The 284,955-nt window shown below is 47.4% G+C and overlaps 6 protein-coding genes and 2 long non-coding RNA genes across 23 annotated transcripts; 3 read left to right on the plus strand and 5 right to left on the minus strand.

Moving 5' to 3' along the window:
• Positions 1–1,854: 1,854 nt before the first annotated feature.
• SH3GLB2 (SH3 domain containing GRB2 like, endophilin B2) lies at positions 1,855–41,182 on the minus strand. Of its 8 annotated transcripts, XM_037879346.2 has the most exons (12): positions 40,770–40,937; positions 27,751–27,892; positions 27,209–27,337; positions 24,231–24,364; positions 23,617–23,709; positions 18,155–18,217; positions 12,364–12,387; positions 8,842–8,931; positions 8,119–8,219; positions 7,614–7,628; positions 4,500–4,749; positions 1,855–3,640 (listed from the first exon to the last, which is right to left on the minus strand). In XM_037879346.2, exons 1-12 carry the CDS (start codon positions 40,830–40,832, stop codon positions 3,533–3,535), a joined length of 1,212 nt encoding a protein of 403 aa, XP_037735274.2. In that variant the 5' UTR covers positions 40,833–40,937; the 3' UTR covers positions 1,855–3,532. The 8 variants fall into 8 exon arrangements, with proteins under 8 accessions (XP_037735274.2, XP_037735275.1, XP_037735276.2 ...); XM_037879347.2 differs by lacking the exon at positions 7,614–7,628 and having other exon boundaries at positions 40,770–40,946; XM_037879348.2 differs by lacking the exon at positions 12,364–12,387.
• Positions 41,183–41,284: 102 nt separating this feature from the next.
• On the plus strand, positions 41,285–76,337 carry MIGA2 (mitoguardin 2). 8 transcript variants are annotated; one of them, XM_037879649.2, is made up of 17 exons: positions 41,285–41,468; positions 43,965–44,208; positions 46,154–46,219; positions 46,343–46,553; positions 47,972–48,084; positions 55,648–55,765; positions 56,199–56,332; positions 58,182–58,299; positions 59,105–59,205; positions 59,633–59,748; positions 60,274–60,346; positions 61,348–61,434; positions 62,189–62,287; positions 62,954–63,088; positions 64,068–64,121; positions 65,376–65,492; positions 66,263–71,856. In XM_037879649.2, the coding sequence occupies exons 3-17, from the start codon at positions 46,199–46,201 to the stop codon at positions 66,461–66,463; spliced, it is 1,698 nt and encodes a 565-aa protein (XP_037735577.1). In that variant the 5' UTR covers positions 41,285–41,468; positions 43,965–44,208; positions 46,154–46,198; the 3' UTR covers positions 66,464–71,856. The 8 variants fall into 8 exon arrangements, with proteins under 8 accessions (XP_037735577.1, XP_037735578.1, XP_037735573.1 ...); XM_037879650.2 differs by lacking the exons at positions 46,154–46,219; positions 66,263–71,856 and adding an exon at positions 76,209–76,337; XM_037879645.2 differs by lacking the exon at positions 46,154–46,219.
• On the minus strand, positions 50,954–57,529 carry LOC122463129. Its single transcript, XR_006286169.1, has 2 exons — positions 57,151–57,529; positions 50,954–51,566 (listed from the first exon to the last, which is right to left on the minus strand). It is a non-coding gene; the product is annotated as an uncharacterized LOC122463129 (long non-coding RNA).
• A 2,093-nt stretch (positions 76,338–78,430) lies between the features above and the next one.
• DOLPP1 (dolichyldiphosphatase 1) lies at positions 78,431–99,054 on the plus strand. The gene is made up of 8 exons (XM_007061073.4): positions 78,431–78,620; positions 86,466–86,566; positions 90,709–90,793; positions 91,071–91,170; positions 92,171–92,269; positions 95,249–95,377; positions 96,358–96,447; positions 97,159–99,054. The coding sequence occupies exons 1-8, from the start codon at positions 78,545–78,547 to the stop codon at positions 97,193–97,195; spliced, it is 717 nt and encodes a 238-aa protein (XP_007061135.1). The 5' UTR covers positions 78,431–78,544; the 3' UTR covers positions 97,196–99,054.
• Positions 99,055–100,799: 1,745 nt separating this feature from the next.
• On the minus strand, positions 100,800–124,896 carry CRAT (carnitine O-acetyltransferase). 2 transcript variants are annotated; one of them, XM_027823511.3, is made up of 15 exons: positions 124,533–124,803; positions 120,390–120,548; positions 118,683–118,946; positions 117,947–118,065; positions 115,654–115,707; positions 112,442–112,607; positions 110,833–111,007; positions 110,087–110,265; positions 108,939–109,039; positions 108,201–108,320; positions 107,510–107,632; positions 106,735–106,870; positions 105,585–105,647; positions 104,927–105,064; positions 100,800–104,284 (listed from the first exon to the last, which is right to left on the minus strand). In XM_027823511.3, the coding sequence occupies exons 2-15, from the start codon at positions 120,417–120,419 to the stop codon at positions 104,069–104,071; spliced, it is 1,884 nt and encodes a 627-aa protein (XP_027679312.1). In that variant the 5' UTR covers positions 120,420–120,548; positions 124,533–124,803; the 3' UTR covers positions 100,800–104,068. The 2 variants fall into 2 exon arrangements, with proteins under 2 accessions (XP_027679312.1, XP_007061134.1); XM_007061072.4 differs by lacking the exon at positions 120,390–120,548 and having other exon boundaries at positions 124,533–124,896.
• Positions 124,897–127,687: 2,791 nt separating this feature from the next.
• PTPA (protein phosphatase 2 phosphatase activator) lies at positions 127,688–168,947 on the plus strand. The gene is made up of 10 exons (XM_007061068.4): positions 127,688–127,839; positions 131,517–131,617; positions 134,669–134,755; positions 141,155–141,280; positions 142,394–142,511; positions 144,748–144,847; positions 146,847–146,971; positions 149,259–149,359; positions 156,640–156,747; positions 165,821–168,947. The coding sequence occupies exons 1-10, from the start codon at positions 127,815–127,817 to the stop codon at positions 165,893–165,895; spliced, it is 966 nt and encodes a 321-aa protein (XP_007061130.2). The 5' UTR covers positions 127,688–127,814; the 3' UTR covers positions 165,896–168,947.
• Positions 168,948–169,602: 655 nt separating this feature from the next.
• Positions 169,603–174,148, minus strand: LOC122463115. Its single transcript, XR_006286145.1, has 2 exons — positions 174,012–174,148; positions 169,603–169,705 (listed from the first exon to the last, which is right to left on the minus strand). It is a non-coding gene; the product is annotated as an uncharacterized LOC122463115 (long non-coding RNA).
• Positions 174,149–189,448: 15,300 nt separating this feature from the next.
• IER5L (immediate early response 5 like) lies at positions 189,449–192,294 on the minus strand. The gene has a single exon (XM_037879956.2). It carries the CDS (start codon positions 192,085–192,087, stop codon positions 190,966–190,968), a length of 1,122 nt encoding a protein of 373 aa, XP_037735884.1. The 5' UTR covers positions 192,088–192,294; the 3' UTR covers positions 189,449–190,965.
• Positions 192,295–284,955: the final 92,661 nt, after the last annotated feature.

Here is a 284,955-nt window from a genome sequence, read left to right on the forward strand (position 1 = left end):
GTGCATAGAGAATCAACTCAAAAGGGGCAGCTTGGTGATTAGGGAAATACTGACAGCTGTCTAACTAGTCAGCAAGATCAGCCTCTGCTTGCTTCTCTCTCCATTTTCCACAGTAGATGACAGCTGGCTCATGCCTTTAGTCCACCTGACAGTCAGTTTACAGTAGAGAGTACACTTTGTGGTTAGTGACTTTCACCTGTAGAGTTAAGCATTAACTTTCTACAAGGAGTGGTGCCTGAGGAATTTATAGCATTGTTAGAAAGGAACAAGAGGAGCTGTTTTAAACAGTTAATAGACAAATGAAGTTGAACATTCATTTTAGGCTGTGTCAGTGAAATAGCTGTAATGAGGGCTGGTACTAGACAGTAGTTTGCTATTGTGAGTGGTATTTAGAGGTAGGTTCTTGTGAAGTTACTTTAAATAGGATGGTTTCATGGCCCCTAAGCTGCAGCATGCTCAGTCTGAATTATTCAGAAGAGCAATGAAGGGTGACAAAGTTTGAGGGTGTCAAGTTAAGAAAATAGGGGAATGAGATGAAGTCTTAGGAAGCCATATAGCAGGTTAAATTGCAACAGTCCACTAGAAAAAGTTAATCCTTCAACTAATATTGAAAACTGAACAGTGAATGTATAAAGTAGACAGGGGGAAACAAACCTGTATCACTTATTAACCTTGGTAGTTTTGCCAGGTTGGCAGTAGTGTGCACCTGCTCTAAAGCTGAGAGCTGAAACATTAAAGCAGGGGCACTAGAGCCCTCTCTTGTGTGTGGGCCCCCCCCAAAAAAAACCTTGATTCTGAATTACAACCATAAAGCCCCCAGGAGTGGTCCTGGGCATTACTCCCTAAACAGCCAGCATGTATCACATGAAGCTTTGAGTAATAACTGGTTCAGCTTCTCTGAAAGCAGCTTTTAACTTTAAGGCACACAAACTTATGCCCTGTGTATGCCTGTTAGAGGTAGTACTTTTCCACACAGCAGCACAGCTGTTAACTGGATTGAGGTTTGCTTAGTCACTTTCACATCTAATCAAAGAACTAGGGCTCCATTGGCAAGGAGGAAGAGTCCTTGAAGCTGTTCAGAGGAAAAAGATCAAATATTTGTTCTTAGCATTCAGCTAGTGCTTTCAATGAAGCTGCAACTTTTGACTTACCTGTTGGGGGAGGCTCTTACCACCATTAGGAGATATTCTAAAGGCAATACAGACTACAAGCCACATCATGGCTTTAAGTCTGGCTTACTGCTGAGAAACAGCCCAGGATGGGAAGTTAGCATGGTGGTCACAGGGATCATTAAAGGCTATGAAGAGCTTGGGTTGGATTGTCCACTTGATTTTTGTATTTGTTAAATGCAAGACAGACATCAAACACTTGTTCACTTGGCTTCCTTACTCAAGTAACAGGGTATTCTTGGAACTTCCCCCAATGTGGGGAAGGGACAATTTAGGATAAGTCAGCAATAAATAGAGCTTATAGTGGCAATAAAGGAATAGTCAAGTCCAGAACAGCAAGACTGGAAATGTTACCAGACCAGAGTGTGGCTGTATTCTTTATAAACCACACCTGTGGTCTGGGCTAGGGAAACATGGCTTAGAGATTGCCACTGTTACTTGTTAATTCAAGTTAGCCTGCCTAGTTCACTTCTATACCAGAATCTACTCCAATGCTACAAGGGGAGGGGTAGACTGTGCCTTCCCCGAGCCCCATACAGAGCAGAGTACAGAACTGAATGCTATTAAGGACATAGCCTACTCCCACAAGCAGACACATTAAACAGCACTAGCACATCTGGAAAGCTTCACACTGAACTTTAGTTTAAGCTAATAGGGTGGGAGATAAAAAAGGAGAAGTGCCATAGAGGATTCAGAGTCTTCTTTAATCTCAAACTTCTTGTGACATCCGAGTAACAATATTGCACAACTCTTAAGTTACATTACCCCACTCAGTACTGTTCACTGCTAGCTGGAAAGTGAAGCAGTATGGAACCCACACAAGATTCTGAGACAGGAGGGCAGACTGGTTGTTTATTGGCAAATAAATGCTGAAAACCAAGAACCCTATATACACAGGTGCTCTGTGCCCTATTACATTAGGATGGTCACAAAGCAGTCAAGGAAGAGTGCAAAAGATCAATGGATAAACAAGCAAGTCAGTGTCTGTCTAGACACACCAGGGGAGGGGTAGTGAACAAAGATCTTGGTGCAGTTGAATGCTTCTACACAGGGTTTGAGGTGCTAAAGCAATTTTATTTTGCCATCTAAATCCCTTAGCTGTTGAGCTCATCACCTCATAGGGAGAGCTTTCAGACCAAGGTGTCTTTATTACTTCATCCATTTTCCTCCTCGCTATTTGTGATTGTTCAAGTTACAAGGGCACCCTGGACAACAAAATGGGAAGGAGGGATGAGAAAGCAGAACCAATTACTACCTCTTGGCATATGAAGTAGTAAGAGGCTCATTGTGAATATACAAAGTGTAAGAGGACCCATCCCACATGCTGTGCTAGGATGCACCAGGTCTGTTCACTACCAGCTGGATGGGACAAGAGCATTTAAATTAATTTCATTGTTAAGAGACTAGCAGGCTAAACCCCACCCCACCCAAAGAGGAAAAACCCCCCAAGAAGAGTAGTGAGCATGAACACAGGGAGCAAAAGCTTTTTTTAAAAGGCTTGTAAATTCAGTCCATGCCCAATTGCTTGAGGAAATGCAAGCAAGATGCACATTCCCTTGCACTGTAAGGTGGTTTAGTTCTTGCAGTACTGGCCTTGGGTCATTAGATTAGTGAAACCGGAAGAAAGTTTAACTAGTCATTCTGTGCCAGGCAGCAGCCATCAAACACCATTATAGTAGCCCTGCTTGGCATTATAGCCCTGCTTTATTGTTCCTCCATGGGTAATGGAGTGCTTTGGATGGGGAATTGTGTTCTCTTACAGAGACATGCAATCCAAATACAGCAATATTCCATACAGCGCCTCATGGCCTTGGCCTCTGTTCTTGTTAGAGCATGCCAGGGTTAGCATTTTGAAGGAGACCCAGTGCCTCTGCCCCCCCTGGAATGCATACAATGATGTGGCCTAAGCAAGGAGTACCCTGGTAAAGAACCTGAGAAGACAAAGGGAGGGAGAGAAGACAGGCACGAAGATGCTGAATGCAAAAAAGAAAACAGTTTTAGTCTCAAACACCACGAGCAGCTTTTGAGGAAGAAGAGACAGGGCTGGTTCCTGGAAAGCCACCACAGTTAACACAAGCAGGGCAGGGGAAAGGGATCAGTAGAGGGAATCCCAACACACCACATGACCCTTACAACTAACCCTCAAAGCAGGCTGTGTGGACAAAATGAATTTAGCTCCAGGGGCCTTGAAAGGTGAAGTGACCCTTCCTCCCCCACTGACCAGCTAGTCATCTCTTCCTAATTCCCATGTTAGTTGTGAGTTGACCCTGAAGAGAGCAATGGTCTCATGAAGGAATTGGCATTAAAAATGCCAGGACATGGAGGGTTGCATTTTGCTTGTAGATTCTCCCTCCTGGCAGCATTTAACTGAGCAGTTCTAAGTAGGTGACAGGAACTTTGCCCTTCTGGTTGCCCCTCTCCCCTATGAGCCAATCTGGATCCATCCCTGGCAGGCTGTACACTGTGATCATCTGGGAGAGAAAAGAGAATTAGATGAAATCTCACGCCTCAGATGGAGCCAAGAATAGAATTAGTGTTGAGATTTATTTTGTTGCCTGCAGTACCCCATCTAGTTCCCCCTAGTGTTTCCCAGCATCTCTAGTCCTTTCCCCAAAGCCCACTTTGAGTTAGTCCCACTAGTAGACAGACTCTTGCCTGGGAATTCCCCAAGGACCTTCCAGTGGCTTCCAAGTTTGTAGGTTTAGTCATGGCAGGACTTTAAGCACACTTGTGTCAGGCCGCAGCACTGCGCTCAGATGTTCCCCCTCACTGATGGCAGAAGGGAGTTCAGAGGCATTGCCATGAAATTGCTTAAAACTTCAGCCTGCTCTGAACTATTAATGTCTTCCCAGGACTTTTCTACCCATCCAGTGGTTGAGGACTGGACCATTCAGTCCTCAGCACCAGAGAGTTAAAGAACAAGTGACTGGCCTTTTTATCTAACCCCCTGGGCTTGGTTAGGTGAGACAAGGCAGCTGAAGGAATTCTTTGGGTAACATATCCAGGCCTTAGTGCATTAATAGCAAGAGAGACTTCAGTGGGATCAAAAGGAAGCAGTCGGGGTGTACCCATCTGGTTGACCTGTGGCATTGCAGAATTTGGACCCATTCTCCTCTCCACTGCTGTCATTCTACTAATTGCAGTAGGAATTAGTCCCAATTTACACTGGTGTAAATGAGAAGCCAAGCTCACTTACTAGCCCCACTAGTGAAATGGCAGGGGAGTCGCTAGTCCCAGCACCAAGGGCCTTGCCAAGCCCTTATCCAGCACTGCTGTGCAGCAGTGCCAGACGGAGCGCGAGTAGCTGAGAGTTCAAGGGCAGATACCAACCTCATCTGCTAATAGCGCCAGCTCACTGCTGTCAGCTGCTTCATAATCATAGAGAACTCTGGCCTTCCGGGTCCCGCTGGCTGGAGGCTTGACATCATTCAGGTTCAGTGCCCCCTCAACAGCTGTGGCAGGGTTAGGTGCCCTGCCTACAGTGGGCACAACAGGAATGGTGGCAGCAACAGTAGGGGGAGAGGTGGTAGCTGGGGGAGGCGATGTGGACTCTGCATTGCCCACAAATGTACCTGGAAACCTTAGTAAGAAGAAAAGGCAAGTTAGTGAGGCTCCAGCATTGCACAAGAGAGGTAGCCTGTTGGTTCATGATTCTGACTAGGTAACTGCTCCCTAAGGGGGCTCTAAGCCATCAGCCAGGGTAACTAGAGATTCAGAAAGGACATGCAGAACGTTCTGTTGAGCGTCCAATCAGGCAGCTCTGTTTCTCTCCTAATGTCACATTACACAAAATGTGCTTGATTGTAGCTTATGGGGACAGTCTTGTCCCTGAGTCACACTTTGGAGAGCAGTGTTAAGGTTTACAAGAGTATAACAGATGGTTCTCCAGTCCCCACTGCAGTGCTGCTCTACTGCACTGCCAATGCACCTGAATCCTCAGCAGCAGCACTGCCCATCCTCCCCCTTAGGAGGCTCAGCAGAAGCCACCCCCAGAGGGACTGACGGAGAACATCACAATAGTTTTAACTTAAGACAGATTTGAGTAGATTTCTTGGGGTGAAAGGGTAAAGCGAGGGAGTGTGACCAAGCAGCTAGAGCACTGGACCAGCACTCGGGAGACCTGGGCTCCACCAGTGGCTTACTGTGCAACCCTGGCCAAGTTACTTGGTCTCGGCTCATTTGTCTTCCACTTTTTGTCCACCTAGATTGTAGTCTTGTGTGCAGGCAGCACCAGCACAATGCCCCCTGACCCCCAAATCTTAGCTGGGGCCTCGAGGCTCTACTGTACTAGATCATCAATAGTGGGGTAGTTTAATAAGGTTGTAGATCCCACACACCCATTAAAGTTAAACTGCACCTATGGCTGGTCATGTGTAACGTGCCATTAAACTGTGCTGTTAAAGTGTTAGAGAGCAGAGAATTCATTTAGCTTCTCTGCCAAAAATAGCAGCTCTGATGTAACAAATCAGAAGTACTGTCCTAAACTGATGTGTCAATAGAAGAGGCTTTAGAACTGATTAATTAAAAACAGTAATAAATCAGGACCAGATGGCATTCACCAAAGAGTTCAAGGAACTCAAATATGAAACTGCAGAACTACTAACTGTAGTAAGCAACCTATCACTGAAATCAGCCTCTGTACCAAATGATTGGAAGCTAACTAATGCAACACCAATTTTTTTAAAATAAGGGCTCCAGAGGAGATCCTGGCAATTGCAGGCCAGTGAGCCTAACTTCAGTACCAAGCAAATTGGCAGAATTAGACAAACATGACTTGTCAGGGAAGAGTCACAGCTTTGGGGAGGCATGACTTCCCTTTACAAATCTATTAGAATTCTCTGAGGGAGTCCACAAGCACATGGATGCAGGTGATCCAATCACTACAGTGTACTTTGACCTCCAGAAAGTCTTTGACAAGGTCCCTCAAAGGCTCTAAGGAAACTAAGGCTATGGCTATACTACATCTTAAATTGACAAATTAAGACTCAGGGATGTGCATTAGCCACCCCCCAGGGATAATTTATGCTGATGTAAGCACCAGTGCGGACAGCCCTATGTTAGCAGGAGATATATTCTCCCACCAATATAGCTACTGCCACTTGTGTGGGCTGGAGTAATTAAGCTGTCGGGAGAGCTCTCCCATCAGTGTAGAGTGGCTACACTAAAGAGTTTACAGTGGTGCAGCTCCTCAATGCAGCTATGCCACTGTAAGCTCCCTAGCATAGCCAGAGCCTAAGTAGCCATGGGATAAGAGGGAAGGTCCTCTCATGGATCAGTAACTGGTTGAATAATAGGAAGCAGAGGGTATGAATAAATGGTCAGTTTTCACAATGGAGGAAGATGAACACTGGGGTTCCCCCCAACCCCCAGGATCTGTACTGGGACCTGTGCTGTTCAACATATAAGTGATCTGGAAAATGGGGGTGAACAGTGAAATGGCAGTGTGCGCTGACAATAAGTTATTCAAGATAGTGAAGTCCAAAGCAGATGGCAAGGGTCTCAAAACTGGGTGGATGGGCAACAAAATGGCAAATTAAATTAAAAAAGGCACACTGGAAAGAATTACATCTATACATACAGAATAATGGATCAAAAAGCTAAAAAGTAGGTTAGGAACTACTAGGAAAGGAACAGGAAACAAGACAGAAAATATCATGCCACTATATAAATTCATGGTGCACTCACACCTGACTATTATGTCTAGTCCTGGTTTCCCCATCCAAAAAAGGGGATCGTGGCACCGGAAAGGTTCAGAGAAGGGCAACAAATGTGATTCAAGGGTATGGAATGGCTTCTGAATGAGGAGACTAAAAGTATTAGAGCTGTTCATCTTAGAGTGCCAACTCTCTGGGGGAGGGGGAAGATTATTGAAATTATAAAATGATTCACACAGTACAAAAACCAGGGATCACCTAATTTAATAGGCAGCACGTTTAATGCAAACAAGAGGAAGTACTTTCCTGCACAATGCACAACTTATCTGTTGAATGCATTGCCATGGGATGTTGTGATGGTCAAAAGTATAACTGGGCTCAAAAAAATAAGATGGATAAGTTCATGGAGGATAGGTCCATCAATGGCTATTAGCCAAGATGGTCAGTGATGCAGCCGCATGCTTGGGGCAGCCCTAAACCTCTGACTACCAGAAATCAGGAATGGGTCATTTCATAATCATCCTGTTCTGTACGCTCCTTCTGAAGCTCTGGGATTGGCCACTGTCAGAGACAGGAGACTGGGCAAGATGGACCATGGTATGACCCAGTACAGCAGCTCTTACATTCATGCTCAGTGCAAGACCAAGTTATGTTCAGCACCATTTCAGTTAGTACACACAGGCACCAAGAGCATCTAACAGCTATTCCAGAATCCACAGTTAATACATGATTAACATGAACAGAAGATGAAGAGCTTTCCTGATTGTATCATCTAGGGCATCTTACTTACATTTCTCCTCTGGAGCTGCAGGCATGGAAAGGAAAGCAAATAGCAGTCATTCTGCAGCAACAGACCACCTGGTCAAGTCAGACTGCACTGGCAATTAGCCAAGGAATACCCCTCACCCCCACCCCACAGCCAGCTCTCCAGCACAGTGCATGCAGCATATGGAAGCTCACTCTGAAGTCTAACTTCTGTACCCACAGTGGAAAACAGTTCCACTTGCGATCCAAAGAGCTATTAATTCAACGTGGCTCCAAGTCGCTTATAGATCCATTTAGAAAGGTGAATCCTGAAATTAAACACATAATAAAACCACCTCAATCCCTTTGGGCCTAGGCAGCATGATCATGATTCCCCATTACAAAGGTTGCTCAGAGGAGCTCTCCCAGAAATAAAGCTTTAAGGGCCTGATTTTTAAACCTAACCTCAGGTTTGTGTGTGAGTGCAGAGATGGAGAACACTGAGAGACCAGGAAATGATGCCTCAAAGGCAAGGTGGCCTCATCCCATACCTGCCCAGCTGCTTCTGCAGGTCCAGCATGTACTGGTAGCCCTGAGCATAGTAGGTAGTCTGAGATTCTACAAACTCATGGAGACAGCGAAGGTGATTCACCTGAAGGGAGAAGACAGATTGTCAGCTGGTCTGTTTGTGATCTGGAGCTAAGGTGCAGCGGCACAGAGGAACCCCTCCCTACAGACAGACATTTCCAGTATAGGGAAGTGGCAGCAGAGATGCATGGGCAGCAAGGTGCAGGACAGTGTTTAAGATTTGATCAAGAGGTGTTTCTGAACCAAGGCTTCCATCTAGGAGTTTGGGACTCTGTAGGAACAAGTGGATGGGGTCTCTTCAACTGGAGCCTGTGCCTTGTGCTCTAGCCAACTGAGCACAGGGTTAGGAGCCCAGCTAGTTAGTCCCCACAGCTCAAGTTACTCCCTCTAGATAATAGGAAGAGCCAGGCTTCTCCACCTTGGCGAAGTGCATTGACAGCTGCAGAGCTGTATGTGCCAGGTAGAATTTGGTTATTTTTATAGCACAATGTACAGGGCTCATTATACCCTTGCCTTGAGCACTCCAGGTTTGCACTAAGGCCTCAGTTTACCCCATGAACTTGGGGATCACATTTGGTTTCTCTTCCTCCCAACCCTCTACAGAAAGGCTCAGCATCATCACAGTGTCCTGCTAGAAGGATACTATAGGTCATTAGTCTCAGACCACTTGCCCCTTGGGAACTCACATGTGTGCTGCTGATCCCCTCCAGCAGGAGGCGTGTCACTTCTGCCTGCCGATCAAAGTCAGTCTGGGCCACCCGGAGCTCATGTTCTGCCTGCAAGACAATAAGAGCATGAGGTGTGTCCTGGGCTGCAGAGAGGAAGGCTGAGTCCAGCTTCCTCTCTCTCCTGGAACTACCTGGACACCAGCTATAGACTCTTCCTGTCACCCAAAGGACAGAAGTAGGGACACATTTACAGGTGGCTACTGATCGAATGCCTCCTTTTGTGGAGCCTGACATCAGATGCCTTGATCCTGGCATGCAGCGGTGCAGAGCGCCCGTGGACTCCCTGGGAGCCATGCTTGCTCAGAACTCTAAGCACCTGGCTTATGGCAGTGGTGGGACTGGGCTTCCAAGAATCAATGGCCACTCTTGAAAGCTAGGTCCCAAGCCTCCAGCAGAGCCTGCAATGCATGTTTATAGCCCATCACCTCCAAGATCAGGCCTTCCCCAGGACAGTGGCAACCTGGAGGCCATGGAGACTAATCCATGATGGGAAGGAGAGCAGGTGGTGTAACCCTCCCACCCCAATGAAGTCAGAGCATGGGCAGGCCTTATGGATCTTGAAGCATCCAGAGGGCCAGTCCTCCACTAACTCCCCCACCCCACTGTCTATGGTAGAAGGGCTCCACTTGGAATTGGACAGCCAGTGCCTCTCCATGGAGAGGATCACTATGTGGAAGGGCACCTGGCAGTTCAGCATTCCCATGGGAGTTGACAGGGGATATGACCGCTGAGAGAATCTCTCAGAGGTCTGCTCCTTCTGCCCTCAACCTAGAGAACCACAGGGATGGAGGGGTTTCCACAGCCCAGCTGGGAGGAGTGTCTTTCCCCCAGCAGTTCTTGGGCAATTTTAGGGTAACTAAGAATTTAACACTACTCAGACTCCAGAGGCTTCCAGGGAGCTGCTCTGAGCTCATGTTAGCACAAGATCAGGCCCAAGAATGTCAGCTACAAGACAACCCTGCAGCAGAGGCACTGGGAGGAAACACCCCACTCACCAGCACTGCTGCCCATGTGGGAGAGACTGTACAATTAGAAGAGGGCTTTAAATGTAAAGGCCAAAGCCCTGCCAGGCAGAGTGATTAATATGCAAAATCAGAGCCATAATTGGCCTTGCAGACAGCGCACTTACAAATTAATGGGTGGTTTGCAATGCAGGAACCATGCCCAAACAGATATTGCGAAAATAGCATTCAGTGCAATTAGAGCAGGCAGAGGGTTTGTTTTGGGGCTGGGGTGAGGGGAGGACATACCCTGATAGGAGAGAAGTGGAGCATGCTAGCAAAGAACATGTGTATTCTCACCCAGGAAGAGTCTTGTGTGAACCTCAACAGTGCTACCTGGGCCATGGCCAGTTTCTTCCTAGGGCTTGAGGACATAGGGAAGTTGACCAGAATAGCTCTATGCTTACACTATTTTGGAACAGACCCACTCCCCAACCCCACCCCGGAGTAAGTGTCCACACAGGATATTGCAGGATAGTTATGCTGGTCAGTTTCTCTTAGTCAAGCCCTTAGTAGGTTTTTTTAATAGCTGGAGCTCAGTAGTATTTCTTAGGATGGGTCACCACTTCCAAAAGAAGTCCAGTGTTTATACATGCAAATCAAGCTTGGTTTTAAAGCAGAAGGATTGCTGTGGCCCACTGCCGTGGATCCAATGTTACTCTCTAGCACAGGGGTTCCCAAACTGGGGGGTCAAGGTTATTACTGGGGGGTTTGTGAGCTGTCAGCCTCAACCCCAAACAATGGTGTTAATATGTAAAAAAGTGTTTAATTTATAAGGGGGGTCCACACACACGGGCTTGCTGTGTGAAAGGGGGCACCTGTACAAAAGTTTGAGAACCACTAGCACAATGTGGGTTAGAGTACTCCAACAAATGCTCTTTAAAGAAGACTGGTCTCTATTTTAAGCCAACCCAATTGAACAGTTTCTTGCATCCTCTGTGAAAGGAGATTTAGGGGAAAATAAATTAGATTTCAGGGAGCACCAGCAGTGGTGTATTGTGCACCTGCAGTGAGACCTTTGGAAAACAGTTGGCTATAGACAGCTGAGCATTCTGCCAGGCAACCCTGGCTCCATTCCCATTGGGCAGAGCCAGGGATTTCATTGGCAGGCAGAGGTGAAGCATCATGCCACACAAGCCACAGGGTTTGCTCTCACACCCAGTGATTGCTGCCAGCAAGGGGGGGGGGGGGTGTCTTTTCCCCATCCAAGATCTGGGGACGTCTTGGGGACATCCTGAACTGGCTCCCACACCAGCATGTTTGCCTAGAGATCTGAGGAACATTAAGAGTTCTATCATATAGGGAAAGTTAGGGGGCTAGTAGCTAGTTCATATTTTGGTGCTAAACATGACCAGTTACATGTGTCTAATGGAAGAGGCCAGTGGCCCTGATTTGCACCACACCTGGTACCAAGGAATTATTAACACTCCTCCTGCACAATTCTACCAATGCATTTCAGCCCTAACCAGCTTGTTCAGTCTGCTCTCTAGAGAATGCGATCATAGCAGGCCAGGCTTCCTGGCCATTTGGGGATCTGGACACCTTCACTAGGTATCAGGTTAAAGATGCAGAGATACACGAGAGCACTCGATGTCAAGAGATGACGTATCACCACTTTAGATACCTGCCTAGAACATCAGAAGGTCTGTGACCATGCTCATCTCTCTAATCAGCACCCTACCATTCTGAGGCCCTATACAAGAAGGTCAATACCCACGTATGTGCGGTCACCTACCTGCTGCATCTCTGCCTTTTTAGAGTGTGTATTTCTGCTGCTGAATATGCAAAAGGAGCAGCTCTGGTTTATTGTCCTGGCTTTGGGGGGGTGCATATGTGTCTCCTACACAGGACCATCTTTACTCTGAGCCAGAGAATTTCCCCTCACTTTTCTATGCCAGACCAAAAACTTTTCATAAGGACTGTCTAGGGTGTTTGTGGGAATTCCTTCCTCTTGGTTACTTCAGTCTAGACTCAAAGCTCCTCATCAGACTTAATTCCTCCAGAACAAATAGAAGAGATGGCTCTTAATGGTGCATGTATATTGAGGTGGGAGGAGTTTGTGCTGCAGGAAAAGAGCTGAAATTATAGTGCAGTGGCTCAGCTGCTAGCATGGCAGCCCAGGGAGCACCTAAGACCGCCTTGTATTATACACAGGGAGCCTAACTTTTCCAGATGCTGAGGCCTTATTTGGCAAGGCAAATGGGCAGGTCCTGGAGATGTGGTCAAATTGCTTCCTCTCCAGTCCTACTAGCAGTAGAGTTAGCTGTTATAGTTTTCTTCATCACCTCACCACTTAACCCCAGTGGGAGGTGCCCAGGGGACAGAGCTAACATCTCTGCTTTCAGCCTGCAGAGAGCAGTGAGACACCCTTGATCAAGCACCCCCCTCCACATTTGGGGGAAGACATCTGCAGTATGTGTATTCTGCCTCCCTTCCCACTCATTAACATTTCCAGCACTTTTTTTGCCTGTGTACTTACTTTTTCCACCTCGTCGCTCCAGAGCTGGTGGGGCCACAGAGCAACAGGAAAGGAGATCAGTGTTGGAGACTTCAAGAAGCACTCGGCAACAACAGCAATTGGTGGGGATACTTCACAGATGCAGCAGGCTACCTCCAGGAACAAGCCAGCCCTTCACCCAGCAGCAGCAGGCAGCCTTCTGCCCCAGACAGGACACCTTCCTCAAGGAGCCCATTTTGCACTCCTTCCTCCCTCCCCTGACCCATATCCTCAAACTCAGGAGATGTCTACACATGGAAGATAGTCAGGACTCAATGTGTTGCATTGATACCCCACTTTATTCTGGATTAATGTCATCTGTGAGATTCTCTGCAATAAGAGCATCCACACAGGAAATTAAACCAGAACAATTTAACAAGACTAGCTATTCCAGAATGACTCCTCATGTAGCCAAGCTTCAATCTGACCCTCTGTGAGAGGAATCCTTGTAGTCGTCATGTACAGCACCTAGCACAATGGGGCTCCTAGACAGGGAGTGGGCTTCACAAGTATGAAATAAGCCCTGGACAGAACAGAATGCAAGAGCTGGGATGGGCAGAGGTGGAGGGATGGAGAGTGAAAATCTCTGAACAGCAAGGTCAGAATAGCTCAACAATGCAATGATCTGCACCCCTGAAGCTAAGGTGGGGCAGGAGTTGAAGGAGAGCTTCTTCCAGAATGCTGGTGGGAGTGGGGGGCATGGTGTAAAACTGAGCAAGGTCTGCAGTGAGACAGGGCTAGTGCAAACAATTCACCATGGCCTGAAGGGGGCATGTGCAGCCAAGTGAGTGGTTGTGAGAGTTTAAAGGAGTCCCTCACCTCATTGATCTATAGCTTGGGAGAACAGGAAAAGCTACATGGAATCCAGGCTGGTCCAAGGTTCTGGCTAGTTCAAAGCATTCCACAGGGTGGGGGGCAGATATGATTGTTTGTAGCCAAGCTTGTCCTTCATAGGAGGAAGGCAACATTGAACCCCAGCTCCCCTTCCCAGGCCTGCTGGAGCTTGCAGCTTTGCTTCTGTCAGAGGAAGAGGCTCACCCACTCCTGGCAGGAGTCATCTCCCATCCTCCCCACTAACTCCTGGGGTAGGGTAGCACAGTCAGCTGCTCTCTGGGATCTGGCTTGGAGGCATGAAACATAACAGTCAACAAAAAAAAACAAAAACACACAGCAACAGGAGAGGGAAGAGACCAGGCAGAAAAACATTGATCCACCCCAGAGGGTCCTTAGCCTTGTCTTTCCCCATGGCGAGGAGTTTCCCGCTCCAGCACAGCCACACACATAGTTACTATTGACTAATAGGGGGGGTGATACCAAGGAAGCTGAGACAAGAACTGCAGCAAGTTGGGAGAAGGGTCTAGTGGCCTGGAAGCCAGAAGGCTGAGCTCCAGCCTGGTAAAGCTGGAAATACTGAACTGGGACCTAGCTCTGAGTACTCCCTACCTAGGAGGGTGACTGAACTGGGGCTGGGGCATGGAAGACCAGTGTGTAAGGACTCCAAAAAATGGGACCCCAGGAGGGGAATTTTGAGGTTACTCCTGGACTGAGTTCAGGGGCCCTAATGAGAGGAGAAATTGGCAGCAGCTGGCCCTATTAGGATGTAGCACACTCCTCCAGGCACTTGCTTAAGCTTGGCCACCCATAGCATTATCTTGATGTAGAGGAATTTGTAAGTTACTTTTGTAGCTACGCTGTATGCTGTCACCACTTAGAATTTCCTGGTCAGAAAGTCCCAAATCCTCCTGATGCAGAAGTGAAGACCCTTTTTACAGAAAGGCTTGGGCTAGATTGGTATTTCCAGCCGTAGAGGGCCTATGATACAAAGATAGCAGTTTTGAATCTATCCAGTAGAAGGTAGTGGTACACACATACTAGCCATCTCACAATAATACCCTGCATTGAAAGCCAGAGCTGTTTGTGGACAGTGATAGAGAGACTCCAGAAATTTGACAGCTCCATGGGGCTCCAGTGCCCTGTTCTAGCATTCCAGTCTCAGCACACAGGTTTGTCCATTGCTTTAAGTATGTGCTCTCCCTCTCTCCTAACCCTATGTATTTAGTGCACTAGTCACCAGTGTTCATCTTTAATCCAGTTTTGTGCTGCCTAAACCAGCCCTGGAGAGCTTCCCCCACCCCACGCTTGGGGAAAAAAGAAAAAACCAAGCCCAATTCTCTCATCCCAACCCCAGCAGCCATAGAAGACAGTGGGTGGGCAAGGCAAGAGTCCATGTGTGGACCTCATGCAGGCTGTTAAAGCAACACAGGGAAAACTAGCAAATACTCTTTAAAAGGCTTCTATCAAAAGGCAGTAAATGGAAATACCACTCTAGCACACATACATTTGTTTAGCCTTGTGGAGCACACATCTTCTGCCTCATGAGGTTTCCACAAGCACCAGCCCTCCCTTCCACAGGGTTTAGGTGGAGATCCCCTACCTAATGGGAAGGTTATTCTAAGCAGGAATTCACAGGTTAATATTCTCATTCTCCTCTGAGATCTGTCCAGCTAGAAACAGCTACTTGCTCAGCAGAGGCAGTGATAGATCTCTCAGATTCACGCTGCTCTTAGTAGGGAAGGTCTGACCTCTCCACCCCACCCATATACCATCAAAGTGTACCACTGCCCTTCACCAGATAGAATCTGTGCCATTTGCTCAAGGTTTTGAGGAGCCCAACCGGCTGAGCTTGTGAAGTTATCCAATTAGGACCCTGCACTTCTCTGGAGCATAAGAGAGTTCCAAGCAGGTGTGTGGCTGGCTATGTAGCTGTAGGCAGTCATGCATTTCAAAATGCCTCAGCAAGGCACCAGATCCCTCCAGTGCCATCATGGGCAATGAGTGGCACAGGGCTGATAAGAGACCAGGAGAGGCAGAATGCAGTGCTACCTTACCTTTCTACCCCCTCCCACATGAAGGCAGACAGCTCAGCTGTTTCAGCAGAAAATGCCAACTGACATTCTCAGAAGCCTAGCTGGAGCCCAAGGAATGCTCCCTAGGGCTATGCAATAGGTTTTCCTTAGAGCCTGTCCCAGGAGTACAGAGCATGGTAGGAGTGGCCAAACCAGCATCCTCCAAGAAGGGAGACCTGATCCATCGGAGTGCAGATTATTCTGCAGTCTGACAGAGCAAGGGAGAAGGGCTGCTCCTTAGCTCCTACACTTCAGCTCAGGACACAGCTGAGAGACTAGGGTAGGGTAGCCTAAGAGTTAAGAATTTTCCCTAGGTACATCCCTCTGGAGGATCAGATGGGATGAGGTCATCCAGGACCATTGTATGCCTCTTCTCTCCCACAAATAAAGCCATAGACTTCTGAAGTCTGAGTCCAGCTCTGTCCAAGTTGCATCTGGCTTGCCCAGAATGTCTGCAGTTTAGAGTCATGAGAAGCTGGGAACATGCTGACTCATTTGCTCATGCACAAAAACAAGCCTGTTACCTTCTGGAGACAACAATCCCTCCCTCCAGAGAGGAGGAGGGAGAAACAAAAGCAAGATTAGCTGCTACAACTGCAGGAGTGAAAGGGTTAACATCAGGTCACAAACAGCAGAGGTACATGGGAATTCAGCCTAGAAAAGAAGCAGAGTGACAGCACGAAGAGTTCCTTCCCCACTGGGATGCCAGGCCCTTTGGGATGGATGCTGGTATTCCAAGCTGGCTAGAGAAACCTCCACAGCTACTAAGGTGGCCTTGTCTGCACTGGGCAGGGAAGCTCAATTAGCATCTCTCCAGCTAGCCAGGGTGGACTAAGCCTTCCTAGAGGTACCACCAGTATCCCTGCTCAGTGCAGGCAGGGGCCAAGGTGGCACTTCCTCTCCATCTACCCTCTAGTTGCAGAATAAAATGTCACAAGCACTTGTGAATGCACAGAACAAGCAGCCAGAGCCCTATCACTGCTACAAGCACTTCATGGAATAGAGACACTTGCCAACCAACTCACTGGGCTAGGAGTGGTTATGGGCAAGGCCCATGTACAATTCCACTATTAATAGGCAAATCCTAAAGAAAAATCCTGTAGGAGGAGTTTGGATTTGACATAGTACAGAGTTTACAACCAAGCCTTCTATTACTTCAATTCCCAGGGCACACTAGTCTCAGAATTGGTCTTTTAAAGGGATTGAGCTGCTCATTGCAGAGCTAGTTCTGTGCACTGCTGAGCATGTTGTGGATAAGTCAATGGAGTTACACCAGAGGAGTGTGACCTGAGCTTTGAGGTGGGGAAGAATTCTATGGGCCAATGCCATGATTAGGCATTGCAAGCCAAATCTGAAGTTAGAGTCTAATCTCTGGCTGCAAGTCATGGAAATCTATAAGACATGGATAGGTTGCATCTTCCAAGAGCCTTGGCTTCTCAAGTCTGGTCTGCAGAAGCACAGGGCATGCTCCAGTATTTTGGTCTGATCAGAGATGCCCAAATGCTAGTAAGGAGCTAGTCCTGTTTTGCCCTCTGCTCTCCAGTACCCAAATTGGTTATCACAATACCTCCATTGTGATTAAAAGTCTCACCCTTCACCAAGGGAGCCAGAGCTGTGAATTGATTAGAAGTGCCACTCTAGAGGAGAAAGGAGAAATCTGCAGCAATTGCTCACTCAGTCTCCTCCATAACAGATTCTTAACAGGATAGTTCCTGAATTGGCCTATTGGAAACAATGTTGCACCAGCATCATGATCTAAAAAGGTCAGGGCAGATTCCCTGTGATACCAACACTGATGTTTCAGCCCAGGCACTTCTCCCCAGTTTGGGTATTGCATATTAGATATGCTGAATTAACAGCAGCTAAATCACTCCCAGGGGGCTGTGGTTTGCTTATGCATTGGGCTTCCCCGTTTGGTGCCTACGCAACCTGTCTTCCAGCCTCCCAGTCCTAGGTCACTCTAAGGCTGATGGGGCATCAGTGTTGTTTCACAAGTGGTTCAGAAAGCAAGACAGTCACCAAGTTTTCAACATTTTAACAAAAGATCGGATATCGTGCAATGGGGAGCCTGAGCAAAGCGCTGGACACTGATGGTTCAGCCACACTTGATGCAACATGCTAGAGAGGCAGTGGGCAACTCATCCACTCTCAGCACAACTCTATGTTGTCATCTAGCCACCAAGATCTCCCACCAGCCAGGGACTCCTGATGTGGGGGAACCAAACCAGTGGGAAAGTTTTGAGGCCATTTCTCTTCCACTTCTAACAAAGTTAAAGGCCTTGTACTGTTGGCCTGCCCTCTCTCGTACCACAGGTAGTAAACAAGCATTAAGAGTGGGATTATAGGATTACCCCTTGCTTGATCAATTTAACTAGAAGCCTCCTGAACTTCAGTATGCTGGTGGCAGTCCTGATCTGGTCAGGGAGCCACATACACTATACTCCACCAGGGCAGCAACCCTGCATTAGCCCCCAATAGACTATTCCATCCATGTGGGGGAGGGAGGAAGCCAGCTCACAAAGGACTATATACCTCCCTCTCCACTTCCTGCAAGTGCAACCAAAACACTGGTAAAGGATTCCCAGTTTGGGCTGGGAAAGAACAAAGAGGGCCAGTAAATACTCGGCTGCCAGTCACTGACAGTATCTCCACCCACAACTTTCTGCCTTTGCCATCAAGGTTTATCTGCAGCACATCTCTGCTCCTACCACTAAGGGCAACAGTCAGTTATGAAAGAAGGAAGGAATCCTGGGCAGCCCATTTCACATTAAAATGTTGAAAACAGCATAATGCTGGGTCAGAGTTGAAATTGGGTTGGGAGAAACCAAGGTTAGAGCGTAGATGTCTAGAAGAGGAGGTGATCTTACCGCTGATGCGCTGGCGGAGAGAATGTAATTACGAGGTCTAGTCTCCTGAAAGTCAGGTACAGCCTAGGGAGGGGGGAACAGAGTTTCATGTACAAGTCACACAGAAGAGTCCATGGAAATCAGTCCTCCCAATGAATGGGGAAAAGGGCTGGCAGTGCCCTGGACATTAGCTCCTAAAATAGTGGCAGACACATTTGAGGTCTCCTAGAAGGCAGTGGGGTGTGAGGTAGCCTGACAACTGTGTTTGCGCTGCAAGGAAGAGATCATGAAAAACTTCCAGCTGAATTGAGGGCCTTGCATACACCAGAATCATCTGTCAACTAAGTGAGCAGTTACAGATCCATTTACACCAACAAGTCAAACCAACAAGTCAAACCAGAGTCTGAGTGCTTTGAGCCTAGCCCTAGACATGAAGGCCATTTGTTCCTGGTCTGGCTGACTAATGTGGGAGGATTTTAAACAGTCTTAGCTGGACCCAGAGTGAAGACTCAAAACACAATTCCAAGCCCAGTGCATACAGGGCCTTACCATCTCTTGTACTGACTCCAAGGTTCCTTCTCACCTACAACCTATGGATCTCACATGTTACAAAGGATGAATATGCAGCTAGTTCAGTCACAGAATGGGGTATGAGGAAACTTATAACTGGGCAGAGTCTGCTCTAGTGTCCTGCATTATGTTCATGAGGAAGTGCATTTACTCTACCCATGATACTGTAAGCATGCACCATGTGGAGACACTGCCTCATCTACCAGCTCCATTCCCTCCAGGGTCTATTTCTGCCAGAGGCACCAAACCTCTTCATTGTGCTCACATCTCTGGTATTAGTGCCTTGAGACCCATGCTTTTAGTGGAAAGGAAGGAGATACAAATCACCCCTCCACCACCACATCAAAACCACTTAAGAATCCCACCTTCCTTGTGCACAGGAGCATATCTGGTCCATCGCCTTGTTGGCAGAGGACTCTATTCAGTAGCATATGCAGACTCTCTACCTGTACTTTATGGAAGTGGGTGGGGAGACTAACCAAGCCATCTTTGGCCATAGCTGGACCCCTGCTACTGTGGCAGTAGGACAGGAAGGTTAAACTGCAGATTCTTCCCTTGTGGGAATGTGGAACATGGCCAAGAGATGACCATTTCATGCCCTAGTTACCATGTTCTCATTAGCCATTTCAGCATCATAGAGCAGCTGTAGTTTAGATTGGGGTGGAAGGCACAACATATTTAAGACTATATTAAACTGACGGCCATAACAAGAGCAGCTGGCTCTAATGGATTGAGTGATGTCAGTTACTCTAATGTGAGCTCCTCAATTTCTGATTTGCACAAGCATAACAGATCAGAATATGGCCCAGCAAGTTTTGATCATGCAGCAAACTGATGTGTGACAGTCATATGATCCAGCATTTCTAACCCCAGCTAGATCTCAATAATTCTCTGGGAAGAGTACATCCCACCCATACTAATCTTTTTACTGCACACCCAGCTCGACTCACATGAATTGGCCCAATTTGCTCCAATTAGCAGCACCACTGAGCAGATGCACAACTCCATGAGATGTGAGGGCCCAATTCCATACACAAGAGGATGCAACCAGCCTCTCATCAATAAGGGATTTTACCTCATGGGTTTTATGGGGGTGAGGAGAATAAACTAAGCTGAAAGGGGGGGGGACAATTAAAAAACCAAAAAGAAATGCATTTGCTGATGAGGTGTTCCTGAGTAGGGCACAGCTGACCAAATCCACACTCCCACTGGCCAGATGTGGAAGTTAGGAGGTGCTCTCTCCAGAAGACCAAGATTCTTATGCCTCAGTTTTCTGGGTAAAGAAGCTAAGTTGAAAAGATGTTCCCCCACCCTCCATGGCCATCCCTTTGTCTCCAGGTTAGCTTCCTTGGACTCCCAGAATTGGTCTTGTAGCACATGGTATGGAGAAGTCAAGCAGCTATCATACCCCTGCACACTGGCAGGGTTCATTTGCAAGCAGTGATCAAAAGGGAACATGAAGATTAGATGAATACACCTCTCTTCCCCCCCATCCCAATGTTGTGGTGGGGAAAAAAAAAAAAGAGGGTAGAGCCCTGAAGCTTAAGAAGGGACAGTACAGCACTGCAGACCAAGTTCAACCACCCATCATTGTCTAACTTTCACATCCTTCTTTCCCCAAGGAGGAAGACTTCTTCTCCAACCCCACACCCAACGTGGAGCCAGAGGTAAGAGCCACAGTCATGTTTGTATATGGGACCCAGCCTCCTTTGAACACTGCTTGCAAGAGGCTTTAATGGAAACTGACTGCACACTCCTGGAGGGGCTGTAGAGAACCAGGAGGTTTCCACTGTTTTTTGGGCACCCTTTTGTCAGGCAGCCACAAGCCCAGACTGCTGCCAGACGCAGGAGTGGAGTGGTTTTTAAATGGGAGAGGGACAATGAGAGGCACTAAGGAAAGAAGTCACAGCACTATTAACACAGTTAATACTCACATCTCCCTCACACTGAGCAAAATTACAGAAAAACAAAACAAAGGTTAGTGAACAAAAACACCATCAACATCAAAGACAAAGCAAGAACCCCACAAAGGTTAGAGGGGACACAAGCCAACCCACGAGACAGAACAGCAACTCACTGATTTGGGGATACCAGCTTCAGCACCAAGAGAAAACAAAAGCCATGGGGAACAAAGTGGACATGCACAAGATCTGCACTATCTGGAGGGGGACATTAGCACGAAGTTGGGAGGGAGAGGAGTTACCCAGGAAAGGTAGGACACTAATGGAGGGGGTTGTTTCTGACAGTGGACTTCAGGTCAGGTTTTAAACATGTTAACCAACATGATTGCACTAGAACCAATTGCTAGTTCATGTACATTTAAACCAGACTAGAATCCAGAGCCAACATATCCCATGTTGGCACTTTCTGTCCACCTGCTACAAGGGCCTTGCACACAGTGACAGCCACAATAAGAAACCACAGAACCCTCCCCATAGCTCTACTGAGTCCAGGTAATCAGTCTCCATAAACTGGGCTGGATAAGAGGATTCTTAACTATGCTGGTATCCAAGGTGGCCACCTGGGTCAGGATTGCTCGTCTACATTAGATGACTAGTTACGTTTCCAGGAAGCAGGGTTATGCATGAGCATCTGCATTTCTAGAGTTGTTGAGGTTACTTGGGACTCAAGCTCAATATCCCAGCGACAAGGTTTGTGATCTCCTGTAACGTGGTTTGTTGTAGCTGCAGCACTTAAGGGCCAGATGCCTGACCAAAAGTCACCCTACCAGAGCCTGGATTACTGCTACACACCAGCAGAGCCCTGGACAAAGCCCAAGCCAAAGCCTTTTAGGGCACTGAGCTACTGAGTCATTGTCCAGAACTTGTGCTGCCTGTACAACTGAAGAGAAGAGGAAGGAAGGTCTAATTCTGCTCCAAGAGAACAAGGCAGGAAAAGAGAAAGGGTTAGCATTTGCTGACTGTAGTAATCAAGTACCATTTCCAGAATAGCCTGGGGCATGATGAGCTGGATGGGGTGTGAGAGTAGAAGGATGGGGAAGTGGTACAGACTTTCCACCACACTATCTGAATTTGGACCCATACCAGTATTCATCATTTACCTCTTTGAAACCAAGATCATGTCCCTCACCCCACCCCCTGCATGTCTACACATGGGGAAATTGGTGTTTCTGAAAATTGTATATCTGGGAGAACAAGAGTCACCTTAAGTGGAAGTGGGAGATGGAGGGCAAGTTTTCATGCAATCTCAGTTATTCCATGTTGGGTGGAACCACAGGCTCTGTGACTAAACAATCTGCAGAGCAAGGGGAGCTGGCTTCTCTTGGGTATTGATAGCCTTAGGACTAAAGGTTGTGTTCAAAACCACCTTACCCAGAGGGCTACAGAGCACATGCATTCTCAGGTGTTAGAACTGGGACAGACCTGTTGACTGAAGGCCTTTGATATTACCATAGCTACCCATGCTCCTCAGTTAGAGGCGGCCACACAACAGGAACCAATGCTGAAAAGAGGGAAGGAAAAGTCCCTGGGACACAAGTCATCTGGGACATGTGGAGAAACCAAATCAAACCTAGCTGCATTGATGGCTGGCATGATGGGTCAGGCCAGGACACCCATTCTGATATTTTGTAGCAGGAAAGAGCCAGACTGGGTGACAAGGATTCCAGCTTGTTCTGACTGTGGCCATTAGTTCACTGGGTAGAGCTTGAAGCTTCACTGGAAGACTGAAGGCTTGAAGTTGTGTGTGGGGCATATCCATGTGTCCACTTTTAACTTTGGCTCTACTGCAGATCTGTTGACCAGAATATTCTGAGGGGCCACCTACAGCTGCATCTGCACTAGCTTTTCCTTCCTATTTCCCCAACATGGCACTACTGCTTGGCCTGTTCTAGCAAAGAGCACTGGTGTAGCCAGCACCCTGGTGTTTTAGCCATTGTGACCCAGGTGCAGGCACAGGCATCTGGTCAGAAGAACATTTGTTGGAGATTCTCTCCAATTGCTTCCATAGTTCTGTCTGAGTTCAGGAGTCAGAACAAGGCTCCCTGCACTCCAGTGACTCGACCTGGAGTTTGAGTGGTATTTGTCAAGCCCTGCCTTTCTGTTTCTGTAACTAGAGATTCTTGAACTAATAAAATTTACCAGCTAATTCCCAAGCCAGAGTGGAGCAGCCAGCCTGCGGTTTTTTTTTTTGCAGCTAGACTAGCAGTGCCAAGAGAGACTGCCAGCAGTCTCATCAGCAAGCGATGCAGACATGACTTCGGAAGCCAAGGGAGCAGCTATCAAGAGGCGCAAGTACAGTCACTTTCCTGACTGTGCTTCACATGCTCTTTATTGGTGGAGCCCAGTGCAGGCTAGAACTTGCAGGTGGAACACTGCTTAGTTTTGAGCTCTCATTTGAGATTCCAGGACTCCTGCAGGCTCCCAGTGAAATTTACAGTTAACCCCCACCTCCCCAGTGCTTTCAGTTGATTTTCTAGGGAAGAAGCCCCAGATTCAGCTTGGAGTCCCTATTTTCTGACTGGAATTTTACAAGCCTTCTGACAGGACAGTGTCTCTGGTTACCGGCACAAGCTTCACCAAGATCAGACTGGGGTGCTTAGCGACAATCCCTCAGAACAGCTGGGAACCTGTGTCAGCTAATCAGACAGCAGGGCTTCTCAAGGACCAGATTAGACACTCACCATTTCCAAAGCTCCCCAGCAAGGCTGTGCCCACGAACCACTATGTCTCCCCTGCAGACAACAGATGCTGTACAGCCAGTGCCTCTCACCATGCTGAGTTGTTCCCTTCCCCCACTTGTGGGGAAGTCACCCAGACCCCGACCAGATGCAGTACTGATGGCAAAGCAGGCAGTATAGACCAACTCAGGGCCATGAGAGCACTTGGCACTCCTTCTCACATGAGAGCCAAGCCCTGTGCAGAAAGGAGGAAAGGAATTATGGGAGAAATTACCGATGCTTTTGCCTCAGCAGCCTTGGCTTTCTTCAATCTGGCCTTGCAGGCATCCAGATCCAGACGGCGGTTCTCCAGGATCCTCCTCTCTTTCTAGAGAAAGAGCAGAGGGACAAATAAGGAACAAGGTGCTTAGAAATTATCTTTCCTGCCTATGAGAGTGAGAAGCAACCTAGAAATCAAGCTGATTTGTTTGGCAGCAAGAGGGGGTAACAGCAGATGCACTGGCACCATTGGTAGGAGCTCTGGATAAGGATAAAGGACCAACCTTCAAGAGCAAGAAGCAGCTTCTGGTCTGGCCAGCCTGGCTATAAAGGGTTAATTTATTGTCTTATCATCCCAAGGGAGACAAGTAGCCCCATTCCTCCCTCCCCACACACAAATGAGGGAAGCTAGTGGGAGAACTGGGATTAGAACTCCAGAGTTTGTAGCTCTTATTCCCCTGTCAGGGCAGGGTTGGAGGGAGTCCTCTGGCCTTGTTTTCACCCCTCCCCCAGTTTCCTGAAAGGGAAGAATGAATGTAGAGTCACAGGTGGGTGGACACTGGTAGTTCCCCCCCACCTCCAGCCCCACCCCCACCCCATTAGTCAGCTCCCCCTTCCTCTCCTACTCACAGAGATAGTTCGCCAGTCCCCTTCCAGGAAGTTGCGCAGAGGATTCAGGAAGTTGATGGAGGCAGAGTGCATAAAATCACGTTCGGCTCCCCCCAGGCGCTTTTGGGTCTCTCCAACTTTGAGTAGGGTCTTCCCTGCAAGTTGCCAGAGCCCAGATGGGAGAGGCATTAGCTTCAGCAGGTATGGGGTTAACACTATGCCTTAGCCTTATCCTAGTTGCCCAGCATGTTTAGGTTAGGATGCTCTCACAGTACATTGTTCAGGTGTGTACATTGTGGTTCAGCTGCGCTAGCTGGCACCTAGACCAGGTGGTTATGGCTCACTGCTTGCTGACAGCGAAGCCAATCCTAGCCTAGCCAAGGAGAGGGCAGAATGTTCAGTCAGTGCTATGCTAACACAGTCCACCCTTTGTTTGAAGCCTCTCTCTACCCACTGGCTCTTGCTGCAGCTTTGATATCTGCCTGCTGATACTAAAGACTGCAGTGGAGTAAGTGCATCAGGCCTGCCCAGGAGCATGTGATGCAGCCCACAATCTTTAGTAAGGGTATTATGGGACTGATTATTATAGCCCTGGGTGTATTTCATGGATGCACAAAAACAGAGCGTCATCTAATTAAGAGGCACCAGAGCAGATAAACAAGCTGATGGGGGTCTGATCAGGGCAATGCTGGCTGGCTGTGGGTACAATTACAATGGCTCTGGCCACAACAGGATGTGCTATGGAGCAAGCTATTGATTTAGAAGGCAATAAAACCCAGAGCTCACTGTGAGCTGTGACAGCTGAAAGTTAGAAGGGAAAGTCAATGTTTGATTTCAGAGTCCATCCACCTAAGAAGCAGTTGGGTCCCTCTAGTAGGCTTAGGGTTCTCTGTTGGCTTTGAGAGGCAGAAAGGTGTTATTGTGTGTTTTGACATTAACCCGTCAGGACTTCTGGCTAAGGCTACAGGATAACAAATGCCAAAATGCAGAGTTTGAGTCAGTACCTCCACCCCCCACAAAAGAAAAAAAACCCAGCTTTTTAAAAGAACTGTGCATGGTTCCCTTCAGGGTTTGAGCCTTTAAGGTTTAGTTTCAAGCTTTCTAGCCCTCATGGTTGTGAAGAGGTTTTCAATTATAAAAGTGAAAATGAATATTCTGTAAAGCCTCTGCTCCTGGAGTCATATGAGGTGGCCACTCAGACTGTGCCAAGTTGATTGAGACTGCCCCAAAGCCAGAAGTAAAGTACTAATATCTGCAGCCATTTTGTCATATCCTTAGACATTTCACCTTCCAACTACTCACTGCTCAAGCACAGTAGTGCTGTCTGCAGCTATTGCCCTGCATTTACTGCATCCTGCCAGGACACGCCAACTCCAGTAGCTACCCTGGTAAGTTCCACACTCCCTCTTCACCCTATCAGGTAACCATTCAGCTGAGAAGAAACTAATATGGGGAAACTCACAGGTTCCCAGCCATTCTCCTCTCTGAAAGAAGTTTGAGGCAGAGCTAGAAATTAGATCTTCCTACTGCAAAAGGAGAGGCCATTAACACTTAGGCTAAAGGAGATTCCATTAGCAATATAAGGTCCATGATACTCAGTTCAGCTATTCCAGTTATGTGGAAGGTAGTGCCCCACAGTGGCCTGCTTGCCTCCTTTTAACTAAAAGTATGTGCGGGGTAGGGGGAGTGTCTAAACCCAGCACTAAGGAGGAGACACACATTACTCAAAGCACAAGTTAGAAAGTGAAGGGGTGGGGGTGTAGGTTGGAGGGAGAGAGCCAATAATAAAATTTGAGCCATCAGAATAGATTGCAAGTAGGACTCACTGCAACTTGCAATGCCATCGTAAAGATGGTCTTTAGACACTGCCTGTAATATGCTGCTGCTCCAGGGAGCTGCAGCTCATTTCCAGCATATGGAAATCTGGCTCCAGAGAGGAGAGTAGATTTACTTAGAGACTTTGCTCCCAGCATTAAACCTTATGGAGGGGAACTTGTGCCAATTTGTCTGTGTTTGCCCCATCTGTTAATTGGCTCCCTAGCCCCTGAGCAACAAGAAAGCAAATGTTGACCAGATAACTATATGGAGGAGGTGGAGAAGAGCAAAGGCTGAAGGAAAAAAAATAGTTTGTTCAGTGGAGCCAAGGAGAATTGAGACATGGCTTGAACCAGTTACTGGTCCTCTTCAATTCAGAAGTCTGGTAATGGCCCAATAGAGTCAGATTGGAGATCAAGTTTTTAATACCATGGATAGGGGAAGCAACCCTTTGGGTCACATGACCACTATTAGGAAAGTGAATGGAGCAAACAGATTCACTTGCATATCACAGCCCTTCAGATACCTTTGGCCCTGTGTAATACGCATGGCAAAGCTGCTGGAACATGCATTTAGTTACAAGGTATTCACTCTGGAAAGCTAATTTCTAGAACCATTGGCTTTTCCTGTGGATTCTGCCACTCCTTTCTTATTGCCTATAAAGGCACTAGAACATTAGCAGCTGATCTTGCCCAATACCACTGGTGTGGCACCTAGGATGTAGCAACTTGAACCCAGTTGTGTTTAGGTGGTGGACAAACTGAAGCCAAAGCAAGAGCTTCTGTGGATAAGAGCTTCATCCCAATATAGAAATAAAAGCAGTTGTGCACAATCACCATCTGAAGTGCTACAGCAAACCCAGCTTATCCACAGTGCATCATGTTTTCCATCTTAGTAGTATCCAAAATTCTTCCATTTGAGTTTATCACCAAGAACCTATCAGCATGTCAACATTCCAGTTTGGTTCTTGCTTACACAAGTGTATTAGATGGTACACAGTGAACACCATAAGCTTTCCCCAGAAGCCTGCCAGCGTTAACTGGCACTGGAAAACAGGAGGCATCAGGTCTCATATCTTTGGGCTGGGTGGGGAGGAGAGAATAATTTTAGGAACTCCAGTAGATTTGTAAGGACTGAACCAAGCACATAAGACGTTGCCCACTTGCCAATACCACGTAACTCACCATATGGAGTCCCTGGCCCAAAGTCGTTGGCTGCCTCCACCATGTACTGGGCCAGCAGCTCCCCATTGGTAACACGAGATGGCACCTTCCGGTCTAGTTTCTCATAAAGGAATTCTTCCACTCTGACACCTGGAATGAGAGTGCCCCAGGCTGTCACAAAAGCAACTAGGGAGAACGGAGAGGGAGATGCTCCCACCCACCGAGCCCTCACATGACAATAGCCAGTATAGGAGGCCACCATGCTTGAGACAGAAGCATGAGTACAGGGAGAAAGAGGGAGGTCAGTTCTCATTTCTTGCCCTCTTCAGAATCCACTGGGCAGGTTAAGGCTACTGAATGCCAACCAGATATTGACATACTCCATCTTTCTGCCCATCCCTGGGGATGATGGTTGTGTCTTTGCAAGCACCACCCTCAGATTTCCCCCCGTAGATCTGATTCAGCAGAGATCACTAGCTGTTGGGAATTTCTATTAACTCCATTGCTGCTGTGCCAGTTAGAGCACCAGCACTGTGCAAACTTGCCACAGAATCAGTGCTTACTAGGGTTTGGCTGCAGCAACACCTCAGTCTGATGCAAGATCTTCTCAGTCCAGTTCTTGGTGCAGTCTGCCTTGGCCAGAAGGTTTTCAAAGTGGGCATCTAATTCAGTCTTCTCAGCCTGGCCCAGCTTCTCCTCTGTGAACTGCAGAAGCAGGGGAGAGAGGGAGAAGACATTACGTCTGCTCCACTGAAGCCAGGGAGCTAAGCCATTTGAAGAGGTTTTGTGAGACCTGCCACATCTAGCAGGTTAGACATTCCCCTAAAGGAATGTTCAGGGAATGAGCCCATTAAAATCCTCATTACAATTCTAATGCTTTTGTCCGTAGATCTCCAAGAACCTTACAGGTGAGGGCAAGTATTGTGTACAGTCAGCATGGTAGAGAGCATTGCATTGCTGAGTGACTGGTGGAAGAGCTAAAAATAGAACCTGGTCTGACCTGCATTCAGGACTAGCCTACCTCCCTTTAGGAATAAGTTATTAAAATCCAAATTAATTGGAGGCTAGAGTCTAATCAGACTGTTTCACAGTTCACATGTCAAGCACTAGATAGTTTGTGGCACAGATATCCCATTCCTTTATGCAGAATTATTAATGTGCTCCAAATTTAGGGCCCACTTCTGCAACATGCAGGCTTCCCCCAACTCCCACTAATACTGAGTGCCTTGCAGAATTAAGCACTAAGTTTTCAGCATGGGGGAGAAGGTTGAGAGAGTCATCTCCAGAGTTTACCAGCCAACGTTCCCAGATGGAAACTTTCTTACTGAGGTTCTACTACACAGAATAGTTGTTTATTGTCTAATTTTATGACCAGGGAACTCACTTGCCATATTCCACATGCTGCTTCAGTGCAGCATCCCACCCCAGCTCCTTTGCCCAGACATTATTCTGGGCAGCTAATAAACCCTTCAGGGCAGGGTCCCGGGGAGAACTCTCAGCCTACAGCAGGGGTTCTCAGACTTTTGTATTGGTGATGCCTTTCACACAGCAAGTGTGTACACTTGAGCTATTCTCTCCCCATCCCCACCTGGAGGACACATGAGCCCCAGTTTTTAAATATAAAAGTCTAGAGGTAAGCAACTTCTTACTCTATTCCATTCCCAGCTCTGCCTCCATTTTTTTTTACCCACTTCTTGCTACCTATATAAATGGTAATATTAGCTATCATGAAGTGCTTTAAGAGCCTATAGAAGTGTTATAGGCTAAAGAGGAAGCCAGGTAATAACTCACTGTCAGATTTGGCACAAACATTTTGCCTAGTGTTCTATTAGTTTAATGCCCTGCTCAAATAATCCCATCTATTTCCTCCTGCATTTATTCAGATAGAAAGCTGCATATCAACTTGATCAAACAAGCCCCCAAAAGGCCTGTCTACAGGATTTTAACATGCACTGATGGAAACTGGTTTTTATTAGCTCTAGAAAGGCCTATAAAAACAGCTGGATGATAGAGAATGGCTCAAGAGACTATCCTCTGTTTATAGAAGGTATAGAGGTTGCATTCCCTTGAGACCTTTAATCCTTTCATAAACTTGAAATGCTTTACATATATATCTACTTCAGAGTATTGAGAACTATGAACCCCTGTTGCTGGCCCTCTAATTCACTTTCTAGGCTATCAGAACCCGCTAATGTTCTTGAAACATTGCAAATACCTGGTACAATCACAGGACAAGATTAAGGACATGGAACCTTTTGAGTACAAAAGTCCTGCCTGATCCTCCCTATTCTACCACCCCTTCCTGGATAGTACTACATGGGGCTGTATAGCCCCTCTAGAGGGGAATGCTGGTATATACAGGGGATGCTAGGGTTTGTTCTGAAAGTCTTTGGAGCAAGTCCCACTCTGCTGAGGTAGGGAGAAATACTGAATGTGGACACAGCTAGAGCCATTTCAGTACACCACCTAGAATAAGTGATAAATAGCAAAGTGGAACTGGCACGTGATGTGGAAATGCAGGCAGAAAAGCCTTTTAGCATCCAGTTACCAGCCATGTGCAAATATTAGAGGCCACAGATACCTAAAACGCACAGCAGGGCTGTTTACACAATGACCTGTTATGTCTGGATCATGCTAGATTTAAAGAACTATCTGCTGAAGTTGTCATGTGTTGCAAGATCTTTTGGATCAGTGGAACAATTAAGCTACCCCCTCCAAATCAGCATGGGCAGAAAAGCAACAGGAACAGAGTTTGGGGGGCTGGGGTGGGGGTGGGGAATCTGAGGGATGGGGACAGTTTCAGCACATCTCTATCACTTGCATTGCCTCCTACCAAGGTAGGCTAGTACTGTTTAGACAAGGTTGAAGTCTTTCAGGTCTAGAAATCTTGGAGGTCATTTGTAGCAATCAGTTACAAAGCTTTAAGACCGAATTGTGATCCAAGGTGGCTGGCCTTTTAAGCACTCACAACAGCGGTTCTTGGGGATTTTTGTATTACCTGAGTTTGAGAGTTAAGTACCTAGCACTTCCACAGCTCTTTCATCCACAGATCTCAAAGTACTTTATGAACGTGGGTAAGCACTACTACAGAGGGGGAGAACTATATACAGAAAGATTAAGTGACTTGCCCAGAGCCACATAGGGATCAGTGGCAGAGCTGGGTGGACTGTGTTCTAGTCCCAACTCCCAGTTTGGTGCCATAACCATGGAACCATGCTGTCTCCCCTTTGAGAGGCAAACAGGAAAGTGGGAAGTAGTACTTGAGCTGGAGGATTTTTGCATTAAATCGTGTCTGATTTTCATGAATGAAAGCAGTCATAAAAGAAGCAAAAACTTTGCATTATTTCTCTGGCAAAACTTTGTGATGGGGCATATAAACCCCATACCAGTTAGCCATAGGTTAACAGGAGCCTGAACCCAATTACAGTGATCACTGGGTGACACCTGGAAGGGTGTTAGACATAACTGGTGATCAAGCTGAGCTGGGTCTTCATAATAGAAGCACAGGACCATGAGAAGGAAGGCCAGGGAGGAGACCCAGGTGAGGTAGCTGGCTGCTTCTCAGGCTTCTGTCTCTTTAGCCTAAGAGAGGAGCCCGAAGCTGGGAGTCAGACTGCAGGGGCCTGAGCCAGAAGGCAGTGCTCTGAAGTAAAAGCAAGCCAGAATTTTGCAGGCAGTAGCTTGAGCCTCAGCAAGAAACACAAGGAAGGAGTGTATGGAACCTGGAAAGGAAGCCTGGAAAGCAGAGGTGCCCAGGACCTGATAGAGGCAGGGAATGCTGGGTGTGGGCAGCTAAGAGATAAAGGCTACAGGAGATGGTGATTCTCACTGCAATAGGCCTGAAAGACAGTTGAATAGGGAGATGAGACAGAAGGTACCAAGACAGTAGGAGGCATGGGGTTCTGCCACAGTGAGCCCAAGACAAAGTTTAATCAAATGCTGGGAGTTGAATGGGACTAGAAGTACTGGAGGTGGGATTTCTTTGAGTGGTCTCTGTTGAAGATTCTGGGTGAAGACTTGGGAATCTTGGTAAACCCCAGGAAGTGAGGCTGAAGGGACTGGAACTTTGGGTATTGTTGTGGACTTTGAACTGGAGAAGCCTGGAAGGGGTGGGAACAAAAAATTTGACTGGCACAAGGGCCAAGTCATACAAGGCAGACTGCCCCAGGGGTTGGCAGGGGGTGCTAGACAGGAAAGCTGCTACACCATGCCCAGTCTCAAGCACAAAGGAATTCACACTTCCACATGTTGACTAAGAATTTTTCCTGCTGATGGCAGAATCCATATCATCTGCATTTAAATAATCTTAGCTACATCTTAGCCAGAGTCACCATAACAGCAAACTAGGGCTCCCCCAATATTTGGCTCTAGGCTATCAGCACTCCTTATTTATTAGAGCTTTTAGAGATCAGAACACTGGGGAATCTTTGGCACTCCCCTGCTGAGGCACTCTTCCTTTCCAACAGGAGAATTTCTTCTCAAATTTAAGAACCTGAATGAAGAGTCTCAATCCCCCTCATTCCCAGAAGGGCTACAGATATCTGTGAACAGCATTATGTGGGGAGGGCCCTACTTCTATTTCCAAAACAGTCTTTGCTTATTCCCCAGTCTAGAAACTCCTGCCAAGCATCTGTACCAAGAGGGCTGGTGTGTTTGATTGAAGTCTCTCAGAAGCCATTTATGGTTTTTAGGTTGATTACACACCTGCTGAAGTCAGACCTCTTCCAGAGACAGCTGGCTTCAGACAGCCAGCAGATGAATGGCTGTTGCACTCCCTTTAGCACTGCCTCCTCTAGGCCTTCCAGTGTTTGGGACTTCACCCATTACTTCCACAGGGAAGGCATCATCTCCAAGTGTCATTTTACATTTACAGCTCAGTTGCTACTTCCTTAAGTAAACATCTCTCTCCCTCCCCAGTCTGCTCCATTTGACAGATTGGTAGATGGCCCCATACCACACAATAGCTATTGAGTCTTAACAAGAAGTCCTTCAATTCATGCATGCAGAAAAAGTTGAACAGCCTATTGCTTTGTCTTGCAGTCTTCCTTCTCACATGTGCTGGATGACTGTTGCAAACCCAGGCTACAGAAGGAGGAAGAAGGGCAGCTGACAGAGCCTGTGACTCAAGTGTATGTAAAAAAGTGAACTTTCAGATTTCCCTGAGTGTTGCAACACACAGTAGCAAGTTCAGAGGCAATGCATGATTTGTCATTAAGTGGATGAAAAGGCATCCAAGAGGCTGTAGTTCACATACAGCAGTAGCGGCTACTTTAATTTGCCTATTCTTGGCTCTGCTAGTTGTGTCCCATTTTCCCCCTCCAAACCTCATATGTTTCTCTTCAGGCCCCTCAGAATGTAAGTTACATCAGCTGAGACTCCATTACAGACAGGGCCAGATTCAGAGCTGGCACATACACTAGTATAGTGTATCTCCTAGGAGGATAGAGGAAGGTGTAAGTTCACTTACTTGATTCTGAACACCTTAGAATTGCACTTTCCCCAGAAATCTAAACCTTGCTTTGGGGCCTGTATCTACCCAAAGCGTCTCCCATGTGAGACTACTTCTAGAAGACCCAGAATAAACTGCATCTAGAAGCAGCTGTGCCAGTATCCTATGACTGCTACACAAAAGCAGTGGGGAAGAAAACAGCACAGACATTATCTACAATGCAGTAGAAGGCCTTTTCTCCCCTGCCCTGGCACTGCTCCCTAAGGATGTGAGGTCTAGGGATAACCCACAACTCCTGAAGTCCAGCTGCTAGGTCCTTCTATATCCATTTACTGGAACCTGATTGTAAGAGGAATTGGTCCCAGGCCTGAAATAATTGAACAACCTCCTGGGAGTCTGTATGCACTGCACATTGCCAATTGGTACCTAAGGATCAGCTGATCCCAGATTTTTCCTTTTCCTGTCCCCCAGGATGATGTTCATGCACCTCTGACCCACTTAAGTATCTGGGCTTGTTTTTGTGCAGGGAAGCCAACATGGTAAATGATTAATGCAGTGCAGTCTTCCACTTAGTGCTACTCTCACTCAACCAGGGAAGAGAGTCATGCTGCATTCCAGGGCCTCAATAATTCATTGAGGGGTTGGGTTTCCTCTTGGAGGCTTGGGCGATCAGCAGGAATAATCTGTGCACTGTTAGTGCTTATGGAGACAGAAGCACAGTGAGACAGTTGATAGGACCCCTCAATTGGGGAAAGCCTGAATGAACAATGGGGGTTAGGAAGAGGGGCTAGCAGGCTCTGCACAGCAGCTAGAACAGCAATCAAACCCCTGGGGACATGAACTGCAGCTTGCTAGAATCCCCATCAATTCTTGTGGAAGACAGAGGAGATGCTATACTTCCAGCACGGGAGGAAGTCCTTTTGGTGCTCAGGAGTAAGGTATTAGACCATGTCCTAGAGACAGAGGTTCTGTCCACAGCCCTCATGGCTCAGGTAGCAAGACTATCACCTGTGGTCAAACATGGGATGTACCATTTTCTTTGGTCAAGTAATTTAGTGTCTAAAAGCTTCCCAAGGTGGGTCAGTGGCACCTACTCCCTGAGCTATACCTGCACCACATTAGTTATACACTGACATATGCAAGGCCTTGACATTTACAGCTTTAGCTGAGGAAGTTACAATCCCTTGGAAAGCCACACTGCCAAGCATCTGTAGAAGATTTCTGCTCTTTCCTCCTTAACATGGTGCTCTGAGAACATCTTGCTGTACAACACAAGAGGGCAGGCCCATGTGAGACAGAGGAAGATGAACTGAGATGTAAGGCAGAGTTAAGGTCAATGTAGGAATCTTAAATTTAGATTTCTTTACTTTTAGTGTTGAATTTTTACTGAGATAAGGTTTAAGGTGATATTCCCCACCTTAAACCTTAAAACAAGCAGCTTAGAAGCCTTTGAAATTGAAAATGTGGTCTTCTACAAGCTACTGGCAAGTAGAACATGTGACAAGGCTACATCTTGGAAGTCCTACCAGTGGATTTTACACAGTGCCTGTGGCATTGTGGAAGCCAATTGCCCTTGGCTGCTGTGACCTCTGCTATTTCAGAGACCACCCACAGAAAATTAATAAAGTTTGACATAAAGAAACTAATCTAGGCAAGCTTCATCCAATCTAGGCAGTTCTAGTACAGAAGCTTCACACTGCACTCCCTCTGTGGAGCACCACTTTGAAAAATGCTACTGCAGCTCACAATATGCCCTCAAACTGAGGCCTAAACCCAGTTTGCATCAAGCTCCATACATAGCCTTCTTAGCCAACGATGAGTCAGAGCAGAAGAATGGGATCCAAACGAAGTGCTTGTGTTGAAGTGATACGAAAGCCATTCACACTAGGATAGTCTTGCAGATGCTGGTATAGTGTTAAATCCATTTTAAAATGCCCCTTCAATTTAAGTCTAATTGAGTATACATTGCCTATATTTGTTACTGTCAGAAGGACCATTTGTGTCCTAACAAAACAGATAAGAGGCTGACCAAATTGCAAAAAACAGTAGCCACACAAGATCTACTTGATCCTGCTTAAAAGACCGTCCATTGAAAGTACTTCTTACACTTTCTTTCTCCATGTCATTGATGTTGGGAATGGGGATGTCCTTTTCAAAAGGAAAATGAAAAGAACTGAGCCTCACATCTGGCTGCTAGTATTAGTTGTACTACTGAGGGTTAGTGTCTCAGAGTTTATGGGTTAATGATGCACATTATGCATTATTTGAACTTTAACAGATAACCAGTTTCCATGAATATAAAAAAGTAAAACCACGCACATCTGCCCAAGTAATTTTTGGAAACCTCTGAAGACCCTAAAGTGTATTCTATTTGTGCATAAGAATAGAGAAACATCCACATTTGCTACGCTGGCAGAGAGACTAACACCAGCCACTTGTCTGCTTTGATGTTCAGAACAGTCCCTTTTTAATAATATTTGAGATTCCCATTTCTATGGCAACAGAGCCCACTTACAGATCAGTCCAGGGCCTCACCATCTCTGAGAACCAGCATGTCTATTATTCTGATCAAAGGAAAATTAACAGAATGAACTGTTTGAAGACTCATCAACAAGCTGTGCCAGAAAGCATCTCCCACATCCAAAGTGTCCTCCAGAATCCCAGTGCTCTGCATCCAGTCTCTGGAGCAGGAAAAGCTCAGGATAGTCCATGAAGCCCAGGGGGTGGCAATTGTGGTGCAGGAGCACAGCATGGACTGTGGTACAACTCCATGCCAGGACCAGGCCTCATGCAGTGAGGCCAGTGCAGTACTGGGAGGTGTTGCACTATTAGGGCCTTCCAACATCCACAGCAGGACTGTGTCAGCACTAGAGTTTAGCCATAAGTACTGCTAGCAAGGTTATGGGACTGGCGTGCTCAGAAATTTTATTTTAAGGGGGGATAGGACGACAGATATGTTATAGGCAAAACCCTTTGGATCACATAGTGCATTGGATCCATTACATGAGGAGTCCTTTCCCAGTCAGTCTATCCCCCGCCCCCAATTTATGGAGCAGAGCAACACTTGATTATGCTGCAGTGTTAGGTGGTTTACTGTTTCTCAGACTGAAGGCTTAGTCAAAGTGTAGTGCAGTCTTTTACCTATTACATAACCAACACAGCTTACTGGTTTGCACGCCAACAGAGTAAGATCACACCTGTGGGGCTCGGCTCTGCAGGAAGGGAGCCTTTCTGGACTGTGCAGTCAAGCTAATGACATGGGGAGAGGCAGGCAGTACATAAGGACTCCCTCACAGCAAGGGAAGGCAGCTGCCAGAGAGCTCCTGAGTCATTCAAGAAAGGAACTCCATTTGCTAGCAACTGCCTTCACCTGCAAGCCTTCCACTAGTCTTCTTCAGCCTCCTATTCCAGGGCAAGGCCAGGGCACTCTCCCTAGCTGCTGTGCTGAAACTCAGATCTAGTCGCTGCCTCCTGCTCTGTCTTTCTAAAGGGCAATAGCATAACAGTCAAATGAGGCCCACTCAATGTTGCCTTATAGGGAAGATGAGGAAGGAAGAGACTCACCCAAGATGCGATAGAAAACAAGATGCCAAGAAGGGGACTAATTGTCATGTAAAATTTACCTTTTCTGCCAAGATGCTGCACAACTTCAGTACTGCTGAAGCCACCTCTGCTTGAACCTGCAGTATCTGGGGCCCATGGCTTCATCTGCACTGGGAAATTTACAAGCCCTGCCTTCTGCTCTGAAGCAAGGAAACAACTTTGCCTATGTGCAGGGGTCAATGGAGTCCAGGGACCTGTTGTAGCACTATGAGAGTTCAGCAGAAGTCGGTCACAGCTCTGGTTGAGCTCAGCTGATTTTGTCTATGTTATGAGGCCAGACTTTTTACACAAGACTCCACACACAATTTGATGGGGGCATGGTGTGGTTGTATTTGACGCAGGATCGGATAAGAATGGTTTTTACATTATGGACACAACCAAGTGGTATCCACCCTTAAGGGGGAATGTTCCTTTCCCACATTCTAGTTGGGGATGGAGATTCTGTGGGAACAGGAGTTAAAGCTCCACTGTCTGGCTAGATGTTCACTCTCAGACAGCCTGTAACACGAGTGATAACTGAGAACATAATGGCTAGTCCATTTGCCTCCCAGCCACTGCATTTCCAGAAACATTTTGTTAAATGCCTTGAGCAGCAGGAAGCAACACCAGGTGCTTTACAAAACTGAGTTCTAGTCTAGCCAACTCAGAGTCCCTTCCCCAGAAAGTTTGCTGTGCTGAAGAAAGGCAGCTACAGACCTCAACTCCCTCAACCGTAACAAAACAGCAAAGATACCCGGGGGGGGGGGGGGGGGGGAAAGAGGGGAATAAAAACTCACATGCTACCTCTGCTCACAACCATTTACCCCTTTGTGGGTGTATATATCTGCCTGTCTGGCACCATGATGCAGGAGTCTATGCTGTGACTAGCTTTTTCATCCAAATACCAAGGCTCTACTTGGACACAACTCAAATGGAACTAATCTAACTGGTACATTTTAGGGGGAGGGTTTTTCATGAGCACTATTCAACTCACCCTATCCTCTCCTACCTACCAAAAACTCAGAGTCACTCCCCTGGTACCAATTGCCCTATGCTGCTTTGTTTCTTTTAATTATGCCTGTAATTAATGTGAATATTCATATGCAAGATATTAAGTGGGCATAGTAGCCAAAAGAAACGATTTATAAACTCCTCTTTGCGCACTAAAAATCACTGATGTGAAGAGCTGCTGATTCCTAGGCTGGCTCCTTCCTACACCCTGTACAAGTCTTTGATAAATGATCTTTAGAAGGCCTTCCAAATCTAAACATGCCATATCTTTACAACATTTCTCCTTCCTTTTGTTACCAAGATATTTGCATGAGAACAGGATCGTTAAGCTTTCCATCTGTTCCTTATTCTGTACCTGAACTATTTGTCTTCTCACTGCATCTGACTCATTGCCATAATAGACATGTTTACAATCAACTAGCTTCTTGAGGAGCCTGCATTCTTCTGTTGACCTGATGAGATTTTGAGCTTACAAAGAGCTCTTCATCTCTCACCAACAAAAGATATTACACTTCACCAACCTTGTCTTATATCCTGGGTCTAACATAACTACACCACTGCATGCATTCGCCTGTTGAAACAGGCAAGTATAACATACCTACCCAACCCCCTCCAAGTTAAGCGATAGAGCGCGCCCAGGTCCTACCTCAGAACTGTCTTAATTATGTTTCAGTTCCTGTTAAGCCAGTTTAAAAACTGAACAGAAAGTTCCACAGACCCCTTCTTGAAGGCTATAGCTGGCACATGGGAAGGAACAAGCTTCAAATTGAGCTGAAGCTAGTCAAGAAGAATGGAGTCTTACCACCTACTACACTGACTGGGGTTGTGCAACTGGCTACCCTTATAGAACTAGATTTTGTTCAACTAAGGACCACTCTGAAAACATGCCAGGAGGCAAATAGTAAACCTAGTTTGCCAAAGCTGGGCCATGTTTCAGTCAGTTACCCCAGCATTCAGTGCTCACTCAGATCAAGCAGGATTACTGCATGCCACAGCCCTTCTACAGCTGTAGGAAGGGAAGTCAGACATTGTTCCAAGTTCCTTGCAGGTGTCTGCTATTTGACCTCTTGTACAAGAGATGATCTAACATCATGACCGATCTAGTGTGACTCCAAGAGCAGGGATCACGTCTCTCCTTCAGACAGCCTTGCTTTGCTTTAGAACTGCTCTCCAAGAACGTGGGGCAAAACCCAGCCATTTTACCACATGTATGGGTACAGTTAAGACCATCATTGCAGAGCTAAAGCTTCTCCTTAAGAGAGATGATCTAATATTGCACTACAGCACCTCCAAAGCAACTCAAGCTACTGTCAGTCATCCTCCTCCCTCTTGCTCTGCCACCCCTTTTCAAGCCATCTCTGTTTAAAATGTGATGTCTCTGGGATAAAAAGTCTTTATGAAGTGCCTTGCACATTTCCAGGTACTGCATGGACTATAAGAAAAGGAGGACTTGTGGCACCTTAGAGACTAAAATTTATTTAATGCTCAAAGAGACTAACAAATTTATTTGAGCATTAAATAAATGCTCGTCTAAGGTGCCACAATTCCTCCTTTTCATTTTGCAAATACAGACTAACAGCTGCTACTCTGAAACCTGCATGGACAATAGGACTCTGCCTTACTACACTTGTCAAACAAGGCAGCAGCCTGCTGCCCCCTGCTACCAAAGCGGATGTAGTTTACTTAAGCCCTTCCCTCTCAACGCTCCCAGTTTGTTCACCACCATTCAAGACATTGCCCAAAGCTTGGTATTCTTTGTGTGTATACACACACACACCTTATTCAGAGAGCAGAGTCACAATTCAGATACAGAACACAAACAAATCACTGATAAAGCTGGTGTTAACAGTTTCTCTCTGATCATAACCTGCACTTTACAGTCTCTTCATTGCACGATTTGTCACTTACTTTGCCTTTCTATAGGGCCCTCCATGCAAGAATCTCAAGATTTACAAGCAATATAGGGCTTTGCTGCAACTGCACCTGCAATGATGCCGAGTTCTGAGTACCCCATTTCCAGAATGGAACACAGAGTAGAGGTGGGATAATAGTTTGAAAAACAGCAACAAAGTGATGAGCGGACTAACTTAGCAGGAAGTACCAAGCAGGCAATTTGGTGGTAGAAAAAAAGAATAAGAACTCAAATCTCACCCATATGCTCTAGCATTAATCAGTTTCCTCTCCAATGACCTGAGGCCCACCACCATACAAAGGAGGGTGCCAGCCTTTAGGAGTTTTGTTCAAGCAGCTCTTACTCTGGGGCTGGGGAAATTCTTCTTGCCTGCTTGAAGCAGACATCACAGTCCTACCACCACTCACATGCAGAGAGTCAAAGCTGCTTTGCAATAGAACAGTCACTGGAAATGCTAAACGGAGGTTACCCTCCCTATTTCTCATTTACAATCCTAGCCCTCTTTTTCTGGCATTCAAGGGAAACCAGAGAGGCACCTTCTTCAGGGGTAGAAGAAGATTTGTCTAGTTCACACTTGACCTAGAAAGGTGTAGACTGGAATGCTAGTGCCTACCACATAGGTAGCTTCCCCCACAAGTGTTCTCAGTCATGCCAATACTCCCACTGACACAAGGGAAGAGTCACTTCCCTTTGATACACCCCCAAAATGTCTTAGAGTGAACGTTATATATGCTAGTCTGTGGTGGAGGCTAACAGGAAGAGTCTCCCCTACAAAAACCCTAACCATAATTCACGATGCCTACTAAGATGGAAAAGCCACAGGAATAGAGAACAATGTTCATAGTTAGGATGCTTATACAGGAGGCTCTTGGTTTTTACGTCCCCTACTTCCCCCCACTCCTGCCCCAGCATTTCTAGTTATGGGTCTTGCTAAGAGCCGGGTCATTCTACATGCCAGGCATGGGGAGTGAGAAGTCCACTGTCATCTTTCCACATACTCCCAGGCTAGGCTTCAGGGGCAGGACAGAGTAGCGTAATGGGCTCACGTCTCCTTCAGGAGCAGGATGCCCTGGGGCATAAGGGTAAGGAGAGAACCTACTTGACACACACACACCCCCCCGAGTGCGCTGCAGCCGTGCCCCAGAGGGCCCCCCCCAAAGGTTCAGCCTCACGCTCGCTCTTTGGGAGCCAGCCCCCCACACACCACGGGTTCGAGCCAGAGGTCTGCTTGCTGTAGCCCGAGGCAAGGCAGCTAGTTGCAGGGGGCTACACCGCACCAGGCTGCCAAGCAGGGGAGGGGGGGGACCCCTCTCCACCCGCTCCTAGAGGCGGGGAGGCCTGAGGCGACACAAAGCAGCGGGGGCTCTCTCCGCCTTCAGCCCCTCACGGGCCAGCCGGACGCCCCAGGAGTGAAGACGCCGCTTTCCAGCGAGGAGGGGACCCGCCGCCCGACTGCAGAGCCGGCGGTGGCGGACCGCGAAGGGGGGCGGGAAACCCCAGGCGCCGCCAGAGTGTTTTCGGGGCTTTCAGCTCCCCCACCGCGCCCCCCGAAACAGCCTCTTCCAAGATCCCGCCCCCACCCCGCAGGAATGCGCAGCCAGAGGGACCCCCGCTGCCCCTCCGCGCACCTGCACGGCCCGGCTGAAGAAGACCCCCGCGTCCGAGGCCAGCTTCTTCATGTTGAAGTCCATCTCCCCGCGCCCCGCCGCGGGCGCTCCGCTCCAACGCCTCAGCCGGTAGGGGAAACTAGAACGAAGCCGACTCAGCCCTCGGCGCACCCGCCCCTTTATAGGGCCCATCGACGCCCTCTGGCATCCTCGCGGCTGCCTCTTAAAGGGGAAAGTACCCGGCACGCCACCCCCTGAGGGGCGGCCTCGCTGTGGTCCTGTGTGCCATGGCAGCTTCGTGCAAGCCCAGGCCGAGACCCATGGACGCAACGCCGGAGTCCTATTGGGCGGCTGTGTGGGCCCTGAGCTCTGGGGTAAATAAGGAACCTCAGGTCCCAGAGGATGCCGCTAGCTGACGCTGCCCTTTTAAGAGAAGCTCCTCCCCTTTCCTTCTCAGCCTGCCAATCACAGTCAATCAACTCTGACATGTACGCCGTCCCACAGGGAAGACTGCTCTTTGCTGCTCAACCGCACGCTCCGCTGTCACCGCTGCCTGGTCAGGGCAGCCAGCTGATTGGTCCGCTCCGGAGCAGCACGCTGTTCTGATTGGCTGGCGGCGGGCGGCCTCCTACGCGTTCCTCCGCCTTGTGGCTGTCAGGCTAGGCTGCGGCGCGCAGGGGAAGGAGACGCTGCCCTTCCGAAGCCATGGGATGTGCCTGGGTGAGAACGGCTCAGCCAGGGCTGCGGGCTCCCCCTGTTGGGGGTGGTAGCGCCCGGGGTGCCGGGGGATGCGGACTCTTCCATTCGCGCGGAGGGGAGGGTTATTGTCTCTCTGCTGTAGGGAGGACTCGATGGGGCCAGGGGCAATAGGGACCAGCGGGGCGAGCAGCCCCGGGCTGGGTTCGCGCAGCCCCCCAGCACCTCTCGGCCCCCCGGGACAGCTGCCCGGGGGCTGCCCAGCGCGGGGCCGGGGCTTCGTGCCGTGCTCGCCGCGCTGGGGATCGGTGGCTGGCCGGGGGGCCTGGGGTGCGCCCTGGGGACGGGGCTGTGCCGCGCTGAGGTTTGGCATGGAGCCGCCGCGGAGGTCTCGCCGGCCTCGGTGGGGTTTGTGCCGCTGCAGCCGCGGTGGGGAGGCCAGGGTTAGACGCTAGGGGAGTTGGGTGCCTTCATAGGGCAGGGAGGTGGACATGCTGCACCGTGGAATTGATTCTGGGGCTAGAAGGAGGCAGCCAGAAAGGAGCAGCTTTGGAGCAGCGTCTGTGCAACGCTGAAAGTTAGGAGGGGGCAGCAGCAGGGTTAGGTTCCCACAGTGGGGTTCATAACAGAGCACTGCGGGAGATGCCCCCCACTTCTAGAGTTTATGGGAGTTTGTGCTGGGGAAGTATCTACCTAATGGCTTATAAGAGAGTACCCAAGGAGGTTGGTGACCCATGCTCAGCTTTGTATTAGGGCACCTCAGGCAATATCAGAAAGGGTTTCTTGGGTACGGTATCTGACTTACTATGTCCCTGAAAATAGTTTGCATCAGTTTTAAATTTATGCTTTATAAGTAATTGAACTCAGCATCCTGCAATAATGGACACGAGAAATTAAATCACCTTAAATTATTACAATAGTAATAAATCAAACCATAAAACAAAGTAATTCCAAAAGACCTGACCCTTTAAAATCCTTAATTTTCTCAAAAGGCATATTAATTGCCTTAAGCTTATAGCCCAGGAGGGTATACTGCATTCTTTGTTAACTTATGACATTCCAGTAGAGTCCTAGACAAAAGAAAATAACTGTCCTATACATTGTTGCTTATGCTTTCTCTGCTGATATAATTGAAGCAATATGTGTTGCTGTTGTCTGTGTTACCAGCCTCCAGAGTTGGGTATCAGATACTTTTTTTAAGTTTGAAAATAGTAAGACAGTTTTTGGCCTTTGGTCTCATTACATGCTGTTGCCCTTTAGGCAGTTGTTACAGTTGTGATCCAGTTATTATTTTTCATTGCTGCTATCAGTATTTTTGGTGTTCTTTTCTATCTAATTCTGCCATTTGAAGGTCACGTTGTGCTGTTCCAAACAGATTATCCTTTTACAGTCCGAGTAACACCACTGCGCTTTGGCTTGTGCTGTCTGAGGCAATGCAGAGAAGGCAATCCACGCTTTGATAACTTGCAGGCTGGATTGCTGTAACCCATCACTCTATGGATTAGCAGATGCATGTACTCAAGTCCTGCATGTATTCAAATTCTTAAGTTTTCTCGATGTATATATTGACTAAATTTTGTATTTAATACAAAATTGTTCTGTTGCCATGGAAAACATTTCTATCCGTTTGGACCTGTGTATTCTAGACCCTTCCTACTTCACTTTCATCTCCATTTAAAAGCTATGCTTATGCATAACTCAGCTTCCAAATCTGATTGGCTGCATCCTGGAGACTCAAAGATCTTATGTCTAGGTCACTGGACTTGGTTACTGTGGGCTAGGAATTGTTTTACTGAACTAGTTTAAAACATGACAAGTTTGGCTTGTTAGTGAGACGGGGCCAAACAATGGAATAACCAGATTTAAAGAACATGCTTTAGTCAAGGTACAGACCAAGGCTATAATATTTAACACGTTTTGGTGATACATGCTGGCTGAACAGTGCTTGTTCACAGCTAGTTTGTCCACAACTGTACTTAAGCATAGCTTAAATGTGGCTGTGGTTGAACTGGCGGGTGGTTGGGCACTCTGGTTGTGGCCAAAAAGTGTTATAATTATATTCTATTAAAAATAAACAAACCTCTTGTAGCTTAGTTCTGTGCCTGAGCTAAAGCAGTTTTGTTTCAATCTGGTTGTAATGTGACTTGGCTGCTGTCCACATTGGCCAGCAAAATTGTATTTAAACCAATTGACCCTGATCTACTATAAAAGCCATTCAGCTAACATACTTCCTCATCCCTCGTAGATTGGGCCATTGATCTAGTCTAAAAATCTTTGGGGTCGCAAGCTCCAGAGCTACTTGGATTGGGAATTCTCATCCTTGTTTTGTTTGAGAGGCAGACATCCCTGTTTATAAGAATAAGCTGAATATCTCTTTTCTGTGGTTTATCCCATTATAGTTTTCTTGCTATTTTAAATGGATTGTAATGTGCTTTCAGATGCATTGTATGGAAATTTTTTATCACAGGAGATTGTACTGTTCTTGCTACTATTTACCATATTTTTTCCTCTTCCTTGCAGAGAGAAAATTCCCAGTTGGAGATTGATTCTGGAATCCCGAGGCACATTTTGAAACAAAGTTGGATTTCTTTGTGAACTCTCTGAGCAGTTCCCATAAGTGTCCTTCCCCCACACTGACTCCTGTGGGTACTCTGAGCCTCATTCAGACATGGCCTTTCAGAGAACGGAGGGAATGTCCATCATCCAAGCCTTGGCAATGACAGTGGCAGAAATCCCTGTGTTTCTTTACACGACATTTGGGCAGGTAAAAAAAAAACACAACTGGATTTTCTGCAGAGTTATTTGTGGTTTTCTTTTACAGGGCTGTCTGCAGCAGTTGTTTTGGAGGGTGAAGAGAAATAACAGGGTGGTGCTGGGGCAAGAGAAAGGGAGGATTTAACAGTTGCTATGGGGTGATTGCACTTATTTGAGGGACTGCAGAAGGAATTGGGAATAGCGGCTTTTTCAAGAGGTCAGGTGTCATTTGGGGAGGTTTGGGGAGCATCCTGCAGATGAGAGGGAAGGAGGGACACTTGTTGGGGAAGCTTTGAAGGTGGGTTTGGCAGTGGGGAGGGCGTGTGTTGAGAGGAAGGCTGGTCCAGTGGCTAAGGTGATAATCTAGGCCTTGGGAGACCTGGGTTCAATTCCCTGCTCTACCTGCATAACCCTGGACAAGTCATTTAGCCTCTGTGTGTCTCAGTTTGTCATCTGTAAAATGGGGATAATAGAACTTCCCTATCTCACAAGGGTGTTGTGAGGATAAGTACCTTAAAGATTGTGAGGTACTCAGCTACTGCAGTGATGGGGGGCCATATAAGTATTAAACAAAGAGGGGAATTTAGCTGTGAAGTAGGGAAGGGTAGCAGGAAAGTTGAGGGTTTGCAGGTAAGTATAGTTATATGCTGGGGAAAGGAATGGGCACTGTACAGAAACTGCTCTGTAGAGGTTTCAGAGTAGCAGCCGTGTTAGTCTGTATTCGCAAAAAGAAAAGGAGTACTTGTGGCACCTTAGAGATTAACACATTTATTTGACCATAAGCTTTCGTGGGCTACAGCTCACTTCATTGGATGCATCAAATAAATTTGTTAGTCTCTAAGGTGCCACAAGTCCTCCTTTTCTTTTTGCTCTGTAGAGGACATTCGGTGTATATTGCTCTGTGTTCCAAGAGCCAGAGTTTTTGTGGAAACACCAAAGTTTGATAGCTCATTGGGCTGATCACAATTGTACTGACTTTTTTTTTTAAAAAGGTCACCTTTGGCCAAGTAGAAATTGAAATTTTAGTCCCAAGTGTAACAGCTAGTTTTATAAACATCTGAAAAAGTGGGGGTTATAATTATGGAGGCGTGACACTGTCATAACTCCAAAATTGCTAATGTCACATGCTATTCACCCCACTTTTTTCTGTACCAAGCAGAACCTTTGGGTCATCTTTAGAGACACTCAGATATAGTTTTTGTTATCATAAATGGAAAAATATACTAATGCAACAGTAGGGATAAGACTAACTGCCCCAAAATTAGGAAATCCAGAGTTGAGGTTAATAACAGTAACTGTCTCACATATCAGTATTACAGTAAGTGCTTTCCTAATAATAAATGTACTGCTATTTTGCATTTATTTAAGATTTTATTGTGAAGACTTAACTTGACTACATTGAGCTTTAAATCAGGCCCTGAATGGCCCAGATCTAACCCACCTCCCAGCTGTCTAGGCCTTCCTGGACATGCCATCTACCACCTCTTAGTTCTCAGAATGGTGTCTCGGGTACCTCTGCCTGGAAAATGATGGAACTCATTCAGAACACTGTAGTGGGACATGTATATCGTCCCCTCCACTCCCCATCCCTCTTTAGCTGGACGTAAAATAATTTGTAGCATTTGTAGTATATCTGATATGTGCGTGGGTGAAATCCAGTCCCCAGTGAAGTCATTGGGAGTTTTTGCTATAGACTTCAGGGGGCTAGAATTTCACTTCTGGTTGTTAGTCTGGACCTAGAATCTTCTGAGCAGGATTGCTGAGGCAAACTCCTTCTCTTGTGAAAAATGCCATGGGATCTTTAATATCCACATAGAGAAGGCAGCCCCGGAGGTTTCAAGATCTCATCTGAAATGATTATACAGAGAGCACTGCATGTAAATCCTACAGGACTCTAATTCTATCTGCAGTCTATCCAATAAGATATTCTCTCCTTCACATCTTGTCCTGAACAGTTTAGCGTTGCTGGGCACTATTGAACAGTTGCTGCGTTCTATCCCATGGATGTCTACATTTCACTGGTGGGTAAATCGGTGCCTGTAAAGCACCTTTTGGTCCTAGCTGTCCTGGATTAAAACTGCTGTACAAATGGGTGGTGCAGGTGGTGTTACATTGTTGCTTTCTTATATCTCTTGTGTTTAAAGTCTGTCTTCTCTCAGCTGAGGCTCTCCCCAGGCCTGAGGAAGGTGCTGTTTGCTACGGCTCTTGGGACAGTTGCCATAGCTCTTGCCGCACACCAGCTGAAGCGGCGTCGACGTCGAAAGAGACAGATAACCCCAGAAAAGTGTGGCATTAAACCTGGAGGAGTCCCTGCCCTCTCTTTACCAACCAAGAAGGTCCCTTCAGTGAAAAAAGGTTGGTATTGCAAAAGCAGTTGCTGGGGGAAGAGGCAATGCAATGTTAAAGGAACCTTTGTGTAAGCATTATTGGCTGGGAGGAAAAAACTATAGGACAGAAGCCCAGGTAGTTCCAAGCAGATGGGTAGATCAGGTTGCTAAAGTGGTTCAAAACACTATACAGAGGAAGAATGAGACTGGGAGGCAAAATTAATCAGACAGTAGCCTAATAGGAGCCACAATGCAGAATAGATAGCAGAATGGGCAAAATCGTTACCCTAGAGCACAAGTGATTGAAAAGTGGCTGCAGGGCTTTACAGTGGGGTTTGCTATTGCCATCAACTTTAATACAAAAGGAGGCTATCGACCCCACTGTGCAATACTTTCACTCGATGTGTGTGGCTATATGCATGCAGTGATCCACAACCCACATCTGTGTATTGATCTTGGTGACCATGATTTGCTCCATTTGATGCCTATTAGGTGTGGCAGTGGGTTTCTGACAAATTGCTAATGTCATCTGCCCAAAGCATGGGCATTGGCAGCCCTGCCCTGAAATCACCTTCAGCAGTCCTTGGAAGCAGTCAGTGTAGTCTGGAGGAATGAGGACAGGACTGGAGTCAGGAGGTTGTGTTTTAAACCCAGCTTTCCCACTAACTCGCTGTGTGACTTGGGCAAGTCACTTCACTGCTCTCTTGGTTCCCCATCTGTAAAATGGGACTAACAATTACCCAGCTACCGCAGGGGGTGTTGTGAGGATTAATTATTGTCTGTACAGCACTGTAAAATTATGAAGCTCTATAAAAACATTAATTATGAAGTCAAGCAAGTTTGCTGGCTGTATACTGGCAAGTTTGCTGCTGTGTTTGCACTAACGACGCTTATTTTAGCACTGTACATGGCAGGAGAGAAGTGAGGCATTGATGCATATTATTTCTCCAATAACACTTTCCACTTGCGTACGTCCTTTCATCCAAAGAGGTGAATGAGTATTCATAGTTCCATATTTGATGGGGAAACTGAGTCAGGGGTTAAGTGACTTGCCCAAGGTGACAAAGCTGACTCCCAGCTGTAGCTATTAGAAATACGCTTCCTCCTCCTTCTGCACATTCCTTAACTCAGCAGATCTGTGCTCTGTCACTAACTAATCACAGTTCCCCTCATCATCCAGGACTGCAATGAAGCCATTTTGCTTTGAACCAGATTTTTCTGTGACTGCTACCTTTCTCACCTCACTGAGAACTGATTCTTCTGGAGATGGCACTGCCCTCTCAGCAGCCTTCTGGAGACCCTGCTTCCAGTGGTACTAACCTGGGGCAGCACAGGACAGACTAGAGTGAGCTACACCACATCTGATTGCATAGGTTCCCTTTTCTGATTGCTGTAAACAGAGTGGGAAGACCTAAAGGCTTATTTTTACCACCCTTCCAATTACAGGATACTCCAGCAGGAGAGTACAAAGTCCTAGCAGCAAGAGCAATGACACACTCAGCGGGATTTCCTCTATTGAGCCAAGCAAACATTCCAGCTCCTCCCACAGCCTAGCCTCGGTAAGAGACCCTAACACCATTGCTGTCTGCTCTAGCCAGCAGAGGAAGGAGTCACACCTACCTGCCTACACTTAACAAGATCGTTATTAGTCATCCAGGACCAGTAGAGTGGGTGGAATTTACTTGTCCTGAAAACAATTTGTTTTATGTCAGAGGTTTTGTAGCCCTGCAGGTTGAGGTATTGGCCCTTAAAATTCCATCATTCTGATTACCAGTGCGCTTTATTCCTCACCCCTCCAAATGTCAATTCCAATAGGATTTTAGTGGCTACTGATTGGAGATCAGCCAGAGCTAAAAATCAATTGTGATACTGTACCTGGCCATTCTGGGATGTCCCCCATGACCAAGGTAAGAAAGGGAGAGCTTTATAGCAGAGAGAGTAGATGTTGGTTCAACATAAGCACTGCAGCCTGCACCAGTGCAGCTTATGTACAAAGTGTAGATGTTTAGGACCCTTCTTCTGCTAGGAAACTTTCTAACCAACACTAAAACTGCTTTGTGCTGTAGCACAGATCCTATTTTAGTCCTTTTAAAGTAGCCTGGACCAGAAAAAAAATGATTCAGGTCAAACTACCTTAAGCCTCATAAAACTGGGTCTATACAATGTCTTCAAGCGATTTTAAAACATCTCCCCAGTGCAAACAGGCTCAAAAAAGACAGCTAATAATGTAGACATTGCTTATACCATATACTAGGTCTACACTGGCCATTGTCAGATCTCCCAGCAGCATAGCTCCATTGCGAGTGCAGTCTGGATGCCAGTATTTCTATCGCCGTGTTATCTAACTCTACTCAGAACAGGTCTAAATGATGCTGTGTCCTGTCTACATTAGTGCTCCCATGAGTGGGGCTTTGAAACAGTGGGAGACTTCCTGAAAGCTGCCATGGTAGACAAGGCATTCAAGTGGAAGTTATTCGTTAGATCTACTACCAATCCAACTGAAGCATAGGAAGATTTAGGCAGTGAGTTTGTAAAACCTTAGTTTGTAAAATCTAATTTTCTAGCTCCACACTAATTCCTTCAATTCTCCTGTCAGCCTCTCCCTTCATCCACAGGAGAAGAACTGGTTATATAGCTCAAGACTTTTCCATCTTTTTGCCCATTCCCAGCCAACAGCAGAAGTTACCAAATAGATGTACATGTCTTTTTTCTTTGTCTCAGAGAAAGCGTGGCTGGGAATAACCCCCTGCCAGATTTTATTGTTATGTTGCACAGATCACAGCTACCACAGCTAACTGGAGAGTGAGTAAAAAAGGCTTTTCCACAGCCAGGGCTTAGCTCAAATAGGCAAGGCCGGGGGGGGGAGGGGGGGGCACACAACAGCCAGTGAGCTGGCTCCATCACCTTTTACCAAGCCAATGGCTAAGCAGCAAACTGACGGAGTGGGGGTGGCGGGTAGCCCCCCCTCTTTCCCATGGATGTGTTTCTTCTCTCATTCCCTGGTATTCTTGGTTTCAGAGAAAGGATGGGTGGGAACAAACCCCCCCTCCAATGTTGCCAGACTGCACTGTTCCCAAACAATTGGGCTAGTTAATTTGATGTGGTGGGGGAGAATAGCAGAAAAATGATCTTCCACTGAAAGCTAGTTTTGGAACCTTGACCTATTTTATTGGGGAAACTTAGGGTGAAACACTTCTGTAATGGGTGAATACAGAGCCACTTCAAGATCCACTTCTGATGTTTGTGAGAGACACGAATAGGGGTTTCTACATGGTATATATTTGCCTCTAACCTAGGGATATCAAACTGACTTGGGGGAGACCTGAATTCCATTTTTAAATCTGGTTCATAGGTACAGATATACATTTAGAATCAGATACTTGGCTCTATTCACAGCTCATCTCCCACTGACGTCAAGGGGAGGTTGCATAGAGATCAAAGGTAGAATCTGAATTTATGTAGTAACTAAATTTTTACTTGTGATCATTATGTATTAGTTCAGTACCTATTGTCACATTTAGCATTGCTCAGGGGGAAGATATCCATTTTTAAGATAACTGCTGTTTCTGCCCTTTATTTCTTTTCCATCTCCTGTGTGTCTCTCTTTCCTTCCACACTCTTGTGTCTTTCTTTCCTTTTATTCCCTTTGCATTTCTTTCTCTGCAGTAACTCCCAGTTCCCACACTCTGGGCTTCCCTTCCACCTCCTTCCCCATTGCATCTGACAAAAGGATCTGCAATGATAAAGCTAACTCTGGCCTTTAAAGTACTGTCAAGATTACAGTAAACAAGATTAATGGGTGGCGTGGAGGGAGTTCACACCTCTTGGAGTGGCTGTTTCAGGCTGCCTGTGGATTCAGGCTTGCACTTAAATACTAGGGACACATTTTGAAAGTCTTTGTTATTTCTTTAAGTCCTGAGGGTTAGAAACCACTTTTTAAATGGAAGTGGAGATTCTTCAGAATCTGCATATGCAACGTGGCTAGATCCTGTCTGTGGACCAAGGATCTTTGACACCATTGCTTTAACCAAAGGTCCTGAAGATGGGGAGGGGATAGTGGGTGAAGCAGTTTCTATTCTTACCTTCAGAAGTTCCCACCTTGTTAAGGTGAACAGGGGTGGGGAAACTAATCATTGGTGCTATTGTTTGGTGGTAGGTTCCTGTAAGGCTGCTAAAGTGCAGGGGCAGGCTCTGCCCTCTCACATTCACCACCAGTCATTTCATAGTAGGTAGACTGGAAGGGAGACACCAGATAGATTCCATTCCTGCTTCTGAAACATGGTGAGTGCAGTACCTATTCGGAGACAGCCTGCAGAGCAGATATATTCTCTAGCATACTTGGACTCAAAACCTTGGGCCTCAGCTTTGTGCAAAGCAGGGTAAGTGGACTCCATCTACAATAGAAAAGCGATTCAAATGCAGTTTGACTTCTTTAAAACGTACAATTTATAGTTAGAGTGACTTCTGAATCTATATATTTTTTCATGTACAGTCAAATACTCTCCAGACAAATGAGCCGTTCTGCTCTCCAGCCTGTTTTTGGCAGGGGGAGTGCAGGGCTGCTGAGATTTCCCTCTTACGCTTTGTACTAGTTACTTCTCCAGTGCTACTCTGCTGTTCTGTAAATCAGGATTTACCAGCGGGATGAGTTAGAAAGCACAGTAAGAAGCGGATTTAAGAGATGTGTAGGTTCAGAGAGAGAAGAGAATTCACTTTAGACAAAAACATACCCTAACTTCTGGTAAGCTTGACGACTCCTCCACTCCCCATTTCCCTTTGACAAAAAAGTCTTCCAAGGCTCTTGCTAAAGCCGTTCTATACTTGGTGAGTTCCTGGGAGTGTTGAACCTGTGTCTTTTTCCTTGCAACCTCCAGAAGTTCAGGATTAAATTTATTTCCATGGAACTGTAGTGTTAGCCAGGCTCTGGGCAATACTGATCATTCTTTCTGGTTTTCTTGACCCTGGGATTAAGGAGACCTTATCATTAAACTGCTGAGGTGAGTTCCAACTCATTTGGCTCTTGAAACTCCATCCTTGAGCTCTGAAGACAGGACAGCAGAATTAGCTTCTCTAAAACATCATACCGTATCCCCAAGATCATATCCTCCTCCTCCTCACATAGCGTCCCCTAGAGCAGCAGTGCAACATAACCACCTGGAATCCCTACTTTCCAGTAATGCAAAACATAAATTGTAACATAATGGTTCATGAGAGATGAGCAACTAAAATCGCATCTGAATTGCATGTGGGGAAGCAAAGTGGTAATCAGAATTAAGTGATTTTTAAATCTCATATTTTATGACTTGCTGTGGCTAGAAACAACTGCTGTACAATCACATGCAATGTCAGTATCCTACAGCCTTTGAACCCAGCCCTGAGGGCTTGCAATATCAGATCTAAACATGCTTTTATGTATGGCACTAGCCAGGCACACTGAACTAAGACCTAAAACGTGCATCTCTTGCTTCTGCTCAACCCCCAACTACAGAGGCAGTTTAAGATTTATTCAGGCCCTGGGCACAAAGAACATTGGGGGTGCCCCCACACCTCCATCCTGGGGCCCCGTCCCCTGCTCCTCCCCTTCCCCCCATGGCCCTGCCTCCTGGCCTGGCCAAAAGTCAGGCCATGATAAGAGCTGCACAGGGAGTCTGGGCTGCTGTGAGGAGCCCTGGACCCTCCACCTGTCCTGGGGGGCAGGGACACGGGCCAGGGGCTGCTCTCTCCTCACAGCTGCCCAGGGGGGCTCTTTACTATAGTCGAGGGTGACCAATACATCCTGTTTTGGCCAGGATACTGCCCTTTTTAAGCCCTGCCCAGGGCGTCCTGACTTTTTTGGCAAAACTGGGCATTTGTCCATCATCAGTTGGCAAGAGCAAAGGGGACAAATGCCCAGTTTTGCCAAAAAGGGACGGAGTGGGGGCAGCTCCGCATTGGGGGGGGAGGGGCGCAGGGGGCCCCTAGAAGGGAAGATTACAAATATAGGGACCAAAGGAGCAGTGTGTATATATATTTAAAAGAGAGGGGGAATTTTGGCTCTCTAAAAGGCCCATTCAAATAGGGAAGGAATGAGTCTGAGTGAGGGTAAGAGGGGAGCAGAGAAAAGCCTAGACAGCTTATATATAATATATGGGACTGGCTGAAAAAGTCTTTTTTAAAAAAAGGCTATGGGGGAAAACCAGGTATTTATTGAAGACAACAAAGGAACCGTGTACAGTTGCTGAACTTCATTTTACTGCCTTTATTTTTTTGAATGAGTTAGAACTGCCTATCTTATTGCAACTGGTTTAATAAAGAAAAACATGTAATGATTTAAATACTTCAATTATTCCTGTTTAACTTAGATACAAGATGTAAACTTTCCGTTTTAAGTGGTTTGAGAAGCTGTTGTAGTCAGAGCGACTGAACACAAGCTGTTGAGCCAAAAAAATGAGTTCTCTTCCTTGCTAGGTGATCATTTGCTTGTTGCATAACTGCATTATCTGAGTTTCCACATCATAAAATGATTTTTACTTACTTATCTCCCAGCAAGGAGTGAGGATTAATTAGTTAGCTTTTATAAAGCAGCTTGAAGTTTAAAAACACTAACTATAAGCTACATATTGATTGGAAAAATACTAGATTGTAAGCTGCTCAGGGTGGGAGCCTTGTCTCGTTACATGTCAAAGAATCAAACACTATAAAACCATATAAACTAGGCAGCATAGAAACAAATATGAATGAAAATAAATGATTCAGTGCACTAAAAATGTGGCTATCTTAAAGTTGTCATCTTGTCAGTTGAATTAATAACCTAGCTGATACTTGCGTCAGTAGCTTTGGAGCCTGTAGTTTCAGGTGAGTGATCGGACAGTTGCAGCTGTCTATACACATAATACAGCATTATGCCAGAGAACTCTGCCTAAGTGCCAAATATTGTAATAGCTGAGACATAAGGTTTTTTATTGAAATAATATCTATTGGTAAGTGTTGGAAACTGGCAGTTAGGGCTCTTGAGTTCTCTAACTAGCAGTTACACTTGATTCACTTTGTGCTCGACTGTAGGCAATTTACTTAATCTCTGTGTGTTTCACTATACCCATGTGTAAAATGTGGGGAAGGAGAGGTCTTGGGGATCCAGCTCCACGCGGGAGGGAGAGGGGCTGGGATGGGGTGGCCCAGCTCCATGTGGGAAGGAGAGGAGTGGGGGCGGGGGAAGGAGAGGGGCTTGGGGGGCAGCTCCACACAGGGGGAATATGCCCAGTGCTCACCCTATCACAGCTCCTGTGTCGGGCCTGGCTGGGGGCAGGGTCTCAAGGGGGAAGAGGAGGAGCAGGGTGGCAGGGCCCTGGGGGGAAGGAGAGGAGGCGGGGGAACAGAGTTCCAGCTTGCAGGGGGCCCCCGGGCATGAGCCCATTCAGTAATCCACCACTGCCCACACGTGATTGGAAAGAACAGAATGGAGTTAATCTCAGGCACAAGTTCTCTCTCTAGTATTTTTCACTGATAACCTGCTCCCTCTTTTGTTTACAGTTGCTTCCCCGTCTATTGCCTTCCTCTTTAAGTGCAGCTTGGGACCACCATTTATTTCCGTGCAGTCCCTCCTCCCTTCCCCTTCTTGGAGCAACTGTCTTGGTGTTTCTCTCCTCCCCGTTTTTCATCGCCCTCCCCAGCATTCCAGGCAAGCATGCCAAGGATATGCCTATACTTTGAGCTCAGAGCGTGATTCCCAGCTCAAAGACGTATACCTGTACAGCCAAATTTAAGCTATACTTAAGTGCTGTTGTAGAAATTAGCTTGGAACAACCATTGGTCAGACAGCATCTGTGAACAAAATGTGTTAAATCTTCTAGCCTAGGTCAGTACTCGCAGTAAATCGTGTTCTTTAAGCCTTGTTGTTCCATAGTTTGGCCCGTCACACTGACAAGCCAAACTATTGCCATGTTTTAAACCAGTTCAGTAGAACAATTCCTAGCCCATAGTAACCAGGTCCAATGACCCAGACTGTAGATCTTGGAGCCTCCAAAGATGGAGCCAATCATATGTGCCTATGGTCTCTGATGGGCGCCTACTTGGGGTGGCTAGCCCCTCCTTCTGCAGCTACACTCTATTGTTAAAAGAACAAGGAGTAGTTGTGGCACCTTAGAGGCTAACAAATTTATTTGGGCATAAGCTTTTGTGGGCTAAAACCCACTTCATCCAGATGCATGGAGTGGGAAATACAGTAGGAATATATATATATATACACACACACACACACACACACAGAGAGAGAGAACATGAAAAGATGGGGGTTGCAATACTCTATTGTTAGCGCTCTAGCTTGATCACAGCTAGTGCAGATGTATCTCCTTAAGCTGAGGAATCACCCACCCCCAGCTCAAAGTGTAGACATACCCCAAAGCGAGCATGGCTTGGTCATTGCTTTGTAGTGGGGTCAGGTAGAGGGTATTGTAAAAACACTGCTTTCTTATGTTTAAAGAGGTTTTCAGGCTCCTGGCTGGAGGAGGGTGATACTCTTTGCCTAGTTTCAGAGTAGCAGCCGTGTTAGTCTGTATTCGCAAAAAGAAAAGGAGTACTTGTGGCACCTTAGAGACTAACCAATTTATTTGAGCATAAGCTTTCCTGAGCTACAGCTCACTTCATCCGATGAAGTGCCACAAGTACTCCTACTCTTTGCCTAGTGAATGGATTTTGTCTGTAGCGTTAGGACCTGGTGAAGCATTGGGGCCCTCTGCAGCTCCCTGTGAAGTAGCTGTTGAGCACCAATGTCTTGCACTAAACTTTATGGACACACAGAACTAGGATGGATTTGGATTGCATAGCACCAATATCCCTGCCATCTACATCTTCAGTATTTTCACCTTGGAAAAGCAAGAGAATACTGAAAACAACCCTGAAAATTGCAGGAGAGACTGAGGCCATGTCTACACTATGGGCATGACAGCAGGACAGCTACGGCCCCATAGCTATGCTGCCATAGTGTAGATGTGTCCTACAGAGATAGAAGGTGTTTTCCATTGCTGTAGGTAATCCACCTTCCTGAGCAGCAGTAGCTAGGATGATGTCTACACCTTATGTCTACGGCATACTTGAAGGAAGTTCTAAAAGGAGCTGCTGTTCTTTCTTCTCTCTTCACGGGATAGATAGTGGCTGTGAACTCTTCCAGCCCAACACCAGCATCTACAGGGCCCTGGGAGACGAGAGCAATGGAAGATCCTGGAGCAGCTGGTGACTCTAGTGCTGAAAACCTCTATATTCAAGGTAAACAAAAATTAACCTTACCCTGAAAGACTATTCTAACAACATAAAGGGATTTGGAGTACTGTCTCCATGTTCATTTGGTCCTTGCTCCACCAATAGATATGAACACTGTCTCCTCCTGTGCTTAACATCAAAATTGTTCCACCAACAAACTGTTGTTCACCTGGAGAAATCAGTTTCCTCTCCTTGGATGAGGAATGGTGATGATTTCATTGAATCCTAACCCAAATGAGACAACCTCCAGAAGGGAAAGAAATATCTGATACTGCCCTGTATTCTATTGGTTCAGGCTGCAAATGGGTTTGGGACGAGACTTCCCTTTTCTCTTGAATACTCTGCCTCACAAATGAGCAAGGCATCTTACTGGTTTCTACGTCCTTTTGCTGTATAAGTGGCTCTGATTTCACTGCTTATGTTTTGTTGCATTGCTCAGGGATGGAGCTATTTGAAGAGGCGCTGCAGAAGTGGGAGCAGGCATTGACCGTAAGGCAGAGAAACAGTACTAGCACGCCAGTCTCTTGGGACAACAAAAAACATGAAGAAGCTATGTCTGAGGAGTTGCCTGAGGTATGTACCAACCTCTCCTCTACAGTATCCAGCGAGTGAACGTTGTGAAGGGCCAGATTGGACGGGAGAAGGGGAGGTCATCAGTAGGAGACTAAACATTGAAAAGCAAGTTTGGAGGAGAGTGAACTAGGCAAGGGAGTATCTGGTATAGCTAGGACCCATCCTTAACCACTTGTAATTTCATGATATAGCTTTGCTGGAATTCGAGAGGATGTGTTTCCAACATTTTTGGCTAAATCTTTTTCCTAGTGAGTTTTCCACCAGTTGTAAAAACTCACAGTGACTTAAGACAGAAGATTCTTTGTCAAACTTCAGAGTTAGTTATTGCTTGGAAAAGAACATTACAGGGAAGCCTGTGTGGCCTAGTGGCTATGACACTGCATTGGGACTCAAGAGACCTGGGTTCACTTCCTGGCTCCACCACAGCTTTGCATCTTTATGCAAATCACTTACCTCTTTGTGCCTCCATTTCCCCATCTGGAAAATGGGGATAATACTAACCTCCTTTATAAAGCACTTTGAGATCCATAGATGAAAAGTGTTAACAAAGAGCTATGTATTATTAATTATTGTTAAATACAGCAACAAACTAGGTTAAGAATAGTTTGTCTTGCCCAATGTTATTTCTCTTTTTAATGCCTTTAAAATGGAGGGTCTAGCTAGATTGGTGGCCAAGATTGTACTGAACTGTACTGAAATGGAAAAGCTAACTAGTTGCACATTTGTCTTACTAGAGGAAAACAAATGTGAGGATAGACAATTATCTCAGCTATTAGAGAAAGGGAAAGTTAAGAGAAAATACATGCCAAAATACTCACTTAGAAGAAAAGAGTTGCAGGCTTATCCAGTCACCTACAAAATGGACAGTCTAAGGCTGCAATTGGCTGTCTTCCCCAGATTTAAAGGGTCAACTACCATAGGAGGGAGCATGCTGGGAAAGGCTCTTATAAAAGGGTGCACCCAAAGTAGAACATTTTAGTGGTGACTAAATAGCTAAAGAGATAGCACCTGCAGGTAATGAAAGAGGCTAAATTCTGAACTCTGTAGAAGTTAGGGATACTGATGTAACATACTCTGAGATTCTTATAAAACAGAACCCGGTATCTTCATTATGTGGGATGTTTATCTTTTGTGTTCTATTATGTTTATGCAAGTCAAATCTGGATTCTTTTTTATATTTGCTGTGTGTGCTTGAAGTGTCCCCTTGTGTTTCTACAGCTAAATTAAAAGAGTTGCTTCATAATCAAAACACACCTGGTCATTTTATTTAACTCTTCTAGCTGAGGGCTTAGATCTCTATGAAAGTGAAGATCTAAACAAAGTATAATGAAGGTAGACATTGTGTAAGCTTTTATTTCACCCACTCACTGATCTTACACAACTGTGCTAACAGCAGACTTCACTCCTGTCTAATAACATAGTGAAGTTGATCTGCATTATTCTGGTGTCTGGCCTGTGAACAGAGCAAACTAATGCAGACTTCATGGAATAAACAAACCTCTACTTGAGACTAGACTGAGATCATTGAATTTTTCCTTGTGACTGATAGCCCATTATAACTGTTTCTACAGGTGATAGGTTAATGTACTATTTCCTCTTAAATGGATAAACAGCAGAAAGAAAAAGTTGTAATTTGGAGTAGATTGCATACAAGCTGCCCTGGTTTTATTGCAAGTTTAACCTGAAGTGAATCTTTAATTAGTTCAGTTCATGAACTTAACTAGAATTGGTATATCATAACTGTTGATGCAAAATTTCACGTCAGTACTTTGCTTTAAGCATCTCTAACAATTGTGCTATGTCAGCAGTACAACTGGCTATTGAGGGATAGTGTCTGCTTATGTTTAAGCAGGAGTCCCAGAAAAAGGAGTTTGCAGAGAAGCTTGAATCTCTCTTGCACCGGGCATATCACCTTCAGGAAGAATTTGGGTCAACGCTCCCTTCGGACAGCATGCTGCTAGACCTGGGTAAGGTGGGTCTGGGAGTCAACTATAGGTGCAGCCCTGAGAATATGCTAAAGCCACACCAGGGGGTAGAACTGAGCTCCATAGAATCTTAATAGAAGATGAGTATCAAGCCTTTCCATGAAATTCTAATGTTTTATTTGCCAAGGCCTCAACAAATTCCTCCTGGCAGGGTAGGGATAGCTGTTACAACAGCATTTGAATTTAATGGTTTAATAGGATGGACAGATAAGAAGATAAAACACCTTGACTTGTGTGCAACCTGTGAACAACAGCAGTGGAAAATGCAATGCTTTGTAGTCTACTAGCTGCTGGTCCTAGGTTTCAAATTATGTCTTTGCCTGCTAGACTGAGGAAACTAATGAATCTAGCTCTGAGACCCTTTTTCTTTTCCTAGTCGTAGATAAGAGTTGATGGGAGAAAGACTTAAAGGAGAATACAGGTTTCCGGTGGAAAACAGTATTTGAATTAGGAAGCCACTGGCTTAGCTCCATATTATTTCTTAATAGACCTCATGTACCATACGTCTCTCCTGAAGGCCCGCCAGATCTCTTTAGTTGAGAATGTCAAGGAAGTGTCCAAAAAAAAAGGAGGACTTGTGGCACCTTAGACTAACAAATTTATTTGAGCATAAGCTTTTGTGAGCTACAGCTCACTTCATCGGATGCATGAACAGGAATTTCAAGATGGCCACAAAGGGGCACTGCTGCCACATAAGGACTTGCATATAGGGAAAAGTGTGCTGGGTGGGAAGAATGGAGTTTTAGAGATACAGTGCTAAACATATACTTTTCTCTGCCCCCTCCAGAGAGAACTCTCATGCTTCCCCTGACAGATGGGTCACTGAGACTTCGGACAGATGACGAAGACAGTTTGACTTCTGAGGACTCCTTCTTCTCTGCTGCAGAGGTGACTCAAACTCTATCCTTTGTAAATAAACCAATCGAACATTACTTAATTTGCTGCATTGGGAACTTGCCCATGCTGGTGTTTCTGCCATGTTCCTAATGCTGGGTAGAGTATGAAGATGGCCATGTGTTTACTTTATCTAGCGGCATGTAGTAGTAGCTAGAAAAGTACTGTAAAAGCAGCTGCAGCACCCACTAATATGGCTTGTACTACAGATGTAGTAGAAGAAGGAATTGGGCCATGCTGGGCTAAGGAAGTTGTGATCCAATCAGAATGGGAGTTTCAGTGGTGTCTGAATGTCTTGGTGTGAAAGGGTGCATACCAATGCCTTCTCAAACTGATAGACTGTAATCTCTTATTTCTGAAGTCCAGGGTTTGCACAGATATAACAAAAATTTTCTTCTGACCTCTTCTGCTTTCTCTGCAGCTCATTGACTCCCTCCAGATTGGGAAAATACCTTTTCAGCTTTCCAAGCCAGCAGCTGCATACGAAGAAGCTCTACAGTTGGTGAAAGAAGGGAGCATTTCATGCAGAACACTAAGGTGAGGTGCTAAAAGGAGTCTTCAATCCGTATGACAAGACTCCTTTAGCTAGATGTATGAACTCCTCAGGTTACTTAGTAAGGGCTTGGCATGGGGGTTAGAATACCACTTTGAGAGAGAGAAGTTTTTTAGCACCTTCTCTGCTGGCTTGGAAATTCCAAGGGGGTTTTAACTAGCCCTATACTTCAGATGGTGCTTGGGTTTGTTTAACTTGATTCAGGCTGGATACACCTCATATTGTGAGAAACACTCTAAGATTACTAATTTCCTGGGGCAGTGAGCTACTGCACCTTTCTCCTCTGGGTTGTTGGCTCAAATCTAGCTATGGAATGTAATGATCAAAATGACTACCTGAAAGTGGCTCAGTGGCTTACATGAAAGGAGCTAGTGGTTTCAGTTAGTGCCTACTGAGATTTTCAAAGGGGTCTAAGGGAATTAGGAGCCCAAATTAGGAACATCGTCTCTGCCTCTTCAGGAGACTTGTTTTGTTACTGGAGTTTGTAAGATCCTGCTTTCCTCTCTTAGAACAGAGCTTCTAGGCTGCTACCATGATCAGGATTTCCTGGCAAAGCTGCACTGTGTCAGGCAGGCATTCCAGGTAGGAATTTTCTAGCTATCAGAACTCTGTTGCATCTGCACTTGAGAGGCTTCCTGACTGTTAGAATATGTGTCACTTCCAGTATCTGTCCTTGTGAATTAAAAGGGGCTGTCAAGCCTGTCCTAGACACTGAAATCCTCCACTTCTACAGAACAAGTAAAGCATAGAAAGCAGCAGTGCAAACTTCCCTTATCCTACATCTTCCCCAAAATGTGTTTCAACCCTTTCTCTAGGAGTGACAGGATAGTTCAGGCTCTGTGCCCATTCAAGATGTGGCTTTGTAGCCAAGGCAGACACCAGGTTTGCATATAGCAGTTCTTATAATAAAGTTCTTGGCTATTTGGGAACTGTCTGGAGACTACCAAACTTGCTTCACCCAGGCTGCTTGATGGTAACTGGCCTGGAGTTGTACCTGTGACTGAGGCGTAAAAGGCTTTCTATCCTCAGCCCCTTGAGTAATATCTTTAGGCTGCAGGTGACTATGTACCTCCTAGATCCTTGCATCATCATAGTGCAAGAGCTCACATACTTTTTTTTTTTTTTCTTGCCACTCCCAGACTTTTCCAGCATTCTAGGCCTATATCCTACAGGAAGGAAGTCTTTTACTTCATCTTCACCTTTACCATGTGGCCTTCCGTTTTGCTTTTATGCACCTCACCTTTTTAAGCCTTAGCACTGTGATGATCCTCTTTCCAGGGGGGACTGGATACCTTTTCTTTACGACATCTCTGAATAATCAGTAGTTGACATGAGGAGTTGCTGAGTGACTTGAAGGTACTAGATCAACTAGGAGCACAGGCTTCACAGAGCTCATTGCCTTGGGCTGAATAGATTCCACTATTTAAATTCATGTCTGCTCTCAGGCCAAGGAAAAAGTGAAATCCACATTTGGCTCTTTCACTAGTGTAGGAACCCTCCTATTGTCTCCTGTCTCCACCGTCGTGGAATAAGGACTTATGTTTACCTAATCAGTGAAAGATTCTTCTTTGGTCTCTTTATAGGCCCTTCTGCAGGATGAGAGCAACCAGTTGTTTTTTGGGGAAGTTGGAAAGCAGATGGTGACAGGATTAATGACAAAGGCTGAGAAGGTAGGAGGGCATATGAGTGGGAGACCACTCAGTTGCACCTTGTATGAGCACCTTATAGACACAGTTACTCAGTCCCAATTTCAGGTTAATCCCTGTGATTTCCCCCTCCCCCTGTCATTACTGTGATCACCCACTTGAAAGGGAAAAAACAGTTCCCATGTTTGCCCTCTCTTCACTGGTTCTTCCTGGGAGATACTCTGTATGCAACCTCCTCTCCAAAGCCACCATCACTGATGTTGAGGTTCATCAGTGGGAAGGGGTTCCAGGGGGCTCCCAGCTGATGCCCACTGGGAGGGAGGGAGAAGGGGAATCAAGCACTCTGTACAGTGCATCTGTTCTGTAGAGGTCAATGAGTCGGAATCTTTAACGTGGCGTTTATTCATTAAACCAATCTCTAGAAGAGTAAGACTATGCTGCCTTGCTAATGCATGAAATGGTAGCTTGTTACTGAAATCAATTAGTCACCTATAAGGATGTCTGCGTAGATACTTATATAGCTTTCATCATAGTATCCAAGTGCATACAACATACAAGCTTCAAGTGGTGGTGGTCTTGTGGCCACCACACCTTCCAGAAATAAAATCCTTCTCTTTCTGCAAATGATTGTTGGCCAAAAAATTAGGCGAGTACTTAATTATGTGTAAATCGTTTTGACATATTCAGATCAACAGGCTAGAGAAATGCTTTATAGTAACCTGAGACTGTGTATCGCTTCTAATTTTTCCCATTGTCTCATTTCCCTGTTCTCATGAAGAACCCCAAAGGTTTTCTGGAATGCTATGAGGAGATGCTACATTACGCACTGAAGCAAGACACCTGGCCAACTACTCAGCGGGAACTGGAAGGACGAGGGGTTTGTAGAGGAACTCTCTCTCTAGAAAGATAGAGCTGAAATGAAAGCCTGAAACAATGTACTAGAAGGACCCAACGGTGAACAGAAGTTCTAAATTAAATACCTTGGTACTCACCACTTGGTGTCACTGGACCCCAAAGCTACAGTGGTTAACTTACAACTATTTTGCAATAGTTTATGGGAGGGGAAACTCCAGCTCTTAACACCAGGAAGTTAAATTGTGGCAACTAAAAGTACCCAATATTCCAACTCTTTATCTGCAAATGGCTCTGTAGTTAGGCCTGTAACACAATGAGTAGGGAAAATACCTATCCAGGGCTGTAGCTGTCTTCAGTATAACTTAATACAACAACAAAAATCTGACATAAATTCTTTCTGAACCTGTTTCTCCTGAGTGGCACTACTACAATTGTAAAGCTTGCAGCTGTATTTGGTTTCAGTTGGTTTTGAATCTGCTTATCCTTAACACAAGACTAGTAGGGCAAACTCTTGCTGGTTTAAACTTCAAACCATTGAACTGAAATCAGTGGAGTTGTGCCCTCTTACACCACTGGTCAGTTTGGCCCTTTTTTAACTAAAGAATTCATAATCCATTTTTCAGATGGTCCCTTTGGTCTGAGTTCCTTTCTATAAGCTCTTGTCTGTGACTCATCTGTTCTCTGGCAGGTGGTGTGCATGAATTTCTTTGATATTGTGCTGGACTTCATTCTCATGGATGCTTTTGAGGACCTAGAGAACCCTCCTTCCTCTGTCATAGCCGTCCTGCGCAACCGCTGGCTCTCAGACAGCTTCAAGGAGACGGTGTGTTAAATGGTGGTTCTTGTTCCAAATGACTATTTCACTATTAGAAGGACAAAAAAAAAAAGAGAATCAGGCTTTCTGATTACACAGAAGTCTCTTAAAGGAACAATCCTATTTTTCTGTCCCTCTACCAACACATGAATTGGCCAGTCTCTTGATAGATCTGAGTAATTTATAGGGAATCTGTGTTCGCTATAGCAGGTTCATTCCTTTAGCAGTTATTCTCTGTAATAACATTATGTTAAAGAATAATGTGTGTAGACAGCAGACACTTAGCCATCACCTTCCTAGCTGTTAAGGAAATAATACTTTCCTGTACTTTGCAACTGGGAGGGTAGTGGCTCAGTGTCTACTGCTTTGCAGGTCTTTCTCCATTGGAGACCCTACCAAAGTGAACCCTGAGTATTAATGTATTTTCTTAGATCTAGCTGTCCTGCATACCTTAGCCTGTCTAATCTGCAGGGAGCCCCAAAAAGCGTATCGGTTTAGAAACCATGGCACTCTTACTGAAGTTCCTATGATTCTGGTTTCCAGTCTTGCTTATTGAAAGCAAATCTCAATATTCCAAATTAACTGCCTACAATACTATACAGTAACAATGGCCACAGACTTCACACGTTAATAGTGTTTTCCCTTTTACATGGGCTGTTTCATTGCTGGTGAAGTGGTGGACTAAAATTCTGTTTATGATCTGCATTCTGGAGTAACTGGGGGCCTCCTTCACTGGATGTTATTAGGGGTATTCATAAGCACTGTGGCTGATCTGGAATGGATTTGAAGTGACCAAACGTGCTTTCAGTTTACATAAGTTTAACTTTGGAATTTAGCAGGGACCCTATCTGTCACTTGGTAAAGGGCTGCAGAATGGTGGGAACAAGTAATGCTCCATGCCATAGTGATGGCAATATATTGGTAAGTTGCATCCTGTTCTCTGGAAAGGCTCACACCATTAAATGATGTTGGGTTTTTTTAATTGCAGGCCCTAGCAACTGCCTGCTGGTCAGTTCTGAAAGCAAAGAGGAGGCTTCTAATGGCAAGTAAAACATAAAAATAAGGTGTTGTGGGTGAATGTGAGAGATGGCGGGGGGAGATACTGCGGGGGGGAGGAGGAAGGAACACAAGGCACCTGGTTGTCACCAAGATATGATCTGGACCCTGGTGAAGCATGAATCTAGATGTAATTTTTACAAGAACAGACTAAATTGTCCTATTACCCATATCTGAAACAGCAGGAGTCCACTGACACCTTTGCTGAAGGGACCTCCGAGATACCAAGGCACTCTTACTGAAGTTCCTATGATTATAGTTTCCAATCTTGCTTATTTAAAAGCAAATCTCAATATTCCATATGCATTGCCTACAATACTATAGTAATGGCCACAGACTCCAAGTTAATAGTGGTTCCCTTTTATGTGGGCTGTTTCTTTTTTGGTGAAGGATGGACTAAGGCTACTTACCTGCACCCCTGCTGGCAGCATTGCTCGCTGGTTGGCTGATTAGATTTTGCTCACTGTATTTCCCCTTTTCACTAACTCTCTGCTGCTTTCCAGATGTGCCCTGTCATCACAGATGAGCCTAGGAGACTGAGAGTCACAATCTCATGAGTTCTAATCCAGTTCTGCCACTCACTCCCTGGTCTCTGGGAAGTTATTTAAATACAGTGCCATAATCAGTCAGTAAATGAGGATAATGCCTGCCTCACAGGGGTGATGCAAGGCTTAACTAACATTTGTAAAATGCCTCGAAGGTGTACTGCTCTAGGTAACTATTAAGTACTGGTGCTGTCATGTGGCAGCATCTCCAGGTCTTGCTGTCGTACTAAAAATCATTCAGACCACTGGGGACTTAAATTACTTCATCCAATTTCTTGTGTTAAGTGGAAAATTAGAGATCTTGAGCCGTTTCAGGACCATGAAGGTTGCCTGATAGCTGAAGGACTCTTGCAGGCTTCCGTTGTCTTGTACTACTTTCTCCATTGAAGGGCAGTTTAAAAACAGCAAGATATAGAAGTTCTGTAAGATCTCAAAGTATCTGAATGATGGGTGTCTAACTTTGCAAGAGGGATGGCTGAATAAGTCTCTTTTGTAGCTTCTCTTCCCAACTTCAACGTCTTAAATGGGTGGACTGTAACAGCTGTTTTAACAGTACGTGGTAACACAGCGCTGCCTTGTCATGCACAGGACATGTGCATTTAAATGATCAGATGAGGATGCCTAATGTAAAGTGGATTAGCTTGTAAATTCTCTCTCAGAGCAAAGATGAGATCTGGATTTGTTTCCCATGACAGGTACCAGATGGCTTTATCTCTCATTTCTACTCCGTATCGGAGCACGTCAGTCCTGTTCTAGCCTTTGGTTTTCTGGGGCCCAAACAGCAGCTGTCTGAGGTCTGTGGTTTCTTCAAGGTAAGCTGGCCCTCTGTACCTTACTTCTTTATATATTGGTTCCATCTTCTGGCTTGGATCTATGACCATGTATTCACTGAAGGGCCTCTATTGGAGTAACACTAAGGAACTTGGCTTAGTGTAATCTGGTTTGTCTTTGCTTTTTTTAAATCAGCAGCCTGCATGATAAGATTTATAAGAATTCTTATTAGAACTTGCTGCTAACTATGCTACTCCTCTAAGAACATACAAAATGGGACACTGGACAAAATCTATAACTTCAGAATAGATTAAGGGCACACATGTATATATTCCATTTTAATGTATTTCTTATCAACTCAGAGGTCAGCCAGAAGCTTAAGATCATGTGGGGCCCATATTTGATCTTAAATTCTAAATGTCTCTGTTCTTTCTAGATTCTTATTTGACTCTGCCTAACGTGAACTTTTTTCTTAAATGTTAATCTTACAACACAGTTGCCATGAAATATTACCACAGAGTGCGATCACATTCCTGACTCCAGGGACCCTGCTCTGTGCTCCCTCCCTCCCCTGTTTTCTTCAAGGGATATCAATCTTTGTCTCCTAAACAAAATTTCCGACCTCACAGGAAACTGACAGGGTAGAGTTGGTATAGTCTGAAATAGACCCTTTGTGTGTCTGGTGGGGAAACTTGCAGAATCCCATATGGAATATACTCTCTTAGGGCTAGGCAACTGACATGTATCTGCTTGACTTTGGGTATGGTGGGGGCACATCTCCTTACTTTAAACATTCCCCCTCTTTTTGCAGCACCAGATAGTGCAATATTTGAAGGACATGTTTGACCTGGACAATGTGAGATACACAACAGTGCAGTTGCTGGCAGAAGACATTCTGCAGCTGTCACGGCGGCGCAGTGAGATCCTCCTGGGATATTTGGGTAGTGAGACGACCCCAGAAATGAATGGGACACTGTCCAGTGAAAATGGACCCTTGGATGAGCTCAACTAATATTGAATTAGGGGAGAAAAATCCATTTTCTTAAGAGACCTTTTTCTAAGAGGTAGCTACACCACCTGTTGTGGTAATCAGTGGCAACAAAACTATTTCATCCCCTGACATCACTGGACCTACCCAGAACTACTACTTTTTGTGGCCAGTAGTGTTGGCTGGAATAGCTCCAGGACCCTCACAGGCTTATGATTTGAACCTCCTGTTGTCTATACCACATCTTCTATTTTTTAAAAAATTTCTTTAATTGTGACAATCTGCCTGGGCCCAAGATCCTACCCTCCCACATTACACGGGGCAGCAGACAAGCACCTTCCCTCCACTATGTGTTCTCTGGGAGCAAATCCCTGATACTTGCAGGGAGTAGGTGGGTAGGTAAAATGGTGACAGGTTCTCGCCTTGGCTCTTACCTCCTCTTTGATTGAGAAGGTATTCTTAAAAGTGACTTCTCTGCCATGTCTCTCTGGACATTACTGCTGATTTTAACGTATAAATTTTATGGTATACAATACTACTTTCAGATATGATGGAGAGGAAGAGAAATAATTGTTTCCTGTGGGGAGGAAAAATGCTTCTGTAAAGCACTGAAGACTAAAGAATGGAAGTAAAATGCAGATTTTGTAATGACAGACACTGGAAGGGAGTTTGTCCTTCATCCCTATGTGTTGTTGCTTTTGTAAACTAGACCCTTTCACTGGGGGTCTCATTGAGATACCATTGCAGCCTATAATAGGCATCCTGAGAATGGTGGTTGTAGAAAGGGGTTGGACTTGTATCCTGATTATGCATGCATAAATATTTCCTCCAATATACATCAGAGTGCCTTGCTGTATTTCAGAATTAGCCAATAATAATCAGTCTCTGTCACTGGATGGGTATCACAGGGTATGAAATACACAGGTGGAGGAAGGATGTGTAAGATGGCACCTGCTGCCATTACTTGTAAAATGAGCAGAGTAGGAGTTTAGATACGAAATGCAGAAGGTATTACATGGTGCAGTTATTTAAAGAGCTGGGATTCTGGTTGAAGCTGCTGGAGAGACTCTCTTAAATCTCTAGTTTCACCACATTAAACAATGTAGTGGTTTTTACAGTTCTCTATGGAATGGATATATACATGTTCTAAAGACAGACCTTCAGAAGTGCTCTCCTGCTGGAGTGAAATTGTTGACCATTAACTGTCAGAAGCCTTATGATTGAGGTTAAAATGTGGCTCCTGCTGGTCATGCAGGGGTTGGACGTTAGTTTAGCAGCATTCAAGTAACTTGGGTTTGGGACTCCCACAGTTCTTGCTGAGAAGGGTTGCGGATGATGCTCTGAATATGCTGCCACCTCCTACTGTAAAGCCACAAGAGAAGTCTCAGGAGACTACCACACATCTCTTGGTTTGCCTAGGTTTAGTTCAAGTCAAAGGTAGTGGCCTCAAAGAGAGGACATATCCAAGAGTGGAAAAGCAGACACCATAACAAGAGTATTGATGCAAATAGGGTTCAGCTTTTAGTGTGATCGGCTTTTCCAATTCTGCCCCAGGGAAAGATTGGCTCCTTTTAGTTCAGGAGCTTTATGAGTCTTGTCTGGCTGTGTTTTGCAAATGATGAGAATACAAAGATCTTATAGAAGTTGGAGTGAGTGAACTAAGAAAGTTGTGAATTATTCCAGTCCTCTCTATTTCCTGGGCTATAGTCAGAGAGGTTCTTCTGCAAAGACATCTGTGACACAGTTTCTGATAGTAAAAGCAGACAGAAAATAAGCAAAAGAGAGTATGAGAGAGGATATGAAATGAGGAGATACGGAGTTCCCAGACTCTTGCAAAAAGCCAAGTGTAATACGCATGTAGCATTATGATCATGATACTCCACAAGTGCAAGAAAAAAAAAAAAACGGTGTGCCCCAAAGACCTAACAAACATAATATATAAAGACAAATGTTTAGGCATGAGAAAGTGAAAAGCAACAAACCTTAGTGAGGCCTGGTCTGCACCGAAAAATTAGACTGACCTAGCTACATCTCTCAGGCTGTGAAAAATGTTGTGCCCAGTGCAACGTAGTGAGGTCAAGCTAACCCACACTATAGATGCAGCTAGAATTCTTCGGTTGACCTAGCTCCCATCTCTTAGAGAGATACACTAACTGCATCAACACAAAAACCTCTTCTTTCAGTGTGGGAAGCCATCTACAATACAGCAGCACAGCTGTAGACATTAGTAAAGGCATACCTTAGGCTTAATGAAACAAGGGCTGTTGATTTGAGAGATGGCAATTGACACCAGGAAAGCTCTTCCAAGCACGCTGGCAGGAGCCAAACAACAGTTAGAAAAACAGAGGATGCTGGCAACCTTTCATACCCATATTGATCAGAATTAAAATGTGGGTTGAATTCTGAAAGCAAGTTACTTTGACCAAAAAAAAATTTTTATACCATTTTGTGCCCTTGCATGGCTATTTTGGATGAAAGATGAACTCCAGCAGCTTTGTAGTAGCTGAAAAGATGCTAATGAATGTGAAGACAAATAGAATAAGGAAGGATAATTGTAATTCTAAATAATTGATGCTATTCGCTTTAGGTTTTTAGAGTTTTTGTTGTCTGTGTATTTGCTGCTTTGAATGTCTTTACCTGAATGAAGATGAGTAGATCAGAAGCAACCCATCTGGCACGTGGGTAAGAATATTAGCTCTGACTTTCAGATCCTCACTGGAGAGGAGACTAAAACTGGTGGGGGTGGGGGGTGTTGTTTTTTATAAAGCACAACACTATACTTGTACGGTCCTTCTTAAGCTAGGAAAAGTTAATTCCTAATCAGTCAAGAGAAGGTGGGGGATAGGAAATGACCCCTTTACTCCCCTACTCATAATCTGATGTGCTGTCCTTTTGATGAAGGCAAAGAATTCCTCTTCAGGGGTGATTGTGGCTGGTAATGCAACTTGATGTAATAGTATTTATTTTTGTTTGTTTCTCTTCTCTTCTCCCCCCACCCCCCTTCCCCAAAACTGACCTGTTCCATGCACACAACAAAGTCTAGGCCTACTGATACAAGCTGCCTCTTGCTCTAATAGGGGAGGTAGATCTTTAAAGAAACAAAACAAAACCCCATTCCATCCCCCCACCAAAAAGCCTCCCAGAACAAAACAAACCTGATGCAACCTATGAGGGGATAGTAGCCTCAAGAACATTGTTCAAAATAGTTAAATCCAAAGGAGATATTCTTCCAGGAGTAACCAGCGCTGATCTACAGTCTGTAGATAGAAATGGTATGCTGCTTTGGATATAAACCTCTGAAGGGATTCAGGGCTGCTCTTATTGACCTCAGTGCAGTGCAGATTTGGGTCCAAAAGAAAGATAATGTGATTTGTATCACTTCTCAAGTTGCAAGACCTTAAGGACCTGTCTGTTTTTATATTTAAAATATTTTGTGGAGTGTCACAGCGCTCTATATGTAAATGCACAACTGAGCTAGTTGCCATAGAATCTACTTTTGCACTAGTACATTCTTTTGTGTTTGTGAAATTTCACCATATGCTGTGTGTGTGAAAGTCCAACAGATGAAGCATCCGCCTTACTATATGCCTATATGGAGCGTTCCTAAGGGATTCAGTTTTGTGATGGGGAGGCGGGCATCAGGGTTATGAATAAACAACCTTCTACCCTCCAGCTTAGTGAGATATCCCTCTAACAGAAAATATTTCCCAGCACTTTGTATTTAGAGCAAAAGATACCTTAGTGTTAATAGCAAGTGAGACATATTTGGTTAGACTCTAGAGCAGGGGTGGGCAAACTACAGCTTGGGGACCGCATCCGGCCCTTCAGACATTTTAATCTGGCCCTCGAGCTCCTGCCAGGAAACAGGGTCAGGGGCTTGCTCTACGCAGCTCCGCTCCGCACGCTGCCTCCGCCCCAAGCGCCACCCCCGCAGCTCCTGTTGGCCAGCAAACGGGGCCAATGGGAGCTGCAGGGGCAGTGCCTGCAGACGGGGCAGTATGCAGAGCTGCCTGGCTGAGCCTCTGTTTAGGAGCCAGAGGGGGGACATGCTGCTAGTTCCAGGAGCTGCTTGAGGTAAGCGCCACCTGGAGCCTGCACCCCTGACCTCCTCTCATGCCCCAGTCACGATCCCCCTCCCGCCCTCCGAACCCCTTGGTCCCACCCTCCTGCACCCCAAAGCCCACACCTCCAGCCAGAGCCCTCACCCACTCCCACACCCCAACCCCCAATTTCGTGAGCATTCATGGCCCACCATACAATTTCCATACCCAGATGTGGCACTCGGGCCAAAAAGTTTGCCCACCCCTGCTCTAGAGATAAGTGGTGTTAGCATTTTTTATAACAAACCCTTATTTTCAAGGGGTTATAACATCTCTTAAATACATCAATATGGGCTAAAATGAACAAGGTTTTAGCCTTGAGGGAAGTTTTTAAAAAACATGACTTGAGCATTATAAAAATAAAAACCTGATGCTTAAACGCAGCACTCCAAACATGCATGATTATATTTCCTTCTTAAACTGAAATTTGACCTCAGTTAATCTGGAGTGGGAGTTGTTGTGATGAGCTTCACTAAGTGGTTAATGTGCCCGTGCACTATTTTAATACATTTAGAGAATAGACTAGAGCAGTGATTCTCAAACTGTGGGGGGGTCCCGACCCCATTTTAATGGGGTTGCTAGGGCTGGTGTTAGATTTTCTGGGGCCAAAGCCCAAGCCCCAGTGCCGTGGGTTGCAGGGCTCAGGCTTCGGTCCCCCCTCCTGGGGTCATGTAGTAATTTTTGTTGTCAGAAGGGGGTCGCGGTGCAATTAAGTTTGAGAGCCACTGGACTAGAGTATGTCTACGCGGCAATTAAACACCCACATGGCCCATGTCAGCTGACTCAGGCTCAGGCTATGGCGCTGTAAGAATCCCAGAGCCTGGGCTGGAGGCTAAGCCCGAATGTCTACAACCCAATTAAATAGCCCCAAAACCTGAGTGCTGCAAGCCCGAGTCAGCAGACAATGGCCAGCCATTGGTGTTTAAATGCAGTACAGATATATTCTAAACAGGTCTGTGAGGCAAATATTTTTTTCAATCACAAATGTATGAAATTAAAGAAGAGAAAAACCTGCTTCAAAATATTAGAGTTCAGAATGGCTTTGAAGATGAGCATGACCCACACATTCATGGCAAAGGAGAGAGGATGTGAAATTCTGCTTTCCCTTAACCCTTTTCAGTGGGACATTCCTCTGCCAGACCTGAAACTAAAGAATGTAACCTTGTGCCTGTGGCTTTTTTCTTTTACCTTTATTTCCTGATGTGTAAAGATTCATCTGTTCTTGCTCTCCCACCCCTCATTCCCCCAGCTAAAACTTTTATATCTGTTTTGGATGTGGTATTCAATGCAAGTCAAATAAATCTTTCCTTCATTATATATGGTTTTGGTTTCTAATTCCACCTAGTGGATCCTGAATTATGATAAAGGCTCTTGTAACTTCTGATTTAGATGCCAACCTGTATGTTATTCTGAACAGTTCTTTTGAGAGAGAATCCACTTATAATATGCAGGCAAACAGTGGCTTATTTCTAGAATCAGTGTGTTAAGAACTGATAGCAAGTAAATTCTTAGGGCTTGTCAACATGGGAAAATGTTCCAGTATTATTATTCACTCTAGTTATACTGGTATAGACATGCCAAACTTCCATATATAGACAAGCACTTAGATTTGATTTCTTGACCATCCTATGATCCACTTTATGTACTTTCTGCAATGGCTGATAATCCATATGCTTCATCTGCCAGGATTTTCCCATTCAAAGGTGACCTCATCTAAAGGAGAATTCTGTGTTAAAGAAAGAAACTCAGCAATTAACCTCATGGTCTGTGTGGATTCGTATATTGCACACATTAAAAGGTGTCTGAGAACTAGGTCTGAAAGACAAAAGTAAAGATTTGCAGAATACTTTTGAAAGACTTAAAAATGTCTGTCCGCTGAGACCTGTAGAAAAGTGTAGGTTCCTTTCAGTAGGCAACTACAGCACATTAAAACTTTCATTTTCAAGCCATGAAGCAACTACGTTGAACCAGAACAGCCATGTGCTTCCACAGCTTTTGGTAGAATATCGCATTTGTAGAAAGAAATAGTTTCTTTAAACAGAACGTATTTGATGTGTGGAACACATTGTCACGCTAACAGTGAGGTGAAAAGCTTAGATATATTCAAAGAATTAAACATTCATATGGAGAAGAACATTGACAGTTAAATAAGACAGATCACCACCGTGCTTCAGTCTGTCATCCAAACACTAGCAGAGGTTAAGAAGAAACTTTATCTATGGATAGGTTAATTGTCTGGGGGCAACCTCTGAAATAGTTGGTTCTGCAAGACACCAGACAGAATAAGCCACCGAACTGCTTCAGTGTAGCAATTTCTTATCTTCCTTATATAAAAAAAAAAGGGCCTTGCATGTGCTGCACGCTAAAGCTTTGGAAGAGGGAAAGAGTAGTGGATTTAAGAATATAGGGGGAGAGGCCTGAATGCTGTTATTTTCACAAGAAATGGTGGAGAGGCTCCTGTTCTGTGCTCTTGGTTTGAGCTATGGGTAGGGTGACCAGATGTCCTGTTTTTAAAGGGACAGTCCCATATTTAAGCGCTCCTGCAGGTGTCCTGACTTTTTCTCAAAAATGGGCAAATTGTCCCATATTTTCTGTCTCTTTCTCCCCCCCCCCCCCCATTAGTACTGACATGTCCTGCTGCTGCAAGATCCCTGCTTGCCAGTCGCCCACACCCCAGCAGTGAGTGGGGGAGTCCAGTGGCTGACAACGGGGGTGGGTGTGCAAGGCTGGTGGTGGGGTGAAGATGCTGCTCCCCCTGCTGGTTCATCAGTGCAGCCCCTGCTGTGTGCCGGCTCTCGGCTAGCAGGGCCCCACCTCCCCGTCCCATGTCCAGCCGGCACTTGCTATGAGCTGCAGTGGCTGGTGAGTGCGATCAGGCAGTGGCCCGTTACGTGTCACCTCTGCTGCCCACCCATCGGCCCTTTACATATTCTCCCTCTGGCAGTTCTCTCCCTGCTTTGCCCCTTCACCTCATCCAGCTTCTTCATATCCCCCCCGGCAGGGCGCGTCCCACTCCCAGTGCTGTGCGGAGAACCAGCCCTTGGTCAGAGCGCTCAGTTCACCAACAGCCTGGCTGGCAGGCTTCCTCCCGCCACTGCCTCTGGCTGGGCCGGTGCCCCGGAAAAGCCCAACACCCTTCAGCCCGGGGCACTGGCCAGGAGGAGCCAAGCCCAGCATGTGCCAAAACCCCACACAGCTCTGGCATGGGGAAAGCCCCTCCGCCCCTCAGCTGAGCTCTGGAGTGGGAGTGGGAGGGGGAAGAGATTTCCAGCCTGTTCGCCCCCCCAAACCTGCAGGCTCCACAGCAGCCCCCCAGGCAGGGGCTTACACCCTCTTCACATACACTTCTCCCCCCCAGAGAGAACAGGGCTGCTCCATCCCCAAGGCACCCTCCCCTGCTGAGCCATATCTCTGGCCCGGTTTGCTGAAGCCGCTGCAGTCAGGTTCCCTGGGCTCTGGTGCACAGTGCATCCTTAGGACTTAACCCCTTCCTGCCCGTGCAGTAGCTGGGGGTCGGGGGGGCGGACAGGAGGTGGCTGGGTTATGTCGGTGGCCAGCAGTAACCTGGAGATGTTAGCTGCCTTTCGAGGCTATGCAGGCAGGAAGGGACAAGCTGCTTCCAGCCTGCGGGGGTCAGGGGGAGAGAGGAGGGGAAGAGATGAGCTTTGCAGAAGGGGAAGAAATGAGATGACTGCCCTCCACCCTGCCCCTCAGCTGGAAGCAGCTCCTGTCCTTTCCCTCCCGCACAGTGACAAAAGGCTGCTGCTGGCCACATTCTGGTGTGAACCCTGACAGAAATAAGGGGAGCGGGGGGCACATGACCCAGTGTGCCCCTCCACCTGTTGCCATGGGAAGATGCGGCACCAGGAGAGGTGGGTCCATCCCGGGGGCCAAGCCGGGCATGGAGGGCTGAGAGAGCAAGGCAGGAAGGGCTGGGTCGGTTGGTCACACCCCCCTGTCCGAGAGAGGTGTATGGAAGTGTGTGTGTCACCTCTCCCTGTGTGATCCCTAAAGCCTTAAAGATAAGAAGGTAAATGAAAAGAATCCAACTACGCAGTATTTCTTTTTAACAGGGGCTCAGTCAACTTGTTGTTAATTTGAACATTTGTACTGCATAATTCTGATTATTTGCCATTGAACTTGCTTGAATACAAGTAGTTTTACCACATGTCCCATATTCAGCATAGGGAAATATGGTCACCCTAGCTGTGGGTCAGTTCACACTTATGTGCTAGAATTTATTGCCAAGATACTTATTCAGTCTGCACTTTAGGTGAATCTGCCAAATGAAACATAGCTGAGCCTGAAAAAGTGATTGAAAACCTTTCACCGATAGGCTGCCTCCATGAGCACTACACAGATCCCTTCAAACCAAACTTTAAACAGAGGTAGATTAATATAATAATGACCAGAGCTTTCAAATTAAAGGACAATGCATATTTTAGAGGTTAGAGCAGAGAACTATAGGTTGACCCATCTTGGGTTCTAGTCCTAGCTTCTTAGAGATAGGGACAAGTCCCTAAAGTGCTGTGGTACAGTCTTCCCATCTGTACACTGTGAATAATGCTTGGCTGAATTATGATGAAGGCCCTCTTACAGGGATACTGAGGATTACCTGATACTTCTAAAACATTAATATTTTCCTGTTGAATATTGGATTACTGTGAGAACCCTATTGTGTCCAAGCCTGCTCAGAGGTGCTTGATAAGGAATAGGAGCACTTATTGTATCATTTACTGATTTAAAATTGCTACAGTTTCCTTTCCACTAAACATTCTCATTGAAGTACCTCTAGTACTAAACGATGTCCAAGAGAGGTTTCACTGCTTGTCACATTATAAATATAAACTGACAAATCTTTGACTGGAAAACATTTTAATTATTTCTGGAAGAACAGGATCTGTTTGGCTTTCAGTGGCAAAAGGTTTCAGAGTAGCAGGCGTGTTAGTCTGTATTCGCAAAAAGAAAAGGAGTACCTGTGGCACCTTAGAGACTAACCAATTTATTTGAGCATAAGCTTTCGTGAGTTACAGCTCACTTCATCGGATGCATTATGCTCAAATAAATTGGTTAGTCCCTAAGGTGCCACAAGTACTCCTTTTCTAGTGGCGAAAGGAAAATCCTTCACACTTTTTTAATTCAGTCTTTTGAAGAAGACCTAACTTGTGCAGTAAACATCTACTCTCAATAGAGAGTGCCTGTTATCTACAATTGCTACCTTTTCTCTTGGAAAGCCAAGCGGGGGATCTACTGTTTAAATTAATTGGGAAGGATCATAATCTCCACTTGAAACTAGTTACATTACAGCTGTAAAGAGAAAGGAGTAGTTCTCCTGTCCCTAAATAAAATATTTAAAAGATTTAGTTGAACATGATCAAGGGGTAGATGTGAACGAATCCATACATTATTTGGTTGCCATCAAACAACAACAAAAATAAACGAAAAACCTGCTCTGCTCTTACCTGGGCTGGCTTAGCTAGGTTTGCGACTTCCTCCATGGTCTAGTAAGAAACGTTACATGCACAGGCCCATTTTCTTTGGAGCTTTTAACCTGAGTGACCTTACCATTCCTGAAATTTTCTCTTCACAAGTTTCCTTGTGCAAATGCTTCCAGTACATACGCCTCTTTTGATGTAGCACATACCCTTTGTATTCTTCTCCCTACCCAGGACTTCCAAGTGAGTGGTGTTTAACGTGCACAAATACAGAAGAAAAAAATGAGGAGTCCTTGTGGCACCTTAGAGACGAACGAATTTATCTGGGCATAAGTTTTCATGGGCTATAACCCACTTCACCGGATGCATGGAGTGAAAAATACAGCCGGCAGGTATAAATATACAGCACATAAAAGATGGGAGTTGCCTTACCAAGTGGGGAGGTCAGTGCTAACGAGGCCAATTCAATCAGGGTGGATGTGGCCCATTCCCAACAGTTGACAAGAAGGGGTGAATATCAACAGAGGGAAAATTACTTTTTGTAGTGACCCAGCCACTCCCAGTCTTTATTCAGGCCTAATTTGATGGTGTCCAGTTTGCAAATTAATTCCAGCTCCAGACTTTCTCATTGAAGTCTGTTTTTGAAGTTTTTTTTGTTGAAGAATAGCCACTTTTAAATCTGTTATTGAGTGTCCAGAGAGATTGAAATGCTCTCCGACTGGCTTTTGCGTAGAGACTGTCCTTTTTGGCCAATGTACATAGCAGAGGGGCATTGCTGGCACATGATGGCAGCAGCACCCTGTTCTCTGTTAAAGTGACAGTACTAAATCCCTTACTGCTCACATTTCCTTTTTTAGTGCCACTCAGGAAACTATCATTACTTGCAAAGCTATAAAGTAGATGTGGATGTAATTATAGTCCACTGTGTCTGATCATAAAGAGGAATTCCGTATTCTCCATGTTGCCAAATACTGATAAAATGGGTAGTTTCAGTACATGTAGGAATTTGTCAATCAACCATCTTTCTGCAGAAAAATAAATAATAGATAAATTAAAATCACCCCGCTGTCTGAGTGGCATATTTCAGCTCTAACTACTTGTTCCCACTGACACATACCTCCCACGCTTCTAGTCTGCCCTGCTTGCTGCTAGCAGACTCTTGTTTCAAAGGGTGGTTCCTTGGCATGATATTAATTCACGAGTTCCCACAGCAGTTTAGTGTGTGTGACTGTACTCTCAGATCAAAATGAAGGTGTGCAGCACACCACCATGGCTGCTCTAACATTCACTCCCCAGGTTTCCCAGCTGCGCTACATTCACCAGTCTTCCTCATAAATAAGGGCTGGTTGTGACCCTGCACTTATGGGGAGTCTCCACCACTTGCAAGCCGTGAGTTGTAGAAGCTACCACAGCTTCCCCCCAAAACAACTCATACTCTTGTCTCCGACACATTTTGGGCAGTGGAGGAAGGGGCAACGCATGTCCCAATTCTCCAACCTCTTTTCTGACAGTGGAAACAGATGCTCATTCCCCAATTAACCCAGCTTCCTTTTCTGGGCCTGGAGAGGGAAGGTAACTTTTGCCATAGTTTCCCGAGCCCTTGATTTTGACAGTAGGGCAAGAGGCCTCCATTCCCCTTCTCTTTTTTTCAGGTCCAGGGAGAGAAAACTCACAGCCCCATTTCCTTCTGTTGTCTCCCAATTTTTTGGCAACAGGACCACCCAGGGAAGCAAGCCAGAGCCCCTGGCCACTAGATCCATTATCTGTCAACAGGACCCATGAAGGAGGCAACTCCTGGGTTCATTCCCGCAGGTCCCATTTTCTACCAATGGGACTGGGGGTGAATTAACTCTGGTCCTGATCCCCAAACCCCTGTTTCTGTCTGTGGGATGGGGGTGAGGTAACTCAATCCCACATTCCCCTGTTTTCTGTCAGTGAGCCTGGGGTGAGTTAAATCTGGTCCTAGTCCCCACATTCCCTATCAATGGGGCGGGGGCTGAGCTAAATGCCCCTATTCCCCCATTTTCTGTCAATAGGACTACCGGGTGAGGTAATTCTGTGCCTCCCTTGTACTCATGGCCTCATATCTCATACGGCTGCTCTTTGAGAACTACCCCCATTGAATGAAAGGCTTTTGCCCTGCTTGGCTTGGGGGAGGGGCGAGGAAGCCATTTTAACTCAAAATTGCCAGCTTGCCCCCTCACCCCTTAGACCCCTTATCCACCACCATCCAAACATCTGATTGGCTAAGAATGAGACCAAGGCCACCTGCTGATTGGTTAATCTGCATAATTTTGTTCACCAATGATAAAACATTATAACCCCCGCCTTTATCCTGATTGGGACTATAGCTACCTGTGTCTCGCTTGGATTGGACAGTAGTGCGGACATCTCATTGGCTATCGCGCTCCCTGGATTGGATATTTAATTAGGTTTTTATTGATTGGTTGGCGCCTCACCTGCCGCGCCTAGCCATTGGTAATCCAGATTTATCTCCCCGCCCATTGGCCGCTCCGCCTCTTGCGTGCGCTCCGATTGGCTGCGGCGGCCCGGCCCGGTATCCGGGTAAAATGGCCGCAGTCGGAGAGTGCTCGCTCCCCGCTCCCTGGCGCCCGGTCTCCCTCACCCATGTCGAGTATCTTGCAGGTAAAGCTCGCTTGAATTACCTCTACAGCCTCCGTGGTGCCGGTTCCGCGCGAGTGGGCAGTTCTCAGCTCAGGGTGAATGGGGTCCCAGCGCCCGGTGGCAGTTGCCAAATAGTGAGCCACTGAACAACAGCTCAGGGCTGGAGGGTCGCGCATGCGCACTGGTGCTGCGGGATTTACTACCAGATAGTGAGCCCCGTGTGCTCCATATTGCGCATGTGCATACCCCAGGCTCTGGACTTCTAGCCTCAGGGCAGGGGTTGCTGAGTGCATGGAGGTGACGGGGTCCCAGGGGACCTGCTTCAGCCCCACTGCAGCAGGCTCCTAGGGATCATGGCGTGTCAATGCCTTGAGGTGTGTCACCATGGCACCCCTCCACATTGCTGCCTTGTCTTGCCATCTCTCATTACAGTGTGTTCTCGTTATTCTTTGTTATGATGTCACTGCCATGTGCTAACACCAAGGGTGCACCTCTCCTCTTACAACAGGAGGTTGCAGCATCACTTCACAGTACTCCTGTATTGCTGTGTCACGACATCACTGTGTCTCCCTTCTCCCTTGTTGTGTTCTGAGTTGCCCTGGTGTAGAGTTGCCTTAGTGGCAGAGAGATGCTGGGATGCAATGACCCCATATTATGATGCTGTCATGACTGAGAGAAGTGTTGTTTTGTGGTGCTGCAGTGATGTTATCCTGGTCCTGAAATAGTTTTCAGGATTATTTTTAGTGTGTTCTGGGTAGGCAGAACTGTGTAAGTAGACAGTATTTTTGGAGGTGCTGAACTTTGTCAGATCATGATAGCATGTTTCAGAGTAGCAGCCATGTTAGTCTGTATTCGCAAAAAGAAAAGGAGTACTTGTGGCACCTTAGAGACTAACAAATTTATTTGAGCATAAGCTCCGATGAAGTGAGCTGTAGCTCACGAAAGCTTATGCTCAAATAAATTTGTTAGTCTCTAAGGGTGCCACAAGTACTCCTTTTCTTTTCATGATAGCATGCATTCCCTGATGGGAGATGTGCAGATTACAGCCTCTGGGCTCCCTGCTTGGAAACTTTTACAGGGCTTGATCTGGGGACTTGAGTAGTACTTAGAAGGACAGCTGTCAAAGTCCCTTCAACAGCTGTTAACCTCCCAGGACAGATCCTTTCCCAGCTGTTGCATCATTGTGATTCAGTGAGATCCCATATTGTCTTTTGACATTGCATGCTCGCAGTCCAGCCTATTTTGTGTTATGATGATACTAGTTCTCTGCAGCTTGCAACGGCAGGTTGGGTCGGTACTTTGAATTTCTCTAAACAGCACCTCTGGTGGTGGTGTGTTTTTTTTTTTTTAATTGTTTGTTTGTTTGTTTATTTTTGGTGACAGAGTGTTAGCTTGCATGACCTGGTGAAATTCCAATTTAGTAATTATATGCTCTCCTAAAATTCCTCCTGAAGACGCAGTAGTCTGATGCACTGTGGCAATGGTCCTTTAAAATTTCTCGTCTCAAGAGAGCTTTAATGTGGCTGGAGACCTGCTGCCATCCTGTCTTTCAGTTGCCAAAAAATGATGCTCCCTGGTTTTGTATTCTAGCCCAGAGTTTCCAGAGGGAACTTTTTGACCAAAAAGCTTTTCTCTACCCCTGGTGTAGGTGCTCCGTGTCTTTGTTGAGTGTTCCTCTGGTGTAATTCAAGAGTGATCATTTACCACATTGCATCTAATTTGGAGAAGTAGCAAACACACTGTGACAGAAGAAAGCTGCAAAGAGGCCTGGAGAGATAGGAGCGGTGGTGGCTGCAAGCACCAGTCAAAGAGTTTTTACTAATAAATGTAAAATCCTGCATGCCGGAAGGAGAAATAAACAGCACAGAAACATAATGGTGGGACATAACTCAGCAGCTATTCCCATTGTATTAAAGCAGATCTTTTTTTTTTTTTTTTCAGCTTGTCTTAATGCTGTCCCAATATCACTTTCATGTATAGTCCTGGAACCTTAAAATTCTGTCTGTCCTGTTAAGGGGTTTCCTGTCTGCAGGGTGAATTCCGTTAGAGAAACATTCAGTTCCTGGTATGTGTGCATGTAAGTGTAGCCCACACACCTTCTGGGTGTGGTGTTCTGTCCCATCTAGTGGCACTGAGACCACTTAGAGAGAGCGAGAGAGAGAGATTGAGTCTGCTCTACAGCCTTAGCTAACAGCCAGTTGGCTTTTAACTTATGCAGCAGAGGCTCATGCACTAAGCTCCAGAGGTCCTAGGTTCTATCCTGCCTGCTGACGACCAGGGTCTGTCGGTGTTAAATAAGCATGTGTGCATGTTTTTCTTCAGGACAACTGGGATTTTTAAGGATCCGTGACTTCTCGTTTCTTCAAGAAAAATGAAGGGAGGTGTCTGTAAGAGGCTCTGTTTTGAGAAGTTGTCCTTGATGTAGAAAGATGTGGCATAGCAACTCCTGTACCTAAAGACATATGGAGAATTTTCTAGTTTCTTTGCGTAAAGCACCCTTTTAAAAATTCATAGTCTTTGCGAAGCTAAACATGTTTAGGTGATGCTGGGCACTAGCAAAATTAGTATGTATAATTAAATAAGGCATATAAGCAAAAGGTTGTGCATGTGTGCACACATTTAAAAATATTTGTTTAGCGCTTAGTTGTTGCTACTTAACTAACTGACTGTATGTTCTATAAGAATTTTTATTCTTCCACTGTTCTTTATTGTGACTTCTGCTGGGACGATAGCTCTTCAGAGCCAATGCTTCTTTCATATCTTAGTGCTTTAAGCTTGGTCTTCCAGCAGAAATGTGTCACGTTGTGATGTGAACCTTCTCATGCCACAGCATCACATCATCCTCAAAGAGAGCTTGAGACTTTTCTTAATGTCCTGCAAGTTGTGCTGGCAGGATATGGACAGTCCCATGAAAAATAAGACAAGGGACAACACTTCATGCATTTTTCATCAGTGTAGAAAGTATTGATGGAGTGGAAAGTATTCATATCATGTAACCGACATGTCTGTGGGTGGCTTCTTTTTCCGCAAGTTTGTGCGATAAACAGCGCTGCCACAAATAGACATTTCTATAGGAAACAGTGGTGGCGGCGGTAAAACAAGACTCTGTGATAGGATGTGGTAACAGTGCCATTAATTCATATTTTCACGTTGCATTCAGGTTATGCTAACGTGGTAAACCTCAGGTCTTTCCACTCAGTGCCAAAAGGATGCTGGGTAAAAATCATACTTTAAAATAAATATATAAATGTGGCCAGAGGCTAATGTAGAAAATCTAATGTGTTTTTCACCATAACTGCTGCTTCATCCATTTGCATTTTGGATAACTTAAAATAAAGTAATCAATTTAATCTTTTGGTTCTTGAGCCCAAAATGCTCTCGGGAATGTTTGAGTTAAAATAAAACTCAACATTGAGTTCTTGTTTTTTATTTTTCATGGATTCATTCTTCTTATCAACCTTACTCCATCCCTTTTAAGCTATTAGAGGTTTGGGGAGTGGGGAAAGTCAAAAATAGTCGCATAGTCTTGTTTTTAAACCAGGTCCACAGAAGCACTTCATTTTTTAGCCGCTTATTCATTTTTTCCTTGGAATAAACTTCTGTAAGACTAGATAATATATTATCTACTTGTGCCACTTCTAAAACTTGAAAACATTATGATATAAACATAGCTGGCCTTGTTTTCTCAGATTCCCCTTCCGCCCCCAATGCATTATCCATCGAAGATTTAAAGCCCTTTCCTCCGTTGGATCAGAACTGCACTAGCTACAGCCATCTACTAAACTAGTGAGTACATTATTGCTAGCAGGTTTCTAGCATGGTTTACTTGACCAGTGTGGACAGGCAGGGTCTCTCTTTCCTGAGAGCAAGGCCAGAAACAATCACTCACAGTCAACACATCACTACTTAGTCTGCTCTGTAGTAGGGCTTTAGAATATGGCTGTGCTAGAACCCTGCTGGTATTAATAGTGTTTAGCACTGCTCTGTTCCAAGTAGGGCTGTCGAGTAATCACAGTTAACTCACGCGATTAATTCAAAACAATTAATCGTGATCAAAAAATTTAATCGTGATTAATCACAGTTTTAATTGCACTGATAAACAATAGAATACCAATTGAAATTTATTAAATATTTTTGGATGTTTTTCTACATTTTCAAATATATTGATTTCAATTACAACACAGAATGCAAAGTATACAATGCTCACTTTATATTACTTTTGATTATAAATATTTGCACTATAAAAATGACAAAAGAAATAGTATTTTTCAATTCACCTCATACTAGTACTGTAGTGCAATCTCTTTATTGTGAAAGTGCAACTTACAAATGTAGATTGATTGATTGATTTTGGTTACGTAACTGCACTCCATAACAAAACAATGTAAAACTTTTTAGAGCCTACAGGTCCACTCAGTCCTATTTCTTGTTCAGCCAATCGCTAAAAGAAACAAGTTTGTTTACATTTGCGGGAGATACTGGTGCCTGTTTCTTATTTACAATGTCACCTGAAAGTGAGAAGAAGCGTTCACATGGCACTTTTGTAGCCAGCATTGCAAGGTATTTATGTGCCAGATATGCTAAACATTTATATGCCCCTTCATGCTTCGACCACCATTCCAGAGGACATGCTTCCATGCTGATGATGCTTATTAAAAAAAAAAAAATGTGTTCATTAAATTTGTGACTGAACTCCTTGGAGGAGAATTGTATGTCTCTTGATCCATGGTTTTACCTGTATTCTTCCATATATTTTGTGTTATGGTAGTCTCGGATGACGACCCAGCATATGTTATTTGATTTAAGAACACTTTCACTGCAAATTTGACAAAACACAAAGAATGTTCCAATATCAGATTTCTAAAGATAGCTATAGCACTGGATCCAAGGTTTAAGAGAAGTGCCTTCCAAAATCTGAGAGGGACGAGGTGTGGAGCATGCTTTCAGAAGTCTTAAAAGAGCAACACTCCGTTGCAGAAACTACAAGAACCTGGACCACCAAAAAAGAAAATCAACCTTCTGCTGGTGGCATCTCACTCAGATAATGAAAATGAACATGCATCTGTCCACACTGCTTTGGATTGTTATCGAGCAGACTCCGTCAACAGCATGGACGCAGGTCCTCTGGAATTGTGGTTGAAGCATGAAGGGACATATGAATCTTTAGCGCATCTGGCACGTAAATATCTTGCAACGCTGGCTACAACAATGCCATGCAATTGCCTGTTCTCACTTTTAGGTGACCATTATAAACAAGAAGTGGGCAGTATTATCTCCTGCAAATATAAAAAAAAAAAAATTTGTCTGAGTGACTGGCTGAACAAGAAGTAGGACTGAGTGGACTTGTAGGCTCTATAAAGTTTTACATTGTTTTATTTTTTGAATGCAGTTTTTTTTTGTACATAATTCTACATTTGTAAGTTCAACTTTCATGATACAAGTACTGTAGTGCAATCTCTTTATTAGGTGAATTGAAAAACACTATTTGTTTTTTTTTTTACAGTGCAACTATCTGTAATCAAAAATAAATATAACGCGAGCACTGTACACTTTGTATTCTGTGTTGTAATTGAAATCAATATATTTGAAAATGTAGAAAACATCCAAAAATATTTAAATAAATGGTATTCTATTGTTTAATAGCAAGATTAAGCTCAATTAATTTTTTTAATTGCTTGACAGCCCTAGTTCCAAGTGCTGAACAGATTTTTCAGACAGGATTCAGATTACCTGAGTAGATGATTCCTGTTATACTTCTCTACAGCATTCTGTGTCTGAGGTTCTGGTTCATGGATTTTGGCCTCAGGTTCTTCCGCAGGTCACCAGCCATTACTGACTAGATGACTTGTATTGGTTCTACTATGTGATATTGGTGGAATCTTTGTTATGCTCTCTGTAGTTCTACTTTGTGTCCACTGTGACTTTATCTAAGACCAACTGCCTGTAAAGATATTCTTACACCATCTGTGGGAGAAATATAATCCCTTCTGAGAAAACGAAGTAAAAATTGTCTGCAGTTTCTTTATTTTTTTAAATTAATTTTACAGTATTTTAGTCTAACCAAATTTTAAAATTTATATATAGTACAGATTAGCAAAGTAAATGCTGTGATAAACAATGATCCCTGAACTAGAGACCATCTCTAATATATAATCCTTGAATCGAGACTACTTGAAAGCTTACCCGAGACTTCAGTACAATTTTGGTTGTCCAGTAGTCTAAAATTCTCAAGGCATCTGACGTTAACAGTCACTTAAGGTGGATTTCCTCTTGCATTTATGTAGTTCTTGATCAGTGTTTAGACGTAAGGAGCCTGATTCTCTGTTTTCTGGCACTCTGTGCTGTCACTTACACCAGTGCAAAGTGGGCATAGAACATTACCATTCTGATCTGATAGCATTTGAAACCCACTTTGCATTGGTGTTAATGACTGCACAAGGTCATTGAGCCAAAGATCTATTAAGGGACCTCAGGTTAAATTCAAAACAAAAAAATTTTTTAGGGCTCTTCTGCAAATAACTCCAAATTCCCATTGGTTTTGCAGAATGAAACTCTTCAGCCCATTCTCTTGGTGTTGATGCTCTTGGTGCTTCCTAGTTGTAAGTGACACAGAACCTGCCATGGGAAGCGAGTATGCACCATGTGTACAACCATCTGGCAATACACCCAGCAATGTGAACTTTGTAACAGTGAGAATACTTTTGTTCAGGCATTGAAGTTAAAGTTCATCACGTCAAATGCTGTTCAGCTCAAAATGAGGCAACTAGTGTGCGTTGGGGAAGAAGTCCTGTATTATACAGTGGAAGGAAGTGGAATTGATTTAGGAAGGAATCAGGTATTTAGTCATGCAGAAATATCCTCTTTTCTTAGCTGGTAGGCAGGAGGGATCAGGTGCTTAGTGATGGGGATTGATCCTTCTGTGGCTATGTGGTGAGATAGGAAGGATTTTGCTGTCTTTTGGAGACTAGCATTAAATGGTTTTGACCTTCTCTTGATTCAGTTGATACCAGGGTAGCGTTTTTAGTGTCCTCCTTTAAAAATATCTCCACTGTAGCAAAGCCTTTTGGGACGTCTTTTCCCCTGTGAGTTTCATATTGACTCTCTGTAATGATGATTGGCATTTTCAAATGATGCTGCTGGTTTATGTATCTTTTACAATATCTTCTATTAAAAATAAAATTGAAAATTGAAAAACTCCTCTTCTGGTGAGAAGCAGATCTTGGAGCAAAATAGTTTTGGTGATTTCCTGTTTGCTTTGAGCCTATGCTTACCTTTTCCAAAAGAGTTCGTGTGGAACACATGTTCTTTTAAGTAAACAAATAGATATGGTGCTTTAGCCAGTAGGCAAGGGTGATTTGGACTGAGTCATATAGTGTGTACCATGTATTGCCATTCTTCACCTCTGACATCTGTCTACCCCGATCTATTCTATCCAAAGCCATCCCAGATGGCTCTTGAGACACTTTATTTTCTTCTGTGAGATTCTGTAATGCAGCTTCCCAACTCTAGCTATTGGAGGCTCTCTAGGTGGGAAACTACTCAGCCTCTCAATACCTGTTGTAAACTGGCAGACAGAAATTGCAGTTGAATTATGCTAGGCTCATTTCATTTCCCTTTGGTCCCAATCCTGAAGCTAATAACTGCCATTCTTGCTCTTCAGCACCTTCAGTCCCTGCGAGCACTTGGGATGAAATGCTGAGTCCAAGGAATGGAGCCTGGGTCTGCCATATAATGCTAGGCCATTGATCTAGTGAACTCACACCTTTGCTGTCAGTGAGCTCTGAAGTGCTAGCAAACGGCAGTCTCTATGGCAAGCAAGCACACACAAAATGCAGGCTGATTTGTTTCTCTCGTTTGCTTCCTCAGGTGATTTCTCTGGTCAGCTCTTAGCCTACTTGAGTCTCTGTCCAATTTTCATCATAGTCGGCTTTGTTACACTCATCATATTCAAGAGAGAGCTTCATACGGTGAGTCTTCCTCTTCCACCCCAGGTACTTCACATGGCAGGAGACACGACAAGGGAGGCGAGGGCAGGAGAGATTTGCCATTGCAGAGCTAGCATAACAAATGTGACCTCTTTGCCGAGAGGAAAGCACAATTAATTGTGATACTTTTGAATTACTGTCGAGCCTTAGTTCACTGCCCTGTCTTGCCCTATAGTGTCCCTTCCCTGAATTCCTGGACCAGGACATGCCATACATTTCAGTGACTGTTGCAAATTTTCTGCCTCTCTTTATGAGAAACTAAAAGGGGTCTTTAATATCATTATTATTGCTGTGATCCCATGAGCTCTTGGGTCATGCAGGATGAACAGGAGATAAATGGAATAGGAAGAATACCCCATGTGCTGCAGGAGATGGTATTTGTAATTCTATGGGATGCACTTTCCCCTCTGTGACAGTAGTGAACAAGTGCCTTTAGCATGACTTTGGGAAGGGTTGTGCTGATGGAGGTGCTGTCTCTTGGATGAGATGTAAACATGGGTCCTGATCACTTGTGGTCATTGATACTTTTTGTAAAATGAGGAGGTGTTAACAGTAGTATACTGGCTGAACTTCAGTCTGGATAATTATGTTTGGCCTCTCTAAATTGTCCCTGTGGTGTCAGTTGGATACAATATTCACTTTTTCTCAGCTGTTTGTCATGTTCCCTTGTTCTGTTAGACGTCTGTCTAAGATTGGCTGCATTTTGATGGAGGATGAAGTGATTCTTGTATCTCTTATTTTTCTCCCGGAGAGGTTGTGAAGCTTTATTACCAATGTTTAAGAGATTTTATTTTTCAGATTCTTTTCTAAATGGGTTTCCCATGTCATTGTCTTGGTGCTGTATGTTTGCATTAATCTATGAAGAGCACTGACTCTGATGCCAGTTTCAATAAGTGGCAGCCTTGCCTGTCATCTTAGTCGTTAAGGGTCAGATTTTTGGGAGTGTGAGCACTCACAAGTCCATCTGGTGTTGTGAGTATTCAGGACCTCTGGAAATGAGGCTGAGTGAAAGAGCGCTTCCCCACAATTTCCCAGGGGAAGCAGTGTGCCTGCAAGGCCCATTTCATCTGTGTGTGTGTGTGTGTGAAACAGCAGGAGCAGAAGTGACTCCTGCTTCTCTCCTGACCAGAAGCTAGTCTTTTCACGACACAGCATGCCACAAGGTCTCTGCTATTTGTCCTGACAAGTAGCTAGGATGGGATGGCTGAGTACATTCCATACAAGGGATTACAAGCCATTCATAATATTTGCCTTTTGTAAACAGACAGGTGAAATGGAGTTAGTAATAGGATTATGACATCAGGTTTCTGATAATGCTGTGTTTATATAAAGCAACACTGTCATGGGAACTGAATGGCTCAGGGGATTAGTAATGAAACCTCTAGGTTACTAGTGTGATTGCAGCCCAAGGAAGTAGCTTCTGAAAGTCATAACAATCTAAAGGCTTCTTGGAAGCCTATGTGACCTGAATTGATCATTCCAGTCCAATTTCTAATGGGCAGTTTTCTTTGTCATTAAAAAAAAAAAAAGTCAAATTAGGCACAAATTGGCCTCCCCATTTTAGCAATCAGCAGAAATACTGAAGATCGAATAGGTCATAAAGACTGAAAGCATCTTTCATTTCTAGAGGTGATACCTGCTGAAGATTGGGGCACTTTGGCAGGGGGCATGCATGTGGGGGGGAGCTTGCATTGCCACTGTCTGTGTTGTATCTGCTCTGTAAATAGAAGACAGTTTTAGGACAGTGAATCTAGCTTCCGTAAGTGAATTTAGGGCTGATCTTTATATGGGGCCTTTCATCCCAGAAGATCCCAAAACACACACGCGCGCGCACACACACATTCTCTCTCACTCACACTCACACTCACTCTCTCTTCCCACCCCCCCACACATAGAGAGAGATTGTAAGGTAAGTATTTTGGGACCTTCTGGGAGAGATACAGATATAGGTAGCGTGGGATATATTGTATAATGTGTACATATATATATAGTGTGTATTTAATACAGTAAAGATCATAGAGATGGAAAAGGCTTGTTGCATCCATCCCCTTGCTAGGGGAGGTTATGGTGCCTTGATGATGAAGCACCAGGTATTAAACTGCCACTGCACTTGACCTGTACATACATGTTACAGTTTAACATTCTTTTAAGATTTTTTACAGTTGCAAGGTAAAGCATTCAAAAATAAGATTTCTCCATGAAATCTTTGCATGCACAAGGGGGTTGTATTTATTATGATAGGAAGTCCAGAGCGAAGTCAGGAATAGACCAAGCTGTACTGGGACCTAGTGGAGGCCTGAAACACAAAATAACATGCTCTTTCTCTTCTTGCAACCCTCTGCCTCATCCACTGTCTCTCCTGTGCAGTGCCTCATCCACTGTCTCTCCTGTGCAGTGAATGAGGCAGGGAGCCTCTAAAACAAACAGTATGTGATGACGTAATTAAAGACCGTATCATGAAGGGTATGAACGAGGAGGCTGAATTAAGGTTGCATAAACAACCTTAATTTTAGCATTTCCTAATGTTGTTGTTTTTTGCAGCCTGTGGAGTGCAAAAAATCATAAGCACACCAGTTAGTAGATCTGAGACTAAAACTAATGCTGTCCTGGGGGTGCCCAGAACACCTTCCTCCAATGGCTGAATTGAATTGAATTGTAATGGGGAGCTCTGGCTGCACCAGCCAAGGAGGAATGGGTGCTGTGAAGGAATGGGGAAGACACCTCCTCCTCTCTCTCAGTCCAGAGGGGCAGTGGGCAGATGCCGCATTGTCCTCTGTCCAGAGCTCTAGCTCTGCCTGGTAGCATGCTCAGTTCAGTTACCATGTTAAAAAAGCTCTGTAGGGCTGTAGTATTCTCAGTGCAGATGGGATGTTCGAGAGATAGTAGCAGCAAATTGCTACCGCTCTCTACTGACTTTGTGCAAATGGCAAAGCCTGGAGGCTTATAACTCATCCATGTATCTGTAGATTTTCATAGAGAAAGCAAAAGGTACTCTCTGAGTCTAGGACCGTTCCCTGGCAGATCTCGCCTTCCTGCTCCAAATGTGGAGGTGCTAGAGCTCTTCGGAGAAACTGTTAATTGAGCCAAAGTTAACATGTTTTTTTCCTACCTTTCTCCCCCAGTCTCATTTTCTGAAATGGCTGATCTGTGTTTGTTTAAATTTAAAAACAAAACCTGCAACCTGAGCAGAGAACAAGCCTGAATGGCCAGCGTTCAACAAAGTTATAAGCAACTGAAAACTGGCTAGTAATAAAAGTGTAAGCAACTAAGCAAGTGTTAGTGTTAATGCTGATTACTAATTCTACCTATAGAAAGGAGCCCCATTGGGTTGGAATGTGACCGCTCTTCAGCAGCACACAGTATACTGACCCACAGTTTAGCTCAGGAAGTGAAAAATCCCATAACTATTTGAAACTAGAGGAGGAATTTAGGGAGGCAGAATACGATTACGCAGATTGGAATTTGGCCAGGATGCTAGGGCTAAAAGAGGGAAGAAGTATTCTGGACTACAGAGGAAATTGATACTATGTTTCTATAATCTGGCCAGGCCCAGAAAATGCCTTGCCTTTAAAGATGTTAGAAATTTGTGGGGAACAGCTTCAGGATGATGATTATTTTCTGTATGTTGTTCACTAAAGAGAAAAATAAAATAAAATAGACTAAGCCGCCCTTTTAAGCAGAGCATACCAACGGCATCATATGTGCTCCCACTGTTGGCCTGCAGCAAACAGTTGAAGACGTATTGTCAATTTAAAATCTAGGCAAATAAAAAAAAAAAAATTCCAGCTATGACACTACTCTTGGAGTCCCTCTGCCAATATTTTCTGTTTTATTCTTTTCTCTTCTGTTGCTCTGTGAAAGACTCCCGCAAACAGGGGAAACTGAATATATACTCTTTTGGTTAGAGTAATCTTGAGTGTTACTTATAACGGTAGTAGTTTTAAAAAAAAAAAAAAAAAAAAAAAAATCAGAGAGAAAGCGTGGTTTTGTTTTAAGTTGACCGTGTCCCTTTAAGGAAAATTTGTCGCAAAGGCTTGATGAGATGCATCACAGTTGAGATGACACAGTGGGAAGCTGAGGGATGGATGCAGCGTCATAGGCTGACACAATTATCTCTTTCACAGATATCTTTCTTAGGGGGGCTGGCATTCAACGAAGGAGTGAACTGGCTAATAAAGAATATTATCCGTGAGCCACGGCCCTGTGAAGGTAAGTATGGCCTGGTGGCTTGGGGGAAAGAGCGGGTACATGAATTATCTTTGAACTGTGGTGACAATAATTGGGTTGAAGGTGGTTTTGTCTCAGGTCTGGTATGTTGTGTTTGCACATTCACATGGGGGTTGGGAAAGGGCGCTTACAGTCCAGATGATCAGATAAATGTATTGTAAATTCACACACTCAGCCCAACACTGTGACCTGGCTGGATCTTTGAAGTGTTCGGGCTATTGCTGTGTATTGAGCATACTGTTTTTTCTTCTCTTCCCAGAAGCCCATTCAACAGTGACTACAAAATACGGGATGCCATCCAGTCACTCTCAGTTTATGTGGTTTTTCTCTGTTTACTCGTTCCTGTTTCTTTATTTAAGGTGAAGCTTCTTCATTAGGTTTTGGCTGTTTTACACTTTGACCTCTGGGGCATTTGGAATGGGTGGCTACCTGCTGGTGGCATGCCTTTCCTTCTATTCAGTTGATTCCTGTAGGTAGAGCTGAATTCCAGGACCTGTGCAATCTGTTCTGTGGTGGGGTGGGATTCCCTCTGGAGTGAGTTCATCCCAAATTGAATATAGGTCTATGGGCTCTGCTGCTGCCTGAGAATGTTGATTAAGGAGGGGAAAGCAAGAGTGAAGGGAAGGAGGCCCCTGATGCCATCGCTCCCATAGCATGAGTCCATCGGAGTATGACTGCTGACACAATCTCTTTTGAATCATGCTAAATTGCAAGACTGCCAAAATCCATGCTGGAATGCAATTGAGGAACTAGGAAGGAGGCGAGAGAGAGAGAGAGAAGAGCTGTCTTCTCATGGGGCTCTTCTCCCTTGTATTAGTGAGTTTGTCCCTGCAATCTCTCCAGTGATTCCTGCTGCTCTCTCGCATGACCCATTCATGGTTTGTCTCTGCTGCCTGGTGCTAGGCTTGCATTCTCTGATGTGGGGCTCCCCTTCCGAAGTCCTCTTTGCTCAGCTGTGGCTACCTCCTGCAGCTCTATAATATGGAGAGGCAGACGAGAGACCAGACAACTCTCCTATCCTGTACAAGTGGGCAGCTATAAGGAGATCTGAGGCAAGATAGTTGCATATGCACTCTATGCGCCTCCCATAATGGTACCATGGGCACATTGGCTCCCTTTGTAGTGATCTCCATTAACACCTGGACACTGGGGTCAGGTTTTCTCACTTGCATCCTCTTGGCAGCAGTTGGATACATCAGCACTGCGGTGTTAACAGGTTATCCATGACATCAATGAGGGCTATGTCTTCCTTAGGTCACTGTAATTTGGAGGGGTGGGATATAGGGACTGTTCCGCTCCCTAACACCCTCTCTTTTCCGCTGCACTAATGGCTTTTTCCCCATCTCTTTTTTTTTCCAGAATGCACCAAACAAACAATGCCAGGTTTCTGGATTTATTGTGGCGACATGTGCTGTCCATCTGCCTTGTCACGGTGGCCTTTCTAGTCTCATATAGTAGGTATGGAACAGCCATTTGTCTTACTCTTTTGTACTAACCCTTGGCCTTGTGGTTTTTTGGCAGCACTTTATCCTCCTCCATTTGTGGTTCAGTTCTTGATAACTGTGCCAGAAATATCAAGGGCTGAGAGAGTCCTATGTTACCAGGGACTCTTCAGAATGGGAGCTCTTTCATTTTCTCTGGATTTTTTTTCCTGGTCTAGTTATGTCCCTCAATAGTCACTTCAAAAATTGCAGTCCAATGGGTGGTTTTAAGCTTATATGACTGCACTGGGGCCCCATGGCTGCAAACCCAGCTATGTGGAGGCTGGATCATTGTGAAGAGAGTTGGTCATAGATGGGAAGGGACTTGCATTGAGCCCTGCATCTCTGTCTTCACACATGGATCTGCAAACCTGAAGACCAGTGTTCCCTCCCCATTCTCTCTGGCCTCCATGTCCAGGATATGGACAGAGTCATTTTGTCTACCTCATCCCTTTTCTGCACTAATCCATAAAAGCACTGAGCTAGGTCACGGGCCAGTACCTTTTGCAGCGTGTGAAGTATTTAATATGGACTGAAATGACTTCTTGTAGAGTCAGTCTAAATGTAGTCACAATTGTTTGGCTTCAATCATCTTGCAGTATGAACAGACTTAGTCTGTGTGAGTAGTGTCTATGTGCCAGGATAATCTAATAGATCATTACTACTGTGACCACTACCAGTAAAAAACTGTACTCTGTCTACAGCAATGAAGCCTTCAGACTGCTAAATTTGAGGTCAGCAAAAACCATGACAAAACAAGTTCCCATCACGCTATATATTCTGAAAGCCTTTAAACCCAGGCTTCAGAGAGTTACTGAAGGAGCAAGTTGACCTGCCGCTGGCTCTGGAAAAATTCTCTCCTGGGATCAACAGCAACAGGCACCCAGCCAATCTGAACTTCTACTGTGAGAAACATGTAGACACCTTCTTAGGTATTGGGCTTCTCAGATTTAGGAGTATTCCTAAACAGAAATTTATGTACACAGAAGGGTCTAAGTTGTTTCCTGATTATCCATTAGTGGATGGGGGGAAGCAAAAGATGTAATAGATCTCGATTTTAAAAAGGCTTTTGACACAGTCCCACATGACATTCTCCTAAGCAAACTATGGAAATACGGTCTAGATGAAACCATTAGGTGGTGCACAACTGGTTGAAAAACCATACTCAGAATAGTTATCAATGGCTTGCTGTCAAACTGAGAGGGCGTATCTCATGGGCTCCCACAGAGTACAGTCCTGGGTCTTGGTGCTATTCAGTATTTTTAGTGACTTGGATGAGCGGAGAGTATGCTTATAAAATTTGCAGATGACACCAAGTTGGAAGGGGCTGCAAGCAGTTTGGAGGACAGAATTGGAACTAAAAATGACCTTGACAAATTGGAGAATTGGTCTGAATTCAATAAAATGAAATTCAATAAAGACAAGAGCAAAGTATACACTTAGGAAGGAAAAATTCAGTGCACAACTAAAAAATTGGAATTAACTGTCTAGGCCAGAGGTGGGCAAACTACGGCCCGCGGGACTGTCCTGCCCGGCCTCTGAGCTCCTGGCCGGGGAGGCTAGCTCCCGGCCCCTCCCCTGCTTTCACCCCTCCCCCGCAGTCACGCTGGCTGGCTCCAGCATGGTAAGGGGGAGGGAAGAGGGGGGGTTGGATAAGGGGCAGGGGGTCCTGAGGGGCAGTCAGGAGACCGGGAGGAGGGGGTGGTTTTATGGGGTGGAGATTCGGGGTGGGGGGGGGACAGTCAGGGAAAGGGGAGCAGGGGGTGTCGGATAGGGGGTGGGGTTCCAGGGGGCAGTTAGGGGTGGGGTTGTGGATAAGGGTCATGGCAGTCAGGGAGCAGGGAGGGGTTGGAAAGGGATTGAGGTCCCGGGGGGCAGTTAGGGGCGGGGTGTCCTGGGACTGGGCAGTCAGAGGTCAAGGAGCAGGAGTGGTTGGATGGGTCAGAGATTCTGAGAGGGGCGGGAAGTGGGAGGGGATGGATAGGGGGCGCGGGCCAGGCTGTTTAGGGAGGCACAGCCTTCCCTACCTGGCCCTCCATACAGTTGCGCAACCCCAAAGTGGCTCTTGGGCCAAAAAGTTTGCCCACCCCTGGTCTAGGCAGTATTACTGCAGAAAAGGATCTGAGGGGTTACAGTGGATCACAAATTAAATAAGAGATAACAATGTGGTGCAGTTGCGAAGAAGGCTAATACACCCCCAAATTATATTAACAGGAGTGACGTATGCAAGACCTAGAAGGTAATTTTTCTACTTTAGTCAGCACGGTGAGGCCTCAGCTGGAGTACTGGATCAATTATTAAGCACAGCACTTTAAGAAAGATGTGGACAAACTGGAAAGAGATCAGAAGGGAGTAACAAAAATGATAGAAGGTTTAGAAAACCTGATCTATGAGGAAATGTTTAAAAAAGGCATATTTAGTCTTGAAAAAAGAAGACTAGGACGGAGCACCAGACAATATGTTCAGGGATCTTTAGATATGTTAATAGCTATTACAAAGAGGACGGTGATCAGTTCTTCATGTTCGCTGAAGGTCGGACAAGAAGTAATCAGCTTAATCCGTAGCAGGGGAGATTTAGATTAGATATTAGGAAAAGCCTTCTAACTATAGGGATAGTTAAAGCAAGAAATAGGTTATCAAGGGAGGTTGTGGAATCCCCATCCTGTGCAGTTTCTCAGAACAGTTTAGATAAACACCTTGCAGGGATAGTCGATGTATACTCGTTTGCCTCAGCATGGGAGGATGGGCTGCATGATCTCTCAAGGGCCCTTCCAGGCCTACATTTTTATGATTTCAATATCTTTTAAATAGGTGCCACTTGGCTGTTTCACATCTGGAAGATAACCTTGCTCTGGCCTTTATAGGGGCCTGTAAAACGCTGTATCCAGCTGTGTGATGCCCTCATTTTGTTTGAAATCCTGTCTCTGGTAATTTTCCTTTCTTGTTTCCTCCGAAGGGTCTATCTGCTCTACCACACCTGGAGCCAGGTCTTATATGGAGGTGTTGCAGGAAGCATCATGGCCATAGCCTGGTTTGCATTCACACAGGAGATCTTAACTCCTTTGTTCCCAAGGATAGCTGCATGGTAAAAACCTTTTATGCTATTTTGTGTTTGTTTTAATCCTCCAAGGCCTCACCCTCCTGCAGAATCAGATACTTGTCCAGCACTGTATGCCTCAAGTTTACTCTGTGTGCCACGAAAGGGGCCACAACAGTGTTTACCTCTTGAAATGTGCTGAACCTACTGGTATCTGGAGCAGCATGACACCCTTGCAAGGGAGTAAAGTCCTATTCAACCTGCACAGGGATAGAGAATTTATACCATATGGTGTAAGAAAACCAATCATGGGATACTTCAGTCCATAAAACCAAATGATTGTTATGATGTTCTGTAGGAATGCAACCCCCATGTAAAGGGGTTTAAACTGTGCACAGTTTCCCAATGGTCTAGAGGTTAGAGCAGGGGACTGGGAATAGGGACTCCTAGATTCTGTTTCTTGCTCTGTTTACTGACTCCCTATGTGACCATGAGCAAATCATTTAACTAACTTGTGCCACCACTTATCCGTCTGTAAAATGGGGATAATACTTCCCTACCTTTTTGGGGAGGAGGAATTGTGAGGCTTAATTGTTCATAAAGTACTTTGAGATCCTTGGAAGAAAGGTGCTAGAGGATTGCCCAGTGTTATGAGATAGTACCTCTAGGAACTGCTACTTCCTGACCTCCCCATCCATTTCTCCAAACGCACTGTAATGGAAAGGCTGATTCCAATGGGTCAGACCTCTTCTTACCTACACCAAACAAAAAAATGCAAATAAAGTGAAATGGCAATTTAGTTAAATTTAACTAGACTAGAAACCTTCCTAATAAGGGAGGGAAAATGGCACTTTTCCTGGTAGACTTATATATTGCTGTTTTCTAAATACACAAAACCTGTCCAGGTTTGCCTTGCAGGTAGCAGTGTTAAATTTCACACGATTTCCTCCATGGCTTATCAGAATTAGGAAAGAAAATGTTTTAATTCTCTGCCCCTCTTTTTCTCCCCCAAACCTTGTTAATTTTAGGCCAGCTTCAGAGTTCTTTTTAATCAGAGATACCAGCCTCATTCCCAACATCCTGTGGTTTGAATACACAGTCACCAGAGCAGAGGCAAGGTAAGCAGGATGGTAGGAGGTTCTGCACACAGGGAGGTGTATCTAAGCTGTTACATGCACTAATAGGGTAATGGTTTATTTACCTGTATCTTGTGATTTACCTTGTGATTATTTTCTTTATATATGAAAATTAGAGTAGCTGATGTGGATAGCTTTTTTGGACCGGGTAGTATAGAGTGTGAAAAGAGACCAAATTGTGGGTTGACTTTAATAGAGTGTATCGTTAAAATATAATCAGTATGAAATGGGAAAAAGTGATAAACAAGTACAAATGATTCCAAACACAAAGACATAGGGGACTGCAGCAGTAGGGGAGAAACCAAATGTTGTAACCGTGTTGTAAAGGGTCCCTCTGGATGCAGTAAAGTGTATAACTTGAGCAGAATCATCTGGAGTGGTAAGTCTCCATTTTGTGCTGTGTGAGGTGAATTTGGTATTCCATAAAAAGGGAGTCACAATAGGGTAGCCACTGTGTAACTACGTCTAGTCTCTCACATACACCTTGCTAATGCACTTCAGTTGTGACCTACAGACCCTCTGGTTATTCCAGACCTGAGCCTGTAAAAATGGGGAATGACCACTCTTGACATCGGATGTGGTGGTCTGGTCTATCCAGCTCATTTTATTCCTCCCACCTCTTTAGCCAAGGAATGTGCTATGTCTGGTGATGGGGATCTACCTCACTCTGCCACCTCTACGTTCTCATTGCAGAAACAGACAGCGCAAGCTAGGTACGAAGCTCCAGTGACTCAAGGCATGGGAACAGAATGCAGGACTTAATGGAGAAGGACAAAAGTAGAGACCTGTACAGACCTGGGAGCAGCAAGGAGTCTTCACAGATGGACCAAAGGAACAGGCAGGGACCATACTCAAAGCCTGGAGGCCTTTGCTCTGGCTTTTGCAGCTAGCTGGATGCTCCCTGATGCATGTGGGACCATGCAGGAGCAGAACCTCATTTACCACACAAATGCACATTGCCAGTTGGAATGTACCATCGTGTCTGAGTCGCGGGAGGGGGGAGAAAATACTTGATGGCTTGTTTGGGGGAGGGAGAACCAAAAAAAACATCCTATTTCTGTGACTTTTTTTGCAGCATGAAATATACACACTTATTTATTTTTTTTAATTGAACTATTATTTTTGGGGGGTGATGCATGGATTGTGTGTTTGGAAGAAGACAAAACCAAAATTAGGTCTTGCCTAATTCAGGGGTTTTAATTTGTGGGGGGAGGCAGGGTGGCTTAAGCAAGAGAGGAAGAGGTATTTCTTTCCTTTCTGCAACAGTTGGGAGATCGAAATAAATTCCCACTGCACTTTGTAAGGATATAAAGAAGCTACTTAAAGATTTGCTTTTAAACACTAGTGACATTCCTGTGCGCAAGCCTGCACGGATACCACCTGGGGGGTGGGGGTTAAAACACCGAGGAAAACCTAAAATACACTAATTTTTTTTTTTTTTCACTGCTGCTCCTGTTGTGTAATTAGCCAGGTTGTTTTACCCAGGCCCTCTTCCTTTTAGGTGTCAATAACTTGGTATACGCATTAAATATCCCTTCACTCCCTCTTCCTTTTGTACTTTTATGACCCTAGAGCTGCTGGGACCTCTACAGTTCTGTTGCTGATCTTAAGCCAGACTCTGTTATTGATTAAGGACACCACGATTAAGTTTAAATAACTGCTAGTTAAGGCACAACTCCATGCTTTTAAGGATTACCCCAAAGTCATTAAAAAAAGCTTTTACTGATATTAAAAGTTTGTATGATCAGTCTCTGCCCTAAACCCTCTTTCTGATAATGAATCTTCCCATTGAGCTTTTCAGCCATCAGTAAACTTTTTATAAAAATAAAAATTTGGTGAGTGCTGATGTCTGGCTTTAGCACTGCATGAATTACTTTTGGAGAGTCCAGTTAGATTCAAACACAGGTTACTGCTGAAATGAGGCAGTAAGTTTTAACCCTGGCAAACATTTCCATGGGTCATGCTGATTTGTTTTGGGTTCTGCAGTAGTCAAGACTATTGCAAAAGTCTGCACCAGCTACCTAGAATGCATAACTCGTAAGGGATCTTGCCCTTACTTTGTAAGGACTTTCATTTCTCCTTCCTTTTTCATTTTGACTGTTTTTCAAGTGATGAACTTCACTGTCCGGAGCTCCGGACTAAGGAGTTCTGCTGCTAGATGTTTGGGTACCATTCTCCTGTGACAGGATATCTGACAGCCTCTTCGACCCTGCCAGTACTTAAATCCTCTGCAATAGGCTGGTAAATGGTTTGAGAAGACTGTATACTAACAGTGAGTCAGCAGTGCATCCTGAATGTACTTCATGGCCGTGCAAAGACTGTTCTATTGCACGTTTTAGCCTATAATCAAGACATTACAGTGAAGTTCAGCAACAAGGTGGAGAGACTAACGGTACAATTGCCTTGAAGTTTCATAACAGGGGAAGGCCAGGGCAAGTACAGCTACCAAGCTGGGTCAAAAGAGGAGTATGTTAGCATCTGTCTGATATTGTCACCTGTACAGAGGGATGGTGACTATGCATACCCATCTCTGTCTTGCTGCATGTTTTACTAGCTTCCATTAAAAAGCTATTGAGGCTTCATAGAAAACTCATTGGTATGTGCTGATGCAAGATGTGATTTTTGGCTCATATCTGATCATCTCTGTATTTTTCTGCCACCTTAATTTAAAAACAGCATTTTAAAAATTTCATCTGCTCCTCTTGCCATGATCCGTGTGTGTGTGTGCGCGCGCTATAGAACCTATTTTATCCTAATCCTAGAATTTGGCCCAGGAGGAGATAGGCCTTTTATTTTAATGTAGTGATTTAAGAATGAAAACCTTTTAAAACATACTTGTTCTAAACTGAATATATCTTTCTCTGTAGCAGCAGTTCTTTAGATTTTTTTTTTTTTTTTTTTTTAAACTAAGGATATGTGGAATTTTTGTCTATTACAATAAATTTCTCTAATTTAGCACTCATTGGAGTGATCTAATATGAACTCTCCACACTGAGATTTCTAGTGCATTTGCACATAAAATAGCACTTTTATTCCTCATAAAAGCACTTTGGCTGGGCTGATCTCTCTCTCTTTTTGAGCTATGGGCTGTGACTTTAATGGGCATTAGCTCAGGCCCATAACTATTTCATTAAAAAAGGCCATGGGTAGGTGAGAGAGAGGGGGGGGAAAGGAAGTGCGAGTAGCTAAGTTAGCTAGGTAATAGGGTAGTGTAGTAATGAGTTAGGCACCAGAGTAGAATGCAGTACTAATTGGTTCTTTTTCTTCTAACCACCAACTGAAAAGCAGAGCCAAATAAATAAAATGTACCACCATTCTTCTCCCTCACTTTTAAAAAAAAAAAAAAAAAAAAAGAGGGGGGGGGCAGTTGAGTCATTTCCCAAAGCTGAGGCAAAAAATGTAAATTGCTTCAAAGGTAATTAACACATCCCTCGCCTCTTCCAGAGAGACTGTCATCCTAGAGAAGTGGAAAAGTCACCTTAAAAACTACATTTACTTTATTTTCTAATGATTAACATACTCTGTGGCTCTGGCAATGTTTGTCTACAGTGACACAGTGCATTAAACCCTACAACTTGATAGCACCATCAAGCCAGTGCTCTGCAGCCTGTGGCTGGGGAGACAGCCCTATGCTTCTCCAGCACAGTTCCTGCCATCTGCTTTCTCTGGCCATTTATACTATGGCTGCTTCAACAGTATAGCTGTGGCACCATAGCTATGCTGCTGTAACTCTAGCATAGATTCAGACTACAGCAAGGGAATGGTTTTTTCCCCATTGCTGTAGGAACTCCACCTAAATGACCAATAGGAGCATTCTTCCATCTTTCTAGCTGTGTCTACAGAAGGAGTTAGGTCACCATAGCTACGGTGCTCAGCAGTGTGGATTTTTCAGATGCCTGCATGCTGTAGCTATGTTGATGTAAGTTTTAAGTGTAGACTGGGCTTCGGTCTGCTTCTGCTTTCTTTTTCCATCCCCCAGGAAGCTACACGTTGTTTGACATAGCGATAAAGGCCCCTTGTACATTCTTGGCCAAGTTGAGCAGCCTAGGAGGTGAGAAGAGAAACTTCAGGTAGCCTCCTGCCTTTAGGTAGGTGGATTGAAAAGGAGCAAGGAAGGTAGATGACTGCCCTCAGAGAACTACTCCTTGCTTTCCAAGTAGCGGATCTCTTGCTCTGCTCCCTTACCATGGCCTGGGATGGAGATACTAAAACAATAGGAGGAAGATGATAAATTCCTGTGTGATCTATTGTTCTGTGACCCACGATGAACATCCTTCTGTAAAGACAATCATCAAACTTATACCTAGAGCATTTTCTGCATAGAATCAACCCTGTTGGCAACATTTATACTTTTATTTATGTTGGAAGAACATCACCAATCCTTGCAGGACACTGATTACATTATCAAAAAAACATGTAATGCATTTAACTAGCCGAGCATGCAAAGACACTGGCTGTGCCATCAACTACACCTCCAATCCCAGAGTTTAGTTGCACATTATAAATCTACATATTTCCCTAATTATTGAGTAAATCAGTAGTTTCTTCATAACTTTTACATAGCCTTTAAGACCATGGACGCTTCTTGGGCAAGTGACCAGCTAATAAAGGATAAACAAACAAATTGGCACTCAAAATAACTGATCACTGGAAAAATAAGTCAAGAAGTGATGAGTCAGAAAGACATCACCACAGCTTGAAATTGGCAACAATAAGAGGAAACAACACTTTTAAAAGAAAACCATGTAAACAGTTGTAATGTAATAAAGCAGCTCCCCTGTTAATCCTGCTTTCTGCCCCCTACATCCTAAAGAGAGAATGCACAAGCTGGATAAGAATCTTTTGTGTGTTTCCCTATGCATGGCACATAAAGACCTCCGCTCCACAGCTGGAGAAATGTCACTGAAGCCAATGGGATCTCCAGCTTTATATCTGACTTAAGATTAAAACCAGACCCATCCCCTGTATTTTCCATTAATAGCAGAGTGCACTTCCACCTCATCCTTTTCAGTGGGCACTTGCCTTTGGGTGATTACTTCTGTCTTATTGAAGGGGGGAGGAGAGAATTCTTAGTTTCTGAAATTAGCCTTGTAATAATAAGACATGCCAATATGTAGCGATGCTGTGGTTGAAAGCACTTGGTCTTTGGCCTCATGGCCAGAGACCAAAGTAGAGTAACATCAGTTATCAGCAGGCACTATATTGACTCATTACATACAGGGAGGGAAAAAAACGTTTACTTTGTCTCTGGCTAAAGGAATCTCTTCCAGAATAAAAGCCTCCCTAAAAAGTAGTGTTTTTTTTAAATCCCAGCAAGACCTTACCCATTCCAATTCATCCCAGAAGGGTGCAGTCTCTTAAATGGTTATATAAGTACTCATTACATATAATAAATATTAATACAGATTAAGATTTTGGGTGGCCTCTTATAACTTTCAGTCTCGTTCATTGTGGAAGAATCAGATAGTTAGAGCAGGTGTGTTTGTACCCAGAGCTTTGCATTACATGCTCCCATTGCTTTCTAACCATCTCATTCCATGTATAAATTTTTTTTTTAAACTTAAATTTTTTTAATGGAGGTTTGTACAATCGTTAGCTGTGCAGGTGAGTTTCAGTAAAACTTTCCCCTCAATATTTAGTTGGGGGGGTGGAATTTGAATTTAAAACAACTGAGAGCAGGTTTGCATCAATTAAAAAGTGAGATGGGGTGACTAAGTGTTCATAAAAGAGAGGTTTTCAATACTAGTAGGATGAACGTACTTCAAATTGCCCTCTACCAAGGCACCAAGATTGTGAATGCTCTCGAGGCCCATCACCAGAAGAGCAGCAATGACCCTACTGATTGGGTGACTTTGTGTTATGGATAAGTGTTTGTGTGATAAAACAGACTACAAACTCAAGCTATTCCTTGGTTCAGCACCGTATGTTTGGGCTTGCAGAACTACTGTTATCCAACTGCAGGAATAGCATCGGCAGGGGCAAACAATGCACTCTCTTCTATAGGGGCAGTAGGTCTATGGTTTCACATGTTGCCCTAGGAAAGATATTGGCGGTTTTATATTCTTTTCTTACTGTGTCACAATATTTTTTAACTTGCAAATTTATAAATATATAATTCCTTCATTTCTAAAGGTTCGATCAAATTCACACAGATATGACTATATTCCACAAAAGAGGGAAATTATAAATCACCATGAGTATAAATAACATTAAGGCAAGAAGAAACCAGGTTCTGATGAAGAAGCGCTGTTGGATTCCTATGGAAAAGGCAGCTGTTTTGGGCAATGAACAGACAGAGTCTGTACATCCTAGAATAGACTCCTGTGCTTTCTTCACTACCTCCCTTATTTTAGAGGAACCACAACCTTGGTACGAGTTGATAATATATGGCAGGGGAGAAGTGTCATTCTGCACCTTTTTTTCCCTTCAGCTCCAACATACATCACCTATGCAATCTGGAACCTATAGGCATTTTGGGAAACTTGATTAGAAGGGCTAATTAAGTTTCTTATGCAGCATCTCCTTAGACTAAAATAAATGCAGCATGGAAAACAGTGCATGATCTCTCAGTCTGCAAGTAACAAAGGGCAACATGGTTCCCATTTCTTTTCCTATTTGAAAGAAAAGGGGCAGAATGAAGAGGACAGGTTCTACAAACAACATCAAGGTCTATATAATCTCTCCCCACTACAAAATATTTAAGTGCATAAAGTCAAGGCCAGCAGAGCCTGCATAATTAAAAAAATCAATTAAAATGTTTAGTAGAAGCAATACAAGAAAGCCAAAGAGGCTCAAGTTGCAGAGCCTGAAGCTCTGAGATGGAGACCTGCCAGCAATCCATCACTTTATGCTTCAGACAAACAAACAAAAGGCCAGAGTAGGGGAAATGAGTTCAGTTGTAGCGATGGTGTTTCACAGTTAGTGGAGAAAGTGCAGACCCAAGTGTTAGAAGGATGGGGAAGGGAACATTCCTAGCTGTGAAAAGCACACAAAGACCAGTCCCCTACCAAGGTTTTGTTAGGAAAACAATTTTCTAGAAAAGCAGCACAATGCATCCTAACAGGACTGGATTTCCTCCGATTTACAGCATTCATCCCCCCACCCCAAAGTTCAATGGCACTGATGACACCACTTTGGGAGGCATAACATGGCCCAAAAGAGATATTCCCAACCCCTCAAAAGCCTGAGCCAGCAGAAAGATTCAAGTGGTCTCAGACCTACTCAGCCAGGGGAATACTCCCCCTAGGGGATGAAGAGTGAAGGATGGGATGAAGAATGTGCTTTCTCTGTTCTTTCCGCTGTAAATTCAATAAAAAGACGTTGTGCCAGTATACCTTCGAGGGAAGAAAGGCACACTTCGCGCATTGTGGGACAGGATCTCTGTCAGATCTAGCTCGGAATAAGGCAGTGCTTCCTTTCACCTTGTAGTCTGATAGCTGGAGATTACCACTCCTTAACTTCTTTGCAGAGAGATGCGTGCCCTATGCTCTTCTAGAGTCCTAATGGAGCCCATCTCCTGTTGCCCAGTTTTTGGAGAGCTGGGAGCTTCTTGTGCACATGGGGCAGCTCCTAAAGCTTAGGGGCTGTGAAGGAGGTTCATTTCTTACAATTTTGATTTGGGTGTGGATTGGAGCAGGAGCCGCATGTCCAGTAGCGCCTTCTCCAGGTAATGTGCCAGGCGGGCTGCATTGGTTTCGGCACAGCTGTTGTACGCCGACATTGCAAAGTTGATGTGGTCATCCATGGGGTTGTAGCAGACTCCATAGCCATCTGGAACCACTGGACCAAAGCACATCACACAATCTGTCTTTGCTGGGACCTACAGTGGGAAACAACCTGGTTAAACAGCTCCTCACCCAACTAAAAACAAATAAACAAAAAGAGGGAGAAGATCACAAGAGCTGTTGGGGAGGGTAAATCAAATGGACTACTCCCAACTAACACCCCAGGTAAGTTCTGCAGGGCAGGGGCATGATATTCAGACCCATCTGTTCAGCTCCTCGTACACACTGTGGATGCTTTAGAAATAAACCAATTGTTTCTGCTATTCCCCAGCACTGTGCTAGTTCTTCATATCACCCTCTGAAGAGACTTGTGGAGGAGCAGTTATCCACTGAAGTAGACTCATAAGGACAATGAGCCTCATGCAGTACTGCTGCTGTTACAGTGTGCAGGCAGGGTCTCCGCATTACCACAGGCTCTTGGTATCTACCTGGCAATGCACTGTCCAGCCTGGGGTGGAGAAGATAATCTGTTAGAATGGCTCTAGCAATGATAAGGTCATAGTCTTCAGCTTCACCTCACAACCTCTTTAAAGGTCCAGCTCAGCTTGTTGTGGGGCTAGATTCCTATGGCACTATATGCAGAGCAGTTCCTCAAGGAAGGGGGTGGTGGAGGAATGTGGAGAAGAAAGGGAGAAAGAATGATTGCAGCACTCTCACGTTGTTCAGCCACTTCTTACCTGGCTGGTTGAGAGGTTGAAGTGCATGGCAACAGCGTAGGCTGTATCCATGAACAGTTCTGGCATGCTCACTAGATCCTCAATGGCTTGAATCTTCAGGCCTAGCAGATGACGGTCTATTGCATTCCCCTTTATTGCCTGAAAGGAAGAAAGAGTCTGGATAAGAGATCAGAGAGGCAGGGAAACAAAAATCAGCACCATCTTCAGTCTGAACCAGATTTTAAAAATCCTCTTAAATTTAAAGTAGAAAGGGGAAAAAAAAACCTGACTGTCCATTAAGAGCAACATTTGACAGACAGATGGAACTAAGCAAACCCTATAACTTCTCAGGATAGGATCCCTGTGATTTTAAAAAAACCCTTGTGCAGCCCTGACATCTACAGACCCTAGTGATGGGGAGAATAGGAATTCTTCAGAGTGTAGCTGCAGACTTGATTTTCTCTCTCCTCTGCCCCCAGTCACCAGGGATACTGAAGGAACGGTGCAAAGAGGAAGAGTAAAGTCAGTCCTTCAAAGCATTAACTGGTCAGAATCAATCCTAGGGGCAGTATTAACAGGCTGTCTTATATGTCTAGCACCATAAATTGGGATTTTTCTTCCAGCAGCACCTGGCTTACCTCTGCACAGTCCCAGCCTTGGAGCTGTATGGGACACTCACCATATCTGTGTAAGCTCTGTGTGCCTGCGTAGCTCTCCTCAGCAGTTCCGCCTTCTCTAGGTTCTAAGGAGAATGCATGGAATGGACATTAAAAATTTGCTGCCCAGTGATTTCAGTAGCTCACCTGCAGGATGGCATTTCTGGCTTCAAACTATTGTTAACTTAGATCATATTGTTTGGCTGAATTATTTTTCTCCCCTTCCAGCTCACGAGACTCTATTCTTAAGTGATTCCATAGGAACTACCAGTTGTGGCCCTTTATCCTAGAACTGTTGGAAGCGGAGATGTCAGTGGGACAATTTAGATGACAGAAGGACAATTCAGCAACCAAAGGAGGCAAGTCTTTGCAAGGGAATCACTACAGAGATTCTACAGCCTACAGCAAATGGCTGAACTCTGACTCAGAACTCCATCCCCAGTGAACTGACTTTCATCACTTGCTAGGTTCTAGTCTCGATGCATTGTCTTCTAAGAGAGAACCAGAGTCCCTATCTTTTTCATGGAAGGACTGAAATGAGTCCTGAACACTTAGAATCACAAGTCCTCTTTGTGAATCTGGAGATGCTTGGAACCAATAGTGTCTCTGTAGTTTGGGACACCCCAAACACTATACTGTTTGGTCGGGAGCTTGTTTCCTTATTTGTACAACTCCCCATCCAGAAAAACTGCATTAACTTCTAAAATTTTCAATTAAATATAGCATTGTACTAACTGTGTTCATCCCTATTAATTTAAACATATTCTAGCAAATCTACTCCCCAAAATAGTACATTTGTTTGCCTGTATATTATCCAAAGTTCATAGGTCAAAACCAAAATGAGGAAATGACCCTTTGAATGATACATTGAGAACCTTCAAGTCCAATAATCTAGTACTTAGGACCTGACTGGCTAGACATTCAGACTGGTCACATGTGATATAGGGTTAGAAACACTCACCTTGGATTTACAGAGATGTAAAAGGAAAGCTGAATGAGACCCAAGATTTGTAATCATATATTCCAGATTGTACCTTAAAACAACCTCAGATCAGATGCAGTTTTTGGCTGAGACCAGAAGATACAGATGCTACACTTCTAGGGTAAGTTGAAAAGCAGTTCTCCCTTTATTTTGGGGTGAAGTTAATTCACTCCATCTGTTGGAACTCTCACCTGCTTGCTAGGGTTGTCCATTGCCTCTACAAACTTCAGCGAGTCCACGGAGGCAGAGCGGATGGTGTCTGTCCGACCCAGGCGGAACATCCTCAGTGAGGCACTCTCATATGTAGCACAGACCTGGCCATACATCCTGAAAGACGGGGAGGAGAAGCAGTCACAGGGGAAGAATTGTCCTTGACAAGAAGGGGCTAATGCAAATCTTATCCTTCGCAGGGAAATCGTGCAGGTGAATTTCTGGTCCGAAGTATGCAGATACATTTGTTGTATTTCTCCCTTGAATCCTCCCCACCTCCCAGGGAAGAGTAAATTCCATGCAGGAAGGATGAGAAAGATCAGAAGAAATGGTAATTACATGGACCAAGCTGCATCCCTAGCTGACTGACCCTCCTCTACTGGTATTTCATGCATTGCTCTTGGAGGGGCTAATCTTGCCCACTCCTTTGTGACCACGAAGGGCCCTACACAGAGCAGAACCAGTGCCATTCCAGTGCATGGGGAAAGGGCAGGATTTGGGATGTCTGCACATGGCTCTAGATCCATCAGCCATCTAACCCTCCCACATGGAGGCATAGCAAAAGAGTGGGCTATTGCAATAGGTCACCACCTTGTAACCCTGTGGTGTTTGGGGCTCTTTCCCCAAGCCCAGCTAGTTGGGTTTGGTGTTGACCTCTAGTCAGCAGTTTCGTGGAGCAGGGTAAAAATCCCCTGAAGCTCTTTAGAAGGGAGATATAGGGGCTGGAAAGCTAACTGCCTGCAGTGTGCTCCTTACCTATAATAAGCCAGCTGCAGGGCCATCTGAATAAAGGCATCTGGACTTATCCTCTCCAACTTGGGGAAGTTTTTCCCAAAGTGGTGAAAGACAATCACCTTGATATCCAGATCTTGCACCATTCTGCAGAGAGAGAGGGAGAAGAGAAATTCTTCAGGATGCTCCTTGCTATTACATGGCAAAGACCCAGGCCTCAGAGCTTTCGTAAGCCCCAGAGACATCAATCTGCTCAGACCAAATCTGCACAAGGACAAAGGGATCTGCCCCACCCAATCTTTTCACAATGAGCTCAACCTCCGTAACTTGACGCACTACGTGAAGTACCGTGCAACTGGTTAGATGCAAGGGATTTGCCGACTGCTGGAGACAGGATCCAACACTAGTTGGCCCAGTTGTTTGATCTAGTACAGCAGGTCAGGTTCCTGATCAGAGACATCCCTCTTCATAAGTAGATTGGGATGAATAAGCAGCAAGTCCCCTTTCAGCACAGCAGTCATCTGTCAGGAGGAGGCTCAGCAATGCACTTTTCAGCCACATATAGTTTATGCCCAACAAAACACTGGGCAGGCTTCCTGAATAGTGCACTGAGCACCATAGAGCACTGACATTTTCCTTAGCACCCAGCTCTCCAAGTGGGCACATGGATTATTCTCTCGCTCACTCACTGAGCTCTCCTACCCGCTTTACTCACATGTTGAGGTTCTGCTTTGCCTTCTCTATGTCATGTTTGATTTCTGGGGTGATGTTAAACCGCAGCTTCTTGGGCATTGGCAGAGGAATCATTGGTGATCTCACCAGCTCTGGTTTCTTCCTGCACAGAGAAACAGCATTGAAACCATTTAGCCAGACCTTTATCTCCAGCCCCTTGGCCTATAGGATTCTGGTGCCCAGTAGACAGACTCAGATCCCACTGTAGTGAACATAGTGTAAATCCCTGACTATGACATTTTGGGTCTGTCTCACACACTGCAAAGCCCTCTGTCACAAATCTCAGCCTTCCTGACTTGACAGCTGCTCCCTCCACATCTGCTTCTGGTGAAAAACTAGGAGAACAAATGCAGAAGTTTGGCTCATAGTGATTCCTTCACCAAGAAATTACAGGTCTAATGCCCTTCGAACCCTTTAAAAAATGTTCTATAGATTCCATCAGGAGCAAACACCAAACAGGAGCCACCCGACTGCCATATTAAACGTAAGCAGTGGCTTCTCTGGAGAGTTCAAGCAGCAGCAAAGTTTACCATTCTCAGCAGGTGGCTAATCCCTGGTCGTTGCTACAAGAGCTGCAGTACCTAACTTGAGATACCGTTAAAGCGCCTCCAAAGCAGATGCCTGGGGGTGAGGGGGGAAATGAGCTGGTGAAGGGGAGCTTTACTGTGGATGGACAGTTTGAGATCCGTGTCTGACTCAGAGACAAGTGAGCAAGCCTCACGTGTACTCCACGATGTGATCCAGAAGGGCAACGATGGGCGGGCCCTCCGCAGGCGCGTGCTCATACACCAGGCCACAGGAGCCATCCTCAGCAACGATAAACTGCCAAGGAAACGAAAAAGGCAGTGAAGAGAGGCCTCCTCTACAGTGCAAGCACCAGCCCAAGAGGGGCTTCAATGTCTCATTGCTATGTGCTGGAGAAGACCTCAACCCCATCAGCGCATGGTAAACTGCAAAGCCATCAGCCACCTCCCAGAAGAAAGAAACTCCATAACCAAGGCTAGGAGGATTGGTATCATCATTATATTCAATGAGGCAGATGGTCCCACTGACAGTAGATGCATCAGAGAGGCCAGTGTACCCTGCAGTATGGTACAGCTTCAAAGGGTTTGATTTCCTTGGAGGCTCACGTAACACAGCAGTAACATCTCCCACCAGTTCTGTGAAGACTTTGGTTAATTGCAAAGCTAGAAGAACTTGGCGTTGCCCTGTAAATAAGCAGTGCCAAGCAGAAGCTGAATAACCCAAAATGTTGTTAGGATTATAAGAGTCCTGTCAGAGCATGGGCTCCATCCCCCTGAAAGGCCCGGAGATAGCCTCCTAATGGAGGATGTGGCCCTTGAATGGTACCATTATACAGATAAAGGGAGATGGGGATCAAAGAAATGTTGTTGTGGGATGGCAGCAGATGCCTGAAAGAAGCAGGTTAGTTTCTGGCAGAGACAAACAGGGAGAGCAACAATCCCATGGGAAATACAAGAAACAGACCTTGTTAGGCTTGGTCAGCCTCCAGACAGACAAGTCATTGTACACCGCAGGCAGACAGTTAATTTATGAGTAATACAAGGAATAGCTTGGCTGCATTAAGTGAGTGCTGCCAGGAACCTAAGAAACAATGAGAGCTCGGTGGACCTAGCAGGAGAGTGAGAACTTGTTTGATTGCGGGAGAGAATCCCAAACATTCTCCACCAAGCCCACAGGCACTTACGTTGTTGGCATCAGCCTCTTGCTCTTCTCACTTCCCATGCCCCTTTTGAGCTGGGAAAGTCTCCTACTGAATGATTTGGGGGCCTACTGGCCCTTCCAGTTTCAGGAAGTTTGTCTCCCCCAGAGCTGTGCCTCTAGTTTCTCAAAAACCCCAGCACTCACCTGAAGGGTTTTGTCAAACCATCGGTTCCCACTGTTCCAGCGACTGCCTCCACCGTGCAGCATCTGAGCTGCCACCCGGCTCTTGTAGATGTCGTCAGACACCCGAGGAATGGGTGAATCCAGGCAGACGGTGAAAATGCTCTTCTCGATCGAACGCACGGACTCCTTGTTGGTCTTATCTGAGAAGGGGGGGGAAAAGTAGAAGATGATGGAAGCGGGTTGAAAAACTGCATTTAATTGGAGGGAGGATAAAATTCAGGAGAACAGATAGATGACATTTGGTGCCCTGATTCCCTTTGTAAGGAAGCATCTCTTGACCATGCTGCAGTGGTATTTGAGTGTTGAAGCTATGGGCTAGACGGCTGTTACAGATTGGAAGCTGTGAGCCTCATAGGGATGCTCCTTCTCACTTGTATCAGCCCTCTGATTTTTTTTTTTAGCTGGGTTATTGGATTTCATCCATTTTGGGGGTGAAATACTACATAACTTCAGCTCTGTCCTGGACCAAACCTTGAACACTTGGACAGAGTGTTTAAACAGAAATAACAATGCTTTGCAATGGGTCTAATCTGGACACAACCCAGCTGGATAAATACTCCCACACTCAGACTGTTAGAAAGGCCAGTTATCTGGTCAGTGTCTGTTTGCAGAGGGCTTGTAAAGGAGGGAGAAGCCCCGGGGCGCAGCACTGCATGGAGGGCAGCAGTTACCAGCATGGTGATCCACGTGGGTGGGGCAGGACAGACCTTTGATAAGGTTGTTGTAGGCTTTGGCCCAGCTGTTTCGGTGGTTGGTGGTGAGGATCCCAATTGGCTCCTTGTTTGTTTGGAGGGACGTGTTCCAGATCTTCTCCAGCTGGATGAAGATCTGATCGGTGGTGAGGGGGCTGCCATCGCTGCTGTAAACATCCAGCTCAAAGAACTGGGAAGGAGGGAGAGACAAAGGTTTATAGCAGCCAGTCATGCAGACTGACCACAGTCTCATCCAAGAGGCAAGAGCAATGCTGAGGGCTCAGCTAAGGGGCTGATGATTGGTCGGTGGAGAGGAAGGATGACCCAGTGATTAGGGCATAGCCTGGGAGCTGGGAGACCCAGGTTCAAGTCCCTGTTATGACACCGGCTTCCTGTGAGACCTGAGGCAAAGGACTTAACCTCTTGGTGCCTCAGTTTCCCATCCATAAAACAGTATAATAGCACTTCCCTACCTCACAGGGATGTTGTGAGGACAAATATATTAAACATTAGCAGGTGCTTGGATACTGTGGTAATGAGGGCCAGATAATTAAGACAGACAGACAGAGGAAAACACTCTTCTTGTAACACCTTCCAGGTTCTACAGTTTCTGAGGCTTGACCATGACTAGGGCCCTACCAAATTCACGGCCATGAAAAACACGTCATGGATCGTGAAATCTGGTCTTCCCCCGTGAAATCTGGTCCGTTGTGTGCTTTTACCCTATACTATACAGATTTCACGGGGGAGACCAGCATTTCTCAAACTGGGAGTCCTGACCCAAAAGGGAGTTGCAGGGGGGGTCACAAGGTTATTTTAGGGGGTTTGCGCTATAGCCACCCTTACTTCTGCGCTGCGTTCAGAGCTGAGTGGCCAGAGAGTGGTGGCTGTTGGCCGGGCACCCAGCTCGGAAGGCAGAGTCCTGCCATCAGCAGCGCAGTAGTAAGGGTGGCAATACCATACCATGCCACACTTACTTCTGTGCTGCTTCCTTCAGAGCTGGGCAGCCAGAGTGTGGCAGCTGCTCACTCGGGGCCCAGATCTGCTGGCAGCATCGCAGAAGTAAGGGTAGCAGTACCGCAACCCCCCCTACAATAACCTTGCGACCCCCTCACTCGCAACTCCTTTTTGGATCAGGACCCCTACAATTACAACACCATGAAATTTCAGATTTAAATAGCTGAAATCGTTAACTTTACGATTTTTAAAATCTTATGACCATGAAATTGACCAAAATGGACCATGAATTTGGTAGGGCCCTAGCCATGACTGTTGGGTCCATTATCCCCCCGGCCTCCCAAACCAGCAATTTCTAGCTCCAAACCCAGAGCAGGAGACTGAACTTTCAGGGACTGGAGCTAGGAGGGAAAGAGATGTGGGAATGGAGCACTCACATACAGCTCACACACACTGCAGTCCCAGCCATGGGGCCCAAGCCTGCTCTCAGTTAATAGCAAACCCACGACTGACTCCAGGGGGAGCGGGACTGGTTCCCTGGGGAGGCAAACCTCATACTCAAAGTTTTATTGCTTCTTTCTCTTCCTTGGCAAAGCCAGTCAAAGGGGGCAGTTAAATCCAAAAGAATAACTTGGCCTTCCTAAGACTTCCACTAAGACTGCTGTACCTGGAAGTTGTGAACCACAGTAATGTGCGAGGGCAGCTTTTTTCCTTTGGTGTAGTTCACAACGGAGTCATGCTTCGGGCCCGGGATGCGACAGGATGAGAGGATCTGGTAATACTGGTTCATGCAAAGAGGTTTCCCACCCAGGTATTCCACTGGCAGGGTCTCACTGGAAACATACACAGAAGAGAGGAAGCAGGGCAGGAGAGGGAAGAAAACAGCAATCAGAATGCCTGCCTTCCAACGATCCACACCTGGCATGCTCTCCCCATGCCCAGCGCCCTTTCGCGGCTGCTCCAGTGAGAGACTAAGGGCTAGTCTACAGTAGAATCATGACAAGGGTGCAGCTGTACTGATGTCGCTGCGCCACTGTAGTGTGGCTAGTGCAGATGCTCCATGCCAATGGGAAAGAGCTCTCCCATTGGCATAATTACTCCACCTCCCGAGTAGCTATGCCGGCAGGAGAGCTTGTCCCATGTACATAGCACTGTCCACACTGGTGCTTAGGTTGGTGTAACTTACATCGCTCAGGGGGGTGGCTTTTAAGTTTATATCAAAATAAATGCTAGTGTGTACAAGCCCTAAAAGATTTGGATATTAGAAGTCTCCTCCACTGGGGGCTGAGCATCCCCCGCACCCCCCAACTCTCCGAGCAGAGGCTACCCAGCATGTACATGAGTTGGCTTTTGTTTTATATAGGGGCAAGGTCCTTTTCTCCACATCTGCTAGCACAGGAAAAAACAGACCCTTGGGCCTACACTGCAGCTTGCCCAACTCCAAGAGGAGTTGAGGCCTGGTATACTGAAAGATGCACGGAATGTAGACCCATTGTTTCAAGGGGATTAGCAGTGGGTTACAGGGCACAGGTTCAAATCCAGGCCTATGTCTGGAGTGACCACTAGTTGTTGCCATCTGATTCTTTGTGTGGTGGGTCTCAGTTCATAGACTCCCAAGGCCAGAAGGGACCGTTGTGATCACCTAGTCTGTCCTGCTGTGTAACACAAGTCAGAGACTGTCCCTGAAATAATTTTAGAGCAGATCTTTTAGAAAAACATTGAAAATTCATTTAAAAATTGTCAGAGATGGAGAATCCACCACACCTCTTGGTAAATTGCTCCAATGGTCTGTTACTCCCACCATTAAAAATTTACACCCTATTTCCAGACTGAATTTGTCTAGCTTCCAGCCCTTGGATCATGTTACACATTTCTCTGTTAAACTGAAGAGCCCATTATTAAATATTTGTTCTCCATTCAGGTACTTATCCACGGTAATCAAGTCATCCCTTAACTTCTCTTTGTTAAGCTAAATAGACTGAGCTCCTGGAGTCTATCACTATAAGGCAGGTTTTCTAACTCTTTAATCATTCTTGAGGCTCTTCTCTGAACCCGCTCCAACTGAACACGGGATTCCAGCAGCGGTTGAACCAGTGCCAAATACAGAGATACAATAATCTCTCTGCTCCTACCCAAGATGCCCATTTATGCATCCAAGGACCATATTAGCCCCTTTGGCCACCATGTTACACTGGGAGCTCATGTTTAGCTGATTATCCACCACAAACCCCAAATCTTTTTCAGAATCAGTGTTTCCCAGGATAGAGCCCCATCTCCTGTAACTAGGGCCGACATTCTTTGTTCCTGTACACATTTACATTTAGCTGTATTAAAACACATTCTGTTGGCTCGCACCCAGTTTACCAAGTGATCCAGATTGCCCTGAATCAGTGATCTGTCCTCTTTATTATTCACCACTCCCCATGTTATCAGTGATGATTTTATGTTTTTTCTTTCTGGTCAATGATAAAAATACCTAAATAGCACAGGGCCAAGAACAAATCCCTGTGTGACCCCACTAGAAACACACCCACTTGATGATTCCCCGTTCACAATTACATTTTGGGTATGTCTATCCAGGGATAAAAGACCCGCAGGACACGTCAGCTGACTTGGGCTCGTGGGCACACTGCTTTTAACATATGCTAACCTGGTTGGGTTAAAGTCAGGGCCCACCCTGGACTTTAAAGTGACTGGTTTAGCATGTGTTAAAAGCAGTGTGCCTGGACTGCACTAGGCTTCTCAAATGTGTTAGCTAACCTGCTAATATCACACCTGCAATCCTAGTTCAGACAAGGCCTTTGCTGGCAGCCTCATTTTAGAGGCCAAGGACTGAATGAGGCCTAGAGGACTGGACTCCTCTCTCACCTGTAAAAAGAAAAGGAGTACTTGTGGCACCTTAGAGACTAACCAATTTATTTGAGCATAAGCTTTCGTGAGCTACAGCTCACTTCAGAAGTGAGCTGTAGCTCACGAAAGCTTATGCTCAAATAAATTGGTTAGTCTCTAAGGTGCCACAAGTACTCCTTTTCTTTTTGCGAATACAGACTAAGACGGCTGCTACTCTGAAATCTCTCACCTGTGGGCTGCTTGCAGCCCAGTCAGCACACAGCTGCAGCGCATGTGACATCCTCAGGGCCAGGCAGTGTTAGAATGCATATTGTGTGGATGCAGCCCACTTAACACATAGATATGTAGCCCACAGTGGTAAATAGGTTGAGAACCACAGAGAATGCCCCTGGGGACTTAAAACCCATTGGAAGCGTGTGTGTTCTTGCTGACTGAGCTGGACCTGTTCTGTGGATAAATTAAGGATGTGAGTCTGCAGGGCTTCAATCAGGCTTAATTCCCTCCAAATACACACATAGGAGCCTCTCCCAAAACACAGTGTGAAGGGAAAAGTTTTTGTGGCACTGCAGCTTTGCAACCCTAAACATCATTACATGAGACCCAAGAAGCAGAATAGACCAGACTCATTTCCCCTATCCAGGTGGAGTAAGAGGCAGAAGTAAATAAAGAGCATAAAAAGGGAAAAGTCAGTTTGCTTTTGTACAGTCCTGACAGTGACCCTGGCTGTTGTCAGTTACACTGATTAGAGGTGCTAGTCTTTAGATGTATGGATTTTTATCTTGACTGTTTCCCTTTGAGAGAGAGAGAGAGAGAGAGAGACTTTTGATCTGAACATCCCCTAAGTAAAGGCAGCAGGGACATTTCAGTGTGCCAGAAATGCCTCTAACAGAAGAAGAGCTTGGTGTAAGCTCAAAAATCTTGTCTCTCTCACCAACAGAAGTTGATCCAATAAAAGATATTACCTCACCCACCTTGTCTTTCTAATATATGGCGGCCAACACAGCTACAACACCACTGCATCCAACTTACTTGTCAATCATGGTCTTGAAATCCAGGATGCCCTCGATCAGCTTGGCAGCAAACCTGGAAAAGCCAAACATAACGACCAGGAGAGATACAAATCAGAACATTTGGGACTTCTGAAATCCTGACCCCCTAGAAATAATAGTGGTTTGGATTTCACTCCCTCTGCTGAGAGAATGCTGGGCTTTGGGGACAGCAGAGCAGAGCAAGTTCCTAATATCTTGAGCCCTGGCCAACTGTGGCTGTGTTTTGGTAGCTCCAATGAAACACTTTTTTGTTCACTGACCCATTCAGGTTTTTTTTAGTATTTGTGTGGGTGTAGCACCGAGAGGCTCCAACCAAGATTGGGGCTCCCTTCTGCTGGACACTGGGCACACACAACAAGAGAAGGACCCTGCCCTAAAGAGTTAAAATAGACAAGACAGACAGGGTGTGTGAGGGGAACAGAGGCACAGAGCAGGACATCACACTAATGTCTCCTGTTGCACAACTTGCACAAGTACCTGAGCTCTAAGGATAGTAACAAAGACCTGGCTAGCCTAGAAGGGGCTCAGGCAAGTCATCCTGGAGCTGCTCTGCAGCTGAATTTTTTAAAAAATGGAAACTGAAAGAAACATTTCCACAAAAGATCCCATGGAGAAAGTTTTTAAAAACAACCCTCCTTCCCCACCCCCAAAGCCCCCCCAACTGTATATTCCCTTGTAGTGTCTGAAAACAAACTTTGCTGCATTTTGCATTGTCCACGCCTGAGAAAGTGAAACTGACTAGAACCAAAAGTAAAGCCAACTAGCCTTTCATCGTAAAAGCAGAGACGAACACAGAGAGTAGAGGGCATGATAGCAAGGTAGTTGTTTTGTTTTCTTTTTAAATCGCAGCACTGCAATGCCCAAGCATTCATAAATTATGTCAGGCCCCATCAAAAGTCATGAGATAAAAGGAAGTTGGATTCTTTTTATTTGCCTTCTGGTTTCTGAGCTGTTTTCAAGTAAAATACAGTACCAAGTATCAGGAGAGTTGGCAACGTTGATTTTAATAAATTTCAGAGTCAATAATATACGGAAGGGTTTTTAAAATAGGATTTTTAGCCCTTACACTGTCTCTTTAAGACATCCTCCCCACTCACTGGGATGGGACAGATTTGGCCAAGTGAGCATACAAGACCTTGCATCAGACAGGGAGGGAGGATTCTTTCACTCTTATTTCTCTCTCACACACACTTCTCTGGTTGACTGATATTTTTAACCCAGCCAGAAGACATCTTGATGACAGGAGCAGGTGATGATGGGTAAATGTGGAAAAGGCAAACCTGTATAAAGGTCAATGCTATGGCTTTGAATCCACAGAGCCTAGACTTCCCAGAGCTGAACCCAAATCTAAGACAAAACTTCACATGCATGAAAACAAACAGCTAAAAACAGGGACTAAATTCAGCAGCAGACTCCAAAGAGGGTGAGAGAATCAATTCCATGTGTGTGGGGATGACTTCAAAACACCAGCATCGGCAACATGAATTAGCAGGAGGGAAACACACAAATTGCCAGTGTTCGGTTGCATACAGGGCTTGAGTAAGGGGAAGAAACACAGTGGAGACAGACAGCAGCTGTGGATTTGACTTGTGCAACTAATAACAGAACAGTGGGAAGCCCTCTGCAAATGCACAGAGCCTGAATGAATCTGCAGACACACACAACATTAGCTGAGTAACCTAATTCATGCAGTAGTCTGTCTCTTCCCCCAAGCCTGCAGAATCTAAAGTCAAATTTAGGGTCTTCTAAAGTATCTTAGGTACTTTGTATGGCTCCTGTCACCGTAGTATCTGAGCGCCTCACAATCTGTATTTATCCTCACAACCCGTATTTATCCTCACAACCCCCGCTGTGAAGTGCAATTATCCCCATTTGACAGGTGGGGAACTGAGGCACAAAGACTTATGTAATTTGCCTAAAGTCACAAAGGAAGTTAGTGGCAGAGCAGGGAATTAATCTAGGTCTTCTAAGTCCCAGCCTCCTCCTCTAACCACTGGACCATCTTTCCTCTTCCATCTTTCCCTTTTGAGGGAATCCTGCTGGAGAAGCCCTCAGCCTCCCTGTAGCCAGCACTCTTACCTCATTCCCTACAGTGCTTCCTGCTGGGAGAGGCTGCAACTGGAGTAGCTGTGAGCCTCCCCATGGCTAGCAGTCATCTAGGCTGGGAGAGACTTGCTAGTAATCGTCTCCTCCCACCAATCCAAATCAACTCCCCAGCAGCCCAACTAACATCATCTGAAACTTCGGGGAAGAACAGCCAGAAAGGCCTTTACCTGAGCTGGCCTTGCTGATCCAGAAAATCTTGTTTTGGTAAAACCACGCCAGGGCTGGAGTGAACCACAACCGGCAGGCGGTAATCAAGGTAAGCCGTCTTCAGCCACCAGTCAGAGAGCTGGGACAGAAACAGGAAGCATGCAAGAATGGGGGCTCCAGGTTGCAGAGAGCAGGATGCCCACTTTGCAAGCGTGAGTGATCTGTGCCCCACAAAATGGCTGGAAGACAATCCTGCGACACACCATATCCCACGATACTTTGCAAGTGGAGAAGATTGTGGGATTTGGGTCATGGAATGATTTTTCGGCCATTTTACAGATTAGGTAGAGCAGGGGGCTTGGGGGGCGGGGGGGGGCTGGTGCTCCGTGGGTTGGAGCATTGGGCTTTCCCAACCTTCTGGGGGCAACTGTCATTTTAAAGGACTAAGACTTTAGCTGTAGCAGTCAGTGCCCATGACTTCCCATTCAGCTGCACGTGCCTGAGCTCGACATGGGGCTTGGGCAGCTCTGTGCACACAGCGGAGAGAGAGACAGGCAGCAATGCATGATGCACTAAGTCTCAGCACAGAAGTGTGTGGGGGAGCCTAGATTACCAGTCACAAAAGCACAGGTGCCAGTGGCTGGGAACCACTGGCTTGGAAACCAGGATAGTGATGGCCCTTATAGGACTTGGCTCAGATCCTGCGTCAATCCTCTCCTCTACTGACCAGGACTCAGGGAAGTAGCACCCACATACCCAGTTCTCAGTTTTCCTCGCTCTCCTTTCCAGGCCCTTCTGCAGCCTTTCCCCAACGCCACCTGGTTTCCGGAATTCATCCACCAGCCCCTTGGTGTGGGTCCATTCCTCCTCGCTGATGATGGGCTGCAGAGCCAGCAGGTAGCGATCCAGGGTCTGCTGAAGGGGCGGCACCGGCAGACATGGAAGTCCCTCCTGGTGGGCTAAGTATCTGCCTGTGAGCTTCCCCAAGGCCAAAGGCTTCAGCAAGCCAGATGGCTTTGCCTGCAAACCACAGAGCACACATACAGACAATCTTCCCCGCAGCGCAAAAGGAATCAGCAGCTCAGATACATTGAGTCCCCTGTCCCTGACAACACATGGAAGCCTCATCAGGAGCAGAGAGCTCAAAGCACAAACACCAGACATTTATCGACTGGTTACCAGAGTGAGAGGATCAGGAGACATCCAGAACAGCAGCAGAGACACAGCCTCCCACAGGGATGTCAATTCTCAGCCAGCTAAAGGAAATGCCACTGGGATAACAACACATTTGCCCTTCTCTGCGGATCTCCTAGCACTTTACAAACATTAAGGGGAATAAGTCTCAGAGTATCCCCTACAACTATACAGTAGGTAAGGAATATACACAGGGACTGTTTTGCCCACTAATGAAATGCAGCCATCTCTGAGGTAGGACACAGCAACGGGCAATGCTACACAACAGTTTAGGATAGGAAGTGAAGAGGAATCCTGTAGCCAACTGAAACTGCTGGAGGAATTTAGCCAAGTTGGAACTGGATCAGGGTTAACAACCCTCACCCGGGAAATGACTGTGCAAAATCAAGAATAATAACCGGAAGCCCGACTGTGGAGCTGGACATTCTGGTGACAGGAGGAGCTTGACTATGGGATCACCAAGCCTCTCGGGTCAGCAGCGACCGCAGTTGCTCATGTCAGAAAACGTAGCTCCAAAAATGATTCCCATCCAGTCCTGCGCAGCAGGAGACTGGCAGGTGCAAAGTGGAGGGAGGGAGGGGGGGGGAGAGAAAATATAGGGAGAAGTTTTTAAAGAAGGGGGAAATTGTGGGTGAATCAGAGAGGCTCACGGGGGACAGGCTAGGACAGTTTTGGCAATAAATGCTTCCACAGGGAATATGTGCTGTGACAGTTTCTTTTGGGCAGAGAAAAAGAACATGAGAGAGCAAAGAGCAATACTAGCCTTTGACCAGGAGAAGTGCCCTCGCCAACCCTCCCCCAAAACTTTGAGAACATCCTCTTGTTTGGGCAGGAATTTAACAAGGTTCTGTTAGCGAGGATTTAAATCCTGTTTTCCATGCCCTCTTCCCCCACTTTCCCTCCTGTTTCATTCCCTCCCAGTGGTTTAAAATTCCTTGCTAGAGACTTCTGACTATGGACTGGAGGGAAATGATACCAGCTAGAACATGCCCTTTGGTCTAAGAAGCAGTCAAGGGAGGGTTTTCCTCAGGGTCAAGTGCAGAGAAGCACAAAGGGTCCAATCCTGCAAGGTGCCAATCACCTCCTGCATGGTGCTCAGCCCCTCAAAGAAAGTGCTTGGCTCTTGCAGGATCTGGCAGCACAGAGGGATCAACATCTCTGGGAAGGTTACAAGAAAAACTAATCACTAAGCCCGAAGAAAAAGTGCAGGGTTGAAGAGGAAGGAAGGGGTTAACCTGCATAGTCTAATGATAATGTACCATACTGTACCTTCTCTGACTGCTGCTGCTTCCTCTCCATGGGTGGAATGAGAAAACTGTAAAACTCTCACTCCCTCAGACTTCCTCTCTAATCTCACCCTGTTCTATGGTATACACAGGGAGTCACACACTTTGCAGATAGCAACCTTTGCCATCTGACTGCGCTATTCTGTTGAGAAAACACAAGACCAGATATTGCAATGCGAGCAGTTGGGTGGGAGGGGCAGCAAACCACGTCCCACGTGCTGGCAAGACACTTTTAAAATTTTTCCCCTGCCCTCAGTGACAGCAGGAGCTTGAAATCGCTTCCTTACTCTACCCTCTGCAACTGGATGGTTTTACTGTTTATTTCAGGGCTGGGGAACTGTATATTTCAGGGATGGGGAAGGGGGCCCAGCTGACAGCTCTGGAGAGAGAAGAGCCCGGTCTATGCACAGGCTGTGTGGGTAGCAAGTAGGGTGACCAGATGTCCTGACTTTATATGGACGGTCCCGATTTTGGGGGCTTTTTCTTATATAGGCACCTATTATCCCCCACCCCGTCCCAATTTTTTACACTTGATATCTAGTCACCCTAGTAGAAGGCAGCTGTGTGAGCTTCCTCCAACAAACTGATCAGGAGGAAGCGTCTGTACCGATGAAAGCGAAATCCAATCTCCATGGCCTAGTCAGGCTTTTCCCTCTCCGCACAGACTGCCAACTGGGGTGGCCGCTGCAATGGCAGCGTTCCTGATGTGAACGGTTGTTCACCAGGGGTGGGCAAACTTTTTGGCCTGAGGGCCACATCGGGGTATGGAAATTGTATGGTGGGCCATGAATGCTCACAAAATTGGGGGTAGGGGTGCGGGAGGGGGTGAGGGCTCTGGCTGGGGATGAGGGGCTTGGGGTACAAGAGGGGGCTCTGGACTGGGATCGAGGGGTTTGGAGGGCGGGAGGGGGATCAGGGCTGTGGCAGGGGATTGGGGGAGGGGCTCAGGGGTGTAGGCTCTGGGCAGCACTTACCACAAGCAGCTCCCAGAAGCATGTCCCCCCCCCCCCCCCCCCCGCCTGCAAGGCGCGGCCAAGTGGCTCTGCACACTGCACCGTCCGCAGGCGCCACCCCTGCAGCTCCCGTTGGCCGGGAACCGCGGCCAATGGGAGCTGCGGGGGCGGTGCCTGCAGACGGGGCAGCGCGCAGAGCCGCCTGGCCATTCCTACGCTTATTACGTAGGAGCCGGAGGGGGGGTCATGCCAGCTGCTTCCTGGGAGCCATGCTGAGTGGGGCAAGCCCCAAACCCCACTCCCCGGCAGGAGCTGAGGGCCAGATGAAATGGTCTGATGGGCTGGATGTGGCTCGCGGGCCGTAGTTTGCCAACCCTTGAGCTAGATAGAGGCCCACCAACCACACAGATCAAACAGCCATCACATGGGAATGAATTCAGTCCCTGGGCTGGGTTGATCCAACAGCCTACTGACAAAAGGCCGTATCCTGTAACCAGTCTCCAGAGTCACATGCACACTAATTTAGTATTATAGCACTGCACATCACGAATTCTGAGCTGTTGGCAACTTTGTTTGTCATTAGAAAACATCTCAAAACAATAACATTACATGGGCATTCCAGACATAAGGAAAAATAATAAGATGAATATCAGCCTCTTCCAGTCTTACCAGGATGTGTTTAACTAAATGTAGTTAATAAATGAGCAGCCTTACAAGCAATCAAATTTTTATGCAACAATATTCCAGTAAGAAACACCATGAGAGAGCTATTTTGTTTGTTTGGGATTTTTATTAAAAAGAAAAAAAAGTCATGGATGGATCACAGTGAAAAGGTGAAACAGAAAAATAAATAATGAAAATATCACACCCACACAAACTCAAAATCTGAGCATCACATCTGGATATTACCCCAACTAGCCTTTATGTGTTCATTTTAGTGCCAGTATCTACCAAGCATGTACTGAGATCCCAGTGAACAAATCGGGAACATCAGAGCAGTCAGTAGGCTGCAGACTCTCCTTTCCACATGAGGAAGGGAGGCAATCCACACATACCAGGTGACCCTCCATCAATGCATATATCCACAGGGAATTCAGTCTCATGTGTGTTCTGTGCCAAACCTTGTTCTAGCTTTGCTACCAAAGTTACTTCTCTCCCAAGGCCAGACTCATGACACAGCCCTATTACATATTAATTGGTTTACTTTAAGGTAGGATGTTGTATTAGTTTGGGTTCCATCCCACAAACCAAGCCAACCTGTGTTAATCAGAGTCCCTGTGTACTCTTTGCCATGTAGACTGGCCTTTCATGTCCTGTTCAGGATGTCACTTAGCAACACTTGTGGGTTTGGAGTCACCAGGAACGTCTGAGTAATGTCTGATTCACTTGTTACCATCACATCCACCCAGCCACCTGCAGAGTGTCAGACAATATGGATCTTTTTAAAGAAAAATTAAAAATCACAGAGCCCATGAATCCTGGGACAGACAACACAGCTGTGATGTGGAGAAATGGGGATTCTTTCAGCAGGTGAAAAAAAAAATCCACAGTTATCCATTCTCCTGAGCTCTGTCAACTATGGCTCAAACCATGCTAGTTTCAACCATGGTTCAACAGTGATTCTGACAGAAAGGTTCTAATATAATTTCCCCCTTACTGGTGTGGAAAGAGATTTATTAAAGGCACCCCCCTGCTACAGGTACCCACTTTCTTAGAGCCTTGGCTACATCAGGAAATCAAACTGATGCTGAGACTGATTTTCAACCGCGGTTCCCCTTCATCCGATATTGAAAATGGCCTAAGTGTTGTCACAGAACTGACAAAAGCCATTTTATTGCCGCTTCAGACAGCATGACTAGGATCTGATAGAAGCACATGTCTTCCGCATGGTTTAGTAAACACTGGTACGATGCAGTTGTAACTGAGGGAAAATAGAAAAGGAGGACTTGTGGCACCTTAGAGACGAACAAATTTGTTAGTCTCTAAGGTGCCACAAGTCCTCCTTTTTCTTTTTGCGAATACAGACTAACACGGCTGCTACTCTGAAACCTGAGGGAAAATATTCATCCATAGATCATGGAAAGCCTATGAGAATCCTGCTAGCAGTAGCTATAACCCAAACAGAACCATGGAGTCCTTTGCACTGAATGTTCAGCAGTCTCATGAGTAGAAGTCAGTTTGCACGACTTCTCCCCTATGTCGCACATGGAGAACTTTAAGCAAATTTTGGCTGAATGATGCAATTACTATAGCCATGAGTTCAAGATTCCAAAACGAAAGGAAAGAGTCCAGTTAAAGTACATGGTGGGGCAAATGCAGAAGATTTCACTGACATATTCCTCCTAGAATATGTGAATATTTTCTTAATCAGTTTAAAAAAAACCAAACGGGCAGGTACATATCAGCCCCACTATCAGTTCCTAAGAAAACCAAGGGGGCGGCACCCCGGTGAAAGGATGAATTAATCAGTAACCAAGCTCTTGGCAGAAGCTTGAGTTGATAGAAGGCACATAATGAAGTTCTGCAAACTGACAAAGGTTACTTCCAGCCCAAGGGAAGACCTAGGAGATGTTTTGCTGGCAACAGACACCAGGGGAAAAAACATTACAAAATCAAAATCCTCAAGCGGAACAATATTCGCAGCCTTTCACGGACTGTGTCAAACCTGAAGAGTGATCCTGGACTGGCCAAGACCATCCCATCCCCTTAGTGAAGTTACTATGCATCGAAAGGAAATCCCTGTCCTTTAGCTGAGAGTGATGCCTAGCAGTAATCCTCCCCCGACACCCTCTAATTTGTAATGATCTTTCTTGCAAAACATTTTTGCATCCTACAAGAAAATCACACTACAGCTGCATTGGTACAAGCCAAATCTTCTCCTGCATCATCCTCCCTTCCCCGCCCCATAAAATCAGCACCGGACATTTATCTCAATGTCCCCCTCAAACCTCCCTGAGCAAAAAAACTTTCAGGTTTCTCCCAACTCTGCCAGTTTCTCAGAGACTCTAGAAGCCCTGGTCTCATCCTCACAGGACCATATCAGACACCTCTGGAAAAGGCCATGGGTCACTGTCCCAAGATTGTTCAAAGAAGGGAATGCTCCCCCCCGCCCCCTCCCTCCTTGCTATGAACATTAAACCAGCCTGCAAAGCAGGGATCAGGCTCTTACTTACCATGTTCCTTGCTATGAAGGCCAGCATAGCCCCGTGTATGCACCTCCCTGGCTACCACCCACTGCCCTGAGTGAGCAAAGTCCTGTAAACACAGCAGCCCCGGCCTTGATCTTGCAAGACACAGGGACAGTCAGCTACAGTGTAACTTCAGCAGCAGCAGCCCAGATACAGCGTAACAAGCCCACACTGCCTTCCCTGGCTCAGCAGCCGTTAGGGGAGGGCACAGCAGAGCAGCCATCTTTGTGAGGGGCAGATCCCTCCTCTGCAATGACCAATAAGCAGGGGCGCTACCATCTTTGTGAGGGGCAGGGCCCAGCTCTGCATAGCTCTCTGATGAGAGCAGATCCCTTGCCTGAACTAGTGCAGGCATCTCCCTCCTCTTTCTCTCTTTGTCTCTCAGGGGTTGAATTAGGGAGATGAGATCAGCAGAGGGAATGGCTCGGACAGCTGGGACTTGTGCTTGCAGAGAGGCGTGTTCATTTGGAGGGATGTGTATTACATATCCCCCTCCGGGCTGACTCACAGAGGTTATGACAGCCCCTGCTGATGAGCCTTGGGGACTTTCATTCCATCGACAGCAGCTCATGCTTTTAGCTCCTCGGTGTGTTGTCCAAGGTGGTGGCAGCCGTCACACATGGTCACTTTACTCCAGTCCATCCAAACTGCTGTCGGTAAAATCACCTGCTTGTCTTGGCACTCTGACCGCACAGCTAGGCTTGGCAGGATTCCATTTCTATGTTTTATAATTTTGATTAATATCTCTGTTTATTTTTAAGCATGTCTTTAGATGTTTATCGACCTTCTTACAGTTGCGGTACATTAAAGGGGGAGTTAGACAACTATTTATTTAGAGTAAACATTGAAATTTATAAAGGTCAATCAAGCTTTGTAAACATTCAAACCCAAACTGTGAACATCACATCAAAGTGCACAAAATAAATATCCCTAAATCAACAAATCATACCTGTTTTTACTATTCATTTGCTAGCCCATTTGTAACAAGCCTAATTCAAAAGTCAATGGACTTTAATCTAAGTTCTCAAACTATGTTTTTCTTAATTTGCATATCTGTAAATTTCAGTTATTGATGGGAATATTTTTTCGTTGGTTTGTGTGTGCAGTGAAATAAATGTTTGCTGACATCTACAGATAAACATTTAATCCTTCAAAGCCTACATATAACCTTTCCCCTCCCAAGCTGTTCAGATCCCTTCCCTGACTTTCTCCTGCAGTAAACTCATGTTCTTCTTCTTTACCTTTGCAACTCTGCAAAATGCTACCCCTTAACTGTTATTTCTGCTCTCTGTTCCTTCCTATTCCCCTTCCACCAGGCAGGGCTAACCCATTGGGGGCCCTAAACAGGAATATTTTGGGGCTCCCACACAAAACACATACTCATAATTAATAGGGGACCCCCTTGAGCTGCTTAGGCCCCAAGGCAATTGCTTAGTCTGCTTATGCTTAGTGCCCTATTTGCCCCTAGGCTTGCTGACTATGCTCCATCCAGCATTATTCCACTCTTATCTATACATTTTTTTCTCTGTGCCACCCCTTGGGCCAGTCTCTTTCTCATGTGTCACGCATTCTTCCTTTCCTAGGAATCCCTCCTTAAAGCAGCTATCATTCTAGGAAACCTTTAAAGAATAGTAAACAAATAGAAAAGTATAAGAGAAAATATCTGTACTGCAGAGAGATGAGACCCACGGCCCATGTGTTATATCTCAGTGTCTCAGTGATTCTGATTGCCAGCGACTTGGAGCAGGGACAATGTCTGCCTCTTGATCCTGTACAGCACTGAGCTTTCTGACTGTGCTCAATACTGAGTTAACAAGAGAGGGGATCAAGCCACAATAGTTGGACCTGTGTCTGGATTTCCAGCCCTCCTACAGTTTAGAGATGTCTGGTTCTCTTCCCTCATCCCTCCCGTAATAAAGAGAGGAGCCATCTGCAAAATTATGGGCCAGAGCTGGGTTTGGGTTTGGGGGGTATTTAGAACTGGGGGTTTAGTTTATTATAGGCAGAACTGGTAGTGGCATCTATAGTTCAGATTACTTTACGCTTTCCATTTTACGATAGTTTTCACTTGCTTATACCACGACAAACTTCAAGTATTTAAGCTGAAAGGTTCAGTGCGGGGTGTCTGCCACAGGCTGAATATTTTGGGAAAGTTTCAGCAAAAATAACCAAGCCATTTCTGAGAATGAGATTAGGGAAAAAATACCTTGTTTTGCCCCTGTCAAAAAATTATTTCGCAAGGATCCTATGGAAACAATACTCCATGTTCCTGTAATGAAAGGCTCTAGTTTAATGCAGATGGGCAAGCAGGCAGAACCTTAACTCCAGCATTTATGACTTTTGCGTGCTTGACTTTGAAATAGGGTGACCATATTTCTGAAAATAAAAATGGGACAGCCTGGGGCTTGCCCGAGCGCCCCCCCCCCTTCTTCCACCACACACAAGGTGCCAGAACCACCCTCCCCATGCCGCTTGCAGCTGCGGCTGAGTGCCTGAGCCCCATGCCACCTGCAGATAAGGCTGACCTCCCAAGCTCTGCACCACCTTCTCTGCTGCTGCTGGCGGGCACCGTTGCTTTCAGCTGCCCCCCGGGCAGCAGCCACTGCTCTCCGCTCTGCCTTGCAGCCGGGACAAATGCCCAGTTTTCTCAAAAAAGTAGGGATGGCTGGGACAGAGCTGAAAAAGGGGACTGTCCGGCCAAAACGGGACATATGGTCGCCCTACTTTGAAACCTTTTTTGTCTTTGAACGTAGCTGTTTTCAACAAAACAGAGAAGAGGCCCCCCCCATGACATGGGGATCCAGAGCTGGGCTTGATTCTGATGTGCCACAACCCCAGATTTTAGAGCATGAAGTGGGCTCTGGTTCTGAAGCACACACATCATGATTTTGGGGGTGCCCAGATCCAGATCCGCCTTACATCCCATCCCACAGTAACCCAGTTCAGAGGCAGGTGGGGGAGTCCCCTAGCTCCTGACTGACTCGTGTTCCTTCCTTGAGGCCTGAGATTAAGCCAGCCCCCAAAGGTTCCTTAATTGACACGAGTGCCCCGCACAAACATGGCCGCCCGAGTAGACGTGTGGGCTCCGGAGCGCCCCGCACAAACATGGCCGCCCGAGCTATTTTTGAGTGCCCCGTGCAAATATGGCCGCCCGTAAAGCTCTATGGTGGATGACGTGCCCGGCACAAATATGGCCGCCCGACTGTTCAGTTGTGCTAAGGGGTGAAAGGTGAAAGGTGATAACGGCGGGGCCCTGGTTCCAGGAAGATGGCAGAGAGCGAGCGGCAGACAGGTAGGGAGAAGCCCTGCGATGGGTGGTTGGTGGTGGAGTAGGGCAGCACTGATGCCTTCTATGGGGGCAGGGGTCTCGTGTGGTGCCCAGAGGGGGGGAGGCTGCGTGATGCCCTCTATGGGGGCAGGGTCCCGTGCTCCGTCCTGGTGGGGAGTGAAGGCTGGGTGATGCGCTCTATGAGGGCAGGGGGTCTCTGTTCCCCATAGTGTGTGTTGGGGGGGGGGGAGACTGGGTGATGCTCTCTATGAGGGCAGGGGGTCTCTGTGCCCCATAGTGTGTGTTGGGGGGGGGGGGACTGGGTGATGCTCTCTATGAGGGCAGGGGGTCTCTGTGCCCCATAGTATGTGTTGGGGGGGGGGGAGGCTGGGTGATGCTCTCTATGAGGGCAGGGGGTCTCTGTTCCCCATAGTGTGTGTTGGGGGGGGGGGGGGAAGGCTGGGTGATGCTCTCTATGAGGGCAGGGGGTCTCTGTGCCCCATAGTGTGTGTTGGGGGGGGGAAGGCTGGGTGATACTTTCTATGTGAGCAGGGGTCCTGTTCCCCATACTGTGGGGGGGGGGGCGGGGGAGTCTGAGTGATGCCCTCTATGGGGACGGTGGTCTCTGTGCACCAAAATGGGGTGGGGAGGGCTGGGCTTCTCATGAATCCATGTACCCTGGGATGGGAAGGGTGAGTGGGGGGATTCTGTAATGTAGGTTCCCTGCCCCTTAGTAGGGATGGGATCTTGCTGTACTCTTTGGGGGACTGTTCTTGTGCTTGGAGCCTCATAGTGTGGGGGAGCAGGTTGTGATGCCCGTCTTTGAGATTATTATTCTGATGGCCTATACTGGAAGCCCCAGAGAGACTGATGCTAACTATGGGGTGGGGGGTTACTCTCCCCCTCTGCAGCCCCCACAACTTCACTTTTGAGCCAGGGGATGTGGGGGAATGGTGAATTACTGAAGTTGTTGGCACCTTGGGCCTTCTACCTGACTGTCACTGGCTGTTGCTAACCTGGGGATAGACCACTGACCCAAAGCAACTCTTTTGCTCCTCAGCCAAGTGTCTCTCTCCCACTTATATTAAACATCTCCTGGTGCAGGCCATTTCAGAATCTAGGCTGGTGGTTAGAGCAGAGGATTGGGAGTCAGGATATCTGGTTTCTATTCCAGCTCTGGGCAAATTACTTAGCATCTAGGAGCCTCAGTTTCCTATCTGTAAAATGGGGGTAATACCTACCCTTCTCCCAGGAATTAAGTATATGTGGAAAATACTTTGAGATCCTTAGAGACTATGTGCTATAGAAGTGAAAAGGATCCGAAGAGAATTTGGAGCAAATGTACAGAGGTGATTCAAATGTAGTAGCAGTTTTTGTTTTGAAATTCAAGTGGGATTTGTGTGTCCCCCATATATGACAATTGGAAGGGAATTAACAATGCTACTTGTGTCACTTGTGAATAAAGCTGTTAATTAATTCTTAAAAGAATCAAATACAAGAAACAAATGCAGAGCTGAGATCCGGCAGCTCGCTGGTTTCTGACTGAAGGGCCAAGGTATTCTGTTACCTGAGAAGCCTTCCCTCAGCTGGATTAGATCCAGGTGAATAAGCCGCATTTTCCTGGTGGGGAAAGGACTGGGAAAGTCTCCATTGTCAAGGTCAGTTCTCATCACAAAATACCCTCTTCTCCACCCCAAAGCACAGTTCCTTGCTCTTGCCTAGAAACAAGTTATTGTGTATATACATACTACAGTAGTCCCTTTTGTGCTAGGTATCTGGTAAGAGACAGTCTTTGCTCCAGAGAACTTGCTTTCTAAATAGACAAGGGGTGGGTGGGGGGAAGAAGCAGAGAGATGAAGTGAGTTGCTCAACAGTGACAGAACTGGGACCATAGCTCAGGCCTCCTGAGTCCCAATCTAGTGTCTTATCCCCAGGCCATCCTGTCTGTGAATCCTCCTCTGTCCTGTTTCAGGTGATCAATCTTTTTGCTGGTCAAAGTTTTCACATCTTCCTTTATCAGTGCACTGAAAGTTTGTTGAACTTGCTGTTTATTGTCTTTGATTTTAAAGCATTATTTAAAAACCACTTACCATAACATGACATTACTGAGTTGTGAGTTTGGTAACCTGCAGCTTTTCTGAATACAGATAAAATTGCACATGCATTGCACCTTCATATCCGGGGCTCTCAAAGTACTTTACAAACATCTGTTAACTAGCTCTCCCATCATCCTTGCAAAGAGGTAATGGTATATATTGTAGAAGGGGAAATTAAGGGACAGAGAGGTTAAATGACTTTCCTGAAGTAGCACAGTGAAGCTGTGGCAGAGCTTGCAATGGAATGCAGGAGTTTTGACTCCTAGTCATCTGCTGTGATTCTAGACAGTGCTACCTTGCTGGAGAAAAGGGAAGAGCTGGTGAACGCTTCTGGACAGTATTAACTGTGCAAGTGATTATAAACATTCTTCTTTTAGGCAGTTCAGCTTTTGTTGGAAAATCATGTTTAGAATTTGCCGTTAGTGCTAAGAATGATTATTTAAGTGTTGTCTGGGTGCTCGGTGCTGGACCAAAGGTTTGAAATGTTCTATGGTTGAAAGCATTAATCAAGGGACTATGATCTAGCTGTTAATTTCATGCTAAATACCCTCTTGGTTTTCTGATTCACTGTTTGCTGTATTGCATCTTGATTTTAAGTTTGCTAATGGCAATGTGATGCAAATGTGCATTTAACCTTGTGGCAATGTTTCCAGCTCTGCAGTGTCCTCGCGTGGGACTGCAGGCTGAGACTAGAACCAGTTGTTCACCTTGGACTGCAGAGGAATTAGGAAAGGACTGACCCATATGTCAGGGTTTATTTCCTTTTTGTGAAAGCTCAGGGGAAAGAGGGTTCCTGGCTAACTGTGTACCTGGGTTGGGGAGCAGGAATGCTGCTGACGTTATGCATTAATTATTTGCATTTCTATTGTACCTGTCATCCCAGGATCTCAAAGTGCTTTATAAAGAACCTCAGTTCGTACTTCCCAGCACCACCCTAAAGCCAACCTAGGGACACTAGTTGAGTACTGAGAGAAGAGTGCCACCTACTGAATCACTGATGCTTTGTGCTCACTGCAAAAAGAGGATGTATTTTTACATGGAGATGGCTCCCAATGTAAAACCATACTTTTTGCAGTGAAGACCTAGCCTAATGCTATGATTGCCATGACACCTACAAAACACTGGATGATGATTAGGCTGGTGGTGTGCTGAGACCACTGCCTATCATGCTGACCAATATAGTCTCATTGTTCACTTATACTCCCCCCTCCATCTGTTGTCTCTTGTTTTATAGTGATATTGTAAGTTCTTTGGGGCTGGACAGGTCTTTTTGTTCTGTGAGTGTACAGTGCCTAGCACAGTGGGATCCTGGGCCATGACTAGGGCTCCTAGATGCTATGGTAATACAAATGATAAATAATAATGCTATTTTCTGCAGTGTCCTGGGATTTCTTAGGGCTCAGCCATCAAGGTACTGAGCAGGCCTGATGCTGCTTAGTGTGTGAGACCTGATGGGATCAGAGCACGAGAGTGAGAACAGGTCATAGAGTTCAGTACCTTTTGGTCCAGAAAAATGAATGTTGCCATCTAAGAAGTGGCTGGGGCTAAAGGGGGAGTCTTTGCTATCTGGCTATGTTTGACATCTCTCTCTTCTTTGTCTTCCAGGCTCTCCTGAGGAGGCAACGCCTCCCCTCTGCCAGAGCTTCATGATCCCCAAAAAGGAAATACACATGGTACCCGACATGGCCAAGTGGAAACGCTCTCAGGTATGGAACTGGGTCCAGGGCCAGTCTTTTAGGTTCCTGGTGTGCCCCCGAGGCATCATTTGCATGGAAAAGGCCAACCCTGGTTTGGGCCTAGCTAATGGACTGAATGGGGTTGGGTTGAGCTATGTGGAATAATTCTTTTTAAAAGCAAAAGAGCAGCATGGCTAATGCCACGTGAATTGTCATAAAGTTAGTCTACCCCAGTAACCTTTAATGACAACAATAGGGGGCTTTTGGATACTGACAGCTCTTGCTTGGGGAGTAATTTTTTGATGGCAGGTAGGTCTTGTCTACGTTGACTCTAGTGTATCCTGTAGTTCATCACCAGTGGCAGCGGTAGGGTAGACAGAGCTCAGGTGTTTTTGCCAACCTGTAGGATTAGACAACACAGTGGTAAAATGCTTGAGCCGGGTCTACGCTCTCACTTTTGCTACCAGTGCTGGTGAACTGTTTTTCCTCTACAGAAGTATTGAAGAGATGAGAGCCTGGAAGAGGAGGAGAGAGATCCTTCTGTGAGCTTTGATTAACACACAGGCATGGTCTATGCTGCAAGGAGATCTGTACTCCTCATGATCATGTTTAAACATGTTGCTAGCAGAGTTCTAGGCACGTTACCGGTGCAGATAGGGTGTAGTCTGAGAAACGTGATTGTGGCTGGAGTGACTCTGATCTCATTGGGACCATGGTATTAAACCCCGTCTACAGATGGTAGCAGTTGTGACGTGAAAAATATTCCGTCGGGTTCTGGTAAATAAGAAGTGTAAGGTCTCATTTATGCTGCAGCTAAAACAGAGTCAGGGGACCTGGTTACAACATGGTTAGAATTGCAGGATATAGCTTTGGCCAGTGTAGGGCTTTAGTCCAGTTATGGAGAAAGAAGTCACCAAGTACTCAGGATTTAATCCTAACTGTGTTGTAATGGGTACCTTTACTCAGGGCTAGTGTAGGCAGAGCCCAAAGTGCCATGGTGAGTGGGCTAAAACTATTAGAACTGTCCTCCTGTAAGTGTTACCCATTCCTGCATAGAGTCTAGGCTAGAAAGTGACTTTATAAGAATGATTATAACTGTCTTGATATGTCTACCCTGGCCCTTCAAACCATGCTAGAACCTGGTTTACCCCCGCAGTGATTGAACTAAAGTTTGAGATGGTTTCAAATATAGTTTTCCCTTTAGTGTTGATAGGGTCTGTGATTATAGCCCTGTCCACAGTACAGAAGTATCCATGCAAAACTTGTTTTTGGGCCAGCCATGATAGAGCATGTTGTCTCCTTTTCTGTATGACCCTCCATGTTTTAACCAAGTTCAGAAACAAAATTTTAAGTGTGATCACCAAACATAATTTCTTAATATTGTTATAACATAGCTTTCCATCCACAGTTATGTTTATGATCCACCCTGCCATGGTATAATATGAACCCTGATATGGTAGTTCTTGAACTTGAGGTGGCTGGCAGTCTAGGTACTAAGCCAAGAAACTGAGAGAAGTTGGCCCTTCCTAATGTTGGTGTTGGAAAAGGGAGATGATGAAGATATGGTGGTTCTGCTGGCGTGGAAGGGCTCTTAGCAAAAGTTTTACTACTAGCACAATTGCAGTTGGTACACTGCAATACATTGAGACAACTTCAGGCTCTCTGTGCAGTTGGCTTTTCCCGGTGTTATATCCGTCTCGCTGTGTGCGTGAACTTGCAACAGTTGGCCAGTTGGTCAGCCCAGCTCCCTTTGGACTAGATTGAGGCCATTCTCTTTGTCAGCAATACTGTTTTGTTGAGACTTTAGCCTCTCGTCTAACTGGCCTGAGTGATGTAATGAGTTTGACAGTTCTGAGCATTTCTTGAACTTGATATCCACAAGCAATGTGGTGTCTGCTCCAGCACATTGTGGCCGACACCCTTTTCGCCAGTCTGGTGTGGTTTTTTTTTAAACTTGTGTGGAAGAGCCAGGAGAAATCATTTTAAATGGTTAAAAAAACCAAGAACATCAGTCCCGCTTAGAGGGCCTGTAGTGGCACTGGGGTGGCTGTTTTTAATGGGGTCTGCTTAGCTTGGTGCAGAAGAAAGCGCTGCAGAGGTAAAGCACATAGTTCCTGAGGTAAATGTTTAGGCTTGAACCACAGGAACTGTCACAATCTGTGTTCTTGTGTCTCTGGTCCAAACTTGCTGCTGAGGGGTGGGGACAGCAGGGTGGGAATAGCTCTTGCATGGGGACCAAGCTATGATGCCACCAAGGGGTCTTAAATGATAACAAGGTCTTCACGAAGGCCTGCGGCTGAAGCTTCCTTTGTCCCCTTGCTTGGGCTTTAAGTCTTATTTCTGCCCAGGACTTCTGTGGCAGGAAGTCTTGGTGGTAGCAGGTGACAGTGAGCTCGTCTAGACACTTGAAAGTATCTTCTCCAAAAAGAAAAAAGCCATTCCCTAGTCCCAGGGCTTTGTGGCACTTTCACCTTCGCCACTGTGTTTCCTGAGCAGCCTGACTATATATTCCGTACATGGCACTTCACAAGCAGTGGGGTTGAAAGAAGAGAGGAGAAAGGTATGTGTTTGGGGCAACTTTCGGCCACTTCTCCTAGTTGCAGGCAGCTTGAAAGAAGGCCTGGCACAGAGAGCAGGAGAAGTAGATAAAGGGAGAGGTTTGGAAGAAATGATATGGAGTAGGAAGAAACAAGCAGTGATGTAGACAGGGCCGAGATTGTGCAAAGCCTGGACATGAGGAGCTTGAACGTGGTGTGGTAAGAGACAGGAACCTGGTAAGGGGATTCAAGGAGGAGGGTTGTGGTTTGGGCTGTTTATACAGAGTTTGCTCGGTGTGATGTCGCCACCGAGGGCTCAGGGTGCACTTAGTGCTGTTCCAGGAGTTCCCATCGGTCTAGGAGTCCCCAAGGACAAGGCAGTAACAGCAGAACAAGCCGTGTCCTGGGCTATCCCAGAAAACTGATGCAGTGGGTTGGGCATTGTCCCTTTGGTTTGCTCTAGGCTTCTCACACTGGCGTTGCTTGCCTCCAAAGTAACTGTCAGTGCTCCGCTAATGCCCCTTCCACTTGTGTTTGTTTGCAGGCGTATGCAGACTACATAGGCTTCATCCTCACCCTGAACGAAGGTGTCAAGGGCAAGAAGCTGACCTGTGAATACAAAGTATCTGAGGTGGGAAAAGGGCCCAGCCCTGTTCTTTCCAATCTTGCGTTTGCTCTGCTTTTGCTGGTGTGCCTTCCACAGCAGGGCCCAGGGCTGCAATGGCTGCTTTCCTGGTGTCTCACAGAGAATAAAGTGGAGCCAAACTGTATCTGGTTTCCTCATTAACATGGTAGAGCAGCCTGTCGGGACTACAAGTACAAGCATGCAATGCTTCATCCGGTAACAAGGTGCCTTTTGCTTACTCGCAAAACTTGTAATTGAGCAAACTGAGAGGAAGCTGGGGTGTATAGGGGCTCGGGGTGAAGAAGAGGGGCCCTGTTCTGTCCACACCCACTACGCTATTGCTGCGTGCTCTCAGCCAGAAAACAAGAAGCCATCTTATTTAAAAGCTATAATGGAGGATTGGGAGCCTTGGGTTCTCTTCCTGTTGTCTCACTGACTTGCTGTGTGACCTTGGGCAAATCTCTTAACCTCTCTCTACCTCTGTGTCCCCATCTCTCAAATGGAATTATTAGTAGTGACCTCGCAGTGAGGGCTCATTCATGTTTACTTTGAGCTGAAAGATGCTACAGATGGGCAAAATGTTGCTTCCCCCTTTGCCCTCGGTGCCAACGTTCTTTGGGTTTCTTGTGTCTTCACCCCTGAGGGGACAGTTAGATTCTTCAGACTGTAACAAGCTCCCTTTCCTGCGCTGTTGTCTGGGCAGCCGTTACAGCCGCTCCTGCCCCTTGGTGTGAAGCCTGTCACAGTCTCTAATCTCTATTGTTTGAACAAGGGGTGTCGTGCAGAGAGGTTTACCCTGGATCTTTCCATGTAGCTAGTCTTGCCCTGCCCGTGCCTGAACTCTGACTGAGCCCTGCTGGGCCCTTTCTTGAGCAGCACTGCTCCTGTGAGCTTGGGGCAGATTTTTGGCTGGGTCCAGACTGTCTAATGTTGCACTTTGTGTTCTTTTAATTTGATTTATGAGACATGAGCAGAGCGGAGGCTGGGGAGGGAAGAGATGAGCTTGGCACTGAGGTGCCCTAAGCACTAGTTCAGAGGTGTTCAGCAGGCCCTTAGGAGAAGGTAGGGCATTAGTGACCTGGTTTCCCTGGGAGAGTTGTGTGTCTGTCACCTAGTGGCATTTGTAACACTGCAGCTCCTCGTGTGCAAGTGTGCTGAAAGTTCTTTCAGCATAGTGGAGTCCAACCTAATGGTCTCCAGGATACTGAGGCCAGAGGAGAGATTCAGAGTGGACTCTCAGGGTTATACTGCAGATTTCCTCTTCATGTGCATTACCTGCTGGAACTTGTCATGTTTCCATCATTATTCCAAAGTAAGCAGTGGTGTAGCACTGACCTGTGGTTATTGTGTCAGTCACTGAACTCATCTTCCAAGCAGCGCTGGATTGAGTCCAGTGCAGAGTGACTAAGAGAATTTCTCGGGACCCTCTTAGCTCTTTCCAGTTATAACCAGTCACAACTGTGCAGGTTAATGGGGCTGCTTAAAGGAGACCTTCAAGTGGCAGAGGGAGGAATGGACTTGTGCCCTTTCTGGGTGGATAAGGAGGCCTGGAAGGAACTTTTTTTCAACATGTTGGTTTTTGTTAGAGATCTCAGGCATGCCAGGGCTGGCCATCCATGTTCTAGATTTCCCTTGAGGAACTGGACATGTGGCTCAGAAACTCACTCGCCCTTTGCTGAAAGAACAGGGGTGTGGAATCTCTACCAAAAGCACTTTTCTTCCAACTTTTGTTCAGGCATTTGGTTAAATAGGAGCTGCCAAAATCCCATTTTAAACAGTCTGAATAAAAACCATTCCCCATTTCAGTTGTTCAAGATTTGCCTGCACAGTGTGCCTCTGTCATAACCATGTTGGTCTCCAGTCATCACTAGAGTCTTACAGGGAAAAGAGGGTAGCAAGACCTGAATTTCTAATGTATAAAACAATCAGAATAATAACTTTAAACCCCAGCTGCCCACCCTTTCAGGCCTTTAACCTGAAGAAGCAGAAAAAGCATGAATCTGTTTTTTCCCCCTCTTGGCAGATCCCCTTTAAATGGTTTTAGTGCAAGTGACAAATACCAAATGTGATGTCAACAACTAAGAAAATTTCTACAACTTGTCTTGCTGCCTTCATGCTGAGCAGGGTAGAAACCTATGACTGAAGGCAAAATGAATCTGCTTTCCTCTGGGGTGGAAGGTCCCATGGGTTGCGCTGTTGATGAGGCTGCATCCATTTTATTCCTGCTTCCTTACTCCCTGCTGAGGTTCCTTCTGCATCTTTATACCTTCCTTGCTGATCAAACATGTGGAACTCCTTCCTGCACCTAACACTCCCTCATATCCCTCCTGTGCATGCACGTCCTCCTTGCAATTGCTCAATTGTTGGTCCACCAAAGAAAGGAATGATGGGAGAGGAGAAACCAGACCACCTAACAGTCTCCAGGATATTGAGTGGCTGAACCCTGTTGTGTGTCTGACTTAGGGTGTGATCCTGCAAAGTGAGCACACTTAGGGTGTGACCAAGCTTAGCGCCTGTTGAAATCAGATGAAGTCACTGGGGGCTGAGTGCATTCCACACGTCTCAGGAGGGGCTGATCCACCTTGCAGGGCCAGACCTTCAGACTGTAACCTCTGTGGCACCGGCCTGGGTTTTCGTATTGCATTGAACACAGGCTGCACTAAATAAACAAGAGGGCTGCGCATCTGCCTGTGGGCCGCATATGGCTCCCGCAGTGGAGGCTGAGTGTCTGGCTGCTTGCTGGGAGATGTTCCTAAAGCTGCCTTCCTGGCCAGTCTATAGTAACAGCTGTGGCTTTGGCATGCAGGTCTAATGTGGTGGGGAAAAGTTAATTTTGAGCTTCCAAGTGACCAGCACTTGGGCAAGAGAACATGCAGCCTGCAGAGAGGTCTCCTACCCTTTAAATAATCCCTGTGATTCCAGATCACATGTATTTTTCTGGTGTTTGCCCACTTCCAACTTGCATTTGGGAATCTCCTGCACTTGAATGGCTGCCACCCAGCTCTGGGGTGCCTTGCTTGGATTCTAGGAGGGAAGGGTGGGAAAGAGGCAGTCACTCTTGACACCAAGGAGCCTGACTGCTTGGGCTCTAGAGAGGACATTCCCATCTGATCGCTTCCAGTTGGCTGGCTGATGCTTGCAAGAGATGCTGTCAGGTCACTATTCCATAGGAGGCTACAGGGTTCACCTTTGTGATCACAGGGCAGATTTTGGTCTGGGAGGGCGACAGGATGCAAAATCAGCACAACAAAGAGAAGAGGGGTGGTGGGGGGAGGGGGAGGATTTGCCCTTGCTCGGATGCCTGGGAAGGTAAAGTAAAAATAGATTCTAAAAACCTAGCCAACCAAGACCATGCTGCAGTGGTTCTGATTGCTGAGTTCCTGTGAGCCCTGCTGTTTCCCCTGGCTGGGTTCACCCCTGGCAGTATGAGTTTCCTCTGCCATGTTAATTCTGCTGGGCAATGGAAACCTGCCCCTTTTAATAAGCCCCTTTTCAAAGGGCCCCAAGCCCAAAATGCGCTGTGTCTCTTTAATTATTTATTGGCATGGCTGAGCCAGCAGCTGGGTCCTGCTCTCCTGCATTCAGCTGGGCTGTTTTTTAATCCCTTTAAAGCAGGCAAGTGAGGAAGGGATGCGTGACTCTGCCTCCCTTTCCTGAGGCCTGGAGGCAGAGACTGCAAGGGGGACAAAAGAAGAAAATTTCTTGCCAGCCATTTATCCAACCGGCACCAAGTGCTGCAGTCACAGCTCGGTGAGAGGGTTTGAAATACGGGAGCTGCTCGTAATGAGCTGCTGCTGCTGACGGATAAATCACTGGCATTATTTAATTATTTAACAAAAGCCACTGCCGGGCCTCTGTTGTTAATTGGAGGGGAGTGCGGTAGCCAGGTCTGGCTGAGCTGAAAACCAAGCCCAAGCCCAACTCCATTGGGGGAGGGCCTGTCTCTGTGTTCTGGATTTGTACAGTGCCTAGCGCCATGGGGTTCTGATCAACGACAGGGGCTCCAACACCGCAATACAGATAATTAATAATAAGAGTCTCATCCCACTTTGCTTGAGTCACAGGTGCTGCCCTGTCGCTGATTCCTGCCTGTGATCTTACAGTGGCTCCCAGGTTGCATGTGGCCTGTTGTCTTACCCAGTGCATCTGCAGATGCTGTGCTTAGGGTACCCCCTGTGCTTTCTCTGCTTTAATCTGTTCTTGTCCACCCACCAATCACAGCCATCCTCTTTAGACCCCTTCACTGCTCTGGATTTGGGGCTCCTTTTGCAGCAGATAAATCCTAGATTCCTGCAGTATGGCTCTATGCTGCACCCTCACCTGTTTCCAGCAGCCCCTCCAGAGACAGTGTCTGGACAGGCACCCGCTAAGCTAGCTGCAGATGTCACGAAAGACCTCCCTGCAGGGGAGATGGGAGGGGTGGGGGGACTCACTGCTGGTTCAAAGGCAGAAAAGTGCTGCCTGCCTGTCTCTCCTCCCCCGCCCCTCCAGTGGCGCTTCAAGGGCTAGAAACTTGCTAGGCTCTGCTGTTTCCTAGTCCTCTTCTGACAGGCAGCATGAAGAATTGAACCACGACCCAGGAGACCAGCCAGCTTCACACAGTCGATGCCTCCAGCAAAGTCAAACCAGCCCCTGCCTTGTCTGCCCTCTTTCTCTCCTTGAAGGAGGAATCCCCTCTTGAGACCATGTTGCCCAGGGCCCAGCCGGCTCTGGCTGCTCCGACTCGGGAGTGGAGAATCCCAAATGCATTGGCAGGTGAAAATATCTCTTGGTTGTTAGCGGGGCCTCCTAGTGCTGCCTTCTGCAGCTTAATCCACTGATTGGGGTTTGGACAATGATCCTGCCACCACGTTTCTGCTTTGCATCTGAATCGGGGTTGTAGTGCTGCCCTCAGAGGGCGTCAGCTCTGGGCCCAGGGGGCGTTTGCATGTTCTGGGCTCAAACCCTAAAGCTCTCCAGCAGGCTGCATGTACCCGGGCAGTGTTGAACCACGCTCTATATTGCCTGCCAGTCTCTGCCCCCGTAGTCATCTCTCTCGCCCAAGGCTCTCCACTACTTAGAATCCTGCTCTCCCTTTGCTCTGGCCTTGTCATCCTCTCCTTTAACCCCTGCCCAGGCTGCCCCTCTGTCCTCACATCACAATCAAGCTCCTCATCTCTACCTTCAAGGGGCTGGACGCTTCTGCCTTTCTTGCTCCTCAGTGTCCTCTCACTGCTCCTTCATCATCATCTTCCATTCTCAGCTTCACGTCATCAGTCACACCTCCCTCCTCTTTGGAATGCCTCCTGTCCCCCCTGCGCCAACCGCTTTCCCTCCCTGCTTTCAGGTCCCTCCTCAATCTCTCCTCCTGGGAATCCTCCTTTGCATGAGTGAGACTGTTAGCTCTTCTGGGCGGTGACCGTATCTCGTATGTACGCATTTGTGAAGGGCCATGTGCTCTGATCATCTGACTTGCAGAGAGGATTGGTACCGCTGGAAATCAGACTACGATGATAAGGTCCTGATCAAGGTTGGGGCCCCTTAGTGCTAGGCACTGTGTAAACACCTAGTAAGAGAGAGATTCTGCCCTAAAGAGCTTACGGTCTAAATAGACAGGATAGACAAAGAGTAGCAGGGAAACAGACCTCAATTCTCAAAGGTATTGGGTGTTTAACTCCTATTGAAATAATTTGGAGTTAGAAACCTAAACGCCTTTGAGGATCTGAGTCAAAGTGACTTGACCAAGATCAGTCAGTAGCAGTCAGGATACTTTCTAAACAGTACACTGTGTCCTGTGGGGAACATTAGATCTAAAGTGTGTGGTGCAGAGCCCACAACTGCGTGTCAGAGACCCCTGAAAGATGTGGCTCTACCCCCCAGCCTATTCCTACCTCCTCTGCTTCTGTCAAGTTCTTTTTGCAAGTATTCAGGCTAGGGAATTCCTTTTTTAAGATGAGATCTTAGACTCTGGAGTACAGTTATGTGACCATTTAAAAAATTTGCAACAATAGAGTATCTTATGTGGCCGTAGTATTGCATTGTACGTAGGTCTCTGAGTCCCTGGAAAGATGTCTGCCTGCTCAAGCTGCTGTTAATGAGTGGCTGTATCTGGGCTCTCAGAGAGCCCAGGTCAGTATGGGATGTAGGCTGTTGTCTTTTGGACTGGACTGTCCTTTCCTGATGTGAAGAGTTGGGGCTGGCCACTGTGGACCTTAAAGAGACGATGTGTGTCCCATTATCCCCTTCCATCCTTTGCAAGGTCCATTTGGAGGTCTGCAGCTCAATGCCAGGAGAACACTGGCAGGTGTGGGTAAAACAGAAATGCTGGAGCCCGGGACAATGGTTTTAGGGTGACTGGCTTGTGCTTGTGTGTGAGACTTTCACCTCCTGTCTGATTGTGAGCTATCACCCATTCTGTCCCTGTAGCCAATTGAAAAGCTGGTGGAGCTCCTGGATACCCTTGACAGGTGGATTGATGAGACTCCGCCAGTGAACCAGCCCTCTCGCTTTGGGAATAAGGCCTTCAGGACTTGGTACGCCAAACTAGACCAGGTATGTAGGGGTTAGGAGAGAGTCTCTTAGATGGTGGACCTAAAAGGATGGCTTCATCAGCAAGAAGTATGTCCTGCAATGATCATGGGAAGGCTGCCATCCTCATGTTGTATCTGGGCAGTCAGTAGATTCACCCACCAACTTGCAGGATTAGATGGGGACTATGTTTCAGGTCTTTTGATCTCAGGCCTGGTGCTGGTCTTGAACCCCCATGGGAGCACAGCTCACCTTTACATGCTCTTTGACAGGGTCTTTGTCCCCTGGAGGTAATCCCAAGGAGCTCCACTGACTGCTCTCCTTCTTTAACCATCCGTTGTGTCCACCAGCCTATAGATATGGCAGATGGGAGCAGGCACGTGACAGCCCACGGCAAAACTTGGCCTGTGTCAGCTGAGAGTGCTCACTCCAGAGAAGGCTCTGTGCAGGTCACGGAGGCAGAGCGCACTGTAGTAGACTGCAGTGCATTTACCCAGGGACTCCTTCTGAGCCCGTAGATACACTGCGATGCAGTTGGTTAAAGTTTCGTTTCCAGGGCAAGGTTCTACGCTGATGGCTTTGGAGACTGAAGTCCTCTCTCTCCAAAAAAGATACGGGCCAAGCTGTCTGCATACTGTTCCCCAACATGCCGCAATCCTGCCCTGGAGAGACCACCTCCAGCGATTGTAGGGGAATTCACTCTCCAGGTCATCTAAGCCTGGAGCTCTCTGCTGAGACTGTCAACAAGTGGGGCGTCTGTATCAATGACTTATCAGAATGGATGCTTTTTAAGTGGAAGAAGTCCTAACAGTGGGCAGGGGAATAAGTCACACACTCTCTCTCTCTCTCTCTGACTAAATCTCTGCCGCCCCAACTGGTGACCTACAAATTCACCAGCCTGCAGACAATGAATGCTGCTCCTTATATTGGCCTGTAACGGGTGCTTTTGAATAATGTTGGAGTTCCTTATTTCGCCTAATCAATCTGGTTTGTTGGAGGGGGTGGCTCGCTCCATGCAAAACCAACTCCAACCAATAGTGAGTGTGTGTCCCTCCCCACACTGGAGCCTTATACCCACCTTTTGGCTTGTGGCACATCTAGGTTAACACTCGGGAACCTTTTGTTGTTGTGTTTAAGGAAGCAGAAAACTTGGTTAAAACAGTGATCCCCGAGCATCTGGCTGAAGCTGCACCAGAGGTAGCCGTGTACCTGAAGGAATCCGTGGGGAACTCCACCCGCATCGACTATGGGACAGGTACCTTCACGTGCACACTTAATTCATCTAGCCTTGCTGGGCTTAGACTCCCCAGAGTGAATTCACCCCTACAGTCAATATATGCCACTGCAGGGAACTACTCTGGATCATGTCAAGGCTAAAATTGGCCAGGAGAGAGCAGGGGATCAGAATCTGATTATACCAGAGCTGTGATTGATGTAGATTCTTGGCTGCCTCCACTTCAGTCCCAGACATCTTAAGTTTTTCAAAAGAAGTATTCTTAGCTTCACTATAGCATCTTCATCCAAGGAGCTCAAAGTGCTGTAGAAACATTAATTGACCATTGCAACCACTGTTGAAATGCTGTCACCTCTGGGGTGTACCATGGGAGCTGCTTAATAGCGCACAGCAACACGGCATGATGGCACAGAACAGAAAACGTACGTGGAGTATTGTGTGAAGCTGAATCACAAGGGGGAGTTTAAGGAGCTAAAATGTAATATCTTGGGTTGGAAGCAGATCAGGAAATGAGTTAGGTTTCATACTCTGCGAGAAGTGTCTTCAGATCGTAAGTGGCCAGAAATGGTTGCTACGTGTGGCATAAGTACCGGATAGGATCTTTGAGACCTAGTGTGAGAACAGAATCGGGCCCAGGGAGAAATGTCAGAATCAAAAGCTGGAGTAATTCCATTGGCTTTAGTTAGGTTACTTTGGATTTACATCAGTGTGAGAGCGCGGACTGAAACTCCGAGGAGTCCCACCTGTGTGTATTGGAGGGAGAGGGCTCGGAGAGGAATGTCCAGCTAATGACTTAATCAAATAGCTAGAGTGAGGGTCATTGTAGTGTGCCAGGAGCCTGAAATATGTGACTTCTGTAATGTGCTGGGTAAGGAGAGGAGGAGGAGAGTTGAGGTAAAGAGACTAAGAAATACAGGTATGCAAATCTCATCACCAGCTGTGCTGCAGCTCTTGATCGCCAGGGGGAGATGTTGCCTTTGGTAACGGACCTGTTGACTTAGACTGTCAGCTGTAGCTTGGCAAGGGAAATCCAGTCTTTCCACGACTCCTCTGTCTTGAGCATTGGGTTCTGTATTCTTTCAGCTCAGCATAGCTAGACCTTAGGTGCAACTTGTTCATATCCCAGCAACTGCACGGCTTTATAAAATGGAGCCACCTCCTTTATTTACTCTTTATTGCCGTAGTTTCTCCCATCCAAGGGGAAATAAAAGTGCCTTTCTGCATCCAGCCCCAGTATCTTATGGGCTCTTCTGAGTGCTGCGTTTATTCTGCTCTCTGCATTGTTAGCTAGAGGACAAAGCTGCATAGAGCGGGTGGTCCATGGCTGACAGTTGGGCACCTTAGGGCGGTGATTTTCCCTGGGGTGGAGCAGGGCTAATGTCCCTCTGACATGGGGCCTTTTGAAAATAGGAGGAAATCTGTTTAATTGCTATTGAGTGTTTGTGTCCGCTCCCACATTCCCAAACACACACTCCCTGCAGAGCTCACTGGGTTATTCTGGAATCCTCTGGCTCCCCCATCCTCTTGCTCAGCTCATAAGAAAGGGAGTTGCTCCCAACACTCCAGTCTCTCAGTGCCTAGCTCTCAAAATATTTCATTCTGCAGTAAGATGGCTCCACTGAGCCAACGGGCCATTGTGGGAGAACCACAGAGATGAAATTGACATCTTAATTCCCTAAGTCTGAGCAGGGAGGGTGTTCATGTGTGGGTGCAGGAGAAGTGTTGTCTAGTGATTCAATTCCTGGACTAGATTCAGGGCTTCCGAATTCTGCCACTGATTCACTGTGTGGTCTTGGTCAAGTCACATAACTCTTCTGTGTCTCAGGTTTCAGAATAGCAGCCGTGTTAGTCTGTATCCGCAAAAAGAAAAGGAGTAATAAATTTGTTAATCTCTCAGGTGCCACAAGTACTCCTTTTCTTCTGTGTCTCAGTTTCCACAATTTATAGATGGGACTAATCCTTCGCCACTTCACGAGGGTATGTGTTTAATTTGTTAATGGCTGTGAAGCACTGTGGGATCCTTGGATAGCGGGTGCTATGTAGGTGTGAAATATTATTGTTGGGTGTTAGGAGGAGGAGGAGGAGTCTCTTTTTTGTGATCTTATCCAAGTAAGAAGGAGCCTTGGTTGGTTGGGGCTCTGCCACTCATGGGGATGTGATTGCTGTGTCCTCTAAAGAGCCATTGTAGCACCTTCAGAGAGCTAATCTATGATGGGAATTGCCAATGTTTTGTCTGTCTCCTCTTCTTCAATCCCAGGTCACGAAGCGGCATTCGCTGCCTTCCTCTGTTGCCTGTGCAAAATTGGTGTTCTTAGGGTGGATGACCAGCTGGCCATTGTCTTCAAAGTGTTTAATAGGTGAGGCAATGCAAGAACAGGTGAGGTGGAGCTGTTCCTAGGGCATTTTCCCCACAGATCTGTCTGTGGTTCACTGGTCATAAAGCATGTGGCCTGCAACAACCAGTCCACCACACCTAATTCTCGCTATCATCTGGTCATAGTGTGCCCCCACACCCTTTGTGTTGTCACGCTGTCTGATGTACAGTAGTCTATGTGTCCCCACTCCAAATCCAAGACCAGGAGGTGATTTGATCACTGTGTCCGTCCCCACACTGGAGCCTTATACCCACCTTTTTGGCTTGTGGCACATCTAGGTTAACACTCGGGAACCTTTTGTTGTTGTGTTTAAGGAAGCAGAAAACTTGGTTAAAACAGTGATCCCCGAGCTGTGTGTATATATACCTTCATGGAGAAAATGCACCAGTTGCTAACAGGCTGGATAAAAGCATAACAAGAACCAGTGACTCAAGGTAAAGCCAGACACATTCAGATGACAAATAAGGGATCATTTTTTTTTTAACAAGTGGGGAGATTAACTAGTGGAAGAAACTACCAAGGGCAGTGGTGGATTCTCCATCTCTTAATGGCTTCAGGTCCAGACTGGACAGCTTTCTGGAAGATACACGGTAGTCAATACAAGTTATTAGGCTCAATATAGGGGTAACTGGATGAAAATTTGTGGCTTGTGTTACACAGGAGATCAGATTAGATGATCTGATGGTATCCTCTGACCTTTCAGTCTGTGAACCTGCCAGCCGTCCATAGCTCCTCTTGACAGCTGCCACAATGCAGGAGGTGGGGTTTGTAGTGATGCGAGCAGAGAACTGGCCATTGGGACGCCTACGTTCTAATCCCAACTGTTCCACTGAGTCACTGTGTGAACTTGGGCAAGTCGCTTCTCCTCTCTGTGCTTCACTTTCCCCATCTGTAAAGTGGGGATGATCAATCCTCCCTCACAGGGACTGTTGTACAGCTTAACTCAGGGATATTTGTAAAGCGCGTTGCGATTCTCTGGTGAAAGGGGCTAGAGGTGGGGAAAGTGTCATTATCAGGCAACAGACAGAAAAATTTTGCAGCAAAGTAAAATACACAGGGATGGTATTCAAAAGCTGCTGCTCCCTTTTTTTGTGTGTGTTTGGTTTTTTTTAAATTGAATTCAGTAAAAACCTCAGTGCTGTGTTTGCCATTAAATCTATCATCAGGCCCAATTTTCTCTATGGTCTTGTGGCAGAACATCTGTCGAGTATGCAGCGTTATGCAGGGCACTGTATGCAAGTTATAGATCCAGGGTTCTGATCCTGGTCTGTAAGGAGCACCTTTAAAAGCTTACTCCCTCTTGTCTCCTCACAAATGGGCACAGAGAGAGGATGCAGAGTCATGGGCATGATGGAATATGTTCTACAGTGAGTCAGAGTTGTCATCCACAGGTACTAGCTCTATCTTCATCAAAAGATTCAGGGACTCTGCTGCCTTTTATGCTGTCACCATCACCCACTTACATTATCTCCTCTGGGCAAAGTGCTGATCCTTGATTTCCCTGCTTAGCCTCTTATGTATAGTTGAATGACCAAAATAGGCTCTGGGTAACTCTTCCTCCAGGGGCTCTCTGGGTAACATGAGTAGGGAAGGTTTATTTATACTAGTGTATCCTGTCCTCTGGTTAATCAAAAGGTAAAAATTTGGTACAAGAAAACCAATATCAGATATCTGTTAGCTGTAAACTTAACCCTGCTGTGGACCAGACTGTGTCAAACCTCTGCCTTTCACAAATGGGTTGTTGTTATTTGTTTCTCCTCCAGCGTGGACTCTTGATGTTCACTCAGCCAGCAGGCTGTTGGACTGGATCAGGTGCTTGTGCTGGGTCCAGAGAGAACAAGCTTGGGGCATCTGGTTCTCTCCTGTATATGTAGATGGGCTTTCTGATTGGAAACTCACCATTGTTTCAGCAGGGAGGAGAGGCCTTGAGACTTTACGTCTGATGTCTTCTATTAGCCCTTCCCTTTCTTCTTTACCTTAGGTACCTGGAGGTGATGCGGAAACTCCAGAAAACTTACAGGATGGAACCAGCTGGTAGCCAGGGAGTGTGGGGCCTGGACGACTTCCAGTTTCTGCCCTTCATATGGGGCAGTTCCCAACTGATAGGTACGAACAAACCTACCAAAGTCTGGTCTCTCTCTCTCCTTCTGTCCTTCACTGGGAAGACCAGCAGTGGTTTGGGATATTTTTTTTGCAGCTAAGTGTGACTTTAAAAAAAGCTGATTTGAAATGTTTGCTTGAAGTTAAGAATTCTTGTTCTCTGCTTTCAAAAGAAGCCAGTTGGTCAGACTGTGAAAAAGGAGGGTTACAGTGGAAATGCTGAAACATCTTAAAGTATACCTGTTTTTTATTGAGACTCCTGTGTGTATTTTGGTGCTGAAAAAGACAGTTTATGCCCTGAGTGGGACTCAGATTTGGGTTTAATTTCCAGCTCTGCCATAGGCTCCCAGGGCCACCTTGGGCAAGTCACTTAATATTTCTGGGCTTCATTTCCCTATCTGTAAAATGGGCACATTTCCTTTGTTCTGTCTGTTTAGATGGTAAACTATTTGAGGCAAGGACATAATGTGTGCGTATGACACCTAGCACAAGGGGGCACTGATTTCAGCAGGGACCTCTAGGTGCTACTGTGAACAAATAATAATGCATACTCTAGTCTGATCACGACAGCCAACATGCATCTGACACAATGCACTGGTTGGTCCACAGGCTAATTCTTCTTTGGAGCTGTGCTGTGAGATACCATTGATAGGAGCCCTCATCATATTGTTCGTTGCACAAATGTTATGGACCAGGACGTAGCTGGTCAGGTCTAGTGGGCGGAGCAGGCATACAGTTTGGGGAATGAAGGCGAGGGTCGGCAGCAGAGTCAACTGCCAGTTACCAGAGCTTGGGGTCAAGCCAGAATTGGAATCAGGAATCAAAGCTGAGGGTCAGAGCCGAGGTCAGATGCCAAATGCCAGAGCCAAGGGTCAAGCTGGAGTCAGGGTCAGAAGTTAGAGGCTGGGTTCGGAACCAGGATTGGTCACTGAGGATTGGCAGTGAGGCACAGGGCAGGAGGAGAGGCCAGGATGAAGCATGGTGGGAACAGGAGTGAAGGCAGGGGTAAGGTAGGAGTCAGGAGCAGAACAGGAACAGGGTTGAGTGCAGGAGGTAGATACAAGCAGACTCCAATGCAGGCACAACAGAAAGCCATCTTGTTACTTGGACAAACTTCTTGTTCCTACTCCTAGCTAAAATTGCATAGTTGGACCTATCGGTACAGCTGGGCCATCTTCCAATCAGAGCTCCTGTCGGTGGGTGCCTTGGCTGGGGTTACAGCCCTAGTACCATCTCCGCCTACCTGGTTTCAGTAGCCACTGGGTGGAGGCCAGGATATGGCAGCTGTCTGGGGACTCCCAGGCCTGGGTTCAAGATCCAGGACATCTCAACTCATCCTATTGACTTGGGTCTAGAGACAAAGTCAGTGAACCTAGTGCATCGCCTTCTTAGAGTTTAGGGTTAGAAATAGGGCCTCTAGCGAGGAAGAATGATCTGAGCCTGATTAACATCCACTAAAATCCACTTCAGTCTCTAGTAAAATAATGGAGCAAACATTAAGAGGAGAGTATCTGTAAATATTTAGGGGATAAAAAGCTGTGACCAATGAAGTCATAGGTTTATAAGGAGCAAATGTTACATTTTTGAATTTCAAAATCAGTGGGGGAAAGGAATGGAGTAGTTGTAATATAACTTAATTTTGGTAATGTGTGTCTCATGAAATCTCGTAACTTATGTTGTCTTTGCTGGTAACCACACAGAATGGATGGAAAACTGGCTGGCTGCATGGGCATATACAAAAGCCAAAAAGAGATCTGAGGGAATACTTTAGAAATCAATGTTCGCTTGTTTACCAGACAGATGTAGACAAACAGAGAAGAGCCTTGGAGGAGAGCAACCAACCTGGTTAATAGGTTGATGAAAGATTAAAAGGACTAAATGTATGTAGCTTTGTAGTTGAGGGCCATGGGCTCCTCAACCTATCAGTATTTTAATGGTACAAACATCAAGGAGGGGAGATAGATGACATAGGGTGGCACAATGAAAGGATGAAGTGAAGACAGGTCACACATCAGGAAACCTGTGAAAGTGTCTGCCAAGGGAAGTGTGTGAAAGTCCCATCTATAGAGACATTTAAACCTCCACTGGATAAAGCCCTATGCAATGTATGGTTGGTAGGAACCAATCCTTCACTGACGCCTGTGGTAGGTGACCTAGTATGAAACTTCTGTCTCTAACTCACCGGAAGGTATTGAAGTGGATTGTGTCTATAATGAGGGGCTGGAGCAGGAAGAAACCAGGCGGTTTGACATTGGTTGGTATCTGAAGGACAGACATCTGAATTTTTTTTCAGAACACCCAAACCTGGAACCTCGGCACTTTGTTGATGAGAAGGTAGTGAATGAAAATCATAAGGACTACATGTTCCTGGAGTGCATCCTGTTCATTACAGAGGTGAGGGTGGGGATACTTACCCTATCGAGAGACTTCTCAGCTGTATTGGGTTCTCTTGGGTTTGGATTATTGGGTGCCTGCTGTGGCTTTCTCCTCCTCCTTTTGTGTTTTTGTTCATTTTTGTGGAACATTTGGCTGAGCCTTTGTACAAGCCCCTGACTCTCCTCTTGAATGAGTTCGGTGGGGATGTTGAGAGTGAATGTGATGAAGCTGCATGGGAGGTGGATCTGGGTGATTTAGTGGGGTTTGCCATGGGCGGTAAATAAAGCAGTTTTTGGATAAGGTAAGGTGTATGTGATTTCAGAACATGTGTGCTAGAAGGGTTGAGGTGGTGGTCCTTGTTAAGTCAGGTCCTTGTGACTGGTACTCCAAGCTATACCTCCCTTGGCAATAAGCCTCTTGACAGGGCCCTAGTGCCTCTGAGTCACCTGTGTGTGCTCCTAACCCACCACAGGGCCTGGGTCGCTCCAAATCCCAGCCTGGCCATTGGTTCTCTGCTTATTATTTATACTTATTAAATGGCCATTCTTGTGAGCTAGTGAGGAGAGAGTCCCTGGCTGATAATGTGTCCAGAACCATGTCCGCATTAAAGTGTATCATGGAATCTTGGGATGGGGGAAATAATGCTGGCAAAAGATTTGGGAAAGCCCCTCTATGGTAACATCAGTGTATCTTCACTAGAGGGCGCTGTTTCTAAACAATGGTGCTTACTGCCTCCTGTCTGCAGCCACATGGTGTAAGCGTCTTGTCTGACTAATCTAGGCTGAGAGAAGGTAGGTGAAGTAGTAGCTTTTATTGGATCAACTTCTCTTCGTAGAAAGTCACCAGCTTTTGAGCTTCACAGAAAGCTTCTTCAGATCTGGGGAAGGTAACCAGAGTGTTAGACCTGCTACTCCTGAGGGCATTCTGCGCCAAAAATTTAAAAATTCTGTGCCAAAAAATTTAAAATTCTGCGCACAATATTTAAAAATACTGCAAAATTCTACAAGTTTTATTTGTCAATAAATAAATGAAGAGGCTCCAGCATGGCAGTGGAGAGCATAGGCCACTGGTTGCACGAAGATGGGAGATCACCCTGCAGTCTCCCCACCGCAGGACACAGACTCAGTCGTGAGGTTGCATCTGACTCTGACACAGCACAAGGCCTGGGCCTGCCCCAGAAACACCCTGGGGCCCTGCTTTTCTGTGCCAGGTGCTCCAGGTGTGAGGCAGGCAGGCTCAACCAGGCAGGATCCCAGTGTGGGGTAAGAGGATTCTGTGTGCAGGCCGCTCGGTGGGGGATCTAGGTGTGGGAGGATCTGGATGCACAGAGGCTCGTTGGGGTGGTTCCAGGTACAGGGGCAATGGGACACTGCAGGGGATTCCAGGTGAAGGTGGTTGAGGCTCAGTGGAGGGGTCCGGGTGTGGAGGTCTCAGCAGTGGGGCTTGGTGGGGTGGGGGTCTGGGTTCAGCCAGTTGGGGGACAATGGCGTGGGGGTCTGGATGTGGGGGCTCAGGGTGGTGTAGGGGGGTGGTGCTTGTCAGGGTGGGGGTTTGAGTGCAGGGAGCTTAGTTGGGGGTGGTCTGGAAGCAGGGGTTCTGGGTGCAGGGGGCTCCAGATATAGGGGTTGAGGTTCAGTGGGGTGGGGTTCAGGTATGGAGGGCTGGGGGGGGTTGGGGCATATGGGGTGAGGCTTGGCAGGGGTGTCTGAGTATGGGAGGTCCAGATGCATGGGGTTTGGGCGGATGGGGGAACAACTCTCTGTACGATGACCCCTCCCCATCAGCTGAGGGGTGATGGGGGCAGGAAGCAGGGGAGGATGCTGAGCTTTTCTGCTGCTGGGGGAGGTTTCTGGGGGTAGGCCTGACACTCCTTGCAGGGAAGAGGAAGTCCCGTCCTCTCCTGCCTCCAGCCCAACCACTGATCCTTGGTTCAGGGTAAGAGCCACTTAGTGGGGTGTCTGCAGCCCTGCAATGATTTACTTGTCCGCTGGCTGCTCTGGGTGCCTGAAACAATGTACCTGCGCAACTATGGAGTGGTGCGTGACTGCTCTTGCAGCTTCCCTTTGCTTCCCTATCAGAAAGTCATTTTTCTGCAGGGAAGCAAAGAAATCTGCAGGGGACATGATTTCTGCGCACGCGCAGTGGCGCCAAATTCCCCCAGGAGCAAGGACCTGCAGGAGAGCTCTGTGAAGCTTGAAAGCTTGTATGTTCCACCAACAGAAGTTGGTCGAATAAAAGATATTACCTCAACTACTTTGTTTCTCTAATGTCCTGGGATCAACATGGCTACAATACTGCAAATAGTCTAGGCTGGACATGTATACGGTGCTCATTCCCATGAGGTCTCAGTGGGGAGAGCAAAGACTGTGCACTCTATTCCTGTTAGCAATCACTTTTCTGGCAACCTGCTAGAAATAGAGGCTGACACAATTTTTATGCATGCAATGACACTCTTTTCTTGCTATTCTATGCCTCTGTGCCCCCTTCTTCTCTATCTCCTCTTGCTAAATTAGTGATCAAACAGACAGGTTCACATGATATGACACCCACCCCACTATAATCAACAGTATAGTGAATTCTTAAAAGTGGCATGTAGCTCCCTTTGAACCAAATCCCAAGAGGTGCTGGGCCCTTGGAACTCCCAGCAGATGCTGCTGGTGCTTAGCATCTCTTGGAATTTAGCCCTTGATTTTCAGTTTAAAAATAACCTGGTGGAAACCAAATATCATTGAGAACATGCTAATGTATAATGCCAAAGAAAAAAAAATTGGGTGGGGGGGGGGTGAGAATCTATTTGTGCTTCCTGCTCAGTGAAAGCTGAAGCCAAGATGCTGTAAGGTTTATTGTTTACAGTGTTGTTATAGCTGTGTTGGTCCTAGAATATTAGAGAGACAAGGTGGGTGAGGCAATATCTTTCATTGGAGCAGCTTCTTTTGGTGAAAGAGACAAGCTTTTGAGCTCATACAGAGGTCTTCTTCAGGACTTCAGGAGCTCTGTGTAACCTTGAAAGTTTGTCTTTCTCCAGCAGAAGTTGGTCTAACATAAGATTTATTTTAATTCTGTTATGTGTAACTTGTTCCTGTATTGAGGGTATATTACAAACACGCATCTCTGTGCACAGGTATAGAAAACTATAAGCAAAATACAGATGACACTTGATCGGTTGAAATGGATTTTTAAAACCTCTTTAGTCATTTTATTTTTTTTCCTTGCAAGAATTAGCTTTATGGCTATTGTTAAATAAATAAATATTTCTCTGTCCCACAAATTTAATGGGAGCTGGTAGAATCTGGATTTTTAAATTCACCATATTTAGCTGCTGTAGCGCCACCTAGTGGCATGAAAAGCTGCTCTGGGTTCTTGTTGGGTGAGCAGATAAAGAGTCAGTCAGGACAACCTGAATGATAAAAGATGGGATATTTTTAACCATATTTTCTCATAAATATTGTTTCAAACAGATTTATCTTTTGAAACGTAATTGTTTAGTTTCATGGACAAAGGTTGCTACTGCCACTAGGTGGAGCTAAAACAGCTTTTAATACCAGCTTTCTGTCCATTAAATCAACAAGCTGAACAAACAACAAATATCATGGTAAAATAACAGGAAAAAAGGTTTTAAAACTTACTTTAATGCTTTTTTTTCTTCTAATCCCCTTGATTGAAAGCCTGCTTTCCCTTAATAACATTACATACACACAAAGCAAATGTCACGCTTATAGTCCTAGATTGAGTGCATTTTATAGGTACTGGATCATTCCTTGCTTTTGAACCGTTCAAAAAACAGCAACTACTGTGGTGGTTTTAAAAAAAAAAAAAAAAAAAAGTACAGTATTTTCTCCGAGTTCTCCATTCCTTTGCCTTTATGTGATGTTTCAGTAATATAGATACTGGATTACATTATTTTTATATGTGTATTAAACCTCAAACTGTTAAAGTAATAATAACACAATGTCTGATCTGAATCCACTAAAACTCTTCTTTAGTGTTCTCTGTAATCTATATGAGTATTCCAGCAAATGTTACATAAATTGACTAATTATAAGGTGACTTTTAAAGATAGCTCCTAAATGGCTTTGGTCCCTAAATAGTAGTTCCCTGTGTGTAAGGGGAAGTAGAGTGTTGTATAGGTGTTAGAGCAGGGGACTGAGAGTCAGGAACCGTCGATTTCCCCCTCCCCCCCCCCCCCAGCTCTGTGGCAGAGGGCAAGTAATTTAAAATGATTGCAAGATCTTTTGCGCAGGGTCTGTTTCTTTGTATGTGTTCCTACAGTGCCTAGGACAAGGGAACTCTAAGTGCTGCTGCAATGTAAAGAGTATGAACTGAACAAATCTGTGCCTCAGTTTTCCTGTCTGTAAAATGGAATTAACCCTGATGTGCTGGGTGGGGAAATGTGAGGCTTTATTCATGTTTGTAACAATGTGTGAAATGTGCCACTGCAACGTTGTATCACTACTATTGAATCAGGCCCATAGGACTGGCTCATTCTCTGGTTGTTACTTCCATGTTCAAACAGCAGTGCTTAACAAGAGAGTGGCAAAAAGCAAGTATAAGAACATCACCCCCACCCCTCCTCAACCAAAAAACCCTTCAGAAGAAATAATCTTCCGTTGCATAATCCCCCCCCCCCCGCCCCGATCGCTGGTGAACTGTGATATCTCTGGGTGCTTTGAATGGTGGTGTATGCAGTGTAGTTGGAGTTGTCAGTCCCAGGATATTAGAGGCAAGAGGGGGTGAGGCAATCTATTTATTGGACCAACTTCTGTTGGTGAGAGAGACAAGCTTTTGAGCCACACAGACCTGAAGAAGAGCTGTGTGTGGCTCGAAAGCTTCTCTCTCACCAACAGAAGTTGGTCCAATAAAAGAGATTACCTCACCCACCTTGTCTCTCCAGTGCTGTTAGTTATCTGGTGCCTACAGTATGCAGAGCCCTCTGCAAGAGACAAAGATAAAGCTGGTCCCTTGTTAGATCTCCAGTATAATCTGTGGGACTGCGGTACATATAGGGGAAAAGCCCAAGCATTGTGTGTGTGCTGAACTGTGCAGAGGGCTGAAGCCTGAACAAAACAGGGCTGTGTTCCTTTAAGAGCCAAGGGCAGGCAATGAAGAATTTCAGTTTCAATCTGGCTTCTAAATTTGGAGGTTTGGGAAGGGAGGGCTCAGGTTTCAGCTGGAAGGGAAGGAACTGACAGGAAGGCACTGCACAGAGCCGTCCCCCCCGCCTCCCCCTCCAGTTACTGACAGAGGAACCATTTACAAAAGGCTGATTCTCTTGGGAACAGAGAGGCAGGAACGCAGCGTCTGTGAGTAATTTCCTGCTCAATATGGCTGCTCTGACTCACTACATTCCCCTGGGGTCACTGCGGGACTGCAGCGCTCTTGCTGTCTCTCTCGCTCTCTCCAGCTCGCTTGTTTTCTCTCTCTTCTCCCTTTGTGGCTAAAATGAGCTAATTTTTTTTTCTCCCTCTCTGCCCTCCCTCCCCAGTTTGAAACAATAGCCAAGTCTTCTGCTGGAGCGGACACGGGTTAGGAAGGCCGCGGTCACAGATGCGTCAGGTGCTCCAGGCGCCCAAATCCTGTATGGCTTGAACGTGGGTCTGGCCATCCTAAGCGGCTTTTTCAGAGCTTCCCATCTGCCTTAACTCTTTCAGGCCAGGAGCAAAGCCAAAGGGGTTGATCAGGGCTGTGCCAATCTGAACGAAGGAGGGACTGGAGAACGGAATGAGGCTTGTCGCTGCAATGCATGCCGCAGAATCTTCCATGAAGGGAGAGATGCTTTTAAAAACTGCCTTGCAGTGCATCCCAGGCACATGAGACTTGGGGCATGTCAGCTGGACTGTGCCAAGCCTCGTCAGTATAACCCCCTGACATACACAGTTTTTTTCAGTCATCCACTAGTCATGATGAGATGCCAAATCTTTGTACTTAATAACACACTAGCTCCATTTAATTTTGTGTGTGTTTCATCTTGTATCTGCAAGGAAAACATGTGCGCGCACACACGCAAAATGAAGGGGAGCAGGCACGGTTTAGTGGCTCATCAGTCATTCCCCAGCTCAGAAGAACTGCAAAGAGGAAGCAGAAATTCATCTGCGTTCTCATCGCAGCTGTTCAGAGCAGACAGAACTACAGAACCGTTACCCACAATGCTTCAGCTCTGAGGTCAATGAAGTCTAAATGTTGTCCTCTGAGTGATTTTTTTCTTCTTCTTCTTCTTCTTCCTTGTAAATTGCTGCCACTTTGCCTCTGCAGAAGGACAGCAGTTTCCCTCAAATGGATTGATCAGCTTTTTTACAGCAAGCAGCTTCAAAAGCATAAACACTTTTCCCCGCTTGCTCTGTGTGTGTGTGTGTGTGTGTGTGTGTGTGTGTGTGTAGGGGGGGTTAGTTATTAAAGACCCAGGGTGCTCAAGATCGTCAAAAAGACTCTTATTTCCCCATGATCCTTTTTAGCCTGAGCTTTGGCCTTGTGGTTTATGAAGTCATGAGAATTTCACTCAGTCAGATTGGCTGCATTATTTTTTTCTCCCCGAGGGTCTGTTTATTTGGTGGAGAGTGGCAAACAGTGGGATAATCTAGAGGCAGCTGTCCCTGAGTTTAGCTCCCTCCGCCCCCCAAAATCTATCTCTGGAAAGAAGCTAGCATCAATGATTAAACACTATAGTTAAAAAAATTAATTAAATCCATTGCCCGTTTGCTGCATCTACTGTAAGGTGGAGCCTTGCAGCTTCACCAGCAATATGAAATGCAGGAACTTTAAAGAACCACTAGACCCCCTTGTAGCCCATCTCTGCTCATGGCAGGTGCAGTGTTTGGATCCAAGCGCAAGAGCTGCTGCCAACCTGCGTTGCCCTCTGTATTCATGGTTGGCGGCGGTGGTGGTGGTGGCTGCTGCTGGTTGTTGTTCTGAATGGAGAATGAGTCATTTTCTTGGAAAGCCCAGCAGCCGTGTTGCATGGGGAAGTTTCTGGGTAGAATGGGAGCAGCGCTGAGCTGGACTGTGTTTGCTCTTTAATGAATTCATACAAGGAGAAGAGAAAAATGTGATTAGAATAGAATGTGGGGCAGAAAATGCTTAGTGCTTTTAGGTGGGGGCCTAGGATACCCCCCTCCCTGTTGGTAGTGCTGCTGCAGGAGGGCATGTGGAAGGAAGGAGGTGCGGGCGCAGTGACATGGACGGTGCTTGGGTCACACAGCCCAGCAGGAATGTTTGTTGAAGTGAGCGTGACTGTGAGTCACTGGGCTTGTGCACAAACTTCCCTGTTGGCTCGGCTCCCTTAGCTCTCTTCCTCTGTCTTTTAGATGAAGACTGGCCCTTTCGCTGAGCACTCCAACCAGCTGTGGAACATCAGCGCTGTACCTTCCTGGTCCAAAGTGAACCAGGGTCTCATCCGCATGTACAAGGCAGAGGTGAGTGAAGGGGAGGGGGAGATGAGTGTGGTCTCACTGGATCCGGCACGCAACTCCTGCCTTGCAAATCACAGCAACCTTTCAGATTAGCTCTTCTGTTCTTCTGCTAGTGCATCACTTCCTACACAGCACCTCCTACAAGCTGGGTGTAGGGCACCTCAGAGCTCCTCCAGAGCCAGTAATCATCCACTGACTGTTTGCTCCAAGAGGCTAAGGCTTGCATACTGCACCACTCTCCTACGCTGTTCCCCATAGTGCCCCCTGGTGGGAGAGTCTGGATCTAGAGCCTGTGACAAGCTCCTCCCATACATACACTGATACATATAACATCTCTTCTGAGAGGCTGGTCTGGAGTACCTATGAGCTTCCCCCAAAGCTAACACTCTTACCAAAGCTAACACATCTTTAGATGATGTTTGCCTTCTTCGTCTCTTTGGTCTCTCTCTCTTTCTCTCATGCTAATTATAGGTCTCCAGGTTAAGAGCTGTTGCTTGAAGCAAATGTACTGCTGATCCATACACGGGAATTGCCCAAACTGAACTAGATCAGTTGCCAGCCCCCCTGTGTGGAGACTCCTGAACCAATCTGAGTGTCTGCTCTTGATTGCAGCTTGCCCACATAGTCAGAAACCAAATCAGTTAAATCAGTGCAGCTTTGGTGTGTAGACAAGGCCACAGCCTGCCTTCCCCTCAGGGTATGTCTACACTACCCACTGGATCAATCGATCCAGCGGGGGTTGATTTATCACGTCTAGTCTAGATGCGGTAAATCGACCCCCGAGCGCTGTCCCCTCGACTCCTGTACTCCAGCTCGGCGAGAGGTGCAGGCAGAGTCGACGGGGGAGCGGCAGGAGTCGACTCACCGCGGTGAAGACACCACGGTAGGTCGATCTAAGTACGTCGACTTCAGCTACATTATTCACGTAGCTGAAGTTGCGTAACTTGGATCGATTTCCCCCCCCAGTGTAGACCAGGCCTCAGCCCTGTTGCTCCACTGTAAACCTTGAGCTAGGGGATTGGGCAGCTGTGGCTGTAACGCATCGCTCCTTCCCGCACCCTCCCCACATATACACCTCCTGCGGCACTTGAGGAAGCTGGACAGGAACTTCCACCTATATTGGGCCTCCAGGGGAAGGACGGAAGGGGTGGGGAGCTGTAGGCCGAAGGAACTGTTCTCCTGCTGGGAAGCACATTGGCATGGCTCAGCAACAGGGTTCTAGTCATGGGCCTGTGCAGGGTTAGAAGACCTCGGGATGCCGTGAGCTAGTGCCCGTCCCTTCCTGTGTGGCACTCTGTACAATGTAACTGCCTGGCACTGGAGGCACCATCGCTCCCCAGGTGTAGGTTTTGAAGGGGTTAATATCCTGCTCAGTGCTCTCCGGTCCAAGGCAGGCCATGCCCCTATCACCAGGAGATATGGCAGAGTCTTGACTAAGCAGCACCACTCAGTGCGAGTGCATGAAAGGGTTAACTGTGCCTATCCTCCTCCACTCTCTCCCTTCCCTTTTCCCCTCCCCCTTCCCTTCCTCTGAGCTTCACATCCTGTGTTTAGGTTCCAGCCCACATACCTCTCTAATCTGTGAGGCGTCACTCCCAGGGACCGTGCTGGCTCCTTCCGGCTGCAGCTCAGCTTTCCTCTGAAGAGCTGGGATCGCCAGGCAGTGGGGTAATGCCCCCCCACCGCTCCCCTGCTTCTCTGTCTCCTTCAGCTCAGCAGCTTTGTGCTGCCTCCTGTGTCTAAACCAGAGCTACAGCAAGTGCCAGCACTGCTCCCTGGGCTGGGGCCTCTGCCCTGTAAGAAACCTGAGGCCAAATTCTCTGGGGTGACCCATCCTAGCCTGTGGTTACCACAGCAGAGGATTTGGCTCCAAGAGGACTATTAAAGCACCCCGGGGTTCTCCATCCTACCTGCTGGCTGCTCACCCCTTACCCTGCCTTTGCACCATTTTCCTATACTGCTCTTCCAGTACTACTACTCCAGGCTAGTGCTCTGAGTGCATCCAGTCCTGCCTCTGACACAGACTCCTCTTGGGTTTGCAGGACTGCCAGGGATCTGTCTGCGTCTGTGAAGCACTTTTTGAGACTGGGAAGTGGTCATGGTGTCTGGTCATTTCAAGGGGTGTGTGCTAAATGTATCCCCATCCCCGACATCCTTTGGGGGCTGTGACCAAGACACCAACGTTGTTAATACTAAATCTTACATCTGTGTAGCGCTTTCCTTCCTTCCTTCCTTCCTTCCTTCAGTTACTGACTGAAATGCAAACTACGCACAGGCACCTGGATACCATTCTAGTGGGTATTCTTGAAATGCCTAGAGAGATGCATCCACCTCTGGGGAGAAATGCAGAAGCTTTTAAACTGTGTGCAATATCATGATTAGGACAGGAAGTGAAAAATGCAGAGTACAGTTCAAATTTGCAGGACTTATTTTAACAGGATAATAGGGTTTTGACAAGGACAATCGGGTTAATGCTTCAGTTAAAAAATGCCATTGGCTCTCCAGTAACCACAAGTAGCTAGGATCTCATCTTCTCCAGAAGCCTAGGCCCTCCTAATGCCATGATGGGCCCTTAGCTCGGTGTAGATACAGACTCACCAGCACCATTTCCTGCTAGCTACTTTTGGACGTCTCCCATTCAACTACTGATCCCAGCAGTTCCTGCTCAGTTTGTGAGATCAGACAGGAGCATAGCAGATGATGCTTTTGGCCATAATGGTGTGGAGTGTTTCGGTTTTTTAATTTTTAGTGAGGTTTTTTTTAGTATGGCTGAGCAAATTTTAGCCAAGAACTTCCAAAAGTGATGAGTAATTTTTTAGTTTGGGTGTCCAACTTGAGACACCTTGAGATAGCAGTCAGCCTCCACCCTTTGAAAATCAAGCCCCCTCAAGATGTCTCAAGTTGGGCACCTAAAATCACTCTTGAAAATCTTGGCCCTTAGCTACTGGTCCCTGAAGCAAGTTCATATTTCCCTTTCCCAGCAGCACTGCATTTGCCAACCCTTCCTTCTGCCATCCCTACCTTTCTCTCTCCCTCTCCACACTGCCAATGGTAGCAGACAATACTTGGGTAAATGGAGCTCCTAATTGCTGGCTTGAATCTTCGTTCATCCCCCAGGCAGGCAGCTGCTGTTGACAGAGCTGGGGGGGATTTGCATTCATGTTCTCTCTCACTTGTGCATGCGCGCACTCTCAGGCTCGCTATGATCTGAGCAAGGCCCCTGACTTTTTCTTCCCCCATGGCTTCTTGCTGTTGATTAGATTACATTAACTTAATCTTCAGTATGGAGGCACCAAGCCAGCAATGTTCCAGCTATTAAACAGCTTCTCAGGTATATATCTGCTGTGATTGATGGTGAGAAGCATCCAATGTCATCCAGACACTGAAGTGCTGCCACGTCATCCTATCAGGCAAGTGGAGCCAGCAAGAAGGAAGGGGAAAGGGTCATTCTTTACCAGAGAAGATGGAAATCCATCCACTCAAAACTATTTGATGCCACATAACAATATGGGGCAACTGTCAAGAATAAGATCTAAGGTCCGGATCATTTAGAAGGCAAATTGGTTGCTTCTGTCTCATCTTTGCACCTCTCTGTCTGACTCTTAATGCAGCAAACCTAAAATAGGAATGATTCCCTTGTGATTGGGATCTGTTCTCTGGATCCAAGGATTCTGGGTACAAGGCCTGTGGATGGGCAGTGGGTTGCAAACAAAGTATCTTCTGCCTTTTGTTTTTTGTTTTTTAATGGATGAAGTTTTTGGCTGGAAGCGAGAGGGCCTCTTTTCCATCAAAGGACCGAGAATGGAGCATGGCTCAAGCAGCAGCTGTGGTGTGCTCTCCTGAGCCTACTCTGAATTTCCTGCCCTTTCCCTCTCAGCTGCAGTCAGATGGGGAATACTTTCCATCATGACGAGTCTAGTCCCAATCCCATCTGCAAAGGCTGCAGGAGAAACACTAATCTTGCATCTGCTGGAGGAAGAGAGATATCTCTGCTGAACCCCTGGCCTCACTTTCCAGCAGGATGGTTGGAGGAGTCGTCTCTGCCTCTTGTGGAGCTCCTCAGTTTACCCTGCATGTGTCGAGGCCCAGGGTGCTGGGCCAGAAGTAGCATGTAGTGGCTAAATACCCATGCTTTGCTTTAGTGGTGGAATCTGTTCAGCAGGAACCCAAACCAGCCAAGTTCTACAGCGGCACATCTCCTGTAGAACCTCTGGGGTCCGTGAGGATGCTGGAAGCCACCTCAGCTCCACCCACCAGGGTCTTATTGCTTCAGTTTGCTCTCTCCTTCCTCTGGGTCAGCTTCGCCTACATGTTCTCACTGCTTTCCAGCTCTGCTTCCCTAAAGGCTCCTCTCAGCATTTGCAGGGGCTTCTTCCATAGTTACTATTTCCCCAGCAGGTATTCAGCCCTCCTGCATCCCACCCCTGGTCTCAGAACCTTTCCAACTTGTTTTGGCTTCTGCGCATTGTGAAGAAATTAGATTCTGCTGGAAGCAGCCTGACCTCTGGCCCCTGCTGGAATTCCACAGGCCTGGGGGCCTTCTCAGAAATCCCACTGCTTCCCTGATGACGACAGCACCATGGCAGCTTCCTGCCTCTGGCTGTAAACCCCATCTGTGCTCCGCACTGGGGGAGGGTGGGCTGTCCTCCTGGACATACCGGTTCCTTTCCCCAAGGAGCCAGGCAAATGCTTGCTGGTTTCTGGCTTGCCAGCAATGGGTCCTTCAGCCCAGTTAATGGAGACGAGGGCCCGCCCGCCCACGGAAGAGTGTGCTGGTACAGTGCCAGGCCCCTCGCAGGTACTGACTCCTGCCTCTCTCTCTCAAATACAAAATCAAGACCGCTTTAAAAGAAGTGACTGCAGCAGAAGTGTTTGCCCTCTAGGCAGAAGGGCAGGGAGAACTGGGGCTCTCTGAGGAAGTTTCAGAAGATCCAGATGAACCTCTGGGAAAGGAGTCTGGATTTACATTCTCACATGATGGGATTGTTCTGGTTCTGCTGCAATGTGGTGAGCAGCATTCCTGACTCATCGTCCCAGTCCTCCAGCATAGACAAGGCCTGAGATGGCTGTGCCTGTGATGTGCCAGGGAACCATGGCTGGGACAATGAATGCACAGAGTGGCTGATTCTCTTGCTTATCCTAATGGTTCAGCACATCGTCACAGGAGCGTTGCTTCTGCCAGCACTGTGTGGAGCGTTCACATAACGTGTCTGCTGTCACCAGTCCATTCTGGGATTCCTGAAGGACCTATTCCATAGTGCTTAGCTTCATTGCTGGGAATTAGCTCTTCTGGGAAACTTCCAAATGCAAGGCACTGCAGGGTGCAAGGGAGGTAAGACAGGCTGCAGAACTCATGACTTGCCATCCATGCTAGAAAGAAACAACGTCCAACTGCCTCTGCTCAGCCTCACCTGAGCTAAAGATCGTGTCTCGGGTATTGCAGTCAGCCGGTGTGACTGCTGCTTGTCGGACATTTAGGACAAACGTTCAGCGTGGCCTCAGGGCCTTCCATGCAATGATTGAGTTCGGTGCACCTTTACTTAGAGTCCAAGTGGAATACCCATCCCATGCAACGAGGTCTAAGCCCCGTGCAACCAGTGCTCAGATCTTCATGGCTTCCTCCTTTAAAGTTAGTCAGAGCCCACACTAAAGGGTCTGTGAGACTGTATTTTTTTAATGCGTAAAAATACCCTCCTGCCTCTGTCCAGTTTCCCACACTCAGTTCTCCATTGAACAAGACTTCAGGAGACGAATGCCTACTGGTGCTGAGAGGCAAGAGTAAAGCTCCCTCTTCTAACTAACCAGAGAACGACTAGTGCCATGGCATAAATCTCTTCCATTGAACTCCTGGTGGACAGAGGATCTCCTGTTGGGAGCGGGGGAACCCAAACTAGGAATTTGCTCTGAGCTCCCTGTATGCAGACTGGGGAGCAGGGGGGATGTGGTATCATTCTTCTAAGGGCAGTTCTACACGTAAACGCTGCATCTTCTCCGCTGTAGCGTTTCAGTGAAGATGCTACCTATGCTGACAGGAGGGCTTCTTCCATTGGGATAGGTAATCCACCTCCCCGAGAGGCAGCAATTAGAAGAATTCTACTATTGACTAGCCCTGTATGCTCAGAGTTAGGTCAGCTTAACTACGCTGCTCAGGAGTGTGGATTTTTCCCACCTGTGCATGACGTATTTAAGGCAACAGTGTAGACCAGGCCTTACTCTGCTCACTCTTTCTTTTTTTAAGGTTTTCTTTGCAGCCTTAATAGTGAGAGCTGGCTGCTTCTTCTTTTTCTTTCTTTATGGTATCTACAGCCTGGTCTACATGAGGAGATTAGGTCGGTATAACTACATAGCTCAGAGATGTGAAAAGACCACTTCCCTGAGCGATGCAGTTAAGCAGAGCCAACCCCTTGTGTAGACAGGGCTAATCGATGGGAGAATTCTCCCATCAATTGAGCTGTTGCCTTTTGGGGAGGTGAAGTTACCTTGCCAAGGGGAGAACTCCTCCCTTTAGTGTAGGTAGTATCTTCACTGACACAGACAAGCCCTAACATTTTGGAAAGCAAGTTAGTAGCTTCGGGGAGGTGTTGACATGGCGTATTGGTTGTTTCCATGCCCTGTCTGTATGCCAGTGCAAATGGCTTCCACTGGGTAACCAGGCTGGAGAACATCCTAGAATGACCAGCCTAACCCACATAGACAGGGTCCCCAGGCCCTGCTGTGAAGACAAGAGCCCAACTAAAAATAGCACCAGCAGCAGCTGCCACTGCAGAGTGAAGTGTTCAATCCCAGTGCTGCAGGCGGATTGCTCCTTCTCTCTCTGTCTGAGGGCACTCCTCTCTGCTGCTGCTTCCCGGTCCGTCTGTGGTCTGGAGTGCTGTGGGTGTCTGCTGCCACCCCTGCTGCACTGGGAGAGCGCCTGGCATGCAGTCTGGTTCACATTCACCCCATGAGCATTGTCCTCGCTTGTTGAGAGCGGGTGTTGGTGTGAGGCAGTTGAGGGACCTATTTGCTGGGGCAGAGGGAGCTGGGTGTAGCCCTGCTACACCTCTCACTTCATCTACTGCCCTGTAAACTGTAGAACTCCCCAGGATGTGATGGTGCACATATCCCACTGGGCCACAATGGAGTGAGCCCTTCCCAAGCCTGTGTTCCCTGTGCAGGAATGGATAGCCCTCTTTGTCCTTCTTGAACATCCTTTCCATTTGTTCTACTCCCTCTCTGCAGGGAGCGGCCATTTTAGAATCTAAACGGTGCTGCCCAGTTCTGTTGGCACCCGATCAACTGCATGTGAGCTAGCAAAGGAGAATGCCCTCCAGCTCTGCTCTCTGTCCCAGTTCAGAGTGCGACTGCTCTTTCTGCTGCTGTTGTTGCCAGGCACTGCAGAGACGGATGCACATGCAAATGTGAATCTTGCATGCCCCTCTGGGCTATGACGAGGATCAACTTCATACCCCTCCATAGGAAAGGCCAGGTGCTGAGAGACTGCTACAAAGGCGCCAGGTCAAAGATCCTTTCCTTTGATCCAGCTCGTTCCTCCTGACACTTGGCCTTGCCCATGGAGAAGTATCCAAAATGAATCCTTTTTTTTATAGCGCACAGCTTCACCCGTTCCCACTCTAGGCCGTGCACCCTGCTTTGGATTAAACCCACTGGCTTTTCTTCTGTTCTCTTCAGTTGTGTGGAAGCAGGTCACATTCCTCAGCTCCCATTGTGGCTGTGTATCTGTCTCATTCCCAAGGTTGCAGGAAGCAGTTGTGTGGCCTGAGGTGTGTTGCCTGGTTGGAGAGCCCTACCTCACAGCTAGTTGCTTTGCACACCCTTTTCCCTTCTAGGTGGTCGTCTTTCATTCCTTGGACTCTTTCTCTCCTCCTGCCTTCCCTTGGGTTTGGCCTGACCGCAGCCTGTTCCCTTGGGAAATGCCTCTTGTGAGGTGCACAGGTTGCTTGTATGCTCTGTGTTGGAGCTGCCATCCCTGCTTGTGCAACTGCAAACATGGGACCCTGACAGATGCGTGTGTCGGCTTTGTGGGAGCTCTCCTCTGCTGCTCCTTCTCTTTCAGGAATAGCAGGAGGGAGCAAGCACACTCCTTTACGTGCTGTCCCTGCATGTTCACTGGGGAAGTTGGTACTGTACAGCTGGGTCTCAGAGGAGCAGCATCTCCTTCCCATGGCCATCCCATTAGCAAGTGGCCTGAGTTACATCAGCGTTGACAGAAAAGGTCATATGCTACAAAATACAATTCCAAATGGTACCCAGTGCAACTGAAACCTTATCTAGAGGGCCCAAAGATGAGGTGCCTAAAATGATTAGGGGCATGGAGAACCTACTCTGGGCGAACAGAGTGAAAAGACTTGGTGGTTAGGGGACCGATAAGAGAACACAAAAGAGGTGTATAAAATAATGAATTGGATGGAGAAGGTCAATCGACACTTCTGTGTCTCAAAATAAGGGTGCAGTCGAAAGGCAATGGATCTAAAAGCAAAAGAAAAGGAAATACGGTTTTGGACAATGTATAATCAATGTGGGAAACACATTGTTGCAAAGCATTTGAATCCAAGAGGCCAGAGCTGCCAATCCCAGAGCTGAGGTGGCAAATCTCTTCCCCACATAGATTTCTGTAACTCCCCGTGTGTTGTTTTCCCCTGGATCTTTGTTGTGGCAAGGTGGTGAACTTAAAGGTATTGATAGAGACATGGCTACTGAGGTAAATCGCCCTCCTCTGCTTCCACTGACACTCAGGGCCTGAATGTCCGAAGTTCTAAGCTCTTGAAGTCCAGCTGAAGACAAGGGGTATTATGGGCACTCAGAATCAAGCCCATGGTGTCTCTGGAATGAGCTGAGGGCGAGAGTCATCAAGGTAGCTCTTCCTTGGCAGCCCCTCTGGATTTCAGAGCTGAGCTGCCCTGTCTTTTTGTTGCCCACATGGGTTCCTGAGTCCCAGTCTCAGCCTGGAATTGGGTTAATTCTGGGTGGTTTGTTAAAGGGGAAATGTGCTCTGGTTTTCTCTGCTTCTGGTAGGAGTGATCCCCTGCCTGCAGCATGCTGGTTTTACACCTCTCCTTCTTCTCTGTTCCCACAGTGCCTGGAGAAGTTTCCTGTGATACAGCACTTTAAGTTTGGCAGCCTGCTTCCTATCCAGCCTGTCACATCTTAAAGAGGCCATGGGAGGAGTCGATGCAGTGGAGACAACAGTGCGGCACTCTTCCTCCTCCTTCCTTCCTTCCTTCCTCCTCCTCACCTCTCCAGCCCCACAGCCCATTCATCCCTTTGTATTTACAACTAGAGAAAGTTACAAAGCACTTAGCGACCTTGCAGGGAAGAAGTGACCAAGAGCAGCTGCTCATGCAAGTGCTCCCCACACTGATAGACAGTGACAGAACCAGCGCTGTGCTTCTAGCCTCCAGTGCGTTCAGCCTTACACTGTGCGTGGCTCAACGGGCTGCCGCCTACTGAGCTGGGCGTGAGGGTGGCTTGAAAGGAGTTTTGGTCAGGGATACTTCTAGTATGGCTTTACAAGAAGACCTCTGCTTTGATCCCCTGGAGGAAGGGGGTTGGGAAGGGGCGGAAGGTATGTAGTGGGGGTTGGGCAGTTACAGTTTCACTCTGAGTTTCACTGAAATCTTTTGCTGTCTTGTTTGAGGAACCCAAGGTGTGTAGACCAGGCCTTCGATTCCATTTAAAAAAAAAAAAAAAAAAGCCAGCTCTTGCTATTGTGGATGTGAAGAAAACCTGAAAAAGAGGTCCTGGGGTGTGAACGTGCCTGGGTGTCAGGAGGCCCCAGTGTCTATGCTGCTGCCTTTGCTTGCAAGGGGGTGTTTTTAAAGGGGTAGAGGAAGTGGTAGGAAATCCCTGTGGGTCACATGAATTCAGGGTGCCATCTCTCCCCTAGCCCAGGTAAGAAAATGTTTGTCTTTTTCCTCTTCCAACCCCTATCCCTGGCGAACTTCCTTGAGACTTCCTTTCACACCACCTTGTCCTCTCCAGCTGGGAGCCCCACCCCTGCAAGCCTAGGTCCTAGAATGCTGAGCTGGCTTTGGAGCTGGAGATGGGCTCCGGGGAAGTCTTTGGACACCAGCCGGTTGCATTTATGTGGGAATGGTTCTGCAAAGCCACTGTTTTAGCAGGCTGGGACGGCCCCCTTCTCTACACCCACCTTTTCCTGTGCAGTGCTTAGCAGCCACTAGAATGGGGGCAGCCTTAATGTCCTCACTGTAATTTATCATGGCTGCTTTTGCTTGATTATAAGTTGTTGTGACAGCCCTATAATAAAGGGATTTTTCCCATTAAGTAGCACATCCCTACACACTGTAGACTTCACTGTAGGGAATGGAGCATAGGGCAGGTATATTGGCTTTAAATCTATTATTTAACTGCTGGAAACAAAATGTGTGTCAATGTCCTGGGGCAGCCTTTTGCATTCTTAAAAAAAGTTTTTCACCTCTCTCATTCCCTGCAAGAGCTGCCACCCCACTGGGGCAAACTGTACAATTATTTTTACCAAAACCCCATTAAAGCACCAGACATGCCAAGATGTGCAGGTTGTTTAGAAGGCTTACTCAGCATGCTTAATTCATACAGTGGTTCTAGACTCTCACTTCCAGTGGTTTAGACTTAGGGGCACCTCTGATTAAATGAGGGGCTTAGACATGCCTTTGGTAATTAGCAGTGCTAGAAAAGGAATGGCAGAAAACGGATGGGATGGATTTGAGGTGAAATCTTACATGTTCCCTTGGTTTCTGACAAAGATTCTTTTTAAGTTCTTAGCTTGAGAGGGCAAGTTTACTCCCGCGGTATTATTAAACATTGGTTTGGAGTGTGGCAGGGGTTAGCACCAACTGTGCCCTTGCTAGCCCTGCTACACACTTTTTTGCTTGGCTTTCTTAGCGAATGCAATGCCAATTTTTCTCACGCTGCTGTCATCTGTGGCCAGCCTAACCTTTTCCATCTGAGCCCCTTGATTGCTATTAAATTATTGGAAAAAGTTTATTTTGCTCAAGGAATTGGGTTTTTCACAATTTTCTCTTTGGCTGCATCCCCTGGAATGAGCCTCTTCCTTCTCCAAAGCTTGTGCCCTGCTGCTGGGGAAAGAAGGGATGAGAAATGCATTTAAATTAAGATGCAGTATCTGTTTCTTGGGCTAAAAAGGCAAACCCTTGCCAAGCTGCAGCTGTCCCCTCTATCCTATTGCTTTGGGCCTGAGCTAGTGCAGTGTGGGACAGTTGCAGATGAACTGAATCTGCTGTGGGTTTTTATGTAGTGGCTTTGTCAACTTACATTTTAAATAAAATGTGAAAAAAAGACCCAAAATCCATCCCTGTTAACCAAATCATTAACAGGATGTCTATGTAGAGTTAAATTACAAATAAATCCACTGGGAAAGTGAATTAGGAAGACTTTAACCTGCCAGGACCCCTGAGCATTCTATGTTCTGGTGCTGTAGTTAAAAGGATGCAGTTCAGGGACCAGAGCACAGTGTTCTAGACCGAGGAGACCTGGTTCTCATCTTGCCCTTACTGCCTCATCGCATGACCTTTGGCAAGTCCTACCATGCAGTAAAACAGGTCTAATAATAGCTTCCGGGCAGACTGGGCATGAATTAAGGTGAGATTCTCAAAGTTGTCTAGGAGATTTGGACACCACATTCCCTTTAATTTTAATGGGAGTTCGAACTAAATGAAAGTCGAGACCTCAATGTCTGCAAAGCTCTCTCCGATCCTTGGTGAAAGATGCAATAAGAGTGCAAAATAGAGTACCAAAAGGTACATTCCTTACATTGCATTAGGTTTTAGTGATGCCACCAACCTTTACTGGGGCCAGCATATAACTCTGAACGGGGGACATAAGGAGGAGATAATATGGAGTTATTTATTTATGGACCATCTAAGTCTGCACCCTCATTCTGTTAAGGATTTGGAATCTTAAGCAGCTAGTGTTTGTGTGAATCCTATTGGTCCACCTTTAACTTGCCCTCAATAATCTGGCAATAGGCTGCTTCCATTCCTTGGTCATTACTGTGAGTCCTGTCAGATCTCAACCAACGGCCTGTTTGGGTTTTGTCCCTTTCCCTGAGTGGTTCCACATGCATGCATCACATGACCTGAAACACCACCTGGCTTCCCCCCGGTCTGCAAAGACAATACCTGAGCATCCCACCTCCCCATGTTCTCCGATATTGTGGTTTTAATTAAAAATCTATGTGTTTTGCACCTGGTGATTGTGTTCAACTGTGTTGGAATGGGGTTAGCCATTTGGTGGCTCTGCTTCCAAAGCTAATGGCTGCAGCTTTGACTCTTCTTGGGTGCTTTCATTGATCTCTCACACCAAAAATGAACAGCCCTTGTGTTTAAGGATACACTTGCCTTATCCAGTTCACTAATCAGTCCTTCTCTATTTGCATCATTATTGGATCTTTGTGTAAATTTACTACAGAACATACGCAACCAGCAAGGCATGGAAGCCCATTCCCCTGCAGGCAAATACCTCCTGGGGATTCCAAAACTCTCGTGGGCTGAGACATTTCAATGGTCAGGTTCATTTTGAGGCAGGGCAAGAGCTGAAATGAAGACGTCTCCCTTGTGAGGCTGGCCTGCTGTGGGGTTGTAAAGCATGGCTTTATGGGATGGTTCAGGAGAACAGTTTTGTCTAGGTCCAACCTGAAACCCGTGGCTGGATCTTCTCAACAAGATAAACTGAAGCTTGCAGAAGTTCTAAATAAACTCTAGTGTTCCTGTCAATAGGTTATATCCTTCCCTTCTGTATGGCCTGCCTGGCCTGGGTTTTCATGCTGCTCAGGGTGATAGTGTATCACAGGAAAGGACGGGTCAACTGAGCGTCAGCTGTCACGAATATCTCCATGTTTTCTTTAAAGGTACTTGTATTCGCCTTAAACATCTCCCTGGGAGAATCAGCTGCATTATTGAAAAGAACAGGTACTCTGGGCTTCGACCATCTTTCGGCCAAAATTCTTCAAAAAAAAAAAAAAATTAGGCAGTCAGAATCTCTTACACATCCATTTATCAAGGATTGGGGAATGTTTATATCAATTGCATTTAAACAGTATATTAATAAATCTCTTGCTAAAATCAGAACAAAGTCATTTCCACAAGCTTCCAGCTGTTGTTTATTGCAGTTGCACTCAAAATCCCTAATCAGGGTCAGGGCCCATTTGGGTTAGATCGTGTAGAAATACACAGGCAGACCTGGTCTCTGCCCTGAAGAGTTTGCAGTAGGTGGCCCTGATTCAGCAATGCACTTATGTGCTTAAGACCTTATATAAGGATGGACTTAAGCACATGCTTAAGTGTTTTGCTGAATCTGGGCCTATAAGTAGAGGGACTAGAAAAGGCCATTGATTAGTTGGCATCTTGCTAGGATACCTAGGAAAAACATTAGCGCTCACTCCAAAATTCAAGGTATCCAATTAGGACAAAAGGTAAGCTCTGTATTTTAATATGCAAATGATCCGTGAAAGAGCCCCACTTGGTGCTAGTCATAGCAGCCAACTCCTTCGAAAAGTTAGGAAGTGATAAGGTTACAAATTTAGGCCCCAATCCTGCAAATGCATATCAATGGGACTAGTCACATGGTTAAAGTTAAGAATGTGCATAAGTGGCTACAGGACCAGGGCCTTAATACGTCTACACTACAATAAATAACCCATGGCACCGAGTCTCTGAGCCCAGGTCAATAGACTTGGGCTTGCAGGGCTCAGGCTGCAGGTTCTAAGAATTGCAGTGTAATTCTCCCCCTTCCCGGGGTTTCAGAGCCTGGGCTCCAGCCTGAGTCTGAATGTCTACACTGCAATTTTTAGCCCCACAGCCCAAGCCCTGTGAGCTGGAATCACCTGACCTGGGCTAGCTATGGGTCATTTATTGCAGTGTAGATGTATTAAGGTCCTGATCCTGCAATCACAATGAGGACAAAAGTAAAAACCTAGCTCCCAGCGAGTTTACGAACATAAGAGGTGCCATTCTGGGTCAGACCATCTTGCCCAGGATCCTGTCTCTGACAGTAGCCCATACCAGTAATATTCCCCTCAATGGGAATACTACTATAGGAAGAGTGCTAAATACAGCTACAGAAAACAGACACATTTTACATTCCTAAGAGTCAATGTATCCTGTAATGGCACAGAATTCTCTAGTGTGCTGCTTATAGAAAAAATCCAGCAAGGTTTAAGACATTGGAATATATTCCTCAGATTGACACTGACCGGGTATAAGACACTAAAAGGAACATTCTGCTGAGATCCCTCCTTTTATTTCAAGTGCATTCTGACAGTGTATATTTTAATATTTTTTTTTAAAAAAAGATCCGTTTGTGTAGTACATAGCTTCTTTGAAAAAACACTCCCTGGTGGGCTAGAACTAAACTTCCTGAAAGGCTGTAACACAGGTCATCAGCTCTGTTACACAGGTTGCAGTATGAACCTCGAGCACCAGAGTTTATTCCTTTCCAAATTACAGTCGAGGATTTGACTGTATCTTGCTGATCCATCCACATTTTAATTTCCTCTGAACAGATCTGTCTTGCAGGATGCTGGAAATCCCCAAACCCACTGGAGCTGCAAGACGGGCTGTTTCAGCCTGTAGTTCCAATAAAACGTTAATGTATACTAATAGCAAAGCAAAAAGGATTAGGGAGAAACCTCGGAAGCACTGACTTTTATAATGATCAGGACATCTATGCTGAATAAGAGTTTGGGAGCAAACTGTCAACTATTGCACTTTCATGTCAATGCAGGAAAATAAACCTTTAAAAAAAAACCCCAATCCCCTGCTAATTTTTACTGTTTGGGGCAGGAGAGGAGGAAAGATTATTTCCTGGGGACAGGCCCAACAATTTACCAGCATTGGGGAGGAAGCATTGTCTAGTGGCTAGGGTGCCTGGGACTCAGAAGACCCAGGTTCAAGACCCTGCTCTCCCAAGGACTTTCAGTGTGACCTTGACCAAGTCACTTGGTCTCTCTGAGTATGTCTACACTGCAGCTGGGAGGGAGCCTCCCAGGCTAGGTAGACAGATGTGCCGTGATGGGGTTCATGCTAGCGTGCTAAAAATAGCTGGGTGGACGTTGTGGCACTGGCAGAGGCTCAGGCTTCACTGCCTGCTTTTGGACCAGGGAGCAGGGTTGTGGCCTTCGCTGGTGCAGCAGCGTCCCCACAGCTATGAGCCCGTCTAGCTCCCGTCTGTCTGCCCGGGTTGGGAGGTTCCCTCCCAGCTGCAGTGTAGACGTACCCTCAGTGCCTCATCTGTAACATGGGGATAACCACACTTCTCTACCTCACAGGGGGGTTGTGAGGATAAATACATGAAATGGGGCTACGTAAATACCTAAGACACATCGCAGGAAACCCAGAACGGTGGTGTGAGCATATACTCCTGCAAGTTTGGGTCTCTTGCCTCTTGCTCTGCTCAACTGTACCTGCTCACAAGTTCCATCACCTATTGTAAACTCAAATTTAACCCCAACTGAAGCCAACCTGGTAGCCTTTCACTGTGTGCCGCAGTCTAATGACATCAACCATGACAAGACTCCAAATTGGAGTTAGAGAAAAATGTATATTAACCCTGTCGCATTTCAAATCCTGTTTTTGTCATTCTTCATTTTTGGCCTTTGTTGCACATTTGGGCCATGCAGGATGGAAGGTTCCACTTTTAACCAGCTCCAGGACAATCCACTCACCAATGTTTGATGGTATCAGTAAAAATATCAGAGATTGTCAAAACCAAGTCCCTTTAAAACCATCTCTCTGAGAGATTCTAACCCAATCCCAGCTGGTTGGTGGCTCCATGGTTTACACAGAGACCATGGTGTGTGACCAGGGGAGGGAGAATGCTGAGAGACACCGAATTGTTTGTTGTTTGAAAGCGAGTGTCCCAAAATCCAGGGATTTTCAGCAGAGCCACCGTATAAACCGGAGGTGCTGCATACATCATCAGATGGTTGAGGTGCCAGATATAAACAGAATTTCCATGTACAGGCTCCTTAAACAATGTTAGGCTGAGTTAATCTGACCACAGCTGAATTCCCACCCTTAATTTATATTGTCATTGAGCAGGAGGCGCTCTAATGGCGTATGGGAGAGCATTAGCCATGGCTATTGTAGCCTTTTATTTTATGTAAAGTGAATTTTGTAATGTGGTATTACACCACCGTGGATTTGGCTCTGGTGGCTACAGTTTCAAGCTTAACAGAGTCAAAGTCACCTCTGCTCCTTGCTTTAGAGGTATAGTCTTTAGGAACACATAAAGACCCAGGGTAGTGACCACACAGACAGTCACAAGTACAAGGGCTAGACCAGTGGTTCCCAAACTTGTTCCACCGCTTGCGCCGGGAAAGCCCCTGGCGGGCCAGCCCGATTTATTTACCTGCCGCATCTGCAGGTTCGGACGATTGCGGCTCCCAGTGGCCGCGGTTCACTGCTCCAGGCCAACAGGAGCTGCTGGAAGCGGCACGGGCCGAGGGATGTACTGGAGGCTGCTTCCAGCAGCTCCCATTGGCCTGGAGCAGCGAACCGCAGCCACTGGGAGCCGCGATCGGCCGAACCTGCGGATGCGGCAGGTAAACAAACAGGCCCCGCCCGCCAGGGGCTTTCCCTGCACAAGCGGCAGAACAAGTTTGAGAACCACTGGGCTAGACTGTTTTACAAGTTTTATTAAAGTTACAATTAAAGTTCTGATTACCCAGGCATACAGAAATGTTATACAGACCTGTGCACAAGTTACAAATATAGTTATACTCCCATTCTCAGCAGTGTTAAGGTCTGATAGGTCTCTCATGGCTTGATCATCGGTAGAGGGATGGTTCCTGCTGGAGTCTCCCATAGGGAGCTCAATTTTCCTGTTTGGAGCATCCCCTTTTTATAATGTGGTTCTCTTTATAGCTACATTCTGTGCATGTCCATAAAAGTGTCAACCCTCTTTTCTCTTACTGGTCTGTGTCCCCTGGAAACTTAAGGGACCCCAATATTCTACAGGCTGTGTAAGTTCCTTTTATTCTCATTAGCATCGACGCACACCCTGTAGTCTATGGTTAAGACACATGTTGGAGACAGATGCACCTTTACAGTATTTTTATGATCTAATATTAATCTTCTGCAGTGGTGCTGGAACAATTTTGACAGTGGGGGTGCTGAGAACCATTGAACCAAACTGTAAACCCTGCATATAATGGAAACCACTTCAAGCCGGGGGCTACAGCACCCCCCGCACTCCTAGTTCCAGCACCTATGATTTTCTGAGTAATTTTTCACAGTATTACTACTTGGTACCTCTTTTCCCGTAATCTTAGGACATCAGGTTATTTTCCGGTTACTTATGCCATCGTTTCTTGTCTCCAAGGCCTTAAATAGCAAAGCTAAAGTCTTGCAGGCCTCAGTCTACAGGTTCTTGCATTTCAGCTTGTCTTACTCATGTCTGATACTTGGTTCCTCTAAATACTGATCAGTCTCATACTTTTATAATCCTACAAATAAACTCTAATTAACATACAATGAATATACATAACATATTGATTAATCATAACATCACACAATAAATGGATAATAAACTAAAATCATTGGCTACACTATTAACTTTCTGGCTTGTGGCCCTTTTTATCACTTTCTTGTCTTCCAATTTGTAATTAAACTGAAGATTCACGATCATTACATTACAGCATAACAGAGAATACACCTGCATGGTCCTCTCCAGGGGGAGAAGGAGAGCCCATTGTCGGGACTGGAAGGGTGTCCTACTCTGGGTAACATTTATCCAAGCTCAGGTATTGGAGGAATATTTCATTGGCATATGAGATATCTTCTGCCAGGTGCCTCTACCCTGCCCTTGCAAGGGGGAGAGACTTGATGATCTGACAGGCCTTTCCCATCGTCTGAGCCCTGATCCTATGATTGTTCCCCATGATAGGGTTCCCAGAACTTTGCTATAAGCATTGCCTTCATCCTCAGAGCCCAAACAAATACTTAGGACTCAGCTGATGAGGCAAAGGCCTTCAATAGGAGCAGGATCACCTTGCGTTTCTCTGTTCTGTTAGGTTCCTCCTAGTCTGGTCTCAGCAAGGGCCTGAGCCAACGCCCACTGGGGAGATTTTCCATTGACTTCAGTGAAAGTTGGATTTGGCCCCCTCATGAGGTACTGAGCATCTTTCTCTTCTCTGTCCATTAAGGCTCTATGGATGTCAATTAATCTTTGAGACCAGTGTCTCTTTTTCAAGCCCTAAATAAACAAAACAACATTCATTTCAAAGCAAATAAATACATTTCCTCAACGTGGCTCAAGTTGCCCCGGAGGAGGCTGAGTTCTGGTATATTAATTCGTAATTTCATAAATTTCCATCAACTTTCTCACAGTTAGGCTCACAATTGGGGTAAGCCTACTAGGCCCCAATTATCACTGTCAGGAACTATGGGCTAGAGTTCCCACAGCTGAGCCTGGCGCTAACCCACTCAGTCCTCAGCCTGGTTAAAGAGACCACCTGGGCTGTGGCAGAATCTCCTGATTGGCCCGCCCACCTTAATGGCTGCAAGGAGCCAACAGTCTGCATTTAAGCTCAGCTCCAGGCTTGTTCCTAGTCTTGTTCCTGATGCTGGCTCTGAACCTTGGCTTATCTCCTGGCTCTACCAGCTAAGTTGGCCTCTGGCTCTACCCGCTGGGCTGGGCAGGGCAGCAGTGCTAACCATTGGGACAGCCTCTTACTCTAACCCAGGGATTGGCAACCTTTAGCCCACAGTCCGCCAGGGTAAGCCAGGCCGGTTTGTTTACCTGCCGTGTCCACAGCTCCAGCCTATCACAGCTCCTCCTGGCCACGGTTCACCGCTCCAGGACACTGAGGGCTGCGGGAAGTGACGTGGGCCGAGGGATGTCCTGACTGCTGCTTTCCACAGCCCTCATTGGCCTGGAGCCGCGAACCGCAGCCAGTGGGAGCTGCAATCGGCCAAACCTGCAGACGGGGCAGGTAAACAAACTAGCTTGGCCCACGAGGGGACTTACCCTGGTGGGCTGTGGGCCAATGTTGCCGATCCCTCCTCTAACCACTAGGTCAGACCAACTTGCCCCTGACGACCACTACAGGTCCCCTCAATGAGGCCTGGATCACAGCTCAGGAAACATTGCTCTAAAAGGATACATGATAAAGGTAAAGAGCAGATTCAGATTAGTACACTCAACTACAGCAAAGAGGTGAAGTAGGGTGACTGGATGTCCCTTTTTTAAAGGGGCAGTCCCATTTTTGGGGACTTTTTCTTATACAGGCACCTATTCCCCCCCATCCCCTGTCCCATTTTTTTACAGTTGCTATCTGGTAACCCTAGGGCGAAGTACTGTAACTCCCTGTTCAGTGTGTGCACCATGTCTCCCCCGAGGCCTGATCCATAGTTGTCAGGAACCTATCACAGTTCCTCATTAGGAGCTTATTTCTCTCACTCAAGCAGTGAAGGTCACCGCTCTTTGTTCTGAAGATCCTGGTTCAATCCCTCCGACAACTAAGACTTGGGACAGAGACTATCTTTTTGCTCTGTGTTTGTACAGCACCTAGCACAATGGGATCCTGGGCCATGATGGGGGGCTCCTAGCTACTCCTGCAGTACAAATCATTAATAATAAGAAGATGATGTGGTGACAAACACATTGGAGTTAATAGTCAACAGCAGAGAGAAAGAGATGTGTGTAAGGGAAGCATACTGGGCATTCATTCACCAGAGCTCTGTGAGAGAGTTGGGACAAAACATGAAAAGCATGTGAGGGCACTTGATCTTGCAAAAAGGAAATAAAAACATGCAAAATGTCATGACTTTTTTCCCCTCAAAAGGAGGTGATTTTTTTGAGCAAATGGTCCTGGTTTAAAGCAAAACTTTCAACACTTCAAAATGCTGTTGAGGTCAGCATCAATGCTCACATTATAAAAACACAGGTAAATAGTCCCATGTTTCAATGCAAAAGCCACATTTTGGCGAGAAGGGGGGAAAATGAAGCTACATTTGCGGATGGTTTAATAAAAAATCCCAAAATGAAATTGTGAAAATGTCCATCAACCCACTGACAGTTTCCCTCAGCCCTAATGCTTGTGGGGACACAAAGCTGCTTCTAAGCCAGCACTGGAGGAGTACGCATGTAGATGATCCAGCAGGAGATCCATTACAATTCTAACCCAACCCTTAGGGGATGTGACTTTGTCTTTACCCTTTAGATAATTAAAAGCTGATTGGATCAACTTCAAAGTAGCTCTCTGTTCCCTATACAGCCATCATCCTGATATGACAAGGCTTGGAGCAGGGGTACTGCACAATCACTGCCCATGTGCTGTGAGTCTGCACAGTTTGGTATGGCTCTGTGATAAGACAAAGTACTCTTTCCCACCCACTCCTTATATTGCTGGGATTCTCTTTCAGCTACAGTCCACATATGGGGCCCACAACCAGCTGGGTTGTAGGGACATCATTCCATCACATGTCAAGGGGCAGCGCTTGTATCCCAGAGGTACCTATTCCCTGTCCAGGGCCCTCATGAGGGAGGGAAGTATTATCACCCCATTTTACAGCATACACAGAACAGCTAAGTGATTTGCTGGAGGTCAGTCAGGAGGTCTATAAGAAAGCAGGGACTTGAACCCAGGACACCTGAATCTCAGGCTAGGGTAGCACTCCACCCTCCAGGCTATGCTTCCTCCCCTTTACCTCTTCTACTGCATGTATTGATCCTGTACAAGGGCTAGTCTGGTGGTGCAGTGACAGCACAGTGCCATGGCCAGGCAAGGCCAGAGACGAGGGGTGAAATCCTGGCTCCATTGAATTCAATAGGAGCTTTGCCACTGACTTCAGTGGGGTCAGGATTTCATGGTGGGTCTTGGGCTGCTGGGCTGGAAGGAAGCATCTTGTAGCAGTTGCTCATGCATCCCTCTTGCAGAGGATTTCTGTTGGGAGCCATGGCCAGCCCTTTGCTGGAGGGAAGGTTTCTGTACTAGCAACTTGGTAGGAGGAGAATAGTCATAGGGTGTGTGGGGCGTGGGATGACTTCTCACCAAAAGAAAAGCAGGGGGTTAACTCTCTGCCTGGCCCTCACACAGCCGTAGAGGGTGGAGTAATAAGCCAGGGCTGGGCCAATCAATGTCTCAGTAGGAATATAAGCCAGGATAAAGGCAGCTGCTATAGAGGCAGGCTTCAGGAAAGGGATTGGGCTCTTTACCTGCTCAATGGGACTGGTGTGAGGCTTAAAATGCAGGGGCGTGAAATAAGCTGCTTAGGTAGAATGGGCCCTGGAAGGGTAAAGAGTTTATCCAAAGTCTCCATAGAGTGAGGTGGAAACAAAACTGCTACAGTAATAGTGGGGATTCTTCTTTAGGGGGCTTGCCTGCTTCTGGGGAAGTTCACCTTCCTCTCTGGGTGCTGCTAGCCTGTCCCAATACCCCTGAAAAGCCATGCTTTTTAACCTGTGAAATGCACCAGATTGCAGTGTGGTGGGGATATATTAAAACAAAATATTTTTGGGGTGGCCAATTGCCCTGAAATTTTATCCCCATTCTCAAACACATGGCTGTACATCCATAGATCTTAAGGCTAGGTGGTACCATGGTGATCATCTAGTCTGACTTCTTGCATAATACAGGTCAGAGAGGCTCATTGTGTGTTGAGCCCAATAACTTGTGGATGAATGAGAGAATGTCTCTAAGAGATCTAGCCTTGATTTAAAGACTCCAAGCAATGGAGAATCCTCAGTTTCCTTTGGCAGTGTCCCAATGGTTCACTACCTTCACAAGTAAGAATTTGCAACTTATTTCTAGTCTGAACTTTGCTGACTTCCAGTCATGGGATCTTCTTTTTAACTTTGCTAAAAGAGAGCCCTCTGGCATCAGATCTCTTCTCCCCACATAGGTAATCATAGACCATGACCACATCCAATGCATCTACTTTGTTTTGACTACTGACCAGTGTGTAAGGTCAAGAAAAACTAAGATGTGACCACAAGGGAAAATTACTTCAGCCCCCTCAAGTAGCTGAATTAATATTCACGCTGTGAGGGCTTTGTCTACACTGGAAATGCTACGGTTCCCATGCTGAAGCTGTACCGCTGTATGCTTCAGTGTAGACACTACCTATGCGGACAGAAAGCATTCTCTTGTCAGTGGAGGTAATCCACTTCCCCCACAGGTGGCAGCTAGGTTGACAGAAGAATTCTTCTACTGACCTAATGCTGTCTACAGGGGGACTTAGGTCAACTGAACTATGCTGCTCGGGGCTGTGGATTTTTTACACTCCTGAGCAATGTAGCTGGGTCGATCCAATTTTCTAGTGTAGAGCAGCCCTAAGGGCCGGTCATCCTGAACGATGTGCCCTGATCTCCAACCTGGCACAAGCCAACATCTCCAGAGCTGTGGGTGATGGCGCCTCTCCCTGAGAGCTGCCATTGCACTGATGCTTCCCAGTAGCCAGGCTAGTCTGCTGGAGGCACAGGATGGCTGTGGGGAGAGTGTCTGTCGGGGACACAGGAAGGCTGGGGGGAGAGTGCCTGTTGGGGACACAGGAAGTGCACGCGGAAGCAGGAGGAAGACAGGCGGCTTCTGAAGTTGTTGCAAGGTGAGTTCTGTGATTGATTTGTATTTATCTGGTTACGTTACATTAGCTGTGGTTAAATGATTAATAGCAGGTAGGAATACAGGCAACCTACCAGAGCCAAGGGAGTACAAAGGCAGACCCCTTTGGGGTTCACAAACCTTCCTTTGGGGACCCCGACTTATCCTTTGCTGTGCAAATACGGGTGTCCTTCTAGACAAACAAGAGACAGCATAAACTAGTGATTAAAGCATAGACTTGGGACTGTAGCCAGAGACTCCTGGCTCTGCCAATGACTTACTGTGTGACCTTGGGCAAGTCTCTGCTCTGCTCTGTGCCTCAGTTTCCCCCATTTGTAAAGTGGGGATAGGGATAGTTAGCTATTTCCCAGGCGTGTCTGAGATATGCATCATTCATGTCTACATACTACTCTCAGATCCCTAGATGCCAAGTGCAAAGAGTTCTTATTAACTTACCTTTAAAAAACATTGACAGTTTCTTGCTATTCTCATGTTTCATAAGCTGAGGATTTCTTCCTGTGTCCCAAATGGTGTCATTGTATTGTCAAGACAGTTGTTTTGTGGCTAAATATTAATTTCTTACATGCAAGACATTTTTAATTGTAATTTTGCTGAATAGTTTATTCCTTTGTGATTAGATGCAGTGGTTAGAAAATATTTTCTATAACTCTGCAGCTTCCCTTTAACTTTCAAGACAGACCAAATAAACCTTTAAATCAAGGGATAGGATTAAATCAAAGAAGAGCATTAATCATCAAAAATACTAGAAGAATACAGACAGGTCAATGTGAATAATTACTGCTCAGATGCTAATTATGCACCACTACACAAACGTAACATATTAAACACACTGCTACATGAATGGCCTCTCGACCATATTGCTTTGTCCCTCACAGCTATCCTACTGTTCTCTCTGCATGGGAGTAATTCAAACATCTGCTAACATAGGCACATCCCAAAATATATTTCTGCTAACTCTCACACAAACTGGGGAGACCTTAGCAGACAGAAAAGAGAAAGGGGAAGAATCTGGAACTTGGACCTAGGGAGTCTATGGAGACTTGGGTTTAAGGAAGGGCTGATTCTGGGGAGCTTAAGAAAGAAAAGTGCTTTTACTGGCCTGATCCCAGATACATGTGTGACTCCCTCCTTGTCCGACCTACAGCTTAACCAGGTGTTGAGTGGCCGCTTCTGCCACCTTTGGTCGGAAAACTCATTTCTTGGCTTCCAGCTTCTTAATAAGGGGCCTGATCCAGTCCCTCCTGGAGTCAATGGAAAGATTCCCGTTGATTAGAATAGGCCCTGGATCAGACCCTAAAGGAACTGAATGCTGGTGAAGGTGCTGAAAAGACAGCCCTGGGCATGCTTCTCCGCTATCCTGCACTTTCTACGGTCACTTACGTCTGTGCAAACTAAGCACGAGTAACATGCTGCTGCAAATGAGTGGAGAGCTCTTATCTGACTGTATTTTAATCCACTGTGCACGGGTGCTGCTCTTCTTCTGTGCTTGCCCAGCGACTAGCACACTGGGGTCCTGGCCCGTTACTGGAGCAATACAAACCACTGGCCAAGCTTGCAAGGCCGTACGTTCAACTCAGTGGCATTTCTCAGTGTCTGGAATGCAATGACTTTTGAACACCACATCCAATCAATTCCAACATTTCAGGGACTGTTCTATGAATGCACAGAACCCTATTGATTTTGGCGAACATTGGAAAACCAGGAGGAGGAAGTGGGGCATACATGAAGCCCCTGGTATCTGGTTAGCAGAGCTAGCACCTTCAACCACCTTGGTAATTGTCTATAGAACAAAGAATTTTAAACGGGGAGAAAAGTCAAACATTTCCTTGAGCTTTGTCTGTTGTATTTCAGTGCTAACAGTTACCAGCTGTGCTCCACTCTTTATAGCGTCCCCAACCTACTCAGAGTCACTGCCAGGATGTGGAAGGTTGGTCTTGTGGCTAAGGCACTGTTAGACTCAAGAGACTTAGGTTCAACTTCCACCTCTGCTGCAGACTGTTTGTGTGACTTTGGGCTCGCTGGGCCTTAGACTCCTGATCTGTAAAATGGGGATAGTAACACACCCTCTGTGTTTTAGCTAGGTAGACTGTAAGCTCCTCAGAACTGGCTCACTGTGCGCGTGTGCGTGCCTGTTCAATGGGGTCCTGATCTTACCTGGGGCCTCCGAGCGCTACCAGAACTCATCTAAGAATAAATTCTAGGATGGATTTAGCTTCATAGGAGACACAACACCTGCATCCTCTGAAAGGGGCCTGCTACCAACCTATGGCACTGGGGCCAGACTCAGAGCAGCTTTATTTCCAACCGGTAGCTTTTGAAAGTGTGGCAGAGTACAGCAAAGATGTAGAGACTCACACTTGGAAGGCACTGGCCTCCGGCCACAAGCAGCTTCTTAAAATGACTGCTTTCCAAGCAGGCACACCTGCCCCTTCTTAAAGGGGCCAGCGTGTAAGCAAGCGCTCTCCCTCCTTTGTTAAGGAAGACTCTCCATCTCTGCTCCCTGACAGAGCAAGGTGACTCCTACCAGAAAATGCAGGATTCTGATACGAGACACTAAAGAGGCCCAGGAGAGACCTCTGCATTTGATCTAACCCTGGGAGCATTCTGAGTGGAAATGATTTGCTTGCTGCTATTTTACAATAGCAGGTTAGGGTCTAGGATTTGTTTACTTCTTTCTTTTTCCCAAGGACAGACAGTAGAAGCTCCAGGGAGGGAGAGATGTTTATGCACAGTGAAGAGCAGGCCTTTTCTCTCTGCTTTTGTTCGTCCACAGCCATCAGTCTGGCCTGGCTCAGAGGCTCTATGGCTACTTTTGCTGCATGGAAAACTGGGCTTCTTCCTCTTTCCTCATCTCTCCCCAGAATTCCCTCTGAGTTCTCTGGTTCTGCTGGAAACCTTACTAATCAAGTTCCCTTCCTACTAAGGTCTCAGCCCCAGTCCTGGAGAGCACCAGGCTAGATCATTAGGTCACAGCAGTAGTGGCCTTGAGGCCACCTGGATGTGTGCGGTCCTCCCTTTAGGTTGCATTTCCCTTCCCGCCCCACTCGCCAGTGATGTGGGCACGTTGGTGCTGCTCATAAACAGATCCTTTTACTTTACTGCACAGACAGCCCAGAATGAAAGGCATGGTCCCGATCCCCACTGGGCAAGGACCAAAAGTGGAACAAAGCCTAGGAATGAGAGAGAAATAACAGCAAGAAGGGATGGAAGGAATGATTACTTCAGGATAAATAGCAATGTCTCTAACCTCTGCTCAGTGACACCAGGTCTCTGAGGCTGGAAAGCTTTCAGTCATGGCAGCAAGAGAAACCACAAGATCAGTATGGGATGGGGGCAGATTTGGTACTGAGATGAGGGATGTCCCCTGTAACAATAGAGGGGTGTGTGTGTGTGTGAATGGCGAATCCCTCCCCACTCCCCGCCAAGGGTTTAGGAGATGTGCAGGCTTCCTCTGGTAGCAGATGAGATCAGCCAGACCCTGTGTCCTTCCCCTCACTCCAGCCCATCTGTTCCAGCCTCTTTTACAAGTATCTCTAAGGGATCAGAGGCCAGGAGGGAAGCCTGTCGAACAGGGGAGGCAAGTTATGCCCTGTCTTGTCAAGGTGGGCACAGCTCTCCTAGCCTGTAGTCTGGGAGAGGCTGTGGGTTCCGGGCTTACGATGAAGGGACAAAAATTTTCTGGGGAAGAGAGAGAGACTGTGTGTGTGTGTAGGGGAGCAACCTTACACTGTCACCTCCCTTCCAGCCAGAATGCTACTGACATCATGATTAATTTATCAGGTGCTTATGAATATGCAGATGAGGCTCCAGTTTCTAGGCTCCGCTTTCAGGAGAGAGGCTGTGTGATGAGGTTGCTGCTGCGTCTGCTGCCTTCTTAAGAAGAGAAATGTCCTGTAGTGGTGTTTCAAATATATAAATAAATGAATTCACCTCCAAATAAGTCAGGAACTCAACAGTCCCGCCTGAGCTGGGAGAGCTACTTATTTCCCTTTGTGGGTGGGGTTCTTACCCAACCAAGGAGTCAATTACTTTTTCTTGTGGGGGGACACATCTTTGTCAATGTTGTCAATTGCAGCCTCTTGTCTGTTTCAGTCCATAGGAGAGGGCAAAGAAACTTTTATCCTGGGAAATGTGGCAAGGCTTGATTTGCCCATAGGAATGAGGAGGGAGGGAGCTGACTACAGGTTGTGGGGGTGGGAAAGGCTGGGGGAAGGTATCTGGCTACTGGAGCACAGGGCCACAGGGTTCCCCAGGAGGTGAAGCCTCCACCAGCCACTCCTTCCTCTTGCAGTTGCAGCTCTGGAAGGCAGAGGAACCGGTTGTTCAGGCAGCCTGTTTATAGAGGGCCTCGAGGAGGGAAATGCTGGGGTGTGTGCGTGCATGTGCGTGTGGGAGGGGAGCTGGTTAAAACAAGCTTCTGATGCAGCCTGTGGGACTGACTATCCCTGTCCCAAAGGGACCGTGGCAGCACCAGAGAGTAAAAACGAAAGGACTGTTTGATGCACCAGAGTTTGCTGGAAGGTGGCTTGATTGGGGGAGGGGCTGCAATAGGCAGAATTAGGCCAACTAGTTCATGGGAACCTTTCAGTGAACGAGTCATGGCTGCGGGTCAGTCACTTTGAGGGTTTGGTGCATGTTTGGGGAACGAGGGGGTCCCGTCATTAAAGTGGAGGATTGGGACCCAGATCTGACTTTGATTCCTGGTTCTGCCACATCCCATCACAGCTTTGTGCCTCAGTTTTCCCCTCTGTAATCTGGAGTGTGGGGGGGATAATCCCCTCCTGCCTCAAGCAGCAGGGTTGTTGTGAGGCTGGATTAATGAGGGTGCCTACAGAGTTTGGCAATTCCCTGATGGAAGGGACTGGAGAAGGGTGAAAATATTATTTTCCTCCATGTCACGGAGTCCCCGGGTGATGCTCTGGAACTGCTCCTTATGAAGCCAGTCAGGACTCTGGGGAAGTCTCCTCTCTGGGAGCAGCCTGTCTGCAGGACACACAGCTCTCATAGCTTCCACCTTCCTGGGTCTGACCTCGGAGCATTCAGCCTCCTCTGCCCCTCCGTGCGCTTCCCACAGCCAGTCCGCCCAGGCGGGGTCCTGGGGGGAGCCAGGGGGTCCTGCCCACCAACTCTGCAGTCAGACATGACTCTCAGCCAGCAAGTAAAACAGAAGGTTTATTAGACGACAGGAACATGGTCTAAAACAGAGCTTGTAGGTTCAGAGAACAGGACCCCTCAGCTGGGTCCATTCTGGGGGGCAGTGAGCCAGACAACCATGTCTGGCACTTCACTCCATGTCCCCAGCCAGCCCCAAACTGAAAGTCTCTCCAGCCCCTCCTCCTCTGGGCTTTGTCCCTTTCCCAGGCCAGGAGGTCACCTGATTCCTTTGTTCTCCAACTCTTTAGCTCTCACCTTGCAGGGGGGAAGGGCCCAGGCCATCAGTTGCCAGGAAACAGGGTGTTGGCCATTCTCTGTGTCCAGACCCCTGCACACACCTGCCCTCTAGGGCTCTGCAATGATCACACACCCTTATCCCACCACCTAGATACTTAAGAACTGCACAGGGGAAACTGAGGCACCCCCACAATATTCAGAGGAAACATTAAGAACAGTCCTGCTTCGTCACACTCCAACACGGCAAGGAGGCAGCTCCCACCCTCCCAGGATGACTAACTCTCACACAAACTGGGGAGGCTGGAGCAGGGTCCGTTAGAAAGCAAGAGAAACCATTTGCACCACCGCTGGGCAGTGATGTGTGGCGGGCTTCATGTTACAATTCTGCCTCCAAACTGAACAGAGGGTTGGGGTGATTTGACTGACTCTGGGGAGCCATTACTTCTGTGGATGCTGCTAAGCCATCCCCTGCAGAGATGACTGACACCGGGGGTGCCCTGGAATAGGTCTGAAAAGCTCCAGGTCTCAGCTCTGCTGCATTCCCACGGACACCAGTTGGCTGCTGTGTCAAACCACGTCAGCACAGACCTTTTCAGCAGGTGGCACTTGGTCTCTTTAACAAATGGGGTCAGTTCCCTCCCTTGGTTATGGGAAAATAGGAAAGTGGGGAGATTCTCCAGCCACTCACTCCCAGCTCTCCGGGAACACTGCCTAAGTCATGGGTTTTGCCAAAAGTGAAGAAGGGTAATGCCATTTGCTTAGGGACCCCTGGTCTCTGATTACTAATGGGCAGAGAGCAAGAAAAGCTGCACTGGCAGTGACCCCCAAAGCCGATGGATGGGCAGGTGGGTTTACACCTCCATAGCTCCTGAGATCTGAATCGCGCCATGTCTCCTTCCAGGGTGATGTAACACAGCTACCCCTCCCCTGACATACACTGCACTCCCCCATGGACCTTCTGTGCCCTGTGACACACTAGCCAGGGGAGGTGCCATTTGTCCCAAGAGAATTGTGTCCCAGAGCAAAAAATGTTCCCTTGCAGTTTCTTTTGGGGGTGGGGGTCAGCAGATCAGAAGAAAATATGAAAGGAGTGATGAATGGCTGCCCATCTCAATAGCCTCAAGGCCTGCAGGGCAACCATAGGTGAAAGATGCTGCAACACAGGCCTCCTTCCTCCCCCCCAGCTGTGGGATTAGTAACATCACACTAGCGATACCAGGTGGAAATAGTTCCTTGCCTCCGTCACAGCTCTGCGAGAGGCTCAAGAGATGTGGGATCTATTCCCCCTGTACCTCCAACAATCCTTGGGCAAATCACTGAAGACCAGACCTTCCAAAGAGCTAAGGGGGTCAGATGCTGAACTAAATTCTCCCTCCAGTGTAAATGGGGACAGTACTTCTATAGTGCTCTCCCTCAGGGGATGCCCCAGCATCTTGTGAACATTAAGTATGCCTCTGGACGTGGTAGAGATGTACCAAGTGGGCACCCACCACCCCAGCTTCCACCCTGGAGGGGGCAGGACTTGTCTCATTTCCCCAGGAGAAGGCGGATGTTTGGTTTAGAAAGATTTGTCTTGGGATTTCACACACATCGCCAACAAGCCTCTCTCTCTCTCACAAGGTGCGTGGGGGAGAAGTCACCAAGAGATGACCCAGAGAGACTCAGAGATCCCAGGAGAGGTGGGATGAGTTAGCCAAGTAATTGCTCCTGAGCAAGAGCCCAACTTCACAAAGCATGGCCCGAAAAGGTGTAAGTGCCAGCTCCGAACCCTTCCCAATGGGCCAAAGCACCTGTGACCTCAATGCTTTGCCCAGACACAAAACCTAAGTGGAAAGAGAAATGTCAGATTTCCTCCCATTGGAAGAAGATGCATTTGTTTTAAGTGGAGCCATGCTACCATTCCAGGATCCATGTTAGAGCGGGTGGGATGTAGTTTTTGTAGTTCTGGAGGATACTATTAGCCAGGAGTGACTATTAGCTAAGATGGTCAGGGACGCAACCCCATGTGCTGGGTGTCCCTAAGCCTCTGACGGCCAGATGCTGGATGACAGGAATGGATCCCTCCATAATTGCCTGGTCTATTCATTCCCTCTGAAGCATGTGGCATTGGCCACAGGTGGAAGCCAGGACACTGGGCTAGGTGGAGCCATTATGGCTGTTCTTATGTGCTAGATGGAAAGCCCATCGTAGATGGCTCTCCAGGGCTGGGTCTTGGTTTTCGGAAAGCCTTTGCCCCCATTCACCTTCTTCGAGGATGGAACAGCCCAGAGCCTCTCTGGTGGCACCTCACTGGTGCCGCTCTTGGGAGGAAGGAGATGTTGCACTAGGTAGGGGTGCTGCTGGGTCCCTCTGGTAATTAAATAGGAGGCAGAGGCTTCAGGAGGCCAGATGCGGCCTGGGCAGCCCAAACCCAGGACCTGTCAGATTCTCCCAACCACCCTAGAGCTGCTGCTGGCCAATGGGCTGGCGGGGGCATGGGAGCCAGGTGCACCCATGACCAGCAGCGCCTCTCACCGCCCCCCAAATGTGGAGGGGGGGCGGAGGCTGCCAGCAAAGAGCCGACTTCTAAAGAAGGCCGTGTGCCCTTTAAAGGGGCACCAGCGAGAGGCGGGTGCGCGGCGCCCCTCGCCCCACATCCATCCTCATTAAAGCCGAGCGAGGAACTTCAGTCCCACGCTGATCTCTCTCTCGCTTTCCCCCGGAGCGGTCTGTGGTGTTACAGGCAGGGGGGAGGGAGGCGGGGAGACACAGCAAGCCCCTGTTCAAGCCCTGGCACCAGGGCTGAGCTCTGCTCTGCAGCCCGCTGCTCTCCGCTCGCCAGCCGCCGGGCGCTCCGCGGTGCAGAGTGAACGGGGCAGGGGGGCGAAAGCTGGGAGCTGGACGGAAGGGCGCTGGGTCTGTTTGTTTAGCTCTGCAAGGGGAGAGGGGCCAGTGTTTGCGCTTCTGACAAAGGTTCACGGTGCTGCTGCTCCCCCGCCCCCTTGGCCATCCTCGCTGGGGCCCGGCCCTCGGGCCCCACCGCGATCCGGGCGCCCGCTCCCCAAAACTCGCCTCTGCCAGAGCGTCTGTTCCCATTCCCCCAAAGCAGCGGGAGGGCTGCAGTGCTCAAAAACTGGCGCTAGGGGGAGCTCTGACAACTGGCTTCGCCAGAGAGCCAGGGTAGGTTTTTAATGGAATAAAATCACAATAATAATAATAATAATAATAATAATAACACAAAAAAGATTTCGGAGACTTCGAAGAGAACGAAAGAAAAGAAAGAAACCCTTCCCCTGCAGAACAGGAGACTCCTGCCCGCAAAGCCAGAAAGTTGGGGGGGGGGGGGGGGAGAACAGTTAAAACACCCAGTGAAAGGCGCCCCCCTAGTAATTCCAGGCTGACACAGGGCGGTTTTTAACTTAAATGTTGTGTGTGGGTTATTGGGTACACACACACACACGTTGCTACCTTGTGATTAAGCTCGATATACTCGACTAAATGTTTGCTTGACTAATCGGACTCTCCTGTTGTTTGTGCCTTTCCAATGCGATTTTTTTTCAGCCCCTCCCTCCCCTCTGGTCAATATCTCTGGAGAGGAAAGCACAGGACTTCGTTGCGATCTTTGGGGGTTTTTTTTAGGGCGAATCGTTGCAGCCATCGGCTCACAAGCGAAACCGTGGCGACGCTGTTGTAAAAGAGCTGGACTAGCAGCGGCACCAGCGGTGGATTTTGCTCGAAACCCTGCACGCTTTTTGTAGGGGCTTTCAAAATCCTCCTCTTCTCAGGTCAGCCTGTAGGTGGTCAGGGAGCCTTGATTACCGTCATTCATTTGGTTTTTTTTAAAAATAAATAAATAAAACACACCACCAAGTGGCACAGCGTGGTGATAACAAACTGCAACTTAGAAAACAAACAAACCCCAACTTCACACCGGGGAGGATGAGGCAGGGCTGGGGACGGAATTAGCTGAGCGCGCTCCGCCTGGGCTGCGACAGGAATCAGCTTTGGGCCCCCATTTTTCAGACCCTCTCCACGGCTGGTTTTTTTTATGGGTCAGCTTGTGGACTCGGAGACCCGTTGCTGGGCTAAGGGTATTTGTGTATTCCGGGGCTAGTAGTTTTGTGCAAACCAGTCACGCTGGGTTTTAGCTGGTTTAAAGCAAGGAGCAGGCACTTGCCTGGAGGAGATCGGATTTATGTGGCTGGAACATCCCTGTCTCCACCCCGCTATTGTCTTGAAGTAGATGAACGGTTAAGACCTGGTTACAATATAAGCCTAGGCAATTAAAAAAACAACAACACAGCAGTGTTTTTACCTCCCTGTTGTTGAGTTGAGGGTCTCCTAGTGTAGGCAGAAGTGCTGTTCTCTTGGTAGTTCAAGGGCCTCTTAGGCAAATGCTTGAGCTCAGTTAATCTATGCCAGGGGTCACCTGAGAATCGCCCACCTGGGAAACTTTGAATAAGTGGCATCTCGACTCAGCTGAAAGCTAAAGATTTGTCAGCTCCTTCCAGTAAAAGACTTCAGGCTAGAGCTAATCTCCCCCCACCCCAATAATGTAGGGTGGGCTCTACAGATTCCCCCAAAGAGCATAGGGGGAAATCTATAGATCCAGCCCAAATCGGGACGCCCTGTGGTAGGAGGATTCACATCGCCAAGCTTGTGAGCTCCAGCGATTCCATCCACAGTGTGCAAAACCTTCCCAGAACAGTCCTGAGAGAGCGAAGAGGGTTAAGCCCACTTAAAAAGACCACCACAAACTTTATAATGGACTTTTTATTAAGATTATAAATTTAAACAAATCTGAACAGTTTTACCCGGTGATATACCATTCAATCTGCACAAAAATACAGGGATACAAAGAAAAAGAAAAAAGAAACCGTTTTGGCAAGGCGCCTCTAGTCACATAGTGCTTGTAGTGTGAGGGTTGGGATGATAGGGCTGCAAAGGAAAAAAAAAACAAACCACCTTTTTACAACAAAAGGTTTTTTTTTTTTAAACAAAATTCCAAAATAATAATAATAACAACAACAACAACAACGTGGTGGGGCGAGTCAAGGGGCCACAGCTCTGGTCACAAGGACCAAGCAATGCTGGTTTTAGGCTTTGGAAGGCTGAAACCAGAACAGTCCAACTTTAAAACAACCCCCCCCCCGCACCCCACATTGAAAGAGACGTTAGAAGTGGGGGTAACACGTTTACCTGTGGCCTTCGCATAGCCCTAGGTGAAGGTACACAAACACAGACGGGGGGGGGGGGGGGGGAGAGGACTGCAGAGCAGTGCACGATGGGAAATGTAGTGTGCCATGTTGTCCCCAAACCCATCGTGTCCGCTTACAAAGCCGTGGCCGGCGGGACTCCAGGTCCCATGGAGCAGCCGGACGAGTGGAAGGGGGAAAAGCCAAACCCGCCCTTCTCTCTCCCCCCCTCTCTGCTGCGTGACCCTGGCACGCACGGTAGGCAGAGGGTCGCCGCAGACAGGTCTCCTGGCGAGAGGGGAAAGTTGAAATAAAGGGGAAAAACCCCAGAGCAAGCAAGAGGAAGGCTGCTCGCTGCTGGAGGGTCTGACCCAGGCTGCCGCTGCTGGGGGGGGCGTTGGGAGGGGAGAAGAAAATGGAACTAAATGAAGTAGTTTGAATGGGGGACGGAAGGATTTAATCCGCCCCGCGAGCTATGAACCTTGCAAACGCGCCAGGGGCCCGTCTCCCCCGGCCTGGGGCAACCAGTGAGGGTGTCAGTGCCGCGGCCACAACAAAAAAACCAAACAAACAAACTCACTCGATCACACTCTGCTCCCCCTTTTTCTGGAGGATCCTTCTCCCCGCTTAGAGCCCCCGAGACCTGCAGGCAGAGTGTCCCCCCCGCCCCCAGCTAGTCCAACGGCCCCTGCAAGCTTGGGCGTCTCTTCCCACCCCCCCAGCAAAGGCAGCTCCCCCCGGGGCAGCGAAGTGCAGCTTTCCAAACTCTGCCCCGGCACACAGGGCTTCCTCCGGCCAGTAGCCCTCGCCTCACGTGGCGTGCTCCCGGGTTGGAGTCGCCCCCGCACTCAATACAAAATAAAGCCCGAGCGGCCACACGGATAGTTAAATAGGTGCTTTTCATCTCTGCAAAAATAAAGTCCCAAGATCTGCGATTTTTATTGTACAGTTTATAAAACATGAGCTCGGCTTCCCCCTCCCCCGCCCGCCCCAGCCGCCCGCCCGCCCCTCTTTGTTTCAGGGGCCCCTCCGGAGTCCGTGTCCCTTGGATCGCTCCCCCCGCGTCCATCCCCGCCCCTAAAACGCCACGATGGCTCGAGTCCAGGCTCCCAGGCTGGCCAGCGCCTGCTTGCCGCACAGCTGCCCGTTGAGGGGCTGCTCACAGTCCGCCTGCTGCCGGCTCACCAGCCCCGTGAAGCCGGAGCCGAAGATGGAGATCAAGTTGGAGATGTTGGAAGAGTCCGGGGGCTGCTCGGGGCTGAAGTCCTCGAAGCGGGCTCGCTTGCTGCAAGGGGAGAAGGGGGAGCCGCCGCCCCCCACCGCCACCACCCCTCCCGGGTCCCCGTCCTCCTCGTCCTCCTGCCCCGGGTAGTACTTGCGCTTGGCGCCCGGGGTAGGCGGCGGGGCGCCGAGTCCCGCGGCGCCCTGGCAGCAGCAGGGGCACTGCGAGCAGCAGTCCTGGTGCAGGTAGCCGTTCTCCACCGTGGTCACCACATGGGTGTCCAGGTCCAGCACCGTGGTGCGGCTGCTACAGTGCGCCGAGGCGCCGCCGCTCGCTGCGCTCATGGCCGAGCCCGGAGGCGCCGGGCTGCCGAAGTCACAGCTGGCCGGCACCGGGTAGAGCAGCCCCGGAGGAGCGCCGCTGTTGCCGCCGCCCCGGTAGAAGCTAGGGGAAGAGTCTCTGCGAAGCGCCGAAGGGGCCGCCGGCTGCGGCTGCTGGGGCGGGCTGGGCTGCAGCTCCAGCGGCTCGTCCTCCTGGGGCGCCCCGGGCAGGAGCGCAGCGCACACGGGCACCTCCAGCAGCTCGCCGCCGCCGCCTCCTCTCCCCAGGGCTGCCCCCGCCGCGCCGGCCAGCCCGCAGCTCCGCGGCTGCTGCATGCCCGGCTCTGGGTCCTCGGGCTCGGCCGCCAGCTGGAGCGGGCTGAACTCCGGCGGGATCCCCCCGGCGGGCGCGCAGCCCGGGGGCGCCCCGAGCAGGATGCCGCCCTCCTGGTAGTGCTGCTGGCGGCGGCAGAGCTCGGCGTAGCGCTCGCTCAGGTAGAGCTGCCGGGCGTTGCGGAGCACATAGGAGACCAGCAGGTTCTTGTGGAGCTTGATGCCCCCGCGCTGGGTGCGGGAGCTGTGGATCTTGCGCAGGGAGAGGCTGATCAGGCTCTGGGCGTCCAGGGCGCACTCCATCCTCCTCCGGCCCCCCAGCATCTGCTCGCTCCGCGCTGGCAGCCAGACACCCCGGCCCGCATCCACACGAGCCGGGAAGGGGCTGGGGGCTGCTGGTGGGGAGGGGGGGGTTGGGGTCTGTCTCTCTCTCAGGGGGTCGCCAGCGCCCCGAGGGGAGCCACCATCACCGGTGCGCCCTGCGCCCCCCTCGCCAGCCGGCCTCCCGCACCTTGAGCGCAAAGCAATGAGCGCTCGCGTCCCCAGCCCCCGCTATTTATACCTCCTGCCCAGCCCCGCCCCGGGCTGCTGCAGCCTATCGCCGAGCTCGGCCCGGCCTGACGGGCAGGCGCCTCCCGCCCAGGAGAGACCGGGCCGGCCAATCAGGGGAAGGCGGTTCCTTTGTGCTATTCAAATACCTAACAGACTTGGGGCTGCTGCCTGGAATGTTCTCACGAGAGAGGAGCCGCCGCGGCAGCCCGCAGCCCGGGCCGGGGTGGGCGTGCGGGGCTGCAGCGGGGGGCGGAGAGGGGACGGGTGGGGGGCGCGCAGCGGGTGCGGGGACGTGCACCAAGGGGATCCCCCCCCCACTCCTGGTCCTGCCCGTCTCGGGGTGGGGAGGCTGCTTTCCCCGCGGCCGCGCTGCCTCCCTTGGCAGGTGAGCAGTCACCATGTGCGGGGAGAGGGGGCTGGCCTGAGACGGTGGGTGGCTTCTGGGATTCTCCCTCCCTCCTCCTTGCAGCAGGTGGAATTGGGGGGGATGCAATAATAAAAATACTGAATAATTAATTACCAACAGCGTCCTAGAGACCAGAGCTGGAAAATCCCTCTCCCGGGCGTGTGATCCGGCCCCCACCTGGCCAGGCAGGGAAAGCACATGGCTCCCATCCTACCTACGGCAACACTGAACATGTGAGCGCCCGAGAAGACTGGGGAGTTCACCGGGCAGGGCAAGGGATGTTCCCACCCCGCTTCAGTTCCCACGTTCTTTATGAAATGTTAGCATCCACAGAGACGTTACAAAGAATTACCTTCCTCCAGGTCTCTTCGCCACGGGGTGCTGGGCTTCGGGAAAGCCAGCTGTGGACACGATCCTGCAACCACCTCGGCCCCGATCCTGCAACGCTCGCTGCGCCCGCGGAGCCCTGCACCTGCACGGATTTCCCATTGACTTCAGAGGGAATCCGGCCCTGATCCGGCACCGTAGAAGTCAGTGGCAGTTTTGCCACGGACTTCAATCAAAGCAGGATCAAGCCCACAGAGGGGTTGGTTGCATGGAGCTTGTGGCAGAATTAGGGCCTTTAGCAGGTGTGTACATTTACTCCAGTGTCTCCCCCTTTTAAGGCAATCAGTGTCCCTCCCCCCCCTTTTAAGGCAACACTCATTCCTGACTTCAGTGGGGCTCCCTGCATGGCTCCAGTTTCAAGGTTCAGGCCCTAGAAAATCATCTCATCCATGCCTCTGACCATAAAGGGAAACCTCTTACTTGCATTTATTTATAAAATATGATTATACCAATAGAATAATAAAAATATTTTACAGATAAAAGACCATCTCAGGGCCTTGCCACTGACAGTGTTTGCAGCTAACAGTATTTTATGCACTGCACAAACAGTTAAAACATAATACCCTTGAAAACAGTCTATACAATCCAAGTAAAAGACAAGTAGCAAAAACAGGGCATAGGGGATACCTCAGTGGTTTGAGCATCGGCCTGCTAAACCCAAGGTTGTGAGCTCAATCCTTGAGGGGGCCATTTAGGGCTCTGGGGCAAAAATTGGGGATTGGTCCTGCTTTGAGCAGGGGGTTGGACTAGATGAGCTCCTGAGGTCCCTTCCAGCCCTGAGATTCTATGATTCTAAAATAAGAGGAGAATCCCTGCTGAGGAAATGGGGGTCCTGTACAAGGAGCAACAGTGGTAACTGCTGACAGCCACTCCAACAATGCAGCCTTCATTAAAGCTGCCCAGATGGGTTTTTTTTCCTGAAAAATGTTTTCATGAAAACAAACTTTTCATCAAAACTTTTCTTCAAAAGTTGTTTGGGTTTTGTTGAAAAGATGAAAAAGTTAGGCCCAACTCCTCTCCCTCCCTCCCCCCCCAGCTTTCTTGGTTTTCGATTATGGAACCCTCTCTCTCCCCTGGGTTTTTTTTTTTTTTCATTATTATTTTTTTAACAAAAATCATGGTGTTGAAACTAGCTGTTTCCCATGGACATGTCCATCTTGATGAACAAGCCAGTTCTCAAAGGGGGCGGGGGGGGGGGGGAATTCAAATGCCAAATTTCAGCCAGCTCCAGTTTTCAGTCTTGCTTCTTCACAATGAGTGGGATGGGTTGAGGAAGCTGGACTGCCCTCTGTTTATCTGGATTTGGCCTTGGTGAATACAATACAAAGCACTTTTTAGGGCTTGATCCTGGGCTCCTCACTCTAGCAGTCCTTTCCCATGCTAGTAGCCTCATTAACGGCGCCTTCTTCTTTCACATGGTTGATGCAGAGCAGCGACTACAATTGCGCCTGAAGCTGATGGAGCCAAACGGCTGCATCAGAAGTCACAAAGTTTATTGCAGTGATGCCTCCTTCGTATTTATAAATTGGGCAGTAGGTGATGATATGTTTGAAGGTCTGCCGTAGGGAGCCACCCTCACATGCCAGGAAGTCCTTGATTTGTGGATTAGATCTCCACATCTACCATGGTCGGTTGGGATTCGGTTCAGAGTTGACCAACATGTCTGTGGAAGGTCGAATCCAGGAACCTTCTGCGTGGGATTTGGCACAAGGTGCTTATTTTTTAAGGCTTGTTTAGCCCAATCTCCTTTCCAAGCCGCTGTCTGATTGTAGCGTGATTGCATGAGGCTAAGAAGCGAATGTTCCCAGGAAGGCTTGCGGGACTTAAGACGTTGGGGTGGGGGGGCATTGTTGAGGTCTTGGTGGATAGGAAGACAACTGTTTTCCTGGATTCGCGGAGCTTCATGGAGTGTCGCAGCAGTTCAGCATATCGGCGGGGGAGCGATGTTAGAACAGATAGCCACGGTGTTGGAGTCAACTCAAGGGTTCCAGTGATGCACCGCAGCACTGCATTCAGCTGGGTGTCAACAGCAGAGGGCAAAGAAAATTATCAGGGGGCTGGTGCACATGACTTACGAGGAGAGGCTGAGGGAAGTGGGGTTATTTAGTCTGCAGAAGAGAAGAGTGAGGGGGGAGTTGATAGCAGCCTTCAACTACCTGAAGGGGGGTTCCAAAGAGGATGGAGCTAGGCTGTTCTCAGTGGTGGAAGATGATAGAACAAGGAGCAACGATCTCAAGTTGCAGTGGGGGAGGTCTAGGTTGGATATTAGGAAACACTATTTCACTAGGAGGGTGGTGAAGCACTGGAGTGGGTTACCTAGGAAGGTGGTGGAATCTCCATCCTTAGAGGTTTTTAAGGCCCGGCTTGACAAAGCCTTGGCTGGGATGATTTAGTTGCTGTTGATCCTGCTTTGAGCAGGGGGTTGGACTAGATGACCTCCTGAAGTCTCTTCCAACCCTGATATTCTAGGATTCTAAGTTGCGTGTGGCTGCATCTGCTCCATACCGGTGCGCAATATTCAGTTACCGCATATACAAATGCTATGGTTTGCAGATGTTCGCAACACTGATGCCGATACACCTCAGGTTGTACCTGCTAGTTTCTGAATTGTGTTGCCTCTTGTTTTTATCTTTGCAGCTACCTCCTTGCAAGATCAATCTCAGATAAAAACAAGAGCCCCCCTAACTTCAGTGGGCCTGCTCCAGTAATAAGGATGGTATTTGTGGTTAAGGCTCAGGACGGAGAATGAAGAGACCTGAGTGCTATTCTTTGTTTTGACACATGCTTCCTATGTGACCTTGGGCCAAACTTTTCAAAGGAGGCTTCCTTCTAGATTTGGGTGCCTCCGTTTTTGGGTGCCTCACTTGGTACCCATTGGGCCTGATTTTCATGATTTCTCCTGCTACTCCCAGTCACTGGAATTTTGGGGTGTGGCACTTCTGAAAATCAGGCCCCGGGGGTCCTAAGTTGGACACCCCAAAACAGAGGACACTCTTGAAAACTTCTGACCAGATCCTCTAAACATTTAACCCGTGTTTAACTTTAATACCATGGGCACTGCCCTTGATTTTTATGGGGCCCTCACAGCTGCAAAATTAAACACGTGCATAAATGTTTGCAGGATGAGAACCTTTGGCTTTAATCTTATTGTGCTTCACTTCCCCAAGTGCAAAATGAGGATATTAAATACTTCCCTACCACACCAGGATGTTGTGAGGATAAATTCATTCATGTTTCTTGTGGGATGCTCAGCCACTCTAGGGATGAGCACCATGAAAAATAGTCTAGATATTACTTTTGTATCACATCTTTCATACAAGCTAGATCCTACAGTGTATTATACAGTTACATAATACAGCTAAAAAGTTAAAATAAAAGTATAGCTGAGGGAGAGAGAAATGAAGAGGGGTAAGCAAACGAGGAAGCATATGCTTTCAGCTGAGATTACAAAATAGATGGGGAACTGATGAGATGGAGAGTCAAAAGGAGGCTAATCTAGAGGGCAGGTGCTGCAGAGGAGAAGGCTCTTGCACCAAACTGGCAAGATTATTGTTTATACATTGTAGTAAATGTACATGGGGCTTTAGGCCTCTGTTCACAAGGTTCATAAGTAGTTCCACTGACTTCAGTGGGAATTCTCATATGCTTAAAGTTAGGCATGTGCTTAAGAACCTTGCTGAGCCCTGGGCCTTACAGAACCCAGGAAAGTCAGGGAGCCCGGTTCTTCACTCTTTTACGGTGGTGTGAATGGAGAATCAGGACCCAATGTCTGAAGAACTTGGACCTGCTCCTGTGTCCCTTACACTCCTCGAATGCCCACAAATCACTGGGTGTGTGAGGAATGTAAGTTTGGGCCCCTTTTGTAAATGGGGGGAGGGAGAGAGAGAGGAGGCCTGTGCTAGGGACCTTCCATTAAAGCCAGTGGGAGGCTTTCGATCGACTCCAGTGGGTTTGGATCACAACTTGGAAAAACAAAGGAGAGTGGAGGGAGAATGAACTAACCCCGAGAGAAACAGGACAGCAAAAAGATGCTAGTACAAAAACCAGGGGCAATGACTCAAAATGCAACACAGGCAGATCCAATCCAACATACAGCAAAGTGATTTCTGCTACAATACAAGAACAAACCTTACTTACATGTGCCATAAACGCTAGTCAGAAGTAGTGTGTGAGCTACATTAAGGAAATAACCCGTACAAGCTGTTCTGTGGTTTTCTTTATAATTTTCACAGCCAGGTGTGCAAGAGCTTGTTTTTGTTTAGTGTTTGGTTTTGCTTTAAAGTGAGAACACGCGTTTAATTCTGGTTTGAAAACATATTGGGATTGGATATATAGCAGGGAAAGGAGACCCTGACCTTCTAGTCATTCTTTTGGAGCTTAGTATTTGTCTGGTCGAAGGTATGTTACAAATCTACTGCAAAAACACTCTATCTGAATCCATTCCTGCCTTTGTTTTGACATCATTGGTAGTTGAGGTAGGGGTGCCAACTCTGACTGAAGCTTTTCCGGGAGATTTCCACCCCCCCCCCCAGCCTGATGTAATGTAATTTTCTTAAAATCGCCTATTAAAATCTCCGGGATTGCTTTCAGTAGTCACTGGGAGATCAATGCTGATTCCAGGAGACTCCTGGCCAATCTCGGAGGATTGGCAACCCAAAGTTGAGGGTGTACAGCTCCTTGCAGGATCAACCCCATTGTTGTAAGCAATATAATAATAATACCTAGATCTTATTAGTGCTTTTATCCAAGCGCTTTGAAAATCAGTATTTTAGCCCTGTTTTTTACACATGGGGAAACTGAGGCACTGAGCAGGGACGTGACTTGCCCCAAGTCAACCAGCAGGCTGGTGGCAAAGCTGGGAATAGTCCCCGTGTCTCCTAAGTCACAGTCCAGTGCTGTTTAGGGAAATGCACTTGGCATTAACTTTGCATAGAAATGAGAATGAAATACCTGGTTTTCTCTTTCCCTTTGATTATGTGGATTGTCAAATATTCCCCTCTCCTAATGATGCTTAATAGCTGACACCTGCAAACTCCCCCAGGGTCTCTGGTTTTTTTTTTCTTTCTTGTGAACCTCCCTAACCTTGGATCTAAAGGCTTGTCTACAACAGGGGTTTTTACACTAACATAGCTACACTTGTAAAAACGCCTAGTCCACCAGTGTGACGTATTCCCGTTTGAAACTTTTCACCTTGGTGCAGAGCAGCTACAGGAGGGGTTTGCACTGGTGTAGCCGCATGGCTGTAGCTACTCTGCTGTAAACCCCCACCCCCGTGCATGCAAGCCTTGAGATATGTCTTCCCCGACCTGCTGCTGTCCATTGTTAAGGGTGAAAATCTAAGAAGGCAGGAACAATTTTGGAGTTTAGGTGGTTAAAACACTCATTTCATTCAACTCCACTTACATTTATTGACTTATGAAATCTTTATTAATCCTTCTCAGCGCATGTGCATATTTGTTTTTAAATTTTTTTTTAATTGTGTAGAGGCTAAGCTGGTATTAAAGAGACTTGTCAAATAGAATAGGGTCAGGATTTGGCTTTGGTAAAAAAAAATGTTTCTACAAATATTAAAAGAAATATTTTGTTAATTTTTTTTGTAGGGAAAATGTTAATGAAAAAGTGTTTTCATCCCCATTTTGTTTGGACTGAAACCTCTCTGGCAGGGTTTTAACCCAAACATTAGGCTAGTTCATGAAACCCCAAAAGTGACTAGAAAACCCCCCACTGAAACTGACAAATCTATATTCATTGTCCAATAACCAAACAGACCAAATGATGAAAAGTTCTTTCAGCTTTAATTCTCTAAATCAATCTTGCCAACATTTAGGCACTGGTTTAATTTTAAACATGTGAGTACTACTCCTGTGCTTAAAGTTAAATCTGTGCTTAAGGCCCAAATCCTCAAAGCCTGGTATTTAGATTTCTGACTTCCAGTGATTTCAGTGGGAGTTGGAAGCCTAAATACCTTTGAGGATCTGGACCTAAACATTTGCTGGATTGGGACACAAGGTATTTGTGTAAAAAAAAATATTTTGACAGATATGATTGTGAATACATATAATTTATTCTGCTATTAATTATCATTATATTTTGCACATCACCCAGAACTGAGCCATGCACCTCACAGTACAAATAGCACAAGTCTCTGCCCTGAAAGGCTTACAGTCTAAGACCCCAATCCTGCAAACATTTACCGATGTGAATAACTTAGGGCCCCATGCAGCAAAGCGCTTGAGTACATGCTTAACTTTTAAGTCCAGCCCTATTCAGCAAGGCATTTTATAGCAGAGTGTGCTAGCCCTTTAAAGCCAATGCCTGGTCACTCCCCTATGAGCTTTCAGCCCTGTAAGGCCCAGCAATGAGGGTGGGTGTGGTTCCCAGAGGGATCATGTGACCAAAAGGGACGCACATGACTGGGCATGGCTATATAAGAGCTAGCCTGTTTCCTTCTTTCTCTTCTCAATGAAAGAGGTGCTAGAGATGAGTTAAGATGTGGTTTGTGTTACTAGGGAGCAGTCCTGGAAGGACAGCTGTAAAGAAGCTGAGGGGGACCTGAACAGAGACTGGTATAAGAAAGAGTGGCCTTGGGAGATAGTGAAGCAGATTGCCTTGAGTATAAGGCAGACGGCTGCCAGTGGTGTGGGGACCCACCTAGCAGAGGCTGTGGTTAACCTGCCTGTGACCACGGGGAAGGGCTTGTGTCTAGGGAAGATCTCGGACGTTTTCTGAAGAGCTCTGCTCTGTTTGGCCCGTCCTTTGCTCTAGCGTGAGAAGACTGCTGAGTTGCTAAAGTGCTCAAGAAAGGGGGTTGCTGAAGAGAAATTGTTGTGGACTGGCCTCTTTGGACAGGTAAGAACCAGTTATGCACTTAACTGTGTAAGGAGCATCACTGAAGCTGATGGGGCTAACACTGCGGAGAGTTACTCAGGCATTCATTTCAGAGGCAAGGCCTAAGCTTTTGACAGAAGAACTACGTGGGGGCTATTCATGGGATGAGTGTTGGCTTCTGAATCCCAGAGGAGCTGACAGTACTGGTGTGCCGTGCAGGGATTTCTACATAGCCCTACAAGAATGGCATGACAAGTTCTGGGGTAGGAGAGTTTCTGTAGCCTGTGTGGGCTGGGGGATGGGCAGGGTGGGGACTGGGAGTCTCCTGGGGAGAGTTTAAAATAGAACCAAGAGCTTCTTGGAGAAGGTCGGTGGGTCCTGTTGTAACATGGCTCCTCCATGCCAGTTGTGAATCCTCTTGTCCCCCAAAGGGCTCTGTGCCAGTTGCTCATGTTGGGTGAATTTCACCCATATGTGGAGGGCCCAGGCAAAAACCTCTGCAGCCCTTCTGCACTGTGGGAGGGCAGGCTGAAGAGAGGCCATGGGCTCTGCGCTGGTGTGGAATCAGTGGCTCAGACCTGTGTCTGAGAGGGGACTGGGGGCGGGGGGGCTTGGTGACGGAAGGTGCCTTTCATGCTGTGTTGGTTCCTGCGTTCCTACACCTCACTGTAGCTGAAACTAGGGGGAGGCTTGGGGCCGCATGGGCGGCAGGGTCAGGCTCTTAGTGGATGATGTGACTCTAGGAAACAAACACTTACGTGTTTCCCCCAGTTTCTCACCTGCCGCTGGCCGTGAACTTCCTTTATGTGCCACAAAGGCAAAAACCTCTCTTGCCTGGGCAAGTAGGAGGGTGACTTACCTGGCTGAAGCAGCTTTGATTCTTGTATTGTGCTCCTGGGTAGGACGGGGGAAAGCTTCCTCTGCACAAGAAGACTAGTGAGAAGCCTGTCTCCTTACTGATGGTGTATGTGGGAAAGAGAAGGGCTCTCTCCTCTAGCCTAGGCAGAGTGTGACAGCTGAGGGTTTGGATAGGCAGGTTTGAGGAATTGTGTGCTTGCGTTTTGAAGCCTCTTCCCTCTTTGTTGCAACAGGAGGTAAAGTGCAATCAGTTGCTAGTTAGATCTGGGTGCACAATGTAACTGGTCCTCATGGTCGCTCCCTGCCTGCACGGACAAACTTCTAAACCCAAGTAACTGAAGGCCTAGTTAAGATTCCCATCCTCTCTCCCAGCGGGCTACACAGGCAGCTGAAGTCTGCTGAGGCGTGCTCATTAAAACATCTCTAGGTGGAGAGAGACTGTCTGAGGGCCGCATTGTGGGCATTCCCAGTGGGGGATGCTTGACTCCATCTTGATTGGCTTTTCCCGACTAGCCTGACAGCCTGAGCTTTGTGGATCTTCAGGGCTTGTTGGAAGGCCAACCCCTTCTCTCGGGTGTTTCCCTGAGCTGGGGGATTGTAGCACAGGCATCTCTGTGCTACGGGCCGGCAGTTCTTAATCAGTGTTTAGCCAGGCTTTGTGAGAGGCTTGGGAGGCTGAATCCACCCTGGACCTCTGGGCCAGGCACCCCCTCTATGGCCACTAGATCCCCGCGGCACCAGCGGTGTGGTGGTCTTTGTTTGTTAGTACAGGAAAGGCAAAAATCCCTTGCCTGGAGATGGGTAGGTGGGAGGTAACTGGGCTATAAACTCTGCTTTACGCAATGGCTTGTGGCACAAAATCCATTTTCTTGAGGATCACCCCCGTCCATGTCTGCGCTGCTGTAAATGGAGCTGTGCAGAACCCACTTCCACTGTATGCAAGGGGGTGGATTTCTTTGCATGCCCACTCTCTGGCTTTGCGTGGTAGAAACATGCTGGCTCAGCTGCATGGGTGGCCTTTCAAAGTCTCTGCTATGAAGGAGGAGAGTCACCCAAGGAAATAGGCGCTTGCATCAGTGTTGGGGAGAGGACTGTGTCCTAAGGCCCTTGGCATATGGGTGAGAATGGAAATGTAGGGGCTTCCAAAATACTCGGTCTCCTTGCTGGGGAGGAACGCTCTGTATGGACAGATCCACGTGTCCACATGGCTGTTCAATTCTTTCTACTCTTCTGTTGACCCAGGGCTGCCTTTGTTCCCGTGGCCCATTTTCTTTGCAGAGCCTTAGACTCTTTGCTCAGGTTCCCTTCCTCTGATGCCAAGATCGTGAAAGCAAGAGAAGAGTCCTCTTTAAAGGCATCATTCGTGGCTGGTGTTCCAGTATCTGGGGGCTTAGCCCCACTTCAATCCCCTGGTAACAACACTCCCTTCTGGAAGCCACTTGGCATTGGTGCCCCACCCCCAGATGTGGCTGAGTTCCAGTGACGGGCAAAAGGATGTTGGTTGTACCCTTTGCCCTACCAACCAGAAGTTGTGGGGCTCAATGTTTGTGGAGGATTTTTGCATCCATGAGCAAGAGGTGCTGCTGAGGACTATGGCCTGCCCAATGTTGAGTGTTGACATGTGTGTGACAGGCAAGTTGGGGGAGATGTATGTTCTTCTGGGGCACTCAACAGAGGGAGTCTTCACAGCTTGGCAGCTGGCCATCTAGACCAGCCCAACCTCCATACCCATATGGCATCATGCAATGGGCATGTGTTTATTGGCTCCAGTGGCCTTTGGATCGGGCCCTGTGTGCCCAGTGGAGTAGGTGTGCAATTCCTGAGGTTTCTCCCGAGTCCAGTTTGTCTCTGGGGCATGGTGGGTATGTTCTCCACTGGGGTTGGGTTGGTTTAGATTTCCCAGCTCAATGTGACTCCGCCATCAGCACCCACTTGGTCCCTTTTCCTGGTGGCCTGCCGAAACCACCCCAAAGGTCACTCCCTGTTGACTAGCAAAGGGAGGGGGGAGAAGTTTCGTCTGAAACTTCCAGAAGTGGCCATGGACTCAGTGTGTGTCAACTGTTGGGAGCCCAACGTGAGACTTGCCAGGCCTGTACGCGGAGTTAGGTGCCACTCAACAGGAGAGACAATGTGACCTACTGGTGTACTTCGTAGAAGTGCTCAGCACCTCCGGAATAGTCCCAGTGGTTTCAGTGGGGCGATGCAGGGTCTGATGCTGTTGGGTGGCATGAGTTGGGATGGGGCACACATCTTGGACTGGGCCACCCCAAAAGCAGCGTTCCATTAGGCTGCAGTGAGTATTGGCAGCTGGGCTTGGTCGTGTGGAAGAATGAACAAGTCACTGGACTGTGCAGTGTGTATTATACAAGAGACCTGGATAAGCATTGTGCAAAATGGCTTAGGAAAAGGCAACTGGTGAGGGGATGGGCAGTTCAGTCTTGGCCATTTTCCTTCTTGCTTACAAGGAGTCCATTCTGATATTCACACCTTCCAAAACCAAACCCTGGCTAGGGTGCTGGGCTGGAACCTGGGGGACCTGGGTTACATTCCCCAGCTATGCTGCTGGGTGATCTGGGGTAAGTAACTTTATCTATGACTCAGTTTCCCCATCTGTAAAATGGGAGTAATAATACACCTCCTTTGTAAAGTGTTCGGAGATCTAGGGATGACCAAACTAAGCGTTCCCCCAGACCTGGGTGTTTCCTCCCAGAGTATCTCACTTCTTGCCTTTTCTCTCTTCCAGACAATGTCTGTTTTATCCTGGCATGCTTTGCTAGATAGCAGGGTGTTCCCCAGTGCAGTTAGCTGCCTCCAACTTTTGGCTTCTTAAGATGTTACTCTCATAAGCAAAATTTAGTTTTTGTTCCACACAAAGCAGTGGTTATTGGACCTATTGGCCCATGTGAATGTCCATTCAGATCTGTGAAATGGGAATAGTGATATTTTGTAGACTCATAGGACTGGAAGGGACCTCGAGAGGTCATCTAGTCCAGTCCCCTGCACTCATGGCAGGATTAAGTATTATCTAGACAATCCCTGACCGGTGTTTGTTTAACCTGCTCTTAAGTCTCCAATGATGGAGATTCCACAACCTCCCACACAGCAGTGTTGTGGGCTAATTCATGAATATCTGTAGAGCGCTTTGGAAAACCTCAGCAGGAAAGTGCCTTACCAGTGCAATATGTTAGCATTATGAATTTAGATGCAATTATCTGCATGTATCACACACATGCATGTTTGTTCCTGCAAATACCTGCTATAGGTATGTAAAAATTTGTTTCACCTACTATGTCATCTGAAAACTTGTTTTCCTGTGTCAAAAAACCATGAGAAGGTAGTGGAACCTAGCATCAATCTCAGCAATGCCCACAACAAAGGGATGTGAAGCAGCTAACGTAGTGCTGATGCTGTACAAATAGCCACTGAGATTAGAACATGTCATTGGAATTCCTTCAGCAAAGTTTATGAAGAAGGCCCTCATCTTGCTGTGAGCTCTGTCTGGGCAAACCTCAGTACCCATCTGGAGCCCTGTTTCAGAACTGGGGCATAACATGGGACCCTTGGACTCTTCCTCTTGTGCTTGGTACTTCCACCTGGTGCTGTATCAATGGGGGAAACTTTTTTCAGTGGCACTTAATGATCCTCTCAGTGGGTTCATGTTGATGTAACTGGAAACAAACTGAGAAACTCCTTCGCTGTCTGACCATGAAGAGGGTTCAGCCACTTCCTATTGGGTAGTTGGTTAGAGCAGTGGTTCTCAACCTTTTTGGGCTCAGACCCATTTGTAAATGTTTAGGACCTAGTAAATAGTCTGTGGGTGGAGGCTCTAGGATGGTTTTGGTTGGATCCTGCCTTCCGGGTGGGTTGGGTCCTGCCTGGCACTCACCCCACAATGGCAGCTCCTGTGCTGTGAGGCTGGCTGGCCTTGGTTCTCCACTCTAAGCATTGCAACCTTTGGGCTTGCAGCGCCGCTCAGGGTTGGCTCCATGTCCCTGACTGGACCAAATTTGGTCCTAGTGGAGTTGTGACATGGCTCATGGGGTTGCAATGCCACTCATTCAAATTTGGCCTACCCAGACTCCAGTCATCACAATGGCTGAGCCAAACCTGAGTGGCACTGGGACTCCAGAGATTGCAGTGCCTGGAGCAGGGAGGCGAGCCCAGCCAGCCCCGTGGGACAGGAGCTGCCACGCGACCCTTTGAAACGTTCTGTTTACCCAAGTTTGGGTCCTGACCCCAAGGGGTTGAGAAACCCTGGGTTAGAGAAAACAAGGCAAAATACAACCTGCTTGATTGACACCCTGGTGTCAGTGCGGACGATGGAGTTAGCTTGGTGTAAGACCACATAAGTCAGCAGAGTTGCAGCCCTTGTAAATGACAAATATATTAAAGGACAATGTAATTCAACAGGTCAACCTTATTGAAGCATGATGTTGGCAGTGTTGTCTAGTGGCTGGAGTCAGGAGTCCTGGGTTCTGTGCCTGGCATGCTGGTGTGAGATCTGGCAAGTCACATGTAGCCAAACTTTCCAATGTGGTCACCAGTTTGCCAGGTGGCTGAACTGAGACTGCTTGGGCCTCACATCCAAAGGGCATGAGCACCTCTAGCTTCTGCTGACCCAAGTGGCATTGTGGGTATTGAACATCACTGACAATCAGGCCCCATGTGTCTAAGTTGGGCACCTGGAAACTTTGGCCTTCCCCGCCTCAGTTCCCTGTCTGCAAAGTGAGGCTAGCTCAAGTGATTGCTTCCTTTAGGAGTGCAGAAAACTTCCCTGGTTAGGGAGGAGGTGGGGCTTGAGCCCTAAATCCAAGTGCTTTGAGTCTGTACAGGGCCTTCCAGAGCATGGCAAAGTCGGACTGTTAAACACCTCAAACTCCCTCCAAACTGCTGTGAAACAAACTGCCTGTCAGACACAGGAAGGACGGGACAAGAGGAGGAGAACTGGGTGTTAACCACAGGGTATAACTGTAAATCCATCTGTGTGGGAAACCAAGCTCTTTGTTAGCCGGGAGGCATGGTGGAGATGGATATTAAGAGCCCAATTCTGCCATTTTTTTTTCTCACCTTGAGTGATGCCCTGCTCCACAGAACCCTGCTGATTTTGAGGGGTACGTGGTGCAAGGGTTGGGGAATGTAACCCTAAAAGTTTAAAGGTGGGATTTTTCCAAAAGTGCCTAAGGGAGTCAGGCACCAGGCTCCCAGTGAAAGTCAATGGGAGCTCAACTCCCTGAGGCACTGCTGAAAACCTGACCAGAACTGTAAACTGCTCCGTGATGCGAATCCCCACAGTACTGGGTGGTGAACCCCTCCTGCCCCAGGAAGCCTCAGGCAGGCTGGGCACTGCACTCTCCTTTTGCCCCTTGACTTAGTTGTCTCCAGTTCAGGCTGGAGACATGTTAGCAGAGTGACGTGGGGAACTGATCAGAGGGGAGGCTGGTCTGAGGAGGTGTCTCACTGGTGTGTCTCATCAGCGCCGAATTCACTCACTCTCCTCCCTTCAGATCTGGCTACTCTAGGAGAATGTTGCATTCCTGACTTTACAGCTACACTACTTTCAAGTTTAAAATATCTAACTGCCTAGGGAGCAGAGGAGCTGGATGCCGGAACGTATGTCCCAGGAAAGACTACTTGTTCTCCCCTGCCAACAAACCTGGCTAACGGTGCTTTTTGGCTAGATGAGCAACTTTTCCACTCACTGTCTGTTGCAAAAGCAAAGGCTCTGAGCCTGCAATGAGAGCCATGCTATGGATCAATGCTGCAGGGGTCTGTCTGAACCCTAGAAGAGGAATTCTGTCATACTTCAAGGTAACCGTTTTCCAGAAGAAAATGGTTGCCAATTGCTAAGGTGACCATGTTCCCAAATAAATAAATAGCAATGCCAATTGCTAAGGTGACCATGTTCCCAATGCTCATACAGACGTGCATTTCTTAAAGTGCATTGGTCTTGCTACTCCCAACATCTCACTCAACAGCGACGGGTGCATCTGTCAGAGTTGGAGGGTTTTTTCCCCTGTAACTCAGTGTTTAGAATGAGATTATCATGAAACACCAACCCAGTGTTCGCCCTTGCTCTGAGCAGAAGAGCAGTTCTGATCCCAGCTGTGCTTTTTGGACTTTTCTCTTTGCTCCAGACACTGTTCAACATATCAAGCGCTCCTTTCACTGGATTGTTTCTTATAGCAAACACAGAGCAAATTCTAATCTGTATAGAGAGGGGCCTTGAACACTTTTATCACAATATTTTATAAGTACAAAGAGAAACTTGGACACTCCAGGTGTCCCAAAAGTGTGACATGGTATGAAAGAAGGACTGGGCTGGTAAACTGAGTTCCTCTAAAAAAAATGGTTTTCAACCTGTGGTCCATGGGCCCCTGGGGGTCCGCAGACTAAGATTTCCAAAGTAGTCCACACATCCATTTGAAATTTTGTAGGGGTTTGCAAATGAAAAAAGTTGAAAACCACTGCTCTACAAATTGCCCGTCTGCCTGCAAAGTACTCTTAAAAGAAGCAGCTGGTGTATGGGAGAGGAGCTAATGATATTCCCCCATATTTGGAGGATCTGCCATGATTAGAAGATTGGATGACCTCATTGCTCTGCATCTCATTTCTAGGATTCTACAGTAGCCCTAATTTGCATAGCGTCAGACCTACAGGGGACTGGAACCAGCAAGTTCCATGGAGGGTCTGGTCAAAAATGCTCCAGGTTTCTTAAAGACTCACATTGGGACTCTAGTGTCCTGTGGTCCTAGCCCACTCAGGGGGAGGTGTGAAGAAGAATAATGCACAGAAAAAACTTCTCTCAGGCCCATCCTTGGTAGCTGAAGCTGATTCTTGGCTCTCATGTAATGCTTCTTTGAGAGCTGGGAAAGCTACAGAGGAGAAGGAAGGTGAGAATCCCTGTCTCCAGGTTAATTATACAGGGTTTCCAATTTTGGTTGGCTGTATTCCTGGAGGCTTCATCATAGGATGTAATCTTTAATTAAGGAGACTCCAGGAAAAGCCTGGAGGGTTGGCAACCCTAGTTACATACAGAGAAAGTGAAGCAAAGGTGTGAAGTGGTATGTTCAAGGCCACAGTGCAGGCGGTGGCTGAGCCAGGTCTCCTGATCAGTGCTCTAAGCATTGGGCCGTTTTGCTTTCCAGTCTCTATTGCATTAGGTATAAAGACTTCCCATAGGCTGCACAGTGGCCTTTGTGAAATATATTGGAGGGGGTTGTCCCAGGCTGGTGGCAGGTATCTAAAGAACAAAACACCACTGCAATTAGCACTGATTTGGTCCCTTTATTGGCCAGTCTGAGGCCAAGGACTGACTGAAGATGCAGTCTGAATGCCCTTTTGATCCCCAGAGTGGGTCCTTCCAGGTGCAGAGCTGAGGCAGAGTGGCAGGGCAGTGCAGGGGCTGCTTCCACTCAGACTTCCTGGGCCATGTCTGTTCTTGGGCTAACTGGAGAACGACAGTCTTGTCAGCCAGAAGTGCTGCTCTCCTTTCGCACCCACTGTTCCAAACCCATCCTGCACTGGAGAAGGGCTAGGTAGCACATGCCTTACCTGGGTGCAGCTGTTTCCCTACAGGAGAGTGCCTTGGATTCATGATTCTTCTTCTTTGTGTGCTTCGGAAAGTCAGTGTCACGGCCTGGCCTGAGCTCCTGTGAGTGTTATAGCATGTGATTTGAATGTAATTTTGAATGTAAACACTTACGCTAGCCAGGAGGACACCTCAGACTGTCCCTTCTGACTTGGTGTCCCTGGGGACGGAGAGTGAGAGGGTACTCCCATGTTCCTGTCCAGGGGCTCTTGTGCTTTCTGCTTCAAGATCCCAGTGCCATCTGCAGCAAATTCTTGAGTCCCTTCTATAGTCCTTCCTTTCTGAGGATCTCAAAGTGCTATACAACTAATGGATCAATGACCACAATACCTTTGCGAGGTAACTGATCAAGTTGCCTTTTCTGCTTCATGCATCACCACAGATTCTGGAGTCGAAATATAGCAGAGAGCTCGGAGTGAGGCAGAACGGGGGCTATGCAGCCTTTCTCCCAAAGGTACGCAAGCTGGGCAGTGCAGTTTCCCCGTTCGCTGGGCAGGGCTGTGGATGATACCGATGTTCTGTTGATAAGTGAAAACAAATCAAGGTTCTGGACAGATGCAGTGAAGATTTTGTATGGTATCAAGGGGGCCCTTTCTGGCCATAAACCCAATTTAATCACAAGCCTAGTATTTATGAGAAATGCTGGATTGATTTTTGGGAGATGGCTTATCTACTGCACCGCTCCAGCGTAAGCATCGGCAGCACGAGCTTCCCCACCAAGCACTTTAGCCTTTCCCTGAAGGAGATTAGTGCAGACGGTTTTCATTAACATGTGACACTCAGAGCCCAGGATGGGTGCTTGGAGTAATCAAAACCTCCCAGTAGGGGTACGACACTCCAAGGCCGTTCAGTCCTTTGGCCTGAATGCTGTTTTCTGGGCTGTGGAGTTTAACCTACTAGGAATTAGGCTCTGGTCCCTCAGCTGCTGGTAATATTGTTTTGGTCACTACTTCCCTATGTTACGTTATAGGTTTAAATGCAACTGCCAACAGCTTTGCATATTTAATTAGCAACCCCCGAAATCATTCCGACTTGACCACAGTCTGTCTTTGCATCCTCCTCTCGTATTTGCTTGAAATAGTGCAAGGGAGTTTTGTAGGCAATCGGCAAACTGCCGTGACTTACGTGGCCATCATCTTCAAGGCCAGCCCTGTGGTCAGAGATGTCTGATCAGTACAAGAGAAGTTTGCTTTGGGCTGATATAGAGGGCCTTATACCCAAGGAGATTGAAGTGCTTTACAAAGATTAACGTGTTAATCCTCACAACTGCCGTGTCAATAGCCTCATTTTAGATAGGGAGGCGAGGGGGATAGGAGGGACTGGAACTAGATGGTTGGTCTCCTGTTGTATAACCTTGGGCAAGTCACCTCTCCTTGTGCCTCAGTTTCCCTCCCACTTTTTGTCTTGCTTTTGTTTTTAAGCTCTTCAGTGCAGGGACTCATAGACTTTAAGGCCAGAAGGGACCATCATGATCCTCTAGTCTGACCTCCTTCACATTGCAGGCCACAGAACCTCACCCCACTCCTGTAATAGACCCCTAACCTGTGGCTGAGTTTCTGAAGTCCTTTAAATCATGATTTAAAGACTTCGGGTTAGAGAATCCACCATTTACACTAGTTTAAACCAGCAAGTGACCCCTGCCCCATGCTGCAGAGGAAGGTGAAACCCCCCGCAGGGTCTCTGCCAATCTGACCAAGGGAGAAAATTCCTTCCTGACCCCAAATCTGGTGACTAATTAGACCCTGAGCATCTGGGCAAGACCCACCATCCAGACACCTGGGACTTTCTCTTACTAAGTGTATGTACAGTGCTGAGCGCACAAGGGGCCTGTAGCTACTGGGCTGTCTTTGTTCTGTTTGTTCAGCACCTACCAATGAGAAGGTCCGGTCCCTGACTGGGACTCTGGGCACAATGATAATGCAAATAATAACAAATGATCAATAAAAGTGAAGTGTCTTGCAGGAGAAACACAGCAGGCTACCACCAGCGCTGGGAACAGAACCTGATCTCCTGACCCCCCAATCCTTGGCGTTAGCTAGAAAACTGTTTCCCCCCACTCTTGCCCCAGTGCTTACCCACTAGTGACGAGGGTCTCGATTAGTGGGAGATCTGGGGAGCAGGGGTGGCCATCTGAGATGGACTCCTTTAGAACTGAAAACCTGCAATAACGCTTCAGTCAAGCTGGTTTTGAATTTCAGAATTCCACTGGCCCTAGCAACACAGGACGCCCAGACCCTCCCTGCTTGTGCCCCCATCCCAAGCTGAGCATGAGAGTCCCCCACTCTCTTCAGCTTCACTCCTTACAGGAATGCATCCAATGAAGTGAGCTGTAGCTCACGAAAGCTTATGCTCAAATAAATTTGTGAGTCTCTAAGGTGCCACAAGTACTCCTTACACAGTGCACTGTCTTCAGTCAGTCTCCAGAGAATAAAAAGTATAACCAGTTGGGTCAGAGGCAGGGAAATGGGGTTGTGGGGTTAAATGTGTGTGGTGCTGCCTGTGGGATGGAAAATGCAGCATTCCCAGGGAGAACCTGGTTCTGCTCTGCCCGCTGGGGAGGCGGGGTCCCTGCTGTGCCCCTTGGAAGGGCGAGTCAGTTAAAGACTACAATACCCAGCTGGGAAGAACAGTCCCCGCCCTCATCTTGTAGCTGTGAGCAGGGCATTCTGGGAGTGGTAGTTCATCCCCCTGAACTGGGGTCCCTGCTGTCACTGACTGGGGCGGGGGGACCCTGAGGGAATGTACAGACACTGGGAGGAGCCAGCCTGTTCAACCACTTTGTTGTTAAATACCTTAAAGGAACAGCAGCTGTGCCCAAGTGAACTGCCTTGTGCAGCCTGTAACCTGGGATGTGGGCTTTTTAAAGATAAAAATCGCTAGTCCTGCCCTTTTGTTGTCAAGGAGCTCTGGGACTTGGAGTAACCCTTGTGGTGCCTCACCCTCCCTAGCAATCGCTGCTCGGATTCACGCTGCTGCGTGCAGTCTGTGGCTGCCGTGGAGCTGGCTGGGGTGCAGGTCAGGGAAGTATCTGTCCCTTTGTTGCCCCCCATATACGCTGCATCCCCTGGGACTTGAAATCAGGAGGGTTGTGGCTGAAGAGCCAGTGCGGACGGGTCAGCCCCCACCAGACACATGGGGCGGCTGTTTCCTTGCGGGGGGATGTTAGTGCACAAGGAAGTGCCGGCTGGCTAGCCCTGGAGATTGTTCTCTAGCTAGGAACAGAGCAGATGTTGCATGGGCAGCGGTGCCGGTACCCCTGCTGCCGTGCTGTGCCGCAGCTGGGACCAGTGGCTGCCACCTCTGGTGTAATTCAGTTTGTTGGCCCATACAGCCTGTCCCTAGCCCAACAGCCAGGCCTGGGCTCTGGCATGTGCCCAGCCAGACACCCACATCAAAGCACCCAGGACTGGCTTGTTGGCGCATATCCTGCCGGCACTTGCATCTCAGCTACTTATATGAACCTGGGGGGACGATGACATCAAAGCAGCCAGCTCTGGCTGCTGGCACCTTGTTCATAGGTGCTGCAACATGGGTGTGCGCTGAGTGGTAGGCATGCGACTGGGCAAACGCTGGTATTGAAGGAACCCAAGTATAGTTCCTGCCTGTCCCTTCGACGCAATCCTGTGAATTAAAAACCTGCCCAGAGGTTTGTGGGCTTGAATTTTCTCCAAAGAGAAACTTGACTAAGCACTTGGGGCCCCTTTGCACTCATTAGTGAGCAGCTACTTGCCTGGGGACAGGCCTGCTGACTTCAATGGATTACTCAGTGAGTCACCGCTGAGCAGTGGGAGTCAGGCTTGCAATCGGACGCTTGCTCTGGATATTAGTTGCCTAAATGTGGCACATGTTTGTCCTGCTTTAGCCATAAGAAAAATCAAATTGTACTTAACTGGCAGAGGTACTGAGCACCCTCCTTTTAGAGAACAGACACGAAAGTCAGCCTTGCTAATCTTAAAACAGGCATCTTTGGCCGTTCACAGAAATGTAGGGCCCAATTACACCAGTGCTGCGTAGTACCGTACCCTTTGCTTATTTCCGTGGGAGTCCATGTGGGGTGAGGTGCGACTCACCAGGGGTCAGGGTGGCAGAGTCTGACCCACAGACAGCAACAGGAACCAGTAAAGAGGCTCTTAAAATTAGATGTTTTTGGTACCTTTGCTCAGGTGAGTAGGACTCTACTCCATAAGTACTTCCACTGAAGTCAGCCGTCCGACTCATGGAGTAAGACACTACTCAGTGTAAAAGTACCAGAATTTGGCCCTTCTATTGCAGTCTGTGTTGAGATGACAGGGTAGTATGGTCATTATCTTGGGGTACAGCTGTTGGATTCTGGGGTGGCTGATCTGGGGCAACCAGGTAGAGAATCATGTTTCCTAGGAGAGAGTCCATGTTGGAACGCCTCAGGATTATATGTGCTTACTCCCTTTTGTGTTGCACTAGGGTCCTCTGTTTTCACGGCCCGGCTCTAGGGTGGTGACCATACTGATGGCAAGATCTTGAAGGGCAGACACATGCTTGTGTTAAATAAATGTTACGTTTATAATGACTCTACTGGGAGGTTTCAGTGTTAGTATCCGTCTGTCAGGATAAATTCACCTGTTCTTTGCCATTGCTGCTTACACACTTGTTGGTCACATAGAAGGCCCTTATGCTTCATGGTGGATTGGAGCATACCGATTTAAGTGGCTGATGGGCAGCAGAGCCTGGGGCCCACCAAAGATGCACATAATTAAAGTAGGGTGTTGACAGGGCTAGAAGCCTATAGTACCTGATACTGGTTTGCTGGGAAGCATTGGTGTAGACTTACCGATCTGAGAGCTGTCCATTCTTACCTTCCAGAGGTGAGTTGAAGACTTGCCTTTAAAAGGGCTGAGATCTTAAGGGTCTGTTCTGAAGCAAATTGAACGCAGTGGAAAGGCTCAGTGGGATTTGGATCAGCCCCAGCTTTTGTGGGTGGGAGTAGGCAAGACACCTGGAGAAACAGTGGAGTGGTCCATGCAGCGTTTTTTGCTGTACTGAGAAGCCCTCTTATGCAGGCTAAAGAAATACTTACTGCTGCCTTCACTTGTGCATCCGGCGTGTGGATCACGCAGTTTCCCAGCTGTCTGGACCAGGCTCCTAGGGAATGGAGCAAAGGAAAGAGACAATGGCTTGAACATTGGCATGTCAGGATCCCAGAACAGCATGACCACTCACTGGCAAGTCAGGGCCCTTTCCTGCTAGGGTTCCTGATTCTGTATGAGCAGGTACTGTAGGCTGATAGGAGCACCCTATGGGCCATAAAGTGGTGTCCTTCGTATACCTCATAAGGTAAGGGAATTGGGAACTGAAGCAGTTCACTAGCTCCCTTGTATCAGCGCACGGAGCTGTGTACTGATCCTTGTTAGCTGGTGGAGTGGACCTACTGATCAGTCTCTCAGCCAGCAGGTTGCTCTCCTCAGTCCTATTCTTGAGAACCAAGAAGCACAATTCTTAAAGGAAGGATGCATTTAGTGAACAGGAATTCCTGGCTCTGCCCAAGTTCGCTGTGACCTTGGGTAAGTCACTTAATCCCTCTGGCTCGGTTCCCTGTCTGAAAAAATGGATAATACTTGCTTTGTCTTGTCCAGTTAAACTGTACAGCTGGCTGTCTCACTGTATGTACAGCACCCAGCACACTGGGGTCTCAGCTGGGCCCTCTTGGGGCTACAAGAATGTGAAAAATGCACTTCATATACAAACAAGGAATCAAACAGCCCAGGCTGGTTGGGGACTCGGTAGAATAGCCAATGGGTATGAACCGTGACTGGCTTGCAGGCCTCTCCCCTTTCTGACTACTAAGAGGGCTGCGTCTGCAGAACTCAGTCATGGCGTCAGAGGAAAGCTGGGGATCTTTAGTACCCAGCCCAGCATCGACTCCATCCTGTGGGAGAGCCAAAGGGTTAACTCCTGGCTTGTGAGATGCTCAGCACCCTGCCACCACCACTCTGATTGTTTTTAATGCTGTGTGAAGGGCCCTCTTTTCAGCGATTTAGACCAACTGTTTGTGGAATAGGGCTGGGGTTGCCTAATCTCACTGAATCTTTGGCTACACAATCCTGGGTCCCACCAAAGAGCCAAGGAGGAGGTTTGCTGTCTTTCCCACCCCCTCAATGATCCTACAGGAAGGAGGGTGTCATTATGCCAGGGTGAGACCTGCAATGTCTGTGGAAATGCACTCTAGACAGGACACTGTATTGGTGCAAGTCTCAACCAGTGAAAGGATGATAGCCACAATTCCTAGCAGGAAAATTTAATGCTGTGGCCAAGGGCCAGCTTATCTTGGGTGAGTCGTTGGGTTAGGGAGGATGTGTCCTCCTTCCTGAGCAGGGAACTCAGTGCACTGATGAGCATCAAGGTGAAATGAGCACAGGTCCCAGCTGGATGGGCTCACCTTTTGTTCTTTAAAGGTAGATAAGTGAGTCCCATGCAGTTTATTGCATGTGGTCGTTTTGTTTGGGACCTTAGAAGATGAGACCCTGGCTGCTTTGTGTGGACATCCAAGATCCAATGGTGCTTTAAGCATGGGAGCTTGCCCAGCCATTCAGTGTGCTGTGAATGAAATACATTTCTTCCTGCTATCTGGTGTTCCCACTGGATGGGGTGTGGAGGGATTGACACACCTCTTCCGTTTTGGACCCCTGGGCAAGCAATCTACACCCAGGCTCCAGAGGGAAACTGGTGCATGGGTTCCATGCGCATCTAGCAAGCCTCCGCACAAACTCTTTGCCTCTGGATTGGTCCCTTTCTCTGCTCGCTTCCCTTTGGTTCTGTCTCTCCTTCCTGTCTCTTGCTATTACCCCTCTTCTCTCTCGCCTTCTTTCTCTATTCCCCAGCACGCCCAGCACAGTTGGTTGCAGATCACACCAGCAGCCTGGGCAGCTGTCTAATGCAATGTGATGGTTGAGCTGTTGTGGGAGCTCGGGAAGGAGGGCCTACCGAGGTGCACTCTGCTCCGACTCCTGTGATCTGATCACTCCTGACAAACTCCCCGTGCACCCACGCTCTGCTTCCCATTAGAATCCAGATCGTTTCCGTTTGCTGTGGGTTTGAAAACATAAGTGCTGGAACCGGGAGTGCGGCAGTGCCTTGACGTGGTTTCCATCCTATTCAGGGTTGAATGGCTCTCAGCACCCCTCTGTTTGAAAACCCCAAAGAATTAAACATCGGAATCTAGTTAAAGGCTGAGTGGAGAGGAAGTGTGTTGAGGAACCTCAGAGGTTAAATTGCATTCATGAATCATTTCTTCTTTCGTGATTCCTTTGAGTGATACCTGTGATTTTTCCCTCCCCCCTTTCCCCCAGCACACACTGTAAAAACTGAATGGAACTTTTCTTTTCTGGAAGCTACAAAAATGCCTGAACAAACGTTTTCTCCCAAATGAAAATTAAACATAAAGTTGCCCAAATGCCAATCCTAACAATAAGATCTTAAACACCAAGAAAATCCTCCACTAAAGACATCCCATCCAAGCCAGTCTCAACTCCCTTGCTCGACCCCTCAGCATCAGAACACCAACACATTCAGCTCTCTGTTCTAACACCGCCAGGTGCACTGAATGCTTCCAGCAGTCGCACTCAAGCACAGGCTGAACCCCCCTCTCCTATTGTGTTGTGGACGCACAACACATGGCTATCCCTAGAGGGAGGGTGGCCTTGTGGTTAAGGGAACATCGGGGAAGCTTGCATTGTTTTGTGGATAAACTACCTGATTCCGGCACAGGGGAGCAGAGCCACAATTTGTGCATAGTTTGAAAACCCCAAACAAACCTCTAAACCCTCCACTCTCGAAATGACTCTTAGAGTGAGGACGGGCAATACCAGTCAGGGAGGATACTACTGAAGGCTGACCCTGCTCTAAGTGTGGCTAAGCGATATGCTGCAATAACATCCCAAACTGTAGGTGGTCACTTTGCAGGGACTTCAGATGGGAACAGCCATGGCTAGGAGGGAACCAGCTGTGTGGTGAATTTACCCATGACGTGCTGGAATTTGTGGGCCCACGATAGCATTTGGAAGCTTCCTGTCTGGGGCATAGAATGGCCAGATTTGTGCAATCGAAGGCGTTACTGCATCATAGCCCTCACCTGCTTTCTTGTGCACAGAGAGCCTTCGAGTGTCAGTACAATTTGCGCTCGTCAAGGGGGCGTAGTGTAAATGTACAGGGTTGCGGCCTTATTTTCGTTTAGTTGCAGTAACAGGCATCTGTCTAGTATAGTGGTTTTCAGCCTGTGGTCTGCAGACCCCTGGGTTCTGTAGATTGTCTAAGATTTCCAAAGAGGTCTCACCTCCATTTGAAAATTTTTAGGGGTCCGCAAATAAAAAAGGTTGAAAACAACTGGTTTAGTACCATCCTCCTGAGGCTCTCAGAGCCCTTTGTATCCATTAAGGGCAGACCAGTCTTTACCTCCATTTCAAAAGCTGGGGGAAACTAAGGCACAGAGGGGAAGTGGCTTGCCCAAGGCTTCGCAGGGAGTCTGTGGCAGACCTGGGAAGAGAACCCAGATCTCTTGTCTCCCAGTCCTGGGGTCATAGCACAAGACTACCCTTGCCTTTGTAGTGTAGCTTAGCACTTGCCAGGAGACCAAAGGGGAAATGAATGGAGCATTAATTGCTGGGGGTCAATCCCTTTATCTCATCCTCCCTCCAAGTGTTGCAGTGCCTGGAACTCTGGGAAACAGAGGATTCTGGTCTCTCTCCAGATGTTGCAGCACCAGGGGCTGGGGAGGCAGGGCAGAGCTTTTGCATGTGCTCTCTCTCTCCAGCTGTTGGGGATCTGGAAACAGGGAGGAGCCTGTCCTATCTCAAACACTCTGCTGCAGTGCTCTGGGGTGGGAAGCAGCGCTATGGCTGTTCAGTCTCTCTCACAATATGCTGGAATGCCAAAGGGGCTGGGAAGCAAAGGGGCTTCTGTTTTCCTGACACATGTTGCAGTACGGGAAGCAGGGAGCCTTAGATTTTCAATAGGTGTTGCAATGCCATATCCATTCCCATCACACTGCGCTGGTGAGCTCCAAGGAGTGGAGAAATGCAGTGCTAGAAATTGAATGTACTTGTTTCCTTCTGCCCTGGAAAGTGTTCTAGCCTGAGACTTGTCTAGCCCTAATCCTCTGTGTATAGAGCTGGATCCTGCAGGCTGATCCCTGAAGTCCGTGGCAATTGCAGACACTCGGGACCTTGCAGCATTCAGCCCTCCAATCACTTTTCATCAGCCTCCTTTCCTCTTTCAAACTGGTACGTCCAGCTGTTCATCCTTTGATGTCTGACCCTCTGCTGTAAAATCCCATGGCCCCACTGAGGCCAATTCAGACCCACTGAGGAGCTACCTCCTTATTTTTGTAGGGCTGCTACTGTTATGCCTTCCCAAAGACCCCGCCCCACCACCACCCACACAAATGACGGTGCATCTTAAGGTGCTTAAATCGCCCCTGGCATTGTTCATCTTCAAAAGGCTGTTCAATATCACCCAATAGTCGCTGTACTCTTGGGAAGGAGGGAAGCTTTTACTGTCTTACAGCCAGCTGGGGGTGGGGAGGGGTGGGGACAGCAGAGTGAGTGAGTGTTAAGGGGCTTGTTCTAGGTCAGAGTGATGCCAATTCCTGGCTCCAGTGCCTGTACTATGTTAGGTAGATCCTGCGTCAGTGGGCTCTCGACAGTCAGATGCAGTTCTGTCATCTGGTGTTGACCCCACCTGGGCCTGATTCTCTGCTCATTGGCCCGGGTTTTATATTTGACTTCAGTGGAGGCGTTCCTGAGGTGGGCTGCTGTACATGAGAGGAGAACTGGGGTTCGTTAGGGGCGGAAGGCTGGCTTTGTGCCTGTCCTCTCTGTGCCTTCAAATGTCAGCCCCTCTGTTCTGCTTCAGGGTTTTCACCAGCGCTCTCCGTGGTGATTGTCAACTTGTCAAGCTTGCAGGAACCAGGCCTTTGTAAGCTTGGGGAGCGTCTATCACCAGGTTTCTCTGCAGTGGTTTCTAGAAATGGCTGTTCTTGCAGCCCACGCCGTGGAAGGTGTGGGCCGGCTCTTGGCTGTGAAGGTGCCGAGACCCGCACTTGCTCTGATCTCAGCTCGGTGGGAGCTCCAGCACACTGGGCTGGTCTCCAAGAAAGCGGTCTCCTCCCTGCATGAACTCTCCTCTTGCGGTGAGTTGGTTCCATTGTCCTGGCAGACAACAGCTGCAAAGGAGGGTCTGATTGTGCAGGCTGAGGCTGTTCCCCAGGTAACCTGGGCCACTCAGATGGAAAGCATTGAAGATGAGGACAAAGCTTACCTTTGACCCTGTGTTCAACAGGGAGCCAGTGCGGAGAGAGGGGCACTGGGCTCAGAACACAGCAGCCAGGAGCACATGCTAACTGCAGCTTTTTGTAAGGTGCCCAGGTACAGCGAGCACCTTAGTTACATTTCCTTTGCTTCATTTCACACTATATTCAACAAACCATTTATAAAGAATGTCGCATCCCAACAACAACTCTGAAAATCTGCATTCAAACGCCCAGGTGCGTTTCCTGTGTCTTAACCCGTATCATCGGCATCAGGGCAGCAACTTCCTGCTTTTGTCTTTCTAAATCCTAACTAAGCCACTTCAGAAACGTGGTTTTTTTGTGTGCGTGTGTGCGTTTGTGATAATGGATTTATGAAAGTTGCTGCTGATTCTAACCTGGGAGCTGAGATGACCCTGTTTTCCCTGCTCTTTGGAAAGGATAAAATGACATTGGAGAGCTGAAAGAACAGGAGGACTTGTGGCACCTTAGAGACTAACAAGTTTATTTGAGCATAAGCTTTCGTGAGCTACTGCTTGGAAAGCTGGAGAAGGATAAATTCAACAGATAGTCAGTGGAAGAGGGGGGGAAAAGCTCCAAAGCAAACTTACCAAGGGTGGCAGTGGACAGCACAAAGGATGTGTTCCAAGGGGCAGGTAGGCTATCAAAGGCCACCATGGTATTGGACTGCATATAGTACTTTCAGGTGAGCATAGGAATTTCTATACTCTGAGTGCTCTGTCTAAGTATCTGGTCTTTAAGACTGTCCAGTACCAGATGCTTTCCAGACTACGGTACCCCTTTTAGGAGTATGATTTGTCTTGTGTACCCCCCAAGTTTCACTTCACTTAAAAACCACTTGCTTCCAAAATCAGACATAAATACAAGTGTCTCAGCACACTATTACTGAAAAATTGCTGACTTTCTCACTTTTACTATAGAATTATAAAATAAACCACTTGTACAATATTTATAGTCCTTGCGTTTCAGTGTATAGAGCAGTATAAACAAGTCACTGTATGAAATTTTAGTTTGTATTGACTTTGCTAGTGCTTTTACTCTAGCATATTGTAAAAGTAGGCAAATATTTAGAGGAGTTGGTGTACCCACTGAAAGACCTCTGCATACCCCCATGGGTACATGTACCCCTGGTTGAGACCACTGCTTTAGAGGAATGTGGGAGTCCTTCTGTTACTTGAATGGACTTTGGATCAGGTCCTAAATGGCTGTGGTGCAGCAGTCCAGGTTGCAAGTATTTCATTACCAGAAAGATGTGGACAAAGTGGGAGGAGCTGAAAGAAGAGAAGTCAATCCCTCTCGCCAGTTATTTGCGTTTGTTAGGGAAGATTATCAGAGCTAGATGTGTGTAGATTGGATAAGCAGCAAGAACGGGGACACTTCAGCCTACAAACAGGGTGTAAACACCAGAGAGGAGAATTTCGCACGGTGTATAGAGATGTAACGAGGAGTGATCATGTGATAGAAAAATAAAAAAAAAAGCAAATGTAGACTAATGTGGGGGGGGAGGAACGGGAATTTCTCATAGTGAGGTCTGTTGGGTTGTGGATTCTCTCCCAAAGGAAGTGGTGGAGAACTTAGCCCTGGAGATTTAAAACTAGTTTAGACAAAGCACTAGAAAATTGTAAGGAATAGTACTGGATTGCGTGTGGGGGATTGGCCAGATAACCAAATTAGTCTGTTGTACTGCACAACCCCATGGTTTTATATAGTGCTCAGAGCCTCCTGTATATTATGCTGCAGTTGTCGTCTTCTCTCAATTCGACATATGGCCTTTCCATTTTAGGGAGTCCCTGGTATATTGCAGTTAGTGGCATTCCACCGCTGCCTGTAGACTTACTGCCTCTGAATATGCCCCTAAAGGATCTGTTAAATCCAGCTACTACTGGATTAAGTTTGGGATCTACCCTAAAGGATTCTTAGCTAGAACTCGCTAGCACCAGGGACTGACTGTTCTTCCAGCACATCCAGCTGCCCCTTGCATCCCTCCTGAAGGCTTTATTGATAGTTGCAGAACTGCTTAATCTCTAGTTTGTTGGGGGAAATCCACCCATTTTTCCTTGGAGACTGTTCCCTCCCCACAGAGTCAGGGTGGGAGCCTTTTCCAAAGAACAAAGCCCAATCTTGATATCTTGTGGCCCTTTCCCCCCTGTTGAAATGCTCTCTCAAGGCTGCGGGGTTGTCTCAATTCTTCTCGAGCTGAGCTCCAGAAGACCAGCTGCTGCTGCTAAAAATGTCTGTGCTCTAACAACTTCCAGCAGAAGTAGGAGGACGTGTGAATGGAACCTTGTGGTGTCTTCTTCCAAACCACAAGTGTTTCATGTCTTGTGTTCCCCGCCCCCTCCCCACCCTTTGCTGACTAGACTCTGCCTATGTCCTGACCTCAGCACGGTCTAATGGCACCTTGAGGAGGTAGGGCTCTGGAGGAACGATTTCTCAGGGGCATGTTATTCCCGTCCCTGCCTACTGCAGGGTTGCATCCTCTGAAGGAGTGGGCACTGGCCACTGTCAGAGGCCAATGCTGGATTGGCTCATACTGGGTCTGTATAATCTGGCAATTCCTACATTTCCAAGTGTCAATGGGTTCTTTTAAGGGCCAGTTTTGGCACTTACATTACTGCTTTGAGAAATAATCCATTTCCAGCCAAGCCCTTGACTGTACATGGGGAATAATGTGTAGTCATCTGTATGTTCCTCTGTAACTACTGACTGTAACTAAGGCCTGCTCTACGCTACAGAGTTGGTCAACGCAAGGCAGATTATGTCGACTTAACTGTCTACACTAAAATTTTGCTCTCACCAATGCAACTGCCCTGCTATGCCCTGTGACATAATAACTCCACCTCCACGAGAGGTGGAGAGTCAGTGTCGAGGTAGTTAGGTCAACACACTGTCAGTGTACACACTGTGTTGCTTACATCGACTGTTACTGTTACAGTTGGTACAAGCACTCCTGGAGAGGACACGCACCGCTGACACGAGAAATGTAGTGTGGACCTACAAAAGCAATTTAGTTCCTGCGGTGGCTGAATGCTGATGTAATTTGGGTCGACATAATTTTGGAGTATAGATATGCCCTGAGTCATGATGTGTTAATCTGAAGCTGAACTTTCCAGAAGATTGGGGACTGTTAGGATCTGGGATCACAACTTGGGCTTGTCCCTAACGATGATTTAAAATCTAGATCTGGGGTGGAAATCGGGGTCCATCATAGAGGCCAGGGGGCTGAGCTCTGGATTGGAAAGACATTCCCAAAGACAGCATGGCTAACTGCTTTGTGGGCTCACCAACTGGCATTCTACCTGTAGTTGCCCCAGTTCTAGGCAGACAGGAATAGGGGAGAAGTGGGAAAGGCAGGCAGAAGGGATGAAGGGCTTGAGAGCCCTTGAACATAACCTCACCAGGGTCTCCTAAAACATGATGGGACTTCCATGAAGGGAGAGAAACCTCTGGGTATGAGCGGAAAGAGGAACTGGGCTTAAATTCCTCAAGGTCCGCTTGCCCAGCCGACCTGCCATTATTTGTTCATATCAGGACACACTGAAAATTAGCTTCCTGTTATGAGCAAAGGCAGACGGGGGTGGCCTCCCCTTTGGCACATCCGTGCTCCAGGCATGCTTGGCTTTAGCCTTTTCCTGGACAACCGCTGAGCTCCTTTTGGGTTGGGGAGCTGCCCAGATATAGATACCATTGGGGTAAACCCTTCCCTGCCTTAACATGAGGATGTAAGTACACTGTCTACAAGCAATGGGCCAGCTCCTCCGTTGGTGTGTTCACTGATGCCAGCAGACCTGTGGTGGGAGTTCAGTTGATCCACAGCCGCTGAAGACCTGGCCCTACATTGCCTGACACTGGATGTGGGTCTAGCTGCACAGAAAAAAGATTCTGGCCTGTGGCAAAGAGGATTCCCCGGGAAGCATTAGCGATGGAAACCCAGTGCTCCAGGAAATGAGAGGTGCTTTGACAGCTATTGCCACTTCAGGGCTTAGCTTGTATTTCTAACATCCAGTTACATGACCCTCATTGGCTCGTTAATCAGGAGAGGTGCCGATGGGCAAATCCTGACTCCCAGGCCCTGCCCTCCACAGCAGTTGAGGGCTGGCCCAGCCTGCCTGCAGTGTGACCAATGCCATTCTGTTGTGACTGGGTAGGACAGGGCGCTGGGGTACTGCATAGGGTCCGGCACATCAGAGCTCGTTCCCTGCTGGCTCCTCCTGGGCTGCCAGGGAAGGGAGCCACAGTGAATCTCTTGGCCGCTTTTGTGTGCACGCATGCATGGTGGAAACTCCCACTGCTGGAGCCCCTAGTAGTGGGCCACGTGAGGGAAGGATATTCCTCCTGCCCATTGTAACCATAGCCTGGTTACGGTCAGGTGCTGGGACACCATGGGGATGGGGGTAGTAATAGAATGAAGGTACCGTTCCAGCAAGACTTGTGAGCATGTTTCACTTCAGGCACGTGACTGGTCCCACTGACCTCCGTGAGAATACTTGTGCTTAAAATGAGATTGCTGGATTGCTAGATTGGGCTCCTAGATTGGTTTGAGGAGATGTACCCAAAACAGAGCAGGAACAACACCCCGTTAAGATTATGATTTTAGTTAGAAGGGGTAGTCTCCAGGTGCCTCAATGCTGAAATGTCTTTTGCTGACCACATTTGAGTGCAGTGTCAGAACTGCTGGCAAGAGTTGGGCACTGCAGGATCAGACAGATTTCCATAACAGTCTTTAACTCTTACTAAGCAGAGTGAGGCTTTCAAGTCTCACTCCTTGGAAGCATGTGAAGGCTAGAACCTGAGTTGCAACAAAGTATAACTTGTCTGTTCCCTGCAGTGTCCTGTGTGGATAACACAGGGTCATGGAGGCATGGTTCACTTCAAATATTTGCTCCTACAGTTTAGTAAAACGGATCCTGGGCAGATAACCCAGGATCCCTTGTAACACCGTTCATACTTGGCTTCCCCTTCTTTCCTCTCCCTGTTGGTCTTGCTCTCTCCCTTCCATCTCTGGCCCTGCTCTGTTTTAAGCTGGTTTAACCATTAGACTTGCTCTGTTGATCTGATCAAGGGATTATGGGGATTGGGTTTGATCCTGAGAGGTGCTGATCATCCAACTCCTGTTTGAGTGCAAGGCCAGAAGGGACCACCCCGTCATTTAGCCTGACCCCCTATATATCAGCCACGAGCACCTGCGCACACACAACCCAACCAGCTAAACTAGTCTCCTGTAGGCTGTAATACTCTGGTCTATGTGCAACAGGAAGAGAATTGGAGGGACTAAGGTGCACCAGTGCAAATTGAGCTTGCTGAGCAGTTCACTGGGCTGGGCCCTAGGCTTGCTGGAGGCAGCTCCAAAGGCCTCATTATCTTAGGTGGAAAACTAGGACTAAAATCTGGGTAGGATGCTGCCAGGCAAAGGCAGAGAGCTGACTGCAAGGAGCCGAGGCCTTACTGAAAGGGGGAAACACAGGATTGTTCATTCAGCTTGTCTGAATTCATAGAAAGATTTCTTTGGTTTCATGTTTTGGATTCAAACCACATCAGAGCCTCAGTGCACCCGTTAACCACAATAGTGTGTGCTGGTTTCTCTGTTTTTGCTGCTGCCTTGGGACCACGCATGTCCATGCTGTGGCTCCACCAGTGAGCTTTGGAAAACCTCTCGGAACAAGACTCCACTCACTGGGATGGGGTGATGGGCTTGCTGGGGGATGGGCTGGAGGTGTCTGATGTACCTTCCTCCAAGGATGGTGGGGGCTCTTCTGAGATGGCACAGCCTGCCTCAGGCAGGATAGCCTCGGTAAGCTCTGGCACAGAACATGATTCCACAATCCCTTCACTCCGGTGGATTCTGTTACAACCCCTCCTGCCCACCCAACTTTTCTCTTGCATGTGATTTGTTGACTATATAGTTGTACACATGGCAGGGGAAGGGGGAGTAGACAACCCAGATCCTCCACTGATGGAAATCTGCATAGCTCTGAAGTCAGTGGGGTTCTGATTTACACCACCCGTGGATCTGGTCCACAACCGCTTCCTTGTCAGTCTGCAGAGGCTTAAATGTGGGGTGAGACTCCAAAGTGTGAGGGCTCCGATAACAGAACGAAGAAGTTTAAATGATGTGGGGTGTTTCAAAATCAGTGTCCAGTAATGAACGTGACATGCGCACATGCACTGGTGCAGTGATCCCCTTGTTCTGTAACCCTCAGCCCTTGTCACAAAGCTGTGCTATACAGCGGGGGCTTTAAAAGCCCAGCGATCAGTTGTCTTGACTTATGACAACCCTTCCCCCCCCACCCCCCTCCAAGCCAGCATCTCTCCCCTGCTCAGGAGTAGAGGCGCACTTACATCATTTCAATCCACAGTCCTGAATCTTGCACAACAAGCTGCTCATCCTGTTCCGATAAATCCCCCCCAGCAGGTATACCCATGCAAACAAAGCCTCTCCTGTGGCATCCATAAAAACCACAGCCCTCTACTCCTAGCAGTAACCACGCAGGAAACAGTGAAGGTGTCTCAGATACTCCTGTTATAAATCGGGGGTCCTGCTCTGGTATGTGGGTTCCTGACCTCCTATTACAAGCCCCTCCCTGCTCTCCTTTTCCATAAGGAGCCCGCACAGAATATTGCTTGATGGGCTCTTTCCTCAAGCATGGGGGGCTCCATGAACTCTTCACAGCTCCTCCCTCCACGGTAGTGGAGATCAGAGCCTGTCACTGTTCCCTTTATAGTGTCCCAACCCTGTTCTGCTGGTCCCCCAGCAGCATCCCCTCTCCAGCTCAAGGGAGCTGGATGCTTTTTCCCCCTCTCCTGTGGTTTCCCTACAGTACTCTGAGTCTGGGCAAACAGATGTGCCCTAGGATTGCTCAGTTGGCCATGCCATTGGGTTTGTTTCCTGTACAGTCCTGCTTTGTTCACACACTTTTCTTCCATGGGGTAAACAGGCAAAGCAATGTATGTGGACTGCACGGCAACCATTGACTGCAGGTTGCTTGGCATCTCGCATCCTAGGTTGCTAGATATTCCAGGTGGGGGGATGCTTGCTGGATACCCATTCAGGGGTTTCTGGGTACCCCACCCGAGGGTTGCTTTTAGCCTATCTATACATTGTTGGGTCTAGTGTGAACACCTTCAGGTGTTCAAAGTCCCTATGCTACAAATCTAGACAGACGTGGAGAAGACAGCAATCCGTGCACCATGGCACGAGTTCCTGAGTGCACCTAGCACAGGCTGCTGCTGCTTTGTGGGATGGCTTGATTGGAGGAAGATCCAAGCTGAATCCCTGGATACAGACCAGGGACGTGAGGAAGGGATGGAACGCCAACTAAAGGCATTTTGGTGCATGGACTCCCCTGGCTCTTGCAGACCTGGAACTGCTGTGGAGGAGTTCAGACTGGCAATACTGCCAAGTGTGATGGAAGCTGGTGGGCAGTTTGAGGGGAGTGATGTTCGTAGGAGTGGGGGTGTGTGTGAAACAAGGGCACTATAAGAACCACGGTTCCCTGCAATGCTTTGGGTTAGGGCTTGGTGAGGGAGGGCAGGGCTCTGTTGCTATAGGAGATCCTGTTGGCTTGATTTGGGAGCTGCATCAGGAGCAGTCAGTCACTGAGCGACAGTTGTCTGCAAAGGAGGCAAATTGCCAGGGGAAAAAACAGGCCTATAGCAAATGGATCCAATTCGGTCTCGCTCTGTGCTGGCAGCGGCCATGATATAATGGAACAGAGGCCATCTGATGTGCAAGTCGAGGGAGGCCAGGATCTGTGGCCATAGAACTCTGCCCTGGGAAGTCTTCCAGCCCCTGCTCCCTGCACCAGGTGTGGGAAGGTTTTGTGGTGGAGCTGGTGGCTCCATCACTGAATCCTGTAGCTGTTCCTTGGAGAAGGGCAGCATTATGGCCCTGCAGTAGTTTCACTGGTGAGTGGATTCCTTCTCCCTGCTCTGCCCTGGACCCCTGGGGTCTCCTCTTTGCCCAGCATGGCTTCTTGGATGATGCAATGGGTATAGGATTTTCCCCAGTGGTTGGGATGGAGAGTCACCAGTGTGCCCTGGAGATCACAAGTGCCATAAAGGAAACTTGCCTTGGCTGGATTCTAGGCTTGATCAGATTGGGGTTTCCATCACATCCTGGAAGTCGGAGCTGGAAGGAACCCAGCCTGGGGGTTAGCCCAGGATTGCTCCTTGCAGAATGCCCCTTGCTTTGTCCTGTCTAGTGCTAAAAGCTGTGCTGACCCACGCCCTGTGCTTTGCCAGGGACTCCATGTGGATGCTGCTCATTTTTCAGCACCACGTTTTCCGGGTTGCTAGCTGAGCCCCACCCTCGCACCACAGACAGGCCGCATGATCCAGTGGGTAGGGCACTGCACGGAGACCAGAGACCTAGATTCTAGTCCGCACTCTGCCAGGGACCTTCAAATCTTCCCCTCCTTTCTGTCTTGCTGCTGTTGTGTATGTACAGTGCCTAGCACCGAGAGGCCTGGATCTCAGTTAGGGTCTCTGGTGCTACTACAACAGAAATAACCTGCAGGTTGTTGAACGCTCCCACACGGGAGTCTGGACTTGCTGTATTCCCAGTCTCATGCTCTCTGCCGCCTTTGTTACCCATTCTATGCTATGGCTAAGGCCCTACCAAATGCATGGTCCATTTTGGTAAATTTCAGTCATAGGATTTTAATCGTTTTAAATTTCATGGTTCAGATATTTAAATCTGAAATTTCACAGTGGTACAACTGCGGGTCCTGACCCAAAAAGGCTGGAGGGGGGGAGGTGTCACAAGGTCATTGTAGGGGAGTCACGATATTTTCACTGTTACTTCTGCACTGCTGCTGGTGGCGGAGCTGCCTGCAGAGCTGGGTGCCCGCACAGCAGCCGCCGCTCTGCAGCCATCCCGCTCTGAAGGCAGCGTAGAGGTAAGGGTGGCAATCCTGCATCTCCCCTCCAACGGCCAGATTTCACTCCGTGACACGTTTTCCACAGCTGTGAATTTGGTAGGGCGCTAGCTATGGCACATCATCAGACACCTTGAGCGAATGAATGCACACTCCTGAGACCACCCCCTGCTTATTGGTGCCACTGGAGAGCTGCCTTCTGGGGGATGATGGGGTGTGTTCTGGCATGGGGACTGTCCCCTTACTCTCTCTGGCCAGAGTCAGGCTCAGACTTGTGCAATGTGTTTTACTTTGCATCCAAGGCCCGGCTGCGGGTAAAGACCTCGGGCTTAAGGACAGGACACAAAGCAAGTGCGCGCCTTGTCTCCATGGGGAGGTAGATGCTGGAAGACTAGCAGGGAGTTGCCCCAGTTTGGGGAGTGGACATTCCTGATGTGGATCAGTTACCCCACAAAGAGGAGACTAGCCCTAGGCCTGTGGGGGGTGTTGGCCCATTAGGGCTCCTCCCCATGAAGAGCAGGGCAGAAAGTGAGCCCTGTCAATGTGTTAGCACTAGGTCCAAACCAACCCTCACTCATCCTCGGATCAGAGTCAAACTTTGCAGCTGCTCCCAGTGTCCGGAATGGGCTGAACAAAACACCTGGCGCTGAAGCCTTTTGGATTCCGGATCCGTGGCCAAACTGTGACTCAGCCCCTCTCTGCTTTGTTTCGCTTTAGAAATGCTCCCGCCGCAGCTGGGAATCCGGCGAGTTTGTCGTCTCCCTGCTTCTTTCCCCATTCACGCAGCATGGCCTGTCTTTCCCGCTCCGCGTCTGCCAGTGTGACTCAGCCGGGTGCTGAGAACATGTCCTTTCCCCTGGCGCTGTGCGCAGAGCACAGCACCCGGCCGTCTCTCCCTTTCAGTTCAGACAGTGCCTGGTGCTGCTCTAAGACACAGCGGAGTTTTGGGCGTGGGCGCGCTCTGAAGTCCTGTGGTTAAGCAGCAGAGTTCAACATGAAATGCAATGTGAACTCAGGATTTCCTTTTGAAGTTTGACACCAGGGATTTTCCCCCACCCACTGGGAGGACTGAAGACCAAAAAAAAAATCCCCTTTAAACTGCTGGCAGCAGCATGTAAAGAGGCAAAAGTGGGGAGTGTGTGTGTGGGGGAGAATGCCTCTTGTCTCTGCCTGGAAGAATGGCTCTGACTCATGAGCACATGGGCAGGTGAAAACCCTCGGCTTCCCTGGCCAGCCAGCCCTGAATGATCCCTCCCTCTTCAGGGGAGGAGGAGAAGGGCTTGTGGCGTTGGGATGAAAATTTGGAAGGAGAGTAGCTAGTAGCAGACTTTCTAACTCACTGAAGCTGCTCTGGGTGGTGATGGGCCCTGCACAAAACCCACAGACCCCAACTTTTCAGTGGAGGGGAGTCAAAGGAGGTGGGAACCCAGATCTGGATTTTTGGCAGCCATCCTGTAGCTCTAATGTTTGGATCCAGGCTCCGCTCTCCCCCGAAAGTTGAGTAATCGGAGTTGGAATCTGCATCTGCGTTTTGCAGCTGGCCCAGGCTCTGTAACAAACTGAAAGGCTGGGGGTATCCCAAGTTGTGAAGTATGGGGTGGAAGGCTCCTGGATCCAGAGCCAAATAGGAATTGATGCCTTGAGCCCTTCTTGCTTCTGATCCTGCAGTCTGTCCTTGGGCTGGATTCTGACATCCCTACTCACCTGGGTAGAGCCTTGCTCCACAGGAAGCTCATTTGCAGTTAAGGGGTCACTTGTGCAGGAAGGTGCTTTGCAATGTGAGGGAAGAGATCAGAATCTGGCCCTGGTTGATTGCACAGTGGCTTCTGACTAAGGCTTGCAGGATCAGGCCCCTTAAATGATAAAACCTCACTACTCCATCAAAGGAGAATGACCACAGAAGAATGCTCCAAGGGCCAGTCAAGAGGTGTGTGTGTGGAACTCTGGTTTCTTTCCATATGGATATCATGGGAACGTTTTCAGTTCCCCTTTGCCTGGCTTGGTACTTGAAGGATATGCTTTCACTGTAATCACAAGTGACTGCAACTTGTGTAGACATGCACAAGCAAGCTTTGGTACCAGAGCAGAGAAGCCCCAGCAGCACCGGCTGGGGCATGGGTGGTATGAATCTGCCTGGAACCCTGGATAATTACCCATGGGCTAGCCCATGCCCAAGCTCATGCCACCATGTCTTCATTGTTCCAGTAGCTGAGCTAGCTTGATCATGTGTACACAACTTGCAGTCACACCTGATTGCGGTGTAGATACAACTGGTGCAGTGGAGACATGTTGTGCTTTGAGCCCTCAAATAGAACTAGCTTGAAATCTCCTGTGGTTTTTTTTTTTTTTTTTTTCTTTGGCGGCATGGGGGTATTTAATCTACCAAGGCTAGAAAATTCTGTGACTGCCCTGGAATTGCTAAATGAACCTGGTCTTGAGGATTGGGTTTGTTCCCTGTGTTGCACTGTTGCAGGGAGCATGAGCACAGCTCTAGGTGAGACCTGAACAGCTGCAAGGAAAGGACCATGGGATCCTAAACTCAGCCCCCAATGATCTTTAGCAGAGATGGGCCTAGTCTGTGAACTGTGGATTTGAATACAGACTCCCCAAGGGTTTGCAATTGTCTGGATTGGGGGCTGCAAAGTCCAGGTCTGAATCTGACCCTGAAGCTGGGAGGATACAAATCTGCATATCTGTAGTTCTTAGCCGTTGCAGCATGCACCCTATGTGGTCCTATGGCACAGGTTCTTCACATATGGCAGTATGGATTCCACTGTAGGGGCATATGTGCCTTGTGTCCAGAGTGTTTGAATAAGTCTGTTGGGGCCATACGTGCAGCCAGTGTCTCCTTGTGCTCCCATATGAGGGCCTAATGGTGGGGTGGTGCTACTCTCCCTCAGTTTCCTCTTACTGCCCCTGGCAGCAAGCTGAACCTGGGGAGTGTTGGACATGCTAGTTTTTAGCTCTGGCTAATTCTTCTAGAGAACTTCAGGACTCTTCTGATTCTTTGGTATATGACTGCAGTCATCTCAATCGAGCTGTTTGGGTTGAGTATTGATGGTTAGCCCCCGCTCCCCATACAATTACTTCACATGACAGACTCAAAACCTGTGGGCTTGAAGCCCTGTCCGTCCTGCAGTAGGCGAATTCCCCTGAAAGATGGACACAGCAGGTCTCTTGTTTTATAGAGAATCGCGATATAGAAGCAGATACTTGGTATCCCCGTTGGTCTCCAAGGACGCGTGTGTTGAGACGTGAGGCTGAAGCTCAGTCTGCTGGCGTGATAGTGAAGTTTTCATCCAGACCCTGAAGAGATGAGCTCCAGAATCCTGCTAGCGGGCAGGCCAGCCACATTCAACCCCACTCCTACAACAAGTCATCACATTTGAGGGGACTGTTGGAGGCCACCTCTGCTGATTCTGCTGGTAAGACAGATTCCTTGGAATGGAAGAGATTTTCCATTTAGCAGTACAAAACAAGACCCAGTGAGGCCCCAATATGGAAGATCCTTGACTATATGCTGCTCCTGACACATGCAGGACTATCATTTCACTCTTCCAAGGTTCACCATGAAGCAACGTTGATGTGTTGTACTCTGACAACATCTGTACCGATCTTCTTATGTCCAATGGCATTGGAACTCCTCAAGGGCCTCCTTTATACTTATCCTCCAGTTAGAGACCTGGCTCCTAGGTGGAACCTTCATGTTCTCCTCCTAAAACGTAGCCTCCCTCTGAATGACTGCGTACTCAGTACGCTACCTTGCCATCACCTCAGCACAAAGTTAGTGAGTTCCAATCCCTCACTATTAGACCACCTTACATATCCTTTCCAGAGGGTCTACCAGGAGGTGTTGAGACCACACTCCATGTTTGTCTCTAAGATGGTCTCTGGTTCAGGTAGAATTCCATCAGTCACTTTGCCAGTCATCTTCTGTTCCTCCCTTGTCTCACATATTCAGGCAGAGTTCCTCTGGGCTGGCTCCCTAGACAGCTTTTGAGGACCAGCGGGCACTGTCCAGGGGTTCTCTACTCAGTGTCCCTCTCTGGATCCCTAGTTTTGAACCTTTGACCTCCACTCCTGCCCCTGTTCTTCAGTTGTCCCCCATATTCATTTGGATCCTGGGTGCAGTGGCTCCTCCCACAAGGCTGGGGGAGGAGCTTTTAGATGTGGGCAGGCTTGCACCGGCCCAGAATTCAATAAGGCCAGTCTTCTTCCAGCAGCTGAACTTGACGCCAGGAGGAAAAAAGCTGCATGCTTAATAGGACTGGGCCTTTCTGGCTTTCACCTCACTTCTTTGGCCGTTTCCAGCTAATTGAGAGGCCAAACTCCTCAAACTAAGTGGCGCTCAGCGTGTTTCTAACTGCTATTAGATGGCTGGCAAGCCTCTCCCTTCGAACATCACCAGGCTTATTCCACCAGGGCATAGGCAGCATCTTCCGCCTGCTTCAGGAACGTTCCAATCCCAGACCTGAAAGGCTGCCGTGTGGAGCAACCCCCTGACTTGTGTTAAGCCTTATCCCGTTGCCTTAATGGTGAGTTCGGGAGAGCAGTAAGGCAATCCCTGTCCAACTGATGCAGCTGAAACGCCTCAATCCCACCATCCAGGGAGGACAGTGGTTGCTCTCACCGACAGTGAGAGCCACACTGATATATGTGCCAAGGGAGGAGAGAACGGTTACTTACCCTGCAGTAACTGTGGGCTTTCAAGAATGCTATCAGTATGGATCCCATGACTCGCCCTCTCTCTGGTCCTAGGAGTCTCTGGGAACGCTGGCTATGAATTGCAAGAGAACTGAGATGGTGGCAGCTGCCCCACCCTTGATCCTCATATGGAAGCATGAGGAGGTACAGGACACATGCACAGCCCTGCTGGACCGGGGTATTAAACTCCAGTCTCTCCTGGATGGGACACATTGCACCTGCTGTGGGAGCCACATGGACTACAAGATCTCAAACTCCGTTACCGGAAGATGAATAACTGTTCTGTCCCACATGACACGGGACCCTGCTGCCTACATTGGGAGTTTACTTTGCAGGCAGGCTGCATTGCTACATGGTAAGCACAGAACTTCTGTGGATTCATGCCGGAGAGGGGAACTTTTTTGAGTGGCTAATACCACTGGGCATTTGATATGTTTGAAAGGCTGTACAAATATTTAACTGGCACTGCTTGACTTGGGAAGACCCTCTGCATTGGCAGATGAGTCTAGGGCTAGACTGAGATGCAAGGAAGCTTTAAGGTTTGTAGCAGCTCTTGATAGAAATGAGTCTGATCCAAGCATCTCTACGCTCTCTTGTGAGGGGGTTTGTATCACGGCAAGTAGGTCATAGCTAGAACTAGAATGTGGGCATTGCTAGCCCCCTGCCCATGCTCTATCCACTCGACCGGGGTGGGCAAATGTTTTGGCCCGAGGGCCACATCTGGGTAGGGGAATTGTATGGCGGGCCATGAGCGCTCACAAAATTGCGAGTTGTGGTGTGGGAGGGGGTGAGGGCTCTGGGATGGGGCCAGAAATGAGGAATTCAGGGTGCGGGAGGGGTCTCCGGGCTGGAGCAGGTGGTTGGGGTGTGGGGGAGGATGAGGGCTCTGGCTGGGGGTGTGGGCTCTTGGATGGGCCTGGGGATGAGGGATTGGGGGTGCAGGAGGGTGCTGCTGGTTTGGACTGAGCAGTTCAGAGGGCAGGAGGGAGATCAGGATAGGGGGTCAGGGGTTCAGGCTCCGGGCAGCACTTACCTCCAGAAGCAGCGGCATGTCCCTGCTCTGCCTCCTACACAGGGGCATAGCCAGGTGGCTCTGCGTGCTGCCCCATCCACAGGTGCCGCCTCTGCAGCTCCCGTTGGCCGCAGTTTCTGGCGGATGGGAGCTCAGGGGCAGCGTTTGGGGCGGGGGCAGAGTGTGGCGCCCCCTGGCTGCTTCTATGCATAGGAGCTGGAGGGCGGACCTGCTGCTGCTGCTTCCGGGAGCCACGGCACACATGGAGCAGGGCAAGCCCCCAACCCTGCTCCCTGGCGGGAACTTGAGGACCAGCGTAAAGTCTGAAGGGCTGGATGTGGCCCCTGGGCCGTAGTTTGCCCACCCCTGCACTAGACCATGCTGCTTGTTATGCCAGGCCGGTCGTGATGACAGCTCTGTCTGCGCTTTGTACTTTCAAGGGCATATGTAGCTTTGGGAAGAGAGTCTCCCTGTCCCTTTGGGAACTTTACTCTTTCGTGCTATCTAAACAAAACCCCTCGAGAGAAGCTGGTTAACTAGACCCTCAACTTCCCCCCACATAGCCTGTGTGCCTGTAAAGCTAGTTATCCACCGCCTACAGCAGGAGCCTTTGACAGAAGAGAGGCAGAGAAACAAGGTTACACCAAGACTTCAACTCCCATCACTAGATTTGCCAACAGTTGGGAGCTTTTTTTTAAGCTCACCTGTTGGGGGGGGGGGGGGGGAAGGGGTGTAGAGGCCAAGAAACAGCCCCTTAGAGGGCAGATGTGAAAGGTGTCTTCCCTGGACAGCTTCAGGAGGGTCCCCAAAGAACAGAGGCTGGGGAGTCACTCTGAGGAGGGGGCAGCTGCTTCTCTGCCCTGATCATTTTCCAAGTGGGAGGGATCAAGTCACTACCCACACCCTTGCGATGCAGGCTGGCTAAGCACCTCTCAGGGCTCTCCTGTAGACACCTTTAATGAAAGAGCTCAGTTCTAAAACCTAATCCTCTCAATTGGGGACTTGCCTGTTTTTGTTCTGCCTCCTCCTAAACAAAGATAGGCTGAGAATTCTCTCTCCATGTATTGCAGCCATGAGTCCTATTTGAAAATAGTTCTGTTAGAATTAGCATTAAGTTTCCAGCAGGCAGATCCCCTGCTGCTGAGTGAGGTCATTTTTAGATGCAAGTGGTACTGAAAATATAAGGGCTGCTTCTCTAAAGAAAAGGAGAGATCTGAAGGCAATAAGTACGAACGCAGGCTCACAAGTCCATGTGCAAGTGCACTTACTAGGGCAGCGTATGCAAAATAGCTAAATGCACAAGCAAATTGCCTTGCTCTTTTTATTGTACGTGCACCATTGTCTGGCTTGCATGTGCAGCTGGGGTCGAATGTGCAAGCATTTGCATGCACACGTTTGTGCGCACGTTTTTGCACGCACTCTGCTTTCCTGCTTTCCTGCTTCAGTCCAGTTGGTGAAAGCAGAAGAAAAACTGACATTACTGTATCTGGAGTAGGTTTGCATTGCACTTTTGCTTTTGGTTTTTAAAGCATGGTTGTTACTTTGACCCCTGAACTCTAAGATGGTGCTGGGTAATTCATGCTTCCCATGACCATGCATGCTTATGACTTTGAAATCTGCTTTCCACCGGTTGTTCACGGACAGCGAATGCAAAAGGAGAGTGAACAGGGTAGAGCCAATGATCCAGCTCTAAGGAGGTGTAACTCACCCCTTTGCAGAGGACCAACATAGGGCTTGCTCTAGTGGGACTTAAATGGTGCATAGGCTGGGCGTATCCCTGAGGCTAAACTTCTCCCTGCATGAAAAATTGGGCCAAATGCCTCTGAATGAATTGTAGGGAATCAGATCCCTGGAATTTCACAGGTCTGGTGTTTCCAATGCAGCAGTGGGGCTGGTTATAACCCTAAATACTCAGCACTTAGGCTAGCTATTAGTTTATCTTCCTGGATAAAAGCATTTGGAATAAGACAAAGGAACCATTAACAAGAATGATTAGGAAAACATACATAATGAAGATGATTAATACTTTACCTTTCCATCCAAACTACAGTACAGCTGCAGTAATGCATGGATTGAGTTGTGTGGGCAAAGATTCTGAGATTGGAAAGTGCTATATAAGTGCAAATGTTGCAGTATAACTATCTGATTGCAGGGGAGATTGAGACTGGCAGACTTGTCCTGTAAATTGAGAAAGTGACTGGCAACAGGATCTAATGCCTTAAGCTGGTGGGTGAAGGCGTTATTGACCACTGGAGGTCACTTTCTCAATAATACAATACAATCTAACTTTATATTGTGGAGTATCTTTCATGCAAGCTGCTCTACTGTGTTAATGAAATACAAAGTGAAGATGAACATATAGCAGAGGGAGGGTGGGAAAACATGTCTGCAGATGAGAATCAAAAAGAGGTGGAGTTGGAGAGATGCAGAGAGGCTGCTCTGGATAGAGCCTGTTGTAGGGAAGACTGCTTTTGTCCCCCAGGAGGGTGGGATTCTGAAGGGAAAGATGATTTGTGGTAGATGGGGTGAGAAGCTTTCATATATAGACTTTGACAAGGCCACAGAGCTTTTAAAAACAAAACTGTTTGATCCTGCAATGAATGGGGAAGCCAGTGGGGCTGTTGAGGAAGTTAAAAACTGTACAAACAGGTGGGCAAGCAGGAGCTGGCTGGGAAACGAAAAAAAACTTATTGGGCTTGTTTTTTAAAAATGACTCCCATCCCTGGTTGTTCAGAGAGGTTCTAATGCACATTCTGGATCGCTGGCTGCAAAACTGCAGCTCAAAGTTGTTCGTTGGCTTTGAAAAGCAGCTGCATTAGGAACCACACCATGGACTGATAAGTACCCAAGCCCTCTGGATTGCGCCCAGTCTTCTCAGCCAATCTTAGGTTAAAGCAGTGACCCTCACTCCTCAGTGGTTCAGGAGCCAAATTAGCAATCAGCGTTACCCAAAAGAGCCACAGTCGTGTGAATTCACGATTTCATTTACTAGAGTACTAGTCGCACTTTAAAAAATGTGACGGGAAATATTTAGGCTTTTATATATTATTGCCACGGTAAATCAGTTAATAACATAGTACAAGTTAACATAATTGGTTAATATAGTAAAAGCCTCTTGATTGGTTAATAATGAAATCAGTGTTTTAATATCACGGGCTGCAAAGAGCCAGAGGAAAAGCAGCAAAGAGCCACCGGCGGCCCATGAACCGTGGTCTGAGTACCACCGCGTTTAAAGGCTGCATTCCAGTCATAACCAGAACGTGGGCCCCCTTCTAGAATAGGCTCCAACCTGGAACCAAAACTGCAGGGACAAGATTAAGTCCAGAAGTCTTGCGCTTAGTTACTGGGAGCTCCCTAAGTCAAGGCACTGAGACCTGATGGCGTGGAACTTGCTGTCCACTGTTCATGTCTGTGGGACGGAAGAGGTATGTAGATGGAGGGGCTGGCTGTGGCTATCCATGCAGAACTAAGGGCCTGATAGGCTTCCATTGTCTTCCCTGGGCTTTGGATCAGGCCCTAGATGGCCAGAATCCCTGTCCCTGCGCACATGGGGCAGGCTCACTGTAAAACCTGCAATATGTTCTCTGGGTGGGGAAGGGAATGTTTCTTCCTTGGTGGTTCCAAATCCTGGTCAAGGGATTGGATGGGGGGCTGGCTCAGGGAACTGGAGGGGGAGGGGGACCCTGGCACATGTAGAGTTGATATATCACAAACCTCTGGGAATTTGGTGTGCAGACTGGAGGTTCTGGTTTTGGCTCACTGTTAATTTGATAGCACTTAGAAATCATGGGTTCTTTCAAGAAGGGAGATGCTCCCTGCTCCAAGGAGCTGAGTACAGGCATGGACAGACAGGTTGATAGAAGTTAGAGAAGCGAAAAATCAAATTAAGGGTTTGCCAATTCATCTATCACTTAAACTATATTTAACAAATAACGCCTCCTCTTCCTCCTTCCCTGGCTAGGTTTTTGTTCACCAAGGGTTTGTCTACCCAGCAACAAATCCCCCACAGCAGTGAGCCTTGGCGCTCAGGTCAAGGGACTTGGACTTGTGCTGCAGGGCGAAAAATAGCAGTGTCGATGTTTGGGCTTTGAGACCTGGCGGGTGGGAAGGGTCTCAGGGCTTGGGCTGCAGCCCAAACATCAACATGGTTTCTAGCCCTGCAGCATGAGCCTGAGTCAGTTGACGCAAGCCCTGAGATTTGCTGCCGTGGGGTTTCTTTGCTGGGGAAATGTACCCCCAAATTCCAGCTCTGAAGCGAGTGGCGGTGTTTGGTTTAACTCTTTTGACCCCATGGAAATGGTGTTTGTATTGGAAATGCTGATGGCCCCAATGGGCTCCATAACTGTGTCTCGTGCCTATAATAAACCATTCCACACTGTGCATCCTAGAAAGTCAAGTAGGGACAGTGAAATTTTCAAACCGCCTTTCTCTTCCAGCTGCCCAGGTCTCGTTAGGTGGAACTAATGGGGTTCCTGTTTTCTCTCCTCGTGCCCATTGATCCAGTGCTGGCAAAAATGGTGTGGTGGTGGTGGGGGAGAGGGAGATTGGCTATCAAACGTTGTTTGACATTTACTAAGACACACAGAAGGCGAGTGACTCACCATTCCCCTTGGGTTTGCAACCCACAGACTGCTGTTCATTTCACAGTCTACGTAGGCAGCCGAGTGGAGTAAATATGGACTTGGCCTTTTGCAAAATGGGGTCTCCTGTCTCCAAACTGGCAGCATGTTGCAGATCCCCACCCTTTAAATTCTGCTTTCTTTTGGGGGAGTTCCCGGTCCCAACCTCAAAGGTGGGGGCTGTGTGTGTTGGGGGGACGTCTCTCTGGCACTGGAGGCCTGAGAGGCTGAACGTGCACACAGCATCTGAAAAGAGCAAATTGCTCCCCCTCTGTCACATGCCAGCTCTGGGGATAAGATGCAAGAAGCCCCCTTCATCACCCACTGGGCTGCACGTCTATAGAGGCAGCAGGAAAAGAGCTGTGGTGAATTAATACTGGACATTCACGAATTGGTGCCTTTAAACAATGGGGGCCCCAGGAAAGGGGGGTTTGGATCTGGACCTTGTAATCGTTGCCATTAAAACCATGGACCCTCTTGTTAGAAGTGATTATGGTTACTGTGGCAGTTGCCGCGCTCCTATTGTGAATAGTGGGCAAATACTCATGGCCTCTAACAGGCAATGGTATAGATTGCAATGGCCACCCCTTTCCACAAAACACAATGGGCCCAGATCCTCTGGGTGCACATGGATTTTAATGCATTTCACTGATTTTACACTAGCTGAGGCTGGCCCAGTTGTACTTCTCAGTAATCTTCTGTATCCCTGGTGTGTTTAGGTCAAATTCTGAAGCCCTTGCTCAGAGCAGGTTTGCCTGGGTAAGGGCCTCTCTGGCTTTGCCCCCGTGCCTTGAATGAGAGTTTTGCCTCCTGAGTAGAGGCTTCAGGGCTTGGCCCTTTATAATTTGGGGATTCTGGATGTACAGACAATGGGATGTCGCTTTTCCTTAGCATTGTCGGTCTCCCTGTGTGAGCTCCTTGAGGGTGGGCTGGCTTCCTCCACGCTTGGCAAGTGGCTCGCACATTGGGGGGCACAAGTGAAATGCAAATCACAAGGATGTCCCGGGTTGCTGGCATGGTCTTGGGTTTGTGTGGTGACCTGGGCGTGCCCAGCTCTTGAGCTCCACTGAAGTCAATGAGAGTAACTGTGCTGATCACATGCTAAAGGCCACCCTGGGCTTGCAGTGCTGTTGGATTGAGACTGGGGGGCTCCTCCCCTTAGGTACTTGTTGGGTATGGGAGAGTCTCCTCTCCCCTTTTCCATACTGAGAAACATCGCCTGGAGAGCCCAGGACAGTGACCAGCACCTTATGTCGACAATTAGTTTTGCGTACTAGGTACGGAATAATGTGTCTTGCTTTTCTCCCTGCTGAGCTCTCCTCAGCCCTTCCCCTGATGGAGCTGCCTTTTCCGTTTGCCTTCCTGCATGTGAGTGCTTGACAAGAGGGTGGGCCTGAGCTGTGGCACTGGGGTCCTGATCTAAACATCACAGTTTGGATCTCTGCTCTGGTCTCTTGGCGCTTCTCTAATACCTTCCCACTGATCTCTCGCTGCTCTTTGAACGTGAATTAATTGTGCCTCGTCATGAGGCAGCATTGTCCCCATTTTATAGATTGGGGAGCAGGAACGGAGGCTCAGATGTTTAGGGACTAACCCGAGGTCACCTAATGAGCTGGGACTGGGAGCTAGAGTCCAGACTCCATGCTCTAGCCCCTAGATGACTTGCCTTTCCTTTCCCTGGATCTAACGGGACGACTGACCGGAGGGATGAAGAGCGTGCATTAAGGCATGCTTCAGAGACTGGCCCCAACCCCACCCTTGGGCCCTGCACTGCCTTCAGTAGTGTTCCACCAGGATTACGGGAGTGGCGTCTGACCCACTGTCTCTAGTCTGCCTTCCTGGATGGTCATCCTTCCCCAGTTTGTGCTCCTGATAATACAGGCCAGCCTTGGCCCTTGCTGAGCCTCCTTTCTGGGTGTTTTCCCCTGGAGCAGCTGTGTGGCTGCTTTAAGTTATGCTGCAGATGGTGTTGAGTTGCCTGGAGGGAAGGGAGCTCCTCCCACCCCCTGCAAGGCGCACAGGAAAACCCTTGCAGCTGAACAGGGGCTGTGGTGGTGACAGGCTGGCCTCGCCCAGAGTGATTGCGACAGCCGACCGGGGAGCAGCGGGAGAACTGGCCAGCCCTGAGCAGTGTGGACTGTGAGCCCCCAGGAGCAGCACAAAAGGCAGCGTTAGGCAAAGGCTGCTACCCCTCAAAGTAATGGAGCAGCTTCCCTTAAAAGCCATCTGCAGAAAAACCCTAACTCTTACACTACGGTGTGGTGGTCCAGCTGGGGGGGGGCTCTTCTGTAGAATGGCGCTTTACCCTCACGCTGGCTCTTTCTGAGGGCTGGGGACCTTTTTCTCCCTGGGTTTGTTTACCCTGGGATTTCTAGCCACGTCTTTTCTGTGTTAACACCCATGTGAACTGGAGTGTAGACATACCAGATGTTTTCACTCCTGGCTAGGATCAAACACAACTAGGAGTAAATCATAAATCATAGGATGGAAGGGACTTTGAGAGGCCATCTAGTCCAGTCCCCTGCACTCGTGGCTGTGTTGGGCCTGCACTGAAGTTTGCAGGGGTTAGTTAGAACATATTGGAAAATTCCAGGGGAAGAAAGGGGATTTGTCTCCCTCTTTTTTTGTCTCTGGTGTTTGTGGGCTCATTTTCCAGTCTCCCTCTTTCAGTTCCTTTCTCTCCCCTCACCCCCATTAATCTTTAGTTTCAGTCAGTTCTCTGGTGTGATCAAACACAGACATGGTACTCTTATTAACATGGGAAGTCTCAGACTCAGACATGTTTTAAGACCGAACGATCCCCTTCCTGATCATAAGTACCCATCATGCATGAGTGTCCTTTTCCCACATGCCCTCTTGACTCCCTGATTTCTTCTGAATATATAGGCTTAAATCCTGCTCCTCTGAGCACCGAGCTGTGCATACGCCCAGAGAGCACCTGTTTTAAAGCCCATGAAAGCTCCTAGTCATTTTAGTGGGCTTTGGATCAGGCCCATAATGCACAAGACTGTACTGGGCAGCATGGTTGGCAAAGATGCTGATCTGTGCATGACACCCCCTATGAGTGTGCATTCGTCCCCTGGCTGGATCGAATGTATGCTGCAGACTTGGTAAGCATTATTCAGAAGCAGGAAGTGGTGAACTTTACTCCCACTCGGAGTGACAAAGTGAACTCTAGCGTGTGTTGCTGTGGCCAGTCCTCCAATCAATGGTGGGATTCCTCTGGCAGAAGAGATGCTGGGCTATCTCCCTGTTCCTCCTTGCATTGGAGGGTGTGATCTATGCCGGACAGCAATGTCGTGGTCAGACTTACGGTGTTAGCCTGGCTCTCCCTTTGTGTGAGCCGATTCCTCTTGTGCCTTATTGACGGCCAGACGACTTGTAAGTTTGGGCTTGTCCACAGCGGTGAACTGATGCTGCCAAATCGAGGAAGGTTCAAACCTAGCAGAACAATCTGCATCGTTAGACTGTAAACTCCTGAGGGCAAGGAGCGTATCTGCAGTGCAAAGTAGAGTAATGCACAGGGTCTCTAAACCAACCTTCTCCAGTCTGATTCCACAGGGAAATCCCAATGTGGAACCAAGCTACTCCGTCACTGTTGGAAATACAAAATCATGCTACTGAAATCAGTGGCCTCTGAATTTATACCAGAAAGCTGACTGTTTTCCTCTCCTCCTTTTGGGGTTGTATTTATCACATTAGTTTACCTTACAGAAACTTAAGGGTCGCCTGGTGATTCAGGCACAGGCCTGGGATTCAGGATATCCCTCTTCTGCCACAGGCTTTCTTGTGTGACCTTGGGCAAGTCACTGCTGTGTCTCACCTCAGTTCCCTATCTGTAAAATGGGGATACTTTTCTCCTATCTTTTTGTACACTTTCCTTATTAAGACTGTAAACTCTTCTAAGCAGGGGCTGTGTGGCTGTTTGTACAGAACCTAGCACGACGGGGTTCTGACTTCAGCTGTGGGTGCTACCGTACTAAAAATATTTGGAGGTGACCTGTTTGATATGATGCTTTGCAGCAGCTTCAAGAGGGAGAAGAAATTGGGCTATGGAGGGGAACCTCCTGCTTAAACCCAAGGGTTTCTCCTGTGGACTGTTCTGTGTCGGGGTGCCTCCCATTGCACAGAGGTAGCCAGTGGGAGCCCAGAAGCTTTGGCTAATTACCTAAAGTGAGCAGAGCTTCGGGGAGGGAAATAGGTGTGACCTCTTCGAAAACTTCGCTCCAGAAGGAAAGTTGCTCATGAAAGTAAGTTCAGGAAAGGGCCAGCAAACACGAAAGCTTATGCTCAAATAAATTTGTCAGTCTCTTGTCTCTAAGGTGCTACAAGTACTCCTTTTCTTTATACCACTTCTGGCCTTCCATAGATTCCTCCAAATATCTCTGCTCAGTTTACGGAGCCAATTGAAGGTTTCTCCCTCCCCCCCTGCCCCCCAACTGCTGATTCTGCAGCTCAGCTTGGGATCTGCAAATCAAAAGCTGTTTGATTCCTGCTCATTCCATCCCTTGCAACCAGCAATAGACTCTGGAATTGTGGATTAACTGGCAGCTTGGTTGAAGCATAAAGCAGAACAGATTCTACAAACCAAGTTGTCCTCTTGGTTATGCCAGGCCGTACTGGTCCCTTCAGTGGGGTCAGCCTGGTGCATTGGAGAGGAGAATCTGGTCCTATCCTGTGGCTTGTTCTTCGGCAGCTGTAGGGAATGCACGCCGGGGCTGGCTGTGAGGAGCCTTCAGTAACTGAAGCAGATGTGACTCTGAAGACGTGTAGGGAGCAAATATTTGAAGAACCATTTTTATAAAGTCACTTTTCTGGCCATAAACCACACACCCAACCTCAGCTGGTGCAGTTGCTGTGAACTCAACTGTTTGCTATTCCTGCTGCGCTGAGATTCAGTGGGATTCGGCCAGACATGCTGGGCTTGTCTTCGTGGGTTTTTTCATTTTTGTTTTTTTGGAAACAGTATTTTGTTCTGTATCAGGGTGAAACAGGAAGTGATTGCTTTTAAATGAGGTGGTGAGATCCTCTCTGCCTTCCCACAGCTCAGTGGCTCTCCCCCTCCTGCATATGCAATAGGTTTCTGGCTGTAAGATTACATTTTCTGGTCCCCACCCCCACCCCTGATCCCCTTAGAGTGGACAGAAGCTGGCCAGAAATGGCTGAATTGCCCTTGCGTTGGGGGAAAGCTTTGCTGGTGTAGGCACTTCCTTGTGCTTGCTTCCAAATCCCTGGTGTAAGATGTCATGAGAAGGTCTGGGTGTGACCCAATGGAGCTCTGCTAGGTCAATCTATCACTGGCCTAAGGTTATTTCAGGACGCTTAATCAGTGGCATAAACTAGATTTATTCCTCAGCAGCTATAACTAATGCTGAGGCTGGAGGTGCAAGATCAAGGAGTTACAACTGTCTCCCTGGTGCCTCTCCCATTCCCTGCATACAAGCAGAACTTGGGGTCTGTAGCCCGTCAATGTCCCGCACGTTCTCCTTGGTGATGTGCTGAATGAAGCCTCTTGAGAAGCAAGGGCTGGGATAGGAAGGAGGCCCGTCAAAGGCACAATCTCTTCAGATGCTGCGGAGAAACACTTCAGAGGAAAGTCTTGTGGCTGAGGCATCTGGGTTCAATTCCCACCCCTGCCACAGATGCCCTGTGGGACCTGGTGCAAATCACTTAAAGCCAGAGTTTCACAAGGGCTCATCAGCCAGCAGCTGCCACTGAAAATCCACTGTACCTGACCACTGCTAAAATGAAGCTGCCTGGTCAGAGCTGTCAGTTAAGCCTTAAACTGTGAAGGGGCAGAGAAGAGACCGTCAAACCAGTATCACTTTTCCAATTATGCAGGGCCAGGCTTACCGGTGGGTGACCACCCAGATTGCCATGGCCAAGAGGCAAGAAGCAGGGCAGGCCTGAGGGGTGAGGGCATGGAAGGGAGCTGAGGGGAATGTTGGGAGAGGCAGCGGGGCTCGAGGGTGCTGGGAGAGGCAGCAGGGTCCAAGGTCACCAAAAGAAAAGCTTGCCCAGGGTGCCATTTTCCCATCCCTGCAACTATAGATGGACTTGTGGGGTGTACAAGAGAGGCAGGATTGACCAGTGATTAGGACACTAGCCTGGGATATGGGAGACCTGGGTCCACCATAAATTTCCTGTGTGACCTTAGGCATCTCACGTAGCCTGTCTGTGCCTCCGTCCCTTGTCTGTAAAATGGGGATAATACTTCCTTACTCCACAGGCATGTTGTGAGGGTAAATAAAGCCGTGAAGTGCTTTGAGATCGTATAGAAAATATGGGGCTTCCATTTACAGGTGACATGGAAAGCACATGATAAAAACATCAGATGCTAAAACAGCCATGTCCCTTCAGGATGTGGCCTGGATTCTGGCACTCTGCAAGGAAGATCTCACTACTTGGTTGACTTTTTGGGTCATTGTCCAATTAGTAACCCTTTCTCTGAAGTGTTATTGGACTGAGTTCTGAACTCCTTGTGAAGTCGCTGAGGGTTTGGCAAAAAGAAAATGGCCCAGAACTAAGCCCCAGATCTGAGATTGATTGGACTGTGCTGTGCAGGGATTCTGTGACGTGGGCAAACATCCACTGGAATTTGGGTCATCCCGTCCGAAACTTTCACTTGTGATTGAATTAAAAGTAGTACCTAGGCTTCCGGGTGTCGCTCTTACTCTGTGCATCTGACTGAAGAGGATTCCCTAATGTTGGCGCATGGAAACATTTTCAGTTCTTTTCAAAATAGTTGAGTAACTTAATTTGAAAGTCAAGCCCACGAAAGCTTGTAAGCTAACTTCTCATTTTGAGATAAAACCTATCTTACATCAGAAATATTTCCCCCCACTTTCTTCACCCAAGTCCTGGACAAACCCTCTTGATGCCTTCCCAGGCATTTGGTAAGGGGGTAATTATGAGGGCAAGATGCTTGATCATTTTTGCTAACTGCAAGGACCAAAGCTTTTCCTAGGGAGAAAGCAGCATCTTGTGAACATCAGGATGCTGGAGTGTTGATTTCATGCTGTTGCTGCAGCAGCCAATACAATCACCACTGCAAGTCTCCTAGTGGAAGGATGTCTGTATGGTGCCGTAGTAATGCACGCAGCTTAAAATCGAATCTGTTGAAACTGTATTGTAAAGCAAAACATGGAACTAGTGAGGTGGAGAGGTAGGGGGGTATTTGGGTAAAGTACAGACCTGGGAGTGAGGAGATCTGGGTTCTGTTTCCCCTTCTGCTACTTGACACACTGTGCAACCTTGGAGCAAGTCACTCCAAGTAGTTTGATAAGGGACTTAGTAAAAATAGTATCAGGAGGGTAGAGTGGGTGGGTTGCATCTTTATTGTGTCTCATTGACTTTCTGTATCCAATGTGCTCAGTTTGCAAATGTATGTGTTTATAAAAAAAAAAAAAATAAAATCCTGGTAATTGGCAGCCCTGCAAAATCAAGCTAAAATTTGAGTGGCAAAGTGAAGTGGGTGCTTCTTTGCATGTGCATAGCTGCTATCAATAATGGTTTTACAGGCCAGACTAGGCCTTTGGTTACAGCTATGGAACTCCATCACCTTCAGTCTAGTCCCTCAATGATGCCTGTGCTATCCCCTTGCCGTCAGTGGGTTTACGTGGGTGTACTTGGCTGGCGCTTAGTAAACAATTCTGCCGTGGATGGAATAGAGTCCAGCTCCCTGTCCTTTAGCTGTATTGGCTGTGGAGAGCCAAGCGGAGTAAAAGCAAGCAACACATTTTGTCACTAGAGTCAAGCTCTGCTTCTGAATACACAGAAGGAGCAGATGTCTTGAGTCCAAGAGCCAGATTTCAGAGTAACAGCCGTGTTAGTCTGTATTCGCAAAAAGAAAAGGAGTACTTGTGGCACCTTAGAGACTAACCAATTTATTTGAGCATGAGCTTTCGTGAGCTACAGCTCACTTCATCGGATGCATACTGTGGAAGCTGCAGAAGACATTATATACACAGAGACCATGAAACAATACCTCCTCCCACCCCACTCTCCTGCTGGTAATAGCTTATCTAAAGTGATCATCAAGTTGGGCCATTTCCAGCATAAATCCAGGTTTTCTCATCCTGGATTTGTGCAGGAAATGGCCCACCTTGATTATCATACACATTGTGAAGAGAGTGGTCACTTTGGATGGGCTATTACCAGCAGGAGAGTGAGTTTGTGTGGGGGGAGGGGGGAGGGTGAGAACCTGGATTTGTGCTGGAAATGGCCCAACTTGATGATCACTTTAGATAAGCTATTACCAGCAGGAGAGTGGGGTGGGAGGAGGTATTGTTTCATGGTCTCTGTGTGTATATAATGTCTTCTGCAGCTTCCACAGTATGCATCCGATGAAGTGAGCTGTAGCTCACGAAAGCTCATGCTCAAATAAATTGGTTAGTCTCTAAGGTGCCACAAGTACTCCTTTTCTAAGAGCCAGATTGCTGCTCTCACTTAGTGGTTTTATTCTGGATAACTCCATTGACTTCAGGGTAGTTACTCCTGATTTACATTACTGTAAAATCATAATTGGGCCCAGAAAGTTTTTAGAATCAATCCACGTAGAATCTCCCTGGGCCTCCATTTTTTTCCCCCTTCTGTAAAACGCTGCTAAAACGATCAGGGAGGGTTGAAAATGTAACTATGTAATGTCTAAAGTCTTTTGAGCTTCTTGGATGGAAGTGGCTATAGAAGTACAATATTTTTAATGTGGATCCTCACGGTGAGTATGAAGCAAAAGTGTTACCAAAATTGAACTTTTTGTTGCCAAATTTGAAAAGAAAGCATATAGGTATTTTGCATTTATAAAAAACCAGTGTGCTCTCTAAGTATCTAACGATGGCCTTGCTTGCTAAAGCTGATGATGAAGATTGGACAGCTCAACTGCTTATACAGAAGGAGAGCTTGGTTCATTGCCCCTAGAAATCAGTGGAATGACTCCCATTGACTGCAGTGGGCTTTTAATCAGGCGCTGCAAAAATCAAATGTCTTGATGGTCTGACGTGGATGTCAGTCACTGAGCAGGGGATGCTGAGAGTTTGCATGATCTTAGGTGTAGAGTAGATTCAGGGCATGTGAATTATGGAAATGGCATGCCCATAACATCTGAACAAACCACAAAGCAGCATATCCTCTTGTGGAAATCAAGGCAGGATGGCTTCAAGGGAAGTCTCCATTAGTTGCCCTAGAGTTTGTATAGACCCCTCCACCTATGTAGTATCTGTCCTGTCAGTGCTTTGAAACAAGATGGCTGCCTCTGGGTCCTAATGGAGAAGTTGTGAATGGTTTGACAGCAGCAACCTGACTGGGCTGACGGCTGAGAAACAAGTTAACTGTGTACTAGTATTTGAAGTCCTAACTGCTAAGGATGGAGAAGAATTCGTCTGAAATGGTACAAAAGGCTAAAAGTAGAAGTAACTGTACGTGTGAAGCTGATTGGGAAGAATTTCCCAGTGGTGAGATCTGTTGCACCTAAGAGTAGTTTCGCAAGGGAATTGTCGAAGTCCCTTGGTTTGAGATGTTTAATGCTAGGCTGAATGGAACACTGGAGAATGTACTTTAGGGAATAACTCTGCATTGGCCAGGAGGCTGGAGATGGACTACATGCTGTAAAGGTCTTCCCCATCTAACTTCTGTGTTTTTGTCACAGGTGAACAAGTTTATCCCCCTCCCCTATCCCCAAAAAGCTGAAATCTGCCTGGAAATGAACAGAGAAGATACTATGATTAGAGAATACAGAAATTCCCAGAGGATGCCATCAAGAGATTCACCAGTACTATAGACCGAATGAAATATTACAAAAGGATAGTGGTTGAAAGGCTACAATCCTGGGCATTCCCTTTGGGTTGAGTGGATTTATTTTTCTGAATACTATTGTGGCGTTACCAGATCAGAACATGAACACAAGGGCTCTCCAGCCATCCGATTTCTACAAGGGTCCCAATGGGAAGATCCAATCTGAAGAATGGACTGGCCATCTGTATATAGCATCAGCTGCAGACTTCAGGGAAGAAACCATGGCAAGTGGTGTCATCCTGCTTTATTAGCAGAAAGCTCCCTTTTTGGTAGACCTTCACCTGACACTGAATTGCAGAAGAAGGGGCTAGCCAAAACAGACTTTTCAGGAAGAGAACATTGCTGCTGCCCTAATGTATCCAGCAATGCTTGGGCGAACCTACTGAAATAGGTTCCTGGCAAAACTCTTGAAGTCAGTGGGACCAGGATTTGTTGTCAGGTTGATTGTCCATTAGGAACTAAGCTGATACAGATGTCCCTTTGGGTGGTGGTGGGAATAGTCACTTAGGTGACAGTTAGTAGACTCCGCTGTGAAGCTGAGGGAATAGCCTGGAGAGCAGAGTTTCCCAATCTGGAGTCCATGGAGCCCCTCCAGATGGTCTGCATAAAATGGCAAAGCAACTCTTGGTTTGCAAGCAGCGGCACTTTCTGCCAGTTGTCACCCAGTCCAGGATTTCTCAGCAGTGCCAGTGTCTCTTTCTAATCCATTTAATATATAAAAAATAAAACACCTCTATCTTGCATGGTGTCTTCATGCCTCTGCTGGTTCCTTTTGTGCAAAATCAACAGTGGGCAAACTCGCAAACACCAAAATTCAAGAGGGAGAAATAAAGGATAGAACAAACTGCAAAGTGACAGAGGAGGGCTGCAGACAACTGAGGGGGATGTGGTACTAACAGATGGAAAATCCTACCTCCAGAGACAGGAAACCAACCACACAGACACACATGGGAGGATGTCACCAAACAGCCCCACCCATTGCACTGAGAAGTTCATTTCAGTCTTGTCTAGTAGTATCCTGATGTGACTGTCATGTATCCAGCAATCTGTCAGGGAGGTGTGAAATCTGAAACGAGAGGCTGGGGAAGGAGTGGTCAACAAAAGCATCTGTCTTCTGAGTAATTATCCTGAGCTCTCTTCATTTGTAGTAAGAAGAAAAGGAGTACTTGTGGAACCTTAGAGACTAACCAGTTTATTTGAGCATGAGCTTTCGTGAGCTACAGCTCACTTCATTTGTAGTGTAACCCACATGTAGGTTGTGAGGTATTTCATGGTGGTGGGTAAGTGTCATTATCCCTGTTTCAAAGATGGGGGAGAAATGAAGGTTGAGTGAAAGGTCACATAGCGAGCCAGTGAAAAGCTGGGGGAAGAGGCCAGTCTTTTGGCTCACAGTTCTGTGTGGGGTCCACAGAGTGAGTGTATTTTTTTTTTATTTTTTTTTATTTTTTTAGAACTACTGTAGTGATCTGACTAGTGGATGAGTAGCTGTCAATACAGCCCTTTATTCTGGATTAAATTCACTTTTAAAATCCATATTGGGTACCAATGCTGTTTTAGTATAGACAAGCCCTTAAACAGAAGGCATTGCTGCTTAATTATATTGGTAAGTTAAGCAGCAAACTCCCTAATGTGGACACAGTAGGAAAGTGCTTATTCTCATGCAGGAAGGGGAATAAACCATACAGGTATGGCACATGTTAGACCAGAATAACTACACTGGTAAACCATCCCCCTAACTGACCTATACTAGTATAATTTTGCTAGTGTAGACTAGGCCTTGGTAACCACTTATGCACTGCACACTTGTTACTGTAGATACCGATTATCATTTGCTAGTAACTGAAACTTGTTATAAACAAACTTAGACCCTCCCACCTGGCCACACCAACGTGTTAAATGTTTTACCATTCTTCCTGGTGGATTTCTTGCCTGGAAGTGAATGACACATCTTGCTTTTTAAAGGAAATTGGGCACTTCTGTCTTGAATTTTTTATGTGAAACTTGCATAGTATGAAAGCAAGGTCTCTGGCAAGTGATGGGTTTTTCAACCCTTACCTGTAAGTTGTGTCTCAGGGAAGTCTCCAGTGACTGGTCTTCGATAAGTAGCTATGTAAAAAAGACGCCCAATTCTCTCTTGAAAATCTATCTACTTTATTTAGGTGCTTAAATGTGGGCCAGGCTGCAGGTGCAGAGCCCCCTGAGAATGCTAGCCTGCGTGGCCAGACTTTCGAAAACTCCGCATGCTGAATGCTGAGCTGTAGAAAACCTGGCTCTTGTTTAGGTGGCTAAATGGGGACTGATTCCTTCTGAAAATCTGCCTATCACGAACAATGTCCCAGCTGACACAGGCATGTCCCTGCAGCTTTCCTCAGCAGTTCTCAGACAACCCACGCACTGTGCACATATCTACATTGCTGATCTCTGGTCAGTTGGTTCTCTTGGCTTGGCTGAGCTAGCTGGCCTCCCGTTTGAAAGAGCTGCAGTCTTTGGAGATGTGATTGTTGCTCTGGTTTGGTGCAAATGGGGGATCCTAGAGATCGAGGACAAAAGTGACGGGAGACTACAGCTAAAAAAAGCTTCTAAAATTTGGCTGGTTTTCTCACCCCGCCCCCACGCTCTCCCAAAAAATCTGAGGAAAGCAATGAGTGAGGAAAATAATCTGTGCCATGGCCCTTGCTCTGAGTAGGCTCCCAGCTCCAGCCTTGAGCATGAGAAACAACCCAGCTTCTGCCTGAGCATTTCACAGTCCTCACGCACTCTGACCTCATTGCTGGGTTCGCGAGGCATTCTAATCCAGTCACAGCCCCCTGGACTCGCCACCCCCATGACTTGACACAGCAGCCCCTGGTTTGCTGTCAGCCCTTGGACCCTGCCGGATGTCGGGCAGCCATGTACGCTGCAGCTGAGCTCCCAGCCTGGAACAATGGAGCCATTGAAGGCTGGAGCCAAGGGTTAGACTCTGACTGCCCGGGCTGTGGGCTGCGGATGAGAACAGCTGAAGCCTGCTTGTTCTGTCCTGACCATATTACAGCCCAAAATAGGAGCCTGGTGGAGATTCTCGGGCTGAGCTGCTTCAGCTGAAGGCCTGGTCTTGTTTGTTTGCTGGTTTTTTTTCCAGAGTATTTATGGATCTGAGGCGAGGTGGGGGGGGACTGAGCTGTTGCGTGTATTCATTTTTTGATGTTAAAGCGCACTGCTTATTTTTTTCTCTAACTAGGAGGCTGACGCTTCTCTGGGAACTCTCTGCCCATGCTCCAGGCCCATGAAGGCCTGTGAGGGAGTGTGCCCAGCCATGTCTGCTCGCCTTCCAGGGCTGGGGACAGAATTGCCTCTACATCTGAGCTGCAGATGGGCGCCCTATGGGGGCGAGCGGAACTGGGCAAGGCTGCTGTGGAGGGAGGTCCTACAAGGAGAGGTTAATCTGGGAGCATTTATGCTTCATCACTTCTGTCCCATTGGTTGAGATGCACCATTTATATTTGGTGTCAGCTACATTTGGTAGCATGAACAACTCAGGAGTCTGTCTTGCCACTCAACCTGGCTAACAAGCAAGCCTCAAACCACCCTGGGTACCTCTGTGTTCCCCCCTTCCCTTGTGCTCATTCCTTCTGTGTAAAGGGACTTGGCCAGTGGATGGGGGACTAGACTGACTTGGGAGACCTGGCTTCATTTCTTGCCTCTGCAACTAACCTACTATGTAGCCTTGTCGAAGTCACTTAATCTCTTTGTGCCTCTTTCCCCTCCAACCTGTTCTGTCTTGCCTGTCTAGATTGTTTTGGGGGCAGGGATTCTCTATGGTGGTTTGTACTGTCTAGTGTAGTGAGAGCCCAATCTCTATTTGGGGCTGTGGGGGCAGGCGTCTAGCTGCTACTCTGATACAAAGACCAGGCAGTGAGCCACAAGAGACCCCAGATCTCCTGAGTCCCAGTGCTGTGCTGTGCCATGCCGGAACCACAGAACCAAGTTCAGGGATTCTGCTATTCTCTTCCCTTCCTAAGGGGATATGGAGACTGTATGTTTTGGATCACCCTCTGGTAGAACATTATCCAGGGTAACTCTTCTTTCAACCATCCCTCAGCGTTCCTAATCCTACGCTAAAAGTGAAAGATTTTTAAGATCAGATATAAGATGCTGATGGGGCAGCTTCCCACGCTTTTTCTCTTTGAATGCCTTTAAAAATTAATTGAGGAAAACATGTGGCTAGCAACTGTTCCTTGGTGCATGTGACACCAGGCTCCAGCAGTCCCTGTGCCCCGTAGCAAGCCTGAAGTTGGTGTCTGCATATGGCTGACCTGATCCCAGCTGTGCCCTTTGGCCTGATTGCAGGCTGTGTGCTGGCTGTGCCTGTCGGCAGGTAGATTTGATGGCTTTTATGCCCAGGGGCAGGGTTGATGCCATCTCTAGGCTTTATTTTTTCAGCATGTCTAACGGGTTCTAGGCTTGGGGAGAGTGTGTTTGGGTCTTTTGGGCAGCTCTTTGTGCACCTGTAACTCACCTGTGTGTGTGTGTGTGTGACCCCATCTAATGGCTGATACACAGGAAAGGATAAGAGTCTACTACAGCTATTGGACCATAGCATCGCTCCAGTGGCAGATGCTGGTGGTTTTTAGAGCTGAAAGTCCTGTGTTCAAACCCAGTGATGACCCAAGCAGAGAACGGGGATTAGTTATCGATTGTATAGGGGAAAGCCCTCTGCCTTTGTCCCTTCTGTTGCTCTCCTGTCTAACAGTTACACAACTTTTTTGGTGGGTTAACAGGATGTTAACCTGTGTCTTGAAGTGTTGGTCTGCTTTGCAGGTGCAGTATCTATTGTATCTGACCACGTTTAGTTTATTCTGGGGTTATGTGGTGACACCTTATGAAAGGTGCCATTGGAAATCTGATGAGGGTGTTGGGTGTGTTTAATTTACCTGTGTTAACTAGGTGTTTATAACGAATCTTTGCACAGCTCCTGGAGCTCATTGGTGAGCTGGGACACTTCATAAATCTAGGCTTGGATTTTCAAAGGATATTAGGAACCCAATTTCTGTTGAAGTTCAATGACTTGGGTACCTAACTCTCCATGGCTTTGAAAATCTCATCCCTAGATAACATGGGGAGTGGGATTTGCAGGGAAACTCCTTCACTGTGGTGGGGTAAGTGAATAGTGAAGGCTGGTGCAGGGATATCTGTTGCCCTAGGACCAGGTGCTTATAACTGAAAGGACACCGGAAGTCTGAGCAATGTCTTTTGTAGCATCTTCTGTACTGGAGCTACCTGAAAGGAGAGGCTAGAAAGAGTGATGCTGGGTGGGCCATACTGCAGCTTGGCTAAGCCATGGGAGATGCCTCCTGGAAAATGGAGAGGAGTGCCCTGTCGTCTCTCAAACTGTCATCTCAGGCCTCTTCAACAGCCTCCATTAACATCTACTCTGGGTGTCTGAAAAGGGACCTTGATTATCACTTCAGAAGGTTTTCTCTCCCCCATCCCACTCTCCTGCTGGTAATAGCTCATCTTAAGTGATCACTCTCCTTACCATGTATATTTTTTTTCATGGTCTGTGTATATATATATATATAAAATCTCCTTGCTGTACTTTCCACTTTATGCATCCAATGAAGTGAGCTGTAGCTCACGAAAGCTTATGCTCAAATAAATTGGTTAGTCTCTAAGGTGCCACAAGTATTCCTTTTCTTTTTTTGAAAAGGGACTGAGATCTGTCTCCATCAGAACTTGATGGCCTCCCTCAGGGCTGCTGTGCTGTGAAGATGAGTGAATGGGCAAAGTGTAGGAAAGTTTTGGTTCCTGGCAGTAAAAGGAATGTGTAGCTGTTTGATTTTGATTTGAGATTCAGGAAGGCACAAGCATTAGCTGTGGAGCCTCAGGATGAGAGGCCTGTTAGCTCCTAGGGATGACGTTAATCTACCAATTAACATATCCCGCACCTCATTCCCCATGTGTCATTCTGATCACTGACTCAGGACTCCTGTGATGCTTTCAATACTCCCATTTCCGCACATGGGCCAGTGTTTTCACAGCTGGGTGACTACAGTTAGGCCCCTAAATCCTTATTTAGAGTAGATAGTTACAATCAAAGTGGCGGATTTTTGAAGACACTGAACATCTGTAGTTCCCTTTTGACTCTGAAAATCACACCTCTGACATTAAGTGCCTACGCAAGGCTTTAGGAACCTAACTTTGGATCTAAGTTTGGAAACTTTGGCCTGAATCTGATTCTGACCAAACTTATGCTGGTGTAAATCAGGTGCAATACCACTGATGGCACTAGCGTACAACTGTGAGCTCTGGGTTGGCCCACTAACTGCACTGGCTCACATTTTGCACTCAGATCTGTGTGTGCAGCTCCTAGTGAAATCTGTGTAAAATCTCCCAAGCACATCCAAGGATAAGATTTGTCCTGTTCTGTTCACATATTGCAAAAGAACCAAAGGGTTAATGCCTGACTTCTTTGGGACTATAAGAGCCATGGGTCCCCTTCGCTTCCACAGATAAAGTGCAAAGTAGAGCAAGACAAAGCCTTGCAACAGAATCCTTCCAGTAACCCCACAGATCTCCTTGTGTGCTGCAAAATGCACTGTTGCAGCTGGCTAGCAAGGAACCAGTTTGGAAAAGAAGTGCCTGATGTAACATGCAGCTCCAGATTAAAGGGCTTGTGTGTGCTGGAGATGGGTAAAACGTTTCAATTTGCCCCTTCCCCACGTTCTAGTTGTAGTTTTCTGGTCTGTTTGGAGCTGCTCCTACCTTTCTGGGTGTCTTAGTGTTCTATCCCCGCCCCCCTGTTGTGGCTGAGCACTCTGATTGGCTGGTGTTTCTATGGTTACCGCAGCTCCTGGGGGCCCAGGAAGAGCAGTTGGATGGTGGAGCTGGCAGCATCAGCAGCCTGACACATGTCCCTCTGGATCGTCCAGGAGGAACTTGACTGTGTGTGTGTGTGTGTGTCAGAGCAGGAGACAAAGAAAGGAGGAGAGTGAGAGAGAGCACGAGAAGGCAAACCTAGTGTGTACTGGGTACCAGGGTTGCCCCCAACAGGTTATCCTCTGAACAGGCTTTTACCAAAAAAAAAGAGAGAATTTTTGTTTAGTGCTGGGCTAACCGAGACATCTGACAGGCTTCGTTCCTGCTGCAACCGAGACCCAAACAAACCAAGCCTTAAATATTACACGAGTCTGACTATTCCTGAGCCAGTCTGGTTTGTCCAGCCGCTTCTGCTCCAGCTCTCCTTCTCTGGGGTTCTTTGCTCTTCAGGGAGTGTTCATCTTAATGTGATTTCAAGCATCTTTTTATTTAAAAAAAACTAGAAGTGCGGATGATACTTAGCAATTTTCTAGTGTATGATCAGCCCCATTTGTAAGCAGGTCTCAGTCTAGCCTCTGACTTCACTGGCAGTTTTGCACCCGTGACTAATTTTGCAGATGTTTGCCCTTGCAATTTGTTGCAGGTGCAAGTGACAGGATCGAGCTGTCTAGATCTGCATGATTTGCAGGCGCTGTTGCCTGGTTAATGGTAAATCCTGTTACTTGCATCCTGAGTTAATTGTGGCCCACCAGGATATGGGTGTAACAAATAGTGTTTGCAAAAATTAGAGGCAGCCTTTTGAAACTGAGACTTTTTTTTAAAAGCCCTTTGCAAGCTGTAGCTCATTAGTCTTCCCCAAACCCCATGAGACAGGGAGGTGCCTGTGGTGGTGGGCTCTCCAGAAGTGCAAGCACAGTAATAAGCATCTTCATGCTTGTTTTTGTTGATCTCACAGGAATGGGGGTGGAAGTGGCTGGCCTAAGGGCCTTGACTCTCACCGGCTCAGGTAGCATAGAGGGAGCAGAAACCTTCAGCTTCCCAGGTGAGGAGAACCCTTGGCATAGGGAGTCCCCAGCAGGTGGAGGTGTCAGGGATGTGGTGCCCAGGGGCTATCGCTATGTCTGCCTTGGAGGAGAGAATACAGCTGCTTGGCTAGACGCAGGTAAAGGGACTTCTACTCAGATTGCAATGCTGGCTAGCAATGAATCCCAATAGCATTAGGAGGCTGGGTACTGTGTTACTCTCCCATATACCTGTTGAAGAAACCTCAGCACTTACTAACAGGCCGCACAGGAGGGCCGGCAAGACTTTTGTTCTCCTGAGCTGAGTTTGAAAGTTCCCCAGCATACACTGGCCCTGGGTTGTGTAGTGCTCTGGGCCTGGTGCGGTACTGCATCGCTCGAGGGGAGCGGGATTGCACCTCTGGAGGCGGGCACAGTCCGTCCACACACTCACACGCCCTCCCCCCGTGCAGCTGGGTGTCCGGGTGTCCCTTAAGGTGACCAGCATGCTCAGCCCCTGTGCCTGGCCAGCTCTGTGGAACACTGGCTATGTCTAGAGGGATAAAAACCCAAGGATGGCTCAGGTCAGCTGACGGGGGACTCATGGGGCTTGCGCTCCAGGGCTGAAAAATCTGTGCAGACATTCAGGCTCGGGCTGGGACCCTGCGTGGGAGGAGGGTCCCAGAGCCTGGGCTCGAGCCTGAGCGTCGACAGTGATTTTTCCTAAGCTCCACGAACCTGAGTCTGCTGACCTAGGCTGTGCTGCAGCTGTGCCACAGGCCTCTTATCCTTGTGTAGACATGGATGTGTGGCCCTTCTTCCCCCACTGTCCCTGCCTCTCTTGCCCCATTTTTTTTCTGGGAGGTAGGAGTCCTTCCTGGCCCAGGGACTGCGCCTGTGCTTTATGACAGATAGTGCGTGGGCAGAAGCTTTACACCCCCCACCGCACACAGGGACGAGGCAGTGAACCAATGTCAATATGGAAAGGCGGCTGGGTTGGGTGACTAGACCTCAGGGCTTCCTGGCAACGTCGTCGGACTGCAGTGAAACCAGTGTTCTGACCTAGCGTGAGTCAGTCGTGCCCTTCCGGCTCACCCCTTCCTTGCTCTTCAGTCTCCACTTGCAGCCTGCATTCTGGCCCTATATTTATGCTTTGTACCAGGCTGAGGACTGATCTGCCCCAGGGGCCAGGAAAAAAAAAGTCTACGTGGCTGTGAATTACAAGAGCCGGTTTTAGTCAGTTAGTCTACCCTGGTTTTGTGGGGTTGTAGGTGGGTTTTCAAGAGGGCTTTATAAGGAAAAGAGCATCCCGCTGTGGTGATGAGTTCAGCACTACCTGAACGCCCTGGGTCAGGTACCAGCATGCACTAGAACAGATCTCTCAAACTTCATTGCACCGTGACCCCCTTCTGACATCAAAAAATACTACATGACCCCAGGATGGGGGGCCAGAGCCTGAGCCCGCCTGAGCTCCACCACCCCAGCTGGAGGTGCGTGCGTGTGTGTGTGTGTGTGTGTGTGTGGGGGGGGGGTCGGGGTCCCAAAGCCCAAGGGCTTCCGCTTCAAGCAGAGGCCCTGTAACCTGAGCCCCACTGCCCAGGGCTGAAGCCCTCAGGCGTTAGCTTTGGCCCCCAGCAGTGGGGCTTGGGCCTCAGCCCTGGGCCCCAGGAAACCTCATCCCTGGCAACTCCATTAAAATGGGATTGCAACCCACTTTGGGGTCCCAACCCACAGTTTGAGAACCTCTGCACTAGAACCCATGTGAAACCTGGGCTGGATTCTCTGGGCTTGGTGTCTCTGGTTCCTGATTCCTGGTTGAGACTCTGAAGAGGGCAAGCTAAGGGCATTCCATCTGCCTATTATGTCATTTTTCATGCTTGGTGCTGTACAAAACATAAGCCCAGCAGCCTTGCAAAATTGTCATGAAAGTTCACTGGAACGGGTACCAAAAGCACTTACCCATCCTTTGGCAAAGCAAACGGTCTTTTTACTAGTCAATCAAAAGAAAATGATTCCCTCTAGGGGCATTGGTTTTGCAAATTCTATCAAGAGCATTTCTCCCCCCCCCCCGCCCACTGCTGGCGTACAAACCTCCAGGGTGGTGATTGAACTGAATGCAAAGCTAGCCCCCCAAGTCAAGAGATTAACAAAGGTTTACAAAGGCTGTGGCAATCGCACTTTATGAAGAATGGAGCTGTTACCAGAGAAATAACACAGCCGTGTAGACCTCCTGTAGTGGGGGCAGATATACAGAGTGGACCTTCCATAGGAAAAAGCTGCAATGGCCCATTATCATATTAGCACTTGGTGCGTGTGTATGTGTATATACAAATAAATTATAAACACACTTTCAGGGTGGTGTGTTCTTTGGTGTGGGGACTGTTTGTACAGCACCTAGCACCATGCAGCTCTCATCCTGCTTGTGGCCTCTGCTCTGGTGATTTATAAAATGTCCTAGCACCTTTCATGTGACGCTCTCCTTGCTCTTTACAAACACTAAGCCCCCTAGTTCCTGTGCGGTGGATAAGGATGCCATACGTGACAAGGGGGGAAGGAGGGACGCAGTGACTTGGGGAAGGTCCCACAGAAAGACACAGTCCAGGAGTCCTGACTCCTAGCTTATGGGACTAACCACTAGCCAGGCACGTTCTGGTGCTAGGGAGTGGGCGACTGTCCAGGAATTCCAAAAGCCAGGCTTTCCCTGCACATAGCGCTAGTGGGAACATACCTGTGTACCCTGTCGGCTGCAAGTGGGTCAGAGGACTGAGTCTGAGCGGGTTCCCTGTTGCTGCTCTAGTCCCCTGAGAGTGCAGCTTGAGCCCCTAGCTTTGAGTCACCTTCCTGGGCCTTGGACTGCCGGGACTTGCAGTGGGACAAATGATGTTTATCCTTCCCTGTTTCTCTGTCCTCAGGCAGATTAAAGCCCGACAGGAAAGGGCGGATGCAGCTCCTCTTAGACAAGTCTCTGCAGGTGGGATGGGAGCTGCTTGGCGTATGCACCTGAGCCACCTGGCCTCTCTGCTGCATTAACCCTTTCATGCACACAGCCAAGATCTTGCCTTGTTGCAGCTGTCCAGCTTTCCAGGTGGATTTAAGCAGCTGGGCAAATGGGGGAGGGGGTGGTACCTGGGGCTCCTGGTAATGGATCTATAAGACCCTGTACAGGAAGAGGGAACAGTATTGCTGTGATTTATAAGGTATCCCCTTCCCCTCGATGCACCCTAAGGGGGTGCAGCTCTGTGCCACACTCAGGAGACGCCGCTGGCTAAATGTACCAATCTGTCCCTTGGGGCTTTAAAGGCCAACAAGGACCGCTTGACATCAACTTACTTTGTATAGGTAGCTATGGGAAAGAAAACAGGAGAGGGCCCAATGTGGAAACCATAGGTCTAATACTTGGCTTTCCTGTGCCTTGTGCTGACATTACACTAGTGCAAAGTGGGTGCAAGTGTTAGCAGTTTGTTTTTTACGTTCACTTTGCACTGGCATAAGACTCAAGATGCAGGGCTCAGAATCAGGCCCCATGAACATATTCTTGCTACCTTGTCTTGTATCTTGTGCTACAGTCTGGGCACAGAGCTGGCACACCATGTAGAGAGGGCATGACCAGGACACCCCTACTCTATCCAGGGACCCCGAGAGTGTTCCTTGCCCGCCCAGCCCGATGAGCTGTGCACAAAGGGCTTCATTTGAAAATGTCCAAACCTGGGCCTAGATCTGAATTTTGCAAATGGCTTCTAACGGGCTGAAACCCAGATCAGTCCCCTTTTGATGGTGGGGTGACCTGACATTCAAATCTGAGTCTCTAGTTTAGAGAGCACCCAGGTTTCTTGGGATTACTGCTGCTGCAGAGATCTTTAGGCAGGTGAAATTGGGCATTCAGAGTCTCTGGTCTTCAGAACTGGGCTCCCATCAGAGCTGCTTTAAATTCTTCCAATGAAACATTTTTGCTTGAAAAATGTCCTTTACACAAAAATCATGAAATATTTTGGAAATATTTCATTTGTCATGATTTTTAAAATTTCTTTTTATTATGGAGATGCTCTAAACATTGTTTAATTGAGAGCCTAATTTTTGGTACGCAAATTGATCTGCTTTCAGTAGCTTAAGTGAAAATATTTGGTGGTGGGGGATAAAAATGGGTCTGTTTTGACCCTGCCAAGGGGTAAAACATTGAAAAATAAATAAAAACATCCCTCTCTCCCCCCCCAGCCAAAAAAAAAATCCACTCCGCTCTAGCAGCTAGGCTGGGAGTATTCTACTGTTGGTAAAAACCATGTGGATTTGTGTTAAAAGTTCAGGACTGTCGCTAACCTCTACAGTCCTGTCTCTCTCAACGGCCTTATAGCTGTATTGCTCTGCTGTTCCCGAGGTACCTAATGGAAGCCCAGGAGTGTGGATCCAAAGCTGAACACACACAGGCCTAGGGGCACTTCTAAGGCTACAGCTCAGATTTTTCCCTCTGCTTTTTCTTTGGGCTCCCCGTCAGGCTGTTTGGTTGGGTTTTTTTGGTAAATATGTAATCCTCCTGAAGGCAGAGCCTTGTGCAAAGAGAAGCACGGTGGAAATCGATGGCTAGTGCAAGCAAGCGTCCCCAGGCTGATTCAAAGTGGGGATGACTTTGAATAGACTTGTTGCCTTTGACTAGAGAAAGTTCCCCTTCCAGGGAGAAGGAGCCTGCAGACAGTAACTCCCGCGAAGAGGGGCCTGTCTGATGCTGGGACAGACTTTTAACACTCCGCCCTGGTTGGGCTTGATCCCGCAGATGCAGACCATTTTGTACTATTACTGGCTGAACAGTGCTGAGCCAACAGTGAGAGTCCTGGGGCTAAGGGAGCATGTCCACCACACCACATGATGGATTCTTCCTACCCAAGGCTGCTCTGGAAACATTTTATTTTTGACTGGATTTTTAGGGGGTGACAGGTCATCCAGCACACAGTGTAGTAATTCAGCACATCCCTTGTCCCGGAGATGCTGTCCTACAAATGCAAGTCTAGCATGCCACTGTCCATCCTGTACCTAGGCTCCAGGGAGGGGGCTTCACTCCAGGGCTTTCACAGTAGCCCCTTTCCTCAGCCATAGCTATAAAAAGAGCCTCTGTCTGTTAGGCCTTGTTTTCACAGGGAAATTTACTGTCTGGTTGGCTAGGACATGAGTGGGGTTTATCCAGGAGCAGCTGCCATGATGCTAAACAACATTTATCCCTGCCTACACTGACCGCGAAACACCATGGTAGCAACCGTGATTCCTCCAGGTCATGTTCTGATGTGACCAAATTGTCTAGTGGAGCCCTTCTAGGCGTCAAATAACTTGAACTTTTCCTTGCTTAAACCCACACCCTGGAAAGCAGCCGTGTGCACCGGGATGACTCCAGCTCAGACTCTGGTGGTGGATTGGCAGGGCGTCCTGTCTTGCCTTGCAGGGGCAAACCAGGGAATGGCGGGAGTGGCACATCCTTGCTTTCTGCTGCACCAGCATCAGGGCAGATCCCGAAGGGCTGTGGCCTCCTTGCCCATCGAATGCCACCCGGCTCCAGCTGCAGGATATCAGAATGGCCCTTGTGCCAGGTTTCATTGGCCGCTTTCTCCTCAGCCTTAGCCAAACCTGTGGCCCTGTCAGAGGCACGGGCCCTGTAAAGGCGCGCCTCATGAGAACATACCACCTCAGACGGCCTAACACAAAACAAATAAAGGAGACCAGTATTTCTCAGTCTGAAGATCTCTTCTCCCCCTTCCGCACTAGTTGCCAGGGCCAGGAAAGGGGGAGACTTATGGTGAATCCGAGCAAGTGGCAGGGGTGTAGTGATGGATGGTGTGTCACAGCCTTGGAGGAAAAAGTGGGGGCCTCTTTTAGGCAGCTCTGAATGCAGAGGAAAGCTGTAGGGGGGCCTCTCTCACCTTCGAGCCTTGCTTGTTCTAGAGTGAGTTACACCAGTGCAGAGTTGGTGTAAATCAGGATGGTAGTGTTCTGGTCTCTCTGCACTGGTGCAAATGACTCTAGCCTCTCCGGGTATGTCTATGCTGCCATTAGACACTTGCAGCTGGACTGACTCGGCCTTGGGCTGCGGGGCTCGACGTCTGGGCTCAGACTGGAGCCCGAACTCTGAGACCCTCCCATCTCGTGGGGTCTTAAAGCCTGGGCACCAGCCGGAGCCTGAGTGTCTACAATGCAATTAAACAGCCCATTCGCCCGAGCCGAAGTAACTGCAGTGTTGACATGCCGTCAGATCCCAGAGCTCCTAGGCATTGCGGGAGATGCTCAAACACCACCACTGGGCCAAGATCATCACCTCCTATAAATTGATGCCGCTCCATTGAGTTCGGCGGAGCTATGCTGCTTTAGACATACTGATCTGGCCCACAGAAATGTTTGGAACAAGCTAGGGTCCATTAGTAGGCCGGGGTCCTATAAAGCTCCCCTGTGTGAGACAGGAGCCATTTTCCCAAGATTAGTGTGGGGCAGCCCATCAGTGTGTGGGCCAAAGGTATGATTATGAACCACACATTTCTCCCCTTTCCATTTGGGGTAAAATTCAGGCCACTCCTCCCCAGGGCCAAGAGTCTGTCAGCTGTTCTTGGGGGAACGGGGCTGCTTCCCACTTATGCAGTGGTCTGTGCAATGTACAGATCTATTTCCATGAAGAATCACAAAGATTCAGCCAGACTGTGCTTCCATTCCTTATCCCCTGATGTCTTTGCACAAGGGCCCAGGTGTGGAGGAAGAGGCTGTGGAGCTCTTATGCTTTAGTTCCCTGCTTTCTAGGCACAAAACAGCCGTTCCGTTCCCAGAGTAGTTCTAGCTTGGTAGAGACGAGCAACACCCTGTGCTCTCTCATGGAGACTTTGCCTATTCTTTTGATTGCCAGGGCCCAATCCAAAGACCCGGATTCAACCAGCTTTGAATCATGTCCCAGGTGCGCGTCTCGCTTTGTGCGTATGGAAACACGACAGGAATCCTGGTGACGCCGAGGGGATATAAAACAACCGCAGCGTTAGTTTGTAGCTGTGTACACTGCACCGTGGATAAATGCACAGGCAGATTTGAATGCACGGCAGTTTAAATGCAGCAAGAATGATTCAATGCTTGCTCATTTCACAGATTTTAGTTGTATGTTTCCTGTGCAACATCTTGAAAACGTAGTCCTGAAGGCACGTTCTCTGTGCAAAGAAAAATATTTCGTATTAGTGTCCAGAGGCCTTAGTCAGGATTGGGCCCCTATTGGGATAGGTGCTGGACAAACATAACAATACACTGTTCTTGCCCTGAAGAGCTGAATCTAAAGATTATGGAAGAATTGCTTCCCTGTTTTCTTTATCTGTTCGAAAGGTATGGTTACAGGGAGTGAGGAAAGCAAGGGAGAATGATGTTGGGAGGAAAAGGGAGAGGAACTTGGCTATATTGACACTACGGTCAGAGAGATGACTGCAGCATGTGTAGACAGACTCAAGCTAGCTTTGATCTGTCTCGAGCAAGGACCAACAGCAGTGAAGCTGTGGCAAGAGGGGCTGTATAATCCCTCCCAGGGCTCTGGGGATTTAGCCAAAGGGTGAGCCCATGCTGTGTGGTTGGAGCTAGCTAGATCAAAGCCAACTCGGGTATGTCTACACATGTTGCAGTCTGCCATGTCGTTATGTCCTTTTGAGGTTTCGGCTCCAATTCCATTCCTATTTAAGTCAATGGGAGTCTTTCCCCTACTGGTTTCAAACTCTTGCATGTCACATTGGGCTTATTCGCAAAGAGCGTGGTCCTGCTCATGCTGACTAAAATGGGGGTTTTGCCACTGACTTCTGAGGAAGCTGGGCTAGATCAGGGGAGAGGGATAGCTCAGTGGTTTGAGCATTGGCCTGCTAAACCCAGGCTTGTGAGTTCAATCCCTGAGGGGGCCATTTAGGGATCTGAGGCAAAAATTGGGGATTGGTCCTGCTTTGAGCAGGGGGTTGGACTTAGACGACCTCCTGAGGTCCCTTCCAACCCTGATATTCTACGAAAGCATCCCCCCAGATATGACATGGGCAGTAAGTAGCTAATGGTATGAATGGTTACTGCACATTCTTAACAGGCCAAGTCCTGGGCTCTTCTGACTCAGCCTCTGATCTCACTGGAGTTTACGGATTCAAAGTTCTGTCTGGGGGCTGAGTAAGGGATCAATCTGAGCAGTCTCCACTCCTGCTCAGTTCAGTGGGAGCGCATGGTGCTCAGAATTGGACCCTAAGAGCGTCCGCATTCAGTCTGACTGGAGCTTGCCGGCGGAAGGGCTCTGGGATTTGACCTGCTGTCTGTCATATACTGGGGCCGGATCCCTTTTGAGCCAGTCAGGTCAAGTTTTGGAATGTATTGTAAGAACACTTCATATACCCTAACATCCCTCTATAGCCAACAGCTGGGCTGTGCAGGTCTGCATGGGATGGGCGGGGCTGGGGGAGAGAGAAATTGACCCAAGTGACCAAAAAAAAAAAAGGATAAGCCAAGCAACCCCCTTGGGAGTCGGATGCCCGCTTCCCCAAGCTCACCAACTTCAGGCGATTTGTGGGGGAAGCTTTTCTGTTTTTTAATGCAAACATCTTGGGGCTGTGTGTGTGTGTGGCGGGGGAGGGGGGGCTGTCAATCAATGCCATTGCTGAAGCCAGGGTGTGATCAATAGCATCCTCACTGCGCTCGTCTCTGCACATATTCCTCTCCGCTCCCCTTGACCCTGCTTAGAAATCTCAGGGCAACGCCTCCTAGATAGGAAGATTTAGTCTCTCTGCTTCTTCCCCCTCCTGCCCCACTTCCAGTCTCACTCCCCGCCTCCTCCCCTCTGCTTCTGGCCTGCTGTCTCCTGTGTTTCAGTTGTTATAAATAAAGCTCTAGGCACTGATTTGGGTCTACGATGACACCTTGTGTTATTAGACAGCACAGGACGGACTTCACCAGGCGGGAGCCTGCTCTCTCTTTTCTGCTATATTGCTGATCGCCTGCAAGAAGCCTCGTTCGCAGCAGTGGGGTGGACGGGAGCAGATGTTTCTGCTTCCCGGCCGTTGCCTGAGCGCTGTTCAGAGTGTGGGGTCCCGGGGGCGCTTGCTGAGAGACACTAGCTCGTGTGGGTTTTAGTCACTTCTTTAAAAAATAATAATAAAAGGGAGGGAGGCGGGAACTGCTGTGGGCAGGTAGATTTGGGCTCAGGATTGGGAAGGGGGGAGCGCAGTACTCAGGGCACTGAGCCCAACTCGGCATTGTCCTGCGGCCTCTTTTCACACACGGCTGGTCTGGTGCAAAGCAGCCGCAGGTCAGGCGTAAGCCTCCCTCCATCCCAGGGAATAGCGCAGGCCCGGGGCCTCTCTGTGCCCTCGCGGAGCAGACTCCCCTGGCCCTGTGCTGGCCTCAGCAGCAGTGCCAGGTGACAGGGGCATTCTAAGGGGGGTGAGTGGGGGCAGGGCAGGGCTGGGCTGGGCTGGGTATCTTGGGGGTGGGTGCGAAGGGGCTGTGGCAGGGGCCGAACTGTGCTGTGGCACCCTTGAAAAGAGCCAGAGGAGCTATTTCAAGCAGTGATGTACGTTAGTCTGCCCTGGGTGCCGAGAGCTGCACTCGTCCCCGCAGCCCTTGAACCGGGGGCGTGCAAACTGCCTCCTCTCTCCGGCCCTGTGCTGACTCGGCCCCAATATCTGTCTGTGAGGAACCTGTCTGTCCTTCCGAAGTCTGCTAGTGCTGGGTGGGTCTGCCACGTGCGTGAGCTTGGTACCGCAGAACAATCTGGGTTCAACTGCTAAAGTAGTTTCCCTGACTTTCAGTGGTCAACCCTCTTCTCCATGGCGTGGGTGTTCTAGTAAATAAGCTCTTTACCCCCCAACGCTATGAACTTTGTACCCATGAGTTGGGAGGGGGCCTGGCATTAGGACATGAAAGTTGCCATAGGGCGATCCAAGCTCTTGACTCGCAGCAATGAATGCAGCCCCAGCCCAGGGAGGCAGATTAGCACCATCCCCAGTCTGCAGCTGGAGAAGCTGACACATGGAGAAGGAAAGGGGATTGCCCTGAGCAGCAGAGTTGAGAATCGAATCCAGGCTTGGGCAGGGCGTGCCGAGAGGCAGGGCAGGATTTCACCCTGAAAGGCCTGACTCCTTGTTCTGGGGCTGTCTAACCACTGGACAGCACTCCCTTCCTGTCTGCCTATTGTGCTCATTGTGTGCATTGACGGGGCGGTGTCCGAAGCATCCTTCCTTGCTCGCTTATCCTGTCTCTCTACAAGTCAGCTCCTCTGCTTAAAAACCCTTTTGAAGGGCGGGGGGGAAGCTATGGGAAGTCTGGAAGTCTAGCAATGAAGAGTTCACATGCATCACTCTAGCCAGGGGACACCCACGGGGCCTACTCTTGCTTCAGGTTATGGTCATGTGCTCTTAAGAAACCAAGGCTGGGTGATGGCCGTACGCACATGCTCATGCAGAGATGATGGATGCCATCCCCCCACCTTCTTTCTCTAACTCTTCTTGGTTTCAAGGGGACGGGCGGGTGGTGAGAGTTCTTTAGCAAACGAGGAAGATGGGAGCTCTGTGCTGCGAGCGAAAAATGGGTGAAAGGGAAGCACCTGATGAAAGGGGTGCGCGTGTGCTCTTGTAGGGAGTGTTGCGAGGTGAGGGATGGCATGTTTTTGGGGCACGTGCCTCTAACTGCCATGCGAAGCTTACTCTGCACAGACCTATACCCTGAACCCAGTATCACGTTGGAGGAGTCACTGTGCTGGTCCAGACTACTTCCATGGTCCAAGTGGGTCAGTACTGCTATAACTAGGTTCCTACCAAATTCACGGCCCATTTTGGTCAATTTAACGGTCATAGGATTTTAAAAAATCATTTGTTTCATGATTTCAACTATTTAAATCTGAAATTTTACGGTGTGTAGTTGTAGGGGTCCTGACCCAAAAAGGAGTGGGGGGGGGACAAGGTGATTGTAGGGGGGGTTGCGGTACTGTTACCCTTACTTCAGCGCTGCAGCTGGAGGACGGCAGCTGCTGGCTGGGAGTCCAGCTCTGAAGGCAGCGCGGCCGCCAGGAGCAGCGCTGAAATCAGGATGGCCTGGTATGGTATTGCCGCCCTTGCTGCTGGCAGGGTGCTGCCTTCAGGGCTGGGCGCCCGGCCAACAGCCGCTGCTCTCTGGCTGCCCAGCTCTGAAGGCAGCGCAGAAGTAAGGGTGGCAATACCGCGACCCCCCCCCCCCCAAATAACCTTGCGACCCTCCTGCAAATCCCTTTTGGGTCAGGATCCCCAATTTGAGAAATGCCGGTCTCCCCCCGTGAAATCTGTATAGTATAGGATAAAAGCACACACAAAACCAGATTTCACGGGGGGAGACTGGATTGCACGGTCCATGATGTGTTTTTTCATGGCGCTGAATTTGGTAGGGCTCTAGCTATAACCAAGGTTCTGCTGAGGTTTCTATGATGACTCCTTTTTTTTCCCATGGGTTTCAAACTCCAGGCCAAATTCCCTCCAGGCTGAAACATGGCAGGTCTTAGCCCACGTACTGAATTATTTTCTTGACTGCGTTAAAAACTGAAAGCAATGTGCACTGCGATTGGTTCAGCTGTTCTGCGGATTTGGAGTGCGTTTTCCAAGCTGGGCCTGCAGTTCGGTGGCCATGCCGTTTTCTGCTCCATGGGGTGCTCAGGTTAGGCATGTCTCTGTGTTTCTTGCCACCCAGGCCAGCGGGGGCTGGGCGAGCTGTGCAGTTGGGGGTTTGGAGGCTGGATCTTTGGTGACCTCCTCTGCTCAACCCAGAGGTCGCATTAATGTGCTTTGGAGAGAGCCCTGCCTGGCTCTGAGGCTGGCTGGGTGCGTTGTCCTGTTGTGCAGGCTTTGAGGATCTGATTGAAAGGAGGAATGGGTGTCTTTTCCCTCCATTGTCAGACTTTTCAGTGCTTGGGGTCCTCAGATGATTTTGGTTTTGTTGTTTCCCTTTGGTGGAGGTGGTTCAGTGGCTTGTATGAAATGAGTTTCTTGGACCTCAGTCCTGGTTCCAACAGTAGGTCCCTGCATCGGAGACCACAGTCACAATTGATAACTCTTGGAGGCCATATTGGCAAAGAATGTCAACGACCAAATGACCCATGGACTCTAAACCATCAAGCTGGTAATTTTCACCAGCACTAAATTAAGTTTAATTTTTGTTTTTTTTATTAGAGGACTTTTAAAACTAGGGTTTTGGCAGGTACATAGTCCTTAATGCAGACTAATCATAGTAGTTTTCTAATAATAATAATAATAATAATAAATAATTAGCAAAGTTATTGTGAATTTCCAGTTCTTGTGCACACTATTTAAACTTTCAAAAGTTTAGAAAGCACTAAATGTGGCAAAGTGACCTCCATGGAGTTGTGCCCTCTTACGCCAGCTCTGGATTTGGATTGTCAGGGTGTAACTGAAGGCAGCGTGTACCCCTTAATATTATGTGGCTGGCATTTCTCTGCAGAGGCATGTGCTGCCTCATTCCCAAAGGCTGTTGTGCTGAATGGGCCACTGAAAATAGAGATCCAGGTCCATGAAAATTTCCTTGTGTGCAGAGATTTGCAAACTTCTCTCCATGGAGATCATTTAGTCATGTGATTTCCTCTCCTCAGCCTGCCCCCCCGCCCCCCCAAATCATTGCATGTGGTTTTTAGTGGCATGTTTGCTCATTGTTTAGTGGCACTTCCATTTCTGGGAAGCTACGAATGCCTCCTGTCTGTGGCAATTTGCATTGTGAAGTCCATGTTACTTTATAAGGTAAATAATCCTAAATATACAATGAAATCCCAACGTTCTGTGCATTAATAAAGTAATAGAGATGTTTAACATACACTGCTGTTTCAGAGCCCTGGGCCCACTTTAGCAGCTGTAACAAGAGTGAACGAATCCTTTCCTGATTTTATTTATCCACATAGAATATCAAATATTACTGAGTTTTTGCTTGTTAATGCTTGCCAAAGGGGTTAAGAGGAATAAGAGGGGCTTTTGCAAATATATCAAGGGAAAGAGGAAAAGTAGGTCCATTAATAAATGAGGAAGCTGAAATCAGTGATGATGAAGTGGCTAAGTTGCTAACCTGTGTGTGTGTGTGTGTGTGTGTTTAAAAATTGATTTCTATCAAGGAAAACAATAAAGAAAAGCAGCATACACAATTAGGAGACCTGGTCAAATGAAACCACTGCCTCCCCCAAAAAAGCAACAGGTAAGGGAATTCACAGGAAAAATGGATTTTTGGACCTGATCCATGCTCATTGATAAGAACAGCCATATTGGGTCAGACCAAAGGTCCATCTAGCCCAGTGTCCTGTCTTCTGACAGTGGCCAATGCCAGGTGCCCCAGAGGGAATGAACAGAACAGGTAATTAAGTGATCTATCCCTCGTCGCCCATTCACAACTTCTGGCAAACAGAGTCTAGGGACACCATCCCTGCCCATCCTAGCTATTAGCCATGGATGGACCTATCCTCCATGAATTTATCTAGTTCTTTTTTGAACCCTGTTATGGTCTTGGCCTTCACAACCTCCTCTGGCAAAGAGTTCCACGGGTTGACTGTGCGTTGTTTGAAGAAATACTTCCTTTTGTTTGTTTTAAACTTGCTGCCTATTAGTTTCATTTGGTGACCCCTAGTTATTGTGTTGAGGAGTAAATAACACTTCCTTATTCACTTTCTCCACATCAGTCATGATTTTATAGACCTCTGTCATATTCCCCCCTTCGTCTCTTTTTCCAAGCTGAAAAGTCCCAGTCTTATTAATCTCTCCTCCATATGAAAGCCGTTCCATACCCCTACTCATTTTTGTTGCTCTTTTCCAATTCCAATATATCTTTTTCGAAATGGGGCGACCACGTCTGCATGCAGTATTTAAGATGTGGGCATATCATGGATTTATACAGAGGCAATATGACATTTTCTGTGTTATCTATCCCTTTCTTAATGATTTTTTTAACGTTGTTTGCTTTTTTTTTTAACTGCTGCTGCACATTGAGTGGATGTTTTCAGAGAACGATCCACAATGACTCCAAGATCTTTCTTCAGTGATAACAGCTAATTTAGAGTGTAAAATTTTATATGTATAGTTGGGATTATGTTTTCCAATGTGCATTACTTTGCATTATTAACATTGAATTTCATCTGCCATTTTGTTGCCCAGTCACGCAGTTTTGAGAGATCCTTTTGTAGCTCTTCGCAGTCTGCCTGGGACTTGACTACCTTGAGTAGTTTTGTATCATTTGCAAATTTTGCCACCTCACTGTTTATGCCTTTTTCTAGATCATTTATGACTATGTTGAATAGGACTGGTCCCAGTACAGACCCCTGCGGACACCACTATTTACTTCTCTCCATTCTGAAAACTGACCATTTATTCCGACCTTTTGTTTCCTATCTTTTAACCAGTTACCAGTCCATGAGAGGGCCTTCCCTCTTTTTCCATGACAGCTTATTTTGCTTAAGAGCCTTTGATAATGGACCTTTCTGACAATCAAAGGCTTTCTGAAAATCTAAGTACACTATATCCACTGGATCCCCCTTGTCCACATGCTTGTTGACTACCAAAAGAATTCTAGTAGATTGGTGAGGCATGATTTCCCTTTACAAAAGCCATGTTGACTCTTCCCCAACAAATTATGTTCATCTATGTGTCTGACAATTATGTTCTTTACTATAGTTTCAACCAGTTTTCCTGGTACTGAAGTCAGGCTTACCAGCCTGTAATTGCCAGGATCACCTCTGGAGCCATTTTAAAAAATTGGCATCACATTAGCTATCCTTTGGTACAGAAAATGATTTAAGTGATAGGTTATAAACTACAGTTAGTAGTTCTGCAATTTCATATCTGAGTTCCTTCAGAACTCTTGGGTGAATCCCATCTGGTCCTGGTGACTTATTACTGTTTAGTTTATCAATTTGTTCCAAAAACTCCTCTAATGAGACCTCAATCTGGGACAGTTTCTCAGATTTGTCACCTAAAAAGAATGGCTCAGGTTTGGATATCTCCTTCACATCCTCAGCTGTGAAGACCGATGCAAAGAATTAATTTAGTTTCTCCACAGTGATGGTGAGGGAAAGACTCCCATTGAATTCAGTGGGTGTGTATCAGACTGTGTATACCTGTCCATAGGTGTGGGTGGTACACACCCATCCCATGTTGTAAGGGAATTAGCTAGTGAACTAACCGACTCATGGGAATTGTTCTTGAGTATTGAGAAAACAGGCAGCTGGTACCAGTTGTCCAGGGATAGGAAAAAATGCAAAATATGGTACCAATGTTTATAAAATAAAAACAGTCCTGGCAATTACCACCTGCTAAATGTAACTTCACTCCCTAGTAAAATAATGGAATAATTATAGAGAGAGAATCTGTAAGCACACAAGCCTGTAAGCAAAGGATGCGCTACAGTTGAACACATGCTTTTGTACCCTTCTGAATTGGTGCCCAGAAGATAATGGGAGCATGAGCAGCAAAGAGTCATACCAGGAGCATGTCATGCCAGACAAACTTGAAAGCTCTTTGGATGAAATTGGTAGTCAAAGGGAACGTGTGGGCAGAATACTGTATATTGGAGCTATAGTAACACAATTGATACAGTGCTTCATGGTATCTTATAAATATATTTTCTTACATGGCTTGAAAACTAGTTGTAAGTGAAAGGCCTTGATAAGCGGACTTGTTCTGAACTGTGGGGCGATATCCAGAAGGTTGTCAAAGGGACGGGTTGTAGGCACAGTTGTATTTAGTGGCCCAGATCCTCCACTGGTGTAAATCAATGTGACTGCATTGTCTTGAGTGGAGTGACCTCAATTTATGTCAGTTGAGGATTTGGCCCAGTATTTTGTTCATCTCCCCTCTCCCCCCCGACCCCCTTCCGGATCATTAATTATGTGCTAATTAAATGCACAGAGAAAAGTTAGAAGTATGGAGAGGAAATAACCACCTGAGTGGTAACCTGGAAAATTGTAAACGGATGCAGCTGAAACAGAGATCCAGTGGGAAGGAGATACTTGGCAAGCAGTAGAGGCAGACACCTAGGAGGTATAGAGAATGGAAAAAATAGGCACGAATTTGTGCAGTGACACTGGTCAGAATAGTACTACGCAGCCTGAGATTCCTTTGAAGTTCACGACAAAACTCCTATTGGCTTCAATGAGAACAGGGTCTACCCTGTGTGTGTGTGTGTGTGCGTGTGAAGGCGATCACCCCTCTTTCTTCTCTTACTGCTAGTAAGAATGCACTTAGCATACTGTACCCAGTTCCATACTGTATGGTACAGTATGGAACTGGGGCACCATCATGCCATTCAAACATAAACCTACTGGGATGGGAATTGGAGAGGAGAACCAAAATGATCAAGAGCCAGGGGGGATACACTTAGAAGGAAAGATTAAAAGAGCAAAGGCCCCGGATTCTGCAGTGTCATTCCCATGGGTGTATGGGATCAGATCACAAGATTCAGGTCCAAGGGTGCATAACTTGGCTCAATGATGACTAGTGGAGGACATTGGTAACCATCTGCAGGTATTTGAAAGGGGTAAGCACTAGGGAGGGAGAGATAGCATTAGGGTGTCCTAAAATAATTTAAATATGGTAGGGATAATGGGATTAAACTGAGTGAGGGAAAACTGAGATCGAATATCGGGCAAAAAACCCTAACAGCAAGGAATAGTCTCCCAAGCAAAATGATGGAAACTTCATTGCTTCAGTCGTTTATAACTGGACTGTACAAAGCATGTGAAGTGTTCTGTATAACCGGGACACGAATGGATGGACCTCATGTCTTTTTCCCATCTCTAACCACCGATTCGTTTTTCTAAATTTGCTTGGCAATAATGGAAGCTGTCAGTGTAGTTCTCATTGGAAAATCGGAAATGTGACAGTGACTGCATTCTTTCGGCCCTCCGTTCATTGGTTTTTAAAGGTGTGGAAAATCATATGTATATGAAGGTATACGTGTTTTCACAGCCTTGCCAAATGCTAAGGGTCTAATCCTGTAGTCCTTGTTTATCCAGGCAAAACTCCCACTGAGTTTCCTATCTTCTGTTAGAGGAGAAGGATAGTCTGGATTGGGACTCTGGAGACCTAGGTTCAGTTCCTAGCTGTGCTACAACTCCCTGTGGAACCTTGGGCAAGTCACTTAATCTTTGTGCCCCAGTTCTTCAGCTATAAAATGTATTGTTATCCCCATCCTTTCTCCAGCCCTTTGTCTTCTCATCTTGGGACCTCATCCAATGCTCGCTGAAGTTGATCAGAAGACTCCCATTGATGTTAATGGGCGTTGGGTTGGGCCGTTAGGTAGTGAAATACATTGCCTGTCCTGAAGAGTGTACCATGTGTAAGTACAGTATCTAGGACAATGGAATCCTGATCTCAGTTGGGGCATCTAGACATTAACTTATGGTGCTATTACTAATTCTAGCTGAATGGAAGCAACCTGTTAAAAACATGCAAGGTGGCTGGATAAATTTCATTTCAGTGTTACACGTTATTTGATTTGTTACAGACTTCCAGGAGGAGAACCATTCATGCAATGTTTGTAGACCTCACTGCAATTGTGAGACCATTTAGAGATATTCCTGCCCTTTCATGTTTTTTACATATATGGCAAAAGGTCTTTAAAAACATGAAATGAGGCCCGTTTCTTCATTAGAGATAATCGTGGAAGGCGGAAAGTCATGTTAGGATAACCCCTCATTTGCTGTTTTTTTTCACACAGTAGTCTCATTGCTTTTTCTTTTCCATTAAAAAAACAAAATAAAACAACCCCCCTCCAAAAAAAAAAAAAAAAAAAAAGTGGAAGTTCAATGCAAAAAAACCTTTCATTCAAGGATTGAAAAGCAACCTCAACCTTAACTCTGCCCCTTGTATGTATTAATGGAGGGCAAATACTCCCCCTTGCAACAGAACTGGTGCGCTTCAACTGAAGAGATGAGGTGTACTGGGATTTTGGGATGCTGTGCTTATTTTTATTGGGAATTTGGCCCAGGGAGATAACTTTGTCTCATGCTGAATTGTTTACAAAGAGTACTGCTAATTGCAAAATCAAGTTGCAGCAGATCTCCGATAATCTGGCATGCCATGATCTCTTAATTGCAGACCTGTAGTGGTGCTATATAGTTGGATGAGACCATGGGAGTCTCCTGATACCTTTCAGTTATAACCAGGGTTATTTTTGGGACTCATTTGTCATGTTCTCAAAAACTGCCAAAGTTGGGGCCCAATCCTGCAGATCTTACTGATGTGAATGAGAGGCGTTGTAGGTACAGTACTGGGCCCTTTCTCTTGTCTAGGATCTCATAGATTTTCTTAGAAGAAAACAAAGTGCTATTGGAGAAATGTGGATTATTATTTGCATTTGTGGTAACATCTAGGAGCCCAGTCATGACCCAGGACCCCACTACGCTAGGGGCTGTACAAACACAGATTGTAAACTCTTTGGGAGCAGGGCCCATCTTTTGGTTCCAAGTATGAGCTAAAAGACTGACAGAGAAGCACAAAGAAACAATGAGCTGGGGACCTATTTTAGTATTTGTAACTAAACTCTGCGGAAGTTCAGATCCAGTTCTAGAGCCAGTTTCCGCTAGCAGAAACACCAAGTTCAACACCAACTGAAGTTTGAGTGGTTTGGGGCATAGGGCATGGGACCTGGATTCCCTTGCTAGCTTTGCCATTGACTTCATGTGTGACCCTGGATAAGTCCCTTCACCTCTGCCTCAATTTTCCCTTTAGGAAATTAGGGATAATTAAACCTCCTTGGTAGAGCATCTGGAGAGTGCCACTGCTCCCAGATAATGGAGTCACTCCTCTATCTCATGTATGAGGGTTGAGTCCCCAGCGATGACTCATGACACCTGGATGAATAGCAACAGGTATTATTTATTAGCATCCTGTGCTTAACCTAGTCATATCTGTGAAGCTGCTAGGCTAATCCATGGGAAAGAGTCTCTTCCATTTGACATGGAATGTTTAGGATTTCTCCATCCCACTTGATAAAGAACGTTCTTTAATTTCATGACCCCAGAGCCTGGCAGTCCAGGACTTCAGTGTGCTGGATGCCATGTGCACAGATAGTGAAAAGACCGTCCCTGCCCCAAAGATTGTAGTCATCTTTCCTCTATTTTCCCCTTGTGTTGTGCTGCTCTGCTCCAGGCATCACCACTGAACTTTTGCTTTCTCCTGTTCTTTTGGCAGAATTGGTGGGAGTCTCGTTATGGACTTTGTTCATTTTCTGCCTTCCCCTGGGACTCCATCTGGCTCTGTTTGTACAGTGCTGACTTCTCCATGGTGCTAACTTGGGGTCAGGAGCCACAAACCTTTGTCTTCAAGGCTGCTGGAACCCCTTTAGCTTGGTATGGATGGGGTATGGATCAGTAGTCCATGCTGGGAAACGGGAATCAACACCCTCCACTTTAGGTGTTGGGCGAGTCCCTTCACTGCTCTGTGCCTCAGTTTACCTAGCTTTAAAATGGGGATAATGATGCTTATAGACCCTCAAGGGCTGTTGTGAGAATTGAGTGATTAATGCATGTGAAGTGCTTTGAGATCCTTAAATGAAAGGGCAAAGGATTATTAGCTGAGCATCCTCCTTCCCATGTCACTTCTTACTAGGAGTAGTCAGTCCCTCTGCTCCTGCTTTCAGATTAGACCAGGTGTTCGTGCTTTGCATTCTAGTTGCTGCTCGCTTGGGCCTTAAGCCACTGCCCAGTGAAGTCGGTAGCACCATTCCCTTGACTTTGTGGGCTCAATCCGGTCCTTGTCTCTCAACTATGCTTCAGTGGATCAATATTGTCCCGTGGCCTTAGAGCAATAGTGGCTCTAAGTAGTAGCAGCCATACCACAATAACTCCAAGCGTGGGGACACGGATTCTAGAACGAGTGCTTTATCTGAATTAGCCCAATCCACTTCCAAAGGAGTCATTCCGTTCCAAATTCACACCATGCCTTACTCCGGAATAGCTTGCATGTTTAGACAAGTCCTTAGTAGCCTGTGGTTTTGTTTTTTGTTTTTTTTAACTCACCTTTCCTGGTCTGTCTCCTGGATTGCACAGCACCATACCCTGAACAGTGGGGGCAGAGATGAGTCTATCGGCCAGTGTGGGTTGCAGTCAGATGCTATCAACACTGACCAGTCAGGCTGGAAGGGGGGGATTCTCTCTACTCTTTGCTTGGCCAGATGCTGTGGTTTTTGCAACAGTGTAAAATCTGCTGATGCCCAATGCTATAGTCCCCTCCTCCTGCTGCACAGACTGTACCCTGCAGTGGCGATCCCCATCTTGCACACCGGCTGTAGGTTGGTGCACGGTGTGCCAGGTGTGCAGAACTTATGGGAATGCAAATATCCTAACCCCAGCCTTGGGCTGATACCTGGGTACAGAGGGAAGGTCCAGTCCCAGCACGAGCAAACATTACCAGACCCTAGTGGAGGTTACTGTCCTCTCTCTCTCTGCTTCCCCCTTTCCTCCTCTATGCACCTCTTCCTTCTCTTTGTCCTCATTCTCTGTTTCTCTGCTTTCTTCCTTATTTCAATGTCTCCGTTCTCCCCCCTATCTGAATGCTTTTTCTTCTCAGCCTTGTGGCTTATGCTACTGGCTCTGTTTGTCCCTTGCTCTCCTCCACTCTTGAAAGGAAGCTCAAAACGAATCTCCTGGTCAGTTCAAACAAAACTCTATGGGCTAGGTTCGTGGCCGAAATCCATGGAGCTGCTGCACCAGTATCCTTAGTGCCACATACCATGCATCTCAATGCGCTGTGCTAACTTTTGCTGATATTTGGTGTCTTTTCTTAAAGCATCGACTCCTAGAGTTGTGATTACATAAGTCTCTCTTTTTTTTTTTTTTTTAGTGAAAGCTGAGATTCTAGCCAGAGAGACATGACCCTTCGACTCAAAAAACCAAAGGCGAATAAAATGAACCAGATGCATATTACTTAAAAAAAACAAACAAACAAAAAAACAACACCATCCCTCATGATTGGCTTAGAAAGCTCTTGATTTTTGTTTTGCGGGGGGGTGTGTGTGTGTGGCCCTTACTCAAAATTTTTGAATACTGGGGGTTGACAATATTGTGCTAAATAGGAAAAATCCAGAGCTCGAGCGATTTTTTTTCCCCCCTCCATTTCTTCGCTTTGCGCGCGCGCGCGTGTGTGTGTATGTGGTGTCCACCAGTTCCCATCTCTACTCCTCTCCTGGCTCTCTCACTCCTCTTTACTCTCCTCCTCCTCCTCCTCCTCCTCTTTATTCTCTTTCCTCTTCCCAGCTCTTTTCCTTCCAGCAGTCACTCCAGCCATAGGGAAGAACGTGCCTTTTGAAGAGAGCCATGTCGGGGTGTAGTGTATGTTGCGGAAGCCTTGGTGGCAGATGGGAGAATAAAGACCATGTCCAGAAAATAGGCCTGGTGGTGCCACCCTTACTTTTTTGCTCAGCAGCATTCCTGCTGAAGCCAACAGGGCAACTCGCCTGAGGAAGCGCTCGTGTGAGAGCAAGGGCCCAGGGAAAACTCTACTCACATAGGTGAGGATACTCACTCATGGTTTGTTTCACTCTCTAAAATGCCCATTGCCCTGGTGTGTAGGCACTAGATGCTTCAGCTGATCCTCGTATCATTGCAGTCTTCTTGTGACCATCTCGTCTACCTCTTCCAAGGGCACCTTGTCTCTCTGGAGAATGGCTATGGGGCGAGCTCTCCCTAGCTAGCCTCATCTTTATGTAAGCAATTACAAATCTTGGGCTGCAACCTCAGCTGGTGTAAATCGGTGCAGTCCACTGAAGCGCATAGAGCTTTGCTGATTTACACCAGATGAGCATCTGGTCCCTTCCGGAGGGTGTGCAGAGAGAACGCATGTGCAGACGATATCCAGAAGTCCTCAGGCAAGTATCTTGTTCCTGTGGTTGGGGTTTTTTTTTGGTTTCCCCCTCCCCCCCACTTGGGTTTTCCATTTTATCCAGCCCCTTGGCTGGGGAAGGAAAATTTCCCCCACAGGCCTGTGTCTGAAAGGAGCCGGGCACCACAGCTTTTCCCCTTGCATGGAGAGCCGCGAAGGCTCCCGACAGGAGCCCAGTGCTGCTTTGTAGTTTGCCGCTCAGCCCTGCTCCAGCCTGGGCGAGATAAGAGCTGGCTGGAGTGCTGGGGAAACCAGAGGCTGCAGCAAAGATGGAACAAACAGAATTTTTTTTTGCATCTAGAGGGGGAAGCACAGAGCTAAAAATAAAACGGGAAGATCAGTATCTGTCAGGCTGACAGCTGATTGGCTCTTTGGAAATGCATATAATTACCAGGCTGTAGGTAGACATTTGCATGGAGCGAATAGCAAGCTACTGAGACAAGGTTACGCTCTAACCTTTAAGTCCTGAATCTTCTGGAAAAGTAAGACAGAACTGCAGGAAATTAACTTAAATTAATAGAGTAGCTGTGATCGTGTCACATGTTCCCTCGGTGCATGTCCCTTATCTGCATGCAGCTCATTTCTGTTGCTTCACCCCAGCTCCTGTCATGGGGGGACACTTTGGGAGGGTGCAATGGGGGCATGTGGGGGTGCAACTGCATCTCCTCCCATGCTTTTGGGATTAGCCTCGACTGGGTAACTGGGATGCTGCTCTCTGTGGTGCATGCCTCCTGGCATCCTTAGAAGGATGGAGAAATCTTCTGTGAGACTGCAAACTTTTGAGCGAAAGGCCTATCCTGATCTGAGGGTGGTTGGGTTATTTAATTGCAGGCAAATCCCATTCGCTTGCCTCTGCGATTCCTGCAAGGAAGGATGGTGCAGGACGTGGTGAGACTTAATGAACATCTTCTCACGTGCTAGGAGGGCCTCCGATGAAAAGCACAACGGGAGCGCAAAACATTGCTAATAATAATTCCCACCACGGTGTAGATGTTAGTCAGTGCTAAGATTGGAAGCTCGTTGGGGCAGGGACTCTTGCGCTGTCTGTGTACGCTGCCTAGCATCACAGGGCCGCCATTTTGGCTGGGAGCTCTAGGGAAAGTATTGCAATAGCGTGAGATCACCATTATACCCCCCAGGAACTTCCCGATACTCTCAACCCTCAGTGTTTTCCTTATTGACTAAAACACCCCCCATTCCCGCTCCTCCCCCCCAAAAAAACCCCCAGTCATGCTCTAGAATGTTGGCAGCCCCACAGTTGCAACAGAGACACCAAATGGGTGAGTCCATTTTGTAATGACCAATGTCTGTTGGTGAGAGAGACACGTTTTGAGATTGCACAGGGCTTTTCTTCAGGTAGCCATCGGCTGCAGTGCCGATGGGAGAGATCGTGAAATGCCCTGGGCTCATGCTGATGACACTCAACTATACATCTCATTCTCAGCTGATGCAGCCGCTGCCGTGAGGAATGCCTACAAGAAATCAACTCTTGATGAAGAGTAGCTGGCCCTGGCTGAACCCAGGCAAGACAAAGTGCTGCTGGTTGGAGAAGGGGAAAGCTTTGAAGAACCAGCCAGGAGGTTGTCTCCACCTTCCCTTGAAGGCACCATTTGTCAAAGGGGTGCGAAGCCTCAGGGTCCTGTTTGATTCCTCACTCAGCATGGATGACCAGGTAGCATCAGTTTCCCAGAATGCCTTCTGTCACCTGTAGTTGGCTAGGAAATTCATCTCTTCCTTCTGCATGAGGACCTGTTCATAGGACTCCAAGCGCTTGTCATCTCCAGGCTGGATCACTGTAATTTAGCGTGTCTAATGGGAAAATGATACACAGGCTTCCGCTGGTACAGAATGTGTTGCCTGCCTTCTCCCTGGCTTAGAGCACCGCGGACACATCAGGCCTGTGTTCAAGTCCCTCCCCTGGTTCCCAGTCAGCTTCTGAAGCCAATTTAAGGGTTTGGCCCTAATTTTTAAAGCAATTCATGTCTCAAGCCCCAACTGCATTACCCTGTGTTTTGAACTATGAACCATCACAACCTCTGTGTTCCCCTGTGGTGGTGCAGATCGCAAAGCCCTGATAAAGCACGTGAGCTGGAAATAAAGCATCTCGCTAAAGGGATCTAGCGGAAGGACAGTCCAGTGGCTAGGGTGTTAACCTAGAATTCTGGAGATCCAGGTTCAGTTCCCTTCTCCTGTGTGACGTTGGGCAAATCACTTAGTTTCTCTCAGTGCTGCAGTTTCCTATATGTAAAATGGGGCTAATAGTGTTTCCCTGCCTCACAGGCAACTACGAGATGCTCAGATTTTATGGTAATGGGGGGCCATATTAGGCTGACTATGGAACAGTCTTTTTGAGAGGAGATGAGGTGAATCCAGAGTCTCTGACCCTCTTAAGGAAACACTGCAAAACCTTCCTAGTCAAAAGGCATTTCTAGCATAAGACTAGCACTCACAACACTGACACTCCCTTCAACCCCAGAATCCACCCCCCGCAAATCTAATCCACCCAAAACAATCAGACCAAGCAGACTTTTGACCCCAAAAAGGGACACATCCCAGAGACTCCATGAGGTCCGTGCAGGACTTTACCACTGGCCTTACGTGGAAGGTGCTCTGATTCTGCCGTGATGGTACAGCGCCCTAAGAGAGATGCATGACTGCACCGTTTGAATGCCCCGGCTGTTGTTTTTCATGTCCCTGCGGGGTGAGGAAGAGCTTGTTACAGTGCTGATGGATTGTCCCACATGCTTAACCAACGCTTGTGTGTGCCAGCCTGTTACCTGCACAACTCTTGGCTGGTTTTATAGCAAACTCCAATTTGGCTTGGGTTCAGCCAGCCTTTTCAGTGAACTCTATGACTTGGTTGTGAGCCAAGCTGGGGCTGCTTTTGAGTCCTTGGGTCAAAGCCACGTGAAAGTTGCAGGTTCGTCTGGCTTTTATATGTAAACCACCCTCCCTTTTCCTTCGTGCATTTCCCCTTCATCCCAATGGCAGTGTTTGTGGGACTCCAAACAGGCCGGAGGACTGAGTCACCTCAAGGAAGCCTTCCCCTTGCCAGGAGTGGTTCAGGAAGGCATCGTGTAAAATTAACGAGATCACGGCAAATGACAGTAGCGCCCGTGTTTACATCTCTGAGAGGAGCCTTTGGGTACAACGGCCTCTTAACGCACCCATGGAGAGTCTGAATGGGAGTGAGTTGTATTGATTGTGGTGAACTGAATGTGTAAGCCGGGGGTAGGCAACCTATGGCACGCGAGCTGATTTTCAGTGGTACTCACACTGCCCGGGTCCTGGCCACCGGTCCGGGAGGGCTCTGCATTTTAATTTAATTTTAAGTGAAGCTTCTTAAACATTTTAAAAACCTTATTTATTTTTACATACAACAATAGTTTAGTAATATATTCTAAACTTGTAGAAAGACACCTTCTAAAAATGTTAAAATGTATTCCTGGCATGTGAAACCTTAAATTAGAGTGACTAAATGAAGACTCTGCACACCACTTCTGAAAGGTTGCTGACCCCTGGTGTAAGCAGAGGCGACATTGGGTCTCCGGGGATTTCCTCATTTTCTTGCCTTATGCATCCTGTGTTTTAGCCACTCCCTTTTTGATTGTATTCCCAATGGAGTTGGTCAGCATGGCTCATGGATCTGCCAAAGGCACACGCTTAGCTGTCAGGGGCTGCACACGTCGCTTTCTCTGCTCTCCTCCTCGCTTCCGACACTATGAGTTGAACCAGAATGTGAACACTGGTCTCTCACATGGGAGTTCAGGGCAGTGCTACAGGCCACCCCAGAGCAGCTATGTAAAGGGGAGGCTGAAAGGCTGCAGGAGAGTGGGCTGAGGTACACCGCTTCAGCGATGAGCCTTCGTGAGATGGTAATAGGGCGAAGATCTATTCTCAGAGTCTATGCGCAAGGGGATGCGGTGGGTCCTCATGGGCCATGTCTAGCTTTGGATTTGAAGTGTGATGGGCCAGCCTACATCTTAAATCAACACTAGTTTAGCATATGCTAGAGTACAATGTGCCTTGCCTTGGCTAGAGTTTTTGGAGGTCTTAGCATGCGTAGACACACCTGAGCCAGCTTTGATTGACTTAGCGTGAATAACACCACCACCCGTGAAATCCTAGCAGCCTCTTGAGTTTATGCCCGGGGTCCCGGGCAGGCTTGTACAGCCCATGCTGCTGAAGCTTCACTGCTGGCGTTCAGGCTAGCTAGGTCAAAACCAGCTTGGGTATGTCTACACATGGTGGCATCACACCTCCTGACTGCAACACAGACGCTCCCGTCTACACTGCAATAAAAACCGCTGGCACGGAATCTTAGCTGGGGTCAGATTGACTCTGGCTGCGGGGCTAAAAATTGCAGTGTCGATGTTTGGCCTCAGGCTGGACTCGAACACCCCCCCTCCCCTCCCCCTGCCCCCCCACCCATGGGGTTTCGGAGCCCAGGCTCCAGCCCAAGCACAAATATCTTCAGTTTTTAGCCCCGTAGCCCAAGCCCCATGAGCTGGAGTCAGCTGACCCAGGCCAGAGGTGGCCGTGCCTCGTGTCTCTTATTGCCGTGTAGACGTACCCTTAGACAGAGCGAGCTGACTCGCACAACTTTAAATCCTTGTCTAGACAACCCTTAGAGGGGAATGCTGTGAATGTGGAGTTTAGTTTGTCTCAGCTGCTTCCTTGTTCGCACGTTTCAACTTTCATGCAACAATATATCTTTCTTTAAAGAAATTAATACAAATGAAGGAAATACATTCCATATGATTTTGTATTTGTAACTCCTTCGCCGTGGTCAGAGGCTTAGCACAGACCTCATTAATGTAGCTATGCCCATACGAACATGGTATCACCTCATTAACTTCCATACTGGTCACCAGTCCATAGTCACTTCCGTGTTGTTGACGTCATTTCTGTGTCTACAAGTAATATCTGAGTGAAACCCCCAGTGACTTCAATGGAGCTGCCTCACAGTGAGAGACTAATCTGGCCCAGTTGCAGTCAGTTCATTATTTAGTGATTAGGTATTTTGTACCAGATTCTTCATGGAGTTATGTTGACTTACACCTGCGGAGAATATGGGCTGTTTTAGAGCAATAAAAAATTGATCCGAGAGAAATCTGGAAAATACTCTTACTTTGGCTTCACTTTGAAGAGTGATCGCCGTATTTGGGGTCGGGAAGGAATTTTCCTGCAGGGCAAATTGGCAGAGGCCCTGGAGGTTTTTCGCCTTCCTCTGTAGCATGGGGCACGGGTCACTTGCTGGAGGATTCTCTGCTCCTTGAGGTCTTTAAACCACGATTTGAGGACTTCAATAGCTCAGACATAGGTGAGAGATTTATTGCAGGAGTGGGTGGGTGAGATTCTGTCGCCTGCATTGTGCAGGAGGTTGGACTAGATGATCATAATGGTCCCTTCTGACCTTAATATCGATGAATCTGAGAGAGACTGCTAGATGTACGGTGCCTAGCACGGTGGAAGCCTGATCTGGTTGACCTCTAGACACCACTGTGGTGTAAATGTTGATAAGATGAAAAACGTTAAACCCTCTTCTTACCAATGTTGCAGATAACATCTTAAAATGGAAAGATTAAAAACATCAGTTAACTTTTGCATTTTTCTCTAATCCATCCATTTTTCTTTGTTTTCTGTAGAGCTCCTCACTGGAGTATCTCCAGGTGGACAATGAAAATAATTAGTCAGTTTCTCAGCAGTGTTTTTTTTTATAGTTACTAGTCAATTTCACTTTCGGGTTCCCATGTTTTATCATAATGCTGCAGTTATGGCTAACTTTTCAGGGGAATGGTTGCTTATTTTAAACATATGACTATCTTTAGAATTAAAAAAAAAAGTTTTGTGGAAACATTTCTGTTGGTCTTGCATTTGATTAATTTATTTATAAAATGGTCCGATCCTATATGATATACTAATCTTAATTTCATAAAACCTAAATTTTGAGCCAGCTTTGATCTGAAATTACTCAATAGATCTGATTAAACTGTGAATCTGGGTTTAAATACTGCTTGTGTGATATGAGGACTCCTGTTGGGCCTGATCTTGATCACTCTTACACCAGTGTATATCAAGTATAACCACATTTTGATGTCAGTGGTTCAGATCTTCAGTTGGTGTCAATCAGTGCAGCTCTCTTGAAGTCTATGGAGCTTTGCCAGTGTACACAACGTGAGGATCTGGCCCCAAAAAATTACAAAGTGTGAGAGGAAAATCAGCCCCAGGGAGTTCAGTTAGGTTATTTGCATGAGGAAGGCAAGTTGGTGAAAAACAAATGAAGTTCACACTCTGGTTTAAATCCTAAATGAGACACGTTCGAATCCTAGAACCATAGGGTTAGAAAGGACTGCAAGGGTCATCTAGTCCAGTGGTTCTCAAACTAGGGCCACCGGTTGTTCAGGGAAAGCCCCTGGCTGGCCGGGTCAGTTTGTTTACCTGCCGCGTCCGCAGGTTCGGCCGATCATGGCTCCTACTGGCCGCGGTTCGCCACTTCAGGCCAATGGGGGCTGCAGGAAGGGTGGCCAGCACATCCCTCGGCCCGCACCCCTTCCCACAGCCCCTTCATCCTCCAGGTATTTGCAAATTGAATGTTTTATACATTGCTCTAGTAGCTTCCCGGGTATCAAGGTCAGACTGACTAGTCTATAGTTCCCTGGCTCCTCCTTTTCTTCCCTTTTCAAAGATGGGCACAATGTTAGCCCTTCTCCAATCTTCCAGAACCTCTCCTGTCATCCATGAGTTTGCAAATCTTCCTGCCAGTGGCTCTGAGATTTCTTCAGCTAATTCCTTCAGCATCCTGGGGGGAATAGCATCAGGCCCTCCTGACTTGAATTCATTCAAATTAGTCAAAGATCTGATGTGTTCTTTATTTATCCAGATCTACATCTTTCTCTTTATTGTCCATGATAGTATGTGACTGGACGACTAGCAGTGTTACTTTTTTTGAAGCAAAGGCATTGGGCAGCTCTGTCTTCTAATCTTCTGTTACCAGCTCACCTTCTCCATTGGGCAGCAGACCCACACCATCCCTGGTCTTTCTCTTTTGTCTGATATATGTGTAGAACCCCGTCTTGTTGTCTGTAACATTTTCTTGCCAGCGGTAACAAGAAATGAGTTTTGTCTGATTTTTGTCGCTACACGCTTGTGCTGTTTCCATGTATACTACTTTGGTGACATGCCCCTCCTTCCATTTCCTGTATGTATCCCTTTGGGTTTTTAGATGGCTAAAAATCTCCTTGTGCAGCCGCTTTGGTCTCCTGTGGCTCCTCTTATCTTGCATTGAATAGCTTGATATTGAGCCTCTAATATTACACCTTTTAGGAACTGCCAGCCCCCTTGGACTCCTTTTCTTTCCATTTGGTCTCTCCATGGGACCTTGCCTACTGTTTCTCTGAGTTGATTGAAATGTTCCTTTTTTGAAGTTCAGTGTCCTTGTTTTACTGTTCTCATGTCCTCCTTTCCTTAGGATCTTGAATTCTATCAGATCATGGTCACTTCCTCCCAAGTTCCTAACGACCTTCACATTCGCAGCTAATTCATCCCTGTGGGTCCAAACCTGATCCAAAATGGATGACCTCCATCCAGTAGCCCAAAGGACCTTTCACAGCCATCGTTAAGCCA

Source organism: Chelonia mydas, chromosome 16, assembly GCF_015237465.2.
Source record: "Chelonia mydas isolate rCheMyd1 chromosome 16, rCheMyd1.pri.v2, whole genome shotgun sequence".
NCBI classification, from domain to species: Eukaryota; Metazoa; Chordata; order Testudines; family Cheloniidae; genus Chelonia; species Chelonia mydas.

Coding starts and splice junctions, on each gene's coding strand:
- SH3GLB2 (XM_037879347.2), bottom strand. CDS start 40,940: ATGGGCCCTATAAAGGGGCGGGTGCGCCGAGGGCTGAGTCGGCTTCGT. Junction 24,365..27,208: donor TGGGCCAGGGACTCCATATG/GTGAGTTACGTG, acceptor GGCAACTTGCAG/GGAAGACCCTACTCAAAGTT. Junction 8,932..12,363: donor GGAGCGACGAGGTGGAAAAA/GTAAGTACACAG, acceptor ATTGTCTTGCAG/GCAGAACATGAGCTCCGGGT.
- MIGA2 (XM_037879645.2), top strand. CDS start 44,113: ATGGCCTTTCAGAGAACGGAGGGAATGTCCATCATCCAAGCCTTGGCA. Junction 61,435..62,188: donor TAATGACAAAGGCTGAGAAG/GTAGGAGGGCAT, acceptor GTTCTCATGAAG/AACCCCAAAGGTTTTCTGGA. Junction 62,288..62,953: donor GGGAACTGGAAGGACGAGGG/GTTTGTAGAGGA, acceptor GTTCTCTGGCAG/GTGGTGTGCATGAATTTCTT.
- DOLPP1 (XM_007061073.4), top strand. CDS start 78,545: ATGGCCGCAGTCGGAGAGTGCTCGCTCCCCGCTCCCTGGCGCCCGGTC. Junction 78,621..86,465: donor CCATGTCGAGTATCTTGCAG/GTAAAGCTCGCT, acceptor TTGCTTCCTCAG/GTGATTTCTCTGGTCAGCTC. Junction 96,448..97,158: donor GTCACCAGAGCAGAGGCAAG/GTAAGCAGGATG, acceptor TTCTCATTGCAG/AAACAGACAGCGCAAGCTAG.
- CRAT (XM_027823511.3), bottom strand. CDS start 120,419: ATGGAGAGGAAGCAGCAGCAGTCAGAGAAG. Junction 115,708..117,946: donor GATCAGCAAGGCCAGCTCAG/GTAAAGGCCTTT, acceptor TGGCTTTTCCAG/GTTTGCTGCCAAGCTGATCG. Junction 106,871..107,509: donor CTGCAGCTGGCTTATTATAG/GTAAGGAGCACA, acceptor CCCGTCTTTCAG/GATGTATGGCCAGGTCTGTG.
- PTPA (XM_007061068.4), top strand. CDS start 127,815: ATGGCAGAGAGCGAGCGGCAGACAG. Junction 127,840..131,516: donor AGAGAGCGAGCGGCAGACAG/GTAGGGAGAAGC, acceptor TTTGTCTTCCAG/GCTCTCCTGAGGAGGCAACG. Junction 146,972..149,258: donor GGGCAGTTCCCAACTGATAG/GTACGAACAAAC, acceptor ATTTTTTTTCAG/AACACCCAAACCTGGAACCT.
- IER5L (XM_037879956.2), bottom strand. CDS start 192,087: ATGCTGGGGGGCCGGAGGAGGATGGAGTGCGCCCTGGACGCCCAGAGC.